Below are 288,358 nucleotides of genomic sequence, written 5' to 3'. Positions count from 1 at the left end.
GACTGGGATACCTAAGGACCAGGACAACCAGGCCTTTGAGATGGGTGACAAGGAAAAAAGCATTACCATAGGTGTGTGTTGTTAGGAGAAAGTGGTGTGGGTGGGGGGGTGTATGTGTGTGTGTGACCAGCCTGGTACCACAAGATTATGTGTCCATTAGTTTGACCATGAGCTTTCACAATCACAAGCTATTCCACATCTTTCTGTTTTTGTAATAAATTACATCTCCCTTATTTGGCAGATGATGGAGGTGCTGCTAAATACACAAAGGATGTCAAGCCCAGGGAGAATGGGGTCAAGTTAGGTAAGTAGAATACAGTATGTGTTCTCTCAACATCAGTGTTCCTCTATCATGGTCCTTGAAACCCACAGGGTGTACAGGCTTTTGTTCCAGCCCAGGAATAACACACCTCATTCACACCTGTTGTGGATTCCCTGAAACACCCTTCTGTCAATTATTCAACCATTCATCTTAGTAGAGGAACACAGTTAAGTAAGAGATATTGATATGTCATTGATATGATCATTCAGGATGTGACCTTGTTGATGTTGTCTGTTCGAGACAAGATTGTTTGGACTTATCGTCTCATCTGGCTGAGATAGAATACAAAGTACACGGATGCATTGAACGTCATGTTCAATATCACCACCAGATACTCTCAATCCCTGTTTCTTGCAGACTCCCTGAAAACAATGTGAAAAATCTTTGCCCCAAACCCTTAGTTACCCCTGGGAAAACTTCTGATAGACTGACCTCTAAACCCTGAACATTTTGATTGGCTGACCCATGGATCTCCCCCTCCAGAGCCCGAGCCAGAGGTGGAGGAGAGCCCGGAGGCGAGGGAGAGGAGGCTGAAGAGGGAGGCTAAGTACCTGAACCTAGATAAAGGCATGAGTCTCAGTGTGTGTTACGCTGCCAGCATCGGAGGAACAGCCACCCTCACCGGCACCACCCCGAACCTCATCCTCAAGGGACAGCTCGACGAGTACGTTTATATGTCTGTTTAGAAATGCTTAATATGCGTGGGTAGTATTACAAGTAAATACAGTAAGATAACCATCTGAGTAGCTCTCATTAAATGGTTATTGTGTGTGGATGCAGTATTGCAAACCGGTTAAGCAACGGTTCATCTCTGGGAGTACTGTAGATCCCAGTCTACTTTACTTACAGCAGCTAAAGCATAAGGATGGATACACTGACTGTACACTGGCTCCTTTGATCATGTTTCCAATTCCTTCCCTGGCTTGGGAGTTAGCTAACATCTGTGTCACTTCCTCCATAGCATTAGAATTCCCTGCACATTCCCGTTCAAAGCAGTTTTTTTGTCGGCCATATTGGGTGTACCTACAGTTGAGTACCCTTTAGAATGTTCCTGTAACTAATGCTAGTTCTAATTCTATCATTCTATCATTCTATCCCCACAGGCTGTTCCCAGGGAATGAAGACATCATCAACTTTGCCAGCTGGTTTGGTTTCTCCTTCCCCAACATGGTTCTGATGCTGATCATCTCCTGGCTGTGGCTGCAGTTTATGTACCTGGGCTGCAAGTGAGTCATTCTTTCCTGTTATGTTTTATCTACAGCCAACAATATCCATAACACCGTCTCGTGGCAGGAAGCCGAAGCAATATGATTGTGTGCCTGCAATCCATGTTGAAAGGTGACACATTCACAAACATAAAAATGCAATATAATGACTAAGCATAGTAAAACAATAGAAGGTAATGGTTTATGCTCATATTTCACTTATATAGATACTTCATTGTCCATTTATGTAAGACATTGCCATATAGACAAAGTAGATACACGCCTATATAAGACCCAGAGACCTATATGACACTATATAGAGATCTCTGATATGTCTCGGATCTATTTGGCCCATTCACCCACAGCATGAAGAAGTCGTTTGGCTGCGGGATGAATAAAGATGGTGACAAGGAGGCGTACGGGGTGATAAAGAATGAGTATAAGAAGCTGGGCAGTATGTGCTTCGCTGAGGGCTGTGTCCTGGTGCTGTTTGTCCTGCTGGTCCTGCTCTGGTTCACCAGAGAACCAGGCTTCATGCCCGGCTGGGCCACTGTGCTCTTCAACAAGGACAGACCGTGAGTGATAGATATCAGTATGTTCTGTGTTGTAACTCCTGGGTGTTGTGTCTGCTAGTCACTCCCTGTGGTTCTTCCTGGTTCTCCCTCACTTTTTTTATCTGATAGCTTTCTGCTGTGTATCCCAGTCTTTGCTCTTTCCCGCTTTCTTACTCTCATGTAAGTTAACAATTTAGCTTTACACATAATGTGGACATAAACTGTAATTACACAGTACATGTCTATGTAACTACCATATCAATACATATGGACACATTGAGAAATGGGACAGAGAGACATTGTTTATATGTAGATTTCTATGTCCCAGGTACGTCACTGATGGCACGGTGGCCATCCTGATGTCAACACTGTTCTTTATGATCCCATCCCAACTACCCAGATGTGGCGGGTACTCTGAGGATGGTATGTGTGTGTGTGTGTGTGTGCACGTTTGTGCATGTGTGTGTTTTGTCAATATATCTATGAGTGGTGAGAGTACATTGGTGTGTTAACGAGTGTGTGATTGAGAGAGACATTGTGTGTGTGTCTACCTGTCTGTCTGTGATACTATTGTATAGAGCAGACTTTCGGACATGTTAATGGTGGGTCGTGACATACTTTTTTTTGGGGGGGGGGACTCAGTCAGGGTCTCAACTTACTGTTGAAAGTTTGAATAGTAGAATACACAAGGTGCACTTTTGAAATTTGATTGGGCATCAGCAGTTTTTCTCTTATTGTCAGATTCTTTGTTGTTGTACATTTTAGTCATTAAGCAGACGCTCTTATCCAGAGCGACTTATAGTAGTGAATGCAAACATTTTCATACTGGTCCCCCATGGGAATCAAACCCACAACACTGGCGTTGCAAGCGCCTTGCTCTACCAACTGAGCCACAATGTGACAACAGTCTCTGACAGTCACTCAATTAGCCATGTCAGCTAACAATTTTTAGATTAGTAAATTAGTCTAGCCAGCTATCTATCTAATCACACACACACACACACACACACACACACACACACACACACACACACACACACACACACACACACACACACACACACACACACACACACACACACACACACACACACACACACACACACACACACAGACACACACACACTCGAGACACATCAGAGGGCTGCAGCGTGATAGCGCTAGCCTCAAGGTCAGCCCTGCCCTACACGGCTGTATTCTCTGTTCTGCCCTTTCCCGAAACAAATAGCTTTCAAATCAATAAATGACTGGCAGACATTTCTAAAGGGATATTTGTTTGGGGGGGATAACCTTATTTGCTATTTATTATGTATAGATTTTTTTATATAAAACATTTAATTCACTCTTTATGCAATGCGCACTGCAGAGAACACCGGAACGACAAGAATCACTGAATTTTCACAGTGAATTATTGTAATGTTTGTTTGTGTCAATTAATGCCATAAGGGATGGGTTGCCAACTGGCGATTTGACACCAAAATAAGATTTCATTCATTCATTCATTCATTCATTCATTCATTCATTCATTCATTCATTCATTCATTCATTCATATAAATACATATGGACTTTTCTCCCTCTGTAACCTAAACTGAGTTTAGTGTTCTTACTCCTGATAAGTGACAAGGTCAAAACGAAGTGCTCCAGTAATGCAGCTCCTACCTCAAAACGGCAGCAGCTTAATGTGTTTGGTAAATAAATGGGTGTCACAATGATTAAAGGCACTTAGTGAAGAGTTCGAGTTCGGAGTGCGAGGCAGCAGAGTTTGCGAGGCAGACTTTGAGGTGCCTTGTCATGGCTCCTTGACTTCTGGTTTTCCGTTCCTGGCATAGAGTGTTTTTGTGGTCATGTTAGTGTCTAGGAGTTATCGATGGCCTTTGCTCCCTGAGTATCAATGTAAGTAAGTTAGTACAGTTCTATCTAGGACAGAGTCCTGTACATCATAACAGTATAATCTCTGCCCATATAGATTTGGACAGAGATACTGTACACTTTAATAACACTGTACCTTCCTAACTACCATGTAAATACACAGATCTCCGGGACTGTAGTCTTGAGTTACCATACTACCAAGTTCCTGCAGGAGTGCCTGGAATCAAGGCTGTAAGGACCGTGATGGTAAACCTGGTGTCATTCTCCTGTGTGTGTCTTGTCCCTATAGGAAAGCCCCTGAAGGCCCCTCCCACCCTGCTGAACTGGGACGTGGTCCAAAAGAAGATGCCGTGGAACATTCTCCTGCTACTGGGAGGAGGCTTCGCTCTGGCCCGGGGAAGTGAGGTACCGTCTGTCTGTAGGTTGGTCAGTCAGTCCGAATCGGTCGGTCTGTGTTTTCTTTTTTTAAACATAAATGATGAAAATTGTGGATATGTTTTTCTCTGTGTGCAGGTGTCTGGTCTGTCTCAGTGGCTAGGAGAAAGTCTGGCCCCCCTGCAGTCCATCCCTCCCTTTGCCATTTCCTTCCTCCTGTGTCTACTCACTGCCACATTCACTGAGTGCTCCAGTAACGTAGCTACTACCACACTGTTCCTGCCTATACTGGCCTCTATGGTAAGACAGAATCCCTTAGAAATGTACATACACACACCCAGGCAACACACATGGTAACACACATGGTAACACACATGTCCCACTTAGAAAACCTGGATCAATGATTTTAAGTGGTGCTCCTTTTGCGACCATTCCATTGGTTCCATTTCACCGGGAAAACTAAAGGCCTGTGAGCGGTTTGGTCAGCATATTAAGCATACACTATATGTTCATTTCACCTCTTTGACTCATGTATGTCCCTGTCTGTCTGTTCCCAGGCCGTAGCCATTAAGCTCCACCCACTGTACGTCATGCTGCCCTGCACCATCTGCGCCTCGCTGGCCTTCATGTTGCCGGTGGCCACGCCCCCTAATGCCATCGCCTTCTCTTATGGCAACCTCAAAGTCATGGACATGGTACGACCTTTGACCCTTCACCCCTCACCCCTCTCCATACAGTACTTTGTATAGAGAGTGAAATACTATCCTGGATCCAAACTGAATTGTTCTGTTTCACTGTTTCAGTCTGGGCATCTCTTCATTGTAAAAAACACTTTGTGACAATTGTTGATATAAATAGAGTAAATGTGATTCATTGATAGAATCATTGAAACCAGAAGTGAAACGGAGCAATTCTCTTTGGATCCAGGCTCGTAGAATACATGGTTGTGAATCATTCCGTCTGTGACCAATGTTTCTACCTGTTTTTCATCATGCTGACAACAGGCGAAGGCTGGATTCGTTCTGAACATTGTTGGTGTCATCACCATCAACATCGCACTGAACACCTGGGGAGCAGCCATGTTCAATCTCAACACCTTCCCTGACTGGGCCAATGTTACCATCATACACACTCCCTGATCTGGAGACACTGGCAAGGAAGGAAGGAAGGAGGGAGGGAAGGGGAGAACAAAAAGAAGAGGAGGAAGAGAGCAGAGGGATGGGAAGAGGGGAGAGATCCTGTATGTACACGTCTATCTGGGACAGGGTGTGTACAGAAGACAGTGCTGATGGTCAACCCACTCAGGGTGTTCTAGGCTACTACTGTATACACACTCCATATAACAACACACACAGTATCTGTTTACCGGTCGGACTGGTACTCCTCCTCCCCTCTGTCAAAGTTTAGATTGATTTGAATTAAATTAATTTAGATTAATCAATGGTTTTTGTACAGCTAAAACATGCAGGTTGTATTTGATCCTTTTTCAGATTGTCAAATCTGTTTAAGCTTAGAGGAGCGGACACAAGGGGGAGATCTATGATTATGTTATTATATCAAAAACAATCACAAACAAACATCTATTTAATGTGAAAGGCAATCTGTGTTGGAATACAAATGTTATTTTTGAAGTCAGGAAAAGCATCTGTGGCATATTATTGTGAAACGTTCTTAAAGCTGCTGCACAAAATGTATATTTTTGCTATTGTTTCGACAGTGTTTATGTATCATGTCTACTGTATTAAATAATGCACACAGAAAAAACTCAAGCCTTCGAAATAGGAGAATCATTTCAAGTGTCCAATCACAGGCCATCTCAAACGAAATCAAAATGTATTTTAAATTTGTTTTATTATTTGTATTGGTTGTAATTGTATTATAGTTAATGTATGATGATGACATTACTATTTGGTTTGCACATTGATTTCTTGGGTTCATACATTTTGTGGCAGGGCTCCCTTCATACCCACTTCCTGTAGGATTGCAGAATATGAATTTGGGCAAAAATGATGGGCTCAAATCCCATTGACATCCATAGGATTATGCCCACTGGCGGAGACCCCACTGGGTTTGAATGGAGACAAGGGTACAGAAGGAAAATCCTTTCTATTTCAATGTTATTATTGTTGTTTTCAATTATATAGCTTTCAGCTAATTCCGAGTCTTTTCAAAGCAGTAGGTAAAAAATAAAGGAAAATACAGTACAAAATAATAATTTAGGTTAAAGAAGGAAATTAATCAAATGAAATGAGAATTTATAGAATGAATCCAAGGAACCACTGGCATGGGGCCGTGTTCATGGGACAGTAGGACAGGATAACCTTTGGATGACCATTCCATGACCTAGGGTCATCAGGGCGGCCGGTAATATAATGAGATATAAAAACATTTGGGTTATAATCTAGGTACCATTCTCCTGTGATCATTACATGGTAGTGTCACACAGAGTCAAACAAACAAGAGAAAGACTCAGTGGTTCCATGCATAATTGGGTGGTCCCATGCATAGTCGGGTGGTAAGGTGGTCCCATGCATAGTCGGGTTGTAGGGTGGTTCCATACATAGTCGGGTGTTAGGGTGGTTCCATACATAGTCGGGTGGTAGGGTGGTCCCATGCATAGTCGGGTGGTAGGGTGGTCCCATGCATAGTCGGGTTGTAGGGTGGTTCCATACATAGTTGGGTGTTAGGGTGGTTCCATACATAGTCGGGTGGTAGGGTGGTTCCATACATAGTCGGGTATTAGGGTGGTCCCATGCATAGTCGGGTGGTAGGGTGGTTCCATACATAGTCGGGTGTTAGGGTGGTTCCATACATAGTCAGGTGTTAGGGTGGTTCCATGCATAGTCGGGTGGTAGGGTGGTCCCATGCATAGTCGGGTGGTAGGGTGGTCCCATGCATAGTCAGGTGGTAGGGTGGTTTCATGCATAGTCGGGTGGTAGGGTGGTCCCATGCATAGTCGGGTGGTAGGGTGGTTCCATGCATAGTCGGGTGGTAGGGTGGTTCCATGCATAGTCGGGTGTTAGGGTGGTCCCATGCATAGTCGGGTTGTAGGGTGGTCCCATGCATAGTCTGGTGGTAGGGTGGTCCTATGCATAGTCGGGTGGTTGGGTGGTCCCATGCATAGTCGGGTGGTAGGGTGGTCCCATGCATAGTCGGGTGGTAGGGTGGTCCCATGCATAGTCGGGTGGTAGGGTGGTTCCATGCATAGTCGGGTGGTAGGGTGGTCCAATGCATAGTTGGGTGGTAGGGTGGTCCCATGCATAGTCGGGTAGTAGGGTGGTCCCATGCATAGTCGGGTGGTAGGGTGGTTCCATGCATAGTCGGGTGGTAGGGTGGTCCCATGCATAGTCGGGTGGTGGGGTGGTCCCATGCATAGTCGGGTGATAGGGTGGTCCCATGCATAGTCGGGTGGTAGGGTGGTCCCATGCATAGTCGGGTGGTGGGGTGGTTCCATGCATAGTCGGGTGGTGGGGTGGTCCCATGCATAGTCGGGTGGTAGGGTGGTCCCATGCATAGTCGGGTGGTTGGGTGGGCCCATGCATAGTCGGGTGGTAGGGTGGTCCCATGCATAGTCGGGTGGTAGGGTGGTCCCATGCATAGTCGGGTGGTAAGGTGGTCCCATGCATAGTCGGGTGGTAGGGTGGTCTCATGCATAGTCGGGTGGTAGGGTGGTCCCATGCATAGTCGGGTGGTAGGGTGGTTCCATACATAGTCAGGTGTTAGGGTGGTTCCTTGCATAGTCGGGTGGTAAGGTGGTCCCATGCATAGTCGGGTGGTAGGGTGGTCCCATGCATAGTCGGGTGGTAGGGTGGTCCCATGCATAGTCGGGTGGTAGGGTGGTCCCATGCATAGTCGGGTGGTAGGGTGGTCCCATGCATAGTCGGGTGGTAGGGTGGTCCCATGCATAGTCGGGTGGTAAGGTGGTCCCATGCATAGTCTGGTGGTAGGGTGGTCCTATGCATAGTCGGGTGGTTGGGTGGTCCCATGCATAGTCGGGTGGTAGGGTGGTCCCATGCATAGTCGGGTGGTAGGGTGGTCCCATGCATAGTCGGGTGGTAGGGTGGTTCCATGCATAGTCGGGTGGTAGGGTGGTCCAATGCATAGTTGGGTGGTAGGGTGGTCCCATGCATAGTCGGGTCGTAGGGTGGTCCCATGCATAGTCGGGTGGTGGGGTGGTTCCATGCATAGTCGGGTGGTGGGGTGGTTCCATGCATAGTCGGGTGGTGGGGTGGTCCCATGCATAGTCGGGTGGTAGGGTTGTCCCATGCATAGTCGGGTGGTAGGATGGGCCCATGCATAGTCGGGTGGTAGGGTGGTCCCATGCATAGTCGGGTGGTTGGGTGGGCCCATGCATAGACAGGTGGTTCCTTCCAGCAACTCCGTATTGCGGAGAATTGAGGAGTGTGACGGGCGTCTAACTACCACAGTTCCCATAACGGGTGAGTCATCATCATCGTCTTTCAGACCTTTTTAGCAGATCTCTCTCTCTCTGTCCTTGTCTCTCTCTCTCTCTCTCTCTCCCTCTCCCTCCTTGTCTCTCTCTCCTTTTCTCTCTCTCTCTCTCTTTCTCACTCAATAGATCTCCTACTTTGTTTCTAAAGAGGGACACTTTGGGTTTATTTCTATACTTTTTGGTCAGTAAGGCCACTAGTAGGCTGGATTACTTGAAAATGACTTTGTGACAACTGCGGATGTAGAAAGGGCTGTATACATTTGATTGATTGATTAATTTATTCATAAATGAACAAAATATACATTTTAGTTTTAGATCCACCACAACCCCTTCTGAGTGGTGTTTAACTAGCCATATATTTATCCTATATGTTTGCAATATATGCAATATATTTTCTCTCTGTCATCAGACAGTGCAGGTGTTACTGGATAGAGCTTATGAAATTAGCCATTGATTGTGGATTGATGATGATTATTGATGGGGTGGCAGGTAGCCTAGTTTGAGCATTGGGACAGTAACCGAAAGGTTGCAGGATTGAATCCCCGAGCTGACATGGTAAAAATCTGTTGTTTTTCCCCTGAACAAGGTAAATAAGAATTTGTTCTTAACTGACTTTCCTAGTTAAATAAAGGTAACATATATGTCTTTTTTATGAGGTTTAGCGTATTTCTGGTGGCGCAAGCTTCATAAATGGACTTACTTGACCTTTGAACCATTTGACCCTGTGTGGAGCATATAGGTCATTCACACATTTTCTGTAGGCTACCACACTCTGTTTAAGACAAGGTACACAATATCTTTTTACGGCGTGTTTTTATGCCCATTTTTCTTTTCAAAGAGACAGGTAAAATAAGAAACCTGCATAATATTGTTCTAATATGTCTGCTGGGTAGACAGCTGCTGTTTAATAGCATATTGCATCTGTCCCAAATGGCACCCTATTTGCTACATTGTACACTAGTTTTGATAGGGCCCAGATCAAAAAGCACATAGGGTGCCACTTTGGATGTTCCCATTGAATCACTGGGAGGGTAAATAAATATATAATTTATATTCCTTTACCATCAGCCAAGAGTGGAATCACTAAGTTATACATCTGTATAGGTTCCCCTGCGGGCTGGGCATGTTCTCTCCAGAGTTTAAAGTCATAAATCATAATATATAAGGACACAATAACTGGAATCTGGAACATGATTTTTCCTCTCTTTCTGAGTAAAGCAGGTCATCAACATGTTACCTCTCTCACCTGCCTCTCACATTGGCATCAAACATCATCAAGCTACCAATACAGTACCCACAGTCTTGTTCTATAAGAAACATGATGTTTTACATGGATTCTAAACATCACTTTGTAATAACCGTATTGGCAGTTTACACAACTTTAGCTTCTAGTCAAGCTACCCTGCCTGACCTGGCTGTGTGTGGCATCTTCACCGAGCTTCTCTTACCTAGGTTACCAGCCTAGTGAGAGTAGAGCTCTGATTGGCAGCTCTGTATTATTTCCAGGGCAGCTGTTGTCAGGTTTTCTCGGGTAAGCAGGTGTGTCCAGGGAGCACCCCTGTCAGCACCTGAGCCAAATAACCAAAGCAAAAACTCACAGCAATAGAGTCTGTGATTGATTGAAAGTTCTTATTCACCAAAGAGAGATGGATATGTAAACTACTGTTCTAAAGTTTGGGGTCACTTAGAAATGTCCTTGTTTTCCATGAAAACATACATGAAATGATTTGCAAAATGAATAGGAAATATAAGGTTATAAATAATTATTTTTAATTGAAACAATAATTGTGTCCTTCATTTGCAGCAATTACAGCCTTGCAGACCTTTGGCATTCTAGGTGTCAATTTGTTGAGGTAATCTGAGGAGATTTCACCCCATGCTTCCTGAAGCACCTCCCCCAAGTTGGATTGGCTTGATGGGCACTTCTTACGTACCATACGTTCAAGCTGCTCCCACAACAGCTCAATAGGGTGACTGTGCTGGCCACTCCATTATAGACAGAATTCCAGCTGACTACTTCCTCCCTAAATAGTTCTCGCATAGTTTGGAGCTGTGCTTTGGGTCATTGTCGTGTTGTAGGTGAAAATTGGCTCCAATTAAGGCGCCGTCCACAGGGTATGGCGTTGCAAAATGGAGTGATAGCCTTCCTTCTTCAAGATTCCTTTTACCCTGTACAAATCTCCCACTTTCCACCACCAAAGCACCCCCAGACCATCACATTTCCTCCACCATGCTTCACAGATGGCGTCAAGCACTCCTCCAGCATCTTTGCATTTTTTCTGCATCTCATGAATGTTCTTCTTTGAGATCCGAACACCTCAAACTTAGATTTGTCTGTGCATAACACTTTATTCCAATCTTCCTCTGTCCAGTATCTGTGTTCTTTTGCCCATCTTAATATTTTATTTTTATTTGCCAGTCTGAGATATGCCTTTCACTTTGCAACTCTGCCTAAAAGGCCAGCATCCCGGAGTCACCTCTTCACTGTTGATGTTGAGACTGGTGTTTTGCGGGTACTATTTAATGAAGCTGCCAGTTGAGGACTTGTGAGGCGTCTGTTTGTCAAACTAGACACTCTAATGAACTTTTCCTTTTGCTCAGATGTGCTCAGAGTGGGCCTCCCATTCCTCATTCTATTCTGGTTAGGGCCAGTTTGCTCTGTTCTGTGAATGGAGTTGTACACAGCGTTGAATGAGATCTTCAGTTTCTTGGCAATTTCTCGCATGGAATAGCCTTCATTTCTCAGAACAAGAATAGACTGAGTTTCAGAAGAAAGTTATTTGCTTCTGGCCATTTCGAGACTGTAACCGAACCCACAAATGCTGATGCTCCAGATACTCAACTAGTCTAAAGAAGGACAGTTTTATTGCTTCTTTAATCAGAACAACAAAAATCTTCCTTTTCCAGCTACAATAGTCATTTACAACATTAACCATGTCTACACTGATCTACTCTGGTCAATTTGATGTTATGTTAATGGACGAAAAATGTGCTTTTCTTTCAATAACAAGGACATTTCTAAGTGAACTTTTGAACGGTGGTGTGTGTGTCTTTTGGAGCGGTTGGGTTAAAAGCGGAAGTCAGATTTTGGTTGGACCTTGTGACCAATAAAATGCTAAAGTGATCTTAATAGGGAATTATGAAAATGATCTATGCAGAGCCTCAACCAAACTGGTTTGTTGAACTGATTACATATAAGAGTTCCAGAGGCAGGATGAGTCATTCGGATGACATAGCCCACTTATTCCAACCAATCTCTGTTGCAGAGGCAGCAACACAGCAACACAACAAGAGGTTAAGGTCACAGTAAGTCCGTCTGCTGTCATTTATCTCCTGTGGGGACAACCATCTGATGGTTTCCTTTCTCTTCTGATGTTCAAGTGGTGTTTGTTGGTATAGCTTGATTTCATCATTGGCACCGACACAACATAGAGAAAAATAATGTGTGGGATAAAAATGAACTATGTACTGTACGGATGACATGGAAATGACACAGGCAGGTTAATGTAAACACACATCATTTCAGATGTCACTCCCTGACCTTAGTTATCTTTGTTTTCTTTATTATTTGGTTAGGTCAGGGTGTGACAAGGGTGGTTTGTGGAGTTTTGTATTGTCTAGGGGTTTCTGTATGTTTATGGGTTTTTTCTAGTCTAGGTGTTTTTATGTTTATGGTTGCCTAGATTGGTTCTCAATCAGAGGCAGCTGTTTATCGTTGTCTCTGATTGGGGACCATATTTAGGTAGCCATATTCCTTGGATAGCTTGTGGGTTGTTATTCTATGTTTAGTTGCCTGTTTGCACTAGTCATATAGCTTCACGGTTCGTTTTGTTCATTTTTCATTCTTCACATTAAAAGAGTTATGTACTCTTATCACGCTGAGCCTTGGTCTCCTCATTATGACGACCGTGACATCAGAGTTAACTGGCAACACTTTACCCTCAGTAGCCCCTATACCTATGTACTGTAACATACTGTAGATATGTAACACAAGTGGAATCCCAGGGTTGATAGAATTGTGATCTAAGGATCTTAGTTGTCTATGAAGTGGTTGATACAATTGTAACAAGGAACAGGGTATAATTCACTTCAGACATGTCTGTTTCTCTTTAGCACCCACTGCACTCTGTTACCATGTAATAACATAGCACTTACACATAGGTATATGGGCAAATTTTGTTACACATTTTTCAACATGAATAATTTCAGAGATTTGCGGGGTCAGTTTGTTTTGATGAGCCTGTCTGGAGCATGTGCCAGAATGATACAAGACTTGAATTCACTCCACTCCCCTTCCATTGCCCGAAAAGAGACCATTCTAGTAAAACAACAGCAAACAAGGACACCTCAGTGCTCCAGGACATTTTTTTTTTACCCAGACAGTAGTGGGTTTTGGTGTCATTTCAGTAAAGTGCACTTCAGAACATTTTCCCACATTACACCTCTTCAGAAACCCCTGTTTCTGTCAGGAGGCGCCCCCTGCGGCTACTTGACTGTGTTGAGAGGTTGGCTGAGACCTCCCACTGTAACCTAAGAGATTATTCATCAGTAATTTATCCCTCTGTCTATCTATCATTCACCTCAGCCTTGCCCTCCTGATGAGGACATGGTTTGAATAATAAGGTAGCTGAGAGAGAGAGAGAGAGAGAGAGAGAGAGAGAGAGAGAGAGAGAGAGAGAGAGAGAGAGAGAGAGAGGGAGGGTGCTACTTTCCTGGTTCACTTGAAGGGTAGGATAGGAATTTACCTGTATTGACATACCTCTTCCACTCCTCTCTCTTACTTTCTCTCTCTCTCCCTCTCCCCACCTCTCTCCAGCTCCCTCCCCCTCCCCCTTCTCTCCCTCTCTAGGCTCAGGTGTGGATCTTGGTCCATCTGTCAGTATAAAAGTTTGGAAGAGGTCTTCAGCGGTTCAGTCCATCATTTACTTTCTCATTGAGAGGTCTTCTGTCAATGAGAGGCTCAAAGGGTCGACACCTCTCCTCTACCCAGAGCCACTCAGTCTATCTAACCCGTGGCATGTGACCGGCCTCACAGTGTGACACACCTGGCACTTCTTCTCTGACCCTGTGCCGTCTGCTCAGCACCTGACTGCCTGGCGCCGCGTCCGCGACACACCTGGTCACACCTGGGTACGTCTAATCCAGTGGTTTCATTAGTTAGCTAATGCTATTTTATGCAGGTGATGATTTTTTTTAATGCAGGTGCATCAAACTGTCAAAAATGATAAATATGCAAAAAAAGGATATCAAATAATAATATATTGCCGTAGAAAATGAGAGCCCTGATGCATTCAAAGAACAGAGTGTCAATAGACCAAACTAGCTCATTTAACTAATGTGCTATACAGGCTCTTATGATTGGTGCAATTACACAGAGTGAACCAGATGCTATCCTACAGGTCCTCTTGCCGTGGGCGAGCTCTGAAACCACTAACTAGCCACTCTCTGCCAGTGGATAGGGGATGTGATTAAGGTGTATTTGATGTCCCATTCACACAAGTCCCCTTCTTTGAGTCAGGTAAAGAAAGAGAGAAGGAGAGAGAGACAGAAGTGGTGACTTCAGCAGTACAGTAGCTAGGCCTTTGGAACTTGTTGTGACAGGTTTCCTTCCATGTATCTCATAGCGCTCTGCTGGGCTGCCGTGGGTTGGCTGAGGGCCAGACAGAAAGAGAGAAAAAGAGAGAGACAGTTAAAGAAGAGAGAGAATGAGCATGAGATTAATGCTCTGAAGGCTGGAACCAGCCCTTCAGCTCTGCTTCCTACTACCACACTCTTCTGACTCAATATCACATCAACAGTATTCTTCAACAGAAGAATCGTTCTGCTGGAAAGTGTTTAAAGTGTATGGGCTAAGCCAAGTGAATTTAATAAATTCTTCTTCTTCATCAGACTGGACTGGAATGATTGATTGACTCTACGAGATTTAAAGAAGATACTGTGGCCTACTGTATAAGGCAGAACAAGATTGTTGTCGAGTCAAAGAGGGTGAGTTGAGCATCTCTAAATGGTCAAGAATGTGAAAAGGTTGGAAACTTTTGAGCAAGTATGGCGAACCTATGGCATTACACCTGTCTGTGCTTCTAAGCAGCTATTGCTTCTTTATTAAATGTGACATGCCTGTGAAATTACATTGAATAACTTCATGTACAGCATGTTAAAGGCTCACAAGGAGGGGACCTTGTGTGGTGGTTGTGTGTTTGCTGGGGTGACACTATTGTCAAAAGAAAAGCTGTGTCGTTGAACAAAGATGAGTCTTGTCTTCTTACCTGCATCTCTGATGTTTAACAGTTGAAAGGACACCGACTAATGACTTTAAACATGCTTTAGTGGCCCACTGGCCCTGTGTCAGCCACAATGGACTGAGTAACTATCCCTACTGTATGACAGGTTCATGATAAAATATTTAACAGATTTCAGTCATTACTGTCATCCAAGCATCTGTGATTCTCAAATATATGGATTAGGTGTTGTAGAGCCAAATGCTAAATGATAAGCTCTTGTAAGCAAATATATGGATTAGGTGTTGTAGAGCCAAATGCTAAATGATAAGCTCTTTTAAGCAAATATATGGATTAGGTGTTGTAGAGCCAAATGCTAAATGATACGCTCTTGTAAGCAAATATACGGATTAGGTGTTGTAGAGCCAAATGCTAAATGATAAGCTCTTGTAAGCAAATATATGGATCATGCCAGGGTTAGGGATATATTAACCTCCACTCCCAGGCTGTGCTACCGATGGTGAGGTGAAAGCCTGTGACAGAGGCTAGGGTTATATAGCATAACAAAGTTAGAGACAAGGTAATCTAGGTCAGAGTGAGGCGCAGAGACAATCAGATAATCTAGAGACGTCCTGAGAGGTTAGAATTGTTAGCATGACAGCTGTCAATAAATCTCCAAGGGGGAAAGGTTATAATGACATCTTTACGACAGATGAATGACAGGTTCCATAATGACATGGTGCCTGGGAACTGAAGGTTTCTGCAGTTTACAGAGAATAAACAGACGTCTTATTGTGAAACACTTACATAACATTAATCTTGAGCCTGAAAATGTAATTGGCAAGAAATGTTATGGATGCTTTTTTTAGCGGTGACAATAAGAAATAACCAAAGGTAAGAATACATACATAAAGCAAATAGCTCAGTAGATACACATTTAAGCATCCTGAAGTGAGGGACATCAAGGAGATTAACATTCAAAAGCTTTGATCATCACAGGAGTTTACAGGCTGTTTATGCACAGGACAGGAGGTTACAGGCTGTTTATACACAGGACAGGAGGTTACAGGCTGTTTATGCACAGGACAGGAGGTTACAGGCTGTTTATACACAGGACAGGGGTTTACATGTTGTTTATACACAGGACAGGAGTTTACAGGCTGTTTATACACAGGACAGGAGGTTACAGGCTGTTTATGCACAGGACAGGAGGTTACAGGCTGTTTATACACAGGACAGGGGTTTACAGGTTGTTTATACACAGGACAGGAGTTTACAGGCTGTTTATACACAGGACAGGAGTTTACAGGTTGTTTATACACAGGACAGGAGTTTACAGGCTGTTTATGCACAGGACAGGAGTTTACAGGTTGTTTATACACAGGACAGGAGGTTACAGGCTGTTTATACACAGGACAGGAGTTTACAGGCTGTTTATACACAGGACAGGAGTTTACAGGTTGTTTATACACAGGACAGGAGGTTACAGGCTGTTTATACACAGGACAGGAGATTACAGGTTGTTTATACACAGGACAGGAGTTTACAGGCTGTTTATACACAGGACAGGAGTTTACAGGTTGTTTATACACAGGACAGGAGTTTACAGGCTCTATATACACAGGGCAGGAGGTTACAGGCTGTTTATACACAGGACAGGAGGTTACAGGTTGTTTATACACAGGACAGGAGTTTACAGGTTGTTTATACACAGGACAGGGGTTTACATGTTGTTTATACACAGGACAGGAGGTTACAGGCTGTTTATACACAGGACAGGAGGTTACAGGCTGTTTATACACAGGACAGGAGTTTACAGGCTGTTTATACACAGGACAGGAGTTTACAGGTTGTTTATACACAGGACAGGAGGTTACAGGTTGTTTATACACAGGACAGGAGTTTACAGGTTGTTTATACACAGGACAGGAGGTTACAGGTTGTTTATACACAGGACAGGAGTTTACAGGTTGTTTATACACAGGACAGGAGTTTACAGGCTGTTTATACACAGGACAGGAGTTTACAGGTTGTTTATACACAGGACAGGAATTTACAGGGTGTTTATACACAGGACAGGAGGTTACAGGTTGTTTATACACAGGACAGGAGTTTACAGGTTGTTTATACACAGGACAGGAGGTTACAGGTTTTTGTTCCAGTCTTTCACTAGCACCTCATTCAGCTTATTGTGGTCTAAATTGTAGACGATGAATAGTTGGGGTCAGGAATAAAAACTTGCGCACAGTGCAGTACCCTGTAGCAGAAATCACCCATGTCTGTATTTTAGAATGACCGTCATATATTACCATGAGCTGACAATTTTGCATGATAGAGAACAATGTGTGGATCTACTTCTAACATAGTAATGTTGCACACTGCTGAATAAATTCCTGACTAAAGTCCTGTGATAGGGTGATTTTCCTGATGGACGGGAGGTTCCCAAGTTCTTTCCATCTGTCTGGGTGATGGGGTGGGATGTGCTTCAACCTGAGGAGAACACAGCAGAAACATAAGGCCAAGGGAGGATACATTAACCTCACTGCTCAAATTTCAGTGCTGGTTCAAGTTGCTGAGAACCACAACTACCTTTTTTAATGTGCAATTGCTTTGTAAACAGTGTTACATATTCATAAGCTTGATCAAGTTCTCACCGATTTACTGTTAATTTATCATATCATTATTCCACATACATTTTCTTTATATGCAATAGTGAAACACAAGGGAGGGCAAAGTCACAAGAAGAACGTTATCTAGCTAGCTAACGTTAGGTAAACAGACACTACATGTATGTATTGACTGATCATGTAAGAATGCACAAATAACGTGGCTGTCTAGCAAGCCTAGATCGAACTGGAACATTTTCTCCCAAGCGGGGACTTCAGTCCGCCATTCATTCTGAAGTTTTTGTCATTTTCGCTGTGTCGCAAGGTGTTATGGGATAGCCTCTCTGGCGAAAAGAACAAAGAAGTATGCTTCCATGTGTACTTTGTTTTCCAGACCTCCCAAGTACGCTTCTAGAACTTCCGGTAAACTTAGCACATACTTGTCTTTTCACGTTCTTATGTTTGGAATCGCACTTGAAAATGACAGTTGATTTCCATACTCGCTATACGCTCTAGATAGAACACAAGTATGCATTTTGGAACACTGCCAGTGTTTGTTTGTCTAAATATTAGTCAAACAAAGACCTAACAGGAGCGCTGTGATTTGCATATATTACTGTATCACATGGTTGACAACAGCCTGTACAGAGTGGAGAGGCTCTGGGATTATGTTTTAGCCCGGTTTCATGAGCCTACCCAATGGTGTGTTTCAATAATGACATTAATTCAGTGATAGGGTTTACCCAGGAAAAACTTTCCCAAAAGGACTAATTCATGGTAAACAGGTTGGAGGAACACCCTGCATATATATTTTGTATGTAATGTAGGTATATCTAAATTCCTCAAGAAAGGCATATAGTTAAGGGGCAGGAAACAGTAGCCACAGTATTTGCAGGCTTAGGTTCCAGCACAGCTCTAACACACCTGATTCAACAGATCAACTAATCATGATCTTCAATTTAAACGTGTATTAGTTGAAACAGTTGTGTTAGCGTTGAGTCAGAAGTTGCCCACCCATGTCTTACTGTCTGTGACATGACATATAGGAGCATAGAGATACTGCACAGAAGCTTATAACGTCTGTGATGGAGGACTTCGAATGTCAACAGGTCACAAAACTGTAAGTAAAGTGAACGAGGGTTAAGTCCCTAGTATTTGTTCTTTGAGATAATATTTGTTTTCTCTCCTCATCTCACTGCTGGCACTCTGGGCTTTAGTTGTAACAACACAGGAACCGACAGAGCAAAGGAGAAGAAAAGAAGGAGATGAAAAGAAGTACTTCCTAATTACATGATGGATGAAAGTGAAATGGTAGACGTTCTTGGTCCATTAGAACTGCCAATCAAATGGTGTAAAGGTGAGGGTTAGTTATGGCAACACCTCAGGACTGGGACCGCTGAAACATGCTCAGAAACAAGCACACCTGGGTTCAAATACTATTTAAAACCTTTGAAATACATTGAGCGTTTGCTCTTGCTTGCCTTGAGTGCCAGATGGGTGGGTATTGCAGTTTTGGAACTATTATATTTGTCCATTAAACCAGGCATACTCAATCAAACACAAATAAAGTACCCGTAATTATGTCAAATACTATTTGAACCCAGGTCTGTCAGAAACCAACACATCATTCAGCTTTAGAAGAGCTTTAAAGAGGAACTGGACACTTAGAGGAAAACCAACACCACTAAACATTGGTGTATCAAATTATTCACATATATCTTTTTGTCTTTAAATCAGATGGGAACCATTCATTCATACATTTTGGCTTGTAAATTGTGGGAATATCCCCAGGACAAACTGTGGACATTTTAATATCTGATTTTTAAATTGGTAGTTTTCTGTAGAGTTATGATAACATGGCAGAGTTGGCAGACTGATGCCATTCCTTTTCCCACATCAACTCACAGACAATGGCAGCGTTTGTTCATCTGAACGGCACATACATTTGTCAGTATTAGCTTCTGGTTGTGGGGAGCATTATCAATACACAGTTCCTAGAGTTAAATCATTTTGACGTTAAGGTTAATTCTGTAGATGTATTGCAGTATATTGGTTAGTTCCCAACGAATGACCCTGCTGTTTTAAGTTTTAGTTTATTATGTTTTATTTGACCATTTTAAAAAACAAGCACACATAAAACTTGAAAAAGCCATACATGCACATGAGGTGAATGTGAAGGTGTACTTCTCACATGGTAAGTACACTTCACCTATGCCATGAAGGTCCAGCCCTTTTGTCAGAGGTCACAGTGCACACACAAACAGGGATGTCACACTATAGTCCTTAACCTCCCACAGATCCCGCTCCACCCTGAATGCAGTTAACCTTCTATGGCCAAAGAAATGACAGCACAGTGTTTTTCTCTCTTGATCAACCATTCTTCCTCGTCAGTGCAACTCCAAACGGTCAATCAGAGGTTTGTGTCAAGCAGGGCAAAGGAGCAGTTGCTGCAACAGAACAAAGGCTGTCTCAACTCTGACATTTCACTTCCTTTTTTTACTTTTGTATTGAATCTCTCTCTCTCTCTCTCTCTCTCTCTCTCTCTCTCGCGCTCTACTTCTCTAAAACAGGTCACCGTCAATAATGGCTGACCCTGGTCGTGACCCCGGACCTGACCCCACTCTCCGAGGGTGTCTCAGGGGGAGTTAGGATATGCAAAACACACACACACACACACACACACACACACACACACACACACACAAGGGTCTTGATTTCACCCTTCAACCCAACTCAGCAATAGCTGGTTGTGAGTGATCTAATCTTCACGGTTTGTTGCCCATTTTAATGAGCTTTGAGGTGTGTGTGTGTGTGTGTGTGTGTGCATGCGTGCGTCTGTGCGTGCATTGATGTGTATAAGTGTGTGTATGAGGTCACGCTTCCTGGAACCTCTGCCACATGTCTCACACCTCTGCTGGGATCTGATAACAGAACTGTAAACTGATGTAGATGGAAAAGCACCTTGCCAGTGCCATAGAGCCAACTTACAGTTGAAGTCGGAAGTTTACATACACTTAGGTTGAAATCATTAAAACTTGTTTTCAACCACTCCACAAATTTCTTGTTAAGAAACTATAGTTTTGGCAAGTCGGTTAGGACATCTACTTTGTGCATGACACAAGTAATTTTTCCAAAAATAGTTTACAGACAGATTATGTCACTTATAATTCACTGTATCACAATTCCAGTGGGTCAGAAGTTTACATAGTTGACTGTGCCTTTAAACAGCTTGGAAAATACCAGAACATGATGTCATGGCTTTAGAAGCTTCTGATAGGCTAATTGACATAATTTGAGTCAATTGGAGGTGTACCTGTGGATGTATTTCAAGGCCTACCTTCAAACTCAGTGCCTCCTTGCTTGACATCATGGAAAAATCAAAAGAAATCAGCCAACACCTCAGAAGAAAATTGTAGACCTCCACAAGTCTGGTTCATCCTTGGATGCAATTTCCAAATGCCGGAAGGTACCACGTTCATCTGTGCAAACAATAGTAAATAAGTATAAACAAGATGCTGGAGGAAACAGGTACAGAAGTATCTATATCCACAGTAAAACGAGTCCTATATCGACATAACCTGAAAGGCAGCTCAGCAAGGAAGAAGCCACTGCTCCAAAACCGCCATAAAAAAGCCAGACTACGGTTTGCAACTGCACATGGGGACAACGATCATACTTTTTGGAGAAATATCCTCTGGTCTGATGAAACCAACATAGGACTGTTTGGCCATAATGACCATCGTTATGTTTGGAGGAAAAAGGGGGAGGCTTGCAAGCCAAAGAACACCATCCCAACCATGAAGCACGGGGGTGGCAGCATCATGTTGTGGGGGTTCTTTGCTGCAGGAGGGACTGTTGCACTTCACAAAATAGATGGCATCATGAGGCAGGAAAATGATGTGGATATATTGAAGCAACATCTCAAGACATCAGTCAGGAAGTTAAAGCTTGGTCGCAAATGACCCCAAGCATACTTCCAAAGCTGTGGCAAAATGGCTTGAGGACAACAAAGTCAAGGTATTGGAGTGGCCATCACAAAGCCCTGACCTCAATCCTATAGAAAAATTGTGGGCAGAACTGAAAAGCGGGTGCGAGCAAGGAGGCCTGCAAACCTGACTCAGTTACACCAGCTCTGTCAGGAGGAATGGGCCAAAAATCACCCAATTTATTGTGGGAAGCTTGTGGAAGGCTACCTGAAACGTTTGACCCAAGATAAACAATTTATAGGCAACACTACAAAATACTAATTGAGTGTATGGTAACTTCTGACCCACTGGGAATGTGATGAAAGAAATAAAACCTGAAATAAATCATTATCTCTACATTATTCTGACATTTCACATTCTTAAAATAAAGTGGTGATCCTAACTGACCTAAAACAGGAAATGTTTACTCGGAATAAATGTCAGGAATTGTGAAAAACTGAGTTTAAATGTATTTGTGTCTGTAAACAGTTGTTGGAAACATTACTTGTGTCACGCACAAAGTAGATGTCCTAACCGACATGCCAAAACTATAGTTTGTTAACAAGTCATTTGTGGAGTGGTTGAAAAACGAGTTTAATTGACTCCAACCTAAGTGTATGTAAACTTCCGACTTCAACAGTAGTTTTGCGAGCCAATGCTAACTAGCTAAGTAGAAAAATGGCTTAATTGCCAGAATCTCACAGTATCCCTTAAACCTAGTCCTAGACTAAATGTTTCTCCATTTAAAGTGCTTCTTAGTCAAAGATTAGGCTTAATCTGTGTCTGGGATACTTTTCCATCGAGCCTGCAGTACCCATAACTGCACACTAAAAGATTACATATTGTATAGCCCCTAGTCTGTTAACAATGATAACTCAGAGATGCCCAGAAGACCGCTGAGATGTTACACTGGGGTTAAATGCTGTAGCCTACCTGAAAGGTACATTCATACTATGAATGACACAGACTATGAAAGATACAATAAGGATATGATGTAACGCATGGATGGCACTGGCAAGCGTCAACCACACACAGATTAATCATGCAAGCCACTGTGCATACAGTACATGTCATGAACCTGTGAAAGCTAGGCATGACACATTTACAATTCCAAATAACATAGATTAAAAAAACACAGGAAATGCGATTGTGACTCATAACACACATTCAACTACACTGAGTGTACAAAACATGGACAAGAGCAACATGGTATATTGCTCTTTCCATGACCAGGTGAATCCAGGTGAAAGCTATGATCCCCTTTTGATGTCACCTGTTAAATCCACTTCAATCAGTGTAGATGATTAAAGAATGATTTTTAAGCCTTGGGACAATTGAGACATGGATGTGCAAGACAAAATATTTAAGTGCCTTTGAACAGTAGGTGCCAGGTGCACCAGTTTAAGTGTGTCAAGAACTGCAACGCTGCTGGGTTTTTCATACTCAACAGTTTCCCATGTTTATCAAGAACGTTCCACCATCCAAAGGACATCCAGCCAACATGACACAGCTGTGGGAAGCATTGGAGTCAACATGGGCCAGCATCCCTGTGGATCGCTTTCGACACCTTGTAGAGTCCATGCCCTGACAAATTGAGGCTGTCTGAGGGCAAAAGGGGGTGCAACTCAATATTAGGAAGGTGTTCGTAATATTTTATAACCTCAGTGTATACCACGCCCCAAACTCAAACAAGTTTCTATTCTTCCCAGGTTCAGATTTCCTCATAGGCACATCATCATGTCTACAGAATCTCCCAGCTCCACGTGTACTCACAGTGCCAACAGGTCCCTGACAACGACAACAGCCCCTCAGATCTCCTCCCTACGCACCTGTGAGCCTCCAGGGTCCTCCCTCCAGCAGATGGTGCACTCACAGGTACCAGAATCCACTGAAAACGGTTTATTTTACAGTTTCACCTAGAAATACACTCCCTCCATTTTGACTCAGCCCAAAGCCATGCATGCTTTACCCATCTCATCTCCTTTCCTGCACCTGCATTAGGCTGCTGTTCCTCCAGAGGTAATTCCAGAATCCACATTGTGATCTTAGTGCATAAGCCCATAGCTGTTTGACTAACCAGACCTCGGTTCAAGTAGTATTTTTTGGTTCCATTGGTTGCTTTTCATTGGTCATTTTCATTGTGACAGATAATGTATTTGAAAAAAAGTTAATACTATTTGAACCCAGGTCTGCTTGCAACATGGAGATTGTTTTTAAGTGAATCTAAAAGGATTTATAAACTGGGTGGTTTGAGCCCTGAATGCTGATTGGCTGACAGCCGTAGTATATCAGACTGTATACCACTGGTAACGTTGGTAACCAGTTTATAATAGCAGTAAGACACCTCGGGGGTTTATGACATATGGACAATATACCACGGCTAAGGGCTGCATCCATGCTCTCCGCGTTGCATTGTGCCTAAGAACAGTCCTTAGCCGTGGTATATTGTCCCCCCCCCAACCAAAACAGGCAAATTATGTCTGCTTCCCAAATAGCTCCCTATAGGATGTCATTTGGGATAAAGGCAATGCCAGGAGATAAAATGTATGTGTTTCTTGGCTATTTCCTTGCATTGTTTCATGATTGCAGATGCCAGCCAGGAGATTCTGGATGTTTCTAAATAACCAGCTAACAATTTGTATATTAATCTCTCCTCAGTGTGATGACAGCAGTTCTGTGTCATTTACCACTGCCCAGCATGAGAAAGAAAGCGCCACCTACAGACAGGGAAATGCCGCTGCAGAGACCTGCAGGAGGCACAGCATTGATGGAGCCATGGTAACACAGAGTCAAAGGTCAAACTTAGGGTCAGTGACAGCTGACCACTTCCACCCCTACCGTCGTCAGTTCAGCAACGGTGGGGTTGCCACGGGTTGGCTGGCCCCTGGTCCCCCTGGTCCCCCTGGTCCCCCTGGGTCTCATCCCTTCATCAGTCTCGGAGAGGTGGAGTCTCCAGATGGTTTCACAGACACATCTACCAGTGAGGAACAGACATGCTGGGATACATACAATGGGGGTTTCCAAGCTTCCAGACTGATGGTATGATACAGTGATATTCATACTCTAAATGGCTATTCATTCATGGTACACACTAACAGCTGAACTGTAGTACCATACCCACATGTACATGGCCATTGAGGAGAGCCCCACCCGTAAGCAGTTCCTCATAGACAGATCTCTCAATCATACCTACAGCTCCTATCCACACACACACACACACGCACATGCACACACACACATACGCACACACACGCACACACGCACACGCGCACACACACATCACAGGAAGGCCATAAAGATCATCAAGGACAACAACCACCCGAGCCACTGCCTGTTCACCCCGCTATCATCCAGAAGGCGAGGTCAGTACAGGTGCATCAAAGCTGGGACCGAGAGACTGAAAAACAGCTTCTATCTCAATGCCATCAGACTGTTAAACAGCCACCACTAACATTGAGTGGCTGCTGCCAACATACTGACTCAACTCCAGCCACTTTAATAATGGGAATTGATGGGAATTGATGTAAAATATATCACTAGCCACTTTAAACAATGCTACTTAATATAATGTTTACATACCCTACATTATTTATCTCATATGTATACGTATATACTGTACTCTATATCATCTACTGCATCTTTATGTAATACATGTATCACTAGCCACTTTAAACTACCATCACTCATTCATGTACCATCACTCATTCATATATCTTTATGTACATATTCTTTATCCCTTTACACTTGTGTGTATAAGGTAGTAGTTTTGGAATTGTTAGCTAGATTACTCGTTGGTTATTACTGCATTGTCGGAACTAGAAGCACAAGCATTTCGCTACACTCGCATTAACATCTGCTAACCATGTGTATGTGACAAATAAAATTAGTTTGATTTGATTTGATCACAATGCTGCCAATGAGTTTCCTTAGATTTCATTACTTGTATAATGTATTTATATTCATTCATTCCCTTCATTCAACACAGCAGGGCTCCCAGCACTCTTACCCAGAACCACTGGCTGCACCCAAGGAACCTTCCTGCTTCCTGTCCCAAGGCCATGCCTCCTACAGCCCCCTAGCCCCACTGCAGCAGGTGAGTGGGCAGGACCAAAGTACAGGGGGAGGGGTTAACTTAAGAGGGAGGTTCTTAGAGGAGCTTAACTCAATAGGGTGGTTTAGGTAGGCTATAGAGCGCAATAGTAATGTCTTTTTGTAGGCACTAACGGAGGGGATTTTGTAGGGTTTTTGGATAAACACAGAAAATAAGGTCTATGGTAACGGGTTTAGGAGATCTTATGGTATATGTTTTGTTCTATGAGATAATCTTAATCTGCTAACATTCAAAATATTAAATTTTGATGCATTTATGTAATCAAAACAAGCACACAAAGCACTTAAAGGCTTCATAATTCATAAAGGTCCGGTTAACTGACTAATATTCTCTCAAAGAACAAAACTAATTTATATTTTTTAGGTCTACAAACTGTTGGTTTGGGTGGAATGTTGGTGCTGTATAGGTTGGTTGACACAGAAACTACCTACTGTACTGCATATCTTTTCAAGAGTTAGTGCCCTTGAAAAGATAACTTGTCAAACACCTTGCCAAGGAAAATAACACTTTGCCAACAGGGCTTGGTTATATCATACCGTGAACTTGTAACAGTATAGGGTTGGCAGAACACAGCTGTGCGGTTTGGAAAAACCTCACTGTGTACTCACTTTGTGACTAAAGTAATACAAGTTCTGCTGTAACAATGTGTGTATGTATGTGTTTGTGTATGTATGTGTTTGTGTTCTCTCTAGTTCTCACCTGATGTGTATTCTACTAGTGGAAAACCCCAAAGTTCTCAGTACTCTCTCCAGTGCCTCTCCACTCCAACCCATCAAGACAGTAGCATGCAGTCCCTCTTCCCCAAGCCCATCTACTCATACAGGTGAACACGCTACTTCGATACTCCATACATGTGCATAATCACAATCTATTACCAATCCGTACAATTAGGTTTTGGAATTTGGTGTAACATTAATTATATATTAAAGACCTTATTTAATCAATACCTTATTTAATCAAGACCTTATTCAATCAAGACTGTATTCAATCAAGACTGTATTCAATCAAGACCTTATTCAATCAAGACCTTATTCAATCAAGACTGTATTCAATCAAGACCTTATTCAATCAATACTGTATTCAATCAAGACCTTATTCAATCAAGACTGTATTCAATCAAGACCTTATTCAATCAAGACTGTATTCAATCAAGACCTTATTCAATCAAGACCTTATTTAATCAAGACCGTATCTAATCAAGACCTTATTCAATCAAGACCTTATTTAATCAAGACCGTATTTAATCATGACCATATTTAATCAAGACCTTATTTAATCAAGACCTTATTTAATCAAGACCTTATTCAATCAAACCCATTTCTCAATATTGATTACTCTTCTTTCTCTGCCTGTTTGAAGTCATGTTTACAGGGCGAAACAAAAAACATTTGAACTGTAAGCATGTCAGTTCTTTAATAACCCCTAAAACCAGTTTACCAGTTTAGATTGAAAGGGAACCAAAGTATATACTGTATATTTGGTGTATGGATGGGGTGTAAGGTGTGAGGTGGATGGAGGGGGTGTGAGGTGTGAGGTGTGAGGTGGATGGAGGGGGTGTGAGGTGTGAGGTGGATGGAGGGGGTGTGAGGTGTGAGGTGTGAGGCGGATGGAGGGGGTGTAAGGTGTGAGGTGTGAGGTGGATGGAGGGGGTGTAAGGTGTGAGGGGTGAGGTGGATGGAGGGGGTGTAAGGTGTGAGGCGGATGGAGGGGGTGTAAGGTGTGAGGCGGATGGAGGGAGTTTAAGGTGTGAGGCGGATGGAGGGGGTGTAAGGTGTGAGGTGGATGGAGGGGGTGTAAGGTGTGAGGTGGATGGAGGGGGTGTGAGTGTGAGGTGGATGGAGGGGGTGTAAGGTGTGAGGTGTGAGGTGGATGGAGGGGGTGTAAGGTGTGAGGTGGATGGAGGGGGTGTAAGGTGTGAGGTGGATGGAGGGGGTGTAAGGTGTGAGGTGGATGGAGGGAGTGTAAGGTGTGAGGCGGATGGAGGGGGTGTAAGGTGTGAGGTGGATGGAGGGGGTGTAAGGTGTGAGGTGGATGGAGGGGGTGTGAGGTGTGAGGTGGATGGAGGGGTGTGAGGTGTGATTTGGATGGGGGGTGTGCGGTGTGAGGTGGATGGGGGTTGTGTGAGGTGTAAGGTGTGTGTGAGGTGGATTGGATTGGGTGTGTGTGAGGTGTGAGGTGGATGGGGTGTGTGTCAGGTGTAAGGTGGATGAGAAGTGTGTGTGAGGTGTGAGATGGATGGAGTGTGTGTGAGGTGGATGGAGGCTGTGTGAGGTGTGAGGTGTGAGATGGATGGAGTGTGTGTGAGGTCGATAGAGGCTGTGTGAGGTGTGAGGTGGATGGGGGGTGTGAGGTGTGCAGCGTGTGCGGCGTGAGGTGTGAGATGGATGGGGGGGTGCGGTGTGAGGTGTGAGGTGGATGGGGGCTGTGTGAGGTGTGAGGTGTGAGGTGGATGGGGGGGGTGCGGTGTGAGGTGTGAGGTGGATGGGGGCTGTGTGAGGTGTGAGGTGGATTGGGTGAATGGGAGGTGTGAGGTGGATGTAGGGGTGTGAGGTGTGAGTTGGATGGGGGGGATGTGAGGTGTGAGGTGGATGGGGACTGTGTGAGGTGTGAGGTGGATGGGGGCTGTGTGAGGTGTGAGGTGGATGGGGTGTGTGTGAGATGTGAGGTTGATGAGATGTGTGTGTGAGATGTGAGGTGGATGGTGTGTGTGTGAGTTGGATGAGGTGTGTGAGGTGTGAGGTGTGAGGTGGATGAGGGGTGTGCGGTGTGAGGTGTGAGGTGGATGGGGGCTGTGTGAGGTGTGAGGTGGATTGGGTGAATGGGAGGTGTGAGGTGGATGTAGGGGTGTGAGGTGTGAGTTGGATGGGGGGGATGTGAGGTGTGAGGTGGATGGGGACTGTGTGAGGTGTGAGGTGGATGGGGGCTGTGTGAGGTGTGAGGTGGATGGGGTGTGTGTGAGATGTGAGGTTGATGAGATGTGTGTGTGAGATGTGAGGTGGATGGTGTGTGTGTGAGTTGGATGAGGTGTGTGAGGTGTGAGGTGGATGGGGGGTGTGTGCGGTGTGAGATGGATGGTGTGTGTGTGAGGTGTGTGGTGGATGGAGGGGTGTGAGGTGTGAGTTGGATGGAGGGGTGTGAGGTGTAAGTTGGATGGGGGGTGTGCGGTGTGAGGTGTGAGGTGTGAGGTGAGAGGTGTGAGGTGTGAGGTGGATGGGGTGTGTGTATAAGATGTGAGGTGGATTGGGTGTGTGTGAGGTGTGAGGTGTGCGGCGTGAGGTGTGAGGTGGATGGAGGGGTGTGAGGTGTGAGTTGGATGGGGGGGTGCGGTGTGAGGTGTGAGGTAGATAAGGGGTGTGTGAGGTATGAGGTGTGTGTACACACAGGTAAAAACCCTTTTTGGTTCCAGGTAGAACTCTTTCTACAGACGGTTCTACATGGAACCCAAAAGGGCTCTATCTGGAACCAAAAAGGGTTTTACCTGGAACCAAAAAGGGTTCTCCTATGGGGACAGTCGATGAACCCTTTTGGAACCCTACTGTATATGTAATGAATAAACAACACTGTGATGTTAAATAATATAATATATGTTATCATATGCAATAATAATATAATATGGACTACAACTGATTGACTACACTGACTATAATGTTTGTCTTCAATCCGTAGCATTCTGATCTTCATGGCTCTGAGGAACAGTAAGACAGGGAGTCTCCCGGTTAGTGAGATCTACAGGTTCATGACTGAACACTTCCCCTACTTCAAGGTACAGCAGGAGGACATTATGGCTTCTCGCTGACACAACAGTCATCTCTGTGTCTTCATAACTCTTTCATTATTTTCATCCTATGTATTTTATCTGTTAAATGTCACAGGCAGAGTTGTTATAACCATTGCTATACATCCTTGTATGAACTTTGCATCACCTAACTTTCCAAAACGAATGAATACAAGGACACACAAGTGACATGCATTGGGCTTAACCACACTTGTAAAGTAAATTCCTTGTATTTACATGTGGTTTGAAAGACTCAATCACTGAGAGATCAACGCCTGCTGATCTTCAATCCTCTTATATCTGGCGATAAGCCCTTTATAGAAGGACATGGAGAGGGAGAGAGAGAGAAACCATATATTTTCTTTAGAGGCTCCATTGATGAATGATGAATGATACTATAATAGTGTATATAGATCCAACTGTGTGCCAAAGCAGAAGCAGCCTTTGCCGTAGACTAGACTCGTCCCCAGCCATTTGTTAGGCATCATCAACCCCTACCTATTCTATAGAGAATTCAGGCGTGGCCTCTAGGACCGAGTAAAAAATAGTGCACTAGGGAACAGGGTGCTATTTGGGACTCAGACTGTGTTTATCGAGGCTAGCCGTGGGCCACCCCGGCTGATACCCGTTAGTGCTTGATCAGTGTCTTGCCATCCATCAAGATGCTTATAGACCCATGAAGTGGTTGGCTGTTTGTTGGCTGTAAGTCTGTCTGGCTATCTGGCCTGCTGTCTGTCTGTCTGTCTGTCTGTCTGTCTGTCTGTCTGGCGTAGGAAGAGGAGGAATGTACAACGTGGCACTGCAGCAGCTTTGGCTCCTCTTCAGCCGAACATACTGTAGAACCTATGACTGAGAGACTGCCTCTGGGGGGTGTGTGTTTGTGTGCGTGTGTGCGTGTGTGCGTGTGTGTGTGTGTGTGTGTGTGTGTGTGTGTGTGTGTGTGTGTGTGTGTGTGTGTGTGTGCAATGTGGCCCTACCCCTGCTTTGGTTCCTCTTGACTTTTGACTTGATTTTGAATTACTTTTAACCCCTATTTTGGTAAAAAGCTGAGGGTTGGGGCTGGACAGAGCTATGGATGCAGAGACTGACCATTCATGAAATCACATTATATTTTTAAGCTGTATATTGTTTATTTGCATTGAATGTTTACAAACAGTGGAGTAAAACAAGCGTATATGTTGGGTTCTGAACTAACTTCTAAGCTATATTCTTCAAGAATGAATGGGTTAATATCATTAATTGGAATGTCAAAAAATGGATGCATCAATCGCAGATAGCCCCTTTAAGAAATTCATAAATATGTTAAATATACTTCAATACAATACCTTGATTATTTACATATACTACTGTATAGTTTGTGGCTATAAACATTGAACAATTAAAAATTGGAGGGGAAAAAAGTATCCCATGGAAAATTAAAATACTGTTACTGTACATTTCTCCTCTCCTTTCTGTCTCTCAGACAGCTCCAGATGGATGGAAGAACTCAGTCCGCCACAATCTGTCTCTGAATAAGTGCTTTGAGAAGGTGGAGAATAAGATTGGCAACTCTTCCCGTAAGGGCTGCCTGTGGGCCCTCAACCCAGCCAAGATAGAGAAGATGCAGGAGGAGCTACACAAGTGGCGCCGCAAAGACCCCCTCACTGTCCGCAAGAGCATGGCCAGGCCAGGTAGGTGGTCTATTCATCACAGACCAGGACTCCTCTTAGACCTGGCCCATGTTTTATTTGCACTTCCTCAAAGTTCAGATGCCAGTGTTTTAATGGACTGTAAGCTTGGCAATCCTCATGTCCGCCATGGCATAAATGACACCCTAAATAAGATGGTTCTATGTTACTCAGAACGAGTCAAGTACAGCTTGTGTTGTTACAGACAGGGCATGTTACCTTGGAGACCGAGCAACACCAGTGTTCTGGTGATTCTATCCACTCAGCCTTTTTTGGCAGCTGTTACCGGAGATAAATGTAAGGTCATCTCAATTTACCCATCTCTCTCTCTCTCTCTCTCTCTCTCTCTCTCTCTTTCGCACTCTCTCTCTCTCTCTCTCTGTTTTCTCAGAGGACCTGGATCGCCTGTTGGGGGAAAGACCAGGGAATCTGAAATCTTTACCTTTTTACCACCAGACCCCACTGGCAAGATCCACCACAAACTACAACCCTACCCCTTCCTCCTTTACTTCATCCCAGCCTCCAGAGCCCTGTCGTCCTCTCCAACGTCCCCTCTACCCCCACATCCCCCCTTCCACCCTGACAGTCAACCAGCACCCCCCCTACATGTCCCCCACCACCCCCCACCCCTTCTCCTTCTACTCCCCCTGCGGACAGCAGCCTCCATCAGGTATCCCTCCCAATGTGGGTACCTTGGGTTCCCCTTTGGCGGGGCAGACACCCTCCAACTGTAGCGCCACCATACAGGCAGAGTATAAATTTGGGCCCAGGAGCGTGCAGGAGCTACAGCTAGAGGGAGATGCTAGTAACGATATCGACACGCTCAACCCCAGCTTGACTGACCTGCAGCTCCACGGTGAGTGAGTGAGAGAGAGTGAGAGAGTGAGAGAGAGAGAGAGAGAGAGAGAGAGAGTGAGAGAGAGTGAGAGAGAGAGAGAGAGAGAGAGAGAGAGAGAGAGAGAGAGAGAGAGAGAGAGAGAACCATATTCAGGAATTATTTTTATACAATCAACAAGATTAGCAACCCTGTTCACTCTCTTCTCAGGTTACTTGTGGGAGGAGCTGAGAGAGGACAGCCTGGCTCCTGATTCACTGGTAGCAATCAGTCCCTCCTCGTCCCCCTCATCTTCCCAGCCAACACACTTCCTCCTGGGGTCAAGTCTGAGGAGCACCTGTCCTGTCAACCAGACATCAGAGTTGATCTCTGTCGGGCTGGGGAAGGAGGAGGAAGAAGATGAGGAGGAGATGGACGGAGGAGGTGGAGGTCCATCAGACCTACATATTAATGGACAGTACCACACAGCCTACACAGGTGTGGAGAGTTTAGCTGGTTACCTCACTTCCATGGGGAACACCCCCATACCTTTGCTTTGAAGCCCAGGAATAGACTGGGGTTGTGAAGGTCAAGACTTATCACAATGTAGCAATGAAACAGTGACAATATTGTGCACAGTTTGATCACAACCAAACATCATATTTTGCTTTGCTTTGAACCTGCAGAGCTTGTTGGTTCAATTAGTCTACAATTAGCCTGAATCAAATCTGTGAGCGAGTAGGGGTTCAGGTTTTATCACAATTGCGTTAACAATATGTTTTTATTCATGTCATTGACTGTGGCTGGGTCAAATTCAAAACTTGACATTCATGAGAATGAATGGATCAAAAAGCTCATGACACTGTTCAGTGAATAGGAGTAGAGTGCAGTACCACCTAACTTCACACAAGATGGCAGCAGAGAGCTTTAGTGACTTATTTAATGGTACTTTAGAGTTGTTGATAGAAATACAGCGCTGGTGACATTTCTTCCTTATTCTACACTACAGAGAATCATATCTGTTCTACACAACATATTTCTATGTTGAACATTTTGTGAAGTATCTTTCTCCTGAATAAGCCCCCTGGTGTGATATGTTCCCGCTTTTTCAATTAGCATTTTATTCAGTTTATGGTGACAAAGAGATGATTCAAGCCATCTGGTTTTTAGCTCAAAGCTAATGAATGTAATTACAAAATTTGTCTTTGCATAATTTCTGATACGAAACAGGGAACATACTCACTGTTAACTCAATTAATTTTCTTTCTAGAAATAGTTTTCAAAGCTTTCTAGCTAAATTACCATTGAGGATGGAAGTCAATCTCAAGGCAGAGCCAGACAATTGTTCTCAGACCTCCCTCTAGTGCCTGTAAGTCCTATCTAATAATTTAGCTTCCATAAATATGAAAGTGAATAAGGTGACATCACCTTACCAGGAACAAGTTTTGAGAGTGTGTTTTAGTCATAGCATGTGTGAAAAGGCCCCTTTTCTTGTATGGAATAACTGAGTATAGGGTAAACTGTCTTTGATTTATAGCTCTTGAACTGATTCATGATTTGATATTCTAGTCTAGGCAATTTGTTCTGCATCTATCTAATTTCTGTCCATCACAAATCTATCCAGACACTGTAAAACAACCTTTGATATAATTGGCTGTTCCCACATATTGTAGCTGGTGTCATTGTTCTACCATCTTGGGTATCAAGTGAAAAAAGACCACAAGTCGCATTTCAAGACTTCCCAAAAAAATCACATATATTTATTTCTCTGAGTGGCATTTCAACTGTCCAAACTTTACATCATTTTAATTTACAATAACCACATTTCTTATAAATACATCTGCAGATCTCTTGAGACTAAATATGAGCGGGATATCAAAATGAATATCTGGTTTTGAGTTCATATATGACTATCCTTCGCCTACTTTTAACTCATCAAAGTGGCTACTTAAAAAAATACTTTAGAAGATAAAACTATGAGTATACGTAAATAAACACGACTAGGGTTGCAAAATTCCAGTAACTTTCCTAAAATTCCCAGTTTTTCCAAAAATCCATGTTGGAAAATTCCTGGAATCAGGCTGGAATAAGAAATCCAGGAATCCTCCAAAAGGGACTTCTGGAAAACCAGGGAATTTTGGAAAAGCTAGTATTTTCCAGCCCTAATACGACATTCACATTAAAAGAGTACCTGTCCCATTCTACGATGTACTGTATGCTAATGGGATTCAACTGGTTTCTACTGGTATGGTGATCAACAAAGAACCTCATCAAACGGCAGGACTGTTCCTTTCAGGGACAACGAATCATTCAGAGCTAATAGCTATTTATTAGAAATTCAAGAAACTTTTTTTGACTTTCTTTAAGAGTAAAAAAAAGTAGCAGAACCCTAGTAGAAATATATAGGTTCTGCTTGCTCGACTAGAATACATGTTTTGATGATGTCAGAGAATTATGTGTCTGTGTCACTTGGTAATGCGACAGACAGCTGGTCTGTCTGTCTCTGTTGTTTAAATAGCTACAGTACCAGTCAAAAGTTGGGACACACCTACTCCTTCAAGGGTTTTTATTTTTTGTTGTTGAAAAACAAATGATAGTCCCACTAAGTGCAAACCAGATGGGATGGTGTATCGCTGCAGAATGCTGTGGTAGCCATGCTGGTTAAGTGTGCCTTGAATTGTAAATAAATCACTGACAGTATAACAGCAAAGCACCATCACACCACCTCCTCCATGCTTCATGGTGGGAACCACACATGTGGAGATCATCCATTCACCTACTCTGCGTCTCATAAAGACACGGCGATTGGAACCAAAAATCTCAAATTTGGACTAATCAGACCAAAGGACAAATTTCTACCGATCTAATGTCCATTGCTCATATTTGTTGGGCCAAGCAAGTCTCTTCTTATTATTGGTGTCCTTTAGTAGTGGTTTCTTTGCAGCAATTTGACAATGAAGGCCTGATTCAGGCAGTCTCCTCTAAACAGTTGATGTTGAGATGTGTCTATTACTTGAACTCTGTGAAGCATTTATTTGTGCTGCAATTTCTGAGGCTGATAACTCTAAAGAACTCATCCTCTGCAGCAGAGGTAATTCTGGGCCTTCCTTTCCTGTGGCGGTCCTCATGAGAGTCAGTTTCATCATAGTACTTGATGGTATTTTCGACTGCACTTGAAGAAACTTTTAGTTCTTGAAATGTTCTGCATTGACTGACCTTCGTGTCTTAAAGTAAAGATGGAATGTAATTTCTCTTTGCTTATTTGAGCTGTTCTTGCCATAATATGGACTTGGTCTTTTACCAAATAGTGCTACCTTCTGTATACCACCCCTAACCTGTCACAACACGACTGATTGGCTCAAACGCATTAAGAAGGCAAGACATTCCAGAAATGAACTTTTAACAAGGCACACGTGTTATTGAAATGCATTCCAGGTGACTACCTCATGAAGCTGGTTGAGAGAATGCCAAAAATGTGCAAACCTGTCATACTGGAAAAGGGTGGAAACTTTTTTAAACACTTTTTTGGTTACTACATGATTCCATATGTGTTATTTCATAGTTCTGATATCTTCACTATTATTCTACAATAGTCAAGTAAAACCCTTGAATGAGTAGGTGTGTCCAAACTTTTGACTGGTACTGTAAATGTCAATGAGATGAAGTGCAGAAAAGCAGACACTATCTCTCTTTCTCGCTCTCTTCATTTTTTCTGTCTCTTCTTATCTCTCTCTCCCTTTCTCTTTTTCTCTTTAGCTGACTGACTGAGAACTCACTGACTAGACATTCAATCTCACTCATTGTTACTGGCCCTTATATACTCCGCTGGTTGTGCTTTTATTTTGTCTAGATCAGGCCACATCAGACGTGTCCCATAGCGAAGGTCTGTGTGTGTTTATGTATGCTAGACTGTGTACACATCTATAACACTCTCTATCAGACGCAGAAAGTTGAGAGGTCATTGAAAGAGACTGGAGTAGGGGATTGCAATTGTGGGGATAACAAGCAATGGAGGAATTCTGATTGGAGAAAATAAAGCTGCTGAGAGTGCGAGGCTGTCCATCAGTCCTGCTGCTTGTGACCTGTCAGTCCGTCCATACGTCTCTCCGTTCGTCTGTCTGTCTGTCAGTATGTCTGTCAGTCCATCCATACGTCTCTCCGTTCGTCTGTCTGTCTGTCTGTCAGTCTGTCAGTCCGTCCGTCCATACGTCTCTCCGTTCGTCGTCTGTCTGTCAGTCTGTCTGTCTGTCAGTCCGTCCATACGTCTCTCCGTTCGTCGTCTGTCTGTCTGTCTGTCTGTCTGTCTGTCTGTCAGTCCGTCCATACGTCTCTCCGTTCGTCGTCTGACTGTCTGTCTGTCTGTCTGTCTGTCTGTCTGTCTGTCTGTCTGTCTGTCCATGGTCCTATGGTGGGGTGGGTCAGAGTTGGAGTGGGTCTAGGTGTCTCGGGAAGTCCTGTGCTCCTACGGACTCCCACTGTAGGAGTAGTCTGCCTTGTTGTGCATCACCAGCTTGTTGTCCACAAAGTAGAAGCTGTCGGACTGCGTTTTGTATGGGTGCAGGATCATCTCGCGCACTGAGGAAGAAGAGGAAGGACACGTCAGTGTGTGTGTTTGAGTGAGTGTGTGTGTCGTATGGGTACAGGAAGTGCGTGTATGCATGCGTGCTATGTCTGTGTCTCTGTTTCTACGTGTGTCTATACTCACTGATGTCCTCTGACAGAGGGGGGAACTCGTAGATGTGTTCGCAGGTGTTCTTGCTGCTGGGCATACAGAAACCAAACTCAAAATCAAAGCTCTTGAGGAGCTGCTCTCTGAAGTAGTGCCTCTCAATCATCCTGAAGTTGTTGATGGGCATGTCTCCCACTGTGAACTCCACACTGTGTCAGAGAGGACAGGGGGACAGAGCGATCTGATAAACTATTGGAAACACACTTACACATCATTTGTTTGTTATAGTTTGTTGCAGAACCAAAGTGTAATTCCATGTTTCCTCATTTCCCCCCTCTACAGTAGCCCTTTCTTGCATTCAAATGACTAGTGGCCTTGTGTGGAATGTTATTCATATTTTTCATAATTTCATTATTGACATTAATTTAAATTAACAGGAGAAAATCTGGTGTTTCGATGCCAAACTGTTTTGCTGTGTTTCAGTCTTCTGTGATGTATATAAAGTGTAATATTGGGATGAAAACTCCAAATGTAAAAATGTAATACATTTCAACTCTATATCTGACATGGTACAGGTGTCTTTTTTTTAAAGCCCATAACCATGTGTGTGAGGTGTATACGTTGGTTTCGATGTAGATGTGTTTAAGACTACCAATAAACACTCTGTGAGACCCTGATTTAGCCCACTGCAGTAAAACGTTAATTAATAACAACTGGCCTGACTGTCCTTTTTCTCATCTCTCTTTCTCTCTTTCTTTCTCCCTCACCCTGCCTTCTTTTTTCTCTCTCTCCCTCTCTCTTTCTCCCCCTACTGTGTAGCCTTCCTGCCTCCTTGGTATCTGTCACACACAAACATGCACGCAAGCACGTAGGCACGCACACACACACCACCTCTCACTCTCTGAGAATAGCCCTCCCCATCTGTCTCCTCTCAGAAGAGAACAGCAGGGCACTGAATGGCCACCGCTCCACCACCCTTACACACCCACACAGGCGGCCATCTTAGCTGTGACTTACGTGGCGCCGACCTGGCGCAGCTGCAGGAAGGCAGGGGTGAACTGGTAACGGACGAAGCGGCCTCCGTTGGGGTCAAAATCCTTCTTTTCGCCTGCTGCCACAGTGTCACAAAAGATACCGCGTTAACAAGCATGCTGTTTTGAAGCACAGTCTCTCTGCTGTGTACCTCTCTGAATAGACACTGTTTCAGAGCCTTAGATGATCAATTCACACAGTGAAATAACACCTTCTTAGTAGAGACCAAGCTAATAGGAATAATTTGTTCATGAATCATGCATATTACTGCCTGGGCCTAGTTAACCCAGAGGTATATGCTGCTCACACATACAGTATGTCTTAAAACCTCTTCATTATTAGAGGCTATGACCTGTAGTTTAGTGCCACAAGTCATATATCCTAGGCTCTAATAAGAGAGAAAATTGTTAACATGTATATAAGAATATGAATATGTTAGGGAACACAAATACTAATGGTTATATTTAGCACAGAACAGGCCTATTACTGACCTGGTGCTGTTGGTTTGGTGATTTCACCACCGTCCCTGTCTCCATGTCTTGATTAAATACATTATCAACATATAGCTCATACACAGTACACGCATCTAATATCTGTGCTGTTTAATACGGTAGTTCCGACATAGCCCATACCAGGTACAGGGGGTTTAGTGATCTCAAACAGCACCGTCCCTGTCTCCATGTCTCGGATCTTGAACCGTGTGAAGTCGATCATGTGAACGTTCTCCTCTGGGGAACATAGGTAGTCTGAAACAGAAAGGGGACAGTACAGAACACATTTCAGTCTGAATACAGGAGGGCTACATACTCTACAGAACACCTTTCAGTCTGAATACAGGAGGGCTACATACTCTACAGAACACATTTCAGTCTGAATACAGGAGGGCTACATACTCTACAGAACACCTTTCAGTCTGAATACAGGAGGGCTACATACTCTACAGAACACATTTCAGTCTGAATACAGGAGGGCTACATACTCTACAGAACACATTTCAGTCTGAATACAGGAGGGCTACATACTCTACAGAACACATTTCAGTCTGAATACAGGAGGGCTACATACTCTACAGAACACCTTTCAGTCTGAATACAAGAGGGCTACATACTCTACAGAACACCTTTCAGTCTGAATACAGGAGGGCTACATACTCTACAGAACACATTTCAGTCTGAATACAGGAGGGCTACATACTCTACAGAACACCTTTCAGTCTGAATACAGGAGGGCTACATACTCTACAGAACACCTTTTAGTCTGAATACAGGAGGGCTACATACTCTACAGAACAGTTCACTGATAATGATCTCTATGTTATAAGACAATTATGCAGCTGTTACAGCCTTGTGCACAATGATTAGGCTCTTCCAAATCATGTCCCTTCACTAAGCACTCTGACCCTGCCCCATCCAGCCACTTGGCCAGCCTGTCAGATCCTCACCTAACAGAGAGACAGAAAGAGCTATTTTTACTCCTCTAATCTTTGCATCTGCCAAGATGTGACACTGACAATAACCACAGTCTTATAGTCACTGGAGAACTTCTCTGTGATAACATGCAGGCCCACAGTGTTTTGTGTCACACTAACAGAACTGACAGTTTGGAATCTGAGACACTTCTATAAGGCCCTCTCACAGAACTGACAGTTTGGAATATGTGGACAGGCAAAACTATTAGGACAGAAATCGAACACTAACCAACACGTCTGGTTCCAATACGGCTCAGTTGGTTGGAGCATGGTGTTGGCAAAACCAGGGCAACACCAACGTGCCAGCCAACTTAACCTAAGGTTCGGGTCGAGGGTACTGTACGCTGATCCCACACTCTTAGAAAAAAGGTTCCAAAAGGGTTCTTCCTCTGTCCCCATAAAATAACCATTTTTGGTTCCAGGTAGAACCCTTTTTGGTTCCATGTAGAACCCTCTCTGTGGAAATGGTAACACATGAAACCCAAAAGAGTTCTACCTGGAACCAAAAGGGTTCTTCAATGGGTTCTCCTATGGGGAAAGGCTAAGAACCTTTTTAGGTTCTAGATAGCACCCTTTTTGCAGATCTGTGCCCAAGGGACAGCATCTACAGCCCTGTGGCATACACTCACCTCCCCACAGGCTGTGGATTAGGACTAAGAGGCTTACATTGTTTCACCGTCACATGGACAGATTGGAAGACGCTAAGGGGATTTGGGGAAACTATAGCTTTTGCTGTATTGTAACCCCCATTCCTCCGACACCACCCCACAAATTGACCACTGCACACTTTCATACACCCCTCCCTACCTGCATCCTATTAAAAACTACAGGTGGGCACCTGCCTCTAAGCCTTTGATATAGCTTCATGTCAAAACTGTACTGAGGTTGAATAGTAAGAGCACATTCTAGTAAGATTTTAGTGAGCCCGCACACACACACACACACACACACACGCACACGCACACGCAAACACACACACGCGCAAAACATACACTGTGTGCACAGACACACGTATGCACGCACACAAACACTCTCTCCCCCCCTCTCTACTTACCTAAGGAACCAGGAACCAGATGGACCAAACTGGCTAGCCAATGGCCAGGAGATATTTTTAGCCTTCCTGTTACCTAGCTGTGCTACATGGAGAGAGGGGAGGTGTCTGTATGTGTATGTGAGTATGCATGGTTTTGTGTGTGTGTGTGTGTGTGTGTGTGTGTGTGTGTGTGTGTGTGTGTGTGTGTGTGTGTGTGTGTGTGTGTGTGTGTGTGTGTGTGTGTGTGTGTGTGTGAGTATGTGTGTGTGAGAGGGGAGGAAGAGGGAGTGATAGACTCAAAGGGCCTTCACACAAATCTGCTGAGGTCTTAAGGCGACGCCCCCTGTTCCTTGCTCCGGCTCTCGTGTTGTTAGGGTCATTAATATAATTGGCAGCAGGCTTTGGACTCTTCTGTATGTGTGTGTGTGTGTGTGTGTGCTGTGCAGATGGCAGTAATTCCCTTGTGAGTTGTGACTGGGTCTCCTGGCTACTTTCCATCTCACCTACTACCCACCTATCATTATAATCCACACCACAGAACTACTACACCAGATAGGTCAAAACGGGTAAAATCGGTGTATACTGTACGTGTGCGGGCATGTGTATTCTCTACTGGTGGGGCCATGGACATTTTTAATAGGTAAGGCCAGATGTCTATGTCTAAGGCCAGAAAGGTTATCTCAGGTGAGAGTACAGTTGATGGGAAAGCACTTAGCACTGGGACATAACCGGAAGTCAGTCCAGCCCCACCACATCACATGCCTGCTGGAATAACAGGCCAGTCAACAGATTTACTGTACATGTAAGCAGCCCTCCAACTTAAACCAGCAACCAAAAACTCTCATTTTTACTTCTGAGGCCTACATACTGTTAGCTCTGAGGGTTACAAAATAACTCCAATTGATGTGAGGCTCATCTGTACTACTGAACTATGGCAACTTTCAAGTTTTATTTAACAAATGCACAAGTACAGTGACATGCTTTACTTGAAATCCCAATCCAACAGTGCTGTACACAATATCAAACTAGTATAAAAAAAACTACAAAAACACAAAAATAAGACAAAAACAGAAGAATTTCAGCTATATTCAGGGTCAGTGTCAATACCAAATTCACAATGTGCAGGGATACTGGAGTATTGAGGTAGATACACTGCATTACCAAAAGTATGTGGACACCTGCTTGTTGAACATCTCATTCCAAATGCATGGGCATTAATATGGAGTTGGTCCCCCCTTTGCAGCTATAACAGCCTCCACCCTTTTGGGAAGGCTTTCCAATAGATGTTGGAACATTGCTGCGGGGACTTGCTTCCATTCAGCCACAAGAGCATTAGTGAGATTGGGCACTGATGTTGGGCGATTAGGCCAGGCTCGCAGTTGGCATTCCAATTCATTCCAAAGGCTTTCGATGGCGTTGAGGCCAGGGCTCTGTGCAAACCAGTCAAGTTCTTCAAAACTAATCTCAACAAACCATTTCTGTATGGACCTGCTTTGTGCATGGGGGCATTGTCATGCTGAAACAGGTAAGGGCCTTCCCCAAAGCACGGAATCGTCTGGAATGTCATTGTATGTTGTAGCATTAAGATTTCCCTTCACTGGAACTAAGGGGCCTAGCCCGAACCATGAAAAACAGCCCCAGACCATTATTCCTCCTCCACCAAACTTTACAGTTGGCACTATGCATTTGGGCAGGTAGTGTTCTCCTGGCATCTGCCAAACCCAGATTTGTTCGTTGGACTGCCAGATGTTGAAGCGTGGTTCATCACTCCAGAGAATGCGTTTCCACTGCTCCAGAGTCCAATGGCGGCGAGCTTTACACCACCCAGCCGACGCTTGGCATTGTGCATGGTGATCTTATGTTTGTACGGCTGCTCGGCCATGGAAACCCATTTCATGAAGCTCCCGAAGGACAGTTCTTGTGCTGAAGCTGCATCCAGAGGTAGTTTAGAACTCAGTAGTGAGTGTTGCGGCCAAGGACACACTCCACGCTTCAGCACTCGGCGGTCCCGTTCTGTGAGTTTGTGTGGCCTACCACTTATCGGCTGAGCCGTTGGTGCTCCTAGATGTTTCCACTTCACAATACCAGCACTTTTGACTCTAGCAGGGCAGAACAACTGACTCGTTGGAAAGGTAGCATCCTATGATGGTGCCACGTTGAAAGTCACTGAGCTCTTCAATGAGGACATTCTAATGTCAATGTTTATCTATGGAGATTGCATGGCTGTGTGCTCGATTTTATACACCTGTCAGCAACTGGTGTGGCTGAAATAGCCGAATCCACTAATTTGAAGGGGTGCCCACATACTTTTGTATATATAGTGCACCTGTATGTGAATAACACAGTGATTTAGGGATAAATGTGGTAAATAAACGGTAGCAATATTGAGGGTTGTACAGTACAGTATATCTGAAATAATTGTCAATGACCATTGAGTTCAAACACTAACTTAAAGCACTTAGGCTAACCTTTTGCTCATCTGTCAGCACAGGTCATTCAGGTTCAAATCAGTATAAAATAATACTATTCAAATTCAAAAGTTGCTGTCCCCTCAATAATAAACAAAGAAGTATAGAACAGACAGTGTTAGAATGTAGATATTCATAACAAAACACGACAGACTATTACTGCTCTATAACATTATTATAGGTCAGTTATGAGTGTAGTGACTGAATGACCTTAATGTGCACTCTGATGCCATATGGTATAGTAGATGTCATCTAACTACCTAACACGTTACATCAGAGGCCAAAGCTGTGTCCAGGCATCAGCTAACAAGTGGTAGAGCAGGCTAGTGCGGCCATTAAATCCTCATCAACATACAGTACAACCATGCTGCAACGCAGCGCCATTTAAATACAGTGTTGGAAAAGTCCAAATTCAATCTCTGGTAGAAAAAATGATGCCGTGCCGTCCGCAAAATTGTAAGGAATTATGTTATTGTGACCATTCTATTTCTATAATAAGACGTCCATTTTCCAATCTGTCAGTCAATCCCAAAGGCTCCACCCACATATTTACAGCCATGACAACCACAACCACAGTATGTTGAAAAGGAAGCTGTTGTTACCCTGGCAACACTGGCACTATGTTCTTGGCACACGGCAGACTTGCCTTCTTTACTGTGACTGTGATGTCTGATAAGAGTGATGTTCTCAGAACATGAGACGGCTACAGATCAGCTAGCTAAACAGGAGCTCCACGAGCAAATTGTATGAGCCCCACTACCCTTACTGCAGTGCAAAGGCTGCATCTCAATAGTCGTCCCCACAACCCATAGTACAAAGAAGGCCGCATCTCAATAGCCTAAAGTGGCTTCCTCCCCTTTACTGATCTGAACACACATGCAAAATAAATTATGGAGGATACCAACTGAACCAGGAAATTGCTTTCACCTGTTCAGTTAATTCATGTCAGTGTAGATCTATGCAATCTGGTTTCCGAGCTGGTCATGGGTGCACCTCAGCCACGCTCAAGGTCCTAAAATATATCATAACCGTCATTGATAAAAGACAGTACTGTGCAGCCGTCTTCATCGACCTGGCCAAGGCTTTCGACTCTGTGAATCACCGCATTCTTATCGGCAGACTCAATAGCCGTGGCTTCTCAAATGACTGCCGTGGTTCACCAACTACTTCTCTGATAGAGTTCAGTGTGTCAAATCGGATGGCCTGTTACGTGGACCTCTGGCAGTCTCTACGGGGGTGCCACAAGGTTCAATTCTCGGGCCGACTCTTTTCTCTGTATGTATCAATGATGTCGCTCTTGCTGCTGGCGATTCTCTGATCCACCTCTATGCAGACGACATCATTCTGTATACATCTGGCCCTTCTTTGGACACTGTGCTAAGAAACCTCCAAACGAGCTTCAATGCCATACAACAGTCGTTCCGTGGCCTCCAACTGTTTTTAAATGCTAGTAAAACTAAGTGCATGCTCTTCAACCGATTGCTATTTCACCTCTATGGCCTATTTATTGCCTTACCTCCCTACTCTTCTACATTTGCACACACTGCACATAGATTTTTCTATTGTGTTTGTTTATGTGCAACTCTGTGCTGTTGTTTTTGTCGCATTGCTTTGCTTTATCTTGGCCAGGTCACAGTTGTAAATGAGAACTTATTCTCAACTGGTCTACCTGGTTAAATAAAGGTGGAATAAATACAAATAAAAAACAACTGTGGGAGAGGAGGAGAGACTATTGAGACACACCCAAAGTGACCAACATTCCATTGCTCACCACAAAAGATGACAATGATAATACCACTACATTATCTGTACCTACTATAGGTCCAATAGTCATTGAGCCATCTGAAGTAACAGGGTCTGAAATGTTGAAGGCTCAGAGTAAGATAGCATCAGAGACCTTTGTGCAGGCAATGCCAAAAGGCACATGGACAAAAGGACAAAAGACCCTAGCCTGTTCCATTAGAGACGGTCATGACGACTCAATGTCAAGCTTGTATGAGCATGAGCTATTCAATCATTTCAGCTAACATGGCGTGGACCAAATCTATCGACTACCCCTGATTATTAATGTAGCCTAAATATCGTATTCCCTTCAATACACATCACAATCACAATATACTGTACACTGCAGGGGCGGCAAGGTAGCCTAGTGGGTAGAGCGTTGGACTAGTAACTGAAAGGTTGCAAGTTCAAATCCCTGAGCTAACAATGTACAAATATGTTGTTCTGCCCCTGAACAGGCAGTTAACCCACTGTTCCTAGGCTGTCATTGAAAATAAGAATTTGTTCTTAACTGACTTGCCTAGTAAAATAAAGGTAAAAAAAAATATATATATATATGATCATACCTGCTTCCTCAAAGGGAATTCTACTTTTGGATTGATTTCTGTTGTAGTTTGAGCTTTTCCCACTCATCCAGTCCAGTGGCCAGGTAGGTAGGGAGAGAATACACTACATGGCTGCCTAACGTTAAATTGATCTTTGGCCCCGTGAAACGCTGCACTGCAAAATGCGTGTGTGATAATAAATCCGAAGCTAACTGGACAGAGGACCGACATATGCCCTGCAGAGGGATGTGCAACACGCCAAGTTTTACACACACACACACACACACACACACACACACACACACACACACACACACACACACACACACACACACACACACACACACACACACACACACACACACACACACACACACACACACACACACACACACACACACGCCAAGTGTGACGACCCTCCCACTCTGTCTGCTGTATTCTCTCTCTGTTATTTCCTTATTAGGATGCTGGTGGGCGGAGTTGGGAGGGTCGTCAGCTTTATGGGAAACACCTGGGCCCGGTGTCTCCCAGGATAAATACACCACTTCCCCATTCATGGAGGAGACTCTCTCCATGCAGACACCTTTGTAGATTGTGTTGTGGTTCTTGGTGGCATGTTTGTTTGTTTGTTTGCTTTGGCACCTTTCAACACCCTGCATTATCACATTCACGCATGTAAAACACTCACTTACACTACTGATTACTGATTACACACACCATTGTATATTTTCCTTAGTTGCTTTAGTTAATAAATATATATTTTGTTACTCCTTATCTCCACGTTGTCTCCCTTTGTTACGGGCGTTGAGCCGGTTCGTGACAAGTGGGGGCTCATCCGGGATCTTTGAACTATTGGTTTGGGAGACCGTGGAGGTACGTGTTTGGTTTGCATATTGAGTTTGATAGGCCCAGTATTGGTTGTCTTTGTTGTTTGGTTTGTGTGCTGCGTTGGAGAGAGAATGGTTAGTTTCCAGGCCCTGCCTAGCCTGAAATTTTGTTCTACTTTCTGTTGGGAAGTCAGTCTGAGGTGGTGAGTAAATCGGCTGTGTACCTCGGTAGGAGATTTGTGTAGGGTAGTGCAACTTGCTACCCGGAGCTATAGCCTTTTTCCCCTGATAGGTTTAGCGACGTGTTTCATTTTTTGGAATATGTTGGGCATGGTTAATGTTTGTTATTTTTGTGTGGTGTCTGTGGACTGAGCAGTTGTCTCGGGGGCACATCCGTGGCTTGGTGGAATTTGCCAGCATGCTGGGGAGTTTTTCCTTGCCAGCGGGCTACAGTGCGTAAATTCCCACCGCAAATCTGCACGAAGACTAGGGTTGAGTTATTGTAGGTTTTGGGGAAGCTCCATATCTCATCTCTCTTCTGTGGTGCTCAGGGTGATTGTCAATTCTCTGGTTGTGGTCTTTTTTTTTTTGTGATTATGGCGTCTTATGTAGATAAGTTCATTTGCTCTCCATCAGAGGAATTGTTAGATTTAGGTACTAAAGAACAGCTGTTGAAGGTCGCGGAACACTACAAGGTTGAGATTAGTGATAAACGTCTAAAGAATTCTATTAGGTTGATATTGAAGGCCAATCTGATGGAGAGTGGTATTCTTGAAGTTACCACTGGGCCAGCCTCTGCTGAGGATTTGCCATCTCCCCATAACGTTACAATGGCCATTCCATCGGTTAGTCCTAGTAGCCTTCTTTTTGAACAGCAGAAAGAACTGCTTTTGTTACAGCTGGAGCATGATCGTGAGAAGAGAGAGCATGATCGGCAGCATGATCGTGAGAAGCTAGAGCATGATCGTGTAAAATATGAAAAGGAATTGGCATTTAAACAAGATATGGAGCGTGCTAAAATCAAGTTGCAACAAGAACGTATAGAGTTGGTTAGGGAAGGAAAGATCTCAGGGGAGAGTTTGTTTTGGGAAGGTGACCCAGATTTACCTAGGGGTAGTTCTGCTTTTGGTCGTGCCCCAGAGACATTTGATATTGTTGGGAACTTACGGTTATTGCCTCAGTTTAATGAAAAGGACCCCGAGACATTCTTTTCGTTGTTTGAGCGGGTTGCTGACGCTAGGAGTTGGCCTGATTCTGACCGCACTTTAATGTTGCAGTGTGTGCTGACTGGTAAAGCACAGGAAGCATATTCAGCTCTTAGTGCACTAGACAGTACCAGTTATGATAAAGTTAAAACAGCTGTGTTACAGATTTATGAACTGGTCCCTGAGGCTTACCGCCAACGATTTAGAACTTTAAAAAGGGATGATAAGCAGACTCATGTTGAGTTTGCGCGACAGTTATCTTTACAGTTTAATCGCTGGTGTTCCGCATCTGCAGTTGTGACTTTCCAAGGGCTGTGTGATCTGATTATGTTAGAGCAATTTAAGGACACAATTCCTGATCGTATTGCCACGTATATTAACGAACAGAAAGTAAAGAATGTTGCTGAAGCTGCGGTTTTGGCGGACGAGTATGTGTTGACTCACAAAAGTGCCTTTGTAGAGCCCCGTATTCGGAAAGAGTGGGGGCGTTCGGATAGATTTGGGCTTCGCTCACCGAGACACTTTGGTTCACGGGCAGAGTTCTATTCAACTAGGGTTGAGCCTGACTCCCATGGTAAAGCTGACTTTGGGCAGGAGTGTCACTACTGTCAAGGTTCAGGTCATTGGAAAAACGAATGTCCACTTCTCAGGTCAAAGGGTGCTTATGCTAAATCTAAGCCTACCGCGTTAGCTGCACCTGTTCCACATCAGTTCACTCATGACTCATTTTCTCAAGCCCAGGAGAATGTGAAAGTCCATATTGATCCAGACTATTTACCTTTCATTACGGAAGGTTTTGTGTCTATGTTAGGAAGTAAAGACCTAGTGCCAGTGAAGATCCTGAGAGACACAGGTGCCTCTGAATCATTTGTGTTGGAGTCTGTGTTACCCTTTTCTGCTGAGACTGATTCGGGGAATAGTGTTCTAATTAGGGGAATAGGTTTGAACACTCTGTCAGTTCCATTGCATAAACTGATGTTGGATTGTGGGCTGGTGAAGGGTGAAGTTGTTGTGGGGGTGCGTCCTTCGTTGCCTATTGAGGGTATCGACGTTATCCTTGGGAATAACTTGGCTGGTGAGCGTGTATGGCCAGTCGTGTTTCCATCTCTCGTGGTTTCCACTAAGCCGTCATTTGTTGGGATTCCTGATGAGAATGTACAGAGTTTCCCAGAGGTGTTCTCTGCGTGTGCAGTGACACGTTCTATGAGCCGTGGCGAACTGGTTACTGCGCCGACTAATGATAATAATACAAAGTATGTCACTGTTTTCCCTGTTATACCGTTATCTGTAACCCGGTCAGATCTAATCAATGCGCAACGGGATGACCCCACATTGGAAGAGTTGCGTGATCAAATTGTGCCTGTAGAACAGTTGGGAGATGTCGCCCATGGCTATTTTCTCCAAGAGGATGTCCTGATGAGAAAGTGGTTGTCTCATGATAGTTGTTTTCTGGGGGAGGCAATTAGTCAGGTTGTTGTACCAGTTAAGCTTCGTGAGTTGGTGTTGGAAACTTCTCACAGCGATGTTGCTGGACATATGGGGGTGAGGAAAACCTACAATCGCATATTAAAACATTTCTTTTGGCCTAGATTAAAGAGGGATGTTTCTGATTTTATCAAAACTTGTCACACCTGTCAATTAACTGGTAAGCCTAATCAAGCTATTAAACCAGTACCATTGTTTCCTATTCCTGTACTCAGCCAACCTTTTGAGTATCTGATTATTGACTGTGTGGGCCCTCTGCCTCGTTCTAAAAAGGGTAGCAGTTACCTGTTCACTGTGATGTGTCAGACCACTAGGTTTCCTGCTGCCTATCCTCTCCGATCTATCACGACTAAATCGGTGTTAAAAGCTTTGACTCAGTTTCTCTCATTGTTTGGAATCCCTAAGGTCATTCAGAGTGATCAAGGATCTAATTTTACCTCTAATCTGTTTAGTCAGGTTCTTCAACAGCTCCATATTAAACACAATTTGTCTAGCGCCTATCACGCGCAAAGTCAAGGAGCACTGGAACGTTTCCATCAAACACTTAAGTCTTTGTTGAGAGCTTATTGTACTGAGATGGATAAGGATTGGGAGGAGGGGTTGCCTTGGTTACTGTTAGCCGCTAGGGAAGTTTCACAGGAGAGCACAGGTTTCAGTCCAAATGACCTTGTGTTTGGACATAGGGTGCGTGGACTTTTATCTGTTCTCCAGGATGACTGGAAGTCTCCCGAGCCTCCTCAGTCCCTATTATCATATGTGTGTGATTTCCGGCGACGACTGTACGCCGCTGGTGAAATGGCTAAAGAGAAGTTATCATCTTCACAGGAGAGGATGAAGGGCATATTTGATCGCCGAACTGAGCCTCGTCACTTTATTCCAGGTGACCAGGTTCTTGCTCTGCTGCCAATTGTTGGTTCTCCTTTTCAAGCCAAGTTTCAAGGTCCATATACAGTGGTGCGCCAGTACACTGAGCAAAATTATCTAGTTGCCACTCCAGAACGGAGGAAAGCACACCAGCTGTGCCATGTAAATCTGTTAAAACCTTATTATGCACGTTCCTCTGAGACTGAACAGTGGGATTCTACAGAGGACGGTAAACCTGTTCTTTTGGCTGATACCGTTGTTTCCTTGTGTTCTTGTCCTGCTAGTTCTGTGCATGAGGAGGAAGATGTTCCTGGTCCTGACGATTGTATATTGCAGGGTAGATTGAAAAATTCAGAAACACTGGATATTTTAGACAGTCTTCTCACTCACCTACCTGTTGATGGGCGGAAAGAGATGGTTGGTCTTATTCAGAGATTTCCAGGTTTGTTTTCTGATACACCTACACGTACAAACTTAATAGAACATGATATTGACATTGGAGGTGCTGACCCCATTCGTCAGCGGTTCTATAGAGTTTCTTCAGAGAAACTACGTTGTCTGGATGCTGAGGTCAAGTACATGCTGGAGAGTAAGATAGCAGAGCCTTCTTTCTCCAGTTGGGCTTCTCCCTGTATCTTGGTCAGTAAACCGGATGGAACAAACCGTTTTTGTACGGACTACCGTAAGGTAAACGGTGTCACAAAGCCAGATTCATTTCCTCTTCCTCGGATGGAGGACTGTGTTGATCAAGTCGGTGCAGCTAAGTTTGTGAGCAAATTTGACCTGTTAAAAGGCTATTGGCAGGTGCCACTGACGAGTAGGGCACGTGAAATCTCTGCCTTTATTACACCCTTTGGTCTGTACTCGTATTCGGTTATGAGTTTCGGTCTGCGCAATGCACCTGCCACTTTTCAGCGACTTATGAACAGGGTTGTCGCCGGTCTGACCGGGTGCGCTGTTTATTTGGACGATGTAGTAATATATGCAGATACTTGGGAAGAACATCTGTCCCGTATTCAAGCCTTGTTCGAACGTCTGGCTGCGGGTCGCCTCACAATCAATCTGGCTAAATGTGAGTTTGCTCAGGCGACCGTTACATACCTTGGAAAAGTGGTTGGGCAGGGTGAAGTGCGTCCTGTTCGGGCTAAAGTGGTGGCTATTGATGCTTTTCCACCACCAACTACTAAAAAGGAACTGATGCGTTTCTTGGGCATGATTGGGTATTACCGTAGTTTTTGTAGGAACTTCTCTACTGTGGTCGCTCCCTTGACAGATATGCTGAAAGCTAAGGCTGTTTACGTTTGGTCTACTCGTTGTCAACACGCTTTTGAAGATGCAAAGAGGTTGCTGACCTCAACTCCGGTGCTGGCTGCTCCTCGCGTGGATTTGTCATTTACCTTGCAGGTGGATGCTAGTCATGTGGGGGCAGGTGCAGTTTTGCTGCAAGCAGATGTGTCTGGGATTGAGAGGCCTGTTAGTTTCTTTTCCAAAAAGTTTAACGATTATCAGTTGAACTATTCGGTTATTGAAAAGGAAGCGCTAGCACTCATTTGGGCGCTACAACACTTCGAAGTGTATGTCGGGTCGGGGGTTGTGCCCATTGTGGTCTACACCGACCATAACCCCCTCACTTTTTTGAGGTCCATGATGTGTCCAAACCAGAGGATAATGCGATGGTGTTTATTTTTACAATCATTCCATCTCGATGTGAGGCACATCCGGGGGACTGAAAACGTGATTGCTGATGCGCTCTCTCGTGCGCCCTGTTCCTAAATGTTTACGTGACTGACCATTGTTTCGGGTTGTCATGTTCTATCTTTCCTGTCTGTTCCCTCCTGGTCGTGTGTTCTTCTTTCCTCTTAAATATTGCTTCCTATGCACAAAGGTTGCTGAGGTCTGGGGAGGAGGTTGGTTGGTGCAGGTGGAGGTGTGAACACATAACCCCTCGTCAATTTGTGGCGCAGAAGCTGTGTCAATTTGGAACTTAAGCTGGTATTTTGTTCCGGGGTCCTTGTTGGTCCCCGGTTTTATGGGGGGGGATGTGACGACCCTCCCACTCTGTCTGCTGTATTCTCTCTCTGTTATTTCCTTATTAGGATGCTGGTGGGCGGAGTTGGGAGGGTCGTCAGCTTTATGGGAAACACCTGGGCCCGGTGTCTCCCAGGATAAATACACCACTTCCCCATTCATGGAGGAGACTCTCTCCATGCAGACACCTTTGTAGATTGTGTTGTGGTTCTTGGTGGCATGTTTGTTTGTTTGTTTGCTTTGGCACCTTTCAACACCCTGCATTATCACATTCACGCATGTAAAACACTCACTTACACTACTGATTACTGATTACACACACCATTGTATATTTTCCTTAGTTGCTTTAGTTAATAAATATATATTTTGTTACTCCTTATCTCCACGTTGTCTCCCTTTGTTACGGGCGTTGAGCCGGTTCGTGACACCAAGTCAGCCAGAATTACAGATGGAGAGAGAATGTCATCAGATTTTCCTCATCGTGACCCAGACGGTGTGAAAAGTTTCATAGAAATAAATGTACTCTACGAAACAAATTTCACACCCAAAAAGTCACCAAAAAGCCCTGCAATCACAGCTCCTAAATGTCTCTCCATTCTTTCTCCTCACTGGGTAAGGCCTGCACGTAGATAATAGATGGACATACGTCATAGCCGAGGTTAAAATCCTAACAGACCTCATCCGCTGTACTTTTAGGGTGATTTAAATGATCATTGTGTATATTTCATCACGGGGAAAGACAACACAAGATTGTGATTTACGCCTAAAACATCGAGAGAGGGACAGAAAGATGACAAATATGTCGTGAATCATCGGATTTAACATGAAGAGGTTCCACTTTCTATTCAGCTGAATGGTTATCCTTGAAGAGGAGGATGAGAGGAGAGGAAAGGAGAGAATGAGTGGAGAGGTGGGAGGAGAGGAGAGAAGAGGAAGATTATACATTGTAATTGAATGTTAAAACAGTTTTGTTCATTAACCGCATCACAGCAACAACCTGGTCCATGATGACATGTACCAGTATTCCCTGGAGTAACTAGGCTAATCAAGCTATGGCTTCCTTTACAGAGAAAACCATTAAAAATACATTTCTGCAATCCCACCGGGAGTTGAACTGCATGTTACAATACATAACCGTCTGAGTAGAGACAGCCTATTGATATCATTGAGCAAGGTGGTCCAGGTGATCTACGCCTCTATGGAGGGTGCATGTGTATGTTCAGTAGGGTGTGACTGTCCTCTCAGTCTGTGTTCTATGGGCTGCTGCTGCTCCATATGGTGAAGGGGATCTAGTTGTGATGCCTATGTGTGGTTCTGTCTGTGCATGTGTGAGTGTAAGGGACCCTGCTCTATGAGTGTTTGAATGTTTATGACTAATATGTGGCCATGCGCTGTGTGTGTATGCGTGTGTGTGTTCCTGCGCGACTGTGTGTGTCTGTGTGCTTGCTCATTTGTGTGTCGGCAACTCGGTGGCAGAGAGTTGCCGGAAGGCTCTGAAGTGTCAGCGTCACCCAGGTTCCCTCTCTCTCTCTCTCTCCCTCCCTCTTTCGCTAACCCTCTTTTTCTCTCCCTCCCTCTCCCTGAGAGGAGCACACCTCTTCACTTCCTTTTCCTTTAACAGCATCACCTAGCAACGCTCCTTCTGATGCTGTGCCAGGACATTTTGCTTTCTGCTCCACCTCCATCCATCCCCCCACCCCACCCCACCCCTCCCTCCATCCCTGCCCCCACCCCTCCCTCCATTCATCCCACCTCCCACCCCTCCCTCCATCCCTCCCCCCACCTCCCTCCCTCCATTCATCCCACCCACCCCTCCCTCCATTCATCCCACCCCCCACCCCTCCCTCCATCCCACCCCCCACCCCTCCCTCCATTCATCCCACCCCCCACCCCTCCCTCCCTCCCTCCATCCCACCCCCCACCCCTCCCTCCATTCATCCCACCCCCCACCCCTCCCTCCCTCCCTCCATCCCACCCCCCACCCCTCCCTCCACCCCTCCCTCCATTCATCCCACCCCCCACCTCTCCTCCTGCTCTACCTTTCCTCCCCTCCACCTGCCCACTGTGCATGAACAAAATACAACAAAACACGAAACGAAACAAAGCAGAGCAGAACGACTCATGTTAGGGTTCATTCAAATGGTAATGAAACGCTATCAGCTGGCCTCAGATCTGTTAATGCTGTATAGATATGGTCGTTGTCATGAAAAAACAAACAGATCTGGGATGGTGAAATGGGATGATGAAATGCTACATTACAGTGATCTGATAAAGTGGTGTCAGACCACTGGGCCTCCTGCTGTGAGTGTGTGCGAGTGTGTGTGTACGGACGCGTGTGTTCGTGCGTGTGTCTCCGCGTGGTCGTGTGTCTTTCTCTGTCTGGTACTTAACGAGAGGTAGCCTAGTGGTTAAGAGTGTTGGGCCAGTAACCAAAAGGCTGCTGGTTTGAATCCCTGAGCTGATAAAATCGGTCTGTGCCCTTGAGCAAGGCACTTAACCCTAATTGCTCCTGTAAGTCGCTCTGGATAAGAGTGTCTGACAAAATGACTCAAAAGGCTTCTTTCTGCCTGTAATACATTACAGTGTGATGCACAACACCTTCAGATATGTCTTGGAACAGATGTGTCAACATACAACATGGTACATTGACATGAACTCCACGTAATGGGAATGTGGGTTTTATGCAGGTTCTATGCTTTATGTACAGTCCTTATATTCATACACAGTAGACGACAAGGCTACAGGATATGATAGAGCCTCAGGTTATTCCAAAACTGGACACACAACAGCATGGGCTGACAGTGATCTGCATTTCTTGCCTCTAGTGCTTCAAAGATCACCGAAGTATTGCAGAGGAGTAAAATTAGACTCATTCTTGAGTCATGCTGTTCTTACAGAACGGACCTGTTTTGACACAAGATGGTCGTTCGTGGCATTCATCAACAGCAAGCGATGGCCATATATAGTTCTTATAGAAATGGACCTGTTTTGACACAAGATGTCTGTTTATGGCATTCATCATCAGTAAGCGACTGGCAGCCATTTATAGCTCCTAATCCCCCAGATTAGCCAGGAGGAGTTAGAAGACTTTTCAGCCACAAGCTTTGTTCACATCTACCTTTTTCTTTATTTTGAGTTGAATAGAGCTGTCAATCAATGTGGATAATTAAGTCATGTTATTAGGCTATTAAATAGAATAAATCAAATATGGCCCATAAAATACCCAAGGACATCTGTTCACAGGACATGTCGAAAACATTTGTCTCCCACAGGAACAAATCTACATTTTAAATGGCTGTTCATTTCAGGTTGATAGTAATAGGCTTTTTATTATGCTTCTTCACACAACATGTCTAAAATCTGCTGCCTGTAGGCTACTGGCTTGCAGCCTGGCTGACTGTGAGTTGATTGGCTGGCTGGCTGTGAGGTTTATTGAAAGGTTGTGTTTTTATTTAACAGCTGAATGCAGATTAGATTTCCTCCCTCCTCTTATCTTCCTCCTCAGCCCCCGCTCGGTCTGCCGTTTGGTCAGAGTGAAAAAGCAGCTTGATTTTTTAAAGGGCATGAGTGAGAGAGCTTGTGTCTGTTTGTGTGCATAATGGTCTGGGGGAGAGGTATCAGGAGGGTTTACGCGTTAATCACCCTGATAGTGTCATTGCGCAAAATGGTACGCAGCATCATCTGAATATGTGTGCAACAAAAGGTCAACATTCACCCTCTGCTACCATTTCTGTCAATCCGTCTACACATACAGTTTGACTCATACGTTTGATAAATCCAACGTTTGCACCACACAGAACACACTGCAACTGCCTCTGCAACGCAATGATGTAAGTCAAACGCAGCATTCCATTGGAAATGAATGTACTTCTGGTGTACTAAAACGCAATGAAGCTGTCGGTGTGATCGAGGCATTAATGTCTGAATTTGAGCTGCAATTGGCTGTGAGAGAAGTGTTGCTGTGTGGTTGCGGTGCAGAACACACTAGCTCTGTTCACAAGCCCTGTGAGTGAACACAATATTCTGTTGTCCTAGGCGCTACATCATGCTAACCACACACACTAGGGTAACCAATCGATTGCCACATCTATAAAAAAAAGCATTCCAAATGGACCCCAACACAAACACAACTACACTATCTCACGCACACACACACACACACACACACACACAAACACACACACACACACACACACACACACACACACACACACACACACACACACACACACACACACACACACACACACACACACACACACACACAGATGCATCTTCAACAGACAGTTAACTGTGTTCCACTTCAAAAAAGATAGAGGAAGTGGACCAACTGTGTGTCTACAGTAGCCTATAACAACAATATGTGACGGTAAGATGTTGACTATAAAAATAGGCCTATTTTAAACACACACAAGGTAGACCTACTAAGTGATAGAAAATGTCTATCATTTTGTTTTGATTCTAACAAACCTTCCTATGTTGTTTTGATGAAAGCAGTTTGTTTACTGGTCATAATTTGAGGACCTACATCGGCTTGTATTTAGCAGTCAATCCCTCACCCCCAGAACAAGCTGAGGAAGGGGGAGAAACATTTAGAAATAAGTTACATCCTCCTTTATTCATCTGCTTTAGAACTTTGAGAATGAAATCCATTTGATCAGAGGCGGAGCTTTAGAGGCCACAGTATAGGCTGCTACAGGTTAATACACTGCGTCAGCCAACCAGGAGCAAGCACAAACACATACTAGGAAGTGGAGGATCAAAGGAAAGGCTCTGACCCTACCCTTAAGCTTACAATAAGCATATTGTAGGGCAAAACAACTGTCACATTATAGCCAAGTTTGACTTTGCAGCTTGGCCATGAAGGCCAAGTTGGAGCCATGTTTTAGGGCCATAGGCAAACTAAACAAAGCCCAGGAAGCTCCAGTTACACTGCAGTAGCACATCTCTCTGACAGCTTTCCTCTGATATCTACCATCTACCACTACAGTACTTCACTGGCCCCCAGGGTCACACTGCTACCAGTTGAGAAAGAAAAGGCCGGCGGCCATTTTAAACTCTGCTCTATGTTGATAGGATTCTGTGCCAAACGTCACAAAGAATGGAGGCAAATTAAATGAACATGGCTGGGTAATATAGAACGACTGTCTGTTATGTGTTATTGTACCGTAGGGCTGTATTAGCTTGAATGGGAATCGTCTCAGTTCATCACATCATCCCATTCAGAGGGTGAACACACGCATGCACACACACGCACGCACGCACGCACGCACGCACGCACGCACACACACACACACACACACACACACACACACACACACACACACACACACACACACACACACACACACACACACACACACACACACTTTAACACACTCACACTCATAGCGGTATGACTAAGCTCATATATTCCTCCAGGCTCTCTTTCCACTATGTGGCATACTGAGTTTACCGGTCTGTCTGGAAACAGATTCCCCTACCCCAGCACTTAAGGCATAGATACATTCAAATATCATGTGAACCTTTTTTCAGACCTGCATCATAGTAACACATATCATCAGACTGGTATAACAACAGTCTGTCCGACAATAAAGGCTTAGTAATACATGTTTTTACCACTGTATCTTCTACTAGGCAGATTAATCATTATTTTAATTATGAATTATTTTGTTTTGTAATACATAATGTTGAGGGCCACTTGGAAATGTCATGGTGGGCTGGATACAGCCATAGGGCCGAGGGTTGTGTGTCCCTGACCAAAGGAGTCCAGCCCGCACGTGCACACACACATCAGATGACAATGAGTCAATGGCTTGCTGCTTTCAACAAGGAATGATGCATTCTCAATACCCCAATGTGCTAGTCAATAGATAATACATTTTGTATTACTTAGGCCTATCCATTGACGAGTTTCACTGCAAATGAAAAACATTGACAGTCAATGACTTGCGTTAATTGTTAACCTTCAAATCAACAGGCAACTGCTTTGTTATACTATAGATAACACTTGTTTAATCCAATTGGAGTTGCTTTGACCCAAGTGAGGAACAATATCCCCACCACAAGTCATCTATCCACCTCCAAAAACTAGAAGAGAGGAGAAGAGAGAAACGCACGTGACAGGAGAAGAGAGGAGAAGAGAGAAACGCACGGGACAGGAGAAGAGAGGAGAAGAGAGAAACGCACGGGACAGGAGAAGAGAGGACAGGGGAGGAGAGGAGAATAAAAAAGGACTCTCCTGCCCATTGACATCAGATGAATGGCCCCCATAGAACAGTAGCTTACCTTGTGACAGATGCAAAGAGCAGATTTAAATTAGGCCGGCCACACAGATCAATTTTAATTAAAGCTCCAGCAATTGTGGTGACAGTCAAGTCCAGAGACTGTAAATACAGTCAGGGGAAAATACAGTTAGAGAGAAATGTTGTTGTTTATCAGATAGGCAGTGATGAAGTGTTTCCCTGACTTTAATTCAATGTCTCTGTGATAGATGGAGACACCGAGAGACTGTAGGAGCTGGACATGTAGGAGCTGGACATGAAGTGGGTTGGACTTACTGAATAAGTGATTCATTACTGGAGAGTTAATATACTTGCATTAATATACTTACAGTAATGTCTTTCATATGCTCATTTGAAGAAAAGACAATTACACTGCAGACAAATAAACACACACAATGAGTGATGAGGACTGGACAACGAGGTGAGGACTGGACAACAAGGTAAGTAGGTGTAATAAATAACAAGCAATATCTAATATACAGCATAGTCCTGTTCCTTTTTGATGTGGCTCGACAACTACAGAAAGAAGTCAATAAGTGTGAGAAAAAATGCTATAATTCTATATTTAGCATCTCATTATGTCACCTAAGGACAACTGATTGAAATGGTCTGTCTGAATCTGATGTGGTGAGACAGAGACCTGCCACTATACAGGCTGGTTCCTCACTTCACCCCACACACAAAGAGCAGCCCAGTCCGCCTGCCAAAAGCCTGTTGTTCTATTGTTTAGCTACCTAGGATGATTTTTCAAGAGTGGCGGTCTATATTCAAGCAATTGCTTGTGTGGTGAGACACTTCCTGCGTGCCAAAAGCCAGTTGGGTTAGTATTGGCTGACTAGAGTGGAATGAGCTATTCCTGAGGACGGATTCTCCCTGGTGAACAATCTGAAGCAATTATGACTAATACTATCACAACAAAGTCGGCCACCTGACTACATTTGAGTAATAGGATGACATCCAAGATTGTGTGAACTAGCCACAACAAATGTCAAAAATGTATCTGCTCGATGTGTGCATGTGCCAAAGAGATAATGTGAATCTGTCTCCAGTTTCCTTTAGAGATCGTTACTCATAACAGTATGAAATATACAGTGCCAATCAAAGGTTTAGACACATCTACTCATGTGTTGAATCTACTCACATCTACTCTACATTGTAGAATAATAGTGAAGACATCAAAATGATGAAATAACACATATGGAAACACCAAAAAAGTGTTAAACAAATCAAAATATATGTTATATTTGAGATTCTTCAAAGTAGACACCATTTGCCTTGATGACAGCTTTGCACACTCTTGGCATAGACATAGGAACTGCAATCTGGGCGCTAATAAATCAGGTTTCCCATAGAAAAACATTAGAAAACACAAGGACCTCATAAATTTCCCTGGATAGATTGTGCTCGGGATTTCGCCTGCCAAATCAGTCCTGTTATACTCACAGACATTATTTTAACAGTTTTAGAAACTTTAGAGTGTTTTCTATCCAGTACTACCATGCATATGCATATCCTAGCTTCTGGGCCTGCGTAACAGGCAGTTTACTAATTTATGCAGAAATCCAGGTAATTCCAAAGGGTTCACCTACTTTTTCTTGCCATTGTATATGTCAGATGTTTAGCTGGAATGGAATGCTCGTATCCTGTATATTTGACTGTGACGTGGTTTTCTAACCTAGCGATCTTAACATCAATGCACTTACTTGTTGTTCAGGATAAGTATCAAATGTAAATGTTTTACATATAGATCTCATATTACTGTATTGAATGTTTTTACATTTTTAATATCGATTTCATAAATGTACAGTATCATTTGTACATTCATTTAATAAAAATGCAGTTATTTATTCAATTGACTGTGTAAAACCTAGCAGTACTACTTCTTTCTAAGACAGTGAGGCAGATATGCAGGGCATTTGGGAATGTTTTAGACGCCTTCCCTTTTTTACACATTTTGTTACGTTTCAGCCTTATTCTAACATTTCTAAATTTAAAAAATCCTCATCAATCTACACACAAAATCCCATAACGGCAAAGCGAAAACAGGTATTTAGAAATGTTTGCACATTTATAAAAACAAAAACAAAAACAGAAATACTTGATTTACATAAGTATTCAGACCCTTTGCTATGAGACTCGAAATTGAGCTCAGGTGCATCCTGTTTCCATTGATCATCCTTGAGATGTTTCCACAACTTGATTGGAGTCCACCTGTGGTAAAGTCAATTGATTGGACATGATTTGGAAAGGCACACACCTGTCTATATAAGGTCCCAAAGGTGACAGTGCATGTCAGAGCAAAACCAAGCCATGAGGTCGAATTAATTATCCGTAGTGCTCTGAGACAGGGAAGGGTACCAAAACATTTCTGCAGCATTGAAAGTCCCCAAAAACACAGTGGCCTCCATCATTGTTCAATGGAAGAAGATTGGAACCACCAAGACTCTTTCTAGAGCTGGCCGCCCGGCCAAACTGAGCAATCGGGGGAGAAGGGCCTTGGCCAAGGAAGTGACCAAGAACCTGATGGTCACTCTGACAGAGCTCAGGAGTTCCTCTGTGGAGATGGGAGAACCTTCCAGTAGACAACCATCTCTGCAGCACATCAACAATCAGGCCTTTATGGTAGAGTTGCCACACGGAATCCACTCCTCACATAAAAGGCACATGACAGCCCGCTTGGAGTTTGCCAAAAGGCACCTAAAGGACTCTCAGACCATGAGAAACAAGATTCTCTGATCTGATGACACCAAGATTGAACTCTTTGGCCTGAATGCCAAGTGTCACGTCTGGAGGAAATATGGTGAAGCATGGTGGTGGCAGGATCATGCTGTGGGGATGTTTTTCAGTGGCAGGGACTGGGAGACTAGACAGGATCGAGGGAAAGATGAACGGAGCAAAGTACAGAGAGATCCTTGATGAAAACCTGCTCCAGAGCGCTCAGGACCTCAGACAGGGGCGAAGGTTCACCTTCCAACAGGACAAAAACCCTAAGAACACAGCCAAGACAATGCAGGAGTGGCTTTGGGACAAGTCTCTGAATGTCCTTGAGTGGCTCAGCTAGAGCCCGAACTTGAACCCGATGGAACATTTCTGGAGAGACTTGAAAATAGCTGTGCAGCGACTCTCCCCATTCAACCTGACAGAGCTTGAGTGGATCTGTAGAGACGAATGGGAGAAAATCCCCAAATATAGGTGTGCCAAGCTTGTAGCATCATACCCAAGAAGACTTGAGGCTGTAATCGCTGAAAGGTGCTTCAACAAAGTACTGAGTAAAGGGTCTGAATACATACAGTTGAAGTCGGAAGTTTACATACACCTTAGCCAAATACATTTAAACAAAAATTTTCACAATTCCTGACATTTAATCCTTGTAAAAATTCCTTGTCTTAGATCAGTTAGGATCACCACTTTATTTTAAGAATGTGAAATGTCAGAATAATAGTAGAGAGAATGATTTATTTCAGCTTTTATTTCTTTCATCACATTCCCAGTGGGTCAGAAATGTACATACACACAATTAGTATTTGGTAGCATTGCCTTTAAATTGTTTAACTTGGGTCAAACGTTTCGGGTACCCTTCCACAAGCTTCCCACAATAAGTTGGGTGAATTTTGGCCCATTCCTACTGACAGAGCTGGTGTAACTGAGTCAGGTTTGTAGGCCTCCTTGCTCACACATGATTTTTCAGTTCTGCCCAAAAATGTTCTATAGGATTGAGGTCATGGCTTTGTGATGGCCACTCCAATACCTTGACTTTGTTGTCCTTAAGCCATTTTGTCCATTTGGAAGACCCATTTGCGACCAAGCTTTAACTTCCTGACTGATGTCTTGAGATGTTGCTTCAATATATCCACATAATTTTCCTGCCTCATGATGCCATCTATTTTGTGAAGTGCATCAGTCCCTCCTGCAGCAAAGTTTTACTGTGGATATAGATACTTTTGTACCCGTTTCCTCCAGTATCTTCACAAGGTCCTTTGCTATTGTTCTGGGATTGATTTGCACTCTTCGCACCAAAGTACGTTCATCTCTAGGAGACAGAACGCGTCTCCTTCCTGTGCGGTATGATGGCTGCGTGGTCCAATGGTGTTTATACTTGTGTACTATTGTTTGTACAGATGAACGTGGTACCTTCAGGCGTTGTGAAATTGCTGCCAAGGATGAACCAGACTTTTTTTCTGAGGTCTTGGCTGATTTATTTTGTTTTTCCCATGATGTCAAGCAAAGAGGCATTGAGTTTGAAGATAGGACTTGAAATACACCCACAGGTACACCTCCAATTGACTCAAATTATGTCAATTAGCCCATCAGAAGCTTCTAAAGCCATGACGTAATTTTCTGCAATTTTCCAAGCTGTTTAAAGGCACAGTCAACTTAGTGTATGTAAACTTCTGACCCACTGGAATTGTGATACAGTGAATTATAAGTGAAATAATCTATCTGTAAACAATTGTTGGAAAAATTACTTGTGTCATGCACAAAGTAGATGTCCTAACCGACTTGCCAAAACTATAGTTTGTTAACAAGAAATTTGTGGAGTGGTTGAAAAACAAGTGTATGTAAACTACTGCATGCTGAATAAATTCCTGCAGTGAATCCTGTATTTGATGTGCCTTCTACATAGCCCCCCCCCCTATGATCCCTGTTCATTTCCTTATATCATAAGCCCCATGCAGCATACATACAGTACACTGATAAGAAACCATTTCTCACTTCACAAAACACTCTCTCTCCATGGGCTAGATGACATTTATTTTCCTCATCATGCCTGTCTCAGAGAAACAGAGTGTCTCCCTCTCTTACCAGCTCTGAGCCACTGTGTCTCCCTGCAACCCCAAAATGGATGCAGTTACCTCCCAAAGCACTGCCATGAAAGTCATTTACACAGCAAGCCGTGTCATTTTCTCCTTCAGTCTTTCACTGGTTATTTCTCCTCCATATACTGGCAGTTCAGCAAAACATTTACAAAATGGATCTCTTTATAGTCTTGGTATACATGTAACATTTGCATCGATTGAATAATTCCGATTTTTTTTGGTTCATTAATGCTGATATAAAAGGAGTAAGAAAACCATAGGACCAAATTCAACACGACTGCATGTCATAAAGGACGGGGTGAAAAAGAGGACAATGACATTCTATACAATGATCATAAATCAAATAAGTATCATTTCATAGCAGGTGGCTATCATAAAGCATTTGTGAGAGAAATGCCATTAATGCCATTTGATCTATGGTTTCCTGAATGTATCCTACACTGCAGCTATGGGAGCTAGAGACCAAAACACAATGTCAGAGACAGTGAACACAGCAAATGTAACACATACAGTATCAGCTAAACCTGCCTTCTAATCAGAAATGATATGCCCTGTAAACAAATGTCCGGATGCGTTGTTCATTGAGTGTTTTGTTGCATGCTGTTTGACTCTGAAGCATTAATTAACTAGAGTCTATCAGGTCATTGAAGCGCCACATTCCCTTCCTTTCTGACATAATCCAGATTACATGTCAGCGGAGAGCAGAGATTATCACTATGCAGCCTTCATCAGTGATTTCTGTATTATCTCACCACTGCAGCCCGATGCTGCTCTTCTGCTCTTCCTCTGGAGGTTACAGAACCAAACAGCTAACACTATCGGACAGGAACATGGATTAAAGGGATGATGTCGGCGGGCTAGTGTGCCTTTTGGGATGAGAACTGCTCCAGATGATGAGAAATGCCCTTTGCTTATAGCAGAGACTCTGGATAGTAACCAAATCATTCAGACACAAGCCTGTATGTATATTGTAATGACTCATCGTACATGGAGGCTAAGGATAAAGGCTTTATTACCATCTAGCTAACCAACCGCCACAGGATATTAGTTTGTGATATAAGATAGAACTAGAGTGTCAATATGGATGCATCCCAAGTCTCCAAAGTGGCCTAGACGTCAAGTGCATACAGAGTAGTACCGTAGTATACCTAACCTTCCTGCTATTGTACTGTATATCCTCTACTGATGTGATGAAAGCAATATAACAGCCACCTGGCTATACACTTTGTGAGGCGGACGCTACTGCTTTTAACCTGAGGAGCAGTCAGGACAAAAGACACTTGATAGAACCAGGATGCACTCAGGTGGTTGACATGAAGATGGCCACATTAAATGTATTTTACAGCTCACCAGTCACCAGTAACCTAGTATGAATGCAGAAGGAACAGAGAGAGGATGTGTTTTATACAACAGCAACAAAACATATATATTTTGCAACCCAAATGGCACCCTATTCCCTTTATAGTGCATTACTTTGACCAGGGCCGTAGTGTTCTGGCACATTGTTTTGCATTATTAAGATAATAGGGTGCCATTTGAGATGTCTCTATTGCGTAACTGTAGCTGTGTTGTTATGTGCTGTAACAATCTAATGCAGATCTTTAAACAGGTTCTGACGGTCTCAATCGGCAGGCACAAAGCACTGATCACCTGTTACCTAAGAGGAAACAGTTTCTTCAGGTTCGGGAAAGGATTTAGGAAAAGTCAAATTTTCATTTTTTTCATCAAGATGGACAACAGGGGGCATTAGAAAGAATAATCACATTAATACCTGCCTGTCTGGTTTAAAATGAATATTTACACTCTCTCTCTCTCTCTTTTGCTTCCTGCAACCTTCTCTCTCTTTATCCCTCTTTCTAGCCCCCCCTCTCTCTCTCACACACACACACACACAGGGTTGTGTGCATACCTATATACCGACTACTAAACCTGTCTGAGCTAGAGGCTGATAACCTACTCTCCTGTCTTATATCATTATCTATTATGCCCAGATTGCCCACACAGAAACATTCAAGTATTCATGTCGTTAAGACTATAATTCCACTAGCCTATATAATCTGTATTTCCACCCCCACAAATATCCTACTGTAGCCTAATGTCCACCTATGTCGTTGTCCAATGCACTGAAAGTATACCCTTGAAAAATAAAAAACATGGCACTAGGGCAACTAATATGTTACTACGCGGATGGATAAATGGATGGATGGCTGCCCGTTAACAATGTAACGTTGTCGCTGTGGACCCGATGCTTCATGCCAGGCAACAGAGCAACAGCAGGTGCGCTGCGCCCAGAACCATTCAGGTAGCTGTGAAGCTACCCGTAATACCAATTAGTAGCCTACTTACTTTCGGTGATCTTTTGTAACCCAAGTACATCCTCAGGCGATATTACGGGGTTTCTTAGCAACTCGTCTTCACTTGTAACCGGGACCCCAGCATCTGTCGAGTTGCAGCCTTTCTTCACTTTCATGGCCACGAGCGGTTGGGGTTGCGACTGCCGTGAACTAGTGCTGCTGCTGCTCTCGAGACCTTCGCTGCCACGGTTCGTATTATTAGTAGCTGCTTTCCTCGCACTGGCGTTAGGTGCGTCCTGGCTATTACACACAGCCTCTGTGCTGGTACAATAATAGCTCATTCTCCGTGCCTCCTCCCCCTCCCGATCTGGGGAAGATACAAATCAGTCTCTTTCCCTCCCTCACCCAAGGCTCAACGTCTCTCACACTCGGTATTTAATTTAAATCCTCAGTTCTTTAAACCCGTCGGTCCGTGACTGTTTGTGTGCGGCGCCTGAATAGCCCTTGCGCTTGGAGCGCGCGTGCGGTGGTGATGACGGTTTACATAATGCAGAACGAGAGAGGAAGGGAGGATGCGGTGGATCGTCAGCGCTCATACGAAAGCATCATAAGCCGTTCATGCAAATACATATCAACTCAATTGAGAGCAAGATATTCTCACAAGCGGAATGCTTTCACCCTGCATGCATGTCTGCTGTGGCCAACCAGCACATGGACATGCGCTCCCGCATTGAACAGCCTATGACTAATATATTTGTTACTGTATCTTCCAATCGATTTATGACATGATCATTACACGATTCCCAGAAACTGTAAAAACGGCCACTTAGCTAGTGTAGGTTATGTCAAGCAGTTTGTCCCTTTTTAATTGGATCACATCCATTACTATCCACATGTGCATATCCATGTTACATGTTTGAAGGTGAACTATTGCAGTTATTTATAATATCTACAGAAATCAACTATTCAGACTGCTTTTTGGGCACATTCTTACCATAATTAATTATATGAATAATGTAACATCCTTATATATCTGGATCATGTGGTTGTGTATTCTACACCACCATGAATTGTCCAGTAAGAAGCCATTAAGTTGTTTTTGTGGCCATATTGGAAAAGGGCTTCTGTGGGGTTAGTGAGTGAATTCTGTGATGGCCATATATGTACACATCTTTGTAAAACCCTGTTCTAGCTGTATGTGTGCAAGTTGGTGCCCCTATCACCAAAGTTACAATCCTAAAACACACACCATCGGAGAAAAGTTTTACAACACCTACTGATTCAAGGGTTTTTCTTTATTTTTACTATTTTCTACATCGTAGAATAATAGTGAAGACATCAAAACTATGAAATAACACATATGGAATCATGTAGTAACCAAAAAAAGTGTTAAACAAATCTAAATATATTTTATATTCTTCAAATAGCAACCCTTTGCCTTGATTACAGCTTTGCACACTCTTGACATTCTCACCTGGAATGCATTTCAATTAACAAGTGTGTCATGTTAAAAGTTCATTTGTGGAATTTCTTTCCTTCTTAATGCGTTTGAGCCAATCAGTTGTGTTGTGACAAGGAAGGAGTGGTATACAGAAGATAACCCTATTTGGTAAAAGACCAAGTCCATATTATGGTAAGAACAGCTCAAATAAGCAAAGAGAAACGACAGTCCATCATTACTTTAAGACATGAAGGTCAGTCAATACGGAACATTTCAAGAACTTTGAAAGTTTCTTCAAGCGCAGTCGCGAAAACCATCAAGCGCTATGATGAAACTGGCTCTCACGAGGACTGCCACAAGAAAGGAAGACCCAGAGTTACCTCTGCTGCAGAGGATGAGTTCATTAGCGTTACCAGCCTCAGAAATTGTAGCCCAAATAAATGCTTCACAGAGTTCAAGTAATAGACACATCTCAACATCAACTGTTCAGAGGAGACTGTGTGAATCAGGCCTTCATGGTTTAGTTGCTGCAAAGAATCCACTACTAAAGAACACCAATAACAAGAAGACACTTGCTTGGGCCAAGAACAAGAAGAGACTTGCTTGGGCCAAGAACAAGAAGAGACTTGCTTGGGCTAGGAGACACAAGCAATGGACATTAAATCAGTGGAAATGTGTCCTTTGGTCTGATGAGTCCAAATTGGAGATTTTTGGTTCCAACCGCCGTGTCTTTGTGAGACGTGGTGTGGGTGAACAGATGATCTCCGCATGTGTATTTCCCACCGAGAAGCATGGAGGAGGAGGTGCTATGGTGTTGGGGTGCTTTGCTGGTGACACTGTCTGTGATTTGTTTAGAATTCAAGGCACACTTAACCAGCATGGCTGCCACAGCATTCTGCAGCAATACGCCATCCCATCTGGTTTGGGCTTAGTGAGACTATCATTTGTTTTTCAACAGGACAATGACCCAACACACCTTCAGACTGTGTAATGGTTATTTTAAGAAAAAGGAGAGTGATGGAGTGCTGTATCAGATGACCTGGCCTTCACAATCCCCTGACCTCAACCAAATTGAGATGGTTTGGGATGAGTCAGACCACAGAGTGAAGGAAAATCAGCCAACAAGTGCTCAGCATATGTGCTAACTCCTTCAAGACTGTTGGAAAAGCATTCCAGGTGAAGCTGGTTGAGATAATGCTTACAGTGTGCAAAGATGTCATCAAGGAAAATGGTGACTACTTTGAAGAATCTGAAATCTGAAATATATTTTGAGTTGTTTAACACTGTTTTGGTTACTACATGATTCGAAGATTTGATGTGTTATTTCATTGTTTTGATGTCTTCATTATTATTCCACCATGTAGAAAACAGTAAAAATAAAGAAAAACCCTTGAATGAGTAGGTGTTTTGATCTGTAGTGTAGCTGCCCCATTTCATGGAATTCTATGGCGAAGCTTCCAACATTCTAATGTCAATGGCACAATATAGGCAATATTTAAACAATAGTTGCAGCTGATTCTTTCAAAGTTGGTTATATTATATATAATTTGAATGGTAATTTCATGGCCTTTCAGAACCACTTGTCAAACAAAGTTTGAAATTGATCAGGGTTCCTGTTTTAAAGCCATTTATACAGGTAATTCATTCTGATATGTACCCTAGAGGTCAGAGGTCAAATTTCTGTTGACCTGAACTTTCTGAAAATGTGTCTGATGGATAACTGTGAATAAGCTTTCCAATTATATATGATTAAAGGGTATAAGCGAGAAATAACTTGTTGTATACTTACATTGTTCGTCATATGGTAAATTCCCAATGGGAAAACAATTATTGGGATGGAGAGATGAAAGATAGTGACAACACACAGAAAGCTACCATTGCTGCACTATCACACATTTTCCAACTCTATGGACATAGACTTTCCAGAAAATCACTATGACAAATCATCGGCCCAACGAGCCCAACGACCCAAATTTGGGGGTCTGGCTCATGGACTATTTGTCTGATTGCATGAACATGGCATGGTTACAATTTGTCGCTGTTGATGTTGATGCAGGATTGCCTTTGTGAGGTTATCTACATTGAGTACAATAATTGTTTGAATGTTCAGCATAGTTTAGATTAAAATGTGGGACAAACACCACAGACAAACATAAAACACACAAGAGAACAAAAAGTCAAACAAACAACTTGACATGAGCCACTGGCTGCATGTCCAGCACTGGGAAGCTTTATCAATTTCACTTTGGTTTTTTTATTGGAAAGTTTATTTCCAGATGCCAGCATCCCTGAGAAATATATAGTGTATATAACAACATTCCTCTGCAACCCCATCATTAAGAGGGGGAGGGGTCTCCCAAAAGGTTGGCATGTCTAGAAAAACACTACCAGGTAGTCTACAGCAGCCTGTCTCCCAATCATACCCCCTAGCTCACTTCCTCCTTCAGACAGCCTCACTGCCTTAAACTGAGTCTGTTACCTTAGACTGAGTGGGTCGTGAGCATAGCGTCACTGCCCTAGATAGAGTGGGTCATTGGAAAGCTTCACTGCCCTCGACCGAGTGGGTCATGGGTATAGCTTTGAAGCCTTGAAGGTAGAATGTCATTAGGGACATTATGGTTGAGGTGGAATCCCTAGACTAGATGGTGGCCATGGGGAGAGTACATTGGTAAACAGTGTCTCCCTGTGGATGATTGAGCTCACTGTAGGGCACGGACACAGCACAGAGCTGGCAGCTGTCCATGGTAGTTTAGGGACTGGCTTGAGTGGAGTGTCTAGTATCTCTACTCTCTAAAATCATTCACAGATAGCAGGAGGGTAGAGCATTGTAATGAACAGGCTTATTCGGCATCATTTGGTATATAGCTAAGAAACAAGTAAGTAAGATGTATAAAATCAATGGGTTTGCAGATATGGAAACAAACTAGTGAACACAAACTAATGAAGGTATATAACTTCTTAAAATCTTTGTTAACTAATTCCCTTTCCCCCATTAAAATCCCCATCATAAATCTTCTCATGCTATAATTCTATCAGGTCTTGGAACAGAGAGTACAGCTATCACTTTCACCAGTATTATTATATTCAGGCATTGTGGAAGTCAGCTGCAGGTGAACTGCAGTAACAACCCTTTCCCAGTAGGTGGCAATGTCTTCATTCAGCAATTGTGCAATACAGTACACACCCTGAATGTTACAACTAGTAAGTGATTGAGGTGGAGCCAGTGATGTTATGTTATTAGCTGTTAGCTTATGTTGGCTGTGTGGAGATCCAAGATGGAACTCCAGACTCTGGAATGGTTAGCTCCAGGGCTAGCCAGACCCCTTCCCCTCTGTCTTGCTGGCCCACAACCCATCGCCTGCCTGGCCCCATCTAGACGGTCCACTCAAAGCAGCCTCTGCGATGTGTCTGCATGTCCCTCACTCTACGGATGGACTGGATCTGGGGATGGTGGGCGCCCCACTCGTTCCAATGCTTGAAGACGGCGCACTCGAACACGTACTGGTAGCCACGGTAACCGGGGTACTGATAGCCAACCCAACTGTCCCCCAGGGAGATGGATGGAGAAAATGAGAGGGAGTTAATGGAAGTTAACAACGCCTTAAATCAAATGGATGGGTAGATTGATTGATAAGTTAATGTGTCAACTCACGTTCCACCAGTGACCTGGATGCTGGCCACACGGTCCTGGAAGCCATAGGACCACAGACTCGGGATATCCTCATCACAAACTTCCATCTTACGGCCCTCAAAGTTATTACACTCAAATAGGCATATCTTGTGGTCCTGGGTGTCCTGTAGGTATAGAGGGACAGAGAGAGTGATGTCAGCAATAGAGTTTACCCACTTATTCAGCCACAGCCCCCAGACGAGGAGGGGAAGCCACATAGACTAGAGTATTGATGTAGTGATGTAGTGATGGATAGATGGATGGATGGATGGATGGATGGATTAATGAATGGATAGACTCACCATGCGAACAGGCCTGACGGACATGAAGCGGTCACACCTGTAGCTGTTGCTCCAGGTATCCCAGCGGGGGTACTCTCCCTTCTCCAGCATGAACATCTCTCCACTCAGGTTCTGCTGCTCATAGCCCACCCAGCTGTATGGGGACATTATATAAGTGTTACAGCACAACTATAACACACTTATACTGAATTAACACAACTCTCTTATAAACATGATCAGAAGCCTTAAGGCTAGGGATAGCTAAGTGATTTCAAGGTTCTTAGGCGACATCATGTTAGATGTCACACGTTCATTGCAAAAGTCATGATTCACTGGAGATCGCATGTTGTAAATTAACAATGTTTCAGGTGTCTCATTGGACTAAGATAACTTTAATAGTAGTCGTAGTTGTAGGTTTTACAACCAATTTACAATCATAACATCAATCACATATAATTATCAAATAGTAAAATCCTAACCTTGCAAAACACTTAATATATTAAAATCTTAAAATGTGCAATATACTGTATACAAAACAACAATACTACAACAACAAGGTTCAGTTGGCAGCTTTACAAAAGGCATCTTTAGAGTTCTTTGGAAGGCATTTCTAAGGCCCCTGGGCTATATGGTGTGTGCATTGATCAGTTTAGTGAAGTATGGAATGGGAGAGTCCTGATAGTGGCCTGTGCGTGTCATGGGAGTGTTCAGTTTGTGGCTGTTGCGGGTTGCCCATCCAGTAATCTGGTAGGGGGGACCAGGTCTGCAAACTGGGAATTCTGCAGGGATTTAGCAAATGTCTGGCAGATCTGCTCCCATCTTCTGTCCAAGGATATGATTCTGAGGGTTTCGAGGTAGCTGGTGTACAACCCGCTAAGAATGATTCTGCAAGCTTTCTTCTGGACACGCTCCAGCTAACAACTTTACTCTAATGACTCAAATAATACACTACATTACCAAAAGTATATGGACACCTGCTCACTGAAAATCTCATTCCAAAATAATGGGCATTAACATGGAGTTGGTCCCCCCTTTGCTGCTATAACAGCCTCCACTCTTCTGGGAAGGCTTTCCATTAGATGTTGGAACATTGCTGTGGGGACTTTTGAAAATTTATTTTACCTTTATTTAACTAGGCAAGTCAGTTGCCACACAGTTGGAAGCACAGAATTGTCTAGAATGTCATTGTATGCAGTAGCATTAAGATTTCCCTTCACTGGAACTAAGGGGCCTAGCCCGAAATATGAAAAACAGCCCCAGACCATTATTCCTTCTCCACCAAACTTTACAGTTGGCACAATGCATTCGGGCAGGTAGTGTTCTCCTGGCATCCACCAAACCCAGATTTGTCCGTTGGACTGTCAGATGGTGAAGAGTGATTCATCACTCCAGAAAACACATTTCCACTGCTCGAGTCAAATGGTGGCGAGCTTTACACCACTCCAGCTGATGCTTGGCATTGCACATGGTGATCTTATGCTTGTGCGGTTCCTCGGCCATGGAAACCCATTTCTTGAATCTCCCAACAAAAAGTTATTGTGCTGATGTTGCTTCCCGAGGCAGTTTGGAACTCGGTAGTGAGTGTTGCAACCGAGGACAGTCCATTTTTAATCGCAACGCAGTTCATTTTGTGTGGTAGGCCACACAGCTTTGAGATTGTGTGGCCTACCACTTCGCCGCTGAGTTGTTATTGCTCCTAGATGTTTCCCCCTTAAAAATAACAGCACTTACAGTTGACCGGGGCAGCTCTAGCAGGGCAGAAATTTGACGAACAGACTTGTTGGAAAGGTGGCATCCTATGACGGTGCCATGTTGAATGTCACTGAGCTCTTCAGTAAGGCCATTCTACTGCCAATGTTTGTTTATGGAGATTGCATGGTGGTGTGCTTGATTTTATACACCTGTCAGCAACAGTGTGGCTGAAATAGTCAAATACACTAATTTGATGTGGTGTCCACATACTTATGTATATAGAGTGTATGAATCCCACGGAATAGTTTCTATCTTCTATGTAAACAGATGCAGTTAGGCATGACGTACGGTCCACACTCCACCCTGATGGAGCCGATCTTCTCGAAGCCCTTCTCACACAGGTTACGGCACTCAGTGATGCACTCCATCATACGACCCTGGAAGTTCTCAAACTCAAACAGGTACATCTGAAAAGATAGACATTATCACAGCATGGTTATTTACTGTAATAAGTTATAATATAACACTGTTAATGATTTGATATGGATATCATTGATCAAGATGCTTGTCTTGGGCCTTTATAACAACTGGAAATGCTGTATCTTGGCTAGAGATTGCATTATTAGAGTAGTTTCAAAAAAAAAAAGTGAAGACCTACTTTGTGGACACGCAGCCCCATGGCTGGGTGGCTCCCAATGCTGCCCTGGGCTCCAGAGTGGGACATGGTCGAATCTGTGGCCGAACAGGAAGAGATTGAGAGAACTAAAGAGGGAGAGAGGTTAAAGCCAAGCCTCTTGGAAAAACAACTTCATTTGACATCCATATTGTGACACTCATTTTGGTAATTTGGCAGACACCCTTATCCAGAGAAACTTACATGAGCAATTATGGTTAAGTGCTTTGCTCAAGGGAACATCAACAGATTTTTCACATAGTTGGCTCAGAGATTCAAACCAGCAACCATTCGGTTAATGGCACAATGCCCTTAAACACTAAGCTACTTGCAACCCACCCCCCAGCTGTGTATCTATTCAACAGGCCCCCGGCCCCCTAGCGTCATATATCTGTACAGCTGCATAGATATCAATGAGAGATTGCAAAGAAGAATGTTTCCTACCAGAGAAAAAAATACCAACCAAATTTCAATATTCGTCTTTTGGCAAAAATCCATATTAAAACGCACTTCTCCACCCAAACTGTTAATACGAACATAATCTACTTTTATCTTGTCACTCAAGTATTTAATCTATACTGGTGTAGAGGATTTTTGTCTCTCATTATCTCTACTCCAAAACACATTTTGATGTTAAAGCCTGTTCTAAGAGACTTGCCTGCACAATTTACCCCCCTCTAAATATTATATCTATTCAGTAAATAACAATTGCTCTGTGAAAAAATGCAATCTCCAAAGATCATTTTTAAACAACTTGTTCAAGCATACTTTTCTTACAATGACTAAATTCAGTGGCACTGAGCACACTGTCATCTGCCAGATGCAGGGAGGCTTGTCATGTCGTATTACTGAGCTGAAAGGAGATCACAAACATGGCCTCGCATCTCACTGACTGCCATTTCCCCATTAAATGAACCACAGAACAGACAGAATGTCAAAGTATTGCAAAACATCGCAATCTTGATATAAGATAGAGTATATCCCAGAGTTAATTGAAGTAAAAAACTTATTGACAGTCCCTGATTTAGGTCAAGGGACAAAGAGAGCCCACCTTTGCCCCCCCATCTCTCTCGCTCACAACCCCCTTCCCTGAGCGTGAATCTCACCAAGTGGCTGCTTGTCAGGTACAAGGGAGGAATGGACATCCAGATGGATAAGCCTAAGAGTTGGAATCAGGCCCCCAGAGTAGTGATATATATACATTTACATCCCCACGCCGACTATTGGGCCGGGATCCCACCTCGTCATTGGATGAGCGGGGTTCTCTTAGGTGCGGAGGACGGGTCAGGGGTCATGTATGCTGATCTCCACTGAGCCGTGCTGAGTCGGCTGCTCGCTTTGTTGTCCTGCGCTACTGTGGGGTCCTGGACACACAGCCACCATCATCAGCAGAATGTACCCAACTACACTCTCTCTCTCTCTCTCTCTGAGCAAGCAATGTGCTGACCTATTGTGTGTAGAACCGGCATGCAGGGAGGCAGGCAGGCAGGCACGCACACGCACACAAACAAACAAACTACACACAGTTAGGTGTTTGCTAGGTTTTGTTTTCTGCTATAGTGTGGGACCTCTCAACGGGACGGTAGTGTCTGCCAGACTGCTAACATCTTTTACAGTGAGAGGAACACAGCAAAAGGATTTGACACCCATGTCATTGTACAATTCTAGAATGTTTTACAGTGAAACAGGCAGAACCGGTCTGCTGGAGGCATAACATATTATTTGCCTGGCCTAAGTGGAAATCATCAGGTACAGTATGGTGAAGAAAGCATGTTTGGTAAAGGTGTCACATTATTGATAATGATGCTTAATATACTCTAAAAGTCTAAGCCGTTGGGGGGGGGGGGGGACGGACGCACTGAATAACACATTCATAAATGGGAATAAAGACAGTAAAACATTTATCATAAGGAATAAGGTTTTGAAGTGTCCGTCCTATATCTAGGAGACATAATATATATATATAATTTTTTATTATAGATATATATATATATATATATATTTTTGTTGGAACAAAACTACCTCTGTACTTCCATTCCCTTTTGTATTATTCTGTACGTCAATCCAAGACATTACATTTAGTATTTAGTTATGTTTCGTATGGTATGTATTAATTTGTGGACGTCCATCACCCATTTCATATGATATGTTACGAATTACAATTCATATTATATGTGATGAATACGCAAAGCATACAATATGTTACGAATTCGCAAAACGTGTGATATGTTAAGAATTCTAGCTAGGTGGCTAACATTAGCTAGCTGCTAACGTTAGCTAGGCTAGGGGATAGGGTTAAGGTTAGGATTAAGTTTAGGAGTTAGGTTAAAGGGTTATGTTTAGGGTTAGGATAATTTATTAACAATTACCCCCACCCACAAATTCTCACCTGAATGCATTTTGATTTAATTTGAAGGTGTTTGGCAAAGGATGAAATTGTGGTTGAGAGTTAAGGAACATTTTCTCTTTTAGTATTTCTCCAGTAGGTTTCCTCAAGGAGAAAGCCTGCACTTCCATGTTAAAGATAATAAAACAAAAACACTACAGTAAATACTACAGTAATGTCTGCAAAAATACTAAAGTAAATACCATAGTATACTACAGTCATCAAAAACACTACAGTAAATACTACAGTATACTACAATCTTCAAAAACACTACATTAATTACTGTAGTATATACTACAATTTTTTTTACTACAGTATTCACTGTACTGTTTTGTTAGCAAAAACACTACAGTTGTCACACCTGCTCCCGCTCCCCCTCTCTGGCGCTCGAGGGCGCCAGGTTGCCCTTCATTACACACACCTGTCACCATCATTATGCGCATTAGCACTACATTGGACTCACATGTACTCTACTACTGTCTACTGTCACGCCTGCTCCCACTCCCCCTCTCTGGCGAATGGTTTTGATTGCCTTCCCTATGTCTGTCTGTTCCTCAGTTTCATCCCCGTGTCAGCATTATTTTTGTTATGTTTCCCTTGTCCAGACGCTGTCCTTGATTCGTTTCATGTCCGTTATTCATTAAATGTTCACTCCCTGTACTTGCTTCTCATCTCCCAGCGTCTGTCCTCACAACAGTGAATGGAGCCAGCAGCATACCATCCTGCATCCGACTTTTGGCTTGCCTCTCAAGCGAAACAGCGTTGATCCTGGATGGGTGACCAGATGTTGCTGGAAGAGATGTTGGAGGGCGAGTAGGAGACAGTCTTTCTTCTGGTCAAAAAATAAAATAAAAATTCCAATGCCCCAGGGCAATGATTGGCATTGCCCTGTGTAGGGTGCTTTCTTTCGAATGGGACGTGAAACGGGTGTCCTGACTCTCTGTGGTCACTAAAGATCCCATGGCACTTATTGTAAGAGTAGGGGTGTTAACCCTGGTGTTCTGGTTAAATTCCCAATCTGGCCCTCATACCATCATGGCCACCTAATCATCCCCAGCTTCCAATTGGCTCATTCATCCCCCCTCCTCTCCCCTGTAACTTATTTTCCCCAGGTTGTTTCTGTAGATGAGGATGTGTTCAAAGTCAACTTACCTGGTAAAAAAATACTGCAGGAAAGTCAGCAAAAACACTAAAGTGAATACTGTAGTATTTATACCATAGTATACTATAGTATTTTTTTTATTTGGGAAGGGCTTCTGAAGAGCGCTGTCAGTGAGTATGAAATTCTTGGTTCACTTCATTGTTTTCTTTAATTATAAAACTTAATATCACTCATCATGAGAGTGTAAGTGTAAGTCATAGGTGCCTCAGAACATCTGATAGGGTATAGCTGAGATTTTTTGTGTTTTTATTGATGGATGATTTTAATCTGATGGTTATGTTCACAGCATTACAATAACAGTATGTTCAATATTGACCAAAACACATTTTTAAATGGTTAGATTTTTGGTACATCCTCCTTCTGACGTGTCTCCCTATCTTTTTCCTCAACATCATATACATTAACTACTGCAAGCATGTCGTGGGTTAGGGGCTGGGCTATGACCAGGGCAGGGCTGGGCCAGGACTGGGTGTAGTCTATGTCTGTATAATCATGGGGTCCGAACAGTTGTCCAGGGGCTTGTGCTAATCGGCACTGGGCACGGTGCCCTGTGTCCAGACCAGTACACCAACACACCATGGCTTTAGAGAGCCTAAAGCCCTGTGGCTCAGTATGGAACAATGGAGGGCCCAGTAATGTGCTGACTCCTAGCCCGTCCTGCAGGCCTGGGCTCCATTCACCACCACTGTGTATAAATAGGCCCGTTTACTCAGGGGTCAGGACATCGTTTTGTGGAGCCCCCCGTGAGCGCTACACAGCTATTTTTTGGGGTAGGTCAGGTAAGCCCTCCATCTTTAGACCGCTCAGCCTATAGCCTTTTGCCAGTATTGTTGTCCATTTACATTGTCCATTGACCTGTTTTTTCCTTTACTGTTTTCTGCTGAGTCTTGGGAATGTATAGAAAGGGTCATACGCTCACAAACACATAGGAAACACACACATGCTCTAAATGGACACACCAATCGTCATCACTGTCAACATCATGCATCACACTAGAATGCTACTGTATGTATGCTGTGACGCCATCAACAGCATAGTTTACGTTACACACTCAGAGTGTAACAATTGCATGACTTACAGGCACATGATACAATGGTTCACCATGTAGAATTTATAGCAACTAATAAAGCACAACATCATTATCACATGTCATTCAGAAATGTGGATGGATGCTTTGCATTGTACTACTTTGTTTGTGGTATTACATACCAACGCTAGATACCAGACCTATGTATTGAAGAGGAGTTTCAGTATTATACTATGGTATTTGCACTTCTCGGTTGGTATCTGTGTCCTACTTTCTATCAACGCTCTGGCTTTAGCGAGCTGTTTTTGTGGTGTGCCTCTCCTCCCTCACCCTTATGTGCATTGTATTATCATCAGCAAAAGCACAGGGCATTGCTTTGTTTGGGTTTGTCTCTAGCATCGTCTATAGTCCCTACCACATGAGCATAACATTAATATATTTGGGCATTAGCTGCTGGGCACAGACTGATGCAAGAGCTTGAGCTGACTGGAGATGAGGCTCATGGTGGTTTAGTCATGTCAGCCCTGGTCTCCCTGTCAGACCATACAGAAATGTGACTCTGCATGACTGTCTGCTTTCTGCACTGCAGGTCAATTTCTACTGAGATATCAAACATGGCGCTGACTACTCCTAACCCAATGGGACCATGGAAGGTGAGTCAATGTTGTGTATACCATGTTTCCACAACAATTGAACTACGTTCCACAACCTTTCACATTTTCATAACAAGTCTTAAGAGTAGGAAAAAGGAAATCTTTGCACACAGCAGTGCGTTCTCTAGCAGAGACACACTGGTTGTGTTAAAAACACATTTGAAAAAACATCAATAATGGTTTGGAAAATTGCAAATATGCACTATATCCTCTGTTCTAGATCACAGTCTACGACCAGGAGAACTTCCAGGGAAAGCGTATGGAGTTCACTGCTTCCTGCCAGAACATCATGGAGTGTGGCGCGGACAACATTCGCTCACTGAAGGTCGAGTGTGGAGCGTAAGTCAGCCAGCCCCCCAAAATACAAAGACATCTACATACTGAAGGATATTTATCTCCCTGACAGGTTACACGTTATCTTTCAGGGGCCAGGGGACTATTGCTCAGGCAACCATTTCTAAGGGATACTGATAGACATATACTGTATCATGGACAAACACAATTTAATAAGAAAACAGAAACAAAGTCTTGCCCCACCCTTGCATCTATCCACATGAACATCTGTCTGTCTGTCTGTCTGTCTGTCTGTCTGTCTGTCTGTCTGTCTGTCTGTCTGTCTGTCTGTCTGTCTGTCTGTCTGTCTGTCTGTCTGTCTGTCTGTCTGTCTGTCTGTCTGTCTGTCTGTCTGTCTGTCTGTCTGTCTGTCTGTCTGTCTGTCTGTCTGTCTGTCTGTCTGTCTGTCTCTGTCTGTCTGTCTGTCTGTCTGTCTGTCTGTCTGTCTGTCTGTCTGTCTGTCTGTCTGTCTGTCTGTCTGTCTGTCTGTCTGTCTGTCTGTCTGTCTGTCTGTACCATTTGTCTCTCTATCCTCTCTATGTCTCTCTGTCACTCTTTGTCTCTCTATCTATCTATCTCTCTCTCTGTATGTGTAGCTGGGTTGGGTACGAGCACTCCAGCTTCTCTGGGCAGCAGTTTGTGTTGGAGCGTGGAGAGTACCCTCGCTGGGAGTCCTGGAGCGGCAGCAACGCCTACCACATTGAGAGGTTGATGTCCTTCCGCCCAGTCTGCTCTGCCGTGAGTGTACTAGTCAAGCCTACTTCCTGTTCCTGCCGGACCAGGCCAGACAGACACTCTCTTCTGTGGGCTACGTTCCAATATTCATTGAAGAATTCCGCTTAGAATGCCCAATACATTGATTAATTCACATAATATGCTAGTACAGATAATGGAACACAGGCCTGATATTGGCACAGAAGCCAGGGTTCTGGTCTCAGTCCATGTCTCTGGCTCTTGTGACTGACACTGACAGAGTCTGGCTCTACTCACTGTTACTGACACTGACATTATTACATTTAACAGATCCTTGGTAGCCTCTACCAGCGTTATTGAAAGCACTAAATAACAAAGTGAATAAAACACTTGTTTTATAAAGATTTCCTACTTTCCCTCATAATTCTACACAGTATATATTTTGTAAATAGTTCTGAGAGAAACAGGTCAATGTAACATGAAATTTCCCACTCCTCTCTCTGAACTGCATAGAACCATAAGGAGTCCAAGATTGTGGTGTTTGAAAGGGAGAACTTCATTGGCAAGCAGTGGGAGATGAACGATGACTACCCCTCCCTGCAGGCCATGGGCTGGGGCAACAACGAGATCGGATCCATGCAGGTCCAGAGTGGAGCGTAAGTAGCAGGAGTAGAAACCCTGGCTTCCTTTTTCACACTACAGAAGACTACGCTCATAACAATCAGAAGTAGAGGAATCAGTTGTGTCTAGTGGTCAGGAGACAAACTGCTAAAAAGGTGTAATGTGCAGTAAGAACAAAATTCATAACTATATAATTAAAATCTATTTTAATAACTAGATCAGCTTTGAGAGGATAATCCTTTCTGTCATTGATCATAACAGAACTAAGCGAAAAACAATTTCAGGCCTGAAATTATGAATTATCTAAATGAGTGTCCTGTGACCTTACTGACCTCTGCCAAATGTGTTAAAGGGACACTATGGTGAACATTTTGAAAGAAATAGCTATTATATGGTGTCCCTGGATATTATACAGAGGACTAACATGCACTGTAGAGGCTAACTCTTTCTGATCTACAAGTGTCTAGACTCTAGAACAGGGATGAACAACCTTGATGGGGGTGGGGGCCACAAACAAAATCGGAACACCATCATGAGGGACTATAGTGGCTGGGGGTTTTGCATACCCACATCCATACCCACACTTTTAGTCAGACCCAGCCCTTAGCGAAATTTTGTTGCCCCCCCCCCCCCCCCCCCCAGCTTGCGAGCAAAACATTTTAGCAGCCTCCTCTTGACAGCGAAGACAAACATTTTTCAGTTAATTTCCTGCAATTCTACTCATTTTGCCATTGGCAATTGGCTGAGAGAAAAATTTGCCGTTTTTAATATGATATCTGATGATCAAAGGGAGACCACCGGTCGGTAATTCGACCATGATTACGACAACTTTATATAGCTGGCAGCTAGAATAACTTACCAATCTAAAAACATGTTAGCTGACAGGTGCTAATTGAGTGACTGTCAGTGACTGACATTACAAGAGAAAAACTGCTGAAATTGCAACCAGTTTTGAAATTACACCTTCAGTATTTCTTCGATTTTTTTGTGGAACTTAATCTGCGGCCGTACAAAAGTGGCCGCCATTTGCCCACCCTTGCTCTACAGAGTAAGGGCTTGTTTCTTGGTATTTTATCACTTCACCCTTCCTCTCTCCCTCTCCCTCATTAGCTGGGTATGCTACCAGTTCCCCGGTTACCGTGGCTACCAGTACATCATGGAGTGCGACCGTCACGGCGGAGAGTACAAACACTACAGGGAGTGGGGCTCCCACGCTCAGACCTTCCAGGTCCAGTCTCTGCGTCGCATCCAGCAGTGAGAGCTTCCACAGCCTTCTCCCTCTTTCACCCTTCCTCCTCTCCTCTCCCTTCTCCTCCTCCTCTTATCCCTCCTCCACCCTATCATTCCAAGCTTGGCCAGTAGTCCTGTCAGACCTCCAAGACCAACGCTTCCTGACACTTCTGGTGCTCCACAGCGACAAACATGTTTACAGCACTTTTGTTTTTTTCCATCGCTTAAAGAATAAAAACAAGAGAAGAAGATACGCCCCACAGCAAGCGGAGAGAAGGGTCTCGGGTGGTGTGGTGGTACGACTCAGGCTTTGATGCTGTTCTTCAGTGTTGTCACAGGGAATTCATAGCCACAGTGATCAATAAAGACAGAATGAGCAACAAAAATAAACAGCGATACAAGAGTGCTATTAACCTGCTCAAGTGTCTTTACTCTTTTCACTGTCTTTTGTCTCTACTCTCCATTTGCATCTTTTCTTCGCAGTCTCAGCCTTTTCCTCTGTAGGCTACTACTTTGTAATGAAGGCTTCACTATCTATAATAGAGGTTAGAAGAGTTGATTATGTCAATATGCACCTGCCTACCATATAAAAGGGCTATAATCTACTGGTTCACGTTCAGAATCAGGTTTTCCGGTCACTATAAACTGGGGTCAAATTGGCAGTGGTGTAAAGTACTTAAGAAAAAATACTTTAAAGTTCTACATACGTCGTTTTTTGGGGTATCTGTACTTTACTATTTATATTTCTTACAACTTTTACGTTTACTCCACTACATTCCTAAAGAAAATAATGTACTTTCTACTCCATACATTTTCCCTGACACCCAAAAGTACTCTTTACATTTTGAATGCTTAGCATTAAGTAAAAGTCTAAAAGTATTTGGTTTTAAATATATTTAAGTATCAAAAGTAAACATAATTGCTAAAATATACTTAAGTATCAAAGGTAAAAGTATATATCTTTTCAAATTCCTTATTTAAAGCAAACCAGGTGGCATAATTTTCTTGTTTTTTAAATTCACGGATAGCCAGGGGCACGCTCCAACACTCAGACATCATTTACAAATGAAGCATGTGTTTAGTGAGTCTGCAAGATCAGAGGCAGTAGGGATGACCAGGGATGTTCTCTTCATAAGTGTGTGAATTTTTCTGTCCCGCTAACCATTCAAAATATAATGAGTACTTTTGGGTGTCAGGGAAAGATTTGGAGTAAAAAGTACATCATTTTGTTTAGGAATGTAGTGAAGTAAAAGTAGTCAAAAATATAAATAGTAAAGTAATGTACAGATACCCCCCAAAAATACTTTAAGTAGTACTTTCAAGTAATTTTACTTAAGTACTTTACACCACTGCCGTCTGGTTTGCTTAATATAAGGAATTAGAAATGATTTATGCTTTTTCTTTTACTTTTGATACTTAAGTATATTAAAAAACAAATACTTTTTAACAAGTAGGATTTTACTGGGCGATGTTCACTTTTACTTGAGTCATTTTCTATTAAGATATCTTTACTTTTAATCAAGTATGATAATTGGGTACTTTTTCCACCACTGCAAATTGGGCTGGAGTTACACCACAACATTACACCACTTCTAGGCCTAACCTTACAAGCCTACAGTGGTAGGCAAGTAGCTATAACTCCTAGTTGAAATGGCTCTATAATGTCAGTTAATTTTATGTATTTTGTTGAAAAACCTTTGGCAGCGAATACAGCCTAGAGAGTCTTCTTGGGTTTGACGCTACAAGTTTGGCACACCTGTATTTGGGGATTTCTCCCATTCTTCTCTGCAGATCCTCTCGAGCTCTGTCAGGTTGGATGGGGAGCGTCGCTGCACAGCTATTTTCAGGTCTCTCCAGAGATGTTCGATCGGGTTCAAGTCCGGGCTCTGGCTGGGCCATTCAAGGACATTCAGAGACTTGTTCCGGAGCCAGTCCTGCATTGTCTTGGCTGTATGCTTAGAGTCATTGTTGGAAGGTGAACCTTCGCCTCAGTCTGAGGTCCTGAGCGCTCTGGAGCAGGTTTTCATCAAGGATCTCTCTGTGCTTTGCTCCGTTCATCTATCCCTCAATCCTGACTTGTCTCCCAGTCCCTGCTACTGAAAAACATTCCCACAGCATGATGTTGCCACTACCATGCTTCACCGTAGGGATGGCGCCAGGTTTCCTCCAGACGTAACACTTGTCATTCAGGCCAAATAGTTGAATCTTGGTTTCATCAGACCAGAGAATCTTGTTTCTGTCATGTGCCTTTTACTGAGGAGTGGCTTCCGACTGGCCACTCTACTATAAAGGTCTGATTGGTGGAGTGCTGCAGAGATGGTTGTCCTTCTGGAAAGTTCTCCCATCTCCACAGAGGAACAGAGTGACCATTGGGTTCTTGGTCACCTCCCTGAGCAAGGCCCTTCTCCCCTGATTGCTCAGTTTGGCCAGGCAGCCAGCTCTTGGAGGAGTATTGGTGGTTACAAACTTCTTCCAATTAAGAATGATGGAGGCCACTGTGTTCTTGGGGACCTTCAATGCTGCTGAAATGTTTTGTTACCCTTCCCCATATCTGTGCCCCGACACAATCCGGTCTGAGTTCTACAGACAATTCCTTAGACCTCATGGCTTGGGTTCTGCTCTGACATGCACTGTCAACTGTGAGACCTTTTATATAAAAGGTCTCACAGTTGACAGTGCATGTCAGAGCAGAACCCAAGCCATGAGGTCTAAGGAATATATATATATATATATACATATATATAGATGTGTGCCTTTCCAAATCATGTCCAATCAATTGAATTTACCACAGGTGGACTCCAATCAAGTTGTAGAAACATCTCAAGGATGATTAATGGAAACAGGATGCAAATGAGCTCAATTTCAAGTCTCATAGCAAAGGGTCTGAATACTTATGTAAATAAGAGATATCTGTTTTTATTTGTAATACATTTACAAAAAATTCGGAACCTGTTTTCCCTTTGTAGTTATGGGGTATTGTGTGTAGATTGATGAGGGAAAAATGTATTTAATCCATTTTAGAATAAGGCTGTAACGTAACAAAATGTGGAAAAGGTCAAGGGGTCTGAATACTTTCCGAATGCACTGTATGTGCATGCAAAGAGCAGACAAGCTGTACAAAAACTCACTACTGTAATGATCCATTTTACAAAGTGGCTCAGTGACTCATGTTTGAGTCACCTATCACACCTTCACATAAAATATAAAGACATGGCTAAAGGACAATCAGACTTGTGAACATAATCCCTAGCTGTGTATTGTCACTTTCCATGTTATCAGTTGTCTGTAGCTTGTGATGTGTGGAAACACTTTGTTGCCTTTATGTATTTAGTTTTGTTGCTTTTTGTGCTATTGCTCTGTCTGCGTGCTACGTGTTGCTTGTCCTATGTTGCTCTGCATGTGCTCACTGCTCATTGTTTGTCTGTATTGTTGTTGTAATTGTTTTTAATAACATGCCCAGGGACTGAGGTTGAAAATTAGTCGGACGGCTAAAACCGACACTTTTACTAAAATGTTGATTAATGTAATTTCAAAATTAAAATAAACTCAAACTCATTGTGGAGTTACTACAATGTTGTTGATCCATCCTCAGTTTTCACCCATCACAGCCATTGAACTCCGTAGCTGTTTTAAAATCACCAATGGCCTCATGGTGACATCCTTGAGCAGTTGTCTTCCTGTCCGACAGCTCAGTTCAGAACGATGACTATCTGTGATTTGTCTGGGTAGTTTAATACATCATCCACAGGATAATTATTAACTTGACCATGCTTAAAGTGATATTCAATGTCTGATTTGTTATTGTTACCCATCTACCAATTTCTACCTTCTTTATTACGATTTTGAAAAGCTCACTGGGCTTTGTTGTTGGATCTGTGCTATAAATGTAATACTTGACTGAGGGACCTTACAGATGTTGTATGTATGGGGGACAGAACAGAGGTTAGTCCTAAAAACAAATGTCAGCCCCTATTGTTTCACACGGAGTGAGTCCATGGAGCTTATTATGTGATTTGTAAGCCATGTTTTACTTCTGAACTCATTTAGGGTTGCCTAAAGAAAGGGAGTGAATACTTATGAAACAGCAATAGTTTTATTTCACTTTTATTAATTTGTATACATTTGTTTTCACTTTGACATTGAGTATGTTGTGTAGCTCAATGACAAAAAAAATCACAATTAAATCCATTTCAAAACCACTTTGTAACGCAACACAATGTGGAAAAAATCCAAAGGGGTGAATACTTATGATACCCACTATATGTGTCCTCACGTACAGACATTTCTGAAGGCCTGGTTGCTCCAGCTCTACATTAGGGTTGTTTTCCTAAAAGCCAGATAAGGTACCCTGTATTCATAGGCCTAGCAGCTTTATGTGTTTGTAGCTTTTGTCTGGATTCTGGAATGAATCATTTCTTTACTGGCGAATGAGAACAGGGCTGGTTGAGCAACGCAATAGGTCTAAGTAGGTCTAATGCTACAGACATTCATACAAACAGACAGAGAACTATATATGGGCTGGTAGTATGATGAGGCCAATTCTGTGGAATTTCTATGTTTATTATTTTGTTTGGATAATCTGTTCCCATTTGTCTTGTGAGTCTTGTAGTGGGTTTGGTAGAAAGCCAGAGCCCTCTTATGATTATCAAAGTTAGTCAATTATCTACCCGGGCTATGAAGTTAATGTACAAAATCTCCCTGGGAGGCTATTGGACAATAGGCCTAACTGTGTTTTGTTATGCATTATGGCTATATTTTTACTAGCATTGGAAAATGTATCAATTGAAGCTCAAATCAAGTTGAGTGTTTGAAAGAACCCAGAAAGTGCTTGAAAGAACCCAGAACTGGTTTACACTCACACGTTTCGGAATCAGAATGTCCAAAAACCTACAAACCACTACAAGGGCTTATAACAGTAGTGTTACATGAATTTCCTGTTCTCCTACCTCTCTGTCCACTACCACTTCAAAGCCTGTGGTTGTAAGGTAAAAGAAGTAGGCCTAACAGGCTTAGTGTATTTGCATGTAACCCCAGACCACCTCTATCTCCTTCACTCCTTATATTATGTAAAGATCTTACCTGTGAAAGCTGGGGGCTTTGCCCGGGGCTTGGTTCAGGTCAGGTTATGGGCCCCAAGGTTACCGAAGAACAGAGGAGGGTGTGTCACTATCACGCTGTGTGTGTACAGTGCTGTAAAAAGGTTTGGCCCCTTTTTAATTTTCTCTACTTTTTCATATTTTTAATACTGCATGTTATCAGATCTTCAACCAAAACCTAATATTAGATAAAGGGAACCTGAGTTTACAAATAACCCAAAAATGGATACTTATTTATTTAAGTTATGCAACACCCAATTCCCTTTTGGAAATAGTAGTTGCCCCCTTAAACTTAATAGCTGGTTGTTCCACCTTTAGCTGCAATGACTGCAACCAAATGCTTCTTGTGGTTTTTGATCGGTCTATTACATCTCTGTGGAGGAATTTTGGAAAGGAGTCAAACCTTTTTACAGCACTGTACACACACAGCGTGATAGTGACACACCCTCCTCTGTTCTTCGGTAACCTCGATGGCCTGACATTCTCCTGTAGAATTCTCTGATACAGAGCAGAAATCATGGTTACTTCAATTAAGGCAAGTCGTCCAGGTCCTGAGGCAGCAAAGCATCTCCAAACCATCACACTACCATCATGCTTGACCACTGGTATGAGGCTCTTTCGCAAGGCATAATGTGACCCAAGTCATCCAAAAAGTTGACTCAAGTTTGCCAAAAAGCACCTGGATGATCAACAAGACTCTTGGAAGAATTCTCTATGGAAAGAACATGATTCAAAAGTATAACTTTTTGGATGACATGGGTCACATTATGCCTGGCAAAAACCAAACACTGCCTTCCACAGTAAGAACCTCATACCATCGGCCAAAGGGTGGCAGTGTGATGGTTTGGAGATGCTTTGCTGCCTCAGGACCTGGACGACTTGCCTTAATATAAGGAAGGGGGAAAATACTTTTTCACGGCACTGTATATCCTGCCGGGTTGAGTTCTGACTGGACCTCGAGCCTTTGTTTGGAGGAGGTTTGCTTTTTGATATGATCTAATATGCCAGGTTGTCATAAGCACATCACATACTGTAGCTGCTGGGTGAAGGTTAAACAAGAACTTCAGACTACATGTACATTTGAGTCATTTAGCAGACACTCTTATCCAGAGCAACTTACAGTTAGTACATTCGTTTTACGTTACCTAGGTGAGACAACCACATATCACAATCATAGTAAGTACATTTTGTCTCATAAATTAGTTATCAGCCAAGGTGACTATTATTAGGAGCATAACAGTCAGTCACGCACTGCACAGCAGACCTATTTTATTATGTCACGTTTTTATTGTTACATAGACTGGATAGGTGCTGTGAAATGTGTTGTTTTACAGGGGCAGCCATAGTAGGATGATGCTCCCAGAGCAAATGTTTTTCTTATCGGCTCGGTTATTGGAACCATCGACCAACGCGCTAACCGCTAGGCCAGTGGTTCTCTAACCTCTCCTCTGGGAACCCCAACTGTTTCACAGTTCTGCTGTAGCCCTTAACTAACTCACCTGATTCACCTAGTCAAGGGCTTGGTGATTAGTTGACGATTTGATTTGGGTGCGCTAACTGTGGAATCATTGATATAATATACTAGCCTAAACAAGATATACTGACAAAAGCACATATTCCAGCACACTACAGGTCGCGGAGAGACCAATGACTGTGAGAAGGTCAGTGATGGTGACTTTTTAAAAGGATATTCTTCTAAAATATAATTTCCCCCTCCAATAACATATTGGTCATTATTATTAGGCAGGTGTGCTATTTAGCAATAAGTATCATCACCTGATGCAGCATAGTGTCTATAAATAAATAGGCTAAGGGGTTGCCCATCTGCATTTACCCAATTGGATTAACTATTAGCTAGATCAGAAACTATTAGCTAGACCATGAATTGTGTTGCTACATATAGTTAGCAACATATTGATGAGATGAATGTCCCCCACAAAAAAAACATTCCACTGGCACTCAGCCAACTAAATATAATGTACTGTGATTATAATGTAGGCCTACCTGTTACACCTGACCCTGGTTAGATTGAGCCCGGCTTTCCTACGCATTCAACGGCATTGGTGAGCGCTAACACCCACAAACCATGACCATGCAGGTTCTAAAATTGTGTATTTTATTAATTTCTTGGATTTGAGAAATAAGTGTAGCCTACTAACACAATAAAGCTCTGTGTTCTTCCTCTTTTAACAGTGGGCATCAAAACTGCTTTCAAAGGCGTGTTTTCCCACGACTACATTAAGAACATTGTACAATGACTGGGCATGTACATTTCTCTCCGTGTGCGGCACTTGCAATTTCAATGAGCCTTGAGAGGAATGTTGTTTTCTCGCATAGAATGCGACAGGCTGAACAATTGAATAGGTATACCATTCGTTCTACTGTGGGATTGTCTGACTTTGCTGTTACGTACTTGTGTTGTTGGCTGTGGAATATTGCATGTGGACAACCATTTTTTATTTGATAATTCAACTAACCAAAGGTACCGGGTGTCAGCTCCACCTGGCTCTCATTTGGATCATAGGTGGGACCTGGACCAATTAAACCCCTGGTCGAGAACCCCAAAGGGCGCAGGACCTTCCTTCATTTGAGGGGTGAAAAAACTATAAACAATTATGTAGCGAACTTTATACTGTTCCATTGATCGAGTGCACATATTTAGCTAGAAATCATTCAGAAAATATACCACCAGCATAATTACAATTAATACAGTACACCCCTACCCTCTCCCCCCCTCTCTCACGCTCACCTCATCTCTCATACAAGACCATGTTAATGTGTCACTCAAAGGTACCTTTCATTTAACTGCAAGCTGAGTGGAAGTGTGGGTATATGCATGTCTACCCAGGACACACATTTGGTTAAATTAATTCCTCATGTCTCTTAACTATCTCTTCTTGGTTTAAACATTAACTCTGTGCCATCCAATAGACCGAGTCCTGCGCACAGGTGCGCTCTGAGGATTTTTATCTCACCATCACATCTCCTCCTTCGCAGAATTACTTGATGATGCGGCTATATACTCACACACCTTGCGAAATATAATAAGTATTGGTGTATGCTACTGCATTAAGTGACGTGCATAACTTAACTTGATTTATTCGGATTTAATGAAACAGGCGGCACAATGAATCCAACGGTCCAATATAACACGTCACGCGTTTAACAGCTTTAGATCATCAAATTAGATTGCTTGGAGGGGATATAGGGCTCAGGCGTCACTAATACTACACAATTGAGATTAGTTGTAGCCTACATACTCACCGATCCCCCAACCCACGCAGCAGCTCTCTTTACAGGTTCGGAGCATTGCCGGAACATCCCCACACAATCTACTCCGTATAACCCTACCGGATCCATGGTGAGTGTCCTGGGCACATCATTTGACACATAAACATTTATGAATGTTTTGTTGTCCATTTTCCTAATAAAATCAACTTTTTCTTCAGTTAAAGGTCCAATACATCTCAATGTCAAATCATATCTGGGTGAAAATGAAGTACCTTACAGCGATTATTTTTCAATTAAAATGATCAAAAATAAACAAAAATGGCTTCTTGGCAAAGAGCAATTTCTCAAGGAAGATTTTTGCTAGGACTGTCTGGGAGTGGTCTGGGTGGAGAGGGGAAAACTGAAAACTAGCTGTTATTGGCAGAGAGGTTTGGAACTCTCTTTCTTATTGGTCTATTAACCAATTTACTGCCTGGTGATGTCATCCCACAAAAACAGGCTGAAATTTCAGGCAGTCTTTTTCAAACAGTCTTTTTTCAAAAGTGCATTATCATTGTTTTCACAATTTCACAGTATTATTCTGTGGAAGTATACAGTACCAGTCAAAAGTTTGGACACACCTACTCATTCCAGGGTTTTTCTTTATTTGTACTAATTTCTACATTGTAGAATAATATTGAAGACATCAACACTATGCAATAACAAATATGGAATCATGTAGTAACCAAAAAAGTGTGAAACAAATCAAAATATATTTTAGATTTGCAATTCTTCAAAGTAGCCACCTTTTGCATTGATCACAGCTTTGTACACTCCAGGCATATGTGTAATTCCATGGTTTTGATGTCTTCACTATTATTCTACAATATAGAAAATAGTACAATTTTAAAGAAAACCCTTGAATGAGTAGGTGTGTCCAAACTTTTGACTGGTACTGTATAGAAAACACAGAAAAATCACATTTTTGACTGCATTGGGCCTTTAATGTTCATCAGCACATTGTGATTGTGTTCCCTGGCAATTTAGTGCTATTGCAGACTTGCATGTGACTAGTTTCATTTAAAAAAAGATGTACTGTGCATTCGGAAAATATTCAGAGCCCTTCCCCTTTTCCAGATTTTGTTACGTTTACAGCCTTATTCTAAAATGGATTAAATTAATGTTTTCCGTCATCAATCTACACACAATACCCCATAATGACAAAGCGAAAACAGGTTTTTTGAAATGTTTGCACATTTATTTAAAATAAAAACTGAAATTCCTTATTTACATAAGTATTCAGACCCTTTGCAATGACTCAAAATTGAGCTCAGGTGCATCCTGTTTCCATTGGTCATCCTTGAGATGTTTCTACAACTCAATTGGAGTGCACCTGTGGTAAATTAAATTCATTCGACATGATTTGGAAAGGGACACACCTTTCTATATAGGGTCCCACAGTTGACAGTGCATGTCAGAGAAAAAATCAAGCCATGGGGTCTAAGGAATTGTCTGTAGAGCTCTGAGACAGGATTGTGTCGAGGGACAAATCTGGAGAAGGGTACCAAAAACTGTCTGCAGCATTGAAGGTCCCCAAGAACACAGTGGCCTCCATCATTGTTTAATGGAAGAAATGTGGAATCTATGGTCACTCTGACAGAGCTCGAATGCACTGTATTTAAGTTTGATTCAAAGTTTTATAAAACATAGAGTGGCCTACACTGTTGACTGAAGTGCTGAGATTTTGTGAACGTGCCAAGGGATCAGGAATTTGCACAGTTTGGATAAGTCGGACGAAACAGGTAGATGATGCTGATCGCTACAACTGTCGAGGAACCTTCTACGCATTTCATATTACGACATGGGAAATTGCAGATAGCTTGAGGCAATCTACTTATTTAGTTATATTTTAAACACATCTCGTTGTTGAATTTATTCGATCTAACTGGAATTCACATCAAATAAGGATGTTGCATCTAAGGTTCCTTGAAGCCAATTTGTGATAGTTCCATACAAGAGAGACAGACAGATCACAAATCTATCTGCATTAGGTGATCAATTATTGTCACAATTGATGATCATGAACATGTTATAATATGCAATTATATACTTCCAATATGACATTTTTGATAGTTCGACTGAACAAATATGGTCTACTTTAGGCTATCTACTTTAAGGCCTTTATTTGATAATCTATGACTTTATTGATGAGCTATCCCTCGTGCCTATTTGTTTTACAGCGCACTGCCCAGACTTGCCAAGATCTGAGCTTCGTAGGGCGCCAACTCTATGACTGTCCTTACCCCGCCCCAACGTTAGCAGACAGTGTTGATGTTTCCACGGTGACTCTGGCCTCCTTTTGGGCTGCTGGTTCTCCGGACAACACAGCCTGCCAGCAGGAGTCGACACAGTGGGGTAAGTTGTTTGAAAGAAATTTTTACTTAGCAGCGATATGCTATGTTCAGCGTGAGACTCCGTTGGGCTGGCACGTTTATCACTGCAATTATCCACATTTGGATGTCACAGAATATGATTGATCTAACGTCCTGTCCTAAGTCCTGTCCTTTCTTTCTTTTCTTTATACTGTACACATTATTTACTCATGTAGGCCTATATCTCTTGCTGATGTGCATAACATCCACGGAGTTGAGTCGAGACTAAAGTTTGTGAAGTGAATCTGACTATTTAGAGACTATTTCGAGTCACTGTGTAATCGATACTTTTAGATGGTAAATTCTTAAACCCTTACCGTGTACCTATGTTGGTCCACTGTAGCTGAGTGAGTTTCTTTCTTTGCTGAAATCCATACTTTTTAGTGAATCGTTAATCAAATACAACCACCGACTGTTTGCTCGTTGATATTCAATTGGCACATGCGCATTCACACTTAGTTGCCATTTAGAGCAACAGCATCAGTGGTTGTATTTGATTAACGTTTTATTAAAAAGTATGGATTTCAGCTAACAGAAAGGCATGCAGCTACAGAGGACACACAGCGACTCTAAGTAGTTGGAGGTTAACTCCACAAACTCTAGTCTCCACTCAACTCCATGGATGTAATGTACATCATGCGGTTGAGTTTAGTCCTTGAATGGTATTATTGGTATTATATTTTTGATATTTAGGGTCATGTCTCTGTCTCCTCTCCCACCTAGAACTCCTCTCCCGCTTGGACTGTGGGACCTCTCCACCTGACCCCAACTGGAATGACCACCTGTCGCCACATTTGCAGAGAAACAAGCAGGCATTTACACACAAAAACATGGAGGGGTTCTTTAATCAGAATCTCATGTGCTACCTGCCGTTGGGTCTTTTCAAGGCACTCAAGCCCCTTACCAGGCACTTAACCCTTTTTATAGTGCATTCGGAAAGTATTCAGACCCCTTGACCTTTTCTACATTTTGTTACGTTACAGCCTTATTCTAAAATTTATTAAATTGTATTTTTTCCCTCATCAATCTACATACAATACCCCATAATGACAAAGCAAAAACAGTTTTTCCTACGTATTCAGACCCTTTACTCAAAACTTTGTTGAAGCACCTTTGGCAGTTATTACAGCCTTGAGTCTTCTTGGGTATGACGCTACAAGCTTGGTACACCTGTATTTGGGGAGTTTCTCCCATTATTCTCTGCAGATCCTCTCAAGCTCTGTCAGGTTGAATGGGGAGCGTTGCTGCATAGCTAATTTCAGGACTCTCCAGAGATGTTCGTTCAGGTTCAAGTCCGGGCTCTGGCTGGGCCATTCAAGGACATTCAGAGTCTTGTCCCAAAGCCACTCCTGCGTTGTCCTGTTGGAAGGTTCCCTGGAGCAGGTTTTCATTAAGGATCTATCTCTCTGTGCTTTGCTCAATTAATCTTGCCCTCAATCCTGAATAGTCTCCCAGCCCTTGCCGCTGAAAAACATCCCCACAGCATGATGCTGCCACCACCATGCTTCACCGTAGGGATGGTGCCAGTTTTCCTCCAGATGTGATGCTAGTCATTCAGGCCAAAGAGTTCAATCATGGTTTAATTAGACCAGAGCATTTTGTTTCTCATGGTCTGAGAGACCTTTAGGTGCCTTTTGGCAAACTACAAGCAGGCTGTCATGTGACTTTTACTGAGTAGTGGCTTCTGTCTGGCCACTCTACCATAAAGGCCTGATTGGTGATGGTTGTCCTTCTGGAAGGTTCTCCCATCTCCACAGAGGAACTTTGGAGCTCGGTCAGAGTGACCATCCGGTTCTTTGTCACCTCCCTGACCAAGGCCCTTCTTCCCCGATTGTTGAGTTTGGCCAGGCGGCCAGGTCTACAGTTGTGGCCAAAAGTTTTGAGAATGACACAAATATAAATTTTCACAAAGTTTGCTGCCTCAGTTTGTATGATGGCAATTTGCATATACTCCAGAATGTTATGAAGAGTGATCAAATGAATTGCAATTAATTGCAAAGTCCCTCTTTGCCATGCAAATGAACTGAATCCCCCCCAAAACATTTCCACTGCATTTCAGCCCTGCCACAAAAGGACCAGCTGACATCATGTCAGGGATTCTCTCGTTAACACAGGTGTGATTGTTGAGGACAAGACTGGAGATCACTGTCATTGCTCATTGAGTTTCAATAACAGACTGGAAGCTTCAAAAGGAGGGTGGTGCTTGGAATCATTGTTCTTCCTCTGTCAACCATGGTTACCTGCAAGGAAACACGTGCCGTCATCATTGCTTTGCACAAAAAGGGCTTCACAGGCAAGGATATTGCTGCCAGTAAGATTGCACCTAAATCAACCATTTATCTATCGGGTAATCAAGAACTTCAAGGAGAGAGGTTCAATTGTTGTGAAGAAGGCTTCAGAGCGCCCAAGAAAGTCCAGCAAGCACCAGGACCATTTCCTAAAGATGATTTGGCTGCGGGATCGGGGCACCACCAGTACAGAGCTTGTTCAGGAATGGCAGCAGACAGGTGTGAGTGCATCGGCACGCAAAGTGAGGCAAAGAATTTTGGAGGATGTCCTGGTGTCAAGATGGGCAGCAAAGAAGCCATTTCTCTCCAGGAAAAAATTCAGGGACAGACTGATATTCTGCAAATGGTACAGGCAATGGACTGCTGAGGATTGGGGTAAAGTCATTTTCTTTGAGGAATCCCCTTTCCGATTGTTTGGGGCATCCGGAAAAAAAGCCTGTCCGGGGAAGACAAGGCGAGTGCTACCATCAGTCCTGTGTCATGCCAATAGTAAACCATCCTGAGACCATTCATGTGTGGGTTTGCTTCTCAGCCAAGGGCTCACTCACAATTTTGCCTAAGAATACAGCCATGAATGAAGAATGGTTCCAACACATCCTCCGAGAGCAACTTCTCCCAACCATCCAGGAACAGTTTGGTGATGAACAATGCCTTTTCCAGCATGATGGAGCACCTTGCCATAAGGCAAAAGTGATAACTAAGTGGCTCGGGGAACAAAACATAAATATTTTGGGTCCTTGGCCAGGAAACTCCTCAGACCTTAATCCCATTGAGAATTTGTGGTCAATCCTCAAGAGGCAGGTGGACAAACAAAAACCCACGAATTCTGACAAACTCCAAGCATTGATTATGCAAGAATGGGCTGCCATCAGTCAGGATGTGGCCCAGAAGTTAATTGACAGCATGCCAGGGTGGATTGCATAGCTCTTGAAAAAGAAGGGTCAACACTGCAAATATTGACTTTTTGCATCAACTTCATGTAATTGTCAATAAAAGCCGTTGAGACTTATGAAATGCTTGTAATTATACTTCAGTATTCCATAGTAACATCGGACAAAAATATCTAAAGACACTGAAGCAGCAAACATTGTGGAAATTAATATTTGTGTAATTCTCAAAACGTTTGGCCACGACTGTAGGAAGAGTCTAGGTGGTTCCAAACTTCTTCCATTTAAGAATGATGAAGTCCACAGTGTTCTTGGGGACATTCAATGCTGCAGAAATGTTTTGGTACCCTTCACCAGATCCGTGCCTCGACACAATCCTGTCTTGGAGCTTTACGGACAATTGCTTAAGCCTCTTTTATTTTTATTTCACCTTTATTTCCTTTAGTAGTGGTTTGGTTTTTGCTCTGTCATGCACTGTGAATTGTGAGACCTTATACAGACAGGCGTGTGTCTTTCCAAATCATGTTGAATGAATTGAATTTACCACAGGTGGACTCCAATCAAGTTGTAGAAACATCTCTAGGATGATAAATGGAAACAGGATGCACCTGATCTCAATTTCAAGTCTCATAGCAAAGTGTCTGAATACTTACGGTACTTGTCAAAAGTTTGGACACACCTACTCATTCCAGGGGTTTTCTAGGTTTTTACTATTTTCTACATTGTAGAATAATAGTGAAACCTCAAAACTATGAAATAACACACATGGATTCATGTAGTAACCAAAAAAGTGTTTACTAAACAAATCAAAATATATTTGCAATTCTTCAAAGTAGCCACCCTTTGCCTTGATGATAGATTTGCACACTCTTGGAATTCTCTCGACCAGCTTCGTGAGGTTAGTCACCTGGAATGCATTTCAATTAACAGGTGTGCCTTGTTAAAAGTTATGTTGTGGAATTTATTTTCTTAATGCGTTTGAGCCAATCAGTTGTGTTATGACAAGGTAGGGGTGGTATTCAGAAGATAGCCCTATTTGGTAAAAAATCCATATTATGGCAAGAACAGCTCAAATAAGCAAAGAGAAACGCCATCATTACTTTAAGACATGAAGGTCAGTCAATACGGAAAATTTGAAGTACTTTGAAAGTTTCTTCAAGTGCAGTTGCAACATCAAGCTCTACGATGAAACTGGCTCTCATGAGGACCGCCACAGGACAGGAAGACCCAGAGTTACTTCTGCTGCAGAGGATATGTGTATTAGAGTTAACTGCACCTCAGATGGCAGCCCAAATAAATGCTTCACAGAGTTCAAGTAACAGACACATCTCAACATCAACTGTTCAGAGGAGACTGCGTGAATCAGGCCTTCATGGTTGAATTGCTGCAAAGAAACCACTACTAAAGGACACCAATAAGAAGAAGAGACTTGCCTTTGCCAAGAAACACGAGCAATGGATAAGTGGAAATTCGCCCTTTCTCCAAATTGGATATTTTTGATTCCAACCGCTGTCTTTGTGAGATGCGGTGTTGGTGAACAGATATCTGCATGTTTATTTCTCACCGTAAAGCATGGAGGAGGAAGTGTTATGGTGTGACAGTGTCACCAACAAAGCACCGTCCCGGAGTCACCTCTTCATTGTTGAGACTGGTGTTTTGCGGGTACTATTTAATAAAGCTGCCAGTTGAGGACTTGTGAGGTGTCTGTTTCTCAAACTAGACACTCTAATGTACTTGTCCTCTTGCTCAGTTGTGCACCGGGGCCTCCCACTCTTTCTATTCTGGTTAGAGCCAGTTTGAGCTGTTCTGTGAAGGGAGTAGTACACAGCGTTGTACGAGATCTTCAGTTTCTTGGCAATTTCTCGCATAGAATAGCCTTCATTTCTCAGAACAAGAATAGACTGACGAGTTTCAGAAGAAAGTTCTTTGTTTCTGGACATTTTGAGCCTGTAATCGAACCCACAAATGCTGATGCTCCAGATAGTCAACTAGTCTAAAGAAGTCCAGTATCATTGCTTCTTTAATCAGTACCACAGTTTTCAACTGTGCTAACACAGTTGCAAATGGGTTTTATAATGATTAATTAGCCTTTTAAAATGATGAACTTGGATTAGATAACACAACGTGCCATTGGAACACAGGAGTGATGGTTGCTGATAATGAGCCTCTGTACGCCTATGTAGATATGCCATTGAAAATCTGCCGTTTCCAGCTACAATAGTCAATTACAACATTAACAATGTCTACACTGTATTTCTGATCAATTTGATGTTGTTTTAATGGACAAAAATTAGTTTTTCTTTCAAAAACAAGGACATTTCAAAGTGACCCCAAACCTTTGAACGGTAGTGTGTGTGTGTGTGTGTGTGTGTGTGTGTGTGTGTGTGTGTGTGTGTGTGTGTGTGTGTGTGTGTATATATTCAAATGAGTAAATAAAATAATGAAGATATCATTTGTACTGTTGATATTTATTCATTTTTCCTAAGCTTCAAGACACATTGATACAAAGAGAGGAGGAACTGGCAAGACTGCAAGAGGAAATTAACAATCTAAAAGAATTCTTAAACTCCTCATGTGTGAAAGCCTTGGAGGAAAAAACTAAGGTAATTACTTCATGGATGAATTGGTTGATTAATTTCATCTGAGTTTTTCTAAAGGTTCATCTCTAAACATAGCATAGTAAATAAGGTTGCCCTTTGGAAAGCCTGCAACCAATGTTCACTCTAAGCTGCGCGTGTCCCCCTGGCGCGCAGCAGACCCGAGACTGCCACGCCGCTCCCCTTGGACTGCGGGGTAGAAGAAATGCATTATCAGCCCATGGAGAGAGGCACGAGATTGAACTTCACTCAACGTTCTAGATTTTTTCTTGATAGTTAACACTGTCAACGTTTCCATTTACTGTGGCAATTGTGATCAAATCAACACAATATTAGTGTTGACATGCTCTACACAGACCGTTGCGGCATAACCAATCAGAACTGCAGTAGGCTTATTTAAGCAATAAGGCCCGAGGGGGTGTTGTATATGGTTAATATACCACAGCTAAGGACGATTCCTATGCTAGACACAGCTCTTAGCCGTGGTATATTGGCAATATACCACAAACTCCCGAGCAAATATTGCTATTTTATACTGGTTACCAAGATAATTAGAGTAGTAGAAATACATGTTTTGTCATACCCATGGTATACTGTCTGATATACCACGGCTGTCAGCAAATCAGCATTCAGGGCTCAACCCACCAAGTTTATAAATGCAATTAAACCATTACCATATATGGATCTGTGCCATTTACTTTGAACTGGACTGTTTAAAGCATGAGTGGATGCGCTTGTTTTGAGATCAAAGTGAGAGTAGCATGTAGCCACGTGTCCACATTTTGTTCATATCCTTTGTTAGTTCGTGAGTTATTAGCCCAGTTATAGGTCATTTGTAGTCAGCAATAGGGGAGTGATTGCTTCCTACAAGAGCACAAAACGTGTACAGTTCTAGACTTCTTTGAAAAGTCAGGTAAAGAGCTTTTTTTGTTTTTAAAAGGACAGTGGTGTGTTTTGAGACAGGCTTCAATAAGCTTAGTAGCCAATAGGCAGAGGGTAGCATCATTTTTCTGATTCTCTTAAATAATGGTATGGGAATAATAATGCATTTTATTTTGTAAAGTGGTTTCTTGCATCAAACAACACATTTTCATTCACCTCCTTGTCTGAAGGACAAGTGGATAAACAGGTTTATGTGAAGCCTTGCATGTTTTTTCAAAAGTCTCATGGAACGTAGGCCTACATTGAACACAACACATTGGCTGCTACTGTATGCTGAATTATAGAACAGCTATTTCCATGTTCAAATGTTACGGGATGCATTTTCTCCATTGTTTTAGTAGGTAGGCCACTATTAACTGTAACATAAAGCAGGTACAGCCTCAGTGTTTACAACATTCAAGTTTGTGCTCAGTAGACTTGAAATTTGGTCAGTGGCCAAGATTTTTTGGGGGAATATTGCCTGCAACATGATGGTGCATTTACTTCATATTCCCACTTTACAGAGGTGTAGTTTCTCTCAAACCGTCTCTTTCGCTCTTTCGCTTCTTCCTCCTTTTCCATAGAGTCTTCTCTCTGCTCAGAGTGGCGATGGGAGGAGGAACCGGAAGCGGAATTCTGAAATCCAGAATCTGCATGGTGTTGGAGAATTCTGGAACCTCAGTGCCAGTCAGCTGCTCCTTGGTTCTCAGGTGAAACGGACCTGCCGGAACTTGGAGTTTTGTCCCGAAGAGGAGCTAGCCTGTACCGATTCTGTGAACCTGTGGATCTTGCAGACCTTGGGCCTGAAGGACGAGGACACCATCGATACATCATCCACTGAATACAGCTTCAACTGCTCCATTAGCTCCCTCACCAAATGCAGCTCTGCCACAGACACCTCTGGTGACTACTGCCAAACAACCGATCACAAAAATACAGCTTATGACTCAAATACTGATGGCCTGTGCAATGGTGCCAGTATAGGACTATACAATGATTACTGCTTTAACACCAACAGTGACTACAGTCTCTCTACAGACTCAGGCTCTGACTTCACTGGAACTGTGCTGTCTGTCCTATACAGCCCTAGCATAGAAGTCCCCCCCCAATTTCCACGTCACCCCTTATGAACCCCCACCGCCCCAATCGGTCAACACTCTCTCACCACATGATCCAATACAGTCATTCAGGCCCATCTTAGCCACCTCACCCAACCAGTCTCAAGACAGGAGTCCCGGGCTGCACCACACTCCCAGCCTGCACTGCCGTAGCCTCCAATCCCATAGGGGGTGACGTGATGAATACCCCATTGTCTACCCCACGTAGCCAGACAGAGCTGGCCTTCAGCGTGTCCCTAAACCCTTCCAGCAGCGTCAGACTCAAGACACACAGCTTTCCTCAGGGACAGGCCTTCGTCCGCAAGAACACCCAGGGAGGCTGGAACTTTACCTGGGTCCCCAAACAAGGCCCGTAAGCCTCATTTCTACCCTACGTACGTACAAACACAAGCTCTACAATTAGCTATGCAAAATGCAGACCCTAAGTAGTTGTATAGCAAAAACATGTTAACCCTACTTTGAGTGTCAATGATGATAGCAGTGATGACGGTAAGAAATTCCTGTGTTCCTGTATAGGGACCAGAGTTTTTCATGGCCAGGTTAATTGGACGTGTGACCCTAGCTATTATCCCTAGCTATTATCCTACCCCCCCTTCTACAGACCAGAAACAGAGCCTGTCATCCAATCAGAGCTCAATCAAACCAGTACCCAGTGCTCACCCACCATTCGATCACGATCTTGACTTGATTCAGCAGCCCTAGTGCCAGGAATGTAAAGTGTTCCCATGTTGAACCATTTAATGTGTCTGAAGGTAGAACTCCGCCTACCCAGCAGGTCCAGAGAACAACTCAAGTGCACCTATTAGGCCTACCACTGGCCAATCAGATCGCTCAGATCAGTGTCTGCACAATTTCCTTGAACGCACAGCAAAGTTGATAATGTGATATTTCAAAAATATTTTGATAATGTGATATTTCAAAACTATTAAAACCATGACTAGAGAGAGACTCAACAAATACAGCAAAGAGCAACTTTTTTTAATGAGTAAGTTCATGTTTAAGTTGTTATTCAGCACCGTCAACACTTATATGTTTTATAAGCCATAAAATGTGTGTTGTCCCTACTTCCACTCACGCAACAACCAGCACTGCAGCTGTAATGAATGAGTATAGCAAAGTGTTTCAATGAACTTGTGTTTTTATTATTTTTGGCTTGTCTTTTTTAATATTGTGGAATATTTCACTTTCTCTGGTCATAGGAGTAACAACATGAATTGATGCATGAGGCAGAAATAATACTGTGTGACTTTTGTTTTGCCATCAGCTTATAAGAATATTTGGAAGATAAATACACAACGCAGAGGACGAGAGGACTAGAATGAATGATCAATAGGGAATTCTCAATGGAAATAGTTGGTTTTCAGTTCAACAGCTGTTTAGAATCTGTGGAATGTCAGTCCTGAACTCAGAGCTACGTGTCCCATGTTTTCATTGGTCTGGAACAGGATACTTGTTATTTGGCCATTGGCCCAGTTGTACTACAAGGACTTCTGATTGGTCAACCCCAGGTTAGGGTGGGGGGTTATAAGTGGCATCCTGTTTCTTTGTTCTGTGGAGAAAAACTGAGGACAGGGAAGACTGAACGTCTACTTCTAATGCATAACATCGATGATTTGTCCTTCTCAAATAAATCTATTTTCTCCCCCTGATTTGCTTTGGGGTCTGTGTTATTGAAGAATAACATCAACTGCTAACAAGCTGGAAGACTGTGTCCCCTTTTCTCAGCGGAGAGAGGAGGGACGGTGATTTGGTGAAGGTGTAGGCTACATTACATGGATTTATTTCATTTTTATTATTTATTTATATACTGTAGATGTTCCAAAGGTCTGCATCAGTGGCTTGTAGGTTATGTGTGGATGCCAGTAGATGCTAAATGGGTTTATGTTAATTAACTTCTTCGGGCTAGGGGGCAGTATTTGGAGGTTTGGATGAATGAGGTGCCAAAAGTAAACTGCCTGTTGCTCAGGCCCAGAAGCTAGGATATGCATATAAGTGGTAGTATTGGATAAAAAAAACACACACGTTTCCAAAACTGTTAAGATAATGTCTGTGAGTATAACAGAACTGATATGGCAGGCAATTTTATCTCTATTTCTGACTTTCGTGACGCCTCTGCTTGGTTGGAAAATGTATGTAATGCTTTTGTGGGTGGGGCGCTGTCCTCAGATAATCGCATGGTGAGCTTTTGCAGTAAAGCCTTTTTGAAATCTGACACAGTGGCTGGATTAACAAGAAGTTAAGCTTTTAAATGATGTATGACACTTGTATTTTCATGAATGTTTAATATTACGATTTGTGTAATTTGAATTTCGCGCTCTGCAATTTCACCGGATGTTGTCGAGGCCAGGCACTAGCGGCACACCTATCTCAGTCAATTACCGTGAGACCGGCTGTTATTTGCTTGACAATCACCGGCTGAAAGTTTCGTGACCGCCACAGCCCTACCCTATGCCTCTTAAATAAATTTGTCGCTGAACATTTTTTCAGGTAATTCGTTAAAACAACTAAAGCCTATGCGCTTGTTGTTATCAAATGTTTTATCTTAATTGGCGCCTTTAAAACGGTCCTTTTGTGAGGCTCACCCGGGAACTAGTTCTGTACAATGGTGAGTGGTGGGGTCAATAAACCAGAATTGGAGGGTCCTCCATCATCGTTTAAATCTCTAGTTTGATCAACTTTTTGGCTTCCCAGTAGATTACAACCACAATGGCCAGAGAGTTGCGGATAAAACTCTTAACAGTATGTTGCTTCGCTCAATGAGAATAGCCTATGCAGCTGCCAATACCTCAAATATGTTGACACATTTACGCTGACACCACTCCCAGTATACCGGAGCAAGACTGAATGTAAAGAAACAACTATACATCACCTCTTCTCTGCATTCAAGCAGCCCTTGAAAATAAATGACAATAGTGATAGGTAGGCTGTGTTTATATTTTTTACAGTCTTTGGTTTATAGCTGTGGATAGGCACCCATGTGTGGTCGAGAATAGGGGGTTGTGGTCGAGAATAGTGGGGTTTCAGCACCTCATGAAAGTGCTCGAGCCACATTACGAATTTCACTCTTGCACCCATTTCAGCAAACAGGTAGTACCCGCTCTATACAAGCAAGCCAAAGACTAAGTTTTCAATGAATTAGCCATAGCACCCAGTATTGCTGTAACGATCTTCTTCATCTGATGAGGAGTAGGAAAGATTGGACCAAAACGCAGCGTGGTAAGTGTCCATTTTAATGAAACATAACTGAACACTGAATACAAAATAACCAAAGTGAAACTTGAAACAGTCCTATCAGGTGACAAAACACAAGACAGGAAACAACTACCCACAAATACCAGGTGGGAACAGGCTACCTAAGTATGGTTCTCAATCAGAGACAACGAATGACAGCTGCCTCTGATTGGGACCATACCAGGCCAAACACAGAAATACAAAACATAGAACAAAACAGAATGCCCACCCCAACTCACGCCTTGACCAACTCAACATACACCCCCCCCCCCCCCCCCAAAGGTGCGGACTCCGGCTGCTAAACATGAACCTATAGGTGAGGGTCTGGGTGGGCATTTCACCGTGGTGTCGGCTCTTGTGCGGGACGCAGACCCCACTCCACCTTAGTCTTGGCCCACTTCTGTGGCGCCTCTGGAGTGGCGACCCTCGCCGCTGACCGCGGACTAGGAGGGAGACTCCGGCGGCGCCTCCGGCAGCGCCGGACAGGCGCTGTAAGGGTCCCCAGTCTTGTCTGACAGCAAAACAGTTCACTCATTTACTGCCTTTTAAAAAACATAGCTGACATGGCTGACTTGCTTAAACAAATTAATTTTTTACTGACAATTGAGATGTACAAACTATGGCATAAGGGGACGACGAGCAGATAAGAGGCAATCTGTAATTTCGATTAAGACATTAATGACAGAGCTAGGACGAACGTAGTCAATATAACTATCTGTTCAGCACTTTTGAAATGTACAGCGACAGAATTCAGAATATGGACCGTTCTTACAGTATTCTTCCTGTACACCAAGTCAGAGTCATAGGATAAATAAAGGAGGCATATAAGCAATGAAAGCTCTTACAATATTAGACCATGAAATTTCTCCAAAACAGGCTATAGGCTACATGTGCACCACCGAGTCAGAACAGTAGGCTAAATTATGAGGGGAAAAGGGACCAAATTATTAGGGTGAGGCACATGGGCTACTAACAGCTTATGACACAACATCCACTTACTATTACTTTGTTAGCTACAGTATACATATCTCCCTGGCATATTACATTATTTGTGCAGCAGCATACAATACATTTTTGGACTCACCTTGTGCTGTGCCCAGTCCTTCTTGGGCAAATGTTCTCATCAAACTTTGTCATCAAAGTCTGGCATTCTTTGGATTTAAGCTGCTTTCAAGACAACTGGGAACCCAGAAAAAAACAAGGATGAATCATGATGTTATTGATCTTCAGGTTGGAGCTCTAAAAAGAGGCCAGAGTTCCTGACTTGGAATTCCAAGTTGGATGACTGTTCTAAATGTATTTTCCCAGTTGGAGCTGTTTTTTTTCAGAGTTCCTGGTTGTCTCTCTGAAGTCTGAGATTTCCCAGTTCCAAGTTTCCAATTGCTTTGAAAGCAGCAGAAGTCATGTTGGAATGACAGCATGGCCAATGTTGAATGTTTATCATTTTAAGCTTGGAAAAGAGACCCTTAAACCCAGACATGGACCACACATCCACTCCACTGAATAGCAGGCTAGTGATTGCTTTGCAATGCTTGTAGTTAGCCACTGATTCCTTCCAAACCACTTATTGTAGAATTTGCGATTTCCAACTTGTTGTGTAATGTTTATGTCCAATTGCTGATGAGCACGATACGTTTTATCTATCATTTCTCTTCATAATTTCTCTTTGCCAGTAGATTGTCGACTTGATTCATGATGATGACTGCTAGCTAAGATTTTGAAAGTATGATGTTGACATGATCAGTCCAATCAAAGCTACTGTAGATATAATGTGATTTAACGTCATTTTATCTGTGGCCAATGACCTTGAGCCTTCTTGGATGGGCACTTCTAATGTAACTCTATGGCAGCACCCAAGGCGCTTGAGTTTTCTAGCTCTCCCTGTAGATTTTGCGGTGATGTAGTGTCCCCATGAGTGACAGAACACTGAGCCAATTACGGCGCAACTAGAGAACATTACCAACCTCTATGCTCCGATTCTGTGCTTCCAACTTTGTGGCAACAGTTTGTGGAAAACCAAGATGGCGGACTGAACTCAGCTATGTAGACCACCTCAAGATAAAAACGTAATATTCAATATCGGTAAGTTTGACTAAATATTAGCAATACACAATCTGGTGGGTAATAACTTTCAATCTGGATAACAACACAAAACAAATCATAAGACTAGAGAAATGTATCTACAAATATTACGAAAACAAGCAACACCCAAACATGACGGAGAGTAAGACTGGAACCTATTTCAAAACGAAAACATGACTTCTACAGACACAGACGATTTAATCTTTTCACCACTGGGAATGGTAAAGGTTGAAACCGATCTGTTAAAATCAATAAATGGCAAACTGGGCATACTTGAACTAGTCAGTAAGGATATAAAAGAGTTGAAGGCAAGCCTCAAGATGAGTAACGAAAAAGCTGCGACATTGGAGAAAGACACAAACAAGCTAAAGGTTCAGTCAATAAGATTGAAACCGAAGTTAATGAACTTAAATGAACATTGTTCTGAGAGAAGCCTTACTTGACATACTGACTAAATCCATGAGAGAGAATCTGGCACTTACAGGTATCCAAGCGAAAGAAGGAGAAGTTCCTGAATGTGTAGTTAGAGAGTTCCTCCTGCCAGAGTCTCCCGCCAGTCCGGCGCTGCCAGAGTCGCCCTTCACTCAGGCGCTGCCAGAGTCGCCCGCCTGTCCGGCGCTGCCAGGGTTGTCCGGCGCTGCGCTGCCAGAGTCGCCCGCCTGCCCGGCGCTGCCAGAGTCGCCCGGCGCTGCCAGAGTCGCCCGCCTGTTCGGCGCTGCCAGAGTCGGGTTAAAGTTATATATAGTAACCCTAGGTGTAAAATAGTAAATAATGGCTACATCTCAGAAAGTTTTTAACTATCTAGAGGAGTAAAACAAGGTTTTCCACTATCGGTATATCTATTTATTATTGCCATCAAAATGTTAGCTGTTGAAATTAGATCCAACAATAATATTAAGGGATTAGAAATCCGTGGCTTAAAAACAAAGGTGTCATTGTACACTGAGTCAGGTTTTCTTTTAAAACCAAAATTAGAATCCCTCCACAGCCTCATAGAGGATCTAGATACTTTTGCTAACCTCTCTGGATGAAAACCAAATTATGATAAATGCACAATATCTTATTTATTGGATCACTAAAAAACTTTTACATTACCGTGTAGTTTACCAATAAAATAGTCTGACGGGGATGTGGACATACTCGGTATACATGTCCCGAAAGAAAGAAATGATCTCACTCCAACACATTTTTATAGAAAGTTAGCAAAAATAGATAAGATCTTGCTACCATGGAAAGGAAAATACCTGTCTATTTGTGGAAAAATCACCCTGAGTCACTCTAGTCATTTCACAGTTGACCTATTTGCTTATGGTTTTGCCTACACCTAGTGACCTGCTTTTTAAATTATATGAACCAAAAATATTCAAATTTATTAGGAATGGCAAGCCAGACAAAAGTAAAAGGCCCCTTTTTATATTATGAATATGAATTCAGAAGGCAGAAATTATTAAATATTAAAGCATTAGACCTCACACTAAAGGCATCAGTCATACAAAAGTTATACTTAAATCTGAAATGGTTCTCTAGTAAATTACTAAGAATGTCTCACGCCATGTTCAAGAATGGGCTTATTCCCTTTATTCAGATTACAACTGCTCACTTTCAGTTATTTGAAAACGAAATAATTTCCAAAATATCGTTATTTTTTTAAAAAGCCTTAGAAATTTGGTTGCAGTTTCAGTTGAATCATAAGTGTTATTGTTTATTAGGTTACTCCAATTGGAGGAGGGGTGGTAGGGTTTGCGGGAAATAATAAAGGTATTGTAGCAGGCTCAAGGGTGTGGGGTTTCCACGTCACCAAGTTCAATAACAAAACAGGCACCAGTAGCACAAATAGACTGGAAATGGAAAGTTTATTAGGGGTTTTGGTACACTGGGGAAGAGGGGGAAATGCACCTCACAGTCCACAAGCATTTTTCATTGTCCATTCCATTTTCCAGTGGTACTCCTCACACTCAGTCCTCAGCCAACCCGGTACACAAATAGGATAATCTGACAGTCCAGGTCACAAAGTCACAACGCTACTTTTCTCACTTTTCATACCACTCTTGGTTCTCCCCCACTCTGCACAGGCTGCCTCCTCTTTTATTGCCAAGCATTCCTTGGCTTAACGAAGCACAGTCTTACCTCGTTGGGGCAGGAAGTCCAGATAAGGCTTGGGGGTGGAGCCAGCGACGTGGAAGATATCTCTCCTCAATTACCACTCCCCTCACTTCTCCCTGCAATTTGCCACAGTATATTTAAAAAGTGTGTGTATATATGTATGTATGTATGTGTGTGTATATATATATATATATATATATATATACTGCTCAAAAAAATAAAGGGAACACTTAAACAACACAATGTAACTCCAAGTCAATCACACTTCTGTGAAATCAAACTGTCCACTTAGGAAGCAACACTGATTGACAATACATTTCACATGCTGTTGTGCAAATGGAATAGACAGGTGGAAATTATAGGCAATTAGCAAGACACCCCCAATAAAGGAGTGGTTCTGCAGGTGATAACCACAGACCACTTCTCAGTTCCTATGCTTCCTGGCGGATGTTTTGGACACTTTTGAATGCTGGCGGTGCTTTCACTCTAGTGGTAGCATGAGACGGAGTCCACAACCCACACAAGTGGCTCAGGTAGTGCAGCTCATCCAGGATGGCACATCAATGCGAGCTGTGGCAAGAAGGTTTGCTGTGTCTGTCAGCGTAGTGTCCAGAGCATGGAGGCACTACCAGGAGACAGGCCAGTACATCAGGAGACGTGGAGGAGGCTGTAGGAGGGCAACAACCCAGCAGCAGGACCGCTACCTCCGCCTTTGTGCAAGGAGGAGCAGGAGGAGCACTGCCAGAGCCCTGCAAAATGACCTCCAGCAGGCCACAAATGTGCATGTGTCTGCTCAAACGGTCAGAAACAGACTCCATGAGGCTGGTATGAGGGCCCGACGTCCACAGGTGGGGGTTGTGCTTACAGCCCAACACCGTGCAGGACGTTTGGCATTTGCCAGAGAACACCAAGATTGGCAAATTCACCACTGGCGCCCTGTGCTCCTCACAGATGAAAGCAGGTTCACACTGAGCACATGTGACAGACGTGACAGAGTCTGGAGACGCCGTGGAGAACGTTCTGCTGCCTGCAACATCCTCCAGCATGACCGGTTTGGTGGTGGGTCAGTCATGGTGTGGGGTGGCATTTCTTTGTGCTCGCCAGAGGTAACCTGACTGCCATTAGGTACCGAGATGAGATCCTCAGACTCCTTGTTAGACCATATGCTGGTGCGGTTGGCCCTGGGTTCCTCCTAATGCAAGACAATGCTAGACCTCATGTGGCTGGAGTGTGTCAGCAGTTCCTGCAAGAGGAAGGCATTGATGCTATGGACTGGCCCGCCCGTTCCCCAGACCTGAATCCAATTGAGCACATCTGGGACATCATGTCTCGCTCCATCCACCAACGCCACGTTGCACCAAAGACTGTCCAGGAGTTGGCGGATGCTTTAGTCCAGGTCTGGGAGGAGATCCCTCAGGAGACCATCCGCCACCTCATCAGGAGCATGCCCAGGCATTGTAGGGAGGTCATACAGGCACGTGGAGGCCACACACACTACTGAGCCTCATTTTGACTTGTTTTAAGGACATTACATTAAAGTTGGATCAGCCTGTAGTGTGGTTTTCCACTTTAATTTTGAGTGTGACTCCAAATCCAGACCTCCATGGGTTGATAAATTTGATTTCCATTGATAATTTTTGTGTGATTTTGTTGTCAGCACATTCAACTATGTAAAGAAAAAAGTATTTAATAAGAATATTTCATTCATTCAGATCTAGGATGGGTTATTTTAGTGTTCCCTTAATTTTTTTGAGCAGTGTATATATATATATATATATATATATATATGTACAGTTGAAGTCAGAAGTTTACATACACCTTAGCCAAATACATTTCAACTCAGTTTTTCACAATTCCTGACATTTAATCCTAGTAAAAAGTCCCTGTCTTATGTCACTTAGGATCGCCACTTTATTTTAAGAATGTGAAATGTCAGAATAATAGCAGAGAGAATGATTTATTTCAGCCTTTATTTCTTTCATCACATTCCCAGTGGGTCAGATGTTTACATACACTCAATTAGTATTTGGTAGCATTGCCTTTAAATTGTTTATCTTGGGACAAACATTTCGGGTAGCCTTCCACAAGCTTCCCACAATAAGTTGGGTGAATTTTGGCCCATTCCTCCTGACAGATCTGGTGTAACTGAGTCAGGTTTGTAGGCCTCCTTGCTCGCACACACTTTTTCAGTTCTGCCCACAAATGTTCTATAGGGTTGAGGTCAGGGCTTTGTGATGGCCACTCCAATACCTTGACTTTGTTGTCCTTAAGCCATTTTGCCACAACTTTGAAAGTATGCTTGGGGTCATTGTCTATTTGGAAGAGCCATTTGCGACCAAGCTTTAACTTCCTGACGGGCGTCTTGAGATCTTGCACATAATCCACATAATTTTCCAGCCTCATGATGCCATCTATTTTGTGAAGTGCACCAGTCCCTCCTGCAGCAAAGCACCCCCACAACATGATGCTGCCACCCCCGTGCTTCATGGTTGGGATGGTGATCTTCGGCTTGCAAGACTCCCCCTTTATCCTCCAAACATAACGATGGTCATTATGGCCAAACAGTTATATTTTGGTTTCATCAGACCAGAGGACATTTCTCCAAAATGTACGATCTTTGTCCCCATGTGCAGTTGCAAACCGTAGTCTGGCTTTTTTATGGCAGTTTTTGAGCAGTGGCTTCTTCCTTGTTGCACTGCCTTTCAGGTTATGTCGATATAGGACTCGTTTTACTGTGGATATATATACTTTTGTACCTGTTTCCTCCAGTATCTTCACAAGGTCCTTTGCTGCTGTTCTGGGATTGATTTGCACTTTTCACACCAAAGTACGTTCATCTCTAGTAGGCAGAACGTGTCTCCTTCCTGAACGGTATGATGGCTGAGCGGTCCCATGGTGTTTATACTTGCGTACTATTGTTTGTACAGATGAACATGGTACATTCAGGCGTTTGGAAATTGCTCCCAAGGATTAACCAGACTTGTGGAGGTCTACAATTTTTTTTTCTGAGGTCTTGGCTGATTTCTTTTGATTTTTTTGTATGTAAACTTCCGACTTCAACTGTAACCTTTTGACAAGGTTTATATCACAACTAAAGTGACCAAATAACATCTTAAAATGAAGCCCATTAATCTGCTTTAATCCGCTTTACTATGGGTGTCGAGCCTAACATCTTATAATAAAAGCATTACATGCATAATCTCATTTGTGGTCCCTTTTGAGAATGGTGTTTTCCTGATAATGGTGTTTTCCTGGTAATACTGCTGTGTGCACATTGCTGCGCTTATAATATGAAGAAATAGCCTAATAGTTTATCAACATATTAAGCTAAACTTTCTCATCTGCTGCGTCAGGCTCATTGCTTAAAACAGGTATTTTGATGCTAGAGGTTGTATTAATTTGAGATCTATCTTATCCCACATCTGTCCCGGACTATGTTTGGAATATTTATTTCTCACACAGAATAGAATAGGTCAACTTTTGTACTATGGGGCATAGTAGATTGACATAGGCTAGTGCTTTTACTGTTCGTTAGGCCTACTCATCTTGTTGGCTTGACAATCAACAGCTGACAAAATGTAATGACCGCCACAGCCCTAGCTGCACAGCTCAATGCAGGGGTCGCTGTTGAGTAAGTTTGAGGGGTGAATGTAGCACATGGGGATGTGTGACTTCTTAGCCTGAAGTGTCCCAACTTGTGTCAGTGAATAGGTAGCTTTTTGCATTTTTCCTTCCTAGTAAGACGCTTCAGGAGGGCGGTCACGTGTGCTAGCAAGCCAGAGGTCCCAAGTTCGCGCCAGGTATTGGCCGAATCCGGAGGAAGTGGTACTTGCTAAGAAAGCAGTGTGACGTCCTTTACAGATAGAAATGACATATAGAGGAAAGATAGAGCAGTGAGTGGGCTAAAATAGCAGTGGGCTGGATTCAAACCCATGCTGCAGCAGTATATTTGATCGGGAGGCATTGGTTTAGACAGCTCTACCACCCTAGGTCACTCCAAGCCAACCTTTAAAGCTCTGTTACAGGGGTGACCTACCATGCTACATTAACTAAGCTCACTAGTCTCTCCACACTTTCCACAAGCTTTTTGTTCCCCTATACTAAAAAACAAGAGATAACCAGAAGCTCCTGGGAGAGATACCCACACTGATCCACCCACCTAGATAACGATGGGCCGCGCCTCCTGGACGGCCAGAGACGGGATACATAACCCCCTCTCGGGCTAAGGGAACGTTACCAGCGTTAGCCATGGTGGTGCCTGAGCGGGTGGTCTATCCTTAATGACAAGGTAAAGCCCCCTACAGATGTCTACCAGATTGGGTTGGGTTGGTAAAGCGTATGAAAGGCAGACAGACCCTGAGACAGGAAGCTTGGCTGGCTAACCCACAGTTAGTCCATTGTTTCCTGGCAAAGGATCGGGCAGGCAAAGGGGTCATTAGGTGGGCCTACCCTGCTGAAACTCAATGTGGCTCCCAGTGTTTCTGAGGATGGGGATCAGGTTGTCAATTTTCATCTAGCTGACAGCCTTGCTAGCTGCTCTAACTATATCATCATCGCTGGCGTTGACTGACGTTAGTTAGACTCACGTATACTAATTTGCCTATTGCAGATGTTTTTAAATGAGAGAATGAATTGAACATTTTAACCTAACATTATAACCTATCAAACCTTCAACAATAAATTTGAATTAGACACTGAGGTCGGGTTTCCCGGACACAGATTAAGCATTAAACGTTATTTTAGCGGTAATCGCGGTTAACCCAGAACTAAAATCTTGCATAATTTGGTCAGCTGCGTGAAGTTCTGGGTCTATACGCATTAGAAATGTTGAGTTCTGGTTTGTCAAGTCTCCACCCTCGCAAAAGGAAACTCAGCCAAAGCCCCAGTTTGTCACGCCTTGATCTGTTTCACCTGTCCTTGTGCTTGTCTCCACCCCCATCCAGGTGTCGCCCATCTTCCACACTTATACCCTGGTTATTTATACCTGTGTTTTGTGCCTGTCTGTGCCAGTTCGTTTTGTTTGTTCAAGTCAACTAGCGGTTTGTCTCAGCACTCTTTTCTCAGCCTCCTGGTTTTGTCCTGACTCTGAGCCTGCCTGCCTGCCGTCCTGTGCCTTTGCCTTTGCCCCTACTCTGGATTATCGACTCCTGCCTGCCTTGACCTGTCGTTTTCCTGCCCCTTTTGTTGCAATAAACATTGTTACTTCAACACAGTCTGCACTTGGGTCTTACCTGATACAGTTAGTAAGTAGGAATGGTATGACGTGTTATTTATGACTGGGAGTCTACAGTCTGAGACAGACAAAAGGTTTATTTCAGGGGTGTATTCACTAGAAACAAATGTTGTCATAGTTGGATGACAACAACAGTCAGTTCCATTGATCTTGGTACCCTGTGGTCTCTCTTGTGTCTAGTTTAGCGTTTATCATGATTTAGCATGAGGCTGAAATGAGAACTGCTAGGCCTACTATAGGTCTGTTTTTCTGGTTATATTTGTTTTTCATAACTGATGGTTAGCTCATAGGCTGCTGTTTTCTAGCTCACTGACATCACAGCTAACCTGTGAACAGAAATCATTATGCTGTAGTAGAGAACTACATTGAAGAACATATGTGGCCTCATTTACGGTTACAATACTGAAGGCCGATTTGCTCCAGCTCTGCGCTGAATGTTATTCAAACAAGTTTGTTTTCCTGCTAGCTGGATTAGGTACCCTGTATTCATAGGCCTTGCAGATTTGAGTTTGCAGCTTTTGTCTGGATTCTGGAATGAATCAATTCTTTACTGGCGAATGAGAACACGGCTGGTTGAGCAAGGCAATAAATAGGTCACTGTGGTTTGGGTAGGAAGCCAATACAAACAGTATTGCAGGCTTGGTAGCCTAATGCTACAAACATTCATCACTGCAAACAGAGAGAACTACAGACATGATGGTGATTGTAGTGATGACGAGTGTAGTTATTGGGGACTTCTCTTTTTAAAAGTTTATTGCCATAACACAATCACATGTCTTGAAGTGAATCTTGTCGAAGGTCTGTCCTCTTATAATTATCAAAGTCAGTCAATGATCCTCTTGTCTTGGGATGTGAGGTTAATGTGCAACAACTCCCTGGGAGGCTCTTGGACAATAGCTGTGTTAAGGATGTGTTTTGTGACATTGTGTTGGAAAATATATAATTTGAAATTCAATCAAATTCAGCTACTACAATATACTACAATATATTTGAAAGTAAAGCCTTACTATTTTTTCTTTTTTTTCTTTTTGTGTGTGTGTGAATTTTCCCCCTTTTTTCCCCCAATTTCGTGGTATCCAATTGTTTTTTAGTAGCTACTATCTTGTCTCATCGCTACAACTCCCGTACGGGCTCGGGAGAGACGAAGGTTGAAAGTCAGAAGGTTGAAAGTCATGCGTCCTCCGATACACAACCCAACCAAGCCGCACTGCTTCTTAATACAGCGCGCATCCAACCCGGAAACACCGTGCACCTGGCAACCTTGGTTAGCGCGCACTGCGCCCGGCCCGCCACAGGAGTCGCTGGTGCGCGATGAGACAAGGATATCCCTACCGGCCAAACCCTCCCTAACCCAGACAACGCTAGGCCAATTGTGCGTCACCCCACGGACCTCCCGGTTGCGGCCGGTTATGACAGAGCCTGGTGGCACAGCTGGCGCTGCAGTACAGCGCCCTTAACCACTGCGCCACCCGGGAGGCCTCATTGCCTTACTATTTTAACCTAGGTCTGGTTTTCACACATGCACATTTCGGAATCAGAATGTTAGAAAACCCACAAACCACAACAAGGGCTGATAACAGTAGTGGTACATTCATTCCTGTTCACCTTTCTCTTTGTACTCTACTGACGATGCGCTCCCCAAATTTCACCAGGCTCACTGTTCATTAACTCTTGGAAGTACTTGCACAAAGGATAGTAACATCTCATCCTGTGTTCTTGGAATCTGAATATCTGGACTTGTCCAGTGTCTGCTGAGAAAGATCAGCTGACAACAGGGGAAAGTCCTTGTGGCGGCACGGAGAGACGGCTGACAGGAGGGAATAGACCCCACTGGGACAGTCATGGGGTAGCTTCCCATTTCTGTAGTTTCCCATGCTTCGCAGTATGTTGGAAACACCCGCTTTAGCTACAGAAAGTCAACATACGATAATACCCCTAGAGTCTGCGAGAGCGGGGGCGGAAGATGACTCATCGGCTGACAACATGGTAACGACTGGACCGGAAACGACTACGAGTAATGAGAGCACAGCACAAGAGAACACCACAGCAACTGTCACAAGTTCTGCTGCAACAGCGGGCCACAAACAGATGCAGGTATGTGTCTGTGGTTGGAGGAAAGTTACATCACACCATGGATCCACCAGGGGAAGAAGGGGTGTTTGGGTAAAGAGAGACAGAGGCCTTGCATTGATTACTTTCTGCGAAAGCGATCAAATCAGTCGAATGAAGCACAGCAACTGGACGCAAACCATAGTTTGCAGTGCATCAGTACCACTGTCATGGAGGACGTAAACTCAAGCACCGAAGTAACAACTGAGGTGGAACCAACAACAGGAGTGGAACTCACCGAGCCTCCCAGACCTGCAGTCGAGAGGAGACTACCAGGGCACAGACCGTATGTGAAGTGGCCTGGCGCCAGTGACAAGAAGTTGTGGGAAACAGTGAATACTGACCTTACCTTGACCCTCGAGAAACTTCGAGGCACAGTGGAGAAGAAGTTGGAGAGGATGGGGGACATTATCTATGAGTACGGGACAGAAGGTTTTGGAGTGGAAGAGGCAAAAGGCGGGAGAAAGGTTCCAACCCCACCAGTTTCCAGGAGGCAACAAGAAATCAAGCGCCTCGTTCAAGAAAGGCGACAGCTTAAGAAACAGTGGAAGAAGGCCTCGGAAGTGGAAAAGGAGGGCATAGAGGCACTTCAGGCTGATATCAAAACCCGGTTGGCATCCCTCCATAGAGCAGAGAACCTACGGAAACGCAGAAGGAAGAAAGAACAAAATGGAACTCGATTCTATAAAGATCCCTTCAAGTTCCTTAAAAGTCTCTTCACGAAGGAAAAAAGTGGAGCTCTAAAAACAACAAAGAAAGACCTAGAGGAGCACCTGAGAACAACAAACTTTGACTCAAAGCGACATGAACATCTGGCCATCCCATCAGATATCCCACCCATTGAACCCCCGGAACATCATATTGAGACCAGCCCTCCGACATGGAAAGAGGTGGAAAACACAGTTCGACGGGCAAGAACAGCATCAGCCCCAGGGCCAAATGGAGTCCCGTACAAAGTGTATAAGAACGCACCAGACGTCCTGAGGTTCCTCTGGAGGCTTATGAGAACAGCTTGGAAAAATAAGATAATACCCAAAGTGTGGCGTAGGGCAGGCGGGGTCCTGATCCCTAAGGAGAAGGATGAAGTGAACATCAGCCAATTCCGCCCAATCTCCTTACTGAATGTCGAGGGTAAAATCTTCTTTAGGGTCATTGCCCAGAGGATGGCCGAGTACCTGCAAAGGAATGCGTACGTCGATACATCTGTACAGAAGGCAGGAATATCAGGGTTCTCTGGCTGCTTGGAACATTCCAGCATGATCTGGCACCAGATCCAAATGGCCAAGGTGGAGAAAAGGGACCTCCATGTAGTCTTTCTCGACCTCGCCAATGCATTTGGCTCTGTGCCCCATGAACTCCTGTGGTCTGCCTTCAGATATTTCCACATACCGGACACCATCACAACCCTGGTGAAGTCGTACTTCCAGGATCTGCAGTTCTGCTTCACCACCTGAGAGTTCACCACCTCATGGCAGTTCCTGAATGTAGGTATAATGGCGGGATGTACCATTTCTCCGTTGGCATTCATAATGGCAATGGAGGTTATCATCAGTTCCTCAAAATGGGTTGCTGGTGGACAGCGAGTCGACTCTGGTTTCCGCCTCCCTCCACTCAGAGCCTACACGGACGACATTACAACATTGACCACCACTGTCCCATGCACCAGGAGACTGCTCAGAAAACTCGAGGAGAACATCAGCTGGGCCCGTATGAAGATTAAACCATCCAAGTCACGCCGCATCTCGATTGTGAAGGGAGTACTCTCTGACCTGAAATTCTTCATCGGAGATGACCAAATCCCAACAGTGTCTGAGCAGCCGGTATAAAGGCTTGGAAGGTGGTATGATGCAAGCCTGAAGGACAAAGACCAGGTACAACAGCTGCGCAAAGACATCAGTAGTAGCCTACAGTCCATCGACAACACCCAGCTACCTGGAAAGTTAAAGGCCTGGTGTCTGCAGTTTGGTCTCCTACCCCGGGTGTTGTGGCCCTTAGCAGTGTATGAGGTTCCAATCTCAACAGTGGAGAAGATGGAAAGAGGAGTCACAGGCTACTTAAAGAAGTGGCTCGGAGTTCCACGATGCCTTACCACCATAGGCCTCTATGGAGATGGTGTCCTCAAGCTGCCCCTCACCAGTCTAACAGAGGAATTCAAGTGTTCAAAAACCAGGCTCCAGATGACACTGAATGAATCTCGAGACCCAGTGGTGAGCAACAACGCGCCGACCTTGGCAACTGGGCGCAAATGGAGGCCAGGAAAAGCAGTCCAGGAGGCAACAGCAACCCTCAGACATTCTGACATTGTGGGTCATGTTCAGCAAGGGAGAGGAGGCCTTGGGCTAACTAGCCGTGCTGCTTGGAGTAAGGCCACTGCACCAGAGCGGCGGAAGATGGTAGTGCAGGAAGTACGCCATCATGAGGAGGCTGCAAGGTGGGCCAAGGCAGTCTCTCTTTCCAAACAGGGACAGTGGACTCGATGGGACAGTGTGGAAAAGAGGAAGATCAGCTGGAAGGATCTGTGGGCCATGGAAGCGAGGCGGTTGAGCTTTTCCATCAGAGCAACATATGACGTCCTTCCAACTCCAGTTAATCTTCACCAATGGTATGGTGAAGATCCGGACTGTGCCCTCTGTTCCATGCCAGCCAACCTCAGGCACATTCTCACAGGGTGTAAAACAAGCCTCACCCAAGGACGCTACACTTGGCGTCACAACCAAGTCCTTAAAAACCTTGCGTCCGCCCTGGAGGACAAGCGAGCTGCCACCAACTCCCTACCACCCCCAGCAGCATCACACCCCTTACGGACAAACTTTGTCCGCGAAGGGGCTAAACCACCGAAGCGCGGCTTGACACCATTAGAGCGAGACCAGCTGCGCTTGGCCAGCGACTGGAAAATGCTAGCTGACATTGGCAGGCAAATTGTGTTACCTCCGGAGATCGCAACCACCACCCTAAGACCTGACATGGTGCTCTGGCCCCGTTCGCTCAAGGTCTTCATCATTGAGCTCACAGTACCCTGGGAGGACTCAGTAGATGAGGCTTATGAGCGAAAGCATCTGCGCTATGCCGAGCTAGCTGCCGAAGCACGGCATCATGGCTGGAACACAGAAGTCCGACCAGTGGAGGTGGGCTGCAGAGGTTTTGTGGCAACATCTACAACCAGACTGCTTAGAGACCTTGGAATTAAGGTCCAAAGCCAGCATTCGGCAATCAAAGCTGTATCGGAGGCGGCAGAAGGCAGTAGTCAGTGGCTCTGGATGAAGAGGAAAGACCCCAGCTGGGCCCCGAAGTGAGAGGGCCAGGAGGTATGCGGTCAACAATGCTTGACTCAGGGAGGAGGATGCCCCTGCCATGCATAGTCCCATGGGATGTTGGCTATCATCAACAAGGCAACTCCTATGACTAATTGAGAATGGGACGCAAGCGTAGGATTGATCACCCTGTCGCTGGCCGCCTTTGGGGAGGGTGTATAGTGTGAAAGGCCGAAACACCCTAGGAACCAAAGGTACACTACTGACGATGCGCTCCCCAAATTTCACCAGGCTCACTGTTCATTAACTCTTGGAAGTGCTTGCACAAAGGATAGTAACATCTCATCCTGTGTTCTTGGAATCTACCACTTCAGAGTAAAGTAAAGAGGGCGTAACTAACAGGCCTAGTGTATTTACATGTATCCCCACGTAGCCTCTTTAACACCATTCGTTCTTATATTATGTATAGTTCTCATCTGTGAAAGCTGGGAGCGTTGCCCAGGGCATGGGTCAGGTGGAAGATATAGACCCAATGGTTACCTCACAGTGAGATGAGGGTGTGTCGCTATCACTCCGTGTGTATCCTGCTGGGAGGGAGAATGTGGAGGGTGGGTATAATTGAGCTCATGACAGGACCTCTAGCCTATGTCTGGAGGATGTTTACTCTCAGATATGGTCTAATATGACATGTTGAAATATGATAGACATCACAGCTGCTCACAGGCAAATTTTATTAAACACGAAAAGTCACTATAAGATTGGTATTTTTACGAGCATTGTTACAATGCACACTGTACAGTCTTTTTCATGCTAAGGTTATTAACCAGTGTCCATAGAGGCACTGTCAGAGACATAGCCTAGGCCTGTTGCACCCTGCTGGTGTCACCATAGGGGACTAAGCCCTTGGGAACTATTCTAACTAACATCACTAAAGTACTCTCTAATAGGCTCATATGGTGCACTGCCCTGTTGATCTGTTTCACCACAGCTGTCATCTTAGCATAACTAGACTGGGGCTTGCACACACCCTGACATTTAACAGCCATGCAAGGCAGTCCAACATATTTAGTCATGTTTCCCCTACCATGACTCAAGCAAAATACTCAAGAAATACTATATGTTATGCTGCCACCATAAAGCCTGCATCAAATAGATTTATTATAACCCACCAAATAAGTGTCTTGCGGTTTTATATCTAAACTCTTTACTAGTCAATGAAAACTACAGAACACAGAATTAATCTGCAGGCCAGGCAGTCACAGTGATGCAGCCATTTGAGAGGATGTTCAACAGCTGTACCACTCTGTGTACCACTCTGGCTTGTATTCTAGCTTGTCCTGGGCTGACTCAGTATTGTGTTAGTAAGGGCTTACTCTGTGCTTTCTGATAACTTTCCTCTCTCAGTGAGAAGTTGCCTAACACACACACATTCAACCCTGATGTGTGTGGATTAAACAGCCTTACTAGAGCTGGCTTTTTATCTGGTGCCTGGTAAGTGATTACAGTCACTCACTGAGGATGGATAGATGGATGGACTGACACTTGTTTTCTCCTCACCTCATCTCCTTTCACTACATCTTTGTCAAATACCTTCTGAGGATTCCTGTATTAAAGCCACGTCCTGTAGTTGGCCAAAACTAAAGCAGCCATGTTAGCTGTCTCTGCAGCTGTGTGTGTGTGTGTGTGACTATAAATGTAGGGACCAGAAGTCACCACAAGAATAGTAAATAATCTCAAATTTGACCGACTGTGGATATTTTGTTAGTCCCCACAAGGTCAAATGATATTTCTAAGGGGTTTAGGGTTAAGGTTAGAATTAGTGTTAGGTTTAGGGTTAGGAGCTAGGGTTGTCTGGCTCTGTGCTGAGGGCATTCTGGGAATGCTGCCTGAGCAGCAGGTGGCACCAGGCCACAGCAAACACATTCCTCCACCAGGCAGCCCTGGACTGGAGGAAAGGCTGGTGCTGGCTACAGCCTACTCTGCTCTGCCAGAGGCACTTTGCATTGATCAGCACTTTGTAGCCTACATCCTGGGTTATGTGAGGATTTAAGGTTTCTGATTCAAACTGTTAGGCCTGTATCCATGCTGTTGCTTTCATGACCTAAACAGAAAGATTGAGTCAACACATTTGCTTGTGACAGTCAAGTTTATTTTGTATTCTTGCCCACTTTCTTTGGTTTGTGCTTCCAAAAGTGAGTGGTTTTGAAGCAGAGACAATGACGTGTTTACAGGTAAAATGTTTGACATAGGCAATTTTTTGTCATCTCTGTTCGGGAGGCATGCAGGACTATAACTACCTGAAGCCAACTTCCTGTTCCTGCCAGACAGGCACTGTGTGGGCTACGTTCCAATAGCCAGTCTAGCATTCCACTTAGAATTCTTCATTCACATAGTATGCTAGTACTTATATTGGAACAGAGGCCCAATAGTGGAACAGAAGCCCAGGTTCCGGCCTCAGTCCATGTCTTTGGCTCTTGTGACAGTCTGGCTCTACTCACTGTTACTGACACTGTCATCATTACATTTAACAGATACAAGTAGCTATCCTTGGTAGCCTATACCAGCGTTATTGAAAGCATTGAATGACTAAATGAATTAAAGATGTAGGACATCATGGAAAGCAAACACATAATTATAAAGATCTTGTACATTCCATCATAATTCTACACAGTATATCTATGGTAAATAGGGCTGAACAGGTTGAATGTGCCCTGAAATTGACCACTCCTCTGTCTGAACTGCACAGAACCATGAGTCCAATATTGTGGTGTTGGAAAGGGAGAATTTAATTGGCAAACAGTGAACGATGACTACCCCTCTCGCAGTCCATGGGCTGGAGCAACAACGAGATTGGATCCATGCAGGTCCAGAACAGAGTGTAAGTAAAATGAGTAAAAGTCCTGGCTTCCTTTTTCACACTACAGAAGATTATGCTCGTAACAATCAGAAATAAAATAATCAATTGAGTCTAGTGGTCGCAAAACTTGGACAAACTGCAAAAAAGTGCAGTATGCAGTAAGAATAGCACAGAATAGTTAAATATAACATATAACACAAGCCACTATTGTAAAGCTACAAAGTCTATATAAAGTCTGTGAAATGTATATAAAGCAACTTCATTACTTTTCGGTCCTTTCCCCTTCAACAGTGTTCTGGCCGGGTGGTGAGTCTGATCTACTAGATAAACTGTGACAGGATAATCCTTTCTGTCATTGATCATAACAGAACTAAGTGAAAAACAATTTCAGGCCTGAAATTATGAATGATCTAGATGAGTGTCCTGTGACCTTACTGACTTCCCTCTGTCAAATGTGTGGGACACTATGGTGAAACATTTGAAACAATGAGCTATTATATGGTGTCCCTGGATATTATACAGAGGACTAACATGCACTGTAGAGGCTAACTCTTTCTGATCTACAAGTGCCTAGATTAAGGGCTGGGGCTTGTTTTGGGATATTTTCTCCCCTCTCCTCTTTTAGCTGGGTGTGTTACCAGTTCCCCGGTTACTGCAGCTACCAGTACATCATGGAGTGCGACTGTCATGGCGGATAGTACAAAAACTACAGGGAGTGGGGCTCCCACGCTCAGACTTTCCAGGTCCAGTCTCTGTGCCGCATCCAACAGTGAGCGCATCCACAGCCGCCTCATCCTCCTCGCCTCCTCCTCTTATCCTCCACCCTATCATTCCAAGCTTGGCCAGTAGTCTTGTCAGACCAATACCAACATCTCCTGACGCTTCTAATGCTCCACAGCGACAACACTGTTTACCTGCACTTTCGTTTTGTTCCATCATTGAACAAATTAAAAAAGAGAGAACAAGAGCAGAAGAAAGAAAATAAAAGTGACTGAACCACCCCACAGCAAGCGGAGGAGGGTCTCGGGTGGTGTGGTGGTACAAACCAGACTTTGATGCTGTTCTTCAGTGTTGTCACAGGGAATTCATAGCCACAGTGATCAATAAAGAGAGAATGAGCAACAAGAATAAACAGTGCTATAAGAGTGCTATTAACCTGCTCTGGTGTCAATTGTCTTTACTTGTTTTAACAGTTGTTTCTCTCTACTCTCTACTAGTATATGTTTCAGCAGTTCTCAGTTGTCCCATCTCTTTGAACAAACCATTTCCATTGGTTATAAAAAATATAGGAAATATAAATATCAAACTATATTACACCCTATAGCACACAATTACAAACCCCAGAAATCTAAAACATTTTAGCCATAATGCAGAATAAAATACAAAGCTTCAATCATGAGTCCAATGAAATACTTTGTGTAAGGTACAATGTTTCAATTTAACCCAGCTCTATTGAGATGTCATGAAGTGTTTATCCAACACTGGCCCTCTCAGCAAACACTAAAATCCCCAATCTGTCTCAATTCAGTACCATTCAGTACCATTCTCCTGTAACGGCAGATTTCCTCTTTGTCCGAAGAGGAGTAAGGATCGGACCAAGATGCAACGTGGTAAGTGTTCATGACGATTTATAAAAAATTAACTGAACACTGAAATACAAAACAATAAACGATGTGATGAAAACGAAAAAACGAAACAGTACCATGAAGCGACAAACACTCACACGGAAACAAACACCCACAAACCAACAGTGAAACCCAGGCTACCTAAGTATGATTCTCAATCAGAGACAACTAACGACACCTGCCTCTGATTGAGAACCACACTAGGCTGAACACAAAAACCAACATAGAAAAACAAACAGACTGCCCACCCCAACTCACACCCTAACCATACTAAATAAATACAAAACAAAGGAAATAAAGGTCAGAACGTGACAGTACCCCCCCAAAGGTGCGGACTCCAGCCGCAAAACCTGAACCTATAGGGGAGGGCCTGAGTGGGCGTCTGTCCGCGGTGGGGGCTCTGGCGCGGGACGTGGACTCCACTTCACCATAGTTTTAGTGCGCCTCTTAGCCCGCCTCCGTGGCCTCTTTAGAGCGGCGACCCTCGCTGCCGACCTTGGACTGGAGACCCACGCAACGGGTCCCGAAAGGACGGGAGACTCCGGCAGCGCCGGACAGGCGGGAGACTCCGGCAGCGCCGGACAGGCGGGAGAATCCGGCAGCGCCGGACAGGTTGGAGACTCCGGCAGCGCCGGACCGGCGGGAGACTCCGGCAGCTCCGAAGTGAAGGGCGATTCCAGGCATAGCCGACGTGACAGGCGGCTCTGGCAGCTCCTGGCTGACTGACGGCTCTGGCAGCTCCTGGCGGCTCTGACGGCTCAGGACAGACTGGCGGCTCTGACAGCTCAGGACAGACTGGCGGCTCTAGCAGCTCAGCACAGACGGGAGACTCTAGCAGCTCAGCACAGACGGGAGACTCTAGCTGGAGACGCACTGGAGACCAGATGCGTAAAGCCGGCTTCATGGCACCTGGCTCGATGCCCACTCTTGCCTGGTCGATACGAGGAGCTGGAATGTACTGTACCGGGCTATGCACACGCACTGGGGAGACTGTGCGCTCCACCGCATAACACAGTGCCTGCCCGGTCCCTCTCTCTCTCCGGTAAGCATGGGAAGTTGGCGCAGGTCTCCTACCTGGCTTCACCACACTCCCCGTGTGCCGCCCCCCAAGAAATGTTGGGGTCTGCCTCTCGGGCTTCCAGCCGCGCTGCCGTGCTGCCTCCTCATACCATCGCCTCTCTGCCTTCGCTGCCTCCAGCTCTGCCTTGGGACGGCAATATTCCCCTGGCTGTGCCCAGGGTCCTTTACCGTCCATAATCTCCTCCCAAGTTCAGGAGTTTTGTGTTCGCTGCTGCTGCTGCCCGTTACCACGCCGCTTGGTCCTTCTATGGTGGGTGTTTCTGTAACGGCAGATTTCCTCTTCGTCTGAAGAGGAGTAAGGATTGGACCAAGATGCAGCGTGGTAAGTGTTCATGACGATTTATTAAAAATGAACTGAACACTGAAATACAAAACAATAAACGATGTGATGAAAACGAAACAGTACCGTGTGGCGACAAACACTCACACGGAAACAAACACCCACAAACCAACAGTGAAACCCAGGCTACCTAAGTATGATTCTCAATCAGAGACAACTAACGACACCTGCCTCTGATTGAGAACCATACTAGGCTGAACACAAAAACCAACATAGAAAAACAAACAGACTGCCCACCCCAACTCACACCCTAACCATACTAAATAAATACAAAACAAAGGAAATAAAGGTCAGAACGTGACAGTACCCCCCCAAAGGTGCGGACTCCAGCCGCAAAACCTGAACCTATAGGGGAGGGCCTGAGTGGGCGTCTGTCCGCGGTGGGGGCTCTGGCGCGGGACGTGGACTCCACTTCACCATAGTTTTAGTGCGCCTCTTAGCCCGCCTCCGTGGCCTCTTTAGAGCGGCGACCCTCGCTGCCGACCTTGGACTGGAGACCCACGCAACGGGTCCCGAAAGGACGGGAGACTCCGGCAGCGCCGGACAGGCGGGAGACTCCGGCAGCGCCGGACAGGCGGGAGAATCCGGCAGCGCCGGACAGGTTGGAGACTCCGGCAGCGCCGGACCGGCGGGAGACTCCGGCAGCTCCGAAGTGAAGGGCGATTCCAGGCATAGCCGACGTGACAGGCGGCTCTGGCAGCTCCTGGCTGACTGACGGCTCTGGCAGCTCCTGGCGGCTCTGACGGCTCAGGACAGACTGGCGGCTCTGACAGCTCAGGACAGACTGGCGGCTCTAGCAGCTCAGCACAGACGGGAGACTCTAGCAGCTCAGCACAGACGGGAGACTCTAGCTGGAGACGCACTGGAGACCAGATGCGTAAAGCCGGCTTCATGGCACCTGGCTCGATGCCCACTCTTGCCTGGTCGATACGAGGAGCTGGAATGTACTGTACCGGGCTATGCACACGCACTGGGGAGACTGTGCGCTCCACCGCATAACACAGTGCCTGCCCGGTCCCTCTCTCTCTCCGGTAAGCATGGGAAGTTGGCGCAGGTCTCCTACCTGGCTTCACCACACTCCCCGTGTGCCGCCCCCCAAGAAATGTTGGGGTCTGCCTCTCGGGCTTCCAGCCGCGCTGCCGTGCTGCCTCCTCATACCATCGCCTCTCTGCCTTCGCTGCCTCCAGCTCTGCCTTGGGACGGCAATATTCCCCTGGCTGTGCCCAGGGTCCTTTACCGTCCATAATCTCCTCCCAAGTTCAGGAGTTTTGTGTTCGCTGCTGCTGCTGCCCGTTACCACGCCGCTTGGTCCTTCTATGGTGGGTGTTTCTGTAACGGCAGATTTCCTCTTCGTCTGAAGAGGAGTAAGGATTGGACCAAGATGCAGCGTGGTAAGTGTTCATGACGATTTATTAAAAATGAACTGAACACTGAAATACAAAACAATAAACGATGTGATAAAAACGAAACAGTACCGTGTGGCGACAAACACTCACACGGAAACAAACACCCACAAACCAACAGTGAAACCCAGGCTACCTAAGTATGATTCTCAATCAGAGACAACTAACGACACCTGCCTCTGATTGAGAACCATACTAGGCTGAACACAAAAACCAACATAGAAAAACAAACAGACTGCCCACCCCAACTCATGCCCTGACCATACTAAATAAAGACAAAACAAAGGAAATAAAGGTCAGAACGTGACTTCTCCATCTGAAATATTGAGCATAGGACAAATCGTGCCTAAATGCATGGTATCTGTCAGGCTTATCCAATGCAATTTGGTAGCTAATAGTCTATACTGTATGAGGATTATATTTGGGATATTGAGACAATGAAAATTAGTCGCTGAAATTGTTGCAACCCCATCACTAACCTATTCAACCTCTCTTTCGTATCGAAATGATTGGAAAGCTGCCGGGGGTCATCCCCCTCTTCAAAGGGGGAGACACTCTAGACATAAACTGTTATAGACCTAAATCCATCCTGCCCTGCATTTCTAAAATCTTCGAAAGCAAAGTTAACAAACAGATCACCGACCATTTTGAATCCTACTGTACCTTCTCCACTATGCAATCTGGTTTCCGAGCTGGTCATGGGTGCACCTCAGCCACGCTCAAGGTCCTAAATTATATCATCGATAAAAGACAGTACTTCATCGACCTGGCTAAGTCTTTCGACTCTGTCAATCACCGCATTCTTATCGGCAGACTCAATAGCCTTGGCTTCTCAAATGACTGCCTCGCCTGGTTCACCAACTACTTCTCAGATAGAGTTCAGTGTGTCAAATCGGAGGGCCTGTTGTCCGGACCTCTGGCAGTCTCTACGGGGGTGCCACAGGGTTCAATTCTCGGGCCAACTCTTTTCTCTGTATGTATCGATGATGTCGCTCTTGCTGCTGGTGATTCTCTGATCCACCTCTACGCAGGCGACACCATTCTGTATACATCTGGCCCTTCTTTGGACAGTGTGCTAACAAACCTCCAAATGAGCTTCAATGCCATACAACAGTCCTTCCGTGGCCTCCAACTGCTTTTAAATGCTAGTAAAACTAAGTGCATGGTGTTCAACCGATTGCTGTCCACACCCTCTGGACGGTTCTGACCTAGAATATGTGGACAACTACAAATACCTAGGTGTCTGGTTAGACTGTAAACTCTCCTTCCAGACTCACATTAAGCATCTCCAATCCAAAATTAAATCTAGAATCGGCTTCCTATTTCGCAACAAAGCCTCCTTCACTCATGCTGCCAAACATACCCTAGTAAAACTGACTATCCTACCGATCCTTGACTTTGGCGATGTCATTTACAAAATAACCTTCAACACTCTACTCAGCGAATTGGATGTAGTCTATCCCAGTGCCATCCGTTTTGTCACCAAACCCCCATATACTACCCACCACTGCAACCTGTATCCTCTTGTTGGCTGGCACTCACTATATATTCGTTGTCAAACCCACTGGCTCCAGGTCATCTATAAGTCTTTGCTAGGTAAAGCCCCGACTTATCTCAGCTCACTGGTCACCATAGCAACATCTACCCGGAGCACATGCTCCGGCAGGTATATTTCATTGGTCATCCCCAAAGCCAACACTTCCTTTGGCCACCTTTCCTTCCAGTTCTCTGCTGCCAATGACTGGAACGAATTGCAAAAATCACTGAAGCTGGAGTGTTATATCTCCCTCTCTAACTTTAAGCATCAGCTGTCAGAGCAGTTTACCGATCACTGTACCTGTACACAGTTAATCTGTAAATAGCACACCCAACTACCTCATCCCCATATTGTTACTTATCCTCTTTCTCTTTTTCACCACAGTATCTCTACTTTTACATCATCACCTGCACATCTATCACTCCAGTGTTAATGCTAAATTGTAATTGTTTCACCTCTGTATATAGATTTTTCTGTTGTGTTATTACCTGTAAGTTTGTTTATGTGTAACTCAGTGTTGTTGCTTTTGTCGCACTGCTTTGCTTTATCTTGGCCAGGTCGCAGTTGTAAATGAGAACTTGTTCTCAACTGGCCTACCTGGTTAAATAAAAGTTAAATAAATAAATAAATAAATAAATAAATATTGAAAAACCAGTGACAATTTACAACCTACCACGGTTTTTTTTTTTTTTGGGGGGGGGGTTATTACAATACTGACTAATATTGTCAGATATACATTTTACAGAACTAAAATACACTCTGTACTGTACTGTAGTCTCAAATGATATATTCTGCAAGCCACTTTAAAGAGAGGATCCTCCTCAAGAAGAGTGACATCCCTGGCTGAGGATACAGAACGGCTGTGTCAGCCGGCTAAATGACCAAATACAGGCCAGGAATGTGTTTGGATTTCCGGCCTATGTCTTTCGATTAGAAGATCAGAAATTGGGACTTATATGATAGGTGAGATGTTGTGGTTAATATAGCATTGTTTGGCACATCATGTTTTAGCGCCACTCACCCCCTAACGTGAGAGTTAAGTGTTATGTTATTTAATATTAGCGTATGTGCGGAGCATCTATAGACGACGAGTTAGTTCAAGCTGTATGTCTAGACACCCTAAGGTTTGTGTGTTAGCCAAGGAGTGCTTCGTTTGGGCAAGTCACTCAGTAAAGGGACGGGAGGGGGGATGGGAGGGGGGACGGGAGGGGGGAGGGGGTATGTGTTTTATGTTCATGTTTATTATTAGTACAGGTGGCATGACAAGCTCCCGCACGGCGGGACGTTTTTCTTCTGAGTTTTGTATGACAGCAACAATTTGCTCTAAAATAAGAAATGCCACATAGTGACAGAGCACAGAGTAGACCAGGTGGAATAAAGATAGTCAGCTGGAACTGTAATGGCTTAGGGCATGTGGTGAAACGAGCTAAGTTTTTTTCTCATCTTAAATCACTGGGTGCTGACATTGTGCTTCTTCAAGAACCTCATATTAAACGATCCGCTCAGGCCAAGCTACGAGTCGGCTGGATCGGTCAGATATACCAGTCTACCTTTGATGCAAAAGCGAGAGGGGTAGCAATCCTGATAAGGAAAAACATTCCTTTTGTTTACTCATCCTCGATTTCAGATCCTAATGGTCGGTATATTATTGTGGCTGGTACACTGAATTCGAAACCAGTAACCTTGGTCAATTTATATGGACCCAACTTCGATGATCCATTATTTTTTCAAAGGGTATTTAAGGACATACCAAATATCTCGGATACAAGTGTTATTGTTGGAGGGGACTTTAACTGTACGTTAGATCCTCTTTTAGATAAACAGCTATCAAGGTCACTTCAACAATCAAATGCCAGTGTCTGTCTAAATACATTGATGACAAACCTTAACATTGTCGATATTTGGAAACTGACGCACCCAACAGACAGGGATTATTCTTTCTTTTCATCAGTTCATAAATCATATTCCAGAATATACTATTTTTTGTTGGACTCCAAACTAATTTCAGCAGCTGAGTCGGTTACCTATCACCCTATTCTAATTACGGACCACTCTCCTGTGTCCATGGTGCTGAAACTCGACAATATGTCGACAGGTCGGGGACCGTGGCGCTTAGACGCATACCTGCTGAAAGAGGAGGATTTTTGTCAGTATTTGAAGGAGCAGATTGCCTTTTTCCTCGGAACTAACGACACAGGGGATGTTGACGACTCCACCCTTTGGGAATCTCTAAAGGCTGTGATTAGAGGTTACATTATTTCTTATACATCAGAGAGGAAGAAACGCGCCAATACTAGGCTGAGAGAAATTGAAAGAGAGTTAGGGGAACAGGAGAACGTTTTTAGGACGAATTCCTCGTATACAGTCCTTGAGAAGATCACAAAGTTAAAATATGAATACAATACCATCCTTTCGAAACGGGTGGGCTCTTTACTTGCTAGAACGCAACAAAATTATTTTAAACTGGGTGACAAACCACATAAATTATTAGCAAGACAGCTAAGGCATGTACAGGCATCTAGAGCTATTCACAAAATAAAAGACAAGAAGGGTAAAATAGTAACAGATCCGCAGGATATTAATAAATGCTTTGCGCAGTTTTACTCAGAGCTATACCAATCAAAATGCGATGCTACTGATCCACAAACTATGGAAAGCTTTCTAGCTGAATGTGAACTTCCTAAACTAGACAGGGGGGCAGCTTCTGCACTCGATGCAGGGATAACTTTCGAGGAAATTAACACAGCGATAGCACAATTTCCAAACAGCAAGGCCCCTGGGCCCGATGGATATGTAATAGAATTCTATAAGAAATACTGCGCCAGTCTATCTCCACTTATGTTGCGAATGTTTAAACAATCCAAAGAAAATGCCAAACTCCCGCAAACACTGTATGAGGCTACAATAGCACTGATCTTGAAAAAAGATAGAAATCCATGGAGATGTCGTCTTATCGCCCCGTGTCGTTACTCCCCTTAGAAAACAAGGTGTTGACAAAGATATTGGCAAACCGATTGAAAACATATATTTCCGACATCATGCACCCTGACCAGACTGGTTTTATCCCGGGCCGACATATATACTACAATTTGAGACGCCTTTTCAACGTAATGTATCACGATCATAAGGTTTAGGCAGTGGTAATAGCTCTTGATGCAGAGAAGGCGTTTGATCGGATTGAGTGGAAGAATATGATGTTGGTTCTGGAGCACTTCGGGTTCGGAAAGGAATTTATTAATTGGATAAGAATTATTTATGCACACCCAATGGCGTCTGTGGTAACCAATCAAGAAATGTCGCAGACATTCCGCTTGTTCAAGGGGTGCCGACAGGGGTGCCCTATTTCGCCTGCTCTCTTAGCTATAGCCATGGGACCCCTTGCTACTCGCATTCGGGCATGTGCCGATATAGCTTCTGTTAAAATAAAGGACACACAGCACAAAATGTCCCTATATGCAGACGATGTTCTTTTGTTTTTGTCCAAACCTAAAACTTCTATTCCACCCTTACTTAACTTGATAAACACATTTGGCTCCTTCTCTGGCTACAAGATAAACTGGCAAAAAAGTGAGTTGATGCCAATATCACGGCCTGTGGATATACAATTTCTGCAATCTACCCCGTTTAGAACAGTGATGGACAAGTTCACAAGCCTTGGCATTGTAGTGACAAGAGACCTTGATCAGCTATTGAAAGCGAATTGGGACATGAAAATATATCAGCTTAAACAAAATATAGATTTTTGGAAAACTCTGCCTATCTCCTTGGTTGGTTGTATAAACGCTATTAAAATGGTTGTCCTACCCAGGTTCCTTTACCTCTTCCAATGTCTACACAATTTCATACCACAAAGCTATTTTAAGAAACTGGATTCAATAGTAACTCCATTTTTATGGGATAACAAAGCAGCCAGAATTTCAAAGAAGCCTTTATGCCAGTACAAGATAGAGGGGGGCTTTGGCCTTCCTCACTTTAAACTGTATTATTGGGCTGCTAATCTGAACATTGTGTCTTTCTGGAGGGAAAGTTCACCTGCGATGAGACAGAAGGATATGCCTGCATGGCTTTTGATTGAGCAGGCCTCCTGTCAACGTTCCTCACTCCCTGCACTTGTTAATAGCCCATCATATGTGAAAAAATCCACTTATGACTCTAACCCAGTCATTTGTCATACGCTTAGGATCTGGAAACAGATTATGTATTTCCTTAACATACTCACTGTATACATTGACAGCCCGATTTGCCTGAATCATGCTTTCCACCCCGCATTGGATGATGTGGTGTTTTCACAGTGGAGGGAGAAGGGGCTCACAACAATTGGTAATCTATACATAGATGGTCAGTTAGCTTCATTTCAACAATTACAGGGAAAGTTCAACATGCCAAAAACACATTTTTTCAGATACCTCCAAATCAGGAATTTCGTAAGGACACATATCCCACAGTATGGCATGAAGCCAAATAGTCCTACATTAGATAGCTTGATCCTTGTCAAACCCCATTCAAAAGGGTCGGTCTCTAGACTGTATGATGTGCTACAGGCCCACATAGAGGTATCCACAGACATCATTAAAAGAGCTTGGGAACAAGAACTTGGGTCAGAAATCTCAGATGAGGACTGGGTAGAAGCTCTCAGGAATATAAACCACAGTTCAGTGAATGCCAGACACAACATTGTACAGTTTAAGGTGATACACAGGTTACATTACTCAAAAGTGAAACTGCATAAAATATTCCCGGACACCTCACCACTGTGTGAGAGGTGCAAGCAGGATGAGGGGACGTTGACCCACTTATTTTGGACATGTCCTAAGTTACATGCTTACTGGGCTCTCATTTTTGATTACTTATCTAGAGCCTTTGATAGAGTTCTAGCCCCAGACCCATTGACCGCTCTGTTTGGTACAGTTGATGGGAATAACCAGGAAGGGAAAGCTGTCTCTGTACTCTATTAGCCAAAAGGCTCATATTGCAATTTTGGAAACTGGAGACTGTACCTACCTTTGAAATGTGGTTACGGGATTTAGGGAATGTAATACATATGGAAAAGATTCGATACAATACCTCCAATAGAAGTTCAATGTTTTACAAAATATGGCAGCCGATACTGGATAAATGGTCTAGTCCCGCTTCATAACTGGGTTGACGATATGCTGCTACTCTGTGCTGTACTCCACTCAATATTTATTTTTGGCTTAACTACACTACTTGTAATGACTATATGCTGTCTTCTTATACATGTACCACCTAATAGGATGTTGTTTTATTTTGTGTATGTGTGAGTTAAGTTTTGTTTTGTCCTCTAAATTGGCCATCCCATTCAACAGTACAATGAATGTCATCGTTAGTATTGCTGTCTTTTTTATTTTATTTTTTATTGTAATAAATATATTATTTAAAAATAAAAGAAGAGTGACATCAAACCAAAGCCCCGCCCCTATGAAAGATTAACGGGAAGTTGAATGCATACAGGCAGGCTGACCGGAGAGACAATACTCTAGGTTAGCTAGATAGCAATGTTCTAATCGTTGACCTTTTTATTTCACAAGACTGGATATTCAAGAGGTAGCAGAGTAGGAAACATGGCAACATATTTGCTTGAGCATCGACATACAGCGCCGAAACTATGCGTCTTACTTTTCGTCTTCCTCCTTTTTGTTGTTGGCCCCATCACGGCTCTCAGCGTCGGCGAGGCGAGGCTTGTCAGAAGCAACACCTTCGCGGAAGTGGAGGTAGAAGACTATACAAAATACTACAATTATGTCGAAATGACCCGGCTACTGAAGTTCATGGCCATGAAATACCCTTACATCTCCAACCTGTCCAGTATAGGCCAGTCGGTGCAGGGCAGGGAGTTGTGGGTTATGCGAATCACAAAGGACCCCAACGCTGACGTACCGGGAAAACCCAAATGTAAATACGTGGGGAACATGCACGGGGACGAAACTATCTCGAGGCAGGTGTTGGTGTACCTTGTGAACTACCTACTGACGAGGTATGGAGAGGACCCGCGTATCACGGAGTTGTTGACGAGCACGGATATTTACATTATGCCCAGTATGAACCCAGACGGGTTCGAAAGGTCCAGAGAGGGGGACTGTAGTGGCGACGCTGGGGGTCGTTCCAACGCCAAGAACATGGACCTCAATAGAAGTTTTCCTGACCAGTTTGACAAAATCAACGTCCAGCAAGACGATGTTCCAGAGGTTACAGCTGTCATTAAATGGATCCTGGAGAAAAAGTATGTATTTATTTATTTCTCTCGTCTATTTACATAGACCTACATACAACATTCTTTGTGTTTGTTTAGCTCACATTGTTTATAACCAAATTCAGATGGCTCAAATGTATGGGCTACACCAGGGGTAGGCAACCCTTTTCCTGGAGTGGCGCAGGTACTGCAGAGTTTTGTTCCGACATAGGCACCACACCTGACAAACTGAGGTGATTGATTGCCTAAATTCAACACCTGTTCTTCCAGGTCGGTTAAGTAAAAAATATGAAGTGACTGCGGAACTCCAGGACCCTGGGCTCCACAGACATCGCTTACTGCAAATGGTAACTGCTGCACCCAAGATATTTACTGGCAGCCTGCATCTGTCGTTGTTCCTATTGTTCTTAAGCACCTCCTCATGGACCCCAAATACCACCTCCCTCGCGAAGGATCTCTCCATTTACCTAAGGGCCCACTGTTGGGAATGCCCTTGATCAACAGACTCCAATAGGCCAACATAAGTAGCCTGCCATACAACTTTAGGCCGGCCACCTTTGTCTAAAGACCTGTCAAAACAAGCACTATACCTTCCAGCTGTCACTAAACAAACAGCTGTTGAAAAACATCTAATGATGTTGGCTGGAGTCTTTGCCAATTTCAAGGGCCTTTCTCTGACACGCCTAGTATAGAGGTCCTGGATGGCAGGGAGCTCGACCCTGGTGATTTACTGGGCCGTACGCACTATCCTCTGTAGCGCCTTGCGGTCGGATGCTGAGCAGTTGCCATACCAAGCGGTAACGCAACCAGTCATGCTCTCGATGGTGCAGCTGTAGAACTTTTTGAGCATCTGAGGTCCCATGCCAGATCTTTTCAGCCTCCTGAGGGGGAATTGGCGTTGTCGTGCCCTCCTCACGACTGTGTTGGTGTGTTTGGACCTTGATAGGTCCTTAGTGATGTGGACACCAAGGAACTTGAAGCTCTCGACCTGCTCCACTACAGCCCCATCGATGTGAATGGGGGCGTGCTCGTGTGTGTACTTCAGATCAGCCTTGGATAGTGAAAGGTTTCCCCCCTTGGCCTTGACAATAGTATGTAGACTGCAGACAGTAGATACCAGGCTTACTATATATCCCCTGCCTCCTGATAACAACAACACAATGTTATGTCCCTCCAGGTTTGTCCTGTCAGGGAACCTGCATGGTGGCACTGTGGTGGCCAGCTACCCCTTTGATGACTCGGCCTCCCACAAGATGCAGGGTTACTACAGCAGCTCTGTGGACGACAACCTGTTTAAACACCTGGCGCTGACCTACGCCAAGAACCACCCCGTCATGAGGACCGGGAAACCCAAGTGCCCAGATACCCCCGATGAAACTTTTGAGGATGGCATCGTCAACGGGGCAAAGTGGTACGATGTACCCGGTAAGACTTTTTCCTTCTTAACTGTCAGACCACTGGGTTGCCATGACGATTAAGTCATAGATTAAGTCATAGATTTGTGTCTATTTTGACTTTGTCTCTTCTCAGGGACTGACAAAATTGTGGTCATTTTACTTTTCAGGCGTTCATAATCAGTTGGAGATCAGGTTTTACTCAGCTCAGTGTTGTATGAGTTCATGGCGACACCTTGAAATGAATATCGAATGACATGTACTGTAGACTTATAGTAGGATAATAAAGGGTATTTGATAACATGTATAGTGTGGGCTTTCACTACCATGGTACAGGCCTACTTTTTGTCATTGGGACAAAGCCTGATGTGTGATGTATAGGCTATGTGTTGCCATGAAAAGGGGTGTGATGGTTTCCTCTGTCATTTTCCATGGCCCAATTTTCACAGAATATCCCCCCCCACTCATTTTGGGTCTATTTGAGAACCAATCCAGCAGATCCACAGCTGGGATTGTCTGTCTAGTATTAATTTAAAACCCCACCAATTAGGCAATTTAATCAGAGTATGGCTTTGACCATTACAGAAGAATTAGCACTGAATTTTTACAGTGATTTATTGTAATGTTTGTTTGTGTCAATTAATGCCATAAGGGATGGGTTGCCAACTGGCGATTTGACACCAAAATAAAATTGAATTAATTCATAATGTCATGAATTCATTCATTAAAGGTGTTCCATTGCACTGACTTCACTATCTAGCAAAGCAGCTGTGGCAGAGGACAACAGACCCAGCTAGCTAGTATTGTTTTATTCACCCCTGCAGGACAGACCTGCTCTCTGTTCTCTCCTCATAGAAAGCCTGACTGGTCTCAGGTTATCCTATCTGTCTTACGAGGTGTGTGTGTGTGTGTGTGAGACACGACCTGTCCATGCAGCTTGCTGTCCCCCCACTTCCCCCCTTCATGTTCAGGAATACCAGTGTCTGTGGTCCACAGGCAGTAACCGGACCCCCAGCCTCTGTGTGGCTGCTGTCAGGGGGTTGGGAAGAGAGCCAGACGAGGGACGATGAGATGATACTGTAATCTGAGTCTGAAGGTTTAAGGTGACCGTCATGGCTTTTCCTGTAAAGACATGTGCGGTCACTGTGTGTGTGTGTGTGTGCGCGTGCGTATTTACAGTGAGACTGTTTATCATGTGTCTGTGTGAGTCCAATAGGGAGTTGTGAGTTCCATGTATATTCTCAGACATTCTTCAATAATCCCTGAATCTGCTCTAACAGACTGCCTCTGCTTCAGTTGTAAATTATGACTCGGCAGGAGACTAATTCTGGTTTCTTCATCATTACTCACCTGAATCTAAATTGACTGCCTATGTGGTTAATGGAGACTGCAGGAGATATTTCATCTGATGCATAGATCTCTGTCTTCTATAAGCACTGTTAAAGGAACAGCAGAGGGGTCATTTAAAGTTGGAACTAGGAGGTGTAAGGATTAGGTGTTTTAACAAGCTTCCATTTATTTTATTTATTTAATCTTTATTTAACCAGGTAAGCCAGTTGCGAACATGTTCTCATTTTACAACTGCGACCTGGCCAAGATAAAGCAAAGCAATGCGATGTTTCACATAAACAAACGTACAGTCAATAACACAAAGGAAACAAAAAATAGAAAATCTATGTACAGTGTGTGCAAATGTAGGGAGGCAATAAATAGACCATAGAGGCAAAAAATAATTACAATTTAGCATTAATACTGGAGTGATAGATGTACAGATGATGATGTGCAAGTAGAGATACTTGTGTGCAAAAGAGCAAGAGGGTGAGTAATAATATGGGGATGAGGTAGTTGGGTGTGCTATTTACAGATGGGCAGTGTGCAGGTACAGTGATCAGTAAGCTGCTCAGACAGGGCTGTAATCGTTTGAAGAGCATTCACTTAGTTTTACTAGCATTTTAAAAGCAGTTTGAGGCCACGGAAGGAGTGTTGTATGGCGTTGAAGCTCGTTTGGAGGTGTGTAAGCACAGTGTCCAAAGAAGGGCCAGATGTATACAGAATGGTGTCGTCTAATGAAATATGAATCCATTCTCTGATGAATTTTGAGAATAGACTTACACAATGCTCAATGAGGAAATGACAGGACTGAAATGTACCCAATGATATCGTAGGATCTTATTAGAGCATTACGAATGTGAGTTTAGAATCTAGATAATTGTCATTATGACCTTCCGGGAGGTGACTGTTGAGAAATAGTAATAGGGAGAGGGAGGGAGGGAGGGAGGGAAGTTTAGGTACTTGGCGGTGTGGGTTGACTTTGATAATTGCAATAGATGACCGATAACCTTTTGACAAGCTTTTTTTGTAGACCCATTTTATAGCTAGTTTATCTCTTTCCTGTATGCCAGGGGTGTCAAACTCATTCCATGGAGGGCCTAGTGCAGCATCTCCCAAACTCGGTCCCCGGGACCCCAAGGGTGCATGTTTTAGTTTTTTCCCGAACACTACACAACTGATTCCGATTATCAAAGCTTGATAATTTGTTGATTATTTGAATCAGCTGTGCAGTGCTAGGGCAAATACCAAAACGTGAACCCCTATTGGTCCTAAGGACCGAGTTTAGGAAACCCTGGCCTTGTGTCTCCTTCTTTTTCCTTTCAACTCAATATTAATTAATGAACAGTTTATAAAATACTTGGGCCTATAGCCTAAATAATTTTAAGTAGCCTAGTCCTTTTACTAACCAGCAACACCCACTGCTCTCTTTCTGAACGTTCATATTATTATTATTTATTTTACCTTTATATAGTGTCCCCCGAGCTGACAAGGTGAAAATCTGTCGTTCTGCCCCTGAACAAGGCAGTTAACCTACCGTTCCTAGGCCTTCATTGAAAATAAGAATGTGTTCTTAACTGACTTGCCTAGTTAGACTTAGGGATGCCATCCGTTAGATTAAATACAGAACAGTTCCGTATTTCACTGAAAGAATAAAGGTTTTGTTTTCGAAATGATAGTTTCCGTATTCGACCATATTAATGACCTAAGGCTCATATTTCTGTGTGTTATTCTGTTATAATGAAGTCTATGATTTGATAGAGCAGTCTGACTGAGCGATGGTAAGCACCAGCAGGCTCGTAAGCATTCATTCAAACAGCACATTCATGCGTTTTGCCAACAGCTCTTCGCTGTGCTTCAAGCTGTTTATGACTTCAACCCTATCAACTCCCGAGATTAGGCTGGTGTAACCGATGTGAAATGGCTAGCTAGTTAGCGGGGTGCGCGCTAATAGTGTTTCAAACGTCACTCGCTCTGAGACTTGGAGTAGTTGTTCCCCTTGCTCTGCATGGGTAATGCTGCTTCGAGGGTGGCTGTTGTCGATGTGTTCCTGGTTCGAGCCCAGGTAGCGGCGAGGAGAGGGACGGAAGCTATACTGTTACACTGGCAATACTAAAGTGCCTATAAGAACATCCAATAGTCAAAGGTACATGAAATACAAATGTTATCGAGAGAAATAGTCCTATAATTCCTATAATAACTACAACCTAAAACTTCTTACCTGGGAATATTGAAGACTCATGTTAAAAGGAACCACCAGCTTTCATATGTTCTCATGTTCTGAGCAAGGAACTTAAACGTTTACTTTTACTTTCTTCTCCAATACTTTGTTTTAGCATTATTTAAACCGAATTGAACATTATTTATTTGAGGCTAAATTGATTTTATTGATGTATTATATTAAGTTAAAATAAGTGTTAATTCAGTATTGTTGTAATTGTCATTATTAAAATTAAAATCTTCCGATTTAATCGGTATCAGCTTTTTTGGTCCTCCAATAATCGGTATCGTTATCGGCGTTGAAAAATCATAATCGGTCGACCTCTACTCTGGGCACCTTTCATCCAAGCTACTCAATACTGCCCCTGCAGCCATAAGAGGTTTAACAAGCAGTGCGGCTTGGCTGGGTTGTGTTTCGGAGGATGCATGGCTTTCGTCCTTCGTCTCTCCCGAGCCCGTACGGGAGTCGTAGCGATGAGACAAGATAGTAACTACTAACAATTGGATACCACAAAATTGGGGAGAAAAAGGGGGTAAAATTGAAAAAATAAAATAAATAAAGTGCAAGGATGCATGATAAACAGAGTCCAGTCTCTGTAAGACAGAGGAGGCTGCATACATATACAGTTGAAGTCGGAAGTTTACATACACTTAGGTTGGAGTCATTAACTTGTTCTTCAACCACTCCATAAATTTCTTGTTAACAAACTATAGTTTTGGCAAGTCAGTTAGGACATCTACTTTCTGCATGACAAGTCATTTCTCCTACAATTGTTTACAGACAGATTATTTCACTTATAATTCACTGTATCACAATTCCAGTGGATCAGAAGTTGACTGTGCCTTTAAACAGCTTGGAAAATTCCAGAAAATTATGTCATGGCTTTAGAAGCTTCTGATAGGCTAATTGACATAACTTGAGTCAATTGGAGGTGTACCTATGGATGTATTTCAAGGCCTACCTTCAAACTCAGTGCCTCTTTACTTGACATCATGGGAAAATCAAAAGAAATCAGCCAAGACCTTAGAAAACAAATTGTAGACCTCCACAAGTCTGGTTCATCCTTGGGAGCAATTTCCACAACGCCTGAAGGTACCATGTTCATCTGTACAAACAATAGTATGCAAGTATAAACACCATAGGACCACGCAGCCGTCATACCGCTCAGGAAGGAGACGCGTTCTGTCTCCTAGAGATGAATGTACTTTGGTGCGAAAAGTGCAAATCAATCCCAGAACAACAGTTAAGGACCTTTTAAGATGCATCGGTCCGTGGAACCCTTAACCGATCCAAATCTATATACTCTGTCAGAAAAACGTCACGAATCGTTGGTTCCCAATTTGTTTTTGATCATATTACTTTTTTTTCTACCTTCTAAAAATAACTCATATTTTGTGACAACCTCAATATCAGCAGCCTAGTCACACTGCGCACTGTGCTCTGCTTCATGCGCTGACCAACTTATTCCTGATCTTGCACATCTGTGCGGCATCTTCAGCATTCAAATGCTTGTTAAATGGATTGCGCAATATTAGGCTTTATTATTGAGTGACGGCCAATTGATTTGATAGGTTATTGATATCAAATGCGCTTTTGAAAGTGGTGTTTTACCGGAATATAAGTAAGGTACCAGAGACACAACTCATCTGGCTAATAGCCCAAATGCTGAACAGGGTTTACATCAGATTTGATTTGAATCAGGTTCACCATCAGTAATAGTTTTGGTAGTTTTGCTTTATGCAATCAGTGTATATGGTCATTTTTAGATATACAGGGTAAAGTTGATAATTTCATAATGATGACAGCCATCATCACTTTTGCGGCACTGCATTGTCGAAGCGGGAGGCGCTCACACCATAGAAACTTCCAAACGGTCAAAACCATTTCATTTTGAGACTGGGTGAAATCCGAAGTTGTGCTATATATTCATTGGCTATGTCATGGCTCATTTGTACAGATACATTACTAGCTCACTTTTAAGTGGGTGATGGTTTAAAGCATTCATTGCCTCCCCATAATCTAATAGTGGGGTGGTAGATGCCCACTACCACAGGCAGACAGACGTCAGCTCAAACAGATCCCGCTTATGAGCTCCATCAGATGCAGATTTTAATTTAGTATGGTAAATCAATGTTTATTCACCAAATGTTAATACATTGAACCGAATCTCATTGATTTGTTTGTCTAATCATACCACATCGCTTCGAATCATTTCAAACTAAAGCGTATTTTTCCTGCATTGTATCGGTGCCATGATATGTACGAATCGTCTTGAAAGATGCACATCCCTATCTACTATTTAACCTTTATTTAACTAGGCAAGTCAGTTAAGAACAAATTCTTATTTACAATGACGACCAAACCCTAACCCGGGTGACGCTTGGTCAATTGTAGTCACACCTCTCGCACTGAGATGCGGTGCCTTAGACCGCTCTGCCACTCAGGAGCCCTATAGGTCTGCTATTTGTTTTCCATAATTGATAGTTATCTCATAGATGGGCTGTTGTTTTCTAGCTCACTGACATCACAGCTAACCTGTTAACAGCCATCGGGACAAATCCTTATGCTGTAGTAGAGAACTATATTGAAGAACATATGTGGCCTCATTTACGGTTACAATAATGAAAGCCAATTTGCTCCAGCTCTGCACTGAATGTTATTCAAACAAGTTTGTTTTCCTACTAGCTGGATTAGGTACCCTGTATTCATAGGCTTTGCAGCTTTATGTGTTTGTAGCTTTTGTCTGGTTTCTGGAATGAATCATTTCTTTTCTGGCGATTGAGAACAGGGCTGGTTGAGCAAGGTAGTAGGCCGCTGTGGTTTGGGTAGGAAGCCAATACAAACAGTATTGCAGGGTTGGTAGCCTAATGCTACAAACATTCATCACTGCAAACAGAACAGACGTATGGTGTTTGTAGTGATGACAAAGTTAGTTCTGGGGAATTTCTCTCTTTTAGAAGTCAATTGCCATAAGACTCCCACTTGTCTTGTCGAAGGTCTGTCCTCTTATGATTATCAAAGTCAGTCAATTATCTACTTGTCTTGGGATGTGAGGTTAATGTAGGGCAATTCCACTCTAATGGAATTGTGCCAAGACTCAGATTTTTCACTTAAAATGTATGCCAAACAAAAAACATTGATTTCAAGCTCTATGCATAAGGACTACTCTTAACAATTTAAACAGAACATTTTACAAAAACATATTCATTGATAAATTGCATATTTGGGTATTATTCTATACACTGGCTATTAAGTAAGCATTTCACTAGAAGGTCTACACTTGTTGTATTCTGCACATGTGACAAATAATATTTTTATTTGATTTTATTATTTTAATATGCTCCGCCACCAAACAAGACCTAATTTGGTTGGTCTGGACTGGACCACATCTGAATCAATCATAGATGTCCAAACCTGTGAAACAACCATCAAAGTACAGCACAGTGTAGTAGAGTTCAGTATAGTAGAGTATACTTCAGTACATTATAGTGTACTCAACTTGTGTGCTCAACTGTGTACTGTACTCCTCTACTCTACTGTACAGGAATGTACTGAACTATACTCGACCGCTCTTTACTGTACTGTGCTCCACTGTACTGTACTGTTCCGTCCAAACTTGTGAAACATGGACATCAATGATTAGTTCAGATTTGGTCCGGACCAAATGGAATTATATGTTTGGGCCAAATTAAGGCTGGTCTAGACGTCTGTGGACATTTTAAATCAAGGCTGGTTGGGACCAGACCAAAAAACGATGTCTGTGGACATTTTAAATCAAGGCTGGTTTGGACCAGACCAAAAAACAATGTCTGTGGACGTTGAAATCAAGGCCAGGGCGGACTGACTAAATTTCAACTACATTTCAATGTCCATGGCCTTCCGTGTTGGTCAGTGCTCAGTGGATGAGGATGCTGGTTACAGTAAATGGAAAGAGATGGGGCTCATGGGTCGGTATAAGAGCCGGGAGAGGGAGGTGGCTAAAGGGAAGGCTCGCAGAAATTCTGTTACAATTTCTTTTTCTGAACTTCTGTTACTTATTTGGTAAAATAATTTCCTGTTTTAGTCACTTATCAATTATTTTTATGAATTATTATCAGTAAAAACATCAACTAATTGATAGGTCTTCCTTGTTACTTATTAATTATCCTCCCTCCTTAAATGGGAGAACATTTAGAACATATTGTAAAGATATGTGGGTTTTTGGTAACTGAATTCCAAGACACAAGCCAATGTTTTATTTTGATGTACAGTGCCAGTCAAAAGTTTGGGCACACCTACTCATTCAAGGGGTATTCTTTATTTTTTAAAATTATTTTCTACATTGTAGAATAATAGTGAAGACATCAAAAATGTGAAATAACACATATGGAATCATGTAGTAACCAAAAAAGTGTTAAACAAATCAAAATATATTTTAGGTTCTTCAAAGTAGCCATCCTTTGCCTTGATGACAGCTTTGCACACACTTGGCATTCTCTCAACCAGCTTCATGAGGAATGCTTTTCCAACAGTCTTGAATGAGTTCCCACATATACTGAGCACTTGGCTGCTTCTCCTTCATTCAATTGGGTTGAGGTCGGGTGATTGTGGAGGCCAGGTCATCTGATGCAGCACTCCATCACTCTCCTTCTTGGTCAAATTGCCCTTACACAGCCTGGAGGTTTGTTTTGGGTCATTGTACTGTTGAAAAACAAATGATAGTCCCACTAAGTGCAAACCAGATGGTATCGCTGCAGAATGCTGTGGTAGCCATGCTGGTTAAGTGTGCCTTGAATTCTAAATAAATCACAGACCATGTCACCAGCAAAGCACCATCACACCACCTCCTCCATTCTTCACTGTGGGAACCACACATGCAGAGATCATCCATTCACCTACTCGGCGTCTCACAAAGACACGGCGGTTGGAACCTTAAATCAAAAATTTGGACTCATCAGACCAAAAAACAGATTTCCACCGGTCTAATGTCCATTGCTCGTGTTTCTTGGCCCAAGCAAGTCTCTTCTTCTCATTGATGTCCTTTAGTAGTGGTTTCTTTGCAGCAATTAGACCACGAAGGCCTGATTCACAGAGTCTCCTCTGAACAGTTGATGTTGAGACGTGTCTGTTACTTGAAGTCTGAAGCATTAATTTGGGCTGCAATCTGAGGTGCACTTAACTCTAATGAACTTATCCTCTGCAGCAGAGGTAACTCTGGATCTTCCTTTCCTGTGGCGGAACTCATGAGAGCCAGTGTCATCATAGTGCGTGAGGGTTTTTGCGACTGCACTTGAAGAAACTTTCAAAATTCTATACATTTTCTGGATTGACTGTCCTTCGTGTTTTAAAGTAATGATGGACTGTCATTTCTCTTTGCTTATTTGAGCTGTTCTTGCCATAATATAAACTTAGCCTTATTTTGGTAAAAGACTATTTTCTGTATACTGATTGGCTCAAACACAAGAAATTCCACTAATTAACTTAATTAACAAGGCACATCTGTTAATTGAAATGCATTCAAGGTTACTACCTCATGAAGCTGGTTGAGAGAATGCCAAGTGTCCAAAGCTGTCATCAAGGCAAAGGGTGACTACTTTGAAGAATCTCAAATATAAAATATATTTGTTTTAACACTTTTTTGGTTACTACATGATTCCATATGTGTTATTTCATAGTTTTGATGTCTTCACTATTATTCTACAATGTAAAAAATAAAGAAACTCTAGAATGAGTACGTGTGTCCAAACTCTATTTCTAATCATTTGTAATACTTTTTCTAAGACCCCTTTTCCGTCTGTTTGACATGAAACCAAAGCCTGTGCTTATTCCAATATTGTTTTAATAAGAAATGGTTGAAAATGGCTATACGCCATAATTCCCCTCAAAAAAAGATGGACTCTTAGCTTTGACATGCTCCTATGATCTTCACATGTTGGTATTTATGGGTTCTTTTACATGGAAGTTACCTGAACAAAAACTTCCTGGGAGCTTACATTAATATGTAGTGTTAAACCAAAGTTTATTTTGAATTTACAGTAAAATACCATACTTGTTGTTTTTTGTTACAGTAACTTACAGCTAACTGGCTGCCAGCAAGTTACCGTAAAAACAACTGGATTTTTTTTTTTACAGTGTGATGTTACATTCATTCCTGTTCACCTTTCTCTTTGTCCTCTACCACTTCAGAGTAAAGTAAAGAGGGAGTAACTAACAGGCCTAGTGTATTTACATGTAACCCCACGTAGCCTCTTTAACAACATTCGTTCTTATATTATGTATAGTTCTCATCTGTGAAAGCTGGGGGTGTTGCCCGGGTCAGGTGGAAGATATAGACCCAATGGTTACCTCACAGTGAGATGATGAGCAGTGTTTTCCCTAATTGCTAGCCGCCATCTAAACAGCCGATAACAGACTCATTGTCGGCCGGCTACTTTTTCCACTTCACTTCTTCCACTTCACTTCAGGCTTCTGCTAATTTAAAAGTTTCAAGTTTGCTAGTCAGAAATGTCTGTATAGCCTTCTCCCGCTAGAATGAACGATATGCATCTTCTAGTGATCTATTGATACGACAGGCGCAAAGCGAGCGATGAACTGGAAACACTGCTGGTTTGTCAGTCGGCTGTCTGTCCCGCTGCTTGGTACCTGTGTTGTTGTATTTGTTATCTGTGGTTGGCTGCAGTCACATTTCATTTCACAGAGGAGGGAGAGCATGATGCTCCTTCATCTACTGTGAGTGAATTTACACGGCCCATTTAATGTAAGTGGTAACAATGAGTTGAAATCCACTTAATTACTGTTTTTTGGCACATTCATTTATTTTATGTTGAGTGTTTCAACTTTTATATAGCCAGCCACGGAGTCGGGTGCATGACTTTCCTTTGATTGGCGACCGAACAGCAAATGTTGACTAGTTTATATCCCTTCGCTATTTTTAAATCATACAATATGGTTATGTCCATGGTATCGCATTGGAACAAGTTTTTGGCCAGTTTATTAGGTACACCACCCTGTTCACAAATGGTTCGCTCCTACAGCCAATGAGTCACGTGACTGTGGCTTGCTAAATAAAGCAGGTCATCGAGGCATTCAGTTACTGTTCGAATGAACGTTATAATGGGCAAAATGAGTGACCTTTGACTTTGAGCGTGGTATACTCGTCGGTACAGGGCACGCCTGTTCCAGTATCTCAAACGGCCTGGCTCCTGGGCTTTTCACGCACGACAGTGTCTAGGGTTTACCAACAATGGTGCGACAAACAAAAACATCTAGTCAGCGGCAGTCCCGTGGGCGGAAAAAAAAAACGCTTGTTGATGAGAGGTTAAGGTAAAATGGAAAAATTGTGCAAGCTAACAGGTGGGCAACAAACAGACTAATAATGGCTCCATACAACAGTGGTGTGCAGAACGGCATCTCGGAACGCACAACTCGTCAGTCCTTGTCACGGATGGGCTATTGCAGCAGGCGACCACATTGGGTTCCACTCCTTTCAGCTAAAAACAAGAAGAAGCCACTCCAGTGGGCACGCGATCACCAACACTGGACAATTGAGGAGAGGAAAAATAATCCCGGTTGCGTCATGCTGATGGCAGTCAGGATTTGGCGTAAGCAGCATGAGTCCATGGCTTCATCCTGCCAGGTGTCAATGGTACAGGCTGGTGGCAGTGGTGTAATGGCATGGGGAATGTTTTCCTGGCATGTTGGGTCCCTTGATACCAATTGAGCAACGTTTCCATGCCCCAAAGAATTCAGGCTGTTTGGGAGGCAAAGTGGGGTCTCACCCGGTACTAGCGATTATCTGCGGCTACATTTTGAAAACATTCAATGAAGATGTTGAATCCTCACTGCAGGAACAGTAGGTAGTGTTAAGAGAGCCTCATTCTGGTCCAAAATATGATAACCGATTGAAGGTTATAAAAGGTAATGATACTTCTATGGTATTATTAAAGATATTGATATAGGCCTACTGATTTCATTAAGGTGTCAAAAATGTAGTAGTCAACTGCTGCTTTCTGTGTAGCAAAGCCCATTTTTAACACCTGCTTCATTCTTCAAAACCTGTAGGTCTATTCATGGGCACCCAAGGTATATATTTGCACTATGTTGGGTGGTCTTACCACTGAAAATGTTTGCATTTTTAAAACCATTTTCCTGCAATTCTATATTGTTTCTCAATCTGTACATATGACTTTATTCTCAAGAGGACAGGTTTAATGTTAAAAGGTTATCTTACTTAAATTGTCCTGATCATATAGGGCTAGGCCTAGACGATATCCGAAGAACACACTGAATTTATTTTTACTCAAGACCACAACTCTTTTGATCAATCTGGGAGGTAAAATCTTTAAAGTATTAAATAATTTAGTGCAGTGTATTTGGGATGGAATCAAGCCATTAGAATGTACCAGAGGCTACCAAAATAGAGCTCGTTCTGCAGCCGGAACTCCCTGGCTGGCTACTTTTTCCCTATTTGGCTGGCTTCTCCATGTACTTAGGGAAAACACTGGATGAGGGTGTGTTTAGCCTATTCCAGGAGAGAATGACTTCCCTCTCTCATTGAAGCCACAGAAGGTCAAGGCCGACCACGGTACTGCAGATATTGTTAGCAGAAAACAGGATCCCCATTAAAGTGAATGGAAAAATGGCAAACTTTATGTAAATGGGAAAAAACATCTAAGACAATCATGGCAATCATGGCATCAATAATTGCTTCTAATACACCAGATGTATGTCATTGCAACAATTATTTTTTTAAATAGCACACCGAAGAAATTATAAGGACAATTTTTAGTTGCTACAGTACAAATACCCGGTCGGCCTTCAACTCAATGAGGAGGGGGCAGACTGCAATGTCACTTCCTGGAGTAGCTCAAACAGCATGAGACGTCATCTTAACCGACTTAATTTGGCTTTAATGTACTATAGAGTATTCATATAAGAATGAATGGTGTCACATGATTGATGGCTTTGTCCATTCATACACTACATGACCAAAAGTATGTGGACATCTGCTCGAACATCTCATTAAAAAAATCATTAGCATTAATATGGAGTTGGTCTCCCCCTTTGCTGCTATAACAACATCCTCTCTTCTGGGAAGGCTTTCCACAAGATGTTGGAACATTGCTTCGGGGACTTGCCTCCCTTCAGCCTCAAGCATTAGTGCTCTTGTGCCGATGTTGCTTCCAGAGGCTGTTTGGAAGTCAGTAGTGAGTGTTGCAACTGAGGACAGAGTTTTACGCGCCACCATTTCGGCGGTCCCGTTCTGGGAGCTTGTGTGGCTAACCACTTCAAGGCTGAGCCATTGTTGCTCCTCGACGTTTCCACTTCAAAATAACAGCACTTATAGTTGACCCTCTAGCAGGGCAAAAATTTGATGATCTGACTTGTTGGAAAGGTGGCATCCTATGACGGTGCCACGCTGAAAGTCACTGGGCTCATCAGTTAGGCCATTCGACTGCCAATGATTGTCTGTGTAGATTGCATGACTGTATACAGCCGTCAGCAACTGTTTTGGCTGACATAGCCGAATCCACAAATTTTGAAGGGGTGTCCACATACTTTTGTATATACAGTCATTGGTGTATCCTGCCGGGAGGGAGGATGTGGAGGTTGGGTCTGATAGCGCTCATAACAGGACCTCTAGCCTATGTCTGGAGGATGTTTGCTCTCAGATATTGTCTACTATGACAGGCAAATCGTTAAACACGAAAAAGTCACTATAAGATTACTATTATTAGAAGCATTGTTACAATGCACACTGTAGTCTTTTTCATGCTAAGGTTATTAGCCAGTGTCCATAGAGGCACTGTCAGAGACATAGCCTAGGCCTGTTGCACCCTGCTGGTGTCACCATAGGGGACTAAGCCCTTGGGAACTATTCTAACTAACATCTCTAAAGTACTCTCTAATAGGCTCATATGGTGCACTGCCCTGTTGATCTGTTTCACCACAGCTGTCGGCTTAGCTTAACTAGACTGGGGCTTGCACACACCCTGACATTTAACAGCCATGCAAGGCAGGCCAACAAGTGTTGCAATGTTTCCTCTACCATGACTCAAGCAAAATATTATGAAAACTGTAGAAAAATACTTTGTGCTATGCCTCCGCCATAAGGCCTGGCATCAAATAGATTTATAATAACCCACCAAACAACTGTCTTGTGGTTTTATATCTAAACTCTTCAAATCAAATCCAAGTTTATTTGTGATGTGCGCAGAATACAACAGGTGTAGACCTTAAAGTGAAATGTTTACTTACAGGCTCTAACCAATAGTTCAAAAAAGGGTGTTAGTTGAACAATGGGTAAGTAAAGAAATAAAACAACAGTAAAAAGACAGGCTATATACAGTAGCGAGGCTACATACAGACACCGGTTAGTCAGGCTGATTGAGGTAGTATGTACATGTAGATATGGTTAAAGTGACTATGCATATATGATGAACAGAGAGTAGCAGTAGCTTAAAAGAGAGGTTGGTGGGTGGTGGGTGGCGGGACACAATGCAGATAGCCCGGTTAGCCACTGTGCGGGGGCACTGGTTGGTTGGCCCAATTGAGGTAGTATGTACATAAATGTATAGTAAAAATTACTATGCATATATGATAAACAGAGAGTAGCAGCAGCGTAAAAAGAGGGGTTGGGGGGGGGCACACAATGCAAATAGTCCAGGTAGCCATTTGATTACCTGTTCAGGAGTCTTATGGCTTGGGAGTAAAAACTGTTGAGAATACTTTTTGTCCTAGACTTGGCACTCCGGTACTGCTTGTCATGCGGTAGTAGAGACAACAGTCTATGACTGGGGTGGCTGGGGTCTTTGACAATTTTTAGGGCCTTCCTCAGACACCACCTGGTGTAGAGGTCATGGATGGCAGGCAGCTTAGCCCCAGTGATGTACTGGGCCGTACGCACTACCCTCTGTAGTGCCTTGTGGTCGGTCGGAGGCTGAGCAATTGCCGTACCAGGCAGTGATGCAAACACTCAGGATGCTTTCGATGTTGCAGCTGTAGAACCTTTTGAGGATGTCATGACCCATGCCAAATCTTTTTAGTTTCCTGAGGGGGAATAGGCTTTGCCGTGCCCTCTTCACGACTGTCTTGGTGTGTTTGGACCATTCTAGTTTGTTGTTGATGTGGACAGCAAGGAACTTGAAGCTCTCAACCTGCTCCACTACAGCCCCGTTGATGAGAATGGGGGTGTGCTCAGTCCTCCTTCTCCTGTAGTCCACAATCATCTCCTTAGTCTTGGTTACGTTGAGGGATAGGTTGGTATTCTGGCACCACCCGGCCAGGTCTCTGACCTCCTCCCTATAGGCTGTCTCGTCATTGTCGGTGATCAAGCCTACCACTGCTGTGTCGTCTGCAAACATAATGATAGTGTTGGAGTCGTGCCTGGCCATGCAGTTGTGGGTGAACAGGGAGTACAGGAGGGGACTGAGCACGCACCCCTGTGGAGCTCCAGTGTTGAGGATCAGCGTGGCAGAGGGAACCGATTATTTGTGTTGCTACCTACCCTCACCACCTGGGGGCAGCCCGTCAGGAAGTCCAGGATCCAGTTGTAGAGGGAGGTGTTTAGTCCCAGGATCCTTAGCCTAGCGATGAGCATTGAGGGTACTATGGTGTTGAACGCTGAGCTGTAGTCAATGAATAGCATTCTCACATAAGTGTTCCTTTTGTCCAGGTGGGAAAGGGCAGTGTGGAGTGCAATAGAGATTGCATCATCTGTGGATCTGTTTGAGCGGTATGCAAATTGGAGTGGGTCTATGGTTTCTGGGATAATGGTGTTGATGTGAGCCATTACCAACCTTTCAAAGCACTTCATGGCTACATACGTGAGATCTACGGGTCTGTAGTCATTTAGGCAGGTTGCCTTTGTCTTCTTGGGCACAGGGACTATGATGGTCTGCTTGAAACATGTTGGTATTACATACTCAATCAGGGACATGTTGAAAATGTCAGTGAAGACACCTGCCAGTTGGTCAGCACATGCCCGGAGCACACGTGGTGGTAATCCGTCTGGCCCCGCAGCCTTGTGTATGTTGACTTGTTTAAAGGTCTTACTCACGTCGGTTACGGAGAGCGTGATCACACAGTCGTCCGGAACAGCTGATGCTCTCATCCCATGCCTCAGTGTTGCTTGCCTCGATACGAGCATAGAAGTGATATAGCTCGTCTGGTAGGCTCGTGTCACTGGGCAGCTCGCGGCTGTGCTTCCCTTTGCAGTCTGTAAGAGTTTGCAAGCCCTGCCACATAAGACGAGCATCGGAGCCGGTGTAGTATCATTCAATCTTAGCCCTGTATTGACGCTTTGCCTGTTTGACGGTTCGTCACAGGGCATAGCAGGATTTCTTGTAAGCTTCCGGGTTAGAGTCCCGCACCTTGAAAGCGGCAGCTCTACCCTTTAGCTCAGTGCGAATGTTGCCTGTAATCCATGGCTTATGGTTGGGGTATGTATGTACAGTCACTGTGGGGACGTACTTTTTGTGGCTGTTTATTTACCACCACAGAGAGATACTGGCACTAAGACCGCACTCAGTCAGCTGTATAAGGAAATAAGCAAACAGAGGCCGCCTCTGGGTGAGTGGTTTCCTGTTTGCTTATTTCCTTATACAGCTGACTGAGTGTGGTCTTAGTGCCAGTATCTGTCTGTGGTGGTAAATAAACAGCCACGAAAAGTATGGCTGAAAAATCTTGAGGCAAATAGTGTGACCTGCAATTTTATCACAATATACTCTACTTCAGGTGAGCAAAATCTAGAGACTTCCTTAGATTTCGTGCACCAGCTGATGTTTACAAAAATGCAGCGTATATCCCGCTACGTTGGCGAGTAGTATTGATGGTAACGGCAGCTTTCCCAGTCGCCCTCGCCGGGTCCTGACCAGGCATCCGGCTCTGTCCTCTGTACCTGCGTCGCTTTCTCTTGCAAATAACGGTGATGTCGGCCCTGTGGGGTGTTTGGAGAATGTCTTGTGCGTCGTCCTTGTTGTAGAAAACATCTTTGTCTAATTCGAGGTGAGTGATCGCTGTCCTGATATCCAGAAGCTCTGGATAGCACAATTGGTTGGGCGCCCGTAAAACTGCTGCCATTTCTTACTGTGCTATTTTACAACAGTCTTTACCAGTCAACCAAAACCACAGAACCCAGAATGAATCTGCAGGCCAGCCAGTCACAGTGATGCAGCCATTTGAGAGGATGTTCAACAGCTGTACCACTCTGTGTACCACTCTGGCTTGTATTCTAGCTGGTCCTGGGCAGACTCAGTATTGTGTTAGTAAGGGCTTACTCTGTGCTTTCTGATACCTTTCCTCTCTCAGTGAGAAGTTGCCTAACACACACACATTCAACCCTGATGTGTGTGGATTAAACAGCCACCATACTGGATATTACTTTTTTGTTAACTGGTCCCTGGTAAATTATTAGTCACTAACTAATGATGGCTGGATGGACACTCACTTCCTCTCCCCCCTGTTTCTCCTCCTCCTGTTCCCCTCCTTTCCCTCTCTGTGTCAAATACCTTCTGAAGATTCCTGTATTAGGGTCACATCCTGTAGTTGGCTAAATCACAAGCAGTCACGTTAGCTGTCTCTGCTGTGTGTGTCATTTGATTATGTAAATGCTGAATCTGCTGTGTTGTATCTTGCCCACATCATGCTGTCTAATATCATATGCACACAGCAGCATTTCTAACCTGAGGCTGGTAGGCCTCACACATTCAGATGAAAGAGCTGGCGTTGTTTGTGCTGTTTGTCTCCTGTGAATTAGTGTGTGGATGCGTGCATTTGTACCCTGGATTGTGTCTGTTTAAGGATGACAGAGTGAGTTGGCCTTGTTTGTGTGAATGATGGTTGAGTATCCTACTTCTATTGGGTTCAGGATTTCCGTTAGCTGGTAATAACCAGCTTTTGGATGATTTTAATAACATTTACAAAAATAGAAAAGCCGATAAATAAAATTGATGCAGGCCAATTGTCCGGGAGAAGAGAAAAATCTCATTGCGAAATAATGCTCTTTTAGACTTTTCGTTGATTGAAGTACCATTTGATGGAAATAGATTTGATTGGTCATGCTTATCGGTCTATACTCTATAGGTTACTTTGCGTAATTTAGTGGAATTAAATTGGCGTGTGCGTTTGTTATGCATCTTATTTATCACACGTGTAAAGCATAGAGAGATACAAAACCTTTGAGTGTAAAATCTGTCAGACAGCACGAGCTGCTACTACAGCGTCTCAAACAGCGCGTCACACACCACTTTGCAATGAGCAGTATGCATTTTGAAATCATACTTAAATGTTTGAAACCTGAAAGTGTTACTACGTGTTATGAGGCATGTCTTACCTTGCTTCAAAGTCATCTAGCCAAAATCTGACCATATCCTTGAAGGAAATGATTTTATATCAACTTTCTTTCATTGTCCAGTAGTTAAATGCACAATCCTAGTCATATTAGCGACCCATGCTAGTTGTGGCATATTAGATCTCCCCTCTTTCTAAATTTCGAAATAATATTTTAATCTCTGTCACATGAAACTGCTCGCATGTGCGCTGTGCTTTTGACAATTTTCCTGCTAATTGCGTTATGGAACAAATATTTACACTTAGCCTACTGTCTTGTGCACGTTGCTGCATTTATAATCTGAAGAAATAATAGTTTATCAACATTTTAAGCTAAACGTTCTGATTTGTTGCATCAGACTCATTACTTTTTAATGTTGTTTATGCCTACTGGTTGTATGAATTTGGCATCTATTTTCACAGAGTCTGTTTGGAATAGGCAATTTTTTTTATTGACAAGCTGACCAATAGAATAGGCCTGGGTAAATGTTTCTTCTATGGGGACTTCTGTCTTTCTGAGCACCATGGATGGACGCCCTAGTCAGATTAGGCACCCAATGCATATGGGTCTGATAAATTAAAATGCTGCCGGTCAAACCTAGTCATGGCAACCTTCCCGAGGCCTACTGCCTGCCTGCCTGCTGTCAGGCTTTGTGCTGAAAACAACCTGGGAATGCTGCCTGAGTGGCAGGTGGCACCAGGCCACAGCAAACACATTCCTCCACCAGGCAGCCCTGGACTGGAGGAAAGGCTGGTGCTGGCTACAGCCTACTCTGCTCTGCCAGAGGCACTTTGCATTGATAACACCTTTAGCCTACATCCTGGGTTTGGTGTAGATTTAAGGACGTTCCTGACTCAAAGCATTAGGCCTGTGTTCATGCTGTTGCTTTCATGACCTCAGCAGAAGTCAACACACTTTCTTTTGACAGTTTATTTTGTATGCTTGTCCACTTTCTTTAGGTTGTGCCTCTAAAATTAATACTGATGTCCTCGTGAGTGGTTTTCAAGCAGAGAGATCTTGAAATGTTTGCAGGAAAACATTTTGACATAAGGTACAATTTGTCATCCCTGTTCAGGAGGCATGCAGGACTATAACTACCTGAATGGAAACTGCCTGGAGATCACCATGGAACTGAGCTGCTGTAAATTTCCACTGGCCTCCGAGTTAAAGAAAGAGTGGGACTATAACAGGGAGTCACTCATTGCCTACCTGGAGCAGGTTGGCTTTCACAAGACACAGTGTCACACTCAAACTTTTAAACTATCACACACACACTTTCATTGCACATATGACTAGATTTAGTATTTCTAACTACTCTCTGGTTCTTACTACTGTACTCAATCTATTTATTTGAATTGAAGAGATTGTTCCATCTTGACATCCATTTGCAGTAGTTACTTCTAGGCAGCACTTCAGTTATTTGAGCTTCATTTGTTCCCAGCTACTGAGGCAATAGAAACAGTGTTTGAGATCTCTTCTGACGTTATCCTGTTGATCTCCCAGGTTCACATTGGAGTTCGAGGCTATGTGAACGAGGCTACCAATGGGACAGCTCTGCCTGATGCCAGCATCATGGTGGCAGGCATCAACCATAACCTGACCACGGCCAAGTTTGGTGACTTCTACCGCCTGCTGCTTCCTGGGACATACAATATCTCAGCTATAGCCACAGGGTGGGTACTGCTGGAGGAATGAACTCTTCTCCTGCCGCTATATACTAACTTGCAGGCACAGGGTACAGAAAATAAAGTATTTAACAAAAGAAGCATACTCTACTCCTGATTTGTAGTTCCTGTCTGTTTTCCTTGGAACTGATTAGTGCATGGTGTTTTCTTACATGAAGTAAATGCACATCTTAGAGCTTAATTTCCTCTAAGATATTTCCCTGTTCTGGTACTTTCCCATTATACCTGAAACTTCCTGGTGAAATAAATGTAAAAGATATCACCTGGATTTAGACACACTGCTGTGCACAGGGTTTTTACTTAGTTTTTTTGCATTTCTAATATGTTTTATTTTAACTGCAACAAAAGAAACATATTCAATATTTCTGTCTTCATAGGTACATGCCCATGACAGTAGTTGGGGTTCAAGTGGTGGAGGGCAAGGCCACCGAGCTCAACTTCACCCTGGCACCCCTGGGAAATGAACCCACAGGTGGCATAACCGTACCCTTTACCACTACCACTGTGCCTACCACAACCTCTGTCCCTACCACAACCTCTGACCCTACCACAACCTCTGACCCTGACTCCACCACCATCGAAACCTCCAGCACCACCTCTGAGATGGGGACCTCTGGGGCCAACGAAAGCTCCACTCCCCAGGAGGCTCGGCCCCCAGCCCAGCCTGAACACCAGCCCATCCAGCCACAGGACTTCCGCCACCACCATTACAATGACATGGAGCTGTTCCTGCGCATGTACTGTTATATTTGCTTTATAAGCTTTCCTTTGCAATTAAGCATTTCAAATGTTATGCTAGCAAGTCATGTTAGGATGTGAGAGCTTTTAATAAAATGTGAAAAAGCCTTGTTCTTTCAACACAACAGGTACAGCAACAGGTTCCATTCCATCGCTCATCTCTACTCCATTGGGAAGTCTGCAGAGGACCGTGAGCTCTACGTCATGGTGATATCAGACAACCCCACTGTCCACGAGCCAGGTATGGATGTGTTTTGGTGACACTGGAGCTCCAGAAGAGACTTAACTCTAAAGCGATGCCTTCAATCTACGGCTGTGGTTTATGTTGATCTAACTTCTTACAGTAACTGGATTGTGTTCATACAGAGAAATTCATAGTCTAAAACAAATAGCAGTTTTTCCTGTAAAAGATTCCTGATACTATTGCTTCAGCTCAATGATCTCGTAGCTTCATATCCTTTTGAATGTGGGGGTACTCACTCTTATCCGCAGGCCCATTACAGAATTGTATTTTTTCAATAGTGGGTGGCCTAGAAATTACAGTGCAATGATAAGGAGGGTTTTCAAATTAATGGTGTGCTTTAGTTTAATTGAGTGTGAATTTGTTCAGGAGACGTCCGCCCTCATTCTCTCCCAGCCGACTCTGCCCTACTTCTCTTTTAATAGCACTTACACTTTAAAAAATGTATTTTACCACTATTTTCTCCCCTTTAGGTGAACCAGAGTTCAAGTATATAGCTAACATGCATGGAAACGAGGTGGTGGGACGCGAGCTGCTCCTCAACCTCATTGAGTACCTGTGCCATAACTATGGCAGCGACCCTGAGGTCACCCAGCTGGTCAACACGACCCGGATACACATCATGCCTTCCATGAACCCGGATGGTTATGAGATCGCCAGGGAGGGTAAGAGAGGAATGTGTGTGTGGGGTCTATTTGTGAAAGATGTTGCCTGTCCACAATAAAAATACAGTGTACCCCTAAATTAAGACATTAAACATGATTACCAGTAGCATAAAGTCAGTGGTCCCCCCCCCCCCCCCCCCCCCAATTTTTTACTCTTGAAAGTTGTAATAGTATCCGCACAAGGAGCAATTTAGAAATTGGGAAGTACATCATCAGTTTGTCTCTTCTCATGTCAGTCATTGTATACCTTAGAGAGCTATTTATAATTTGGAAGAAATGTCCAGTTGATCAACTAGCCCATGTCAGTTTTTTTAGCTAGGTTTTTTAGCCCGTAGATTTGTTGTTAGGGTTTTATTTTTCAGAGTAAAAAACCCACGGACACTAGAGAAGCTTTAACCAAGTTTAATTTAGGTCGGAGCTCTTGAAAGAGGCCCGAGTTCACGACTTGGAATTCTGAGTTGGATAACCAAAAGGTATTTCCGTAGTCGGAGCTTGTTTTTTCCAGTTGTTGTCCAGTTGTCTTGAATGCAGCAGAAGTCATGCTGGATTGACAGCATGGCCAATGTATTCAACCTTTTCTGGCCCATTGTGTTGCATGTGAATGTTTATCCTTTTAAGCTTGGAAAAGAGACCATTAAATCCACACTTGGACCACACACCCACTCCACTGAATACCAGGCTAGTGATTGCTTTGCAACGCTTGATTCATTCCAAACCAGTCATTGTTGAATTTGCGATTTCCAACTTGTTGTGTAATGTTGATGTCCAATTGAGCACCGATACATTTTGTCTATAATTTCTATTCATAAGGATTGAAAATAATTTGTCAGTAGATTGTTGACTTGATTCTCGATGACTGCTTGTCTAGCTTGCTAGCTAAGATTTTGTTGTTCTTTTGCTCTCGCAGGGGATGTCAGAGGGTACACGGGACGCAACAACAGTAACAACTTTGACCTGAACCGTAACTTCCCTGACCAGTTCACTACCATCACTGAACCCAGGCAGCCAGAGACCATCGCTGTGATGAACTGGCTCAAGAGTTATCCCTTTGTACTCTCAGCCAACCTACATGGAGGTAAGTCCTAAGCTCTCCCATTTTTCAATGTTTATAAAAAATGTATATTGTATTCTCATTGGGTATTTCCTCTCTGCCCACTACAGGGTCATTGGTGGTCAATTACCCATATGATGATGACAAGCGGGGACGAACGGAGTACAGCAAGTGTCCTGATGACAAGGTCTTTAAACAGGTGGCCAGATCCTACTCTCAGGTCAGTGGACTTCAACACACAATTTGGGTCCATATATCACTCCATTTACTAAATATATTCATGCAGTTGTGAAGTTGTTTATTACGTTAATAAAAACATTGGACAGTTGTTGATAAGTTTACTGTTTCAATTCTGCTGTTTGTATTGCATTGTCACCTTTTCGTGTGTGTGTGTGTGTGTGTGTGTGTGTGTGTGTGTGTGTGTGTGTGTGTGTGTGTGTGTGTAGGAAAATGCTCTGATGCACAAAGGACACCCTTGTGAGGACCTTTACCCATCGGCGTTCTTTGAGGACGGCATCACCAACGGCGCCAACTGGTACAATGTTCCCGGTACGTGCCTTCCCATGCCAATACACACACTAAGAGGAACAATGTGTGTATCTGACTTCTCCTTGTGTTCTCTCGCCAGGTGGGATGCAGGACTGGAACTACCTGAACACTAACTGTTTTGAGGTGACCATAGAGTTGGGCTGTGTGAAGTACCCTAAGGCCCAGCACCTGCCTTTGTACTGGGACCAGAACCACAGAGCCTTACTGCAGTACATCCACCAGGTCAGCATATTTACATACTGTCCTTCACTATGCTATCATTCGCTCATTCATTCATCTCTCCCTCTCAAAAAATAAATAAATGTAAATGTATAATTTCTCTCTTTCCCTTTGCCCATTTACTTTGTCTCAAATGCACCAACTTGAATTTGAGGTATTCATCCTCTGTGTATGTGTGTGTGTGTCCCTCTGCAGGTCCACAGAGGAGTAAAGGGCATGGTGATAGACATTAAAGATGGTACAGGCATCCCTAATGCCACCATCATGGTGGAGGAGATCGATCATCCAATCACAACCAACCTAGCTGGAGACTACTGGAGACTTCTGGTCCCTGGGACGTATCACCTCACCGCCTCTGCACGGGGGTGAGAGACAGAACCGTAGAAGTAACTGAGATAACTTAGTGGGTTAACCCCACCCTAACAGAACTAGAATGAACAACCTTCTATGCCTTAACCCTCCCTCCCCTTCTTCTCAGGTACAACTCAGTAAAGATCTACGCGACAGTGCCAGAGGAGGGGGTGGAGCTGGTAGACTTCCGGCTGACGCGGGTGCATTCAGAGCCCAATGGCCAGGCCCCCAAGGATCCTGGAGCCACCCAGGACCCTGCAGAGGTGGTGTTCCAGAGCTTCATTAAGGACCTGTCTCTGGGCCAGGGGCTGGAGCAGCTGGTTCAGAGTACCATCACAGAGAGCAGCTTCAGATACAGACGCTACAAAGAGCTGTCAGAGTTCCTGAGGGGTTTGACGCTCAACTTCCCCAAGATCACCTCCCTGCATAGGTAGGCCTGAGTTATGACCCCTGACCTCTAAATCCTAACCTGATGTCTAACATCTAGACCTTAATTTCCCTAAGAGGACCTCCCTGCAAAGGTAGGCTGGCCTGAGTTATGACCTCTGACCTCTTCATCAAATGTCACCTCCCTGTACAGGTTAACCCTGACCTCTAACCCCTAGTGTAACTGCCCTTAATCAAAATAATTTTGCTTGTCATGCAAAAAAATATGTGTATATGTATTATCACATACACCAGATAGGTGTAGTGAAATGTGTTGTTTTATAAGGTCTGCCATGGTGGTAAGGTGCCCAAGGAACAAATTAGGGTTAAGTTCCTTGCTCAAGGGCACATCGACAGATTTTTCACCTTGTCGGCATGGGTATTCGAACCAGCGACCTTTCGGTTACTGGCCCAACACTCTAACCGGTAGGCTACCTGCCCACCTGTACCCCTAATGGCTAACCTCAAAACCTCTCCTCCAAATGGTTGGAATTACAGTCTACGTGTCATTGCAGAAGAGTCCGCTAGGTAATAATCTACAGTGGAATTGATAATAACATGCATTCTTCTGTCTAGTTTGGGCCAGAGTGTGGAGTACAGGACCATCTGGGCCTTGGAGATTTCCAACAAACCAGACGAGCCTGAAACGGCCAAGCCCAAGATACGCTTGGTGGGAGGTATCCATGGCAACGCCCCCGTTGGCACAGAGCTCCTGCTGGAGTTCGCTGCCTTCCTCTGCATCAACTACGACAAGAACCCCACCATCACCAGGGTGAGATGATTTATCTGATATGTTTTTACTACACCAATCATAACTATAGTGCCTAGTGAAATTACTCACACCCTTGCACAGTTGTTGCCTTAAAATGACAAAATTTTCATACAATTTTGATATTTTTATCGACCACACTTTAAAAAGGAAACAAAACTTGAAAAAAAGTTTAGATGTTCTAAAATAAAAAAGCTCCCTTTAAATATAACTGATGTCCTGTTGTTCTACCCCTCATTCCTCTTTATCCTTCTCCCTCTTCTCTCCACAGTTGATTAACGAGACGCGGATCGTCATCCTTCCCTCCATCAACCCAGATGGACGAGAGCTGGCCAGAGAGAAACAGTGCACCTCTACTGTGGGCATGACCAACACACACGGGAAAGATCTGGACACTGACTTCTTTGGTCAGTACCTGCGGTGGTTGGTGTATAGACGGAGATGTTTGTGTTGTGTGTGTACTTGCATGCCCTTACATGTTTGATGGTGTCCTGTCTGTGTGTGCTGCTGTTGTAGGTAATGCCTCCCAGCGGGTGGTGGAGGCTCAGCCAGAAACCAGGGCAGTGATGGACCTGATCTTAGAGAGGGGCTTCACACTCTCTGTAGCCCTGGATGGAGGCTCCCTGTTGGCTACTTACCCCTACGACAAGCCTGTACAGCCAGGTAGGAACATGGGGCTCCAAATATAGAATACTAGAAATCTATCAAAGAAATAGTTAACTAATAGTGTACTTTCTTTCAGTTGAAAATGAGGAAACTCTGAAGTACTTGGCCAATGTGTATGCCAGCAACCATCCCAAGATGCACCTGGGGGATACGGGATGTCCAAGCAATGGCCAGAGTATGTACCAACAGCGCCACAAATAGAACACTGTGACCTATAGACTGCATTCCAAGTGGTGAATTGGAAAAGATGGCTTATATACATCTATTGACTCCTATGTTTCATCCTTCTCTTCTCCTCTCTCCCCAGTGGATAACATCCCAGATGGAGTACTCAGGGCAGCAGAGAGACAAAGTCACATGGGCAGTATGAAGGTATGTTTCATACCCTACTTCCTAATGCTATCTAATGCTATATCTCTCACAAGAGAAAGGTTGTTCTGTCACCCGGCCCAAAGAGGCATCTGCTTGTTGAGTCCTGGAACAACACGACTTCCACTGCTAAGTCTGTATTTAACTTCAACTAACTGCGTAAGAGCCTGATCAATTGTTTGATTTTAAAGTACAGTAGCCATTCTGGACTAAGCTTTACTGGTCGTCAATATTCTGATGTGTCTGTCCTGTCCCGTCCTGTCCTGTCCTATCCTGTCTCTTTAGGACTTCAGTGTGGACTTTGGCCACTGTCCAGAGATCACGGTGTATACAGGCTGCTGTCTGTTTCCCCCGGCCAAACAGCTGGCCACGCTGTGGGCTGAGAATAGGAAGGCACTGCTCAGCATGCTGGTGGAGGTCAGTAATACCCTTGACCTCTGACCTGGGGTCATGTAATACAAATGCATTCATTAAGTTTACAAATGCTTTGATGAGTTATTGAGTGTGTTTGATTATAATAATTAATGCATTTCGCGGCTCCAATTGGTTACTAATCAAACGCGTTTGTTTGATACATTATTGAATGCATTTATGGCATACATGTGCAGGTATTGCCACAGAAGATGAAATTAACATAATATTACTTAGTCTATTACATTATTACAATATTACATTATCTTCCTGCGATAGACTAGCATCCTGTTTAGGGGGTATACTTGTTCTGTACATCAAGCTGCCTTACGCTACAGTAACAGGATATAGGCTCCTGCCCTATTGGCCGTTCTGGCTTGGACAAGGCTACTTAATTGGCCGTTCTGGCTTGGACAAGGCTACTTAATTTTTGTTCTGTGTACTTTACATTCAATCTGTGTTTCTGTCTCTCCCTCAGGTCCATAAAGGTGTGCGTGGCATGGTGAAGGATAAGAGTGGGAAGCCCATCGTGGGGGCCATGATAGTGTTGAACGGAGGTGTGAGGGTGTTCACTGCAGAGGGAGGCTACTTCCATGCTCTTCTGGCACCAGGAAACCACAACATAGAGGCTGTGGCTGATGGCTACCAGCAACAACGGCAGGAGGTGGTTGTGTCATCATATGAAGCTGCCAGCTCCATCATCATAGAGTTTGACATGGACAACCGCATTTTTGGTCTGCCTCGAGAGTTTGTTGTGGCTACTGCAGGTAAGCATGAGGAGAACTGTTTTTTTGGAGATGTTCCCTTTTGTGTAATGTTGCCAGATGATTGCAGAGAATTCTTAAAAAAAAAAACATTTTAGTCATTGGATCCGGCAGGTAGCCTAGTGTTTAGAGCGTTGGCCAGTAATCGAAAGGTTGCTAGATCGAATTCTTGGTTCTTAACTGACTTGCCTAGTTAAATAAAGGTACAGAATAAATAAAAAATGTTTAAGTTAAAAAATATATATTTAAAAATAAATCATATATATATATATATATATATATATATATATATATATATACATACACACAGTGCCTTGCGAAAGTATTCGGCCCCCTTGAACTTTGTGACCTTTTGCCACATTTCAGGCTTCAAACATAAAGATATAAAACTGTATTTTTTTGTGAAGAATCAACAAGTGGGACACAATCATGAAGTGGAACGACATTTATTGGATATTTCAAACTTTTTTAACAAATCAAAAACTGAAAAATTGGGCGTGCAAAATTATTCAGCCCCTTTACTTTCAGTGCAGCAAACTCTCTCCAGAAGTTCAGTGAGGATCTCTGAATGATCTAATGTTGACCTTAATGACTAATGATGATAAATACAATCCACCTGTGTGTAATCAAGTCTCCGTATAAATGCACCTGCACTGTGATAGTCTCAGAGGTCCGTTAAAAGCGCAGAGAGCATCATGAAGAACAAGGAACACACCAGGCAGGTCCGAGATACTGTTGTGAAGAAGTTTAAAGCCGGATTTGGATACAAAAAGATTTCCCAAGCTTTAAACATCCCAAGGAGCACTGTGCAAGCGATAATATTGAAATGGAAGGAGTATCAGACCACTGCAAATCTACCAAGACCTGGCCATCCCTCTAAACTTTCAGCTCATACAAGGAGAAGACTGATCAGAGATGCAGCCAAGAGGCCCATGATCACTCTAGATGAACTGCAGAGATCTACAGCTGAGGTGGGAGACTCTGTCCATAGGACAACAATCAGTCGTATATTGCACAAATCTGGCCTTTATGGAAGAGTGGCAAGAAGAAAGCCATTTCTTAAAGATATCCATAAAAAGTGTTGTTTAAAGTTTGCCACAAGCCACCTGGGAGACACACCAAACATGTGGAAGAAGGTGCTCTGGTCAGATGAAACCAAAATTGAACTTTTTGGCAACAATGCAAAATGTTATGTTTGGCGTAAAAGCAACACAGCGCATCACCCTGAACACACCATCCCCACTGTCAAACATGGTGGTGGCAGCATCATGGTTTGGGCCTGCTTTTCTTCAGCAGGGACAGGGAAGATGGTTAAAATTGATGGGAAGATGGATGGAGCCAAATACAGGACCATTCTGGAAGAAAACCTGATGGAGTCTGCAAAAGACCTGAGACTGGGATGGAGAGTTGTCTTCCAACAAGACAATGATCCAAAACATAAAGCAAAATCTACAATGGAATGGTTCAAAAATAAACATATCCAGGTGTTAGAATGGCCAAGTCAAAGTCCAGACCTGAATCCAATCGAGAATCTGTGGAAAGAACTGAAAACTGCTGTTCACAAATGCTCTCCATCCAACCTCACTGAGCTCGAGCTGTTTTGCAAGGAGGAATGGGAAAAAATGTCAGTCTCTCGATGTGCAAAACTGATAGAGACATACCCCAAGCGACTTACAGCTGTAATCGCAGCAAAAGGTGGCGCTACAAAGTATTAACTTAAGGGGGCTGAATAATTTTTCACGCCCAATTTTTCAGTTTTTGATTTGTAAAAAAAGTTTGAAATATCCAATAAATGTCGTTCCACTTCATGATTGTGTCCCACTTGTTGTTGATTCTTTATGTTTGAAGCCTGAAATGTGGCGAAAGGTCGCAAAGTTCAAGGGGGCCGAATACTTTCGCAAGGCACTATATATATATATAAATAAAATTATTTTTTATATATATTTAGCAGATGCCCTTATCCAGAGCAATTAGGGTTAAGTGTCTTGCTCAAGGGCATATCGAGAGATTTTTCATGTAGTCGGCCCGGGGATTATTGTAGGGAGTAAAACAAGGTGAATAAGTTAAATTTTGTAGGTTTTTAGGACATATGTTTGTTTTGTGCCTCTGCCTCATGTTTATATATGCTTGTCTGTCTTATCTCCTTCCCTGCAGCGGCCTCCATGACGGCCCTGGTGGTGACAGCCTGTATCATCTGGTGTGTGTGCTCTGCTAAATCCAACCAGCAGAAGGATGGTTTCCACCGGCTGCGGCAGCACCGTGACGATTACGAGGACGAGATTCGCCTTACCTCCATGGGCTCCAAGAAGTCCCTGCTCTCCAACGAGTTCCAGGATGAGAGCGAAAGCGACGAGGACACGCTCTACGCCAACGCCAACAAACTCTGAGATCCCACATACATATATACTATAGACATACATACATGGCCAACCTGGGTCCTATTCATTAGGCACCAAACAGATTAAAACGGACGGAAACAGAAACGCTTGTTTTTACTTTGTTGTTCGAAAACATTTTGCTGCAGTGTGCCCAAATTAATATGACCCTCTTGTTAGTACTGGGCAATTCCACATTAACAGAGTGATGCTGAGACTCCGATTGAACACTTTAAAACAAAAACCAATGATTGCAAAGTTGAACACACTGTAAAACTCGATGCACAAGGACTACTTTTAACCATTTCCATAGAGCATTTTACAATAACACATTTACTTGAAGAACAGTGCAGATACAAAGTTTGTAGCAGAATTACAGTTTGTGCTGTTGGGGCCATCATTCTGTTTACATTTTTTTTTATGTTCTGTGGAAATTGTAGTAGAGTTAGAGTGCATAGAGTTGTATAGTTTTTGTTTGAAATACATTTTAAAGTGAAAAATCGGAGTCTCACCCTGTTACTGTGGAATTGCGCTACTACTACTGCCCCTCCCTGTGACTGTTGAGTTGGCCGTTGTTCTGCTCTACTGGAGAGGACGAGGTGGAGCAGGGAGGGCTTGTTCTTGTCCATCCCTATAAGATTCTCCAGGTCCCATTTGCCTGTCCTCCTCCTGCCCACCAGAGAGCGCTGTTTCAGAGACCACAACAGTCCTCTATGGCTGGTGTCCAAGCCGAATCGTCCAAATTAACACCTGCTTTGCTCTGTTTACAGATGCACACTAAAGGTCTAGTGGAGCTGGGCAACCTTTTCTTTTTCTTCATGCACACACATGCACACTTTTGCAGTTAGCCACTCATCAACCTGTCCATATATTTATTTGATACCTATACTTGGAACTAGTACCAATTAATATACCAATTGCAGTCATTTGAAATTATTAAAGAAATGTCTGTTTCTCAAGGTTTTTTTCCGTGTTGTCACAGTCCAGTTAGCCAGTCTTTCAGAGGGAGCATCAAACACAGTGCCTTGGCTGATGTAGAGTTAGACACGCCACTCTCTTTTAGGGCTACAGTACAGAAGCGTGGTGGTGTGGGTACTAGAATCTTGTCCAGATTATGGTCTAGTACAGATTATGATCTGTGATCCATCATATACTCAGGTGATATGGAAGACATTAGTCATCCAGGATTCATCCAGGGGTTCTGGAGTATTTTAAGAGATGCACTCTTTCAGAGCAGAAGACTTACAATGGGCCAGGTTCATAGGCTGCATGTGTTTTCACTTCTATTGCCCTCTGCTTATTCATGTGCCCTCTTGAACATACAGCACAAGGCCCTCTGCATTTTCCTACAAGCACTGTATGTTAAATACAAATACAGGATTCCCCATTTAATTGTTCAGGGAAAGCAGTTTGAAATAGATGCAAATACTGTAAATCACAAATGGATGGTTTTCTTAATGTTTTTCCATTTGAAAGAGAATCTATGCTTTTTCTTTCTACACATGTTTCATATCTCAAAATTACCCTTAAGATGGCAAATTACTTAGCCATGATTTAATAATCAGCCGCAACATATAGATGTATATTTTGTTGTAATTTACTTGTATTTTTCTTTTCATGCATTCATGATTTATTTGTACAAATCATAATTCTATCAAATCCTTGTGCTAGATGTCAACCCTACATTACTGAATAGGTGCAGAACGTCTGCTGTAGAACCATCCAGCAGTTGTGGGAGAGTGTTTAGAGAGGAGGGCATCTTCCTCTACAACAGTGGTCACCAACCCTGGTCATGAGGAGTATAAGGTGTGCAGACTTTTGTTCCAGTCCAACACTAACCCTCCCAATTCTACTCTCATCAGGGTCTTTTTGAGTAGTTGGTTAGTCAAATCAGTTATGTTAGTGCTGGGCTGGAACAAAACCCTGTACGCTATGTAGTTTTCCAGGACCAGGATGAAGGACCACTAGTCTACAGGGGTGTCTGACTCCTAACTATCATCTCAGTTGCACATAATCAATATTGTAGCAACGCCAGGTAATCTTAGGGGGAGAAAGTAAGTTATTTTTCTATTTGTTTTACATTGTGTTTGAGAGGGATGGAGAGTGTTATCTGTATGGATGTTGGGGTTTTGATGTAAATGGTTATTTGTGTTTCTTTTTACATGAAACTGAATTGATTGTAGATAATGAACTGTTGCCAAGTTTATTTGAATGAGAAAAATAAGTGCAATTCATGTTAACCCTGATTACAACACACATTTCATAACAAACCAACCTGTTATGTTGTATGTGGTGATATGACAGACATGCTAACATGAACACTTCAAGACATTGATGAATTAAACAATATGGAAAGAATGAATTATGTCCTAATTTGTTGCTTTGACACTGCTCTCATCTTTTATCAACCAGATTATACTGTATCTGTCATTCAGCAGCAACATGGCAGCAAAATGTTAAAGCTGAATTGTAGCATTTTCTATTGACCCACCATTGCCACTAGGGGACAACCAATGAATTAATGTTTTGTTTGAAGACGATTTGCATGGTGGCTGCTGTGAGGTGAAAAATTTGTTACTGCAGATTAGGTTTAGCCAATTTAATAGACTGGATTTTGAGATGTCAAAATGCTGTTGTTTGTGTGCAGACTACTAGCATTTGCCATTTTATTTTTATGGGAAGGGGAAGTGGAATGTTGAGAGAATTGGACCAGTTTCACAGCATTCCTCATTGCTTCTGTGGACACAGTTTATCTGAAAGAAGGCATTCAAGGCAACATATCTTCTACTGGCAGGTGTGGTCTGTAGCTGTCTTTCTCACACAATCATTCCGCTATCAATTACTGTCTACGAGGCTTTATATACACCGTTTTTTGTTCCCAAGATGCTGACCAGTTTGTCAATGGATGCCGCACATGACTAGATAACCGCACCCGGAGGCGCATTTGTAGTGTGGCAGGAGTTTTCAAATTCCATGTCCTGTAGGTGGGCCGTGCGTCAGCTGATGACGTTGGACAACAAAAATGGCAGGAGGAAGCAGCAACTACTGGGAAGGTGAGGTGGCAAACTGGCACAACTAGGGTGCGATCAGACAGCGATTTGATACATTTGCAACGATGTTTGGTAAATTTGAACGGGGTTTACATGCCAAAAGTGTTGTCAAATTTGGAGCAAATCTTACACGCCGTTGGGTCGGGTGGCCTGTCCACGAGCTCAGCTAGCTAATGTTTGTTAGCCTAGCGAGTTACCTTCAAATATCTTGTAACTAGCTAGCTGTTTTAGATTCGTTGTATAGTTAGCTAGCTAACGAAATAAATTGTGATTTCAATTTCACATAGCTAGTTATTTAGTTATCAATATGTGCAGCCAACGTTAGCCAAATTATGTTTGTGTGCTAACGTTAGTTGGTTAGCCAGCCAAGTTATTTTGTCAACAGCAGCAGGATGATTAGAGAAGTGCTGCCTGATTGTTTTGTTTTTTTGTCTCCACTTAGCTGACGTTAACTACCTACCACTATTGTATAGATGGGTAATTGAATAAGGTACTTATGTTCAGAAAAAGTTGGATGTTTAACTAACGTTTATATGAAAAAGACAGCAATACAACATATTATTAATATGACTCATTAGCTATGTGGATTAGTCTTTCTGTAGGCTTAGATTACTGTTGATGCCAACCCTGTTTCTCAATTCCAAACTGTGTGTGTGTGTTGCACATTCCAGATTTGCGAAAGCAGGCCAGGCAGCTGGAGAATGAGTTGGACCTGAAGCTGGTGTCTTTCAGTAAACTGTGTACAAGCTACAGCAGCTCCAGAGATGGCCGTCGAGGAGACAGGTAAGACTAAAACCAGTCCCATTCAAGTTTCTAGCCCCTTCCTCTAGATCCTAGCCTTCTACACCTTCGGGGCCAGTTTCCCAAACAGAGATTAAGCCTTTTCCTGGACTATAAAGCACTTTCAATGGAGATTCTTTTAAATGCTTTTTCTTGGTGTTCATGGATCTGATTGGACTGATAGGTGTTACAAATATGGTGATCTAGTACCTCCACCAAGCCCACATGTTGAGAGTCCTAATGGCCTCCTTGTCTTCCTCTCTGCGCTATAGCAACTCAGATACTGCTCCCCTCCTCAACAACTCAACGCAGGACAGAATGTTTGAGACCATGTCTGGGGAGATTGAACAGCTGCTGGCCAAAGTAAGACTAAACACCAAATAATTGTATTCAGCTTCACTATCATAGGCATGTCAACATGGTTGAATCTTGCATTGTGTGTATGTGTACTGATGGTGCTGTGTCTCTCAGCTCACAGGTGTAAATGACAAGATGGCTGAGTACACCAGCACCCCGGGGGTGACGTCCCTTAACGCAGCCCTGATGCACACGCTCCAGAGACACAGAGACATCTTGCAAGTCTGTGCCTGTCTCTTACTTTCTACCGTTTTCTCTCTCTCCCTCCCTCTTTCTTTGTTTCTCTCCCCTTCTCTCATCTCTTAGTCTAAACTTGAGATCCGCATGCATCATTTACATTTTCGCTTAACTCCCATGGGGTTAATAGTTTTGCATCCCCTTAACTCCTGTTTTTTGTTGCTGTACCCAAGGACTACACTCACGAATTCCACAAAACCAAAGCTAACTTCCTTGCCATCCGGGAGAGAGAAGATTTGCTGGGGTCCGTCCGCAAAGACATTGAGTGAGTATCTCTCCCTCCAGCCATCCCTCCATAGATCCTTTATTACCATAAAATGTTTTACTGACTTGAATCAACAGGTTGTTGATTTTATTTCAACTGAAAAGGGTGATTGATAAAGCATATGATTATATTGATATATTATGGTTCTGTATGTAAGACGGGGCGGCAGTGTAGCCTAGTGGTTAGAGCATTGGACTAGTAACCGAAAGGTTGCAAGTTCAAATCCCCGAGCTGACAAGGTACAAAATCTGTCGTTCTGCCCTTGAACAGGCAGTTAACCCACTGTTCCTAGGCCGTCATTGAAAATAAGAATTTGTTCTTAACTGACTTGCCTAGTTAAATAAAGGTAAAAAAAAGAAGAAAAAAGAACACTCCCTCATTTGTCTCAAATTCCAAATCGATGTCAGTAAAAACAAAATAATAGAATACCAGTCCTGTATACTATTTAGATGCTGAAGTTTATGTGAAAATTTAAAATAAAGGTTCTAGTGACATTTCACCCACTTTGGATGGGATGACACAAGCATATATACATTGAACCATTCTTTATAGGCACTTTCATACTCACCACATTTGCTGCTACTGCCTATTATCTATGCTGTTGCTTAGTATCTTTACCCCAACCTATATGTACATAGCTACCTCAATTACATCGTACCCCTGCACGTCGACACAGTACTGGTACTCCCTGTATATAGCCATGTTATTCAGACCTGTGAAACCTCAGGAATCATGTCCTCCGTGTTGGACTGGGCGACATGGCCAAAATGATCATATCACTGTAGTTTTTCAATTATTTTACAGTATTTGATATTTCTGAATAATACAAGTTCTAAATATGCTTACTGGCGATTTAAAAACGGGTGATTGCTATACTTTTTAGTCATTATTTAAAAAATCAAATGCTTAAAATACCTTTTTTTTTTATAGTAAAGTAAAAATCCATACGGGTTTGTGAATGAATACCAATCAGTGGAGGCTCCTCAGAGGAGGTAGGGGTGGACCATCCTCAGTGAATTCCCCAAAAAACTATAATAAATATATTCCAAATAATTGATTAAAACTGTGTTTTGCAATGAATGTCTACAGTAGCCTCAACAGCACTGTGTAGGATAGCACCATGGTGTAGCCGGAGAGCAGCTAGTTTCCGTCCTCCTCTTGGTACGTTGGCTTACATACAAAACCTAGGAGGCTCTTGGTTCTCACCCCCCTTCCATAGACTTACACAGTAATTATGACAACGTCTGTAGAATGTCCTCCAACCTATCAGAGCTCTTGCTGTAAATCAAATTATATTTGTCACATACGCTGAATACAACAGGTGTAGACCTTACAGTGAAACGCTTACATACACGCCCTTAACCAACAATGCACTTTTAAGAAAATGAAGTGTTAAGTAAAATATGTAAATATCAAATAATTAAAGAGCAGCAGTAAAATAACAGTAGCGAGGCTATATACAGGGGGTACCAGTGCAGAGTCAATGTGCGTGGGCACAGGTTAGTTGAGGTAATTTAGGTAATATGTAGGTAGAGTTAAAGTGACTGCATAGATAAGAGTAGCAGCAGTGTAAAAGAGGGGGGGTACAATTCAAATAGTCTGGGTAACCATTTGATCATCTGTTCAGCAGTCTTATGGCTTGGGGGGTAGAAGCTGTTAAGAAGCCTTTTGGACCTAGACTTGGCCCTCCGGTACAGCATACCATGCGGTAGCAGAGAGAACGGTCTATGACTAGGGTGACTAGAGTCTTTGACAATTTTTAGGGCCTTCCTCTGACACTGCCTGGTATAGAGGTCCTGGATGGCAGGAAGCTTGGGGCCAAGTGTTGTACTGGGCCATATGCACTACCCTCTGTAGTGCCTTGCGGTCGGAGGCCGAGCAGTTGCTATGCTGTAGAACCTTTTGAGGATCTGAGGACCCATGCCAAATATTTTCAGTCTCCTGAGGGGGAGGTTGAACAGGGAGTACAGGAGGGGACTGAGCACGCAACCCTAAGGGGCCCACGTGTTGAGGATCAGCGTGGCAGATGTGTTGTTACCTACCCTGGCCCGTCAGGAAGTCCAGGAACCAGTTGCAGAGGGAGGTGTTTAGTCACAGGGTCCTCAGCTTAGTGATCAGCTTTGAGGGCACAATGGTGTTGAATGCTGTAGTGAATAAGCTGTAGTCAATGAATAGCGTTCTCACGTAGGTGTTCCTTCTGTCCAGGTGGGAAAGGGCAGTGTGGAGTGCAGTAGAGATTGCATCATCTGTGGATATGTTGGGGAAGTGTGCAAATTGGAGTGGGTCTAGGGTTTCTGGGGTAATGTTGTTGATGTGAGCCATGACCAGCCTTTCAAAGCACTTCATGGCTACAGATGTGAGTGCTATGGGTCGATAGTCATTTAGGCAGGTTACCTTAGTGTTCTTGGGCATAGGGACTATGGTGGTCTGCTTGAAACATGTTGGTATTACAGACTCAGTCAGGAACAGGTTGAAAATGTAATTGAAGACACTTGCCAGTTGGCCAGCACATGCTCGGTGTCCATGTCCTGGTAATCCGTCTGGCCTTGTGGATGTTGACCTGTTTAAAGATCTTACTCACATCGGCTGCGGAGAGCGTGATCACACAGTTGTCTGGAACAGCCGATGCTCTACCGCATGCTTCAGAGTTGCTTGCCCTGACTTGAGCATAGAGGTAATTTAGCTCGTCTGTTAGGCTCGTGTCACTGGGCAGCTCGCAGCTGTGCTTCCCTTTGTAGGCTAATAGTTTGCAAGCCCTGCCACATCCGACGAGCGTCGTCCACCCAATCAAAGGATCAGAGAATGAATCTAGTACTGAAAGCATAAGCTACAGTTAGCTAGCACTGCAGTGCATAAAATATGGTGAGTAGTGGACTCAAAGAGAAATACAATAGTTGAACAGTTTTCAACAAATCTTTTTCAAAAATGGTGACGCGAAACTCGTTTGCAACTGTTGGACTAATGATTCTACCCTAGATAAGCTAGATGCAGGCAAGAGTGTGCAAGGCTGTATTGAATGTGTCGTTGTCTAGCATCTCACATTTTTCTATCGACCTGTGTGCACCTACTTTGTACACTTTCATTCGTAGGCTAGATTGTAGCAACCTCATGATGGGTATAGGGCAAATTAGTTATGTTACATTGAACTGGGTGAATGGAATGTGAGTGAAAGTCATCCAACATGCTGTAATAGTAATAAGGCCATGCTCATGATTTAAAAAAAAAAAAAGGTCTTCTGTCATCACAAATGGCACTGACCGCCACTGATATCGTTTTTATGGTTTACTGCCCCGCCCTACCTCCATGGGCCTCTGTAATGAGAGCGAGAGAAGGTGCTCCACTGATTGGCTTGGTAGTAAATGAGGGCTGGGCAACCAGACTATGACTCTTGTCTGTGTTTTAATGGCTTATTGATCTATCTAAGATGCAGCAGGCCGCACCTCGAGACGACTGCAGGATTCCTATTGAGCAAACACACACGCGGCAAACTACCCTTCTTTTTATATGCAGATAGCCTTATTCATCAGTGGTCACTGTTCCATGCACTCATGTCTGTTTTCCATGTGCTCCACATTAACCATACACTGTTCTGTTGGCTGTGGACTGAATTTATAATTGTTCAGCTTGGGAAGATGACATTACTGCCCACCCACACAATGTGATGGGAAATGTGAGATTTATTTTAGTGGTAGTCCTGTCTGAGTCATCACGGTTTTCAAAAAAACTAAAGTCCCCAAAGGACCATTTTGTTTTTAATGTGTGCATTCTGATCCATGTAGCCTACATGGTGTATGATGTACTGTCAGCATTAATGTACACATTGTCATTTCTCAAGCTACATACATGCTGTTCCTCAAGGATTTAGACTGGTGTTGTAATGCTTTCAAAGCCTCACGTGCTTGAGTCTTGTGGCGTGCGAACGCTGAACTAACACACACTAATAGCCAAGCTACTGACGCTAACAGCAGTGCTAATAATCACTACAACACTAGGCTAACAACATCCCCTATTGTATACTATCAGGCATTGAGTTGGCATCATAGTGGAACTCCTCCTGGGAGTGGGGAGGGCAGTGAGGTGGATGGATGTCTGGAGGCTAGAGCGCTGCAGTGAGCCATGCGCACTAGACTGGAGTGATGACATTAGGCTGGGCTGACAGCTCGTGGTTCTAGCTGCAGTCATGTTCCCACACAGCACCACTGGAGAAGAGATGCAGGCAGTCATGCAGATACGGAGACTCGGAGCTTCCATTTCCAGGAAACCCTGAGAGATGGGGAAATTGAGACAGTGAGGGAAGGAAGAGGGACAGATATGGAGAGACACAGAGGGAGGTGGTAGTCTGTTAGGGCACCATTGGGATGCTTCACCATTATTCTTTAAGTTGTCCATTTTGTCAAGGTCCACAAGTTCAGTTTATCTGATACAGCTATACATGATACTATAGAGTATGAAATACATTTAAAGTGATTTTTGTCTTCACTCTGCTACTTTTGCTGACCTTGCTATAAAGGAGAATTCAGCATCTCTTCTAGTTAAAGAACTGTTGTATTCTCTTGTTCTTTCTACCCATTTATTGTACAATGCCAGCTAGGCAACTATGGCTAACTTAGTCACGTCAAACAGTGCAGACAGAATAACAGTAGGTGCATTTGTTTAAGCTGTTTTCTAGTGACATTTATTTGGATACATCCATAACAATGAGCTAATGAGCCATGATTTCGCCTGACATAGACAATGTGCTCTCTCGTTAGGACACTGTTGTTCAGAGGAGCTAGCCAACAACACAGCTAACACGATAACTTCAAACTGAAGCTGGAAACACTGCAAACTAGTTGCACTTCATTTTGTTAGACTTTAAAAATATATATTTCTTTGTATATATCCATACAAATTATGCCAGCTAATTCGTGATTTTGACTGGCAGGCTGAGAAATGCTGTTTGTCTGTCTTGTCCCAACTTCGGCCACATGCATTACTATGGGACAGTTGGAGATGGTTTCTATTTCAATATTCAAATTCTATATTGCAAATGTCAGCGAGACAGACAGCAAGGTTTATACAAATCTCCACTGTTAAACTAAATGTTAGTCTAAAAGAAATGTGAGATCATGTCTAAATGCTTTTTTTTATAGTGATCAGGTTTACTTCCCTGCCTGGGCTGATGAGACTGTGGATTGCACAGTCAGATGGAACTGAGTAAATAGGCATTTTAACGTCAGATTTAGCCGGTGGTAACTTGTGGAATAGAAACCGTCTGGAATGCACTTTTAACTGATCAGCACTCAGGATTAGACCCACCCATTGTATAATAACACAGATACCCCGATTATATGGTATAAACAGTATATTTTGAAATACAAACGGTAGGATTTTCACTACTGTAAAAAAAAAAAATGGGGGGTGCGTCGCTGCTTTCAACTAGAAGTTAATTATAACTAATAAGAAATCTAAGATGTGTCAAATTGAAATTATATCCAGCTCAGGGCTCCAGCTATGCATTTGGTTTGCTAACTTTCTAGCAAAGTGGCTAGATGTCAAGATCAAGCTTCTAGGTTACAGCAGAGACATTCGATCTATTTAAATTACATTTGTTATTCTAACTCCTAATTCTATGCATTCATCCCCTCCTGGATCAAGAATTGAAACAATGGCTGCCTCTCCTTTCCCCAGGTCAGTGGAGAGGAAGGAGAGCATCACTAAAGTGCTTATGGGCTTACAGCCTATAGCTAGTCCAGCATCCATTTTCTATAGCAGCCACTGCAGTGGGATTTGGAAGTAGTGCTAAGGAGCTTTCGGCACGGTTTGCTGGGTGCTCATATCCACTCTCTGAGTGGCCTAAACAACAGTCTGCCGTTGTATAGGCTACTTGGCAAACAGTGTAGACTTCAGCAATAAGGCACGAGGAGGTGTGGTATATTTCCAGTATATCACGGCTACGGGCTCTTCTTAGACATGACGCTATGTGATGACAATGCATTAGCTCTAGTATATTGCCATATACCACAAAACCCTGAGGTGCCTTATTGCTAGCGTAAACTTGTTACCAACATAATTAGAACAGTAAAAATGTAAAAAATGTTCAACCCTATGGTATAGGGCACTCAGCCTATCAGCATTCTGTGTTAAGACCCCCTAGTTTATTTTTAAGCAATAAGGCCCGAGGGGGTTTGGTATATGGTCAATATACCATGGCTAAGGGCTGTTCTTATGCGCAATGCAGAGGGCCTGGATACAGCCCTTAGTCATGGTATATTGGCCGTATACCACAAACCCCCAAGGTGTCTTATTGCTATTATAAACTGGTTACCAATGTAATTAGAGTAGTACATTTTTTTTGTCTTACCCATGGTATACTGTCTGCTATACCACAGCTATCAGCCAATCAGCATTCAGGGCTCGGACCACCCAGTTTATAACGGTGTGTGGTTTGTGAAAGCCAATCCTGTAAAACTGATGGGATTTTGATAGCGTCTTTGCATATTTTGTGATGTTTTACCATTCAGCTCAAACTTAATTAACTATCATTGAAATGGTTCTAGAAAACCTGACATGTGGGGCTGAGTGGTGTCTGTCTTGTGTAACTATAAACATTGTTATACAAGCGTAAGCGTATGGAAATACAGCGCACATTCCCCTGTTACCCACTAGGTGGCAGTAAACCATCTGCATTCGCAGACCTGACTGGGTGTGTGTGGCTGGTTAAGTGGTCAGGAGATGAGGGCTCTCTCTGTCTGTTAACAATACCACACACACACATGGCTCCAGACATCTTAAAGGGATACTTCAGGGTTTTGGCAATGGTATCTAATTCCAAAGAGTCAGTTGTACTTTTGGATCTCATTTTAAGCATTTGTGTCCAGTATGGAGGAAGTTAGAGGTAGTTTCACGAGCCAGTGCTAGCAAGTGTTAGCGTAATGACCAGCAGGACCACTAAGGTTGTTACTGTAGCAATGACGAGCCAATCCCTCTGAGATGTGGACCATTCCATTACCATCTTTTCACATCTATTTCCATTGTACTTCTCCCATGCTGTTTTTCGCTCTAATTACTCTCTTATGCCCCCCCCCCCCCCCCCCCCGAGCTGCATGACCCTACCCATTAGCTTACATGGTGATGTTGACAACAGGAGAAACCCTCAGTGTTTTCCATTCAGGCCTGGCTGGCTCTTTAAACAACCTCCTCAGCATTGCTTTAGTCCTTTTTACCACACTGTGCCTGTCTGCTTGGACTGTAGCTGCATAGACTAACCTTGATTCAGACAAACCTTGTTTCAAATGGTCACAATGATGAATCCATAGAGGAAGTGTTTAATACAATTGTGACTGAATTTGGTTAATACCTTAGATGAATCAGGATCAATTTGTCAGTAAATATTTCAGATGGTCATAGCAGTGACGTCATCTTGAGTTGTTTGTCTGACTAATTTATATGCACAGTATTATATGAATTAAACCCATTCTCTCTCTTTCTGTCCAACAGGACATACAAGAGTGGCTCAGGAGTGAACAACAGAAGAACAGAACTGTTTCTGAAGGAGCATGAGCACCTGAGAAAGTACGATCCTGAACGAACACACACACACACGGCTCCTGACTTTTTGTGCCCCTAAATTACCAGATTACCTCGCAATATCATCTTGTAGTATTCTCCAAGTACCCATACTATCATCTCACAATTATTCTCTCAAGCTTTTTCTGAAGTTCTTATAAACAAGTCCAGTGTCTCTGCTGTTCTCAGAGCACTTCTCAGAGCACTTCTCAGAGCACTTCTCAGAACTGTATCACTTCTCAAGAGGAGATGCTACTTCCCAGAAGCCAATAGCAGTCTGCAGAGCAGCACAGTGCTGGGATAACTCATGTTGATGGGTGAAGTCAGCCATTTTGAATAACTCTGAAATTATTTCCCTGCTCTTGCTGTTTGCTTGCTAACCACTGCTTAAGCAGTTCTGATCCCAAAAATACGGTTTGGGTTTTTCATTTTAAAGGTTGAGCTCGGGTAAGGTTGTTTTGGTGTATAAATCAGTGAGTGTCCTCTTGATTCATGGGCATTTATGTCAATTTTTTTTTGTAGACAGCAACTTGGCTGCTGAAGTTAATGATCTGTTTTAAGGAAATGTAAGAGGAAAAAAGAGATTTAAGGTAAAGGGACATTTAGGCCTAATTGGCTTTTGCATGCAAGTCAATTCATTCAGACTAATTAATGAATAAAATAATTAATGCTATGTATTATTCTCCCATAATTATAGCAAGGCACTAACTCCTGAAGGTCAAATCCCTCAAACCCGACCAAATACACACGGTCATGTCTTTATAGTACAACTATACATTTGAGTTCAGGAAGGTTACTCCCAGTCAGTGTGGACATACTGTAGAAGGTCAGACCATAAGCACCACACAGTGCAACACAGCAATAGAACTATCATTTTATCATATCTCAACTTTAATGGCCTGACATGGAGCACTTGGATTCAAGGGTTAATTCTTTGTTTACCTCTGTGTAGTCAATTTGCTATCAGCGTGGGACACACACACATACATTAACTACAGAGTTGCATGTGTCATGGACAGTGTCAGGAGGGAGGCCTTGCAAACCTTCATCTGATCTGACTGAGGGGACAATTTAGGCATAACGGAGAACTATAAAGATCTCTGATTGGTCTGCACTCTTCTAACCATGATGTTTCCTGGCTAAACTGAAGGATTTTCCCCAAATAGCAGTTTCTCCAGATACACACAAACCTCCATTCATTAAAGAACCTGTCTGACTATTCTGTCACAATTGCTGAATAGTATTTTTCCAGTCACTGCACTGAATGTGCTCATTCAAGTACTGTATCTTTCTGTGTGTAATTTGATAGTAACGGTAGTGTAAGGTGACCCATGTTTTTTTGTGTGTGTGACTGTCTCAGCAGTTGCCTTGGATGGCAGGGTCCACTTCTCAGCATTGTTATCACCAGCATTACACCCTGTGTGCTGTTTACTTTAGTACCAAAGGAATCCTTACAAAACGCTGTGTTGGTGGAAGACCTGTTTGACTGGGTATTTAACTGGGTGCTGCTGATGCAGCTTTTGTTTGTGAAGCAGCCAGTTTCCCTCTCTGTGAATGAAAGAGATGGCCCATGAACAGAACTGCCGGTGCAGAACATTAAATAAAGTAAAGAAATCCAACAAAACCTCTACAAACACATTATCCTGTTGTAATGTGATTTAACTACATGACAATAAGAAGGGCATGGGGACAGCTGCTGAATCTGTCTTGAGTCTCAGGTTAGCATGTATACGGCAGAAAAGCCGCACTTGAAGTAGCACTTATTTCAAATGCTGCAGATGCGCAATATAATTAAGCAATAAGGCTCGAGGGGGATATGGTATATGGCCATTATACCATGGCAAAGGGCTGTTCTTTTGCAGGACGCAACGCAGAGTGCCTGGATACAGCCCTTAGCCGTGGTTTATTTGCCATTATCCACAAACCCCTGAGGTGCCTTATTGCTATTATAAACTGGTTACCAATGTAATTAGAACAGTAACAAGTGTGTTTTTTTGTTGTCATATCCGTGGTATACGGTCTGATATACCACAGCTTTGAGCCAATCGGCATTCAGGGCTCAGACCACCTAGTTTATCATTTCTAATATCCATTGTTAATGTCACAGCTGCATAGTGCGCATATTGTTGTTGCCCTCATTACATTGAGAAAAGTTGGCACGTGGAGCTGATCTGGGTAAAGTTCTGTCTCACGATGCTTTGTTAGAGAACCTTGGTTTGTTTCGAAACCTGATCCTAGACCCCAGTCCTCAGAGCCTGTCTAAGAGCGGAGGTCATCTATGTCATTAGTAGTATCTGAGCTCTGTGCCAGCTCAGACATATAATCAAACATTCAATACGATCTAGGAAAATGTGTTAATATTTGCTGTCGCGGTACTGGTACAAAGCTGGGAGCAACACATGATATTTTGATGTGATTTAGGGATAATACCATGTTAACCACAGGAGATAACAGGGAGGACTTTCCCTTACTGCATCAATGATGGATAAGGAGGAGAGAGAGCTGTAGCTTAGTGGGCGTGATTCTATTACCTTAGAGCTATTGTATTAAAGAGAAGGCAGGGAAAGGATGGAGGAAAGAAGAGATGAAATATGTTACTGGCTGCTGTGGTAATGGCCTAAAGAGGTTTAGACACAAGCAAATGGGAAGTATTTCTTCCTTCGGCCCCTATCAAGGTTTTCAGCTCTGCTCTGTAAAGCAGTGGAAATGTTTGAGGTTGGGTGTGCGTGCGTGCCCAGTTTCCCATGGTCAGGAAAAACTCCTTGCCCTAAGTACATTACTCTACAGGAGGTAAACCTTACCTTGGCAGATGAAAATGATAGGCTGTCAGGATATACACCGAATGCCCAGGTCAGAAATACAGAGGCACTGTCCCTGCGGGAGTTGTATTTATTTATTACCAACTCCAATTTCTATATTCACTGGTTGACCTGTAGGACACACAATGTTTCATTGAGGAACAGATTAAATGAATGGGCACCATATGAAACCACACAGAACATAAGACTTCCTGAGACCTCTGCTTGGTGCAGTCTGTAGGGCTGTTGTGGTGACTGTATTACCGCCACACCGGCGGTCATAAAGGCAGTCAATTTCCACGTGACTGTTTAATCACGATAATTAGGCTTCGCCAAGCTCTGATGCTGCTGATGGTCATTAGTAGCCTACCAAACTTGCTAACTGCCTGGTACTCAGCACACTATTGTCCCTCTAATCATTCTGTCATCAATGCAAAAGTAATCGCAAATCTAATCAAACACTTCATGAGAGCTCATGTTGCGCAACATTTCTATAGGCTATGCCTTTGCGTGAGAACAGAGTGAAGGCCTCTAAAAAGAGGATCCCATCAGTTGTCTATAGGCTAGGTCTACTATTTATTTCTCAACCTTCCTAATATTAAGCACATGGTTCATCTTTTCAACAGGAGAATAGCCTGCCTGGCTGGCATGAAAATGAACCACGGGAAAATCGTCTTTGTTATTTTAAGTGCATAGATTACATTTTTTTTCCCCAGCTGCCCCTGTTTCGAGACAGGTGCATGATAATGGTCCATTCTAAATCAACTAATTTCACATGTAAAATGAAACAAATTAATCCGCTTTATAATTGGTGTAGAGCCTAACCTGCGTACATAAGCAGCACGTGAGTTTAAAGTTTGGGGAAGATAATTTTCACCATTCCAAATGCGCATTTGCGGTGACTTTTGATAATGGTGTTTTCCTCTAATGGAACATTCGCGCCTACTGCCATGTGCTCATTTCTGAGCTTATAATGTGAAGAAATAGCCTAATAGTTTATCAACATTTTAAGCTAAAAGTTTTTTTTGATGCTAGTGGTGGTAATATTTTGGGATCTATTGCATCCCGCAACTGTCCCAGACTGTTATGAATATTAATTTCTTGCACAGAATAGAATAGGTCAACTTTTGTACTATGGGGGATAGTAAATTGACATAGGTTAGTCCTTTTGCTTTTTGTTAGGCCTACTCATCTTGTTGGCTGACAAAGTAATGCAAATAGTCTGGGTAGCCATTTGAAAATAGTCTGGGTAGCCATTTGATTAAATGTTCAGGAGTCTTATTGCTTGGGGGTAGAAGCTGTTTAGAAGCCTCTTGGACCTAGACTTTGCACTCCGGTACTGCTTTCCGTGCGGTAGCAGAGAGAACAATCTATAACTAGGGTGACTGGAGTCTTTGACAATTTTTAGGGCCTTTCTCTGACACAGCCTGGTATAGAGGTCCTGGATGGCAGGAAGCTTGGCCCCAGTGACGTACTGGGCCGTTCGCACTAGCCTCTAGTAGGGCTGGGTGATATATGTCGTGTGACGATAGACTGTTTTCTATCGTTTATTTCGTTGTCGCAAATCTCTCTTTACGGCAATATATTTAGTCAATTGGTCGATGCCTTGCGTTCTTACAAAATTTGCAACACAAACCAATATGGAGGAGAGTGAATGTGATGCAGAGCACGGAGACACGGAGGTCATACCTAAAAGAGGTGCTACTTCGGTCGCATGGACGTGGTTTGGGTATGAAAAGTCTGACACGGACCAGGAAACCGTCCTCTGCTAAATATGCCGCAGGCCGGTCCTGACAACCGACTCAAACACCACTAACCTCTTACCACCTACGCAAGAATCATGTGAAACAGTACGGAGAGAGTCTACGGATGAGACTCCAAAAAAGTACAGTTGAGTGCTCAAAACAAACCCCCGACTCAAATGTTGCAAGAGGCTTTTGCCCGCGGCACACCATATGGCAAACAATCACGAAGACGGAAGGAGATAACAGCTGCTGTTACAACTTAGATTTGCAAAGACATGGCCCCAATTTACACAGTCGAGAAACGGGGGTTTCGTGAGTTGGCGCTAACACTTGACCCAAGGTAACAAATGCAAATTGATATGTGACATGCATTAATGCCAAAATAACATGCAAAACGGGCAAGCCCCTACAAATCTACATTTTAGGCCTACATTTATTTTGTTTGCAACTAGTTGAAGTGTTTTCTATTTACCTTTTATTTATTTTATACATTCATTGCTTAATTGAAAATGTGCACAAAGGTTCTAAATCAAAGGAGATATACTCATATTTGATTAAGTATCTTTATTTGTTGAGTATAATTCAATGTAATAAGAAATAGGCCTTTACATGTGGTCACTTTTTATAAATGATTTATTCATTGAATTTACAGGAAATGTGCTATATCGTGATATGTATCGCTATTGGGATATGAAATTACCTATATGGGAATTTGGCCGTATCGCCCAGCCCTACCCTCTAGTGCCTTGCGGTCGGAGGCCGAGCAGTTGCCATACCAGGCAGTGATGCAACCAATCCGGATGATCTCGATGGTGCAGCTGTAGAACCTTTTGACGACCCATGCCAAATCTTTTCAGTCTCCTGGAGGGAATGGGTTTGGTCGTGCCCTCTTCACGATGGTCTTGGTGTGCTTGGACAATGTTAGTTTGTTGGTGATGTGGACACCAAGGAACTTGAAGCTCTCAACCTGCTCCACTGCAGTCTCGTCGATGTGAATCGGGGCGTGCTCGGTCTTTTTCCTGTAGTCCACAATCATCTCCTTTTGTCTTCATCACGTTGAGGGAGAGGAGGTTGTCCTGACACCACACGGCCAGGTCTGACCTCCTCCCTATAGGCTGTCTCGTCGTTGTCGGTGATCAGGCCTACCACTGTTGTCATCGGCATAAGAACAACGCAGAGTAGGCTGTTCTGTTCTTCTTAAATAGACTACATTTTCTTCATATCATGCTTCTTTAGACCTGTCTAAAATAATGGATTTGTTGTGAATTTGTAGGCTATATTACATGGCGTTATTAGACCTTTTTAAATGTAGGTGTTCCAAAAGTCTGCATCAGTGGCTTGTAGGTTATGTGTGGAAGACTGGAGATGCTAAATGTGTTCATGTTCATTAACGGTCAATTACTGTCAGGCCAACAGTTTATTTGCTTGACAATCACCGGCTGACAATTTCATGATCGCCACAGTCCTAGTATGGTCTCACTGTGAGATATTATAAACAATTCTCCACTGTCCCATCTGACGCCATAGTATTTGTGAATGGTGAAGGCTAGTTTTGGATGTGGATACTCATTGATTTGAAAGGGGATCTGAAAACACTATAGCCCTATACCTAAGAGGTTATAGCATATACACAAATGTGAAAATCAGAGTACAGTACATGTAATATCTATTAAAACCTATCCATGTTGTAATCAGATTTGGGTGGAAGGTGACTGGTAGTGTGAAGTTTGAGAGACTTTTCACTGTGTACCAAAATGGCTAGGGGAACTCCTGTGCGTGTTTTGTCCTCTACTACGTTACTCCCTAGTTCCCCCTCTCTCAGAGAAGAAGAGGAGAGCGGGAGAGTCTGTTTGTTTTCCCCAAAGAGAACACTTGTCTTATCAGGTATGGCCGGGGCCTTGAAGTGTGTTGTGCCGTAGTGTTTAGGCCCATGTCTTTCTCTCGCATGCATTCAGACACACACCCTCGTACTGTCTCCCACTCATGCGCGCTTTCCATTACAGAGCCTCTTCCTTTCGCTCTTTCTATCTGTAATGAGAGGTCTGGTCATGATTTAAATGAGGGGAATGGAGGAGCAGGCTGCAGGACCAATCAGTCCAGAGTGACGAACTGATGTTGGTTGTGGCTCTGCTGATTGCAGCTCCCTTACAGATTTTTCCCTTGGTCACTCTCACGCCACTCCTTTTCTTGCTTTTTCTCTGCTGTTCTCTCATTCTGTTTCCAGCCTGGTAATCATCCATCCCTGGCCATTTCAGTCTTGCCTCCAGCAGAATCCTGTACTGCTTAAAGGCAGAACATGTTCCTATTATTTATGTGCTGTTTGAGACAGGAAAGGGGCAAGGGATCCAGTCCTCTCTTTTCTATTGAGAAATACCTTTTCAGGGCTGGAAAATATAATTTCAACACTAAATCGGTGTCTGTCAATCTGTAGTCTCTCGTGGACAGAAGAAACAAACGTGGCTGGAGGCCTGCAGGCCAGTGACTCAGCACTGTTTCAGAGACTAGCAGTGAGATTCTCTGCTCTCGTTATTTTGTTCTCTTTCTATAATTGATTCTCTATTTCTCACTGGTGAGTGAATGTCTGCAGTATCAACTCAGGGCTAAACAGACATATGGCTTAGATGTTTCTCTCATCCTCTTTAGAGCTGTGTCTATTTTGTCAGCCGGTGATTGTCAAGAAAATAACTGCCGTTCTCAGGGTAATTGAGCGTTAATTAGCATAAACACGTTTAGCATCTCCTGGCTTCCACGCATAGCCTACAAGTCACTGATGCAGACCTTTTGGAACAAACATTTTACATTTAAAAAAAGTCTAAATCAATGTAATATAGCATACACCATCACAATAAATCCATTATTTGTTTTAGACAAGTCTAAAGAAACATAATATGAAGAAATATGCCACATGGCTGTGGGCTACACTAGTTCATTTAGCAGACTATTTGCTTAATTCTTTATTTTATAGTATGAACAATACAATTGACGGTAGCTTAATAAAACACAGGATATTTTCTCATGCACAGGATACAGAACGTGTAAATGGTACAGTGAAGTGGTACCAAAAACAAGTGTACAGAAGATATTTTATCATTATTAGATGATGCTTACCCGACACACTTGTCCAAATTGATGGGTCATGTGAAAGAAATGCTATAACCAGCCACACATAGCTAAGAGGATGGGGTCACTGTTGTCGAGACATGTACTCACAATAGATGGCCGTAATCACCCGCAGACACACCTGGCTAATATAATAGGAAAAGTAAATATTTTTTTAAATTTATGTATTTTTAGACAAGGAACCGGCATAATCCCAAGTCATACTACTACCAATACAAACATTGTCATTCCAGTAGTAGGAATCTGCAGGTAGCTAAAGCTAACCAACTAGATTTAATGTTAGCTAGCTAACATTAGGCTATAACTAGCAATGCAAATAGTTCATATATTTCATTTCATACTTCATATATTACTACACAGATCATACCTATAACGTTAGCTAACGAGCAAACAAGCTAATGTTTGCTAGCTAACTAACAGTATGCTTTAACTAGCAACAAAAACAACTTTCTGAAAAATATGAACTTATCTGTAAATGTAGCTAGACCCTTACCCGTATACATGGACGAACGCTTTACGGCAGACTGGAACCATTTAACTCTATTTTGTTTGTCTTGTTTGGCCAGCGTTGTCAAGTCAATCCAGTTCATACTGACCGTGGCGTGTGCAGAAAGTAGCCCATCACTTTCCAACTGATCTGTTGATAGCGCATGCTAAGTTCAGGGCGTCAATGTTGAAAAAAGCAGCAACTTTTGTAGTTCTCGATGGCTAACGTTATATCTTTAAAAAATGGCGCGGTAGAAAGAACTGTCAACACATACTGAACAGCTCACGTTATAGACAAAGGCATGCTACATGGCAGACCAATCCAAATCAATCAAGTGTGTTTATAAAGCCATTTTACATCAGCCGCTCACAGTGCTATACAGAAACCCAGCCTAAAACCCCAAACAGCAAGCAATGCAGATTGTTACGCACGCCTCTTGGAGGGGGGAACGCAACACCCCACTACATCAACTCCCTGTGGAGTGAAAAAAGTATGTGATCGTAGGTGCGGGGAAGGACGGCAGAGGCAGAGAGAAATACCGTTTACAGGGAATGTATTATTCCTTAACACGGTAATGTGGAGAGAAGGGGCTGGACGGAACCAAAGCAAAGATGGTAAAAGTTAAGGAATCCCCTCCTACCTTACCTGCCTTCCCACTCCTTACCTAACCTTAAGCACCACCTGGCTTGCTAACCAAAATACGGGGTGGTCCGCCCAGGTCTTTCCTAGTGTGCATAGACAGATTAAATACTACTGGTTATGTATGCCCGCAGCCCTCTTTCCTAAACACTCCCAAGGTGCGTGTGTCCCCTCCCCCCCCGGGAACACTTGAAACAGAATAATTTGTCAGTTCTTTAAGTGAAAAATTTAAATAACCAAAAACACTAAATCCTATTGTCATACACAACTCTGAAGGAGTGGCTACAAAATATCAAAAACTTTCAGACCACCACAACAATCAACACAGGACATAAAAAAAGCTCTCTTCCCTGACTAAGGAATACTGGCTTTTATCAAGCTGGAGAAGGAGCGGGTAAGGAAGAGAAAGCTGTATCCCCTGACGAGAGGGAGGGGTCAGAGCTCCAATCAGTGATGGGGCCGACAAATCAGCTGCTTCAGGAAGCCATTTCCTGAAATACACACACATACAAACCCACAACAACACAGAAACTGGGGAACGTAACACCGATGTAGAAGCACGGTGGCTAGGAAAAACTCCCTAGAAAGGCAGGAACCTAGGAAGAAACCTAGAGGAACCGTGCTCTGATGGGTGGCCAGTCCTCTTCTGGCTGTGCCGGGTGGAGATTATAACAGTACATGGCCAAGATGTTCAAACGTTCATAGATGACCAGCAGGGTCAAATAATAATAATAATAATCACAATCAATAACAATCAATCAATAATACCAGCCAATCATGGCAAGCGGGAAGGTTCCATCCTTTTTCCGTGGCTCAACCAACTAGGCTCGTAATTGAACTTTTTATTTGTATTTATGGAAAACGAATTTTGATAAATTAAATGTTTACGTTCAAATGATGCTCCTGTGAAGAAGTGACGTGTGACATACGCCTAGTTTCCTGAAACGAGTCACATTTTCATGCCAGATTGGTAGGCTATACACCTATTTAAAGCGAAGCAATGTACTTACTATTAGGATAAATAGTAGGCCTAGTCTAAATAAAATTTAATGGGACCCTACTCTTTTTAGTAGAGTCCATCAAAACTCTGTTTTCTCACGCAATTGCATAGCCTGTAGTAATGTTGAGCAACATGAGCTCATGGGCTCTAATGAAGTGTTTTTGATTTAGATTTTTGATTACATTTGCATTGATGTCAGAGTGATTAGAATTACAATAGAGTTCTGAATACCACGCAGTTAGCAAGTTTGGTAGGCTACTAATGACCACCAGAGCTTGTAGAAACCTAATTACCATGACTAAACTGTCACGTGGAATTTTACTGGCATCAAGACTTGTGACCGCGGGTGTGGCGGTAATACGGTCATGGTAACAGCCCTGGTCCTCAATCTCTTCCTCTGTTTCTTCCCCTCCCTTCCGCTCTCTGTCAACCTTTCCCATCTCTCATTATGTTTTATCTATCCTGCTTCTGTGAATTTACCTCGTCTTCATGCTCCCCCCCCCCCCCCCCCCCTCTCGCTCCATTTTCCCCTCCCGCTTCTAACTCTTTCTGTATCTCCCTCCACTCTCTTGGCTATGTTATCTTCTGTCTGCTCCCTCTCTCTCCCTCACCCACTATCTCTGTGTGTCTCACTCACATACACGCTGTCTCCCACTGGTGCTCTCTCTCCATTTATATTGCCTCATCTCGCTCTCTCCGACCACTGCACTTCCTGTGGCTGGCCTGGTGCATATCATGCTAGCTCCAGATATGTTAATATACTCTGCATGAGTGGGGAAAGCCCTGGGGAACCAGAGAGGGATTCGCGCCTGCTCCTCCTCTCTGCCCAGGAACTGCTCATGAGTGGGTAGAGCCAGTCCCACCCTGTACTGGAGGTAGCAATAGCATCATCGTTACCCAGTCTGTGCTGAGTATCTACCTGCCACTATGGGGTGATGTTCCAAATTCATTGTTTTAAGTCTGGATACTCTCTTCATAATGCTTTAAAAGCACACTTTATAATGCATTTTATTGCACTGCATCGGTGGTTTCCTTGTGCTTATGGGTGACTGTTTTAAATGTGTGTTGGGTGTGGGAGTTTAGGTGTATGTGGGAGGGAAGGGTAAGGTGTCCTTGTATGTGTTTACATGATGGCCTTTACGAACACTGTACAAACACTTCCACAGTGTCGCTCCAGGTATAATGTTGATATTGATGTAAACCCACCTTGCCTTTCATAGCAGAGCACGTTTTTTTGCTGAAGCTTTTGGCTTATAATATAACTGCTAACATTATATTTGTTAGTACTCTTACTACATGTGGTGATTCATTTCTAGATGGTAAAGGATGTGTGTGTGTGCATCTGTCGTCGTTCTGTCTTTGTCTTGTGTAGCAGAAAACAACATCTGGACACATTCAGACAGACATATTTCTCTACATAAGGCGCACATTTTTCAGGGATATTTCAGTAGGACTGTAGTCTAGAGGCAATATCTGTGGCTGTAGAGATAAAACCACTAAACAACTGCAGATCCACAGGCCCTTTAGCAATCCACTCCATTGTATAGAGGAGAATCAAAATGACCTTGGATTCCTCTCACGACACAGCAGAAAGACAGAACAACTTTGGAGAATCATGTTGGTGTCGTGTTTGGAGTAATCTTTCGCCATGCATGAGTTTCTTTGTGACTATGAGACACACAGACAAACGTGTATTCGTGCATTCGGAAAGTATTCAGACCCCTTCACTTCCACATTTTCTTACGTTACAGCCTTTTTCTAAAATGGATTAAAACATGTTTTTTAATTCCTCATCAATCTACACACATTACCCCATAATGACAAAGCAACAACAGGTTTTCAGAAATGTTAGCAAATTTGATTAATTAGCAGATACCTTATTTAAGTATTCAGACCCTTTGCTATAATACCCACTTGAGCTCAGGTGCATCTAGTTTCCATTGATCATCCTTGAGAAGTTTCTAAAACTTGTTTGGAGTCCGTCAGTAAATTCAGTGGATTGGACATTATTTGGGTAGGCACACACCTCTCTATATAAGGTCCCACTGTTGACAGCATGTCAGAGCAAAAACCAGGCCGAGGTTGAAGGAGTTGTCCTTAGATCTCCGAGACAGGATTGTGTCGAGTCACAGGTCTGGAGTAGTGTAACAAAACATTTCTGCAGCATTGAAGATCCCCCAAGAACACAGCGACGTCATCATTCTTACATGGTAGAAGTTTGGAACCACCAAGACTCTTCCTAGAGCTGGCTGCCCGTCCAAACCTGAGCAATTGTAAGAGAAGTGCCTTGGTCAGGGAGGTGACCAAGTACCCGATGGTCACTCTGACAGATCCAGAGTTCCTCTGTGGAGATGGGAGAACCTTCCAGAAGGACAACCCATCTCTGCAGCACTACACCAATCAGGCCTTTATGGTAGTGGCAAGACGGAAGCCACTCCTCAGTAAAAGGCACATGTCGGCCCGCTTGGAGTTTGACAAAAGGCACCCAAAGGACTCTCAGACAATGAGAAATAAGATTCTCTGGTCTGATGAAACCAAGATTGAACTCTTTGTCCTGAATGCCAAGCGTCACGTCTGGAGGAAACCAGGCACCGCTCATCACCTGGCCAATACCATTCCTACGGTGAAGCACGTTGGTGGCAGCATCATGCTGTGGGGATGTTTTTCAGTGACAGGGACTGGGAGACTAGTCAGGATCGAAGCAAAGATGAACACAGGAAAGTACAGAGACCCTTGATGGAAACCTGCTCCACAGCGTTCAGGACCTTGGACTGGGGTGAGGGTTCACCATCCAACAGGACAAAAACCCTAAGCACACAGCCAAGACAATGCAGGAGTGGCTTCGGGAAAAGTCTCAATATCCTTGACTCCCGGGCTTGAACCCGATTGAACATCTCTGGAGAGAACTGAAAAAGCTGTGCAGTGACACTCCCGATCCAAACTGACAGAGCTTATGGAACCGCAGAGAAGAATGGAGAAACTCCCCAAATACAGGTGTGCCAATCTTGTTGCGTCATTCCCAAGAAGAATTGATGCTGTAATCGCTGCCAAAGTACTGAATAAAGTCTGAATACTTTATGTAAATATTATTTTTCAGTGTTTTCTAAAAACCTGTTTTTGCTTTGTCATTATGGGGTGTTGTGTGTAGATTGACCCCAAAAAAGAATAAGGCAGTAACGTAACAAAATGTTCAAACAGTTAAGGAAGGGGTCTGAATACTTTGAATGCACTGTATCACACATTGTTGTGTGATTTTAATTTGACCTCAAACCTCATAACTAAGTGAAGGCTATATGGACCTAGGCACGGCAAAATTATTGCGTACTTGATGATGCCTCAATTTATAGAACACCACTTTCATCAGTTCCCCTTCTCAGTGGGTACAGGCTCATTGGTGTGATGGCTTGTCTTTGTGCCTTGTACTCTTTTTATTATTTTTTTTATTTCTTTTAACATCCCAGAAGCTGAGAGACCTGTAAGTGCCACTATGGTTTCACATAGTTCTGTACTGCCTCAGTAGTAGCAGATGTGAGATGGGCCACAGTGGTGGAATGAGAGAGCGCTTTCTCATGCACTCTTTCTTTCAATTCAAGAAACTTTATTGGTGTGAAAAGTGAAGTAATCTACAGTCCTGTACATGTACACTGAATGTTCAAAACATTAAGGACACCTGCTCTTTCCATTAAATAGACTGACCAGGTGAATCCAGGTGAAAGCTATGATCCCTTATTCATGTGACTTGTTAAATCCACTTCAATAAGTATAGATGAAGGGGAGGAGACAGGTTTAATGAAGGATTTTTTAGCCTTGAGACAATTAAGGAATGGATTGTGTATGTGCCATTCAGTGGGTGAATGGGCAAGTCAAAAGATTTAAGTGCGTTTGGACGGGGTATGGTGGTAGGCGCGTTGCTGGGATTTTCATACTCAACAGTTTCCCGTGTGTATCAAGAATGGTCCACCACTCAAAGGACATCCAGCCAACTTGACACAACTATGGGAAGCATTGGAGTCAACATGGGCCTGCATCCCTGTGGAAGGTTTTCGACACCAAAGGGTTGGTGCAACTCAATATCAGGAAGATGTTCTTAATGTTTTGTACACTCATTGTTTTTCCAGTCTTATTCACACTCACGTGATTTCCTCTACCTCCTTTTCTTCCTCATGGTGTCTCCCCATCACCTCTCATGCCAGTACTATCTCACACACACCATTTCTCCCTCCCTCCGTTTGTGTCAGTTCTCAGTAGCGTGGACATAAATCTCTCTCACACACACAGTCCCAATGAGAAGCTGTAACAAGACTGTGGTTTTTATTTTTGTTTAAAAAGTATCTTTCTCCAATATGTCTTGTTTGATCCATCAATGAAACGGACATACTCATAGCAGAGCTGAGGCTGATTGATCATGGTTGAAGAATCACATGAGGTCCAATTTGATTGATCACATAACAGGGTCAATTTTCCTCACTGGATGATGACAGCACCACTGAGCCCTGGAGCCATGCCTGTTTAATTAGCTATTTGATTTCCTAATCTGGCATCGATCTGCTCCCTCACCCCCTTTGTCTCAGAAAAGTTATCAAGACAGTACAGAAGTTTCTATCTGAAAAAGTTATGAAGGTTAATCCAAGTAGTTTCTTTCTGATTTAGGATGCATTGTGGACAGTGTGTGACAGAATGCAGTAGTGTGTAGATGCCTTCCGCAATGCAGTTGTTCCTGGATGTTGGTGCTTCACTGAGTCATTGATCTCTGCACTTGCTGGGAAGTTTTGCTCCTAGAAAAGGTAGGTTTCTAGAGGATAAATTGCAATACCACAGAGAATTCGCTTTGTTCTAATGGCTGATTTTAATGACCGCAACAACAGAGCACTGAGCGAAGAGGCAGGATGGCGAATACCCTGGTTGTAGCTGTGCCCACCGCGAGGATACACACATCCCTATCTCTTGTCCTACCTCCCCTCTACAACTGAACCATAAAGCCTGAGAGCGAGTGCGCAACACACAAATCCGTCCCCAGTCTCATTGGCGCTTATAAAAATGCCATGAATCAGCTTCCGCCGCAGCTCTCAACAGCCCCCCCCCCCCCCCCCCCCCCCTTCTGCACCTAATGATTTACTAGCTGAGCACCACAGCAGACTGATGGTGAAGGTCCAGACTTTTACCAGTCATCCTTTCTTCCTTCCATTGACCACCTTGCCTTTTTATTAATTCAACCAACCTCTAATAACAGCTTTGTCAGGTGGGTGTCAACCCCTCACTCACCCAGCTGTCCTCCTTACCCCCCTCACCACTATCCTCACCCAGCTGTCACCATGATTAATAGGCCAATAACAAAGAATTTAAACCTTTCTGCCAATAACAGCTAGTTTTCAGTTTCCCCTTCCTGCTCAGACCACTCCGACTGTCCTAGAACAATTCTTGCTTGAATTATTTTTGCTAAACCTTTTTTCCTTTTGAATGGAAATCTATTAGTCGGGTACTTAATTGTTACCCAGAAATGATTTCATATTGATCCAAAAACGGCAGCATTGGGCCATTTCATTGGCTCATTAATTTGACACATGTTGCACTACAATGTAATTTTTCTGATTTTGTACTTTTTTTTTCATCCCTACAATAGAGTTCCAGACACTTGTAGAATCTATGCACAGGTGCATTGAAGCGGCTCGTTATGGCCCAACGCCCTGATTTTGGCACCTTTTTTATATGGCTTACATCCTAAGTCTTTGTCTCTAGCCAAATAGTTAGTCCTAAAAAGTTTACAAGCTCATTTGATTCAGATCTTGACTCAAGCTCCAATGAGTAGCTAATTGCAGTCTTTCATTGCATACTTACGTAGGGTATAAATGAGGCTTTAGGTCATCAACAGCTGTAAGACCGATGGGAAGACACTGTCACACTACTCCTCTAGAGTGGCCAGAGAGACTGCAGGTCTCATGCTAATAGACTTAAGAGAGGTCATCTTTCCGGGAACGCTAGTTAACACCAACGGGAAGGAAGTAATCATCAACTCCCCATACATACACACCATTAGGGCTTGTCAGAGCACACACATTATACCAAAACGCCCTCATTAACTCTCAAGTGCAGTTTAAATCAATATCACATCTTGATCTCTGTCAACTTTTGACCGCTGTGGTAGGACATTGAATCACCTGCTTCCCCGTTGGTGAATCCAGCGATGTGCAATGTGTCGTCGTCGGCTCCTGGACCCACAGAGGAGGAGTACTTGGCAAACTCTCTCGTTTCCCCTCAAAGTCCTCCATGTCCTTCCTAGGCTCATGTCTGTCCTCATACTTCCTCCTCCGGGTGAGATGGAATATGTCCTCCAGCCCCAGCCAATACTCTCCATCTGCGTTGCCAAACCCTCTTGTAGTGAACCCATCGCCTGTGCCGTCCATCCTGCCATCAGTGGCCAGTACACCTGCACGCCAGACGTTGGGCCAAGTAGGTAGAAGCTGTAGATGCTGCTGGGTTGGGTGTTGTCATGGTTGTAGATGTCATCACAGTATAAAGGCAGGGTTTACTGAGAGTGGACGGCTACAGGAGCCAATAGAGCCAGGAGCAACATTACCTTCTTTCTACGGATGGAGAGTTTTTTCACGTTGATTTGTGTCGTATCGTTTTCTGTCTTGATGGTTTTTCTGATTGATTCGGACTCTTATGCCTGTGATTGAGCCCAAAATAACATGATTAACATTACAGATTTGTATGGAGTTAACTATCCAATAGACCTTATCTGCTGACTGGGTGGCAATGTTGTAGCTGTGTGTTCATTGACGTCAAGGTACCAGTACTGCTTTTTGGTTCTTGACTAACAAGCCATGGTGAGAATCAGACGCCTGTGTATTTTCCTGAACCAATATGTGCGTGCATGCTAAGTTTGACCTAAACAGCTTTACAATTTGATAATCTATGAATGTAGGTGGATTTGCACAGTTTTCACAATTTTGTTGCCTTAGACCCTGGAAGCATTTGGACTTAGCAACTTTTTAAAGCTACTGTGAGATCAATACATCATTTTTTGGGACTTTTCTGAGATATAGCCATTGATTCTTGAAGAATATAAATTTAGTGCAACTTTCTTACCCAATCAGAACCATTCAAAACATGGTAAACTATCATTTTCATTCCGTGGGATGGACAGTCTTTACGTTCAGAGCTATCTATGAATGTAAGAGTAGTTCTCCAGCCCCATCCCTCAGACTTTTACCAAAACAGCTTTAAAACTGAATGTTTTATCTCCTCTTGGGGCAACATTTATCTATTCTTGACAAAATGGGAAAACTGTGCAACAAAGGGCTAAATACCTTATATGGTTATTCATAATGCAGTATCCAGCCTTTATTTTGTATTTTTTTACCATGGGCTATGTTTTGGTGGTACATGTGTGATGCTGTGGCTGATGTAATTGTGCGAGGTTAAGACCGTTTGTATTGGAATGGAACACCTGTTTACACCTTATACACTCCCCCTCATGGATTACATTTTTAAATTTTTAATTTCACCTTTATTTAGCCAGGTAGGCAAGTTCAGAACAAGTTCTCATTTACAATTGCGACCTGGCCAAGATAAAGCAAAGCAGTTCGACACATACAACACAGAGTTACACATGGAGTAAAACAAACATACAGTCAATAATACAGTATAAACAAGTCTATATATGATGTGAGCAAATGAGGTGAGATAAGGGAGGTAAAGGCAAAAAAACGCCATGGTGGCAAAGTAAGTACAATATAGCAAGTAAAACACTGCAATGGTAGATTTGCAGTGAAAGAATGTGCAAACTAGAAATAAAAATAATGGGGTGCAAAATTAAATAAATAAATACAGTAGGGAAAGAGGTAGTTGTTTGGTTAAATTATAGATGGGCTATGTACAGGTGCAGTAATCTGTGAGCTGCTCTGACAGTTGGTGCTTAAAGCTAGTGAGGGAGATAAGTGTTTCCAGTTTCAGAGATTTTTGTAGTTCGTTCCAGTCATTGGCAGCAGAGAACTGGAAGGAGAGGCGGCCAAAGAAAGAATTGGTTTTGGGGGCGACTAGAGAGATATACCTGCTGGAGCGTGTGCTACAGGTGGGAGATGCTATGGTGACCAGCGAGCTGAGATAAGGGGGGACTTTACCTAGCAGGGTCTTGTAGATGACATGGAGCCAGTGGGTTTGGCGACGAGTATGAAGCGAGGGCCAGCCAACGAGAGCGTACAGGTCGCAATGGTGGGTAGTATATGGGGCTTTGGTGACAAAACGGATTGCACTGTGATAGACTGCATCCAATTTGTTGAGTAGGGTATTGGAGGCTATTTTGTAAATGACATCGCCGAAGTCGAGGATTGGTAGGATGGTCAGTTTTACAAGGGTATGTTTGGCAGCATGAGTGAAGGATGCTTTGTTGTGAAATAGGGGGGGGGGGGTGTATGGGATGAAGTGTGTGTGTGTGTGTGCTTTCGCAAAGCCGACACATTGTGTAGTACTGCTGTGTACGACATGATTTCAATTGCTTTGACTATCACAATCGCATCCTGTCTAGCAGAATCTAAAATCATAATTGTTCCGACCAATAATTGAGGTTTCTCCACCAATGACCAAGCAATACTCTCTGGTGTCCTGTTCCTGTGAAGAGAGAACTAAACTCACTACTGACTGCTACTTTGTTTTTGTTTATCCTCTTTTCTCTGAGACATTACCAGTATTGATTTAAATTAGGAAATAAAGTGTTGTGACAATTGTTTTTGATGAGCAACTTGAGCCGCAAGGGGGGGACTGTGACACTAGAAGAATATGTGTGCCTGCTCAGAGGTTATTAGGCTCTGTGGAACTAGATGGAGGAGAGTTCTCGCCATGCCCTCTTCCTCCAGGGTAGGGAAGAAGACTCTGGGGACTCTCCTACTCAGGGGAGCAAGATCCTGGTTCTCCTGAGCCCATCCCTCTTAGTCATTCAGGGCCTGGAAGACCAAACAAATTATTTATTCTGACTGGCTCCAGCTAAACCTCATTATCTCTAGCTTAGATGTTACTGCCTGGTTCCATCAACATCACAACAATATACCTCGGGATTAATTAACCTGTCCCCACACACACACACACTCTCGGTCGGTCGGTTCAGGAAAAGGGTGGGGCGGGGGTGCTCCTTTTTTAAAAGCCACACAGAGCTACAGGTGCAGCAGATTGCCTTGTCTTCAGTATGCGTACAGTATTTCCATTACAGCATTATTTATTGTAAGATGCTGCCCATTGCCCATATACTGTAACAGTCATCCCATCCCACCACCATTAGCTCCATTCTAACAGGCATCCATAATGCTGTAATATATACAGGAAGTGCAATGCTTCCTGGCTCTTCTGTCTTCCACTGTGAAGAAATGGCACCTTATTCCCTATATAGTGCACTACTTTTGACCAGGGCCTGTCAAAAGTAGTTCACTGTCTAATATAGGGAATAGGGTGCCATTTGAGACACTGTGAAGCAGTGCCTGGTCTCTGTGTGCAGCTGGCTGTGTTGCATTCACTGTAGTTCAGATTCACAACATTATTTCTGTCTGTTGAGCCACTTCACCACGTTAGCCATTATCTCATCACACCTACAAAGGACAGCCATCCGACAAATGTGTTCAAGTTAAACTGGGGGAGGGAGAATGGAACGTCAACTTCATTTTGGAATTTTCTGTGATCTTAGGGGAAATGAGGGAGTTGGCCAGTTCCATGCTGTTGCCTAAAGAGAGCTCTGTAACAAAAATATGGGATAATAGCAATAAAGACTTGTTTGTGTTTGGTTCATCAATAAATACTTAGTTACAGAACTCCCACCCTAGGTGAAAGGCAGCCTACACTTTTATTCATTTGACTTAATGTAGATGAATGAGTCTAGGGTAAGCTCGTAGTAATTTACCTGTTTTTGAGGCTCTCTGTACAACCACAAAATGGGGGGTCCAATGTCACTGAGACAATTGCTGAAGGACAGGAAGAGAGACGGAGTAAAGGGCCTCGTCAGCAGTAACGGACCATTTATAACAATTAGCAGCACATTGCTAACAGTGCTCATAGGCTTAATATGTCATCAACGGGTTGACTGCAGATGAATAACACTGTATGAGGTGACACACCAGCTAAACAGGCTATTAGCTGTGTCTGAAGATGAGCTCTGAGGTGATTGGTACTGTGTCACAGTGATGGGGGCTAGGGATGATGGCAAAGCTATTTGTTTGAAGGATAGGATTGGGAACTGGGTAGCCTAGTGGTTAGAGCGTTGGACTAGTAACCGAAAGGTTGCAAGTTCGAATCCCCGAGCTGACAAGGTAAAAATCTGTCGTTCTGCCCCTGAACAGGCAGTTAACCCACTGTTCCTAGGCCGTCATTGAAAATAAGAATTTGTTCTTAACTGACTTGCCTAGTTAAATAAAGGTAAAATAAATAAATAAACTGTGGACAGTAAGAGGTTAGGAATGGTACTATTTTGGCTGTGTTCATATTCAAGTCCAGTATACACTGAGTTTACAAAACGTTATTGAACACCTGCTCTTTCAATGACCTAGACTGACCAGGTGAATTTAGGTGCTATGATGTAAGCCTGACTTTGACTGACAGTGAAAATGATATAGCACACCTCTCAGATATACATTCAGGAGAGGGTCCCTCATCCCCTTCCATCCCTCCCTCCTTCCCCCTGTCTGGTTATGCAGCATTAGCATGCAAAGTGTTACCTGGGGTGTTAATGCTAGGCTAGCTGAAAGAGAGAGAGATGATGTTATGGGAAATTAGGGAGTTAACCATTTCCATGCTGCTGCCTAAAGAGAGCTTTGTAACAATATAGGACAGGGAGAGAGACTATAGCTTGAGAGAAGGAGAGATCTAGTAAAGTGCCTCGTCAGCAGCAACTGGGGCCATTAATAACAATTAGCAGCACAGTGCTAACAGTGCTAATCTCACAGGCTTTGTCTTCAATGGGTTGGCTGACACCGTATGAGGTGACACCCCACATAAACAACAAGACTGGGATAGGATGAGGTACCATGGGTAGTAGGAAGTCAGGAGTGGTAGGAATACATGCATACAGTTGAAGTAGGATCACCACTTTTATTTTAAGAATATGAAAGGTCAAAATAATAGTAGAGATTTATTTCAGCTTTTATTTCTTTCATCACATTCCCAGTGGGTCAGAAGTTTACATACACTCATTTAGAATTTGGTAGCATTGCCTTTATATTGTTTAGCTTGGGTCAAACGTTTCAGGTAGCCTTCCACAAGCTTCCCACAATAAGTTGGGTGAATTTTGGCCCATTCCTCCTGACAGAGCTGGTATAACTGAGTCAGGTTTGTAGGCCTCCTTGCTTGCACACGCTTTTTCAGTTCTGCCCACAAATGTTCTATAGGGTTGAGGTCAGGGCTTTGTGATGGCCACTCCAATACCTTGACTTTGTTGTCCTTAAGCCATTTTGTCACAACTTTGGAAGTATGCTCGGGGTCATTGTCCATTTGGAAGACCCATTTGCGACCAAGCTTTAACTTCCTGACTGATGTCTTGAGATGTTGCTTCAATATATTCACACAATTTTCCTTTCTCATGATGCCATCTATTTTGTGAAGTGTACCAGTCCCTCCTGCAGCAAAGCACCCCCACAACATGATGCTGGCACCCCAATGTTTCATGGTTGGGATGGTGTTCTTCAGCTTGCAAGTCTCCCCCCTTTTCTTCCAAACATAATGATGGTCATTATGGCCAAACAATTACAGTGCCTTGCGAAAGTATTCGGCCCCCTTGAACTTTGCGACCTTTTGCCACATTTCAGGCTTCAAACATAAAGATATAAAACTGTATTTTTTTGTGAAGAATCAACAACAAGTGGGACACAATCATGAAGTGGAACGACATTTATTGGATATTTCAAACTTTTTTTACAAATCAAAAACTGAAAAATTGGCCGTGCAAAATTATTCAGCCCCCTTAAGTTAATACTTTGTAGCGCCACCTTTTGCTGCGATTACAGCTGTAAGTCGCTTCGGGTATGTCTCTATCAGTTTTGCACATCGAGAGACTGACATTTTTTCCCATTCATCCTTGCAAAACAGCTCGAGCTCAGTGAGGTTGGATGGAGAGCATTTGTGAACAGCAGTTTTCAGTTCTTTCCACAGATTCTCGATTGGATTCAGGTCTGGACTTTGACTTGGCCATTCTAACACCTGGATATGTTTATTTTTGAACCATTCCATTGTAGATTTTGCTTTATGTTTTGGATCATTGTCTTGTTGGAAGACAAATCTCCGTCCCAGTCTCAGGTCTTTTGCAGACTCCATCAGGTTTTCTTCCAGAATGGTCCTGTATTTGGCTCCATCCATCTTCCCATCAATTTTAACCATCTTCCCTGTCCCTGCTGAAGAAAAGCAGGCCCAAACCATGATGCTGCCACCACCATGTTTGACAGTGGGGATGGTGTGTTCAGGGTGATGAGCTGTGTTGCTTTTACGCTAAACATAACGTTTTGCATTGTTGCCAAAAAGTTCCATTTTGGTTTCATCTGACCAGAGCACCTTCTTCCACATGTTTTGTGTGTCTCCCAGGTGGCTTGTGGCAAACTTTAAACGACACTTTTTATGGATATCTTTAAGAAATGGCTTTCTTCTTGCCACTCTTCCATAAAGGCCAGATTTGTGCAATATACGACTGAATGTTGTCCTATGGACAGAGTCTCCCACCTCAGCTGTAGATCTCTGCAGTTCATCCAGAGTGATCATGGGCCTCTTGGCTGCATCTCTGATCAGTCTTCTCCTTGTATGAGCTGAAAGTTTAGAGGGACGGCCAGGTCTTGGTAGATTTGCAGTGGTCTGATACTCCTTCCATTTCAATATTATCGCTTGCACAGTGCTCCTTGGGATGTTTAAAGCTTGGGAAATCTTTTTGTATCCAAATCCGGCTTTAAACTTCTTCACAACAGTATCTCGGACCTGCCTGGTGTGTTCCTTGTTCTTCATGATGCTCTCTGCGCTTTTAACGGACCTCTGAGACTATCACAGTGCAGGTGCATTTATACGGAGACTTGATTACACACAGGTGGATTGTATTTATCATCATTAGTCATTTAGGTCAACATTGGATCATTCAGAGATCCTCACTGAACTTCTGGAGAGAGTTTGCTGCACTGAAAGTAAAGGGGCTGAATAATTTTGCACGCCCAATTTTTCAGTTTTTGATTTGTTAAAAAAGTTTGAAATATCCAATAAATGTCGTTCCACTTCATGATTGTGTCCCACTTGTTGTTGATTCTTCACAAAAAAATACAGTTTTATATCTTTATGTTTGAAGCCTGAAATGTGGCAAAAGGTCGCAAAGTTCAAGGGGGCCGAATACTTTCGCAAGGCACTGTATATATTTGTTTCATCAGACCGCAGGACATTTCTCCAAAAAGTACAATCTTTGTCCCCATGTGCAGTTGCAGTCTGGCTTTTTTATGGCGGTTTTGGAGCAGTGGCTTTTTCCTTGCTGAGCGGCCTTTCAGGTTATGTCGATATAGGACTTGTCTTACTGTGGATATAGATACTTTTGTACCTGTTTCCTCCAGCATCTTCACAAGGTCCTTTGCTGTTGTTCTGGGATTGATTTGAAATTTTCACACAAGTACGTTCATCTCTAGGAGACAGAACACGTCTCCTTCCTGAGCGGTATGACAGCTGCATGGTCCCATGGTGTTTATACTTGTTTACTATTGTTTGTACAGATGAACGTGGTACCTTCAGGCATTTTGGAAATTGCTCCCGAGGATAAACCAGACTTGTGGAGGTCTATAATTTTTTTTCTGGGGTCTTGGCTGATTTATTTTGATTTTCCCATGATGTCAAACAAAGAAGCACTGAGTTTGAAGGTATGCCATGAAATACATCCACAGGTACACCTCCAATAGGCTAATTGACATAATTTGAGTAAATGAGAAGCTTCTAAAGCCATGTCCATAATTTTCTGGAATTTTCCAAGTTGTTTAAAGGCACAATCAACTTAGTGTTTGTAAACTTCTGACCCACTGGAATTGTGATACAGTGAAATAATCTGTCTGTAAACTATTGTTGGAATAATTACTTGTCATGCACAAAGTAGATGTCCTAACCGACTTGCCAAAACTATAGTTTGTTAACAAGACATTTGTAGCCTGGTTGAAAAACAAGTTTTAATGACTCCAACCTAAGTGTATGTAAACCTCCGACTTCAACTGTACATTCAGGAGAGGGTTTCTCACCCCCTCCCTCCTTCGACCCCCTCCTGTCTGGTCATGCAGAGCGAGGGTTGGAGGGAGAGAGTGAAGGTAAGCACTTTAGGAGCTTAGTGCGGCCTTTCTCTTGCTTCTACATATTATACATGTAATGGAGCTGAAACCTGTTAGTCATTCCTCCTTTTTATGAGATGTAGAGATGGATGGACAGATCACAGTATAGATATGTTTTCCACACCTCCCCTGAAACCACCTGACAATGACATGACATTCTAAAGAATTAGGCCGAAGATTTATTTAACACTGTTTTATGCGCCTCTGAGAGAGGTTGTTTTTAGTTTAAAAAAATTGACAAGATGACATTATATATCTGTTAGGAATATGTTTTTTGATTCAAGAAATATTTGATTTGTGAAGATAACCGCAATGCTGCTGTAGCTAATAAAGTCTACTCTGTCGACTATAGAGAAAGCCATAGTAGTACCATACTGTGTTGACAATGCTATCCCTGACTGCAGGCTGATGTGTGTGGACAGGACATGACTCCTGTTATGAATGTTTCATGTGACCTTTCACCTCAGTGAATGCAATGCCATAGAGCTGTCATAAAGGTGACATAACAGCTGTCATAAGCAATCCCATCAAATCATTTGGTATTTATGACCCCATCTGTGCCCTGTGATACATTCAGTGGTTCCTCATCCTAACTCAAAATGCACAAAAGCAACTCTGTATTTTCTTGTAAATCATGCATTGAAGTCAATGAGAAATTTGAATGAAGGCCCACAACATAAATCAAAGTTGAGTATTTCAGCTCATCGGCTCTGTTAGGCTGGGTGCTGCTGGGGAGGGAGGGAGGGAAGGGGGTTCCCAGCCAAGCGCAGCGAGCCCATGGACCTGATCAGAACTCTGGGTAGCTTGGCATCGATTGCTCCTTCCCTGGTCCTGACTCCCAGAGAGATGTGGAGATAAAGTCAGTCAGTCTCCCCCATATCACCACACTGCTGCTGTCTCACCTCAGAAACTAACCATCTCCTTCTCTTTTCTCCTCTCTCTCCTTGCAGCTCTGACCGCCTGATGGATGACACAATAAGGTAAGCCTATTGCAGACAGACATTCTCTCTCACACAGCATATGTTTTATTATCATTGTGGGGACCTAAAATGTATTTCCATTCAAAATCCAATTTTCCCGGACCCTTAAACCTAACCATTACCCCTAATTGTAACCCTAAACCTAACCTCTAAGCCTAAAGTAACTGGGAAATATTCCCACGAGGGAGAATTTTCCTTGTTTTACTATCCTTTTTGGGATGTATTTTTTTTTCGGTACCCACGAGTATAGGCACTCACACACACTCACACATATACAGTACCAGTCAAAGTTTGGACAAACCTACTCATGCAAGGGTTTCTCTTTATTTTTACTATTTTCTACATTGTAGAATAATAGTGACGACATCAAAACTGTGAAATAACGTAAGGAATGATTTAGTAAGCAGAAAAGTGTTAAACAAATCAAAATATATTTGAGATTCTTCGAAGTAGCCACCCTTTGCCTTGATGACAGCTTTGCACACTCTTTGGATTCTCTCAGCCAGCTTCATGAGGTAGTCACCTGGAATGCATTTCAATTAACAGGTGTGCCTTTGCAAGTTAATTTCTGTGGAATTTCTTTCCTCAATGCGTTTGAGCCAATCAGTTGTGTTGTGACAGGTAGGGGTGGTATACAGAAGACGGCCCTATTTGGTAAAAGACCAAGTCTATGTTATGGCAAGACCCGCTCAAATAAGCAAAGACATTACTTTAAGACATGAAGGTCAGTCAATCCTGAAAATGTCAAGAACTTTGAAAGGTTCTTCAAATGCAGTTGCAAAAACCATCAAGAGCTTTGATGAAACTCTCTCATGAGGACTGCCACAGGAAAGCAAGACCCAGAGTTACCTCTGCTGCAGAGGATAAGTTCATTAGTTACCAGCCTCAGGAATTGCAGCCCAAATTAATGCTTCAGAGTTCAAGTAACACACATCTCAACTTCAACTGTTCAGAGGAAACTGCTTGAATCAGGGTTTCATGGTCAAATTGCTCCAAAGAAACCACTACTAAAGGACACCAGTAAGATGACTTGCTTGGGCCAAGAAACATGAGGAATGGACATTAGACCAGTGGAAATCTGTCCTTTGGTTTGATGAGTCCAAATCTGAGATTTTTGGTTCCAACCGCCTTGTCTTTGTAAGACGCAGAGTAGGTGAACGGATGATCTCCGCATATGTGGTTCCCACCGTGAAGCATGGAGGTGTGATGGTGGGGGGGTGCTTTGCTGGTGACAAGGTCAGTGATTTATTTAGATTTCAAGCACACTTAACCAGCATAGCATAGCTACCATAGCATTCTGCAGCGATACACCATCCCATGTGGTTTGCGCTTAGTGGGACTATAATTTTTTTTCAACAAGACAATGACCCAACACACCTCCAGGCTGTGTAAGGGCTATTTGACCAAGAAGGAGAGTGATGGAGTGCTTCATCAGATGACCTGGCCCCCACGATCACCTGACCTCAACCCAGTTGAGATGGTTTGGGATGAGTTGGACTGCAGAGTGAAGGAAAAGCAGCCAACACATGTTCATCATATGTGGGAATTTCTTCAAGACTGTTGGGAAAGCATTCCAGGTGAAGCTGGTTGAGAGTGTGCAAAGCTTTCATCAAGGCAAAGGGTGGCTACTTTGAAGAATCTAAGATGTAAATGTATGTTTATTTGGATTTGTTTTTAAAACTTTTTTGGTTACTACATGATTCCGTATGTTATTTCATAGTTTTGATGTATTCACTACTATTCTACAATGTAGAAAATAGTAAAAATAAAGGAAAACCCTTGAATGACAAGGTGTTTCCAAACTTTTGACTGGTACTGATATATATATATATATCAGTACCAGTCAAAAGTTTGGAAACACCTTGTCATTCAAGGGTTTTCCTTTATTTTTACTATTTTCTACATTGTAGAATATATTATACCACAACCTATAGAATTGCTACCACAGGGGTTGGTGTGGTAAAAATTCTATAGGAAGAGGGACTGAAGATTCTTTCAAACAACTTTATTATAAGATATGCAAAAATGGAGCAGTTTAACAATCCACTCACCTTACACAGTTAAAGCCCAACGAACAGAGTTGGCTTTCTCCTTTTATAGAAAGTACATCTTCTTGTCATGTGACAGTTAGCTGAATTCTCTTTTTTTCCCCTGCAATTCCCACGTAGCTAAATTCCTGCCGATCGTAAACACAGAAGCTCACACTGCGGTGTCACACAAGACAAGTTTGTATCAGTAAACAATACTCCCATATGACAACGTACAATATTTAAGAAAAAAACAGCATAGTATGTCGTGAATATTAATTTCCTCCACATAGCTACATTGGATGTTAGACATCTCCATGGGCATGAGGTGAAGTCTAAAGAGTCGAGTACAGAGACAATAGTGATCCTGACAAATCAGATGGTGACCTGTGTGGAGCGCTTTGCTTCTGACCCCACCTCTTAACATCCACTGTGACACCATTAGATGAAGAGATTACACCATTACCCCAGAGATGGATACAAGATCAGCTTTCAGGCCTAAGTGGGCTGATATGGTCAAGCACAGTTTGAGGAGAGAGGAAGTGGACTATGCCGCTATCCCTCCCACCATCTCAGCCTCCCTGTTGCCTCTGCCTCATATGCCATAAGGGGTGTCCCCAGTCATGTGTGGCCAACCAGCCCAACCTCCTTCACCCACCCACCCTCCATCTATCCATCCTTCCCTCCCTCCCCCTCCTATCCATCTTCTCTCCTTGCCGCAGTCCACCCACAGATTGCTGCCCATAGGGGAGGCTACTGGCGCAGGTGCTTCATTAAGTGGACTTGTGAGCCATGCAGCGCCTCTTCCCGTCCAGCCCCCCCAGCCTCCCTCTCCCACTCTCCTTCCTCTTGTTTAAGTGAAGCAGAAAATTACACTGGATGAGAAAGTCACCATCATTACTGGTTCTCCCAAAGTCTTGAACACGCCTAACAAGACACACGCACACAGCGAGAAGATAATGAAGCTTATTTCTTTGTTCTCTTGATTATTTGTGTTATTATGCCCTGTGGGGACGAATATATATATATATATATATTTCATATTCATACTCATACTCACTGGAGTACCTGATCAACTGTTACTCTCAAAACATTGCAGGTGTTATCTCCAACCTGTGAAAGGGTCTTAAAACCTGATTGCATATTAAGACACATAAATAAATCATATATATATATATATATATAGGTACTCCAGTGAGTGCCCCAAAGGAAAGGGTGAGATTCTTACAGCACAAAAATGCTGTTTGTGGTAGTTACATTAACATCTCCATATTTAGGTCTTTCAAATTGCAGTTAGACTGGCGAGAATTGGTCTCAATAAACATATCTAGAAGGCCCACAGCGAGTTTACTTTAGGTCATTTTCCTTGAGATGCTAACGGTGATGAGCTAAGCTAGTTTAGCATTGAGCTGGTGTTCAGCCAGGTTGAGTCGATGTGTGTATGAGTTAGCATTAGACTAGCCCCTATCAGATAGCAGCTCTGATTGCCAGTAGCACATTAGCGTAGCGCTAACGCTGGCCCAGTGTTACAGTCCGTCAGCAGTGTTGGGCTTTGGGAAGAGAGGCGATCAGTCTTCCCCTCTGACTCTGGAGAACATGATATATGAGCTAGACCCTTGGCATAGAGAGAGATTGTCCCGTCAGCAATACCCTGCAAGAGGTGTTTCACATGCTTACTGTATTTACTCAGACTCACATTGTACTTACAAAGACAACAGAGTACAAATTTTAAACAACTACACTTTCTCAATCAAACACACTCACACCCATGCATACACACTCAAACACACAGTGCACTCACATCATTGCTTGGTCAAACTCACTCAAAACACCAAACACGCACACATGCTCACTCACCTGACCAAGTCACTAATCTGACAACCAGGCTCAGTATACTAGGTTCTGACAGCCATGTAAACAAGTCTGGTTGACCCCCCCATGGGTTCTGCTCACCAAGGGCCATACCTGGCCTAGGGGTCCCCCAGGACACCCTTTCGTGTTTTACTGTTGTCACCTTATTACAGTCTCTGAGGCCAGGGCAGACTGTTGCGTAATCCTACCTGTCCCTGCAGCTAGGCAATTAGCGACAACAGATTTGTTCCCATATTTGTAACCAGGGATAAATAGTTTACATCTGTTTGATCCCAACCTTTTTTCTCCTCGCTGCCCCCCAAAAAGAGTCTGCCTGTATCCAGAGCACAACGCCAGTGAATACATTTGAATACACCTGTATTTAAATCCAGGAATTCCACTTAAAAACAACTATCAGTATGTTGCCAAATACGGTCTTATTTGAGGTCTTGGCACATTATAAGGGAAGTCATTGGGAGAGGGGTTTTGGGCTGTGGATTAAGGTGCCGGGTTAACTACATCATATGCCATTGCGGGGCTAAAAGGAGTTGAGTGTTAACTGCCAAAATATATTTAACTAACTGGATTCTCTCAACCAGCTTCATAAGGTAGTCACCTGGAATGCATTTCAATTAACAGGTGTGCCTTGTTAAAAGTTAATTTGTGGAATTTCTTTGCTTAATACGTTTGAGCCAATCAGTTGTGTTGTGACAAGGTAGGGGTGGTATACAGAAGACAGCCCTATTTGGTAAAAGGCCAAGTCTATATTCTGGCAAGGGCAGCTCAAATGAGCAAATAAATTACTTTACGTCATGAAGGTCAGTCAATCTGGAAGATTTCAAAAACTTTGGTTTTTGCGACTGCACTTCAAGAAACTATCAAACGCAATGATAAAACTCTCATGAGGACCACCACAGGAAAGGAAGACCCAGAGTTACCTCTGCTTCAAAGGACAAGTTATTTAGAGTTATCAGCCTCAGAAATTGCAGCCCAAATTAATGCTTCAGAGTTCAAGTGACAAGACACATCTCAACATCAACTGTTCAGAGGAGACTGTGTGAAGCAGGGCTTCATGGTTGAATTGCTGCAAGGAAACTACTACTAAAGAACACCAATAAGAAGAGACTTGCTTGGGCCAAGAAACACGAGCAATGGACATTAGACCGGTGGAATTCTGTCCTTTTGGTTTGATGATTCCAAATTTGAGGTTTTTGCTTCCAACCGCCGTGTCTTTGTGAGATGCAGAGTAGGTGAACGGATGATCTCCGCATGTGTGGTCCCCGCCATGAAGCATGGAGGAGGTGGTGTTATGGTGCTTTGCTGGTGACAGTCTGATTTATTTAGAATTCAAGGCTCACTTAACCAGCATGGCTACCACAGCATTCTGCAGTGATATGCCATCCCATCTGGTTTGCGCTTAGTGCGACTGTCATTTGTTTTTCAACAGGACAATGAGCCAACCAACCTCCAGGCTGTGTAAGGGTTATTTGACCACGAAGGAGAGTGATGGAGTGAAGCATCAGATGACATGGCCTCTACAATCACCCGACCTCAACCCAATTGAGATGGTTTGGGATGAGTGAAGGAAAAGCAGCCAACAAGTGCTCAGCATATGTGGGAACTTCTTCATGACTGTTGGAAAATCATTCCAGGTGAAGCTGGTTGAGAATGCCAAGCGTGTGCAAAGCTGTCAAGGCAAAGGGTGACTCTCATATCATTTAAAAAAAAACACTTTTTGGTTACTACATGATTCCATATGTGTTATTTCATAGTTTTGGTGTCTTCACTATTATTCTACAATGATGTGTGCACCTACCCTTGCCACCACTCCTGAAAAATTACCTAGGGGAAACGCTGTGTGTGTGTGTGTGGTAGCAGTACATGCCTCAGTGTTCCTGTGCGCTAATATCCACCGGTCCTCAGTGACTCAGCTCCCCCTGTAATGCTCTCTGCATTTTAAGTTAATGTGAAAGCCCCCCCCCCCCCCCCCAATGGATTTCTCCTCCTCCACACACCTTCTGTCTGTCATGGTAGTTGCACCTGGGGGACCTACACACACAATTGTGGCTCATACTCTCTGCTAGAAAAAAGCTGTTTATAACATAGCAGAAGTCTTACACGGTTGATATTGTAGGGTGGATCACCTCTCTTATTTAACCTATGTAAACTACCGTTAAAAAGTTTGGGGTCATTTTAGAAATGTCTTTTGTTTTTGAAAGATTTTTAATGGAATATCTACATAGGCGTACAAACGCCCATTATCAGCTACCATCACTCATGGCACGTTGTGTTAGCTAATCCAAGTTCATAATTTCAAAAGGCTAATTGATCATTAGAAAACCCTTTGCCATCATGTTAGCACAGCTGAACTTGTTCTGATTAACTTCTTATGGCTGGGGGGCAGTATTGAGTAGCTTGGATGAATAAGGTGCCCAGAGTAAACTGACTGCTACTAAGGCCCAGTTGCTAATATATGTATATTATTAGTAGATTTGGATAGAAAACACTCTGAAGTTTCTAAAACGGTTCGAATGATGTTTGTGAGTATAACAGAACCCATATGGCAGGCAAAAACCTGAGAAAAAATCCAACCAGGAAGTGGGAAATCTGAGGTTTGTAGTTTTTCAACTCATTGGCTATCGAATACAGTGTCTATGGGTTCATATTGCACTTCCTAAGGCTTCCACTAGATGTCAACAGTCTTTAGAACCTTGTTTCAGGCTTCTACAATGAAGGAGGAGGGAATGAGAGGTCTTTCAATCAGGTGTCTGCCATGAGCTGATAATGCTCACTCCAGTGAGAGGTAGCTCTGTTCCTTTTCATTTCTAAAGACAAAGGAATTCTCCAGTTGGAATATTATTAAAGATTTATCGTTTGACATGTTTCTACGGACTTTAATTGAACTTTTTGACTTTTCGTCTGAACCTAGTGATCGCGCCTCATGAAATTAGATTTGTGAACTAAATGCACAAACAACAAGAAGGTATTTGGACATAAATTATGGACTTTATCAAACAAAACAAACATTTATTGTGGAACTGGGATTCCTGGGAGTGCATTCTGATGATCAAAGGTAAGTTAATATTTATAATGCTATTTCTGACTTCTGTTGACTCCACGTGAACACGCATGACCAGCTCAGACCACTGACTCATTCAGCTCCCATTCCCCCCTCCTTCACAGTAGAAGCATCAAACAAGGTTCTAAAGACTGTTGACCTCTAGTGGAAGCCTTAGGAAGTGCAATTTGACCCATAGACACTATTCGATAGGCAATGAGTTGAAAAACTACAAACCTCAGATTTCCCACTTCCTCGTTGGATTTTTTCTCAGTTTTTACCTGCCTTATGAGCTCTGTTATACTCAGACATCATTCAAACTGTTTTAGAAACTTCAGAGTGTTTTCTATCCAAATCTACTAATAATATACATATATTAGCAACTGGGCCTGAGTAGCAGGCAGTTTACTCTGGGCACCTTATTCATCCAAAATACTCAATACTGTCCCTAGCCATAAGACGTTAACAATGTCTACACTGTATTTCTGATTAATTTGATATTTTAAGGGACAAAAAAATGGCTTTTTTTTTCAAAAACAAGGACATTTCTAAGTGACCCAAAACAGTTGAACAGTAGTGTATGTCACTGTCTTCTTCTCTCCCTGCAGTATTGCCATGGCGACCAAGGAGAACATGACATCCCAGAGAGGGCTATTGAAGTCCATACAAAGCAGAGTCAACACTCTGGCCAGTATCCTTTACAACACCAAGCAAACCTTATGCACATTTTTTGTCCTAGACTCTTTGTCTGGGAAGGCAACCCTATGTTCATGTCTGTGTGAGAGAGAACAAATTCACAAATATGCCATATTTTTCCTTTTAATCAGACAAGAACTTCTGGAGATGAACTTTTATTAGATCATAGTTGTCTTTTAAGGCCACATAGTAGACACTTTTATCCAAAGCAATTTACAGAAGTGAGTACATGTTATCTGATCCCTGCAAGAACTGAACCCACGACCTTGGCATTGTTAGCGCAACACTCTTACTCATTAGGCTTATTATTTTACTTTACTATTACCTCCTGTGAGCTGCAACCAGACACAATACAGCTATAGAGTCCCATAAACAATGAAAGCCAGAGTGCCTGTCGGTTCACATTACGCATCCTAACTGTTTGAAAGGCACACTGAGCATGTTTCAATTAGAATGCTTTATCTCAGTCTGAGGCCCCAGAGACATCCTCCAGTGGTCTTCAAACCTTTCCTGTTGAAAAGTGATATCCCAAGTATAAATACAGTAAAGTACATGCACTAAAGTGGTAAACAAAATGTTTTGAGCAAAATCTGTTATTTTTACACACAACTGCAAACTTGAAGGAGTATGGTATTCAATGAGTTGGTCTGATGTGAATTTGTGATGTCATCTGCCTCCCACCTTGCTTGAGGAACAATTGAGGAGAAAAAAAAAGAGGAAAGCCCCCTCCCCCCACCCCCCTACTTGTGCTATGTCATGACATACCTGGACCACCTATTGAGATGTGCCTTTTGTTAAGTAAATCAGGTGTTAAATGAGGTGAAAAGGAGACTGGAGCACCACTAATGGGTGCCTGATTATGTCTGGTCTCTTCTCTTTTCTCAGAGAGCATTGTTATCAGGCCTTCTGGCCGGCGATTCCATTGTTTCCGCACATGGGACACCAGCCTCTGGAGAAAGAAACTCTTATCTAAGGAAATATCTGAGCAATCTGGTCCATTTAACTGTGTGGGGGGAGATTTCACTGCTGCTAGGGTTTTCTGTGAACAACACCGTTCCTTCGGAAAGAATTCAGACCCCTTGACCATTTCCAAATTTTGTTACATTACAGCCTTAGATTTTTTTTGAATATACATTTTTTCCGTAAGTATTCAGACCCTTTGCTATGAGACATGTAATTGAGCTCAGGTGCATTCTGTTTACATTGATCATCCTTGAGATGTTTCTACAACTTGATCGGAGTCCACCTGTGGTAAATTCAATTGATTGGACATGATTTAGAAAGGCACACACCTGTCTATATAAGGTCCCACAGCTGACAGTGCATGTCAGAGCAAAAACCAAGCAATGAGGTTGAATTAATTGTAATTAGAGACAGGATTGTGTTGAGGCACAGATCTGGGGAAGGGTAGAAAATAAATGATGCAGCATTGAAGGTCCCAAAGGACACACTGGCCTGCATCCTTCTTAAATGGAAGAAGTTTGAAACTACTAGACTCTTCCTAGAATTGGTCGCCCGGCCAAACTGAGCAATCGGGGGAGAAGGGCCTTGGTCAGGGAGGTGACTGAGAACCCAGTAGTCACACTGACAGAGCTCCAGAGTTCCTCTGTGGTGATGGGAGAACCTTCCAGAAGGACAACCATCTCTGCAGCACTCCACCAATCAGGCCTTTATGGTAGAAGGGCCAGGTGGAAGCCACTCCTCAGTAAAAGGCACATGACAGCCCACTTGGAGTTTGCCAAAAGTCATCTAAAGGACTCTGACCATGAGAAACAAGATTCTCTGGTCTGCTGAAACCAAGATGAAACTCTTTGGCCTGAATGCCAAGCGTCACTTCTGGAGGAAACCTGGCACCATCCCTACGGTGAAGCATGGTGGTGGCAGAATCATGCTGTGGGGAGTCTGGATCGAGGCAAAGACGAATGGAGCAAAATATAGAGATCTTGATGAAGTCCTGAGCGCTCTGGAGAAGGTTCTCACTGGGGCGAAGGTACACCTTCCAACAGGACAATGACCCTAAACGCAGCCAAGACAATGCAGGAGTGGCTTCAGGACAAGTCTCTGAATGTCCTTGAGTGGCCCAGCCAGAGCCCAGACTTAACTTGATGGAACATCTCTGGGGAGACCTGCAGCAATGCTCCCCATTCAACCTGACAGAGCTCGAGAGGATCTGCAGAGAAGAATGGGAGAAACTCCCCAAATACAGGTGTGCCAAGCTTGTAGTGTCATAGCCAAGAAGACTCGAGGCTGTAATTGCTGCCAAATGTGCTTCAACAAATTACTAAGTAAAGGGTCTGAATAGTTTTTAGTTTTTATAAATTTGCAAAAATATACATTTTTGCTTTGTCATTATGCGGTATTGTGTGTGGGTTGACTATTTTAATACATTTTAGAATAAGGCTGTAACCTAAACAAAATGTGGAAAAAGTCCAGGGCTCTGAATACTTTCCGAAGGCAATGTATAGGATACTATTTCACTTTGCTGTCAAGAGATCAGTTGCCTTTCAGAGACAATTTCAGAACAGACAAAAATGTTGCAGATACAACAGAAAAGCAGGCAGTTTGGCATTTTTTGATTCTAATTCAGCAGTGCCAACCACCTCTTTTATTGCAAGTAATGTTCAGATAATAATTACATTGGAAATATAAACTGGGTGGTTCGAGCCCTGAATGCTGATCAAATCAAGTCACATACACGTGTTTAGCAAATGTTATTGCGGGTGTGGCGAAATGCTTGTGCATTTCACAACATATACCCAATATACACGCAAATCTAAGTAAGGAATGGATTAAGAATATACACTGCTCAAAAAAATAAAGGGAACACTTAAACAACACAATGTAACGCCAAGTCAATCACACTTCTGTGAGACAGGCCAGTACACCAGTACACCAGGAGACATGGAGGAGGCCGTAGGAGGGCAACAACCCAGCAGCAGGACCGCTACCTCCGCCTTTGTGCAAGGAGGAGCAGGAAGAGCACTGCCAGAGCCCTGCAAAAGGACCTCCAGCAGGCCACAAATGTGCATGTGTCTGCTCAAACGGTCAGAAACAGACTCCGAGGGTGGTATGAGGGCCCGACGTCCACAGGTGGGGGTTGTGCTTACAGCCCAACACCGTGCAGGACGTTTGGCAATTGCCAGAGAACACCAAGATTGGCAAATTCGCCACTGGCACCCTGTGCTCCTCACAGATGAAAGCAGGTTCACACTGAGCACATGTGACAGACGTGACAGAGTCTGGAGACGCCGTGGAGAACGTTCTGCTGCCTGCAACATCCTCCAGCATGACCGGTTTGGCGGTGGGTCAGTCATGGTGTGGGGTGGCATTTCTTTGGGGGGCCGCACAGCCCTCCATGTGCTCGCCAGAGGTAGCCTGACTGCCATTAGGTACCGATATGAGATCCTCAGACCCCTTGTGAGACCATATGCTGGTGCGGTTGGCCCCGGGTTCCTCCTAATGCAAGACAATGCTAGACCTCATGTTGCTGGAGTGTGTCAGCAGTTCCTGCAAGAGGAAGGCATTGATGCTATGGACTGGCCCGCCCGTTCTCCAGACCTGAATCCAATTGAGCACATCTGGGAGGACATCATGTCTCGCTTCATCCACCAACTCCACGTTGCACCACAGACTGTCCAGGAGTTGGCGGATGCTTTAGTCCAGGTCTGGGAGGAGATCCCTCAGGAGACCATCCGCCACCTCACCAGGAGCATGCCCAGTCGTTGTAGGGAGGTCATACAGGCACGTGGAGGCCACACACACTACTGAGCCTCATTTTGACTTGTTTTCAGGACATTGCATCAAAGTTGGATCAGCCTGTAGTGTGGTTTTCCACTTTAATTTTGAGTGTGACTCCAAATCCAGACCTCCATGGGTTGATAAATTTGATTTCCATTGATAATTTTTGTGATTTTGTTGTCAGCACATTCAACTATGTAAAGAAAAAAGTATTTACTAAGAATATTTCATTCATTCAGATCTAGGATGTGTTATTTTAGTGTTCCCTTTATTTTTTTGAACTGTGTATATACACATATGTCAGAGCAGCATTGGACTGAGACATAGTATAGAGTACAGTATATACATATGAGATGGGTGATGCAATATTTGCAAACAATTAAAGTGACTAAAATACAGTGTAATAGTATAGAGTACAGTTTACACATATGAGATGAGACATTTAAGATACGGAGACATTAAAGTGGCCAGTGATTCCTATTATATGTCTATAGGCCGCAACCTCTAATGTGCTAGTGATGGCTGTTTAGCAGTCTGATGGCCTTGAGATGGAAGATGTTTTTCAGTCTCGGTCCCAGCTTTGATGCACATGTACTGATCTCGCCTTTTGGATGATAGCTGGGTGAACAGGCAGTGGCTCGGGTGGTTGATGTCCTTGATGATCTTTTTGTCCTTGCTATGGCATCGGGTGCTGTAGGTGTCCTGGCGGGTGGGAAGTTTGCCCCCGTAATGCGTTGGGCAGACCGCACCACCCTCCTGGAGAGTTTTGCGGTTGTGGGCGTTGCAGTTGCAGTTGCCGTACCAGACAGTGATACAGCCCGACAGGATGCTCGCAATTGTGCATCTGTAAAAGTTTGAGGGTTTTAGGTGTTCTTTTTTAGCCTAACTTCTTTAGCCTCCTGAGGTTGAAGAGGCTCTGTTGTGCCTTTTTCACCACACTGTATGTGTGGGTGGTCCATTTGAGTTTGTCAGTGATGTGTACGCCAAGGAACTTGAAGCTTTCCACCTTCTCCATTGCGGTCCCATCAATGTGGATTGGGGGGGGGGGGGTGCTCCCTCTGCTGTTTCCTGAAGTCCACGGTCATCTCCTTAGTTTTGTTGATGTTGAGTGAGAGGTTGTTTTCCTGGCACCACCCTCCGAGCCCTCACCTCCTCCTTGTATGCCGTCTCATCATTGGTAATCAAGCCTACCACTGTTGTGTCGTCTGCAAACTTGATGATTGAGTTGGAGGCGTGCTTGGCCATGCAGTCATGGGTGAACAGGGAGTTCAGGAGGGGGCTGAGCACGCACCCTTATGGGGCCCCTGTGTTGAGGATCAGCAAAGAGGTGTTTCCTACCTTCACCACCTGCGGGCGACCCGTCAGTAAGTTCAGGACCCAGTTGTGCAGGACGGGGTTCAGACTGCTCTAATTACGTTGATAACCAGTTTATACAGTGCCTTGCGAAAGTATTTGGCCCCCTTGAACTTTGCGACCTTTTGCCACATTTCAGGCTTCAAACATAAAGATATAAAACTGTATTTTTTTGTGAAGAATTAACAAGTGGGACACAATCATGAAGTGGAACGACATTTTATTGGATATTTCAAACTTTTTTAACAAATCAAAAACTGAAAGATTGGGCGTGCAAAATTATTCAGCCCCTTTAGTTTCAGTGCAGCAAACTCTCTCCAGAAGTTCAGTGAGGATCTCTGAATGATCCAATGTTGACCTAAATTACTAATGATGATAAATACAATCCACCTGTGTGTAATCAAGTCTCCGTATAAATGCACCTGCACTGTGATAGTCTCAGAGGTCCGTTAAAAGCGCAGAGAGCATCATGAAGAACAAGGAACACACCAGGCAGGTCCGAGATACTGTTGTGAAGAAGTTTAAAGCCGGATTTGGATACAAAAAGATTTCCCAAGCTTTAAACATCCCAAGGAGCACTGTGCAAGCGATAATATTGAAATGGAAGGAGTATCAGACCACTGCAAATCTACCAAGACCTGGCCGTCCCTCTAAACTTTCAGCTCATACAAGGAGAAGACTGATCAGAGATGCAGCCAAGAGGCCCATGATCACTCTGGATGAACTGCAGAGATCTACAGCTGAGGTGGGAGACTGTCCATAGGACAACATTCAGTCGTATATTGCACAAATCTGGCCTTTATGGAAGAGTGGCAAGAAGAAAGCCATTTCTTAAAGATATCCATAAAAAGTGTTGTTTAAAGTTTGCCACAAGCCACCTGGGAGACACACAAAACATGTGGAAGAAGGTGCTCTGGTCAGATGAAACCAAAATTGAACTTTTTGGCAACAATGCAAAACGTTATGTTTGGCGTAAAAGCAACACAGCTCATCACCCTGAACACACCATCCCCACTGTCAAACGTGGTGGCAGCATCATGGTTTGGGCCTGCTTTTCCTTCAGCAGGGACCGGGAAGATGGTTAAAATTGATGGGAAGATGGATGGAGCCAAATACAGGACCATTCTGGAAGAACCTGATCGAGTCTGCAAAAGACCTGAGACTGGGACGGAGATTTGTCTTCCAACAAGACAATGATCCAAAACATAAAGCAAAATCTACAATGGAATGGTTCAAAAATAAACATATCCAGGTGTTAGAATGGCCAAGTCAAAGTCCAGACCTGAATCCAATCGAGAATCTGTGCAAAGAACTGAAAACTGCTGCTCACAAATGCTCTCCATCCAACCTCACTGAGCTCGAGCTGTTTTGCAAGGAGGAATGGGAAGAAATTTCAGTCTCTCGATGTGCAAAACTGATAGAGACATACCCCAAGCGACTTACAGCTGTAATCGCAGCAAAAGGTGGCGCTACAAAGTATTAACTTAAGGGGGCTGAATAATTTTGCACGCCCAATTTTTCAGTTTTTGATTTGTTAAAAAAGTTTTCAATATCCAATAAATGTCGTTCCACTTCATGATTGTGTCCCACTTGTTGTTGATTCTTCACAAAAAAATACAGTTTTATCTTTGTTTGAAGCCTGAAATGTGGCAAAAGGTCGCAAAGTTCAAGGGGGCCGAATACTTTCGCAAGGCACTGTAATAGCAATAAGGCACCTCAGGGGGTTGTGATATATGGCCAATATACCACTGCTAAGGGCTGTATCCAGGCACTCAGCGACTTGTTGTCTAAGAACAGCCCTTAGCTGTGGTATATTGGCCATATATCATACCTCCTCGGGTCTTATTGCTTGAATATACCCCGGCTGTCAGCCAATCAGCATTCAGGGCTCGAACCACCCAGTTTATATTTACAATGTAATGATTATTTGAACAGTACTTGTAATAAGAGGTGGTTGGCACTTGTTTCTGTTTGCCTTAACTTCCTCCTCCAGATCGTTTCCCAGCCATCAACAACCTCGTCCAGCGACTCAACCTGCGGAAGAGACGAGACTCCCTAATCCTGGGCGGAGTCATCGGCGTTTGCACCATCCTTCTGCTGCTCTACGCCTTCCACTGATGACGAACAGACCGGTCGAACAATCGTTACTCTGCGTTTGTAACATAGGAATCAGAACTCTGGAGAATGGGCTTTAGTGATTGGAGGCTACTGGACAGACAGACACCCTCTTGGCCCAATCGGTTAACAGGATTGATCGAAGGCAGCATGGACTACCTGATTTTGTATTTAGCAGTGGGAGGGAAGGAGGAGAAGGATATGTGAGATGGAGCAGCACCTTTTTCTATTTTTTTCTTTTTTATCAAAAGTTTGCTGTTCAACGCTGGTTAAGCGAACAGAGACCAAATGTACTGATATGACTAGATTTGAAAGAATTATATATATATATATATTTATTATTTCAAATATATTAGTACCTTGAGATAGGCAAAAGTCATATGACTTTTGCCTATCTCAAGGTAATAATATATTTGAAATAATTATATATTAAAGAAAATTAAACACTTGCTTTAAGGAGTTTAATGCTCTGAAGACAGTCCCTCTCTTTCGTTTCCACCGTCTGTCTGTTGATTTCTGTGATGGAAGGATTTTTAGTTGAATGGTCCTTTTTCGTGATGGGATATTCAGGAGGTTCGTATTCATCATGGGCTGTACATTGCATTATTAATAAATTATTCATTTACAGTATGTGATACTAGGCACTTATTTTATTTGTCTATTTTTTTTTACTTCAACATGTATTCATAAATTGTATTTTTCATTGAAGACCATTGATGGAACTCCAGTGCTGCAAGTACAGTTATTCTTTAAACAAAGGCCACATACAGGTGTATGGTTAAACTGAAAGTCTCAGACTTCTTTCATTACGTGTTTCCTTCAACTCACAACCTCTACATCAGGGCTGCCCAACCATTTTCCTGGAGATCTACTGTCCTGTGGGTTTTAGTCCAACCCTAATTTAACACACCTGATTCTACTAATTAGCTGCGCAACAAGACCTTTAACTAGCTGAATCTGATATGCTGAATTAGGGTTGGACTGAAAACCTACAGATCTCCAGGAAGAGGGCAGCCTTGGGCTACATTCTAAGATTAATCTATTTAGCTTAATATGCCACTTAGCAGACATTTATCTACAGTACAGTGAGCGCATGCATACTTTTTTCATGTGTATGTGCTCCCCTGTGGTGATGGAACCCACAACCTTGGTGTTGCTAGCACCATGCTTTCACCAACTGAGCCACACAAGATCACTTGAAATCCAGAGATCTGGAAGAGTGATCAGCATTCAGGCCTCTGTCCTTCTTCATGATCTAGGATCGTAATACTGCTAAGGCCTACCTTGAGATAGGCAAAAGTCAACAAACTTTAGGTCATACATTGATGTCAACTGAACATTTCCCCCAGCTCTAGACTGAATAATTGCTTATTCAACTAACATTTAACATCACTAATATGAACGTTGATTTGAAAGAAGTTTAGTTTCTTTCGCTTGAAATTGTCAGTGGCATTTTAAGTGGTTTTAGTAGAAGTGGCTGGAGATGTTACAGTGAACAAAGCTGCAGCAGCTAGATTACTGTTGGAGGAATGAGGTGCTCTCACATTAATTCACTCTGACAGTCTGAGTCACCCGCACACACTCCCTCAGACCTCTGTTTTGTAAAACTGTGTGCACCTGCCTGCTTGTGAGCATGTGTGTGCCGTGACAGCCACACTGCAGGGGAGATGTTACTGCAGTCTGTGGGGGGTGACGGCTTCCCCCCAGGACTCTACAGGAACCTGTCATGTCTCCCCTGTCATCTCCATAGTCAATTACTGAGTTTTAAATGAATTACCTTGTCTTTCTGTCTCTGTTTTACATCTCACCATTTATCATCTGGTAACTAGACAAGGATGTTTTAGTCTTAGTTGACTGTGAAATATTGAAGTTTGTTATATTTGTATAGCTAGCTACATGAAGTGGGATTATCGAACCATTCCAAGCATACCAATTTTCTCCCTTTTCATGTGATGTCACTCCTTTTCCTTTCATTCTTTATCTCTATTTTCAGGTTTCTTCTCTGAGGGTAAATGAGGACTATTTTGGCACCTGAGTGCAGTACTGCTATTGGTCTATAACTGGTTCAACAAACATCCTTACAGTAAACACAGCTAGCCTACTCTGCTGCTACAGTATAGAGTCTGCATATTTCATATCATTTTGTCTGGTTTGAAGATCACTGGAGCAGAACTAAGTATTGTGTACTTTCACTGTGACTCAAGTTCCTCCACAAAGAAGTATAAAGTGAGTTTAAAAGGCTGATTCTAGCACAGCTCACAGATGCAGCTCACATGAGGGTGTCTAATGACGTGTAGAACCACAAACAAGTAAAGGTGGCGTCACCAAAAAACACGACTATTTGAGAAATCAAGCAAACATTTTGTTTTTGTGGGTCCATAGACCTTTCAAGCACACTTGACTTGCGAGGCTCGTTCTATTTATGGGTTCATCCCATTTTTCAGAGCAACAGGATAAACCAAGGGGCTACTGCTGTAGCTAAAGAGATCCAATCTTATTCTTTAATAATCAATCAAAAAGATTACTAAAAATGTTCATTCTTAGAATAGTTAGTGTATATGCTAACATGAGGGTTTAGCTCCACAGCTTTCCCTGTTCTAGTGTTCCAGACGGGAACATTCACTTTGATCATTGTCAGTGAAGCTACTGCTGCTTTACTCCAGATGCCACTTTAAAAGGCAGGTTGTCTGACCCCTTACACCCCCTCTCTCACACTACCCCTTACACCCCCTCTCTCACACTACCCCTTACACCCCCTCTCTCACACTACCCCTTACACCCCCTCTCTCACACTACCCTTTACACCCCCTCTCTCACACTACCCTTTACACCCCCTCTCTCACACTACGCCTTACACCCCCTCTCACACTACCCTTTACACCCCCTCTCTCACACTACCCCCTTACACCCCCTCTCTCACACTACCCTTTACACCCCCTCTCTCACACTACCCTTTACACCCCCTCTCTCACACTACCCCTTACACCCCCTCTCTCACACTACCCCTTACACCCCCTCTCTCACACTACCCCTTACACCCCCTCTCTCACACTACCCTTTACACCCCCTCTCTCACACTACCCCTTACACCCCCTCTCTCACACTACCCCTTACACCCCCCCTCTCACACTACCCCTTACACCCCCTCTCACACTACCCTTTACACCCCCTCTCTCACACTACCCCTTACACCCCCTCTCACACTACCCTTTACACCCCTCTCTCACACTACCCTTTACACCCCTCTCTCACACTACCCTTTACACCCCCTCTCTCACACTATGCCTTACACCCCCTCTCACACTACCCTTTACACCCCCTCTCTCACACTACCCTTTACACCCCCTCTCTCTCACTACCCTTTACACCCCCTCTCTCACTACCCTTTACACCCCCTCTCTCACACTACCCTTTACACCCCCTCTCTCACACTACCCTTTACACCCCCTCTCTCACACTACCCCTTACACCCCCTCTCTCACACTACCCCTTACACCCCCTCTCTCACACTACCCCTTACACCCCCTCTCTCACACTACCCCTTACACCCCCTCTCTCACACTACCCTTTACACGCCCTCTCTCACACTACCCTTTACACCCCCTCTCTCACACTACCCCTTACACCCCCTCTCTCACACTACCCCTTACACCCCCTCTCTCACACTACCCCTTACACCCCCTCTCTCACACTACCCTTTACATCCCCTCTCTCACACTACCCCTTACACCCCCTCTCTCACACTACCCCTAGACCATTCCTCTATGACATACTCTGTCCATGCACAAGCACACAGATCAATGCTATCCAAACCCACATAAATCAATCCAACTCACCGGAGACCATGCATGGTAATGTTTATTCCAAACATGCAGAATGTTCACAACAGAGATGGAAACCAGCATATACATATGCTATCAAAAGGGGAAGAAATAAGGACATAAAAAATTGAATTGAAAGTCACTGTTTTACTGACACAGAACAGCATGTATACATCTCTCAGCAGAAAGATGGTCAGGGAAGTATGTGTTGTAAAAGTGGAATTCCATGTGCTAACAGTGAAATTACCAGACAAATTTGTCTTAGGAATTATGTTGAATTTTGGATTCCCCCCAAGGCAGGTTTCTAAAAGCTCTTTAGGTGTGTGTGGGAAGTTAGTTTGTGCATGCCTGTTGCCCAGAGATAGACATTACAGCTCTTTCGACAGGGATGTCTCTTCAGCCCACCTGTCAAGTGAAGCACACTGTGGCTGTACGAGCGTGCTATTGTACAATATAACTTGTATAGCAACATCAACTTGCTGCCCTTTTTGTTATCATACCCAAAGATGTGCTGTAAGGCTGTCCTGAGTTCAGTGCTTTTAAACATTGTGACCATGTTGAGTCATTCAACAGCTGTGGTCCTATTTCTATTTGTTGTTTCTAGAAATACAGTACAGATGCCAAAGATTTTCACATATTGTCGAGAGTTTCCAGGTTTTATCTAGTGCTTTGCATGCTTAGACAGGGGCAGAGTTGTTTTTTATTCAGCAAGGAATTAACCAATGTGTGTTCATAGTTTAGAAGATTCAAAGGAGACCTCAAATGTTAATATGGTGACCTTTTTCACCAATTACAGGTGCTTTTTCAATCATTTTATATCTCTTTGAACATTTTATATTCAGGCCAGATCAATTCAATCAAATTATCATAGAATTATTTATCTTTGATCTCATGTGTAGCTAACACCTACATTAACCCTTGATAAGATAAGCAGTTGAATCAAGAAAATATGAATAATCGCTAACGTCATTTCAGTATTGAAATCAAATGGGAGTTGAAGAGCATCAGTTACGAGAGTAATACAAACATGAATTAAGTCCAAACAAGGTTGTTACAAAGCATCATGTAGTGGTACTGAAGGTTTTATAAGAGGTGTTATGACCTTCCAGTAAACATCTGAAGTGTGTCAATATAACAGTCCTTTTGTTGTGTTACCGCAGTAGAATTAGAGCCAACTGTGTGACTTATTCCAGATGGCATGGTGACACATTTGAATACAGACAAACGAGTGTGTTACAGGTACAGAGAGAACTGCTGCAAATCAATCAATCAAACCTCAAAACAATGTTCCTTTAACGTTACAGTGGGTCCTTACAATGACATACAACAACCTGGGTACCGTTTAGCCCAAAGCATGCCTATATAATATTGCATATATTCTTCATATAAATACATGTCATACCGATACAGCACGGTGGCAATAGGTTAAGGATTGGTGTTGGTCTCTGTAGTACTACAAAATACATTCAGTGAAACAAGTTACATTAACAGTCCAGGTAATGAGACCAGGTACTGGTGTAGGGTGGGTTGGAATTGGAGGGCGGGCAGTGGGGAAGGGGACAGTGATGGTTCTGACAAATTGAATATTCTCAGACTTATGCCCATGTTCTGGCATGGATGTTTGGAGGGGATGGGGAGGGTAGGCATGCACATTAATATAGTCAGACCCCTCCCACAGCAAGGCAGGGGAGAAGAGGGTTCTGTTTCTGTCCTTACCCACAGTCAACCCACATGGAGCTGAAACACTCACAGTATGTTCAATTCACTCTCCAAAGGCTCTAAGCAACTGGCTCGTTATATCCCAAGGTAAAAACACAGACAAACAAATATGAATCCACAAAATAAATTAAAAAGGTTGGCTATCTACAGTCAAGACATGCATGCAAGTGGTCTCTTATTTTTGTCAAAAACCTAAAAATAAAAAAAACAAATTCAAAAACATCTTCTCTGAATTGTGTTCCCTGATCAAATATTACATACTTCGGCAAACCATAGTAGGCGACAGCCACTGCCAGCCAGGTAGCCATCTTAACCTGTTAAGTCTCAATCATCGCAGCCCAACATACACAACTTTTATAAAATGTGAATTGATATATTAATCTGTATATACTTATATTGCAAATATATCTGTATAGTTGTATATGCTTTCAATGCAGGCGGTCAGGCCAACTAGGTATACATTTAGGTTATTATTCAGCTGTCTTGATGTTTGGAGTCCATTTTCAAGGTCTCCTTCCATTCTTGATACAGAAAAGTTTGTATCACTTCATTCCTCTGTTCATCCCTCTCTTCTTCATCTTAAGACTATTTTTACTCCACAGAGAATCGAATGAGAGTAGCAAGTCCCTCAAACCAAAAGTCAATTGTCCAACGTTCTTTTGAAACCCTTTTTATGTTAAGGATTTTCTTTTTCATCAAGCAAATGTTACTGTAATCTAATGCATGCATATCTGGATATTTTTGCTTTGGTTTATTCATTTGCTAGTGTATTTCCTACTGCATTTCCTACTGCATTTCCTACTGCATTTCCTACTGCATTTCCTACTGCATTTCCTACTCTTCTTTAAACTTCTTAATTTTTTGCCTTGATCTTGATTACAGTGTGGAGCAGGTGATGATATTTTTTTTTCATCTCAGGAATCAATGGAATTTATATATTTTTTCCATGCTGCATCCTCTGCTTGGCTTGCAGCAGTGCTCTTGTTTCATAGTATATACACTGGTCACTTGGTTACTGTTAGGGAGGAGAGAGCGGGGGAGGTGAGAGACAGAAAGGTTAAGGTCCAGTCATTCCTACAGTATGACAGGCTGGTCTGTAGCTGAAACAGCAGAAAGGATACTCTCCTTGCCACAAAGCCAGCCTGCTATAGCTGCAGTCTTCAATCAATCCACACAGAGCTCAGAAATCTGCTGAGCTGACACACAGACACACACACTTTCCAGGCATCAATGTGATTGATGACAGACTGGTGTATGTTCATATATTACCTTGAAATTGTTATGCAGTATGTGCATGTGTTTATGCATTGCAGCGATGTGTGTGTGTTACTTACCAGAGACCGTTACAGAGACGACTATGATGAGCACACCCAGGAATATGGAAACGACACTGAGGAGTCGAGCCAGTTTACCCAGTCTCTTAGCGCCGTCCATGTCTCCCGACTGCAGGCTGTTTCTTGACTGAAGAGGAGAGGAGAGGACACACAACACAAGACCAGATGCATTTACACCCCCACAGAGGACACACAACACAAGACCAGATGCATTTACACCCCCACAGAGACACAACACCAGACCAGATGCATTTACACCCCCACAGAGACACAACACCAGACCAGATGCATTTACACCCCCACAGAGACACAACACCAGACCAGATGCATTTACACCCCCACAGAGACACAACACCAGACCAGATGCATTTACACCCCCACAGAGACACAACACCAGACCAGATGCATTTACACCCCCACAGAGACACAACACCAGACCAGATGCATTTACACCCCCACAGAGACACAACCGTCACGACACAATTTGAGTTGTTACGTTTTACATTTTGGTCATTTAGCATACAATCTTATCCAGATCTTGAACTACACCTTTCTCATGTCATCTTATAGTCAAACTGTCTGACGTCTTACTTCCTGTCTGTATGACTTGTGCTCTTGTGGGAAAGCTGAATCTTACAACTGAAACTCTTAAATCCATACAGAGATTCATGGGAAAACTTGTTCTCAAACATACCTGGACATGATTTAATTTGGCAGTTTCACTCAGTCACTGAAATATTTATCAGTTGCTAGTCCATTAATGCACAGAGAAATGACTTTAAAGTGGAATGAACGCTGAGAGATTTCCTACAACTCGACAAAATTTGGGACCATTTCATTGCAGACCTTTTATTTATTTACACTTTTGCCAGGTTCTTTATTGAATATTTTACAATAACGACTTGACCAAGAGGTTATCCTTGTTGTATAAAGTATTTCCAATATTTGGAAACAACAGTGAGGCCTATTGATTGATTGATTATCAAACTTTGTCTGCAGAGCCTTTAGGTTGCTATTGATTGAAGTTGATGAACAGTGTAGTGTGGGCCTTACTGTAAATCACACAAGGCAGCTTTATACTGTACTATACGTACATCTATGGCAGACAATAGAGACAGGTTGACAGACTGGAGTGGTGTGTGTGTGTGTGTGTCTAAGACGGGACCACAGGAGGTGATTGAGAGACACAAAAGACAAATACCTCTGATTATGGCACCGGGTTGCAATTACCCAGTTCCTAGAATGCCACATTCACCCATTAATCCGCCACTGCTTTTCTCTTTGGATGAGCAGTAGAAATCCCCCACCCCCAATGACCTCAGCCTCTTGACTGGGGTACAGTGGTGTATTATCTGTTTCTGTCATCACCACATCTAACAGATTGTAAACCAGAATCTAACCAATCATCTCAAAAAAGATATAGGAAAACAACAAAATGCTAACCCCAGGTATACAGTACTATCTGAGCATGAACCAAAAGCACTTCAAGAAGCATGTGGGTGCTGTCCATGGTGCTGGACTGGCCTCTATGAGGGTCTATGTTTTAATTGATATCAAAGTCAGATCAGTTTTAACCACATAATGGATGAATGATAGAAGGAAACACTTTCAAAGTATTCTAACTGGGGGGAAATTACATAACTCTGAATTCAATTAGCCTTTATTAAACCATGACATCTATGGAGATGACTGGAGGCTCTTCTGTAATGGTGATCCCACTTCTAGAACACTTTCTTCCCCATCTCCTTCATAATACCCCTCCATTTGTCTCTTTTGATGATGAAAATTATATTGCATTGGCAGAATACAGTAATTCTCTATTAGCTAGGGATGCGTGTGTGTACAGTATGTGTGAACTTGCGTGAATGTGTGTGTATGTCTAAGCAAGGCGGGCTTCACCGTTTGCTGTTGTGTGTGTGTGTGATGCCCGCACTTGAGTGCATGTGTGTGTGCACTTATGTGCATTTGTGTGTCTGGCAGGACATCCAGATGTGGTTCAATACTTCCTGTTTAGAGCAGCTACTAGCTATGCATAATGCTGTGTGCATAGCGGCAGCCTCATTTAAATTCAGAACTGTGGGTGATAGTTACGTTTTTGAGCAGGCAGGGAGGAATGCAAATCATAATCTTAAACAGAACACAGTCATGCATTCTTTAAATGTCCTCTGATGCTTTAGGTCTTCTTAAGGACTGATCCGGGACAGAACCCTTCAATTGAATACATTATTTCTGCTTAGACCAGTGATGCTATATTTACTGTCTGATACTTTTTCAATATGCTGTCTGGTATGAGTACCAAAACTGTTAAGGGTTGACGAATAAATCCAGAAGACAACAGTACATGTGCAAATAGCACACCTCAAATGTAAATGCCTATAATATATAGGTAACTGCCAAAATAAAGGAAACACCAACATAAAGTGTCTTAATAGGGCATTGGGGCACCACGAGCCAGAACAGCTTCATTGCACCTTGGTATAGATTCTACATGTGTCTGGAACTCTTTTGGAGGGATGTGGCATCATTCTTCCATGAGAAATCCCATCATTTGGTGTTCTTTTGATGGTGGAAAATGCTGTGTCAGGCGCCACTCCAGAATCTCCCTTAAGTGTTAAGATCTGGTGACTGACACACACACACACACACACACACACACACACACACACACACACACACGCACACTTTAAACCATCTCCTTTGAGACTCCTGTTTCCTCTTCTTCATTGCTTAATGAACTCAGGAGCCTCACCTGGGGTGGAAACCCCTGCTTTTTATACTTTGTATCCCTCATTTATTCAATTGTTTCCTTTATTTTGGCAGTTTCCTGTAGATATTGTCATTGAAAGCCTGTGTAACACAAAACGATTTGTAAGCAATTTTTGTTGCAGTTGCAGGTTGCAAACGACGTCATCTCAAGTAACTTTGCTGATAAACAAAGCAACTCGAACACGAATGAGATTACCCTTTTATCACTGCAGAGAACACTCCGTCCTCCCTCCCTCACTTGCTCTCCCTCTCCATCCCTCTTTCCCCCCGTGTATCCCTCCCTTCATCCCTCTCCCTCCCTCTTCCCCCTACCCTTCCCCTGTCCTTCCTCCCTCTCCCTCTACCCATGAGCCTCGCTGTCTCTAGTGAGGCAGGAACTCACACAGTGCACTGGAAGTCAGATAAGCCTGGGTCAAAGACCTCCAGCTGTATTCTCAGAAAGAGTAAAGTAAGTATGTGTGTGTGTGTGTGTTAGCAGCTGGGGGTAGGTGGAAGGGAGCCTTCAGACTAGGTAATACATGGTTGTATTGATTTACAGGAAAAGGGAAACCTGCTCATATTTTTCTTATGAATGTGAAATTCAGCAAAAACCTGGCCTCTCATCCCACCTGCAGTACAACCAGGCAAGCCCACACAACAAACACACACACATCCCCCAGCCCTGTGGTTGTTCCCACTGCAGTCGAGGCTGGAGAGAGGTGGCGGGAGAAAGACGAGAGAGAATCGGAGACATAGAGAGAAGGACAGAATCAGAGATGAGATGGAGAGGAAGATGGCAGTAGAGACAGAGAAAGATGGAGAGAGAAAGATGTAGAACATGGAGAGCTATGAGTCTCTAAGAAAGTGCTCTACCTCCCTGCTGCTGCTGCCATTAATAATGAAGAGTGTGGTCCCAGGGATGGGAGCAGACTGGAGGACAGGAATTGTACTGTACATATACACACACACACACACACACACACACACACACACACACAGAGAGAGAGAATTGTGCCCAACCCTGGCGTGTGTGTGTATGCCCGTGTGTATTCAGATAACTCTAAAATGACTCCTTTCCTTCTCTCCCTCTTTGAAGTAATCGCTGATCTAACTTGATTTGATAGGCTAGATCAAGAGTTCCACTACGACCTAGCTTCTACCAATCCAGTCACGTCAGATCAGTGACCACTAAGGGAGGAATGACAGTAGGACACATTTCTACAGTATTGGAACGGAGCCCAAGGGCAGGGCAGGGTTAGAAAACCCTGGTGTGTAAGAGTCCACTGAAACACCTAATTCAACAATTCCACAACTTTATCAGTTGGATGTTACGTCCCTAAACAGACCACTGATCTTAACCACATTCAATTGGTCAGTCTATGTCTAAAAACAATTGGGTAGATTTTGAGAGCTAATTTACCAATCACATAATGTTTTGTTTTGTATTCCCATTGTGATTGGTACCTTAACTTATAGGACGCCATGTTAAGAGATCACTGATCTGACCGAGTTGGATCGGGGAAAACAATGTTTCTACCCTTCTGCTTACAACAACCTCCTTATGTCAAATCAGATACAGTGGGGCAAAAAAGTATTTAGTCAGCCACCAATTGTGCAAGTTCTCCCTCTTAAAAAGATGAGAGAGGCCTGTAATTTTCATCATAGGTAAACTTCAACTATGACAAGACAAAATGAGAGAAAAAAAATCCTGAAAATCACATTGTAGGATTTTTATGAATTTATTAGCAAATTATGGTGGAAAATAAGTATTTGGTCACCTACAAACAAGCAAGATTTTCCTGTAACTTCTTCTTTAATAGGCCCCTCTGTCCTCCACTCGTTACCTGTATTTATGGCACCTGTTTGAACTTGTTATCAGCATAAAAGACACCTGTCCACAACCTCAAACAGTCACACTCCAAACTCCACTATGGCCAAGAACAAAGAGCTGTCAAAGGACACCAGAAATAAAATTGTAGACCTGCACCAGGCTGGGAAGACTGCATCTGCAATAGGTAAGCAGCTTGGTTTGAAGAAATCAACTGTGGGAGCAATTATTAGGAAATGGAAGACATACAAGACCACTAATAATCTCCCTTGATCTGGGGCTCCACACAAGATCTCACCCCGCGGGGTCAAAATGATCACAAGAACGGTGAGCAAAAATCCCAGAACCACACGGGGGGACGTAGTGAATGACCTGCAGAGAGCTGGGACCAAAGTAACAAAGCCTACCATCAGTAACACACTACGCCGCCAGGGACTCAAATCCTGCAGTGCCAGACGTGTCCCCCTGCTTAAGCCAGTACATGTCCAGGCCGTCTGAAGTTTGTTAGAGAGCATTTGGATGATCCAGAAGAAGATTGGGAGAATGTCATATGGTCAGATGAAACCAAAATATAACTTTTTGGTAAAAACTCACCTCATTGTGTTTGGAGGACAAAGAATGCTGAGTTGCATCCAAAGAACACCATACCTACTGTGAAGCATGGGGGTGGAAACATCATGCTTTGGGGCTGTTTTTCTGCAAAGGGACCAGGACGACTGATCCGTGTAAAGGAAAGAATGAATGGGGCCATGTATCGTGAGATTTTGAGTAAAAACCTCCTTCCATCAGCAAGGGCATTAAAGATGAAACGTGGCTGGGTCTTTCAGCATGACAATGATCCCAAACACACCGCCCGGGCAAAGAAGGAGTGGCTTCGTAAGAAGCATTTCAAGGTCCTGGAGTGGCCTAGCCAGTCTCCAGATCTCAACCCCATAGAAAATCTTTGGAGGGAGTTGAAAGTCCATGTTGCCCAGCAACAGCCCCAAAACATCACTGCTCTAGAGGAGATCTGCATGGAGGAATGGGCCAAAATACCAGCAACAGTGTGTGAAAATCTTGTGAAGACTTACAGAAAACGTTTGACCTCTGTCATTGCCAACAAAGGGTATATAACAAAGTATTGAGAAACTTTTGTTATTGACCAAATACTTATTTTCCACCATAATTTGCAAATAAATTCATTGAAAATCCTACAATGTGATTTTCTGGATTTTCTTTTCTCATTTTGTCTGTCATAGTTGAAGTGTACCTATGATGAAAATTACAGGCCTCTCTCATCTTTTTAAGTGGGAGAACTTGCACAATTGGTGGCTGACTAAATACTTTTTTTGCCCCACTGTATCTCCTCAAGGATGGACAGATACGGCTTTGAAGTATCCACATAAGGCATCATGAGTCCTCATTAATGGTTGTTTTCAGTCAAAGAGCTGGGAGGTTGGTACATGTGGACAGTAAATTGGATTGTGCGTAGAAGGCTTGAATGAGGCAAGCCTGTATCTCTAAGGAAGAGAAAGGCTGGAGAAAGTATTCCATTATTCTATTCCAGAGGTAGACTGATGATTCACATAGTTTAATCCACTGTCATGTATTCGAGGAAACAATGACAATGGTGCATTGTTTTATCCATACAACATTAAGAGGCTGTTTCCAGGGCACAGATTAAGCCTAGTTCGGGAGTAAAAAGCAAGCTCAATGGAAAATCGCCATTGGGTGTAGTACTATATCAGCAGAGCTACTTCAGTAATAGCTAAATTGCTGCTACAAATGCTTTTAGACTTTTACCTAAGTAGTATTTTATTGGGTGACTTTCACTTTTACTTGAGTAACTTTCTATTAAGGTATCATTACTTTTACTCAAGTATGACAATTGGATAACTATTCCACCATTGTCCTTTCCAAGTTTTCAGAGGGAATGCTGATTTCAAAACTACCCAACGTAGCAGCTGCACATGATTACTAATAAGCCATTTAGACACACACACACACACGGCTCCCCCTTCCCACACCTTAAAAGAAAGAGAAAAATATCCATTGGGCTGAAGCTTGAAGCTCATATTTCACCAGTGAACATGCCGAGCGTGCAGTAGCAGTTTGGGCCTAGCAGTCAGTCCCATTACCTGGAAAGGCCTGCACAGCCAATAAAAGCCCATGACCCTGTCTCTCTCTGCCTCTCCACGCCACAGAATTGACTCCACGTCTTCTGCGTCTGCCAGCAGCAACCTCAATACCAATAGTCATCAGTACAGCTGTCTTACATCTGTTAAGCCTAACTTGCTTTTCTACTTACAGATCAGCATGAGTTGGCCATTGGTGGTTGAACAAGATATACTGTACAATATATAATATATATACTATAACGTTTTTTTGTGCCTTAGGTGATTGAGCAATATACTGTATTATTAACCAGTTGTTTGGTATTCAGTGTTATGAAATTATGGAATGAATTTATCCACACGTGTAGATAAAGAATGGAGGCAAAAGTCATTTTCCCCTTTTAAAATAAAGATTTTAGGATTTATTATATTTTTCCCTTTTGATTAAACTCCTATCTGTTTCAGTGTTAAAAAATGTGTTCTAGCCAATCTGTAGGCTGCCTGAATAATCTTTACAAGTCCACCACTGTGGCGGGCAGGTAATATTGTAATTTTCTATCCTGATGCTAGCCCTGTATTCCCTGTGTGTGTGTGTGTGTGTGTGTGTGTGTGTGTGTGTGTGTGTGTGTGTGTGTGTGTGTGTGTGTGTGTGTGTGTGTGTGTGTGTGTGTGAGAGAGAGAGAGATTGTCTTGCTCCCCTCAGGGCTGAAAAGATGTTTATCAAAGCTACGTAGCTGGCTAACTGTTGCAATTTGCCCTCTGCAGAAAGGTTCAATTGACTTCTATCGCCTTCTATTGAGTTAGTGGCCATCTCTGGTTTCTACCCCTTCCCTCTCATCTTCCCTCTCTTTCTCTCCCTCCCTCTGTCAGCTACGATGCTGGGTCCATTAGGAGAGAACTGTTGTTGTCAGAACTGCCATGTTTTATAAACTGAATGTTTTATTATTGTGTGCTATCCCTGTCTGAGTCATCCTGCAAGCCCAAAGATAGAAGACACATGCGCCAAATTGTGTTCTTCTAAACTGGCTAGAGCCATTTATACCTGGACCAAACTTATCTTATTAGAACACTAGCATAGAAAATGTAGCCTACAGCAAGGGCAGACGCCAACATGTAGGCCAGTCACAACTTAAGTCAGACACAAACTCTGTGGAGGTTTCAGCATCATAACCGCAGTGTAATGAGATCTATAAAAAACACCTGAAACATCTCAGTAGTTTCAACACAACCCTCTCCAAAACTTCTCTAGCTATTACACTCTTAGAAAAAAAGTGCTAAGGAGAACCATACATTCTTCTGTTTGTCCACATAGGAGGGGAACATTTTTTGGAGCTTCAAAGAACCCCATGTAAATGATTCAACCTATCTGGCTCTATGAAGGGTTCCAGGCCTTTTTTTGAGGGCCTAGTTATACTCTAACACAATGGTGTTAGAACAATCTGAGTTTACAGGCCACATCGGGCCTGCAAGTCACATTATGCTGGCTTGCAAAGTGATTTCTCTAGATCTTTTATTTTAATTTTTCCTATTGCCATTATTTAGTTTTTTTCCCATGTACATTTTATATCCTGAGATTTTAGACTATTCTGAAAATATTTTTAGTAAGAGGACATTGAGTTTTTAATATTGGTCAGGTATATCAGGTGATCCTCTGCAAATAAATGTTGTTTGTATTTATGTTTACCAATACTGATACCTGTTATGTTTGGGTCCTGTCTAATTCTTTCTGCAAGCAGGTTCAATTGCCAGTGCAAACAGGAGTGGGAAGAGAAGACATCCCTGTCTAAAGCAATTTCATTAGATCATGAATTATTTGTGTATATTTTAGCTTGAGGGCATTTATGTAAGATTTTTATTAAATGTATTATTTCAGCTGGAAAGTTGAAAGCTTTCAAAGTTTTGAATAGAAAAGGCCATTCAAAACGGTCGAAAGACTCTTTGGCATCAACAGCCATTATTGATAAATCTACATCTTGTTTTTAGCATATTGAATTAAACTGAAACATGTTCTTGTATTTGTTTGGAAGTGTCTATTTTGAATAAACCCTGTTTGATTGCTATATATAAGGTCTGGTAAGACTTTTGTCATTCTATTGCTTATGATGTTTGTTATTATTTCTGTTCTCAAAGGTCTCTATGAACTCTAAGTATCGATTTTAAAAGCTTCGAATTTTTACCACACGACTACAACATTGATTGTGTCCAGCATAAGAGGTTGGCTACCATAAGCGTGTACACAGGTTGCATCATTACATTGCTGTATGGTATATTTGACGTAGTATTCGCAATCCATGCGCGGCATCACAACAAAAAGAATCACGCTACACATTAGCAACTTCTTTGGTGGTTTATCTACTTCCGTATCTGATACCACACTTCAAAGCAATGCACACAGATGGAAGAATCCAATGCATGCGACACACTGCACGCAGTACCACACACCGTAAATCTGGCAATCTGGCAGATGAGTCACAGCAGTGTGGACTTCCTCCCATTGAAATGAATGGACTTCCGCCAGAACGCATACGGTTTGACACAACCGGTGTGCACGAGGCTTAACACTATAGCCTACATACACTGTGCCTCTCTTAGGGCTATGGAATTCATGATATTTTGTCTGGCGGTTATTGTCATGCAAAAGACTGCCGGTCTCACGGTAAAGTACCGTTAATTAACATAAACAAGTTTAGCATCTCCAGGACTCCACAAATACACACCACATACAAGCTGCTGATGCGTGCCTTTGGAACATCTACATTTTAAAAAAGTCTAATAAATAAATGGAATATAAACCATAACAATAAATCCATTATTTATTTTACGCAGGTCTAAAGAAACATAATATGAAGGACATTCATTTCAGAAGAACAAAATATGAGTTGGCCTACTGTATGTTATCTGGGTATGCGCCTTGCCACAGGCTGTAGCTTGTTCATTTAGCAGACAAGATATGCTTATAAGTCCTGTGCCATTATTTTATATTATACCACAGCATTGTTGAATACTCGTTTCTGATTGGCTAGAAGGGCATTCTAGAGTGGACATTAAAACCAGATAAAGGGACAGTTGGCAAAGATATTGGGACAGCTTGCGCCTACACACTTGCTACTTACTACAAAGTTACAGAACCACACAAACCGACATTTAATACATTAGCTAGCATTGATTTGTTTTTGCAGAGACATATTTGTTTGGAGCAACTGATGACCTAACGTGGTGAGTGATGAACATTAATTTCTCTGGTCCCTACTGCAGTGTTGCAGCCATGACGCATGTGGCGCTATGCTGTCAAATCACGTTTCTAGGTTGACCAACTGTTTTCAACAACTGATATTTTTTAGTTTGGTTGTCATATTGGCAGGTTTGCTAGCAACAAACTATTTAGCTAACTTCTAGCCTAATTTTGGATTTGCAGTGCGATCTCCTCGTAATGAACACTGTCAAGTGTCCTGACGAGAAGGCAGACATTGTTATGGATGTATCCAAATGAATGTCAACCGAAAACAGCTACTGTCCCTTTCGTTGTGTTAGGCTTTGAAACAACATCCACATCGACAATGTGTTGCACACAGTTTCAACCTGTTGTTGAAACTTCTATCTTCAAATTGATCAATCCAACTCAATAATATACGCTTTTAATCACAATGCATTTTGTGTGTATTACACAATTTTCTGTCTTTATCACGCATTCGTGTACATTACACGAACTCCACTTTGTTGTGGCTAACATTAGCTAGGCTAGCTATGTGGCTAACGTTAGTTTGTTACGGGTGATGGATATGTCATGTGATCCCAGTTTTTGCGATCCCTCCAAATGTAAGCAGACTTTTGCTTAAAAACAATATCATTCTGGCCAGCATCCTCATTGATAAATCTGCTGCAACAAAGGCTACATAAATGTGCCAACACTGGCCATATTTTTGCCCAACTGGGACATCATGGCATGTGCATGGCACCCAGTACAGGAAGTGCAAGTATGCTGCAAATATTTTCTGAATGAAGCAGCAGGGAGGGCTGTAATTGAGTGCCTCCCCTCCCTTCCCACCTCCATTCCCACAAGGTAGGCTAAAGTAGTTGAAAAAATACTGGCAACATAAATGTGATCGATATACTGTCCTTTTCCCTTTATCATACAATTATTTGTTGAATAGTTGTAGGTTTAGGCCTCTATTACAATCCATATCGCGGAAATTCAGCGTTACAGCATGATTGAAATGTAAATATAATGTTCCGTGTTAGCAGAGACTGCATTCAAGGTAAACACTGCATATGTCGGCAAAATCGGAAATGACCTTTACATTTCTAGCATGCAATCTGTAAACTTCAGCGATACAGATTGAATAGAGCCCTTAGGCCTACACTTGATCACGAATGAGTAAAAAGGGGCTTTCGAATTCAACTTGGCTATTGGGCTACGATTTAGTGGAAACAGTCTGCATTCTAAACAATGCTGTTTGAGGTTATTACTACTGTTAATATCCTAGGTCTATTTTATTAAGATATTGCAAATAATGATTCCCTTATCCCCCGATGTTTCATATATCAACACAGCATGGACAGTGAATTGACAAGAAACGACAGGCGTTTTTAGACGCCACTTTCCTAGACAGCCGATAGATATTCACTTACCATAATTGAAAATAACAAAGCAACAATGCTGACGGGCCAGACAGGGCAGAAGCAGGACAATATGACCAGTATGAGGTAGTCTTTGGGCTTTTGCGCTTCTTGGACCGCGGCGTTTCCGATGGAAGATGTGCAACTGCGACTCAAACTGACCCGGGACGGGGAAAGGGGGGCAGCAGCAAGGTGCCCTGCAGAGCCCGACCTAAAGGGCAAACTGTGGCCGTTCTGGTCTACATCCAGGTTTTTGTCGCTCCCCACGTTGACTGTGAAGGAGGAGGACATTTTCATACCGTTGCCGCCAGCGGGCTCGGTGGTCACGGGGCTGAGAAGTTTCTCCGTCTCCTGAGACTCGTTGGCGGGTGCGCGACCGCTCTCTCCCAGGATAGATTTCTCGAATTCAGTGTCTATGTTGATTGCCATTTCTTCAAAATCCAAAATATTTAAATTCGTTTCCAATAGAGGAAAAAAATGCCTGCTCGTGTAAAGTACTAAGACTGATTATAGTGGTGCTATATTCCCATTCTTTGACCTGATAAAAAATATATAGTTTAATTTATTTTTCGATTTTACAATACACACTAAGACTATGACTACCCACTGTAACCAATTGCGTGGCAAGTTGATATATATACTAATGCACTATTTAGGTTGGCTATGTCAACCACATGCGTTATAAATCAACCCCCTTCAATTAGAGATAAAACATATAGTGGTATTTTCCCGTTGGATTTTCGCATAATTCCTCCTCTAGAATCAAGAATGCCTTCCGCCTCAATTCCGCATTTCCATTCAAGCCATACGCGCTATCGGAAAGCGATCTCCTCTGAAATGTGCACTCCCTCTCTCCATCTGTAACGCCAGACCCAAAGAACAAATCACTCAGTGAAGCGCCTGTCGCCTGCCTTTTCAATCCCACCGCGATCCACAATTATTACCAGCTTTATATCTCACTTAAATAACCGTTTTATTTTTCATTCAAAGTAATAAAGAATGACGGAATGAGATTATTTTCAAACAAATATACCCCTAGAAACAGAGAAAGTGAGTTTGTGTCCTGTGTGTTGTTCCGCAACGGGTCGTGTGTCAAGACTGTTTCTCACGCTGCAGCAAGAGAGCCACTGGGATGAACTTGTAGCAGAGCAGTGCGGCGCCCCCTCCCCGTACCACTCCTCTCCTCTCCTCCCCTTTCTTTCTCTTCTTCCGTCCTTCCCAACATCAGCACCACTATGGAAGCGCGCCAGGAGCAGTAGAGGCAGGGCAGAATCTCTCTGGCGCTTTGATCCCCGCGTGGGACGCCTCAAAGCCTCTTATAATATAGGCTAATATAGGCCACTTATGCTATTCAAATTTTTCAAATTTATAGATATATCATTGATAATCTTAGGTTTGTTTGTGTAGATTTGCTCAATGTCCCAAGGACACGCTTGATTGAAAATGTGTACACCGTGTGGTAGGAATGTTAATTGTCTTTCACTATGCTCCCTTTACGCAGCAGGTCAGGAACCTTATATAGCCTACTGGTAAATGAATACCAAATCAATAACCTACCACGGGGTTGGTTTTATTTGTGGATACTGACATAGAAACTTTGTAGTTCAACCTTGAATTTAGGCTTCCATCCACATTCTGTATCGACTGATTATAAACAGTGGGTACACTTTTTCGGGTACAGCATTTAAAGCTGTAACTAGATTGATACTATGTAGAGCCCTAAAGTGCTTAATGTAATGATAAATGTTATGTTTTCTGCTGCTATGGTCCAAAGTGAGGACCTTTGACAAGTGAGGGCAGTTGGGTGTTTTCTGTTTTTGTGTCCTACACTCTTAAAAAAGGTTCCTTATAGGACCCAAAAGGGTTATATTGCTTGCTTCATATATGGATCAGAACCTTAGATGTTCTTCTTCACTGAACCAAAATGGTTCCATATGGTTCCCTGCATGGTGACATTTATGAATTATGGCTACTACTAATAAATATAAATATTTTTTGCTAACAATATAATTAAATAAACAATTAAATAATGGACAATAGAATAAATACTAGCATCGTTTTTAGAATGTATTGTCATTATATGCAACAAAAACAGTTTGGAAATATGCATTGGTGGGCAGGAAGGCATGACTTGTTTGAATGATGGCCCACATCAACTCTGGCTGACTTCTTTACAATACAATATAATGCAAAACAATGCAACTTTGTCCAGTTACAGCGAACAATAAAAATGTGTCTTCTGCTCCGTTCTCATTCCCCCAAACGGCAAACCTCAAACATACAGTTTAGATGTGCACATGTTTAAGTTGCAGTGCAGTGCCCCTGGACGAAGAGCATATTGTGTGGTTAAGGGCCTTGCTCAAACATACCTGAATTTGTCCAATAGAAACTCTTGTTTGCGACTGTTGGATTACACCCTAAATCAGCTAGATGCAGGCAAGAATGTGCAAGGCAGTATTCAATGTATCACTGTCTGTCACCTTGATTACTCAAATATCTCTCGACCTGTGCACCTACGCTGTAAACTTTCATTCATAGGCTCAGTTGTAGCAACCTCATGATGGGTATAGGGACATTATGAGTGTCATGTAGTAGCCTAAACCTATTGAGCTGGGTGAATGGAATATGAATGACATCCAATATGTTGTAATAGAAAGAAGGCCATCCTCCAAAAAATTATTGTCCTCCCTCATCTTAAAGAGCACCGACCGCCACTGGCAGACATACAGTATATAATTACTATGATGTAGAAGACCAATACCTGCAGTTGTTGTCAGCAGCAGCCGAAAGAGAGATCCTCTGCCTCTGATGGTCCTGGGTTACTGATAGACTGAGCAAAACATAGATAGTGTGTTAAAAGTAATGTAATGATTAACTAGGCTATTGTATCATCAAGACTTATTATACATCATTTATTATAAATCATTTATACATACCTCCTATCAGTCAGCAACGGTCTTCATATGGCATCATGAAACATGGTCCCCTCAATTGACTCCATACTGAAATACTGAAATAAAAGTATCAATTAGATAATTGCCAATGCTCTATTTGGCATGTCCCATAATAACAAATAATGTTAAGTTAAAAGAGTTAACTGGCTAACTTGTAAAGTGGTAAATTAAAGTAGCCTAGCTAGATTCTTCTGTTTAGCTAGCCAAGTTAGCTAGCTTACAAACATGCTCAAATTCTAATAACGTTTAAACTTTTTTTAAATCTAGCCTATCATATTACTTTGGCTTCATATATTTGAATAAAAAAATGTACTTTGCTTATCTTAATACATTGAAAAATAACATGCTTATTGATAGGCTAGGCCAGTGTTTCCCAACCCTGGTACTTGAGTACCCCCAAAATAACACATTTATATTGTAACCTTGGAAAGCACACCTTATTCAGCTTGTCAACTAATCATCAAGTCTACAATGAGCTGAATGAAGTGTGTTTGTCAAGGACTACAACAAAACTGTGTACTGTTGGGGGTACTTGAGGACCAGAGTTGGGAAACACTGGGCTAGGCTATTTGCAAATTGGTTCAATCATCGTCCTCTTGCGTTGTCATGCTGGAATGGAAGTTGATTTTTGAATGGGAATGGCAGTTACATTTAGAATTGATCAAAAGGTTCTTTATAGAAGCACTTTTTATCTAAGAGTGTATAGTCCAAGTTAAAATGCAGGTAATAATAAGGAACAAACATTATCTCCCATTGACCCCCAGTGTGAAACTGCCAACTTCATCATCGCATTTGTTTTCAGAAATAACAAAACATGGCGAAAAGCTGTGGTTGTTCAATGTACATTTAACAAGGTAAAACATCCCGAACTATGCTTTGCAATGCTCCCATGTAGAGAAATAGAGCCTGAGAGAAGAGCCTATTCATCATGGGAGAGTGGGAAATGTGGAGCCCCGGTGTCCAAGTACACTACACGTAGATGTGTGTGGAAAACACTTCATCACTGATAAGACATTTCACTTGTTTAGTATAGTCTGTTTGTAACTCCACTCACTACTTGAAGCTGTATAGTCAAGTCTGTTTGTGTTGTTGGCCTTGGCTAGATTAATGTTCTGGTTGGTAGCTGGTCGGTAGCACTCACTCACTCGTGGCTGCTACATGGCTGCTACCTCTGTCATGAAAAGGGACACGAGGGTAGTGAGAACGCTCGGGAGCAGGCATTGTTGAAATGTAATCTTTAGACATGTTGTACTTTTCTTAAATGTAGTTTGTAATTTACTAAAACAAGCAGACAAAAAGAAAATTGCATTTGAAAAATGTAAAGTTTTTGCTGTAACCAAGGTAACGACAGGTTATTTTCCACGCAGGTAGGCAGGGCAGCGACGTTCTATTTTATACCGACCGGGACTATGCTTTTATTAAACACATTATTTCCTCTTGCTTCTATCTAGCATTTAGTTTGCAACAGCATAGGTTTGTATGAACCTTTCTGTTTGCCACTCAGACCTCTGCAACAATGTTGCAAAATATGATTTCAATCTCCCCCTGCCATAGAGACGTAACGTGTCAGATGTCCAATAGACATTTTTTTACCATGTGAAATCATGAAGCTGCATCATTATGTCACTTGTGCGCCCTCTCCGGCCTCTAGGTCACCAGACTGCTGATTCTTGTGCACACCTGTCACCATTGTCACACGCACCAGCACCTCATGACACTCACCTGGACTCCATGACCTCCTTTGATTACCTTCACTATATTTGTCAACCCCCTTGGTTCTTTCCTCAGGTGCTATTGACTCTGTTTCATGTCAGTGCGTTGTTTGTGTTTCTTGTTTTATGTACCGTTTATTTATTAAACACTTACTCCCTGTACTTACTTCCGACTCTCAGTGTACATTGTTACAGAATAGCACCTCACCTAAGGGAAGCATCAGGGAGTGTTTTTTGTTTGTTTTTGTGTTGGAAGGTATGTTGGGTCCTAGTGTCAGTACCGGAGCTACCGGGGGAGGCCTCAGCCGGCTCCTCAGGCTCTCACACCTCAGCCGGTTCGTAGGACGCTCACATTTTTTGTTAATACTAGAAAGGGTTCTTTAATCTCATCAAAAAAATCTAAAGGTTCTATAAAGAACCCCCAAAAAACATTTTTTCTAAGAGTGTACAGAGAATGGGATATGACAAACAGGGGATTCCCTGAATGAAAGTGAGCTCGCTGTATGGCATCGACCTGATACTGTACACAAATACATGTGGCTCTCAGACATTTACCCAATTATATTACGTAACTTACTGGAGCCAGCTGTGGGTGGGTGGGTGTGCTGTCTATCATGCTATTGTGGGAGTGTCTCCATCACTAACCTGTATGTGACCCCTATCTATCACTCAGACACTGCAATTACCTATCATTCCTTTCACAGCAAAGTGACCCTTCATGTTACCATGCAGGCCATCAGAAGGCATATCAGGTCAACACAATAACTTAGAGCAGGGTCTAGAGGGTCTACAAGTCTAGAGTAGGGTTCCCCAATTATGCTCCTGGAGAGCACGGGGTCAGGCTTTTGTCCCAGCCCAGCACTAACACTTCCTGTTTCCAATAATCAACTAATCAGAGCCTTTAGTCTCGACCATGATTAGTGTAATCAGGTGTGTTAGTGCTGGGCTGGAACAAAAGCTAGAAGCCTCTGTTTGAGAGTTTCCTCTGTTGGAGATTGTGCCATACTGGTGAATTAATTATCATAGACCCCCCCCCCCCCCCTTCCCCACAGTTCAAACTTCCTCTTTGTTATTGGAGTAGTTATTGATATATCAACTTTTATAGTACAGTATTTAGCCCTGAGGTGTATGCTATAGAAATAATGCCATCTAGTGGAATGTAATGGTGGCAACAAGATACAGAGAATTGGCTAAGCTTATTGACGGGATACATTTTTTGTCAGTGTGTGAAAATCCCTTTAAAACAATATAGATACACTATATGAACAAAAGTATGTGGACACCCCCCCATTAGTGGATTCAGCTATTTCAGCCACTCCCATTGCTGACAGGTGTATAAAATCGAGCACACCGCCATGCATTTTCCATAGACAAACATTGGCAGTAGAATGGCTTTAACGAAGAGCTCAGACTTTCAACGTGGCAGCGTCATAGGATGCCACCTTTCCAACAAGTCAGTTTGTCAAGTTTCTGCCCTGCTAGAGCTTCCCCGGTCAACTATAAATGCTGTTATTGTGAAGTGGAAACGTCTAAGAGAAACAACAGCTCAGTCGCTAAGTGGTAGGCCTCACAAGCTCACAGAATGGGACCACCAAGTGCTGAAGAGCATAGCGCGTACAAATTGTCTGTCCTCAGTTGCAACACTCACTACCAAGTTCCAAACTGCCTCTAGAAGCAATGTCAGCACAATAACTGTTCTTTGGGAGCTTCATGAAATGGGTTTACATGGCCAGGCAGTCGCACACAAGCCTAAGATCATCATGTGCAATGCCAAGCGTCGGCTGGAGTGGTGTAATGCTCGCTGCCATTGGACTCTGGAGCAGTGGAAACGCTTTCTCTGGAGTGATGAATCACGCTTCACCATCTGGCAGTCCGACGGACGAATCTGGGTTTGGCGGATGCCAGCAGAACACTATCTGCCCAAATGTAAAGTCTGGTGGAAGAAGAATAATGGTCTGGAGCTGTTTTTCATGGTTCGGTCTAGGCCCCTTAGTTCCAGTGAAGGGAAATCTTAACGCTACAGCATACAATGACATTCTAGATGGTTCTGTGCTTCCAACTTTGTGGCAACAGTTTGGGCAAGGCCCTTTCCTGTTTCAGTATTCAGAATGACAATGCCCCCCATGCACAAAGTGAGGTCCATACAGAAATGGTTTGTCAAGATCGGTGTTAAATAACTTGACTGGCCTGCCCTCAGCCCCATCGAACACCTTTGGGATGAATAGGAATGCCGACTGTGAGCCAGGCCTAATCCCCGACATCAGTGCCCAACCTCACTAATACTCTTGTGGCGGAATGGAAGCAAGTCCCCGCAGCAATGTTCCAGCATCTAGTGCAAAGCCTTCCCAGAAGAGTGGAAGCTGTTATAGCAGCAAAGGGGGGGGACCAACTCCATATTAATGCCTATGATTTTGGAATGAGATGTTCAAGGAGCAGTTGTCCACATACTTTTGGTCATGTAATGTGCCATGGATTAAAGGAAAGAACTAAATAACATATTCGTTCAATATCTGATGAGTACATAATCTACACCAAGATTTATTTGCATTTTATGACTAGATGCAGTACTTGTTGGGCTTCAACCATTCAAGTCAGACATAATGGATACATGTTCTACCCAAATGGATTGACCACCAAACAATGTTCCAGGAAAAACATAGATAAATAAGTAACAATGATCTAGGATACATTTTCTCTCTCTCTCTCTCTCTCTCTCTCTCTCTTGCTTTGCCCATCTCTCCTCTCTTCCTCCACAAGCACCATCTGTGCTGTCCACTTTAACTTTGACCCTCCCCCTCCATATCTGCATATCTCCTGGGCCATGTCAGAACATGCCCTTGTACTTGACTTTATCCTCCTCATTCTTCTCCTCCATCCTCATATTGAGGACACCCAGGTCCCTCTTAACAGCCTTCTTCATGCCAGGGTCCAGATCTAGAACCCTCTCAAAGTCAGCCCGCGCCTCAGCTTCGTTCCACACCTCAATGTGGGCCTTCCCTCGCACGTAGAACGCCTTCATTTCACCTAGGATGAACACACGCATATACAAACAGATAGAGAAGCACACACAGGCAGATACAGAGATAATGTTTAAAAAAATATTTTCGCTTTGGGCTAGACCTAATTTACATTTCTTCACACTTCGCCCATTGACTATTTGTTGTTGTCTGAAGTGCTTTTCCTGTAAGGTTTCATAATATATTGTGTGTGCCTGAGGTACCTGGGTGCTGATTGATGATGTCACTGGTATGCTCTATGACCTCATAGTACTCCTCCATACGGAGCAGACACTGGCAGTAGTTGAGAGTCAGCATGTTCCCCATCTTCTCTAGCTTCAGCCAGGGGGCTTCCCATGCTTTCTCCTGGGGGAGGGGGATACACACTGTTACACACCATGGATGAATACATTCATATATGCACGCACGCACCCGCACACACACTGACATACACATACAAACACACACACATACAATTCTCAAACACACAAAGCATTGAGGGTGTACTTTGTATATGGAAGTCATGATTAAAATATGGTTATACTCTGTCACAAAACACATTTCAAGAACTCTGAAAACTAAAGCCAAAGTCATTATTCCACACCGCTATTCCTGATCCGTTGTTACAGTACCTTGTGCTGTATGTTCTTGATGCAGACTATGGCCTCTTTGTATTTGTTGGTGGCGTCCTGGTAGCGCCCCAGTTTGTAGAGCTTGTTCCCCTGGCCGTGGAGCAAGGGCACAGCCTTCAGTCTCTCCTCATCATTCAGAGCCCACGACTCCCTGTCATACTCACTGGGCTGCTGCACCTGGGATACACAAACACAAAGGCAGACAGGCACGGACACACACATATACACACACACACATTTGTGTTACTATCCTTGTGGGGACCAAACAATTGATTCCTAATCAAAATATTTTCCCTAACCCATAATCTAGACGCATACACAAATACGGTGACTGAGTTTATAAGGAAGTGTATAGGAGATGTGCTACCTACTGTGACTATTAAAACCTACCCTAACCAGAAACCGTGGCTAGATGGTAGCATTCGCGCGAAACTGAAAGCGCGAACCACTACATTTAAACATGGCAGGCGACTGGTAATATGACAGAATATGAACAGTGTAGTTATTCACTCCGCAAGGCAATCAAACAAGCTATACGTCAGTATAGAGATAAAATGGAGTCGCAATTCAACGAGACGTATGTGACAAGGACTACAGACAATCACGGACTACAAAAGGAAAACCAGCCACGTCGCAGAGACCGACGTCTTGTTACCGGATAGGCTAAACACATTCTTCCCACAATGTGATGATAACACAGTGCCACCGACGTGGCCCGCTACCAAGGACTGTGGGCTGTGGGCCACTTCACCGTGGCCGACGTGAGTAAAACATTTAAATGTGTTCACCCCCGCAAGGCTGCCGGCCCAGATGGCATCCCTAGCTGCATCCTTAGAGCATGCGCAGACCAGCTGACTGGTGTGTTTACGGGCATATTCAATCGCTCCCTATAGGCAGGCTGCCGTCCCCACGTGCTTAAAGATGTCTACCATTGTTCCCGTACCCAAGAAGGCAAAGGTAACTGAACTTAATGACTATCGGATCATATTACCTCTACCTTACCTGCCACCCTAGACTCTTCAATTCAATTTGCTTACCGCCCCAATTGATCCACAGACCATGCAATTGCAATAACTCTGCACACTGCCCTATCCCATCTGAACTAGAGGAATACCTATGTCAGAATGCTGTTTATTGACTATAGCTCAGCATTCAACACCATAGTACCCTCCAAGCTCATCATTAATCTCGAGGCCCTGGGTCTGAACCTCCCCCTGTGCAACCGGGTCCTGGACTTCCTGACTGGCTGCCCCCAGGTGGTGAAGGTAGGAAACATCACCTCCACTCCGCTGATCCTCAACTCTGGGGCCCCACAAGGGTGCGTGCTCAGCCCCCTCCTGTACTCCCTGTTCACCCATGACTACATGGCCAAGCACACCTCCAACACAATCATCAAGTTTGCAGATGACACAACAGTAGTAGGCTTGATTACCAACGATGACGAGACATACTATAGGGAGGAGGTGAGGAATCTAGGAGTGTGGTGCCTGGAAAACAACCTCTCACTCAACATCAACAAAACTAAGGAGATGATTGTGGACTTCAGGAAACAGCAGAGGGTTCACCCCCCTATCTACATCGATGGGACCGTGGAGAAGGTGGAATACTTCAAGTTCCTTGGCGTACATATCACTGACAAACTGAAATGGACCACCCACACAGACAGTGTGGTGAAGAAGGTGCAACAGAACCTTTTCAACCTCAGGAGGCTAAAGAAGATTGGCTTGTCACCTAAAACCCTCACAAACTTTTACAGATGCACAATTGAAAGCATCCTGTCGGGCTGTATCGCCACCTGGTACGGCAACTGCACCGCCCGCAACCGCAAGGCTCTCCAGAGGGTCTGCCCAACGCATTACCGGGGGCAAACTACCTGTCCTCTAGGACACCTACAGCACCTGATGTCACAGGAAGGCCAAAAAGATTATCAAGAACATCATCCACCCGAGCCACTGCCTGTTCACCCAACTATCATCCAGAAGGCGAGGCCAGTACAGATGCATCAAAGCTGGGACCAAGAGACTGAAAAATAGCTTCTATCTCAAGGCCATCAGACTGTTAAACAGCCATCACTAGCACATTAGAGGCTGCTGCCTATAGGCATAGGCAGCAGCCTCTACTGGCCACTTTAAGGAATGGAACACTAGTCACTTTAATAATGTTTACATGTCTGGCATTATTCATCTCATATCTACAGTGCCTTGCGAAAGTATTCGGCCCCCTTGAACTTTGCAGCCTTTTGCCACATTTCAGACTTCAAACATAAAGATATAAAACTGTATTTTTTTGTGAAGAATCAACAACAAGTGGGACACAATCATGAAGTGGAACGACATTTATTGGATATTTCAAACTTTTTTAACAAATCAAAAACTGAAAAATTGGGCGTGCAAAATTATTCAGCCCCCTTAAGTTAATACTTTGTAGCGCCACCTTTTGCTGCGATTACAGCTGTAAGTCGCTTGGGGTATGTCTCTATCAGTTTTGCACATCGAGAGACTGACATTTTTTCCCATTCCTCCTTGCAAAACAGCTCGAGCTCAGTGAGGTTGGATGGAGAGCATTTGTGAACAGCAGTTTTCAGTTCTTTCCACAGATTCTCGATTGGATTCAGGTCTGGACTTTGACTTGGCCATTCTAACACCTGGATATGTTTATTTTTGAACCATTCCATTGTAGATTTTGCTTTATGTTTTGGATCATTGTCTTGTTGGAAGACAAATCTCCGTCCCAGTCTCAGGTCTTTTGCAGACTCCATCAGGTTTTCTTCCAGAATGGTCCTGTATTTGGCTCCATATATCTTCCCATCAATTTTAACCATCTTCCCTGTCCCTGCTGAAGAAAAGCAGGCCCAAACCATGATGCTGCCACCACCATGTTTGACAGTGGGGATGGTGTGTTCAGGGTGATGAGCTGTGTTGCTTTTACACCAAACATAATGTTTTGCATTGTTGCCAAAAAGTTCAATTTTGGTTTCATCTGACCAGAGCACCTTCTTCCACATGTTTGGTGTGTCTCCCAGGTGGCTTGTGGCAAACTTTAAACAACACTTTTTATGGATATCTTTAAGAAATGGCTTTCTTCTTGCCACTCTTCCATAAAGGCCAGATTTGTGCAGTATACGACTGATTGTTGTCCTATGGACAGAGTCTCCCACCTCAGCTGTAGATCTCTGCAGTTCATCCAGAGTGATCATGGGCCTCTTGGCTGCATCTCTGATCAGTCTTCTCCTTGTATGAGCTGAAAGTTTAGAGGGACGGCCAGGTCTTGGTAGATTTGCAGTGGTCTGATACTCCTTCCATTTCAATATTATCGCTTGCACAGTGCTCCTTGGGATGTTTAAAGCTTGGGAAATCTTTTTGTATCCAAATCCGGCTTTAAACTTCTTCACAACAGTATCTCGGACCTGCCTGGTGTGTTCCTTGTTCTTCATGATGCTCTCTGCGCTTTTAACGGACCTCTGAGACTATCACAGTGCAGGTGCATTTATACGGAGACTTGATTACACACAGGTGGATTGTATTTATCATCATTAGTCATTTAGGTCAACATTGGATCATTCAGAGATCCTCACTGAACTTCTGGAGAGAGTTTGCACTGAAAGTAAAGGGGCTGAATAATTTTGCACACCCAATTTTCCAGTTTTTGATTTGTTAAAAAAGTTTGAAATATCCAATAAATGTCGTTCCACTTCATGATTGTGTCCCACTTGTTGTTGATTCTTCACAAAAAAATACAGTTTTATATCTTTATTTTTGAAGCCTGAAATGTGGCAAAAGGTCGCAAAGTTCAAGGGGGCCGAATACTTTCGCAAGACACTGTATATACAGTATTCTATACTATTCTACGGTATCTTAGTCACTTAATGTTTACATATCTGGCATTACTCATAGGTATATACTGTTTTCTATACTATTCTACGATATGTCATTCACTTAATAATGTTTACATATCTTGCATTACTCATCTCATAGGTATATACTGTTTTCTATACTATTCTACTGTATCTTAGTTCTGCTCTGACATCACTCGTCCATATGTATATAGTCTTAATTCATTCCTACTTAGATTTGTGTGTATTGGGTATATGTTGTGCAATTTGTTAGATATTACTGCACTGTCAGAGCTAGAAGCACAAGCATTTCGCTACACCCGCAATAACATCTGCTAATCACGTGTATGTGACCAATGTTTTTGTTGTTGTTTTGAACCTAACCCCTAAACCTAAAACAGCTTTTTCCTTTTGGAGACCGGTGAAATGTCCCCACTTGTCCGAAAGTTAATTGTTTTGTTTTCCTTGTGAGGACTTTTGGTACCCACATGCATAATAAATCAAAAACACAGACACGCACACACACACATACACACAGAGAATATGAGCAAGATCAGTGTGTGTCTTGTGTGCGCAATATGTCTGTATTTGTGTGTGTGTGTGTGTGCAATATCTGTGTGTGTGTATGTGTCTCTGTGTATGTCTCCATTCCCTCTAACCTTGACCAGTTCCAGTACAAAGTAGAGAGGCTGAGGCTCCTTCTGTAGCTGGTCCAGGTCATCATAGCCCAGGGTGTGGTAGGCAAACATGTTGGCCATGCCACACGAATGGATGTGCCAGTCCACAGGGTCCTTGCCCTCCGCGATGCGCCGCAAGCTCTTGGCCACCAGGGGGTAGAGACCAGTGTGCTGGGGAAAGAAAGAGAGACAGACACAGAGAGACAGGGCAAGAAAAGTTAACCAGAGCTATATGATATAAGACATGTCATTGAATTAGTCTTTTCCTGATATAGGCGTTTCCCTTTTTTCACGGAATTGATCGGATTAGAAGGGGTGGAGTATGACATTGCTCTTTGTCTTTCATACTTAGTCTGTCAATCAAACCAGAAAGGACCCTGGATAAATATTGTACTTGTGAATGCACAAATATTTTTGAAACCCGGTCTATTCTCCTCAACTGAACTATGTATCCAATGTAACAATATTGCCCTCCACTGGCTGGGATGAGTAAACAATTCATTTTACCTTCCACACTAGAGACAGATATTTCACCGGATGTATTAATGTGAAGCATCCGCTTGGCGTTTCCACTCACTAAGCCCAGTGGCCGCAGTGGGAGAAGATGGAACTAGATGGATTTTAGCCGTCATTCTGCAAATTTTCTCATCGATTAAACATTTGATCTTAATACAGTATTCTGTTCCCAAAACTAAAATACGTTACGAACAGAGTGGACTAAGTTTTGTAGACTTTACCCTTTGCCAAAGTAAAAAAAAAATATATTTTTTAGAAGGAGTGCAAATTGAGTTATTGCACATGCCCACTTCACAGAGTAGGCGTTCTGCCCACCTCCTTCCTTGTTCTGCCCACTATGACTCATTTGTTCACATTTGAAATGACAGGTTGTGGTTATCTTGGTTTACTTGTAAAAAATCTTTGCTAGTAGGGTCACTCAATGTAGCCTACTGTATAGACAGAATGTAGCCTACTGTATAAATGTAGCCTACTGCACCCAGGTTTTAGTTACTAGATAATGAATGAATGGCTGTACCCCAGCTGGTTTAAAGCCCGTCCCAGGTTTTCTTTATGGTCAGCAGTAATCACAGGCGATTAGGGAAAGGTGAAGCTGCTGGGGATTAATTACATTCTCTAAGCTCTCCACCTGTTTGTCTCCTCCACCAACATACACATACAAATGCACGTACGCACTCAAATGCGCGCACACACACACACACGGAATTAAGCACACAATATATGTTATACAAACACAGCCAGACTCTAGCAGACACAAATAACTGAGGGGAAAAGACGTCCCCCAAAGATGAAAATAGAACACACACACAACACCCTCACTAGCTGGTGTTGTAGATTTCAACCTTAGGTTACTCTCAATGGTTGGTGATGGAGATAGCAACCTTAGGTTACCCTCACTAGCTGGTGTTGGAGATAGCAACCTTAGGTTACCCTCACTAGCTGATGTTGTAGATAGCAACCTTAGGTTACCCTCACTAACAGGTGTTGTAGATAGCAACTTTAGGTTACCCTCACTAACAGGTGTTGTAGATAGCAACTTTAGGTTACCCTCAATAACAGGTGTTTTATGTTGAACAAATACACATTGAGTGAACAAAACATTATGAACACCTGCTCCTTCCATGACATAGACTGACTAGATGAATCCAGGTGAAAGATATGATCCCTTGTTGATGTCACTTGTTAAATCCACTTCAATCAGTGTAGATGAAAGGGAGGAGACAGGTTAAAGAAGGCTTTTTAAGCCTTGAGACGATTGAGACATGGTTTGTGTATGTGTGCCATTCAGAGGGTGAATGGACAATACAAATATGTAAGTGCTTTTGAACGGGGTATCTTAGTAGGTGCCAGGCGCCCTGCAACGCTGCTTGGTTTTTCACGCTCAACAGTTTCCTGTGTGTATCAAGAATGGTACACCACCCAAAGGACATCCAGCCTACTTGACACAACTGTGTGAAGCATTGGAGTGAACATGGGCTAGCATCCCTGTGGGACGCCTTAGATAACCTTGTAGGGTCAGAAGGGTATTCTTCATGTTTTGTACACTCAGTGTAAGGTCACACTTTATTTGGATAGTCTGTATTTCCCATCTGTAGAAGCTCTAGAAATGGTCATACTATCAACAAACTACCTGTTGATAAGCAACTGCTTCCTAAGATTACAGTTAGGGTTAAGGTTAGGGTTAGAGCTAGGGTTAGGGTAAGTAAGGGTTAAGTTTAGGGTTAAGGTTAGGGGTAGAGCTTGGGTTAGGGTAAGTAAGGGTTAAGGTTAGGGTTAGGGTAAGTAAGGGTTAAGTTGAGGGTTAAGATAAGGGTTAGAGCTAGGGTTAGGGTAAGTAAGGGTTCAGTTTAGGGTTAGAGCTAGGGTTAGGGTAAGTAAGGGTTAAGGTTAGGGTTAGAGCTAGGGTTAGGGTAAGTAAGGGTTGAGTTTAGAGTTAAGATAAGGGCTAAGGTTAGGGTTAGAGCTAGGGTTAGGGTAAGTAAGGGTTCAGTTTAGGGTTAAGATAAGGGCTAAGGTTAGGGTTAGAGCTAGGGTTAGGGTAAGTAAGGGTTCAGTTTAGGGTTAGGGTAAGTAAGGGTTAAGATAAGGGCTAAGGTTAGGGTTAGAGCTAGGGTTAGGTTAAGTTTAGGGTTAAGATAAGGGTTAGGGTTAAGATAAGGGCTAAGGTTAGGGTTAGGGTAAGTAAGGGTTAGGGTAAGTAAGGGTTAAGATAAGGGCTACGGTTAGGGTAAGTAAGGGTTAAGATAAGGGCTAAGGTTAGGGTTAGAGCTAGGGTTAGGGTTAGTATATATTTACTTGAAATGTTACTGATATTCTGTAGACTATCCACATAAGGTGTTACCAAATATAAATATATAACCAAACCCCTGGAAAGCCTACAATTGCAGACACAATACGTTGAAGAACACAGATAACACAGACAACTGAAAGTAGGGCCTATATTTTCAGAAAATGTGTGCTTTTCAAAGCTTACTAGAGATGTCTGAGAAGGGACATATACCAAAAAGGGGAACTGACAGAAACATCTGCATCCTTTCAATCGTGGGTTGAGGTTAAGTTGTTTCTAACTATCATCATTATGACACACAACACTGGCAATGCACACACAGAACAACAAAGCACCTGTATTAGGTGTATGATATTAGGTGTATGATATTCCAGTGTGTTTGTATTGTGTCTCATGCTACTGAGAGAGTTATTGAGATATTGAAGTGTTTACTCAGTATGCTCTGAATAGAAGGAGCTTTTGTGTTTTTGATAATACTGTAATAATGGGTGGGGTCTCTTTTAGTTCCTTGTAAGATGCAGGCCGTCTATCATGAGAGACTTTAATCTGATGTGATTGATACCTTTCAGCTTTTGTTAAATGTCTCCCTAGTTAAAATAATTAGGAATTGTTCGATTTTCCTTAAAGTTTACTTAAGACAAACCTTTTTTAATTGAGAGTTGACTTCTGGAGAGGTGTTGGAGTTGTATTTAGAATCTAGACTCTAATGTTTGAATAGGAAGTATGCTACTGTGGCACTGCATTGTGGGAGAATGAGTCTTACTCACGGTGACATCGCACCAGAACTCGGCCACCTCTCCGATCCTCATGGAGGTGAGCAGGGTCTCCCAGATCTCCAGCTTGAACATGTTCCCGATCACCACCTCCATTGGCACGCCCGTCACCTTACTGTCGTCTATCACCGTACGATCATCATCACACAGCTGGGTACGGAAATGGAAGGTCACCTGTGTGTGTGTGGGGGGGGGGGGGGGGGGGGGGGGGTGAAGAAGAGAGGTTGGAGGAGAGGGGATGAAGTGGAGGGGGTGAAAGGGGAAATGGATAATGGGGGAGGATGTACAGTATGGAAGAGGTGTAGGAGAGAAAGGAAGAAGACATTTGGATTTAGAGTCATTTTCCTCCAGATTCTCCAGTTCCACCAAATGCCACCCCTTTACACACTGATCATACCGGTGTGGGTATGTGGTCCCTGTTGACAGGCAGGATGCGACATTATAAGATATTGTACCATGTCATTACTAATGGAATGAATAGTGTCATATGACTCCATAAGTAAGACCATTTTATTTGCCTAATGTGAGTGAGACAAACATTTTATTTTCTGAATCTACACAATGTTCTAGAATCTATTGCAACCATCTTCTTTACAGTAATCAGATTTGTCTGGAACTGGAGACAAAGCACTGGATGAGTAACTGTCTATGGCCTAGATAAAACCTCCACTATTTGAGATAGATGGAGGTTAGAAAAGTCAATAGATGGAGTTATGTTTAAACAGATAGATTCAGATCAAGAGAAATAGAACGAGAGAAAGACTGAGGATTATAAATTAAGTAGAGAGATTGAAATCAATGAATTTGGATAGAGATTGAGAGGTTGAAGCAGAGGAATACGTTGAGATGGAGAGTGAGGCCTACCTTGGTCCCAGTAATGAACCGGGGCATCTCAGCTGTCCCTCCATACAGGATGGTTTTCTTAATGCCTTCCACCCCCAGGAGCATGGTCCCATCCATATCTGAAGACATTTTTCTATATGGCTGTCTGTCTGTGTAGAATAAATAAATAGGTGTGTGTATATAATGTGTGTCTGTCTGTATGTGTTTCTGCTAGGGTAGTTTATAGCAGGTGTGAGGCATAGAGAGGTATGAACACACATTACTCCTTGATGATTAGGAAAGGGATAATGAGATTAAGAATCCCTCCTCCCCTCCTCTCCTCCTCCCCTCTCCCCATTCATACATCCCTCAATCAGCTCTTCTCAGCCTTTCTCGTGATGACTATCTATCATCTGCTGGATTAGAAACATCCAGAACGGGATAGAAAAACACTACTTCAAGCCCACAGCTACAAATCTTTGAGATAGGGGTCAAATTTACTAAGCACTTAATAATTTTGTCAATAACGAGGTATTACTCGCCTGAGTTAAAGTACCTCATGATAAGCTGTATACCACACCGTCTACCAAGAGAGTTTCCATCTATATTTTTCATTGCCCTCTATATACCACCACAAACCGATGCTGGCACTAAGACCGCACTCAACAAGCTGTATAACGCCATAAGCACATAAAAAAATTATCATCCAGAAGCGGTGCTCCTAGTGGTCAGGGGACTTTGATGCAGGCAAACTTAAACTCTAGACCACCTTTACTCCATACACAGAGACGCATACAAAGCTCTCACTCACCCTCCATTTGGCAAATCTGACCATAATTCTTTCCTTCGGATTCTTGCTTACAAGCAAAAATGAAAGCAGGAAGTACCAGTGACTCGCTCAATAAGGAAGTGGTCAGATGACACAGATGCTACGCTACAGGACTGTTTTGATAAGACAGACTGGAATATGTAGCGGGACGTCATCCCCACAGTGACCACACTTACATATCCCAACCAGAAGCTATGGATTAAAGGCAACAACTGCAATGAGCTGAAGGCTAGAGCTGCCGCTTTCAAGGAGTGGGACACTACTCAGGACACTTATAAGAATCGAGCTATAACCATCAAACAAGCAAAGCGGCAATACAGGACTTAGATTGAGTCCTACTACACCGTCCCTGACGCTCGGCGGGTGTGGAAGGGCTTGCAAAATATTACGGACTAGAAAGGGATACCCAGCCACGAGCTGCCAGTGACGTGAGCCTACCAGACTAGCTAAATGCCTTTTATACTCGCTTCAGGGCAAGCAACACTGAAGCATACATGAGAGAACCAGCTGTTCCAGACGTGTGTGATCAGACTCTCCGTAGCCGATGTGAGCAAGAAGTTTAAACAGGACAACATTCACAAGGCCGCGGGGCCAGACGGATTACCAGGACGTGTACTAAGAGCATGCGCAGACCAACTGGCAAGTTTCTTCACTGACATTTTCAACCTCTCCCTGACCGAGTCTGTAATACCTACATGTTTCAAGCAGACCACCATACTCCCTGTTCCCAAGAAAGTGAAGGTAACCCGCTTAAATTACTACTGCCCCGTAGCACTCACGTTGGTAGCCATGAAGTGCTTTGAAAGGCTGGTCATGGCTCACATCAACACCATCATCCTGGAAACCCTCAACCCACTCCAATTCGCATACCGCCCCAACAGATCCACAGTCTCAATCACACTGCCCTTTCCCACCTGGACAAAAGGAACACCTATTTTATTTTACCCCATTTTTCTCCCCAATTTTGTGGTATCCAATTGTTAGTAGCTACTATCTTGTCTCATCGCTACAACTCCCGTACGGGCTCAGGATAGACGAAGGTTGAAAGTCATGCGTCCTCCGATACACATCCCAACCAAGCCGCACTGCTTCTTAACACAGTGCGCATCCAACCCGGATGCCAACCGCACCAATGTGTCTGAGGAAACACTGTGCACCTGGCAACCCTGGTTAGCGTGCACATCGCCCGGCCCGCCACAGGAGTCGCTGGTGAGCAATGAGACAAGGACATCCCTACCGGCCAAACCCTCCCTAACCCAGACGACACTATGCCAATTGTGCATTGCCCCACAGACCTCCCAGTCGTGGCCGGTTACGACAGAGCCTGGGCGCGAACACAGAGTCTCTGGTGGCACAGCTGGCGCTGCAGTACAGCGCCCTTAACCAATGCGCCACCCGGGAGGCCTAAAAGGAACACCTATGTGAGAATGCTGTGCATTGACTACAGCTCAGCTTTCAACACCATAGTGTCAAAAAAAGCTCATCACTAAGCTAAGGACCATGGGACTGAACACCTCCCTCTGAAACTGGATCCTGGACTTCCTGATGGGCCGCCCCCAGGTGTTAAGGAGGGCAACAACACAACTGCCATGCTGATCCTCACCATGGGGGCCCCTCAGGACTGCGTGCTTAGTCCCCTCCTGTACTCCATGTTCACCCATGACTATGTGGCCAAGCACGACTCCAACACCATCATTAAGTTTGCTGACAACACAACAGTGGTAGGCCTGATCACCGACAATGATGATACAAACTATAGGGAGGAGGTCAGAGACCTGGCAGTGTGGTACCAGGAAAACAACCTCTCCCTCAACGTCAGGAAGACAAAGGAGCTGATCCTGGACTACAGGAAAAGGAGGGCCGAACACGCCCCTATTCACAACGGCGGTGCTGTAGTGCAGCGGGTCGAGAGTTTCAAGTTCCTTGGTGTCCACATCACCAACAAACTATCATGGTCCAAACACACCAAGACAGTCGTCAAGAAGGCACGAAAACACCTTTTCCCCCTCAGGGGACTGAAAAGATTTGGCATGGGTCCCCAGATCCTCAAAATGTTCTACAGCAGTACCATCGAGAGCATCCTATCCAGTTGCATCACCACCTGGTATGGCAACAGCTCGGCATCCAACAATAAGGTGCAACAGAGGGTAGTGCGTACAGCCGAGCATATCATTGGGGCCAAATTCCTGCCATCCAGGACCTACATTACCAGTCAAAAGTTTGGACACAGGTACTCATTCAAGGGTTTTTCTTTATTTTTACTCTTTCCTACACTGAAGAATAATAGTGAAGACTTCAAAACTATGAAATAACACATATGGAATTATGTTGTTACCAAAAAAGTGTTAACCAAATCAAAATATATTTTATATTTGAGAATCTTCAAAGTAGCCACCCTTTGCCTTGATGACAGCTTTGCACAATATTCGGCATTCTCTCAACCAGCTTCATGAGGTTGTCAACTGGAATGCATTTCAATTAATAGGTGTGCCTTGTTAAAAGTTAATTTGTGGATTTTCTTTCCTTCTTAATGCGTTTGAGCCAATCAGTTGTATTGTGACACGGTAGGGGTGGTATAAGCAAAGAGAAATGACAGTTCATCATTACAGTCAATCTGGAAAATTTCAAGAACTTTGATAGTTTCTTCAAGTGCTATGATGAAACTTGCTCTCATGAGAACCGCCACAGGAAAGGAAGACCCAGAGTTACCTCTGCTACAGAGGGTAAGTTCATTAGATTGACTAGCCTCAGAAATTGCAGCCCAAATTAATGCTTCACAGAGTTCAAGAAACATCTCAACATCAACAGTTCAGAGGAGACTGTGTGAATCAGGCCTTTATGGTCAAATTGCTGCAAAGAAACCATTACTAAAAGGACACCAATAAGAAGAAAATACTTGCTTGAGCCAAGAAACATGAACAATGGACATTAGACCGATGGAAATCTGTCCTTTGGTTTGATGAGTCCAAATTTGAGATTTAGGGTTCCAACCGCGGTGTCTTTGCGAGACACAGAGTAGGAGAACAGATGATGTGTGGTTCCCACCGTGAAGCATGGAGGAGGAGCTGTGATGGTGTGGGGGTGCTTTGCTGGTGACACTGTCTGTCTGTTTGATTCATTTAGAATTCAAGGCACACTTTGCCACCATGGCTACCACACCATTCTGTAGTGATACGCCATCTCATGTGGTTTGCACTTAATGGGACTATCATTTGTTTTTCAACAGGACAATGACCCAACACACCACCAGGCGGTGTAAGGGCTATTTGACGAAGAAGGAGAGTGATGGAGTGCTGCATCAGATGACCTGGCCTCCACAATCACCCGACCTCAACCCAATTGAGATGGTTTGGGATGAGTTGGACCGCAGAGCAAATCAGCCAACAAGTGCTCAGCATATGTGGAAACTCCTTCATGACTGTTGGAAAAGAATACCAGGTGAAGCTGGTTGAGAGAATGCCAAGAGTGTTTAAAGCTGTCATCAAGGCAAAGGGTGACTACTTTGAAGAATCTCAAATAAATATTAGAATTTATTAACACTTTTTTGGTTACTACATGATTCCATGTGTTATTTCATAGTTTTGATGTCTTCACTATTATTCTACAATGTAGAAAATAGTAAAAAATATATTTTTTAACTCTTGAATGAGTAGGTGTGTCCAAACTTTTGACTGATACTGTATATACTAGGCTTTGTCAAATTGGGCCTTCCTATGTCACTCCTTTTGGTTCCTTCCCCAGGCGTTATTGTTTCTGTTTCAGTTTCATGTCTGTGCGCTGTTAGTGTTTCTTGTTTTGTTCATGTTCGTTCATTTATTAAATGCATTCACCCCCTGAACTTACATCCCGACTCTCAGCGAACACATTACAGAATAACACGGGGGAAACGGGGGAACCTAAGGGAAGCATCAGGGAGTGTTTTTTGTTTGTTTTTGTGTTGGAGGTGACGTCGGGTCCAGGTGTCAGTACCGGAGCTACCAGGGAGGCCTCAGCCGGTTCGTCGGACTCACATGCCTCAGCTGGGTGAACAGGTTCCCGTGCCTCGGCCAAAGCAACCGGGGTGGCGACCGGTCCGATCCTGATCCCCGAGATCGTCCCTTTGGTTGGCGTCCTGCGGCTGGAGCCGCTCGCCGGGGAGGGGGTACTGTCACTGTATGCTCTCTCTCCGGCGCTCTAGGTTGCTATGCTCCCTCACCTCAGCCCAATTGACATGTTCCCGGCCTCAGCAGAGGTGACCCCCGGGATCGTTTTAGTCGGTGTCCTGCTGCTGGAGGGGGTACTGTCCCGTGTGCTCCCTCTCCGGCCTCTAGGTCACCAGGCTGCTGATTATTGCGCACACTTGTCACCATCGTCACGCACATCAGCGCCTCATGACACTCACTTGGATTCCATCACCTCCTTGATTATCTGCCGTATTCATGTCACTCCCTTTGTTTCCTTCCCCAGGTGTTATTGTTTCTGTTTCATGTCGGTGCGCTGTTTCAAGTGTTTCTTGTTTTGTTTACGTTCATTTATTAATTAAATGTATTCACTCCCTGAACTTGCTTCCCGACTCTCAGCATACATCATTACACATAGACTGTTCTCTCTGCTACCGCACGGCAAGCGGTAGTGGAGCGCCAAGTCTAGGTCCAAAAGGCTCCTTAACAGCTCCTACCCCCAAGCCATAAGACTGCTGAACAATTCATCTAATCCCCTCCCCTCCTTTGTTTTTACTCTGCTGCTACTCGCTGTTTATTATCAATGCATAGTCACTTTACCCCTACCTACATGTACCCCCACACATTGACTTGGTACCCCCTGTATATAGCCTCGTTATTGTTATTCTTTTGTGTTACTTCTTTTTTTTTTAAATGTACTTTAGTTTATTGAGTAAATATTTTCTTAACTCTATTTCTTGAATTGCATTGTTGGTTAATGGCTTGTAAGTAAGCATTTCACCGTATTCGGCACATGTGACAAATACAATTTGACTTGATATCCTAAAGTTTCTAGTTTCTATTCAGTCATGATCAAAGGGAAAAGAGGAAGACCGTCATCCATCTCATAAAGGTCTGCCTGACTCCTTCCCATTTAATATCCTGTGTTGTTGAGGTAGATGCGAATGTAATAGAATGTATTAGATATTTTAGAGTAGAACATGGTTTCCATTCCACAGGAAATTTCCTGAATTTGCCAATATCAGGATGAACAGATAGGAGTTTTACTGAGAAATGTCTATGTCAGGGTAGGCAATTGTCCAACGCTGGTACTGTGGACTCTGTGACCTCAGCTTCATACATCACATCTGCCACCCATATGTGCTGCTGAGTGTGTGTATGTGTGTGTCGGTGTCGGTGTCTGTGTGCGTGCGTCCATGCATGCCTGCATGAGTGTGTGTGTCTGTGTGGGCGCACCCGTGTGCACGTTCAAGCATGTGCGTCCATGCAGACGTCTGTTTGTGTGTTTTTAAATCCAAAGCTCTTGTGGCGGTGTGTGTTGCAGCCAAATCCAGTAAATAGTGAAGCAGCATTTCTACTCAAGTAAAGAGAACATCAGGTTGTGCCAATTTCTTTTCTGGAAATTCTAACTCTTTTCAAGGAACTCTAATAGGCTACTCTATTACAAGCATAAGAAAACCAAAACAACATCCAGGTAACTGCCAAAATGAAGAAAACTCTTGAGTAGATGAGGGATACAAAGTATATTGAAAGAAGATGCTTCCATATAGGTGTGGTTCCTGAGTTAATTAAGCAGTTAACATCCCATCATGCTTAGGGTCATGTATTAAAATGCTGGGCAGGCCATTATTTTGGCTACCATGGCTATGCCCCCGTAGGATGACAATGCCCCAATTCATGAGTGGACACTGAATGGTTTGAAGAGCATGAAAACGATATAAACCTTATTGAACACTTATGGGAGATTCTGGAGTGGCGCCTGAGACAGTGTTTTCCACCACCATCAACAAAACACCAATTTTTCCCCCACATTGTTTGTGGAAGAATGGTGTCGGCTTTCCAATAGAGTTCCAGACACTTGTAGAACCAATGCCAAGGTGCATTGATGCTGTTCTGGATAGTGGTCGCACAATTACCTGTTAAGACATTTTATGTTGGTGTTTCCTTTGTTTTGGCAGTTACCTATATTTCAAGTGTTTTTATAGTACATTATGAATCTATAATGTGATCATTTAATGCCAGATGTACAGTAGGTGGAACCCAAGACCCTGTAAGACAATAAGCTGTTTTCAAGTTTGCGTTACACCAAGTTTGCGTTCTACCAATCATGGATTGTGCGACAGCTCGTTATGTATCTGGACCATGGTCAGGCTAGTAACAGGGTGATTTGTTGCCCACTTGTGGCTACGTCAGGTATACACACGTCAATGAGCTGGATTTACTGAAATTACTAGGTGATAAGAGCAGCAGTTGTATTAATAATTGAATGTATGGATAGTAAATACATACAAATGGTTGATATTCACTGTCCTTCAAGACTGAAATTCTTAGTGAATGAAATTACCTCATATATTGCCATCACAGATGAGATGAAAATGTGATAGAGCACCTGAGTTCAGTTCTATGGGAAACATGTCATTGCTCTCTGAATAGGAACAACTAGTTTGACCTAACCCTATGTCTACTGTATAACATATTACTGTATGTTTTTATAACATTGGAAAGTATGTTACAAATACCACAGTCAATATTTGCCTATGCAGGACGAAGTCTACACACACACACACAGAGAATCAGAGAACAGCTTGGGTGGTGTGACGCAGGCTCTAAGAGTGAGTCACTCTGACACAAAGGCTGACTTAAGGCACCATTATAACCCAGTTACGTCTTCAACAGGTGTAGAAAGACACAGCAATGCAGCCGTTTTTATCTCCATATCAAATCATTTCTGGGTAACAATAAGTACCTTACTGTGATTGTTTTAAATTAAAATGGTAAAAAATTAATCATTTGCTTCTTAGCAAAGAGCAATTTTGAAAGCAAGAATATTGCTAGGACTGTCTGGGAGTGGTCTGAGTGTGTAATGGAAAACTGAAAACTAGCTGTTATTGACACAGAGGTTTGGATCTCGCTTTCAAATGTACTAATTAACCGCCTGGTGATGTTACCAGGCAGACCAACACTCCATTCCACCAAAACAAGCTGACATTTCATGCCGTCTTTTCAAACAGAATTATCATAATTTTCACAATTTCACAATAGTATTTCAAACTCATAGTGTAGAAATATACAGTACCAGTCAAAAGTTGCGTTGTGTTGTGACAATGTAGGGTTGGTATACGGACGATAGCCCAATTTGGTAAAAGACTAAGTCCATATTATGGCAAGAACAGCTCAAATAAGCAAAGAGAAACAACAGTCCATCATCACTTTAAGACATGAAGTTCAGTCAGTCTGGAAAATCTCAAGAACTTTGAAAGTTTGTTCAAGTGCAGTCGCAAAAACCATCAAGCGCTATGATGAAACTGGCTCTGAGGACCGCCACAGGAAAGGAACACCCATTTACCTCTGCTGCAGAGGATAAGTTAATTAGAGTTACCAGCCTCAGAAATTGCAGCCCAAATAAATGCTTCACAGAGTTCAAGTAACTGACACATCTCAACATCAACTGTTCAGAGGAAATTGCGTGAATCTGGCCTTCATGATCGAATTGCTGCAAAGAAACCACTACTAAAGGACGAAGAAAGACGAGAAATGGACATCAGACTAGTGGAAATCTGTCCTTTGGTCTGATGAGTCCAAATTTGAGAGTTGTGGTTCCAACTGCCGCGTCTTTGTGAGACACAAAGTAGGTGAACAGATGATATCCGCATGTGTGGTTCCCACCGTGAAGCATGGAGGAGGAGGTGTGATGGTGTTGGGGTGCTTTGCTGGTGACAGTGTCAGTGATTTATTTAGAATTCAAGGCACACTTAACCAGCATGGCTACCACAGCATTCTGCAGCCAACAAGTGCTTAGCACAAGTGGGAACTCCTTCAAGACTGTTGGAAAAGCATTCCAGGTGAAAATGGTGGAGATAATGCAAAGTTGTCATCAAGGCAAAGGATGACTACTTTGAAGAATCTCAAATATAAAATATATTTTGATTTGTTTAACACTTTTTTGGTTACTACATGATTCCATATGTGTTATTTCATAGTTTTGATGCCTTCACTATTATTCTACAATATAGAAAATAGTACAAATGAAGAAAAACCCTTGAATGAGTATGTGTGTCCAAACTTTTGACTGGTACTGTATATAAAACATACTTTTGGTAGTGTCTGTGGACACCTGCTCATCGAACATTTTATTCCATTATCTTGGGCATTAATATGGAGTTGGTCCCCCTTTGCTGCTATAACAGCCTCCACCCTTTTGGGAAGGCTTTCCAATAGATGTTGGAACATTGCTGCAGGCACTTGCTTCCATTCAGCCACACGAGTATTAGTGAGGTCGGGCACTGATGTTGGGCGATTAGGCCTGGCTCACAGTCGGCATTCCAATTCATCCTAAAGGTGTCCGATGGGGCTGAGGACAGGGCTCTGTGCAGGCCAGTCAAGGACACCCACACCGATCTCGACAAAACATTTCTGTATGGACCTTGATTTGTGCACTGGGGGATTGTCATGCTGAAACAGGAAAGGGCCTTCCCCAAACTTTTGCCACAAAGTTGGAAGCACAGAATCGTCTAGAATGTCATTGTATGCTGTAGAATTAAGAATTCCCTTCACTGGAACTAAGGGGCCTAGCCCGAACCATGAAAAACAGCCCCAGACCATTATTCCACCTCCACCAAACTTTACAGTTGGCACAATGCATTCGGGCAGGTAGTGTTCTCCTGGCATCCGCCAAACCCAGATTTGTCCTTTGGACTGCCAGATAGTGAAGTGTGATTCATCACTCTAGAGAACGTGCTTCCACTGCTCCAGAGGCCAATGGTGGCGAGCTTTACACCACTCCAGCCAATGCTTGGCAGTGGGCGATCGTAGGCTTGTGTGCAGCTGCTCGGCCATGGAAATACATTTAGTGAATCTCCTGATGAACAGTTCTTGTGCTGATGTTGCTTCCGGAGGCAGTTTGGAACTCGGTAGTCAGTGTTGCAACCGAGGACAGGCGATTTTTACACGCTATGCGCTTCAGCACTCAGCGCTCCCGTTCTGTGAGCTTGTGTGACGTACCACTTTGCGGCTGAGCCGTTGTTGCTCCTCAACTTTCCACTTCACAATAACAACACTTACAGTTGACCGGGGCAGCTCTAGCAGGGCTGAGATTTGATGAACTGACTTATTGGAAAGGTGGCATCCTATGACGGTGCCACGTTGAAAGTCACTGAGCACTTCAGTACGGGCCATTCTAGTGCCAATGTTTGTGTATGGCGATTGGATGGCTGTGTGCTCGGTTTTATAGACCTGTCAGCAACGGGTGTGGCTGAAATAGCCGAATCCACTAATTTGAAGGGTGACCACATACTGTTGGCCATGTTGTGTAGGACAGTCACATTTTTGACTGCACTGGGTCTCTTAATAATCGGTGCTTTCTCTGATGCATTAGTTCCCTTTGATGACGTCATAAGCTATTTGTGTCAATGTAATCTTGCTGCTGGTATTGAGACATATTTAAAGGCCATTCATTCATGAATAGGACTGAGCCTGATGCTTCCGTGATGGAAAAGACTCAAACGCACACAGGTGTGTTGACGTGTGACACACTTTAATTTCTATGGCTTCAGAGGGAGAAAGAATTTCTGTGTGTGTGTGTGTGTGTGTTCACTTTACTTATGCTTAGGTATCCTAAAAACAGTGTGTTTGTGTGTCTGCCAGGTTAGGTTTTGTAGCATTTGTGTGTGTGTCCTCCTTCCTTGCCTTGACATTTAGCGCTGAGCCAGCAGAAGGGCAACCACCAGCAGGGTTACAGCAGAACATACGCACGCACACGCACACACACACACACACACAATCCTGAGTTTCAGCAGATATGACAGAGTGGACTGAGTCCCTTGTGAATCACAGGCACCCTGGCCAGACATCTCCTCTTAACTGCCTCATCCTCTCCCTATGATAGACGCATACACACAGGCACGTCTCACACACACAAGCAAGCAAGTACGCACGTACATGCATAGACGACGTAGTGATTTCCAAGTAACCAATGATATTGTATCATCATATTATCATTGGACCATTGCTGGTGATGATGCGGATGATGATGATAAAGACGATGATGATGATGATAAAGACGATTTTAAATGGCGATGCTGATGATGATGGTGATGGGGAAGACGACGATAGTGGTGAGGATGGTGATGGTGATGGTGAAGATGACGATAGTGGCGATGCTGATGATGATGGTGATGATGAAGACGACGATAGTGGTGATGATGGTGATGATGGCGATAAAGACGATGGTGATGATGATAATGATGGTGATGATGATGGCGATGATTATGATGATAAAGACAAGGTGATGATGATGAAGATGATGGTGATGGTGGTGATGATGATGATAAAGATGTTGGTGATGATGATGCTGATAGACGATGGTGATGATGATGATGATGATGACAAAGACAATGATGGTGATGATGACAATGAAGACGATGGTGATGATGATAAAGACGATGATTGATGATGGTGATGATGATGATAATGGGGATGTTGATGATGGTCGTGCCTGCTGGGCATGGTGTCTGGCAGCTGGTGGTGGGCAACATGTCGGCACGAACCCACGCCCCAAAATGGTGGGATGGTTCTGGAAGGGCAGGGGAGTGAATCATGCCCCAGAGATATGACAGGCAGGGAGCAATGACCTGCCTCGTGCTTCAGAGCTGTGTGTGTGTGTGTATGCTGCATGCACTTTGCATTTGTGCGTTTCACACACCTGTTTCTGCCTAAACCTGTCTGTCCGTCCACCCTTCTGACTACAGTACTTGTCCTACTTACCTTGGAGTAATAATAAACATACTGTATGTAACAGTGACATGACTTAACAGCCACACGTGTTTGTCAAAACAAGGGCAATAACAGGAGTTATAATTACATAACCTCTAGAAAACAGCAACTCCTCCATCCCTCTCTCTTGTAGCAGTAGTACCTGTAACTGTAGTACCTGTAGCTTTAGTACCTGTAACTTTAGTATCTGTAGCTTTAGTACCTGTAACTGTAGTACCTGTAACTGTAGTACCTGTAACTGTAGTACATGTAGCTGTAGTACCTGTATCTGTAGTACCTGTAACTGTAGTATCTGTAGCTGTAATACCTGTAGCTGTAGTACATGTAACTGTAGTACCTGTAGCTGTAGTACCTGTAACTGTAGTACATGTAACTGTAGTACCTGTAACTGTAATACATGTAGCTGTAGTACATGTAGCTGTAGTACCTGTAACTGTAGTACATGTAGCTGTAGTACCTGTAACTGTAGTACATGTAGCTGTAGTACCTGTAACTGTAGTACCTGTAGCTGTAATACATGTAGCTGTAGTACCTGTAGCTGTAGTACCTGTAACTGTAATACATGTACCTTTAGTATCTGTAACTGTTGTAGCTGTAGTACCTGTAACTGTAGTACCTGTAACTGTAGTACATGTAGCTGTAGTACCTGTAACTGTAGTACCTGTAGCTGTAGTACCTGTAACTGTAGTACCTGTACCTTTAGTATCTGTAACTGTTGTAGCTGTAGTACCTGTAACTGTAATACATGTAGCTGTAGTACATGTAGCTGTAGTACCTGTAACTGTAGTACATGTAGCTGTAGTACCTGTAACTGTAGTACATGTAGCTGTAGTACCTGTAACTGTAGTACCTGTAGCTGTAATACATGTAGCTGTAGTACCTGTAGCTGTAGTACCTGTAACTGTAGTACCTGTACCTTTAGTATCTGTAACTGTTGTAGCTGTAGTACCTGTAACTGTAGTACCTGTAACTGTAGTACATGTAGCTGTAGTACCTGTAACTGTAGTACCTGTAGCTGTAGTACCCCTAACTGTAGTACATGTACCTGTAACTGTAGCACCTGTAACTGCAGTACCTGTAACTGTAGTACCTGTAACTGTAGTACCTGTAACTTTAGTATCTGTAACTGTTGTAGTTGTAGTACCTGTAACTGTAGTACATGTAGCTGTAGTACCTGTAACTGTAGTACCTGTAGCTGTAGTACCCGTAACTGTAGTACATGTAACTTTAGTATATGTAACTGTTGTAGCTGTAGTACCTGTAACTGCAGTACCTGTAACTGTAGTACCTGTAGTACCTGTAACTGTAGTACCTATAACTTTAGTATATGTAACTGTTGTAGCTGTAGTACCTGTAACTGTAGTACCTGTAACTGTAGTACATGTAGCTGTAGTACCTGTAGCTGTAGTACCTGTAACTATAGTACCTGTAGCTGTAGTACCCGTAACTGTAGTACCCATAGCTGTAGCACCCGTAACTGTAGTACCCGTAACTGTAGTACCTGTAACTGTAGTACCTGTAGCTGTAGTACCCGTAACTGTAGTACCTGTAACTGTAGTACCTGTAGCTGTAGTACCCGTAACTGTAGTACCTGTAACTGTAGTACCTGTAGCTGTAGTACCCGTAACTGTAGTACCTGTAACTGTAGTACCTGTAGCTGTAGTACCCGTAACTGTAGTACCTGTAGCTGTAGTACCTGTAGCTGTAGCACCTGTAACTGTAGTACCTGTAACTGTAGTACCTGTAGCTTAAGTACCTGTAACTGTAGTACCTGTAGCTGTAGTACCTGTAACTGTAGTATCTGTAGCTGTAGTACCTGTAACTGTAGTATCTGTAGCTGTAGTACATGTAGCTGTAGTACCTGTAACTGTAGTACATGTAGCTGTAGTACCTGTAACTGTAGTACATGTAGCTGTAGTACCTGTAACTGTAGTACCTGTAACTGTAGTACCTGTAACTGTAGTACATGTAGCTGTAGTACCTGTAGGACCTGTAGCGGTAGTACCTGCAACTGTAGTACCTGTAGTACCTGTAACTGTAGTACCTGTAGTACCTGTAACTGTAGTACCTGTAGCTTTAGTACCTGTAACTGTAGTACCTGTAGTACCTGTAACTTTAGTACCTGTAGTACCTGTAACTGTAGTACCTGTAGCTTTAGTACCTGTAGTACCTGTAACTGTAGTACCTGTAGCTTTAGTACCTGTAGTACCTGTAGTACCTGTAGTACCTGTAACTGTAGTACCTGTAGTACCTGTAACTGTAGTACCTGCAGTACCTGTAACTGTAGTACCTGTAGCTTTAGTACCTGTAGTACCTGTAACTGTAGTACCTGTAGCTTTAGTACCTGTAGTACCTGTAACTGTAGTACCTGTAGCTTTAGTACCTGTAACTGTAGTACCTGTAGTACCTGTAACTGTAGTACCTGCAGTACCTGTAACTGTAGTACCTGTAGCTTTAGTACCTGTAACTGTAGTAACTGTAGTACCTGTAACTGTAGTACCCGTGTTGTCCAGTAGGAGGACTGGAAGACCAATCCTAGGCCCCAGCTTCAGCCCTTCCCTTTAGCCTGACGTTAGCCCCCTTATATACCTTATCCACAGCCCTAGCCCTACTATATATACACTCTTAGAAAAAAGGGTCCCAAAAGGGTTCTTCGGCTGTCCCCATAGGATAACCCTTTTTGGTTTCTCTGGTAGAACCCTTTTTTGGTTTCAGGTAGAACCCTTTTGGGTTCCATGTAGAACCCTCTGTGGACAGGGTTCTACCTGGAACCCAAAAGGGTTCTACCTGGAACCCAAAAGGGTTCTACCTGGAACCAAAAAGGGTTCTTTAAAGGGATCTCCTATGGGGACAGCCGAAGAACCATTTTAGTTTTTTTAAGTAACCCCCAGCCCCATATAACCCAAGCCACAATTGGCCATTAACTCTTCATCTCTGGTTTTCTCCTAGTCACAACTCTCCCTAACAGAGCCTCATGATCCTGCCCTGACCTTTAGCTACATACCTCTGCACGTAGCAACCAGTACAAAGGGCACATGCACACAGCAGTCACACACACTCACTGTATACCCCCCCCCCCCCCCCCACACACACACACACACATACGCGCGCTACTGCTGACACAGCCGCCCTCACACAATCACATTCTATAAGCTGGATAACCCTGGGAGACCAGCTGATATTGTGGGATGGAGGTGAGAGTCCCACTCACAGATCAAATCAAATCAAATTGTATTTATCACATGCACCGAATACAACAGGTACAGCCTTACAGTGAAATGCTTCCTTACAAGCCCTTAACCAACAATAAAGTTTTAAGAAAAATAAGTGTTAAGAAAGTATTTACTAAAATAAACTGAAATTTAAAAAAATTAAAAAATACTCAATTTAAATAAAAAATAAGAAAAATTTAAAAATAACAAATAATTAAGGAGCAACAATACAATTACAGTAGCGAGGTTATGTGCAGGGGTTACTTGTACAAAGTCAATGTGCGGGGGCACAGGTTAGTCGAGGTAATTGAGGTAAAAGTACATGTAGGTAGAGGTAAAGTGACTACACATGGATAATAAACAGAGAGTAGCAGCAGCGTAAAAATGGGGGTGGGGACACTGCAAATAGTCCGGGTAGCCATTTGATTTGGGGGTAGAAGCCTTTTGGACCTAGACTTGGCGCTCCGGTACCAGTTCAGAGCCTGATTTCAAACCTTCAGACCTCTCTGGACGCACAGGGAGAGGATCAAACAGAATCAAACAGAGTGGAGGACAGAGGAGCCTCTTAAAGAAGAAGTTACAGGTCTGTGAGAGCCAGAAATCTTGCTTGTTTGTAGGTGACCAAATACTTATTTTCCACCATAATTTGCAAATAAATTCATAAAAAATCCTACAATGTGATTTTCTGGATTTTTTTTCTTCTCATTTTGTCTGTCATAGTTGGTGTACCTATGATGAAAATTACAGGCCTCTCTCATCTTTTTAAGTGGGAGAACTTGCACAATTAGTGGCTGACTAAATACTTTTTTGCCTCACTGTATGTATCAAAAGTAAATGTAATTGTTAAAATATACTTATTAAAAGTGAAAGTAAAAGTATAAATCATTTCAAATTCCTTATATTAAGCAAACCAGACAGCACCATTTTCTTGTTTTCTTATTTACGGATAGCCAGGGGCACACTCCAACAACAAAGTCCGAGCAGATCAGAGGCAGTAGGGAGGACCAGGGATGTTCTCTTGATAAGTGCATGAATTTGACAATTTTCCTGTCCTGCTAAGCATTCAAAATGTAACGAGTACTTTTGGGTTTCAGAGAAAAAATACATTATTTTCTTTAGGAACATGGTGAAGTAAAAGGAAAAGTTGTAAAAAATATCAATAATAAAGTAAAGTACAGATATCCCAAAAAACTACTTAAGTACTTTATACCACACGTCTATTGGACCCTGTGACCTACTCAGGTTGAGGAGGAAATAAATGGTCAGTTGTTCTTCAGATTCAGTGAACTCAAACAGACTTCCGTTAGCTCCCCCAAGCCTACACTTTGGCTTTAGCCCAGTGGGTTTGCACAGTCTTGTGGCATGCAGCCGCAGATAACTCAGGGTTCAAACCCAGTCAGTCACTTAAACATGAGCTCCCTCCCAGTGGTAGTGAATGGTACAGTATGAGGACTGGGATATGTAGGGAACACCTACTGCGAACTCATTCAGCTCATGTATGGAGTCAATACAGCTAATCCCACTGTTTACTTAAAACAAGAGCTTGGACAGCCCACACACCATAAGCTCTACACAGACACACAAAACACACACACACACACACACACACACACACACACACACACACACACACACACACACACACACACACACACACAGAAATAGGTCATTTGGTTTAAAAGTAGCCTGGGAATGCATATTGTCCTGGTTCATACACAAACACACAATAACATGCAAAACAATATACAATTCATTACACACACAGTTAATTAAACATTCCAATAAAGAAAGCAGACAAATAACACAATTCCAAATCTCTTAGCAGATTCAATTCAATACCTCAGCTCTTCATCATGATCAAATTGAGTTATGATATAATGACGGTGACCTTTAGTGCAAACCTTACTGGCATGTGAGAGGGGGGAGGAAGGGTATTGAGTGTGATTGAAATGAGCAATATCTTCAAGCCTAATCTGGGGTCATCCCGGGTCTGTGGATTAGAGGGGGAGAGGAGGGCATACTGTAGAACACATCTGACCTCAATATATTTAACTTTAAACCGGTGGGCCTCGACAATGCAGACACACCTCTTACTGTAACATCACCTGGGTTACCTTCAGCAGGAGCAAACGAGACAAAATGTTTTGAAACGTGAAACAAAAATCTGCATTTTTATTGAGTTCCCCTTCTGTTAAAATGTTCTCCTACCAGTTCATGCCTACCTATAACCTCAACTTGTTAAAGCAGGCCATATTTTAAACTAAACTCACTGAACTCTATCTCGCTTGAGGAGGGGGTGCCTTTTAAAACAGCGTAATTTCCAATCCTATAAGGAAATCCATTGAAATGCTAAGACATTTGCACCAAGAAGCCGGCAGCATGCTCTGGTCTCTGTTAGGAGATTGCTCTGTCTGCTCTAATTTCTTGCATGTGGCATGCCGGGAGACCACGAGGCTGCGTTCAGCAGTGGCATGCAGCGTTTCTCTCTGTAAGCAGCTATTGACTATTTCCTCAAGTACGCACGAGGCACAAACACGCACGCACACAATGTGTGAGGCACATACTCATATGCGCATTATACACATGCACTACACACATCTCAATGAGGCCCTTGCTGCTGGATGAAATCAAAGGCCAGCCTGTTCTCACGTGGGCCCTGCATGTGGCACACACGCTCATGCAGGCAAACACACACACACACACATGCACACATACATTTACAACACATTGCTATTGTCAGAGGAATGAGGAACATTATCATCCACAGTCATTAGGGACTTGTTTGTCCAAGTCCAGAAGTTTCACCTTTGTGATTGTCCAACAGTAAATCAGTGTATGTGTGTGTGTATGATGTAATTATGTACAGTACCAGTCAAAGTTTGGCCACACCTACTTATTCAAGGGGTTGTCTTTATTTTTACTATTTTCTACAATGTAGAATGAAAGTGAAGACAACAAAGCTATGAAATAACACATACAGAATAATGTTGTAAGCAAAAAGTGTTAAACGAATCAAAATATATTTTAGATTTTAAATTCTTCTAAGTAACCACCATTTGCCTTGAGGACAGCTTTGCACACTCTTGGCATTCTCTCAACCGGCTTCACCTGGAATGCTTTTCCAACAGTCTTGAAGGACTTCCCACATATGCTGAGCACTTGTTGGCTGCTTTTCCTTCACTCTGCGGTCCAACTCATCCCAGACCACCTCAATTGGGTTGAGGTTGGGTGATTGTGGAGGCCAGGTCATCTGATGCAGCACTCCATCACTCTCCTTCTTGGTCAAACAGCCCTTACACAGCCTGGAGGTGTGTTGGGTCATTGTCCTGTTGAAAAACAAATGATAGTCCCACTAAGCGCAAACCAGATGGGATGGCGTATCGCTGCGGAATGGTGTGGTAGCCATGCTGGTTAAGTGTACCTTGAATTCTAAATAAATCACTGACAGTGTCACCAGCAAATCACCCCCCCCCCCCCCCCCCCCCCACACTATCACACTTCCTACATGCTTCATGGTGGGAGCCACACATGCAGAGATCATCTGTTCACCTACACTTTAGTCACGATGAAGCATGGTTCCCACTATGACAATAGTATTGTTTTCTAACTTGTTTTCATTTGTGTAGCATTTATTTAACGTTTTAGATTTTCTGTATCTCTCCATCACCCCTGCTCTTTCTGTCACTATCTGCCTCTCTGCCTCTCTTTTACTCTCTCTCTCTGTCTCTCTGTCTCTCTGTCTCAGTCCCATGTGTAGGTTGTTGCCATGTCACTACTTCAGTACATGTTGTTCTGTACTCTGTCCTGGGCTGGCTGGCCCACAGCACAGAAACAGGAATCAAACATGATACCCCTACCACACAGGCTTGACTGCATATCACGTTTCACATACAGTACAGTGTCCATGCGTGTGTGTGTGTGTGTGTGTGTGTGTGTGTGCGGGTGGGTGTGTGGGAGCCTGCTTGCCTGCCTGTCTATCTGTGTTTCTGTCTGTCTGTGTATATTGGCGAGCTATAGGTACCGAAGCAGTAAAAAGCGTGTCTGTGAAAGTGTTTTATTTTTAAAATTTACATTTGTTGACTTTTTTGTAAAGTGTATTGCACTTTAAATAAAATGTGACTTGACTTGTGAGAGCAACACCCTGTGTTTGGTATTAAGAACCAAGTGTGAATATAAGCAACAGTGGCTGAGACATAAACACATAAGCACTTGCTATCCATTTGGCTCCCCCCCGCTCTCTCTCTCTCTTTCTTTCTCTCTTTCTCTCCTTTCTACTTCCCTCTCTCTCGCTTTCTCTCTCTTTATCTCTCTATTTCTCTCTTACGCAGGATTAAGTTGTCAGGTTCCATTGAACTCTCAGTACCCTCGACCACACAAAACCTTCTAAAGGTACTTAGGTACTACAGTTATTTATAAGTAAGTGTTGTGTAACCGTCTGCTTTCAATGTACCTAACCACCCATAGATAGTATCTGAGTGGACACACTGTCATGGTTACTTGGACACAGCAGAAGTGGTGTGTGTGTGTGTGTGTGTGTGCATGTGCATGTGCATGTGCATGTGCATATGAATTCTTTGGTAAATGTACTATGATTTAGGGCTCTATTCAAGCTGTATAGCGGAAACTCTGTGTTACAGCGTTATTGAAATGTAAAGGCGATGTTCCTACATTAGTGGAGATTGCATTCATGGTTAACAATGCAGATGTCGGCTCAGTAGGAACTTACCTTTACATTTTTAAGGGCTCGATTCAATCTGATCCGCTTTAGCCGACAGAAAAGCAGCTTGTTTACAAGTTTTCAATTTTCAATATTATTATTTCTCTATAGCCTACACTTTCTCATTCTGATCTTCTAACGTCAGTGGGACGGGTGTGGCATCATGACAATGATCACAAGAGCAGCTGCTCACCAATTTGAGTGCTCCAATGCAGTTACACCTCTGACGCCACCAAAACATCACCTATGCGAGTGTCGGCTATCGCCAGTTAATCCAGGCCTAAATTGTAGATTCAAATAAAGTATTTAATATGTATGTATGTCCTGGTAAGCTGGAGGTACACCTAAGGACTGTGTGTCTTGGACAGAGAGAGAGAGAGAGTGTGTGTGTGGCTGTCATGTCTCTTTAACGAGATTGTCTGGTCGCTGATGTGCGTCGGTCTGCCCTGGTCAGACTTTCCTTTCCGAGGAATTACGCAACAAGCATTCTGTGGACCCGAGGGGGAAATCGTCTAGGTGACGGCAAGGCCTCCTCTAACGTCACAGCCCAGGATTAACCACGGCAACCAGTCAGTAGATTAAAGATACACAATACCTCTGTCTCCTTCTGTTACCTCTCCTACTCCTCTTTCCCATTCTCTCTCTCTCTTTAACTCTCACTTCCTTGGTCACCCTATTTCTCTCCCTCAGCCCACCTATAGAGAAGTCTGGGGGATGTCTGTATCTGGAGTCTTACACTGCAGGGCTGGGTCCCAGGGCCTGGGTGCAATGTGTAACACACATAATGGCCTGGATTGCCTGGCTGCCTGCTGGCTGGGGCCTCATTGAAATGGGAGGCTTGTCAGGGGCTGGGGCACAGTGGTGGGTGGGTGTGCATACTACATAGGTTCTCTCTCTTTCTTTCTTGGTCTTTCTCTCTTTCCCTGGGTCCTGGTCTCTGTATCACATTCACTCTTTCTTTCTCTCTTCTTCTATTGGTTTCTGCTATATCACCATGGGCACACTCTACACGTTGTGCTGTACCCTCTCCCCTATATCACCCCTCTCTCTCTCTCTCTCTCTCTCTCTCTCTCTTTCGCTCTCTCTCTCTCTCTCTCTCTCTCTCTCTCTCTCTCTCTCTCGCTCTCTCTCTCTCTCTCTCTCTCTCTCTCTCTCTCTCTCTCTCTCTCTCTCCTCTCTCTCTCTCTCTCGCTGCTAGCATCAGTCGCCTAACCACGTGGGTTGGTTTTTCCAGGGCCACCCGATGAAGTCAGCATTAGAGAAGAGAAGGAGGGGGGAGGGAGCAGCAGTAGCCAGGGTGTCCAAACATGGAAACTGAGACATACAGTACGGGGGAGGAGGGGCCACACTTTTCCACTTCCCTCTAAATCACACATTAACACATACAGTACCAGTCAAAAGTTTGGACACACCTACTCATTCAAGGGTTTTTCTTTATTTTACTATTTTCTACATTGTACAATAATAGTGAAGACATCAAAACTATGAAATAACTCATATGGAATCATGTAGTAACCAAAGAAGTGTAAACAAATCAACATACAATATATTTTATATTTCAAATTGTTCAACGTAGCCACTCTTTGCCTTGACGACAGCTTTGCACACTCTTGGTATTCTCTCAACCAGCTTCATAGGGTAGTCACCTGGAATGCATTTCAATTAACAGGTGTGCCCTATTAAAAGTTCATTTGTGGAATTTCTTGCCTTCATAATGTGTTTGAGCCAATCAGTTGTGTTGTGACAAGGTAGGGGTGGTACACAGTAGGTAGCCCTATTTGGTAAAAGTCCATATTATGGCAAAAACAGCTCAAATAAGCAAAGTGAAACAACAATCCATCATTACTTTAAGACATGAAGGTCATTCAATCCGGAAAATGTCAAGAACAAGTTTATTTTAAGTGCATTCGCAAAATCTATCAAGCGCTATGATGAAACTGGCCCTCATGAAGACCACCACAGGAAAGGAACACCTAGAGTTACCTCTGCTGCAGAGGATAAGTCCCATAGAGTTACCAGCCTCAGAAATTGCAGCCCAAATAAATGCTTTACAGAGTTCAAGTAACAGACACATCTCAACATAAACTGTTCAGAGGAGACTGTGTGAATCAGGCCTTCGTGGTCAAATTGCTGCAAAGAATCCACTACTAAAGGACACCAATAAGATGAAGAGACTTGCTTGAGCCAAGAAACATGAGCAATGGACAATAGACCAGTGGAAATCTGTCCTTTGGTCTGATGAGTCCAAATCTGAGATTTTCGGTTCCAACTGCCATGTCTTTGTGAGACAAAGTTGTCACGACTTCCGCCGAAGTCGGTCCCTCTCCTTGTTCGGGTGGCATTCGGGGGGTCGGCATCGCTGACCTTCTAGCCATCGCCGATCCACCTTTCATTTTCCATTTGTTTTGTCTTGTCTTCCCACACACCTGGGTCCAATTCCAGAGGGTTAAATACACAACATGTAATTCTGGAATTGGAACCGGGTGTGTGAGAAGACAAGACAAAACAAATGGAAAATGAAAGGTGGATCGGTGATGGCTAGAAGGCCGGCGACGCCGACCGCCGAACGTTGCCCGAACAAGGAGAGGGACCGACTTCGGCGGAAGTCGTGACAAAAGTGTAGGTGAACGGATGATCTCTGCATGTGTGGTTCCCACCATGAAGCATGGAGGAGGAGATGTGATGGTGTGGGGGTCCTTTGCTGGTGACGCTGTCAGTGTTTTATTTAGAATTCAAGGCACATTAACCAGCATGGCTACCACAGCATTCTGCAGTGATACGCCATCCCATCTGGTTTGGGCTTAGTGGGACTATCATTTGTTTTTCAACAGGACAATGACCCAACACACCTCCAGGCTGTGTAAGGGCTATTTGACCAAGAAGGATAGTGAAGTAGTGCTGCATCAGATAACCTGGACTCCACAGTCACCCGACCTCAACCCAATTCAGATGGTTTGAAATGAGTTGGACCACAGAGTGAAGGAAAAGCAGCCAACAAGTGCTCAGCATATGTGGGAAGTCCTTCAAGACTGTTGGAAAAGCATTCCAGGTGAAGCTGGTTCAGAGAATGACACACACCTGTACATTTCAATGAAACATGGTGAAGCCCCAAAATTGCCCTCGCTAGAAGCATGTGTTTCAGACATAAGGAAGTGGATGGCTGCAAACTTTCTACTTTTAAACTCGGACAAAACAGAGATGCTTGTTCTAGGTCCCAAGAAACAAAGAGATCTTCTGTTGAATCTGACAATTAATCTTAATGGTTGTACAGTCGTTTCAAATAAAACTGTGAAGGACCTCGGCGTTACTCTGGACCCTGATCTCTCTTTTGACGAACATATCAAGACTGTTTCAAGGACAGCTTTTTTCCATCTACGTAACATTGCAAAAATCTGAAACTTTCTGTCCAAAAATGATGCAGAAAAATGTATTCATGCTTTTGTTACTTCTAGGTTAGACTACTGCAATGCTCTACTTTCCAGCTACCCGGTTACAGAACTAAATAAACTTCAGTTAGTGCTAAATACGGCTGCTAGAATCCTGACTAGAACCAAAACATTTGATCATATTACTCCAGTGCTAGCCTCCCTACACTGGCTTCCTGTCAAGGCAAGGGCTGATTTCAAGGTTTTACTGCTAACCTACAAAGCATTACATGGGCTTGCTCCTACCTATCTCTCTGAGTTGGTCCTGCCGTACATACCTACACGTACGCTACGGTCACAAGACGCAGGCCTCCTAATTGTCCCTAGAATTTCTAAGCAAACAGCTGGAGGCAGGGCTTTCTCCTATAGAGCTCCATTTTTATGGAATGGTCTGCCTACCCATGTGAGAGAAGCAAACTCAGTCTCAACCTTTAAGTCTTTACTGAATACTCACCTCTTCAGTGGGTCATATGATTGAGTGTAGTCTGGCCCAGGAGTGTGAAGGTGAACAGAAAGGCTCTGGAGCAACGAACCGCCCTTGCTGTCTCCGCCTGGCCCGTTCCCCTCTTTCCACTGGGATTCTCTGCCTCTAACCCTATTACAGGGGCTGAGTCACTGGCTTACTGGTGCTCTTTCATGCCGTCCCTAGGAGGGGTGCGTCACTTGAGTGGGTTGAGTCACTGATGTGATCTTCCTGTCTGGGTTGGCGCCCCCCCTTGGGTTGTGCCGTGGTGGAGATCTTTGTGGACTATGTCTCAGGATGGTAAGTTGATGGTTGAAGATGTCCCTCTAGTGGTGTGGGGGCTGTTCTTTGGCAAAGTGGGTGGGGTTATATCCTTCCTGTTTGGCCCTGTCCGGGGGTATCATCGGATGGGGCCACAGTGTCTCCTGACCCCTCCTGTCTCAGCCTCCAGTATTTATGCTGCAGTAGTTTATGTGTCGGGGGGCTAGGGTCAGCTTGTTATATCTGGAGTACTGTCTTATCCGGTGTCCTGTGTGAATTTAAGTATGCTCTCTCTAATTCTCTCTTTCTCTCTTTCTTTCTCTCTCTCGGAGGACCTGAGCCCTAGGACCATGCCTCAGAACTACCTGGCATGATGACTCCTTGCTGTCCCCAGTCCACCAGGCCGTACTGCTGCTCCAGTTTCAACTGTTCTGCCTGTGATTATTATTATTTGACCATGCTGGTCATTTACGAACATTTGAACATCTTGGCCATGTTCTGTTATAATCTCCACCCGGCACATCCAGAAGAGGACTGGCCAGCCCTCATAGCCTGGTTCCTCTCTAGGTTTCTTCCTAGGTTTTGGCATTTGGCCACCGTGGTTCTACACCTGCATTGCTTGCTGTTTGGGGTTTTAGGCTGGGTTTCTGTACAGCACTTTGAGATATCAGCTGATGTACGAAGGGCTATATAAATACATTTGATTTGATTTGATTTGAGAATGCCAAGAGTGTTTAAAGCTGTCTTCAAGGCAAAGGGTGGCTACTTTGAAGAATCTCAAATATATTTTAATTTGTTTAACACTTTTTTGGTAAGTGTGAAAAAGCTTTTGACTGGTATTGTACATATAGATTTTTGCGCAATTTCTATGTTATACGGTGGGCAAAGGCCGGCCCCCTAACAAGGCGATAAGCTGAGGTCACGCAAACTCAAATTCAAAGAAAAACGCAGCATCAGAGAGACCTGCTCTAACTCTGTCATCAGTTAGATAGCCAAGACCATGGATCGTAAACAATTAAAAAGAGCCTATAAACGTAGAAAAAGCCCATTCTATATTGTCATCTCACTCAAAACGTCCTATTTTTGGAGCAGCTAAAACCATAATTTGATCAAATGAAAGTGTTTGCCCTGCCACTGTGCCTGTTTCGCTGTGATGACCGAGCCACTCTCCTCTACCCCCATGCGCTAGAGAGAAAAATGCATTCTGATCGTATAACATTTCAAAATGCAATTGCGGGAAAAACACAGCTTTGGAAGCTTTGTCCTCTTGTCCCTGTCAAGTAGAGTAGGATCTCAGCTTTCTGTAGGCTTTTTATTTCTCCACTCTCAATATTCAGCTTAATAGCAACTATTCTACAAACTTGATATTATATGGCTTTGAGGTACTGTATTGAGTGGCTCACACACAAAATGCGGACGGGCCATTGCGAGGGCACAGGGCTTTTTAAAGACATTTACTGTTGGATGAATACATGGCCACTAGCAGTGGTTAGCCTATTACACTGAACAAAAATAGAAATGCAACATGTTTTAAGGGCGAAAGAAAAAATCCCAGAAATGTTCTATATGCACAAAAAGCTTATTTCTCTCAAATTTTGTGCACAAATTTGGTTACATCCCTTTTAGTGAGCATTTCTCCTTTGCCAAGATAAGTCATCCACCTGACAGGTGTGGCATATCAAGACGCTAAACAGCATGATTATTATAGAGGTGCACCTTGTGCTGGGGACAATAAAAGGCCACTCTAAAATGTGCAGTTTTGTCACACATCACAATGGAGTATTTCTGTCTGTAATAAAGCCCTTTTGAGGGGAAAACTCATTCTGATTGGCTGGGTTTGGCTCCACAGTGGGTGGCCTTGGCTGCCAAGTGGGTACAGCACAGGCTTCCAGTTATATCTGGATAAAGAGAGATAAGAAAAATCAAGAAAATATCATAAAATGTATTGTTAGTATTATCTCTTCTCTATTTGAGTCAGATGAACAGAGTAATTCTAATTATTTGGGATGTATCCCACCTTCCCTATCTCCTGCTTAAAGAGTGTTTCCACTAGAAGCCACAAAGTGAAAATTGGCTATAAAAATGTGCTTTTTGTTGTTGATTTCAGGTTGGGGTAAGGCATAAGGTTAACAGTGTGGTTAAGGTTAGGGTTAGGTTTAAAATCAACTAAGAATAGAAATTGTAGAAATTATGTACGTAATTACGACTTTGTGGCTGTGTTAAGTAGTGATGACCCTTAAAGAGAGAAAGCCATAAGCTTTACCAGACACAGTCCTTAAGTGGCCTGCCTTCTGTGAGGGGACACAGGCCCCTGCTGGTCCCCCTTGGTAAAGGTCAGGGTGCATTGTGGTAACGTGCTAGGTCAGGTTGGGGTTAGGTTGCACACCGGCAGCGTTTTTGTCTCCATCCCGTCAGCCGGTGGGTAATCCTAACCCTAAGCAGCTTTCACAGACGATTTCACCAAGCTAGGGGGAATTTAGGAAAGGTTTGTAAACCTCTTCAGAGCAAAGCCAGGCTTGGCTTCTGGATGGCAGTGGAACCTCTTCCTCCTTTTCTTTCCGTGGGTGCTTGAGAAGACCAATGATGACTCATTGTGAAGTTCCCCTCCTCTTCTTCCTCCTTCCTTCCCAATGGGTTTCAGTATGGATGGATGGAGGCCTTGAGGAGAAGTGGTGTGTGTGTGTGTACACACACATTAGTTCCCTTCCCGTCCATTACCTCTTATTAACTAATAGGGTCCACAGACTAACAGTGACAGTGACATTCATTCTAGGAACAGGAGAGGGAGAGATTAGGTCATCCTGTGTTATGAGTATCCATTGAGGTCTCAACATAATCATGTAATCATACTCATTTCCCAGAGGGAAAAAAAGCTTTGCTTTCCTCCCAATTGCATTGGGATTGAGCGACCTTGGCTATGTGCACATACACACACTCACTCAAGCAAGCATGCAGACACACACACACACACTCTATACCTCTAGCATTGGCTAAGAATGCCTGAGATTGCTGTGACCTTCCGGTAGGGTCCGTTTTAGAGTCTGCTGACCTGTCACCTATAAGATAATCTTCCAGTGACCTGGGGTCACCCTAGCTTGTGTGTGTGTGTGTGTGTGTGTGTGTGTGTGTGTGTGTGTGTGTGTGTGTGTGTGTGTGTGTGTGTGTGTGTGTGTGTGTGTGTGTGTGTGTGTGTGTGTGTGTGTGTGTGTGAGTGAGTGAGTGAGTGAGTGTGTGTGTGTGTGTGTGTGTGTGTGTGTGTGTGTGTGTGTGTGTGTGTGTGTGTGTGTGTGTGTGTGTGTGTGTGTGTGCGTGCGTGCGTGCGAGTGAGTGAGTGAGACACCCAGCTAATGGAACTACAGTATGTCAACATGTCCCAGTGAGTTAGCTGGTGTGTTGCAGATTCCAAAGGGCAGGGACTGCCATTCAAATAGGTCAGAACTTCCAGAGGTAGCATTATGCCTGGGAAACTACCGGCCAGTTACTTATTACCCTTTCCAGTCTAGTACTGTAAGCAGGGTTCAAATACATGTGTATTTGATCATTTGTGTGTATTTGATCACTACCGGGCATTCACTTATTTTATGTGAATTTTTGTGTTTTTAAATAATGTGGCCCAAATCAACTACTTTATTTTTGGAAGTATTTGAACGTATTTTCAAATATTTTCCTATAATTATCCTACTATTTGAAAGTATGTGCATTTGGTAGGATACTCTAAGCGTATTTGTTATAGTGAAGAGATATATCTACTCACAGTTCAAATAATACAAACACAAAGAACAATGTTTTCTCTCTGTGCAATTCCATTTATTATCAAAATGAACACAGTCCAAGTGACATACAGTGGAATTATGTAGCATACCTTATAAAAATACCTTATAAACACATACCGTACACTTGCAGATCTCAAGCGTCCATAGTTTAAATGCATGGTTAAGTGTTGGTGTGCTTTGTGACTATAGCTAACTGACCGTGCTTTGTGTGGTCAGGCTGGGAAGGATGACATGAGGGTGTGGGGTAACCTCTGTCCTGTCACGTCGCTCTACTGGCTGGTTCCCTCTCTCCCTCCATCTGTCTGACTACCTCTATCTCGCTCTCTGTCTCGCTCTCCCTCTCTCTGTGTACCCCTCCTTATCTCTCTCTCTCTTTATCCAGTTGGCAGATGAAGTGACTCTAGGGCGGGTAAGGGTGTCCAAGGACAGGGGCACGCCTGAGAGGGCGTAGGTGGGGTACAGTTCAGAGAGGATACGCACAAACACACACACACACACAGTCCCTGACAGACACACCTGCCACACGTATCCTTGTCAGGTGGAGCAGACCACAGCAGAGCAGCCAGGATTATGTGTATGTCTTTAAGTCGAGCCAGTGAGCCTCGGCTCGGCGTCCCCCCCGCAATCTCTTAATGCACTCGCAGGCCGATTGCCTCAGAGCGGATCAGGTTGGAGACCTTGGCCTGTGACCTGACACACCCAAACAAACAACGGGAGACACACACACACACAGAGGGATACACACACACAAACAGAGACCCACGCACACACACAGACATACTACTCTCTAGGTCACAGCTCTGCCCTGACAGCAGTGCTTCTGTTCCATGCTCAGAGGGGACTGGCAGTGCTTGCCAGAGAGGATCAACTTGTGAGAGTGGGATAATCCTGTCTGAGGGATGTGTGTGTGTGTGTGTCACTTTGTCTTTGTGTGTTTGTACATATGTATGTTTGTGTGTGTGTGTTTGTCTCTACCTCAATGTGTGTGTGTGTGTGTGTATGTGTGTGTGTTTTAAGATGCTAGTCAGAAGTGGAAGGAAGAGGAGAGTGACAAGACAACAAGATAAGGAGACACTATCAAAGAGATAACAGTACGAAACAAAAAGCTAGCCTACAACAGCCCAAAAACAGAGACGGATAAGTTAGACAACAGAGAGAAAATGCATGGAAAGAAGGGGGAAAAGATAGGAAGGGCTGCTCGTTTTCCAGCTCTTGGCTTCACATGTTCCTAGACTGTAGCAGCCATGGCATCTGGAACATTCTCTACATTTTGTTCTCATCTGGAGGGGAAGATTTTGAGAGGGCCACGCTCTCATATCCTGTTCTCGCCAACGCCGACACCGCCCTTGAAGTCAGATTTATGGCGTGCTGAGGGTCAGGCGCTGGGATGTAGTGTGTGTGTGGGTGTGGACGTGTTTAACAGAAGTCCCCACAAGAATTGTAAACAACAAAAATGTGACCAACTGTGGATATTTTGTTAGTCCCCACAAGTACAAATGCTATTTCTAAGAGGTTTATGATTAAGGTTAGAATTAGTGTTAGGGTTAGAATTACGTTAAGGCTTACGGTTAGGAGCTAAGGTTAGTTTTAGGGTTAGAGTTAAGGTTTGGTTTTTGGGTTAAGGTTAGGGTTAGGGTTTCATTTAGGGATTAGGGAAAATAGAACTTTGAATGGGACTGAATTGTGTATCCCCACAAGGTTAGCTGTACAAGATTGTGTGTGCATGTGTGTGTGTGCATGTGGGTGTGTGTGACACAGAGAGAGAGAAAGAGGTCAACGAGAGAGAGAGACAGAGACAGAGACAGATAAAGAGAGGACAGAGGGAGAGAGAAAGGAAACTCATCACTCATTGGCAGCGCCTCCAGACTCATTAATAAACAGAAACACATGTCAGAACACTGGGCTCTGCTCCAGAGAACACACACACACACACAACAGTCTGGAACAAAGCCACACTTCTCCTTTTACTAGCATGTCAGGAGGCTGTTTTTGTCATGCTGTTTGTTGTCTGTCCTTGCCTTGTTCTCCCTCCCTCCTTCTTTCCCTTTCATCCATCATTCTATCCTCCTAAACTTCCCTCCATCATTCTATCCTCCTAAACTTCCCTCCATCTATCCTCTTGACCTTCCCTCCATCTATCCTATTGACCTTCCCTCCATCTATCCACTTGACCTTCCCTCCCTCCATCTATCCTCCTAACCTTCCCTCCATCTATCCACTTGACCTTCCCTCCATCTATCCTCCTAACCTTCCCTCATCTATCCACTTGACCTTCCCTCCATCTATCCTCCTAACCTTCCTTCCATCCATCTATCCTCCTAACCTTCCCTCCCTCCATCTATCCTCCTAACCTTCCCTCAATCTATCCTCCTAACCTTCCCTCCATCTATCCTCTTGATCGTCCCTCCATCTATCCTCCTAACCTTCCCTCAATCTATCCTCCTAACCTTCCCTCATCTATCCTCCTGACCTTCCCTCCATCTATCCTCCTAACCTTCCCTCCATCTATCCTCTTGATCATCCCTCCATCTATCCTCCTAACCTTCCCTCCCTCCATCTATCCTCCTAACCTTCCCTCCATCTATCCTCCTAACCTTCCCTCCCTCCATCTATCCTCCTAACCTTCCCTCCCTCCATCTATCCTCCTAACCTTCCCTCCATCTATCCTCCTATCCTTCCCTCCATCTATCCTCCTATCATTCCCTCCATCTATCCTCCTAACCTCTTTTCTTGTCCTCTTTGCCTCCATCTATCCTCCTATCCTTCTCTCTTTCCCAAATCTATCGTACTGTATCGTTCTTCCCTACATCAATCATCCTATGTTTTTACATACTTCTAGCTTTTGAGTAGCCAGTCCATCTACCTTCCTATCAGTCTACTTTTTCTTGGTTTTTAGTAGCATAAGAAATGAACCTAGAGATGTTTTTTTCTGATATACAATGCAGCACCCATGATGCCCGACCATGCAGCTTCAACCCATAAAAGTGCAGCAGGCGGGTCCTGGCTGGGGTGTGGAATGTTGGCTGACTCCGCATGTACAGTAGCATCAATGTGCAGTCGTCTCTGTTAATGCCTGAGTAGAATACAGCGGCCATTTGTGGGGGCAGTTGATGCTGACTGTTTGGTACAAAAGATCTCACATTGTACATGAAAGCATAGATACAACTCTGTTGAGTAAACATAGATAAAGCTAAATACAACATACTGTAAATAGAGCAAAATACAGCACACATACAGTAAAATCTTCAGTAAGCATACTTCAAGTAAGCGTACTTCCTACTTCGTGATCATACTTCATATTTAGTAAGCAAACTTCATACTTAGTAAACATACTTCATAGTTTGTAAGCATTTTTCATACTTCCCACTTAATGAAAACATTATATTTGAGTGCAGTGGGTTCATGTGTTCTTAACTGAGACCTATTGCATCATAACAGATGTCTTGGATAGCTAGCTATTCTGTTTTAGCCATAGGTTTCATGTATGCTGTGTTTACCTCTAAACATGCTGTACACTGCTACCATTGACAGGTTGCTATATGGATCATCTGGATGGAGAATTCACTGATCCCATGCATGGCATCTGGACACACACACACACACACATATTTCTCGAAGGCGTCTGTTGGTCTTTTGTGTGGGATGCAGGAAAGAGCTAACCACAACAGTTCTTCAGCTGGCAGCTTTAGTTGGTACACAAGGACATAAAGCTTGCCAGTGAAGAACTGCTGTGGGTCAGCCAGTGAGCACCCACGCAACATGTACAAAAATACACACATATAAACACACACAACAGATGTGGGTCAGCCAGTGAGCACCCACGCAACATGTACAAAAATACACACATATAAACACACACAACAGATGTGGGTCAGCCAGTGAGCACCCACGCAACATGTACAAAAACACACACATATAAACACACACAACAGATGCACACACACATTTGTCTACATCTTCTGTCTCTTTGGCCATCAGGGTGAGCAGTGGAATCTGTAGAGAGAGAAAGAAGGGAGGGTGGAGAGAGAGAGGGGCACATTAGAAAATATGTCTGACAGACTGGTGCTACAATGCAATATTCAGTACGATATATGCTATCCTAAGGGAATACATGTGAAAGACTGAAAACCAAATAGCCTGCATTCATTTGAGAGGATGTGTACATATGTGAGCTGTGCAGTCATGTGCTTTCTCACTTGAGCTAGCCCACATCAGCTGACCCAGTTCTCCATACGCTGCCTTAATGCAACACAGATACTGGAGCTAGATGCTTTGCCTCTGGACAAGGGACTGGAACTTTCTGATGCTTGCACACTAGTGTTATATGGCAAGCTTTATACTGTAGCATTTACAAAAAAGAGAGAATAAGATGCATCCTTTTCCCTATATAGTGCACTACTTTTGTCCGGGTCACGGTCAAAAGTAGTGCACTGCATAGGGAATATGGTGCCATTTCAGTCGACACAGAGTTTGTAATTGTTTTAGGCACTACTGTTCCCTCAGGTCTTCAACTGTTTCTCCAACAAACTATCAAATCATTGCTGTTTTTGTACCCGAGTTGAAAAATAGAAAAATATTAGCGTGTCATCAAAGGACAGAAATGTTCACTTTAATTCTTGTCAGATTAATCCCGAATGAACTGCCAGGAGGGCTGTGAAACCTTCAAGAGATTCTCGTTACAACACATTTTCATTCATGATAAAGAATGAAGCTTAGCTGTGCTGCGTTTTTAGCCTTAGCCTAGTTAAAAAGTGTTAAGTCATCTAGAATGCTAAAACAACTCTTATACTTGACTGTCCCATCTATGTTGATTTTCTATTGTTATAAATAACTTATGTCCTTTGGGAAAAACCCATAAAACAACCAAGAAACACCCAGAGAACAACCAAATGTAAATATATACCCAGTAACATAGTAAGGCCTATTTAGTTCAGTCAGTGTATGGTTAGCCTTTTCTCTGAACATATGATTAAAGTCTAGCCTCGCTATGTGCTGTAGTATATGAAAACTATTCCTGTTATGCCGTTTTAAATGCCTCTTCCTAGCTGCATATTTTCCAGGCAGCGCAGACTGATTTCTCACAGTTCAAGGACAGGGTTTTGGGAAAAGCTAGCCCTTAGCAGTCCAGCGAACCCAACGACTCTGTAAACCCAACGAACCCACCCCTTGTTGCTCTGCTCTGGGCTCCAGTGGAAAGCTCCCGTGTGCAGGACTCGCTCAATAGATCCACACACACACGCGCGGTCTACACACTCGGCCCACACACACACGCAACCCAGTCTAGGAAAAGTAGCCAGCTCTGCCAAAGCGCTGAGTCCCTTTCAATACAGCCGCCTCGGACCCATCCTCCTCCTGAGTGGATCTAAGGTATTTATGTTGGATGTGTAATGATTGGAGTGTGTGTGTGTATGTGTGTGTGTGTGTGTGTGTGTGTGTGTGTGTGTGTGTGTGTGTGTGTTAAGATTACTTCTTAAGGGACACCTGATGGGCTGAGTTGGATTCTGTTTGAGTTTTTTGTTGTTTTTTAAGGGGTGGATCAGCTTTAATATATTGCAGAAAGATTGTTGCTTCTATCAATGTAATTGTCTGCATCATTTCCAATCCCCCATATATTGTTATATATATGTTCCCTTTTAATTATTTACCACTAAACCTGCCACCCCTCCCCTAATCGGCCTTTGTTTGCAGACAGAGATGGACAAAGAAGATTCTTCCAGTGTTCAACAGGAACACTAGCTAGCTGGCAATGAGATCGTTACAGAGAAATGAAGAGAGAGAGAGCGAGATGGAGAGAGCCAGAGAGAGAGAGAAAGAAAAGAGAAAAAGAGAAAGAGGAATGGAGAGGGGGAGAGAAAGAGAGAGAACAAGAAAAAGTGAGCTCGAATGAGAAAAGGACACGTGAAATTAGAGAGATGGGCTACCCTAATCCACTAACACAGTCAGACCAAAGAACAGTGAGTAGCACTGAGGGGGAACTGACTGGTGACTGTCCTAAAATCCTAATGTGACTTGTATAGTTTGCAAAACTAGCTAAGGGCTAGTGTCACAAGTTAACTTCTACCCTACTGTGGGAATGGATATTATGCTATGTAGCTAACATAATGAAATACAGTTATTGTACCTTTGGGCAAGTATCAGAGTCAGAATTAAACTCAACTGTATGACTGGATAAAATAACATGCAATGTACTGTAGCTATTATAGTGTAGCTAGAGTATCCTAATGTAGCTAGCAATGTAGCTAGTCAAATTCAGATGGCAAGGCTTTCACTGCTAGCATTATTAGCATTAGCCATAGACTATAACAGTAGCCAGCCTCAGGATCTTCTAGTAGCATTATTCCCATTAAGCTGAGGACTAGCATTAGCCAGCCTACTGTCCTGACCTACAGTACAGTAGTGTTTGTTAAAGGACACCATGCAGTAGGTCAGTGAGTGTCCTCCAGCACCTGAAGACTCTCCAGAGAGGATCTGACAGAGCACAGTACAGCACTCAGCCATCACTACACCTGCAGCTACCGCTGTTACTGACCTGGTCTTAGAGTGAGTGTGTGCGTGCGCGCGCATGTATTGACATGGAGCATGACGCCCTACTTCATGTGCACGTTTAAGTGTGTGTGGGTCCCTCTGTGGTCTCTAAATTAAATGATTACTCACACTGACGTCCTATACTATGCGGAAAAACACACACAACATAAACATGCTTTACACAACAAACACACTTCATACAGCAACACACACACACTTTGCACAACACACATACTTTACACCACACACACACACACACTTTATACCCAACACACATACTTTACACAACACACACACTTTATACCCAACACACACACACACACTTTTATACATGACACACACACTTTATACAACACACACACACTTTATACACAACACACACACTTTATACACAACACAAACACACTTTACACAACACAAACACACTTTATACAACACACACACTTTATACAACACACACGCATATTTCACCCCCTCCAGCTTTCATCCACTTGGGGAGTGCATGGTTGCCTGGGTGATGAGGGGACTCAGTGATCAGTCATCAGAACAACAGCCCTCTGACGTCAAACACTGTCACTTACACACTGCTGGATGACTGGTGAAAAGGGCAAGTCGTCAAAAGGTGTGTGTGTGTGTGTGTTTAAGGAGGGAATTACATACACATATAAATACACACTGCAGCTTTGTGATCTTCAATTTTTTTTTAATCACTGCAACACATCAACACACACACCGACACACACACACATACTGTACACCACCCTCAGGCCCAGGCTACCACAACACTGTAAATAATGCCCCACACCACCACTACCTCCCACCCTCATAAATTGCTTTCAAGTCAGCGGGAGATCAATATATTAGTCACTGGCTCCCCGCTTCCCAGTAGAATTACTAGGAAGAGGAAAGGGACCTATTCTGCATCAGAGAATAGGACACACTTTGTTGGAGATGCTCATTTCTTGCAGAATGAAAGAGACAGGAAGAGTGACAAAGAGAGAGAGGGGGTGAGGAGAAGGGGGGGCGGGAGAGAGCGAGCGAGAGAATGAGAGCGTATGCATGCGCTAGACAGTGTGTGAGACCAGGAGCCACACCCAATTGTGTGGAGGCATTGGATGTGGTTTGAGTTATGAAACAGTGTTTTCTTCCCTAACTGACGGCAGCAGGAAACTCTGGAAGGGAAAACTGCCAAGCCTCCTGGGAATACACACGATCCATTTTGGTTCTGAAATGCCATTTGACACTGCTAACTAAGGAGGAGACGGGGGCCAGACTAGTCACTACAACGGGGGAAACATCTCTCTCTGTCTCTCTGTCTCACGTCATGGTTACTGCAACCGGATGTGTTTTGACATCTCATAGGATTTATATGTTATGTGTTGTAAATGCCACTCATGTTCTGTTAATGTACAACATTATGTCAGTAATGTGACTCTGGAGAGATTGACCCATAACATGCCAACATAACAACTTCTCATCAAATCTACGAGAATGAATAAATATATAACTATATATATATATATATACATATATATATATATATATTATATAAAATTACTACCCAGAGGGAAAGAGGTTTTCTACTACTAAGGTGGCAGCCCCAGAGCTAATGGCTGAAATAGGTGAGGCAGAGGAGAGAGAGAGAGGAAAAGATGAGAAAGAGATGCACAGAGAGGGAGAGGGAGAGAGAGCATGGTGAGCATGAGAGAGGTGAGAAAAGGAGAGGGATGAAAGTGAGAGAAATAGAGGATGAGGAGAGCAACAGGAAGATGACAAATTGTGAGTAGGCCTTGGAGGCTTGCAGGCATAAGCAGCAGTGGTGGAGGCCACATGGAACCCAGAGACAGATAGTGGCGCCAGCCTTAAACACACACACTGACCAAACTATCCCATTAGAAATTCACTGCAATATCACACAGGCCTTCATTGAATTAGTCATAAGAGCACCATGCATATCCATCAACCGGGACCCACGTCCACTCAAACCTAACTGCTGAGTCAGAGACAGGGGAGGAGAGAGTCTGTGTGCTTGCTTGTGTGTACAGTGTATGTGGTTGCGTGCTTGCGTGCACTTACCCACCACACAGGTTGTTTCGACATATGTTATAGTGTTTGCATGTTAGTGTGTGTGCATGCATAAGCGCAAATGCTGTAGACATCTGATCTCAGTTACTGTAAGCTTTGCCATTTTACCAAACCACCTCAGACAACATAAATCTGACTGCAATTATGCCACGGTGAGTCATCTAGTGTGAAGACACAGACACACACACACACGGGTGTGAAGACACACACACACACTGGTGTGAAGACAGCTTGCTTTGAGCTCTTTGCTGTCTGCTTGACAGCACTGATTTAATTCATATGCATCTACGCCCCCGAATAGGAAGTGAGGATGTAAGAGGAACTGGAAGAGGGGGGCAGGAAATAGCACTATGACACGGTTACGGTTTATGAAAGAACACCTGTAGCCAGGAAACAACTCAGATTTTTAATATTTTTTTCACCTTTATTTAACCAGGTAGGCCAGTTGAGAACAAGTTCTCATTTACAACTGCAAACTGGCCAAGATAAAGCAAAGCAGTGCGACACAAACATCAACACAGAGTTACACATGGAATAAACAAGCATACAGTCAATAACACCATAGAAAAGTATATATACAGTGTGTGCAAATGAGGTAAGATTAGGGAGGTAAGGCAATAAATTGAATAAATAAATAGGCCATAGTGGCGAAATAATTACAATTTAGCAATTAAACACTGGAGTGATAGATGTGCAGAAGATGAATGTGCAAGTAGAGATACTGGGGAGCAAAGGAGCAACAAAAAAAACAATATGGGGATGAGGTAGATGGGTGGGCTATTTACAGATGGGCTATGTACAGTTTAATTAGGTGTGTGTGTGTGTTTTGGGGGTAACCAGGAAGTGTGTGTTAGGGAGTATCCGGCTCCCAGACGTCAGAGGGACAGTGAGGCAGACATTCTGCCCCAAACTTTCCCACAATACAGCACACAAACACACACACGCACACACACTGCTGCACACTCATGCTGTATGGCAGCTGTGTGTGTGCTTGTGTCCTTAGCTGATCATCAAGGCTGTGTGCCTGTGTGTCTGCCTATGTATTTGTATGGCATCCCGGGTCATCAGCTTGATGCACACTGATGTTTTTCTTTCTATAGTCTTTCTTTAGTCCTCCTCTTAATTTGAGCCAGTTTGGACATAGGAATTATTATGTGGATTATAATCCATCTACATTTATGTCGGGGTTGCTACTTTTTTCATAAGTCAAAATCTAAATTTCAAAGTTAAAATTACAAACTTCAGAAGACTTTTAAATGTCCTGCATTACAGGAAAGTTATCTTGCAACAGAGTGATCAAATTAAGATCCTACATTTGTATGAGAACGAAGGGGGCTGCAAGGTTATCAACAATGTGTCATGACTAACTACATCATAAATGTTGCTCTTCTGAAACCAACACAGGAATAAGTGTGGAGAGAGACGGAGGTAGAGAGAGAATCCAAGAGAGAGAAAGAGAGAAATATTGAGAGGGAGATATAGAGGGATTGAGTGAGAGAGAGACAGAAAGCCAGCGGGAGAGAGATAGGGAGGGAGGGAGAGTGAGATAGGGGGAGTATCCCTGGGAAAAGTGACACATTAAAGTAAATCATTTGTGTGCTTTTCCCCCCAGACCAGACCAGTCTAGCCATCGCCCTTCCCGGATTTGGGAGTGTGTGTGAATAAAAACATTGTTTCTGGGTCTGCATCTGTGTGTGCCTGTCTGTATGAAAGTGTATGTGTGTCTACCTGTGTGTCCATCTGTGTATGTGTGTGTGTGTGTGTGTGTGTGTGTGTCCATCTGTGTGTGCATGTCTGTATGAATGTGTATGTGTGTCTACCTGTGTGTCCATCTGTGTGTGTGTCCATCCGTGTATATGTGTGTGTGTGTGTGTGTGTCCATCTGTGTA

At 43.3% G+C, this 288,358-nt stretch overlaps 10 protein-coding genes, 1 long non-coding RNA gene and 1 other non-coding gene across 20 annotated transcripts in view; 7 read left to right on the top strand and 5 right to left on the bottom strand.

The window, feature by feature from the left end:
* The window catches only part of LOC109875555 (solute carrier family 13 member 2-like), a 9,032-nt gene extending 2,937 nt beyond the window's left edge, over nucleotides 1-6,095 (top strand). For 3 of the 4 annotated variants that reach the window (XM_031796960.1, XM_031796963.1, XM_031796964.1), the window contains 10 exons: nucleotides 1-71; nucleotides 242-304; nucleotides 806-986; nucleotides 1,426-1,548; nucleotides 1,893-2,102; nucleotides 2,395-2,504; nucleotides 4,241-4,356; nucleotides 4,465-4,626; nucleotides 4,884-5,021; nucleotides 5,331-6,095. The exon at nucleotides 1-71 is cut by the window's left edge and continues 177 nt beyond it. In XM_031796960.1, coding sequence (XP_031652820.1) covers nucleotides 1-71; nucleotides 242-304; nucleotides 806-986; nucleotides 1,426-1,548; nucleotides 1,893-2,102; nucleotides 2,395-2,504; nucleotides 4,241-4,356; nucleotides 4,465-4,626; nucleotides 4,884-5,021; nucleotides 5,331-5,465 — 1,309 coding nt within the window. In that variant the 3' untranslated portion in view covers nucleotides 5,466-6,095. The remainder of the gene's footprint in view (nucleotides 72-241; nucleotides 305-805; nucleotides 987-1,425; nucleotides 1,549-1,892; nucleotides 2,103-2,394; nucleotides 2,505-4,240; nucleotides 4,357-4,464; nucleotides 4,627-4,883; nucleotides 5,022-5,330) is intronic. The other variant, XM_031796962.1, reaches the window with a different exon arrangement.
* An 8,428-nt stretch (nucleotides 6,096-14,523) lies between these two features.
* Nucleotides 14,524-34,446, top strand: LOC116354764 (forkhead box protein N1-like). Its single transcript, XM_031796047.1, has 9 exons — nucleotides 14,524-14,764; nucleotides 23,278-23,443; nucleotides 24,227-24,607; nucleotides 25,554-25,661; nucleotides 26,372-26,502; nucleotides 29,346-29,442; nucleotides 30,917-31,124; nucleotides 31,513-31,977; nucleotides 32,167-34,446. Exons 2-9 carry the CDS (start codon nucleotides 23,306-23,308, stop codon nucleotides 32,493-32,495), a joined length of 1,857 nt encoding a protein of 618 aa, XP_031651907.1. The 5' UTR covers nucleotides 14,524-14,764; nucleotides 23,278-23,305; the 3' UTR covers nucleotides 32,496-34,446.
* Nucleotides 33,671-65,457, bottom strand: LOC109875595 (protein unc-119 homolog A-like). The gene is made up of 5 exons (XM_031796048.1): nucleotides 64,789-65,457; nucleotides 38,269-38,382; nucleotides 37,622-37,715; nucleotides 36,641-36,813; nucleotides 33,671-36,510 (listed from the first exon to the last, which is right to left on the bottom strand). Exons 1-5 carry the CDS (start codon nucleotides 65,075-65,077, stop codon nucleotides 36,398-36,400), a joined length of 783 nt encoding a protein of 260 aa, XP_031651908.1. The 5' UTR covers nucleotides 65,078-65,457; the 3' UTR covers nucleotides 33,671-36,397.
* A 2,950-nt stretch (nucleotides 65,458-68,407) lies between these two features.
* Nucleotides 68,408-73,755, bottom strand: LOC109875596 (beta-crystallin B3-like). Of its 3 annotated transcripts, none has more exons than XM_031795787.1 (6): nucleotides 73,600-73,755; nucleotides 72,479-72,552; nucleotides 72,169-72,287; nucleotides 70,150-70,282; nucleotides 69,830-69,972; nucleotides 68,408-69,718 (listed from the first exon to the last, which is right to left on the bottom strand). In XM_031795787.1, the coding sequence occupies exons 1-6, from the start codon at nucleotides 73,694-73,696 to the stop codon at nucleotides 69,550-69,552; spliced, it is 735 nt and encodes a 244-aa protein (XP_031651647.1). In that variant the 5' UTR covers nucleotides 73,697-73,755; the 3' UTR covers nucleotides 68,408-69,549. The 3 variants fall into 3 exon arrangements, with proteins under 3 accessions (XP_031651647.1, XP_020323546.2, XP_031651648.1); XM_020467957.2 differs by having other exon boundaries at nucleotides 72,479-72,582; nucleotides 73,600-73,715; XM_031795788.1 differs by having other exon boundaries at nucleotides 73,545-73,655.
* A 1,192-nt stretch (nucleotides 73,756-74,947) lies between these two features.
* LOC116354894 (U7 small nuclear RNA) lies at nucleotides 74,948-75,002 on the top strand. Its single transcript, XR_004204104.1, has one exon. It is a non-coding gene; the product is annotated as a U7 small nuclear RNA (small nuclear RNA).
* Nucleotides 75,003-76,658: 1,656 nt separating this feature from the next.
* LOC109875597 (beta-crystallin A1-2-like) lies at nucleotides 76,659-81,016 on the top strand. 2 transcript variants are annotated; one of them, XM_031795786.1, is made up of 6 exons: nucleotides 76,659-76,811; nucleotides 77,658-77,721; nucleotides 77,942-78,060; nucleotides 78,651-78,792; nucleotides 79,261-79,403; nucleotides 80,479-81,016. In XM_031795786.1, the coding sequence occupies exons 2-6, from the start codon at nucleotides 77,683-77,685 to the stop codon at nucleotides 80,624-80,626; spliced, it is 591 nt and encodes a 196-aa protein (XP_031651646.1). In that variant the 5' UTR covers nucleotides 76,659-76,811; nucleotides 77,658-77,682; the 3' UTR covers nucleotides 80,627-81,016. The 2 variants fall into 2 exon arrangements, with proteins under 2 accessions (XP_031651646.1, XP_020323549.2); XM_020467960.2 differs by having other exon boundaries at nucleotides 76,750-76,820.
* A 7,630-nt stretch (nucleotides 81,017-88,646) lies between these two features.
* Nucleotides 88,647-99,619, top strand: LOC109875554 (geminin coiled-coil domain-containing protein 1). Its single transcript, XM_020467896.2, has 6 exons — nucleotides 88,647-89,055; nucleotides 91,145-91,319; nucleotides 92,060-92,148; nucleotides 96,998-97,114; nucleotides 98,614-99,156; nucleotides 99,231-99,619. The coding sequence occupies exons 1-6, from the start codon at nucleotides 89,053-89,055 to the stop codon at nucleotides 99,501-99,503; spliced, it is 1,200 nt and encodes a 399-aa protein (XP_020323485.1). The 5' UTR covers nucleotides 88,647-89,052; the 3' UTR covers nucleotides 99,504-99,619.
* A 3,037-nt stretch (nucleotides 99,620-102,656) lies between these two features.
* On the bottom strand, nucleotides 102,657-105,057 carry LOC116354845 (uncharacterized). Its single transcript, XR_004204080.1, has 3 exons — nucleotides 104,943-105,057; nucleotides 103,463-103,557; nucleotides 102,657-102,889 (listed from the first exon to the last, which is right to left on the bottom strand). It is a non-coding gene; the product is annotated as an uncharacterized LOC116354845 (long non-coding RNA).
* A 26,384-nt stretch (nucleotides 105,058-131,441) lies between these two features.
* LOC109875606 (carboxypeptidase D) lies at nucleotides 131,442-165,102 on the top strand. The gene is made up of 21 exons (XM_031795783.1): nucleotides 131,442-132,239; nucleotides 133,387-133,634; nucleotides 152,537-152,679; nucleotides 152,965-153,134; nucleotides 153,524-153,883; nucleotides 154,013-154,125; nucleotides 154,599-154,790; nucleotides 155,698-155,865; nucleotides 155,952-156,061; nucleotides 156,288-156,390; nucleotides 156,470-156,612; nucleotides 156,805-156,974; nucleotides 157,088-157,390; nucleotides 157,963-158,158; nucleotides 158,427-158,562; nucleotides 158,672-158,818; nucleotides 158,898-158,996; nucleotides 159,129-159,193; nucleotides 159,476-159,607; nucleotides 160,080-160,368; nucleotides 162,520-165,102. The coding sequence occupies exons 1-21, from the start codon at nucleotides 131,581-131,583 to the stop codon at nucleotides 162,750-162,752; spliced, it is 4,179 nt and encodes a 1,392-aa protein (XP_031651643.1). The 5' UTR covers nucleotides 131,442-131,580; the 3' UTR covers nucleotides 162,753-165,102.
* Nucleotides 165,103-165,224: 122 nt separating this feature from the next.
* Nucleotides 165,225-215,538, top strand: LOC109875582 (Golgi SNAP receptor complex member 1). 3 transcript variants are annotated; one of them, XM_020467936.2, is made up of 10 exons: nucleotides 165,225-165,534; nucleotides 165,624-165,793; nucleotides 166,462-166,573; nucleotides 166,843-166,933; nucleotides 167,042-167,149; nucleotides 167,338-167,429; nucleotides 174,909-174,983; nucleotides 200,023-200,052; nucleotides 207,597-207,679; nucleotides 214,769-215,538. In XM_020467936.2, the coding sequence occupies exons 2-10, from the start codon at nucleotides 165,763-165,765 to the stop codon at nucleotides 214,891-214,893; spliced, it is 747 nt and encodes a 248-aa protein (XP_020323525.1). In that variant the 5' UTR covers nucleotides 165,225-165,534; nucleotides 165,624-165,762; the 3' UTR covers nucleotides 214,894-215,538. The 3 variants fall into 3 exon arrangements, with proteins under 3 accessions (XP_020323525.1, XP_020323526.1, XP_020323527.1); XM_020467937.2 differs by lacking the exon at nucleotides 165,225-165,534 and having other exon boundaries at nucleotides 165,780-165,862; XM_020467938.2 differs by lacking the exons at nucleotides 165,225-165,534; nucleotides 165,624-165,793 and adding an exon at nucleotides 166,230-166,280.
* Nucleotides 215,539-218,730: 3,192 nt separating this feature from the next.
* LOC109875544 (trafficking regulator of GLUT4 1-like) lies at nucleotides 218,731-234,282 on the bottom strand. The gene is made up of 3 exons (XM_020467887.2): nucleotides 233,060-234,282; nucleotides 221,765-221,891; nucleotides 218,731-221,445 (listed from the first exon to the last, which is right to left on the bottom strand). Exons 1-3 carry the CDS (start codon nucleotides 233,474-233,476, stop codon nucleotides 221,435-221,437), a joined length of 555 nt encoding a protein of 184 aa, XP_020323476.1. The 5' UTR covers nucleotides 233,477-234,282; the 3' UTR covers nucleotides 218,731-221,434.
* Nucleotides 234,283-240,215: 5,933 nt separating this feature from the next.
* aipl1 (aryl hydrocarbon receptor interacting protein-like 1) lies at nucleotides 240,216-251,102 on the bottom strand. The gene is made up of 7 exons (XM_020467943.2): nucleotides 251,060-251,102; nucleotides 250,291-250,418; nucleotides 249,421-249,600; nucleotides 245,833-246,021; nucleotides 241,342-241,518; nucleotides 240,934-241,075; nucleotides 240,216-240,737 (listed from the first exon to the last, which is right to left on the bottom strand). Exons 1-7 carry the CDS (start codon nucleotides 251,064-251,066, stop codon nucleotides 240,538-240,540), a joined length of 1,023 nt encoding a protein of 340 aa, XP_020323532.2. The 5' UTR covers nucleotides 251,067-251,102; the 3' UTR covers nucleotides 240,216-240,537.
* Between the last annotated feature and the right edge of the window lie 37,256 nt (nucleotides 251,103-288,358).

This window comes from Oncorhynchus kisutch, linkage group LG18, assembly GCF_002021735.2.
Source record: "Oncorhynchus kisutch isolate 150728-3 linkage group LG18, Okis_V2, whole genome shotgun sequence".
In the NCBI taxonomy this organism is placed as follows: domain Eukaryota; kingdom Metazoa; phylum Chordata; class Actinopteri; order Salmoniformes; family Salmonidae; genus Oncorhynchus; species Oncorhynchus kisutch.
The sequence above is the reverse complement of the archived record's forward strand: the minus strand, read 5'-3'. Positions and strand labels throughout refer to the sequence as shown.

What these genes read in the sequence shown, in the direction of transcription:
- LOC116354764 (XM_031796047.1), top strand. Translation starts at nt 23,306, where the DNA reads ATGTCTACAGAATCTCCCAGCTCCACGTGTACTCACAGTGCCAACAGG. An exon ending in AGCAGATGGTGCACTCACAG is followed by an intron (nt 23,444 to 24,226) that starts GTACCAGAATCC and finishes ATCTCTCCTCAG; the next exon opens with TGTGATGACAGCAGTTCTGT. An exon ending in GACTGACCTGCAGCTCCACG is followed by an intron (nt 31,978 to 32,166) that starts GTGAGTGAGTGA and finishes CTCTCTTCTCAG; the next exon opens with GTTACTTGTGGGAGGAGCTG.
- LOC109875597 (XM_031795786.1), top strand. Translation starts at nt 77,683, where the DNA reads ATGGCGCTGACTACTCCTAACCCAATGGGACCATGGAAG. An exon ending in TCCGCCCAGTCTGCTCTGCC is followed by an intron (nt 78,793 to 79,260) that starts GTGAGTGTACTA and finishes TGAACTGCATAG; the next exon opens with AACCATAAGGAGTCCAAGAT. An exon ending in ATGCAGGTCCAGAGTGGAGC is followed by an intron (nt 79,404 to 80,478) that starts GTAAGTAGCAGG and finishes CTCCCTCATTAG; the next exon opens with CTGGGTATGCTACCAGTTCC.
- LOC109875582 (XM_020467936.2), top strand. Translation starts at nt 165,763, where the DNA reads ATGGCAGGAGGAAGCAGCAACTACTGGGAAG. An exon ending in TTGAACAGCTGCTGGCCAAA is followed by an intron (nt 166,934 to 167,041) that starts GTAAGACTAAAC and finishes TGTGTCTCTCAG; the next exon opens with CTCACAGGTGTAAATGACAA. An exon ending in CAGAGTCAACACTCTGGCCA is followed by an intron (nt 207,680 to 214,768) that starts GTATCCTTTACA and finishes TTCCTCCTCCAG; the next exon opens with ATCGTTTCCCAGCCATCAAC.
- LOC109875595 (XM_031796048.1), bottom strand. Translation starts at nt 65,077, where the DNA reads ATGAGCTATTATTGTACCAGCACAGAGGCTGTGTGTAATAGCCAGGAC. An exon ending in CACTAAACCCCCTGTACCTG is followed by an intron (nt 37,716 to 38,268) that starts GTATGGGCTATG and finishes ACACTGTGGCAG; the next exon opens with CAGGCGAAAAGAAGGATTTT. An exon ending in CCCTCTGTCAGAGGACATCA is followed by an intron (nt 36,511 to 36,640) that starts GTGAGTATAGAC and finishes CTTCTTCCTCAG; the next exon opens with TGCGCGAGATGATCCTGCAC.
- LOC109875554 (XM_020467896.2), top strand. An exon ending in GCAGGAGTCGACACAGTGGG is followed by an intron (nt 91,320 to 92,059) that starts GTAAGTTGTTTG and finishes TCTCCCACCTAG; the next exon opens with AACTCCTCTCCCGCTTGGAC. An exon ending in CCTTGGAGGAAAAAACTAAG is followed by an intron (nt 97,115 to 98,613) that starts GTAATTACTTCA and finishes CCTTTTCCATAG; the next exon opens with AGTCTTCTCTCTGCTCAGAG.
- aipl1 (XM_020467943.2), bottom strand. An exon ending in AGTTCTGGTGCGATGTCACC is followed by an intron (nt 246,022 to 249,420) that starts GTGAGTAAGACT and finishes TTCTTTCCCCAG; the next exon opens with CACACTGGTCTCTACCCCCT. An exon ending in CATCATCAATCAGCACCCAG is followed by an intron (nt 240,738 to 240,933) that starts GTACCTCAGGCA and finishes TGTTCATCCTAG; the next exon opens with GTGAAATGAAGGCGTTCTAC.
- LOC109875606 (XM_031795783.1), top strand. Translation starts at nt 131,581, where the DNA reads ATGGCAACATATTTGCTTGAGCATCGACATACAGCGCCGAAACTATGC. An exon ending in AAATGGATCCTGGAGAAAAA is followed by an intron (nt 132,240 to 133,386) that starts GTATGTATTTAT and finishes ATGTCCCTCCAG; the next exon opens with GTTTGTCCTGTCAGGGAACC. An exon ending in TGCTCAGCATGCTGGTGGAG is followed by an intron (nt 159,608 to 160,079) that starts GTCAGTAATACC and finishes TCTCTCCCTCAG; the next exon opens with GTCCATAAAGGTGTGCGTGG.
- LOC109875544 (XM_020467887.2), bottom strand. Translation starts at nt 233,476, where the DNA reads ATGGCAATCAACATAGACACTGAATTCGAGAAATCTATCCTGGGAGAG. An exon ending in CTTTGTTATTTTCAATTATG is followed by an intron (nt 221,892 to 233,059) that starts GTAAGTGAATAT and finishes TCTCCTCTTCAG; the next exon opens with TCAAGAAACAGCCTGCAGTC.
- LOC109875596 (XM_020467957.2), bottom strand. Translation starts at nt 73,696, where the DNA reads ATGTATATATATCACTACTCTGGGGGCCTGATTCCAACTCTTAGGCTT. An exon ending in TGGGGCTGCGTGTCCACAAA is followed by an intron (nt 72,288 to 72,478) that starts GTAGGTCTTCAC and finishes CTATCTTTTCAG; the next exon opens with ATGTACCTGTTTGAGTTTGA. An exon ending in CCGTCAGGCCTGTTCGCATG is followed by an intron (nt 69,973 to 70,149) that starts GTGAGTCTATCC and finishes CTATACCTACAG; the next exon opens with GACACCCAGGACCACAAGAT.